The 288,358-nt window shown below is 39.4% G+C and overlaps 1 protein-coding gene and 1 long non-coding RNA gene across 2 annotated transcripts; one reads left to right on the top strand and one right to left on the bottom strand.

Moving 5' to 3' along the window:
• Positions 1–58,008: 58,008 nt before the first annotated feature.
• On the bottom strand, positions 58,009–72,308 carry LOC127059300 (uncharacterized). The gene is made up of 3 exons (XR_007776974.1): positions 72,180–72,308; positions 71,341–71,411; positions 58,009–58,463 (listed from the first exon to the last, which is right to left on the bottom strand). It is a non-coding gene; the product is annotated as an uncharacterized LOC127059300 (long non-coding RNA).
• A 20,383-nt stretch (positions 72,309–92,691) lies between these two features.
• On the top strand, positions 92,692–250,127 carry CALCR (calcitonin receptor). The gene is made up of 13 exons (XM_030230008.2): positions 92,692–92,956; positions 179,559–179,646; positions 189,471–189,624; positions 192,790–192,900; positions 200,615–200,727; positions 204,883–204,974; positions 209,531–209,657; positions 224,452–224,605; positions 229,565–229,625; positions 229,727–229,793; positions 232,258–232,476; positions 241,129–241,170; positions 247,019–250,127. Exons 2-13 carry the CDS (start codon positions 179,599–179,601, stop codon positions 247,238–247,240), a joined length of 1,410 nt encoding a protein of 469 aa, XP_030085868.1. The 5' UTR covers positions 92,692–92,956; positions 179,559–179,598; the 3' UTR covers positions 247,241–250,127.
• The last annotated feature ends 38,231 nt before the right edge of the window (positions 250,128–288,358 follow it).

Below are 288,358 nucleotides of genomic sequence, written 5' to 3'. Positions count from 1 at the left end.
TGGCTTAAGTTCTTGATTCGTGTCTACCAACTGGGCAGGCTTTAAGAGCCAATGAGAGTTAACCTGTGGATTCAAACCTTTTGTGAAATTTTCTCCTCCAAGGAAATTTGCACTCAGGCACTAATAGACTTGTGCATGTAGAAAACCTTTCTCATCTCTTGTTTTTTACAGGAAAAAGCCAGTTTGAGTACAATATCCTCATATACTTGTACACAATGAGGGCAGAAAAAATAAAAGGAAAAAAGGCTAAGAAAGATTCTGTTTCTACCAAAAACTTCCTCTAAATCAAGAGGAACTTCTCATTTGCTGGACAAGAAAGGTGTAAGCACCCACTTTTGGCTGTGGGTCTCAAGGAAATAAGCGGTAATCCACCCTGAACCAGACGAGCAGTTTAAATACTCAGCTCTGCACCTCACCTGGAACCCTAATACTGTTTGTCAAATATCAGTGGCATTCATTTCCTGTCTTTATTACTGCTGGACAGGTGGGAAACCACAGCCTCCAAGAGTCATAGCTGCGAGCTAGGGTGGGACATTTGTGCTGTAAGGAATCTGGTCTCATGACTAAGCACAGTTACCTTTTGATGTCACTCCTACATTTGTTTGCACAGCAGTGCTGCCCTTCTATCCCACTTAATTTTCTTTTAGATTTCTTTTATATGTCATCTTGATAGGCATTGCAAAAATGCAAATATAAATAGCTGGATTTCACAGTTCAGGCTGAACTATGAGGAGCCAGATATTTTGCCTAAATTTCATGGCCAGTACTTTTAAGACTCTGCTCTCCTTGAAGGAAGGCATTCTTCTGTACCAGCTGGAATTTTATTTTGACAAAATCAAACAGAACAATGAGGTTTTTTACTTCAGCAATTACATCTATGCAGATCCCAAGTGGTTTATGTGTGACTTACTTTTTCAGGTATCTTTTTTTCTCCTTTGTTTGCACAGTGCCTCCGACCAGCAGTGCCCTGCTCTGGTGAGAGCTCCCAGGCACTACAGAGTCTTGGCAAACAAAACCAGTCATGGAAATGTTGAATATCAAATTAATTCCTATTTGGTGGCACACAGAAATGCATTCTTGGACAGTTCTTTTTTATGCTTACTATGTCTGGGATCACTTTTGTACTTCATTTTTATAGGTTTCTTCAAAAACGTTGTTTCTAGCGAACGTGTGGAGGAGGTGTTGCTTTGTGTTATTTCTAACAGTTCAAGAAATTAATTAGAGGAAAAATAGTAATATGAAATTGGAGCCCTTTTCAAAGGAGAAAGAGCAGGTTAAAATACTTGTTTCTTCTATAAAACTAAATAAACTTTGTGGCCACTAGTGAAATAATAGAGAATAACATTTTACAGACCGATTTTTACAGCAACACAGGACACAGGAAAGATAATACAGGAAAGTGCTTTGGTACAAGCCTGGTTGCTTTGCACCCAGTTCTGCTCTGGAGAGCACTCAAAGGAGCCAGAAGAGCAACATGGCTTGCCAAGATCAGCAAGAATTATTACTTGGAGAGTACATGCACTACCAGGAGCTGGTGACTGGGGGAGTTAGGGGAGGAAATTGTGTGTTTAGATGTGGGAAAAGCTAGCAGAGATAAGAGAAATACCAGCTCTGTTGTAGAATCCAAGGAAGGAAGGGTAACAGTTGGCAGAGGAGAGGAGGGAGAGTGGGGGTCACTACTGCAAAGCTGACCCAGAGCTGACATTATTCACAGCAAGGTTAAAAGTGAAGATTGGATTTTAATGCATTTTATCAGAGGAAATTTCAGAAGTTCATTTTTCTTTTTTTTTTTTTTAATTTTTATTTTGCAAGTATAGAAATGTTTTCTATGATGCAAACTTTATTGTCTAGCTTCCTTTTAACTTTTGTTTTCTGCTTATTCCAGTATCACGTTTATACTGGATGGCATGTGAGTAATGAAGGATGTTTGAAAGTTGAAAAAAGGGTAGTTTATCTTTCAAAAATGACATTTTATCTTTCACAAGGGCATTTCAGTGGAAATTTCCTTCAGGTTCCTTAAAAATATTTGAACTAATAGAAGTTAAATAAAATCTAAACTGGGAATTCTATATGAAGATTAGCCAGGTGAATGTCTATTACCACTGTCAAGTTAAAGAGACTGTGAGTTATGTTAAATAGAGATGAATTATTTACAGCATTACATGAGGTTAAATGAGGCAGAAATAAGCTATCAGGCAGCCTCTGAAAACTAGCAGAACACCTGCAGAGCTCAGACAGAAGCTTTTGGTGTACTTGCACCTGTCAGCAAAGCCTTGGCAGCAAGCTCTCCTTTGGGCACCACTTACTTTTCAGATCCATAATCTATTTCCATAACCCACTAGCAGGGAAAGCTACTCCCCTGCTTCTTCCAGTTTTCCTGAAAACTGGAGAGTTTCACCAGTGACCCAAGACAGAGGTGATGGACATCCATGCTTAGCTTTATCTTTACAAGAAAAAAGAAAGAAACAAAAAACTCTAAACTCTTCAACTCACCGCTATTGTCACTGGCTCTGATCACAGTTTCATCCTTTTGGGACACTGACACAATGTCCATATTCTCTCAGTTTGTAGGGTAAGTGGTGACCTACTGGGTACTTTACCCCCAGGCTGCTGAGAAGGTTGGCCTGTGGGGTTGAGCACTGTGACTTTTGCCTTCTGGACTAGAGGGTGCTGCATTACAGACCTTGGAGGAGCCCAAGCTCCCATATGTGTGAGCAGAACCTACAGCATCACTTCTGAACTCATTTACAAGGGTTAGTTGGAGCACAGGATGAAAGTTGTTCCCTTGGATTTGCAAGGGGAAGATTGTGAGCAAGCGCCAGCGGTGCAGACAAACAGGACTTAAAGGACAAGAACCATGAAAAGAGGAATTTCAGATGTTAATCTTGTTTTAGTAAAGAGATTATATCCCAAAAGGCAGACTTTCAGGTGCACAGGAAGCATGAAAAAAACACTACAAATAAAATTATAAGCAATTTCTATAAGCTTATAAGATAAGGGAAATCTGTGAAAAAATGCATTTCCAGACTTTTGAGTAAGATAAACTAGGGCATCTTAAAAGCACTCAAATTTCTAGAAGGCTCTGAATTCCAACCCTTTTGTAAATTAAGGCTATTTATTGTGCAGCATATTTCAAAATGAGACACAATTATTCTTTAATCTTAACCTGTTTCGGATGTTGCAGCAAACTGAGAAAAAGAAGAATTTATTAAGCAAACAATTTTCCTGCATAGTTATGGGTGAAACACGAATCTTCCCATATTCCTAAATGTTTCATCAAGATAAGATGGGGCTTATCAGTAGTAATTTTAATTTGCTCTTGAAAGCACACACTAGAGATCGAGAGATTGCTTCCTGTTGCATAAATTCAACCCTTAAGAGCCTCCTGCTGGGAAATGGTAGGTCAATAATAGATTGAGGAGCCTCAGTAGTTTCAAAATTAATTTTTAAAAAACTTAATTAATAGAGCGATATGACGCATTTGGCTGTAATAGCTGGGATCCAGAACATGGGTTATATTCTTCACTTGAGATTTGACTGTCAGATGTAATGGTGTCATTGCTGCTCCCCTCATGGGAGGGAAATATTTTAGGTTTTCAGAAAAGGGATCAGAGTTGGAAGAGAATCATAATTTTAACCGGCAATAAGGGAGGTGCCCCTTTCCAGTATAAAAAGTTCAGTGCTGAAGGGAAATACTGCTGCTACAAAATGCAGCTCTCTTGGGGGCTGCAAGTGCTGAACTTGCTCCCTTTGTGTCAGAAAGCAGCAGGGAAAGAATTGGCAGTGTTCTTAAGATGACTCATTATTTCTCCAGCTCTGGTTCTCCTCTGGCATCTCCTGGTCATTCTTCTTCCTCATGTGATTCTTCCCACAAAAAATCCTTCTAAATACACGTCAGAGGATCTGTAGCCACAATGCCAGCATGGCTTTTGTTTGGCAGCTGCATGGAGTCTTCTCTGTTGACTTGGGCCTGTAAGGAACCACCAGTTCTTGCAGTCCAGTTCATGCTAGCTTAGGCGTGAGAGAACTGGACTGCATTTGACATCAGTATTTTATAACAGGAACTACATCCTCAGTCCCACCAGGTATTTGGAAAAGATCCTTCTGATCACTTAAGCTCTTCAGGTTTGTTTTGGCTGTTTATTTATATATATATTATAAATTCTCATAGGTACAGAACAAAAGGTTTGTGAGCAGAGAGCAACTGGTTCCCCGGCAAAAGCACTCTGGAAAGAAAAACAGCTTTTTTGACCTTAAAGAAAATGTAAAGCTGGAGTAATTCTGTCATCTAAAAATCCACAACAAGTAGAGGCCAGGAAGTTTCATTCAACTCCTCAGATGCAGTAATGCCAGCTAGTGGTATTATAGATCTGTTTAAGGACAAGTCTGGGTGGTACATAGAGAACACAGAATAACTGTGCATTTCTTTTACATCATGGTGCAAGTGCATTAAAAATTTAAAAAATCTTTCAAGAAATATAGAATATTTACTCAAACCCAGTGATGTATCCTGGCAGTTACTATCCGTGTCAGGAGCTGCCTTGGCAGATTTTCTACACCTCATGGTGAGTCAACAGCTGGAGGTGTTTGGAAGAAGGGAGTAACTTGTGCGTCAGGAGCTGATCGAGAGTTTGATGGTTGGGAGGAAACACAGAGCTGGCAATCTCAGAGGGATGTTTTAGACTCTCTTCCCTGTGCCTGAGATGTTTATGTGCTTAAGCTTAGCAGTGATCAGTCAGCACCTGAAAATGCATTGTTTAAAAAGGACTTATTCTTCCCTCCCACCTCAAAAGTTAATTTTGCATTCTTCACATAGTATTGTCCACAGACAGACCTGTGAGCCTTCTCTGCTTAGCAGATGACTGACAGTTCATACTGTGTTCTCTGCACATATATTTTTCATGCCATTTCAGCTGTAGAAAATACTCTATCTAGTTCAAAAATAGAGGTTTATACTATTAATTTGAAAGACTGTCATATATAGATTTTCACCTGTGCAACAGTGGCATAAAAAAATTTCAAGAATCCAATCAAACCATGACAGAAAATGAAGTTCAAGTGTTATCTAGAAGAAGACTACATGTTTTATTTTAATTATAGGGAGACCTGAAGAAAATGAGATGCTTGGGGCTCTTCCACTGGGTGCCTGTTATTCATGTGAGCAACTTTTTATTATATTAGTGATTTGGGCAAGAGACAGGAAAGATACATAAATGACTTTTCCATTTGTTATCAAAGGAAAGTAATTTTAATGGCCCAAGCCTATACTGTGCTTCTTTCTAGGCCTAGACATTATCACAGAATCATGTTAGAGTTTGGGTTGGAATGGACTTCTAAAGGTCATCTTGTCCAGCTCTCTTGCAATGACGTCAGGGACATCTTCAACTAGATCAAGTTTCTCTGGACAACCAGACCAACCTGACCTTGAACACTTCCAGGGGTGAGGCATCCACTACTTCTCTGGGCAACACATTTCAGGGTCCCATCACTCTCATTGTGAAAATCTTCTTCCTTAGAGCTAGCCTAAATTTACCATATTTTAGCTTAAACCCACTACCCATTGTGTTATTACAACAAGCCCTGCTAAAAGTCTTTCTCCATCTGTCCTATAAGCTCCCTTTTAAGTGCTGAAATGCTGCAGTAAGGTCTCCCCTGGATCTTCCCTTTTCCAGGTTGAACAACTACAACTCTGTCAGTCTTTCCCTCTGACCACTTTTGTGACATTCCTCCAGACCTGCTCCAACAAGTCCATGTCTCTCCTGTGGTGATGACCACAGAGCTGGATACAGTACTTCATATGGGGTCTCATCAGGAGAAAAAAGAGGGGTGGAATCCCCTCCCCTGGCCTGTTGGACTTCAGAAGCAAGACATTTGTGTGGGTCTCTCTGTTTACTGCTAACACTAATAGGATGTTATAAATGTGGTGTCATCACCTCCTCAGCAATGCTGAGCAGCTCTGGGACAAAGCCTGAAAATACTGCTGTTCTGGGAAGGACAGTCCTTGACCACTGTGCCAGATATGCAAATGGGGATCAAACACTTAGCCCATTGCTAACATTTCACTGCAGCTGGCTCAAGGGAGCAGAATCTGAAAATGTTAAAACCTCTTTAAGCTGTTACCTGTGCTGGCACCAGTGTACAAATCTTTAGAAATAGTCTATAGATATGAAGGTATTATAGGTTAAAGATGGACACTCACCTCTAGGGCAGCATTAAGCTACTGTTGGCTGTGAGCCTGAGAATGACGAAGCACCTTGTGCATATGGATGTGCACTTCAGCAGCCAATTGCCTACAAAACATACAGTTCCTGACAGGAGGGGATGCCAGACATGTTGAGGAAGAAGCTTGACTTAGTTACCTTCCAGAGCTTTTTCCTGAACATCTTTATTTGTTAAAGGATGGAATGATACCAAGTTTTGCTTCCCATCAGGAAGTACTTGGCCTATTTACAATCCCGTGTTCTAGGGTCCAGCCTGGACTGTATTTGCATCCAAACAAAGCAGGTTTCTGATGGAAATACAGATAGATCTTGCACTTATTCATCAAGTAGTTATCCAAATATCCAAGTGCTTCCTTGGAATATTGCAGCACTTATCTGTGGAAGCTTGTTCTTCAGCTGTCAGTCTACAAACTGAATTCCATAGGAAATTTTTTGCTGATATTTTATCTCAGAGATGTTTTCTTGGGGCATTATTAGATGCTGTGATTTGTGGTAGATCTGGCAGTGCTGGGTTAACAGTGGAATTACTGACCTTAAAGGTCTTTTCCAAATTAAATTAAACTAAGATTCTGGTAGGTCAGCCCAGATCTCTCCTCTGCCTTTTCAGCTTTTCAAAATGTTTATGTATATTCCCTAGTGGAATAAGTTCTGTAGTGATCAACACATATTATTTCATGAAAAAATGGTAATAAATAAAAAAACCCCATCTTTTGTAATTCCTCACAACAGATAAGAGTATGGTAATTTTACTTCAGTTTTATTCCCAAATTGCTGAAGAATTATTTTCCTCTCATTCACGAGGAGCTGGAAGCACACAGAAAGGATAAGTGCACAATTTGACTTCCTGACCTGCCATCCTGGATCTGGTGACTTGCAGCCCTGGTGCTCTGTCCCTGGAGGCGATCTGAATGCATGCTGCTGGTCACCAGAGTCATGCAGGTTCAGTGTGCAACACTTCTTGAATAATGGGTTGAGAAATGAGCCAGAGCTGCTTGCATAAACCTTGTCACATTTCATGCAGACAGCTGCCAGTCTCTGCACTGTTTGCTGCTGTTTGTCATTTGTGTTTTCTGTCACCCAGATAAGACATCACCAAAAATAAATACCTGAAGAAAAAAAAATGATGTCTCTGCAAAGATTTCTGTGTTTTTGCTCTCTGCAAAGATTGCTGTGCTTTTGCCCTCCATGTATGTACATTGTGTTGTTCTTTCTGAGGGCTGAAAGAAAAGAATAAAAGCCACATATTAACTCTCCCTTTAAAAAACCTACAAGAAAAATATCTCCTGGTACTCTTAGTCCAAATACACATAGTCAGTTTTTAAAGATAAAGGTTTAAGTTTTGGTTTGTGTCTTTTGAATAACATTTTCACTGCTTTAGCAATGGTTTTATATGTACTGGGAAAGGTGTTCAGAGAAACCAGGCTGCTCTATGTGGAGCTCAATGATGACAAAAATGGTCTGATTTTCTCAGACATCAACAGACTGCAGCTCTCTGAAGTCAGAGATCTGTGACTGAGCCTGTATTTATGTGGGTATCTATGTCTGGATTTTGGAATGCATTTTTAGCAGCCAAATGTTAAAGTTTCTGAAATATAAAAATTGCTGCTGGCAAGAGGTAGAGATGAAAACATCCAAATTTCATCAGAGTTACCAGTGAGATGTAATAGAAAGACTGACCTTCCATTTCATGAAAAATCATGTGGTAAGGGACTGCCTGGACCTTGTAGCAATGCAGATAGAGTGACAGAGAAAAGCCCTATTTGCAGGATAAGGCCAAGAGTCATGGAAATGCAACATTTCTTCTTTGCTGAGTTCTCCCTGGCTGTTACCTGTCCATGAAAGAATATGAACTAGAATTAGAAGCAGGGCAGAATTGAGATTTTTTTCTCTGTCCTGATTGGTCTTTTTTAATAGTGGTGGCCTGTCACAGACCCAAAGCCATGCTGCATCTTTCCTGAGAATTGCAGAGCTGCTGCTCTGGATGTGGATATTGGATCAAGTCCCTGCCAAGAACTCCTTGACTGGATTTCAGCTACAGCATGTGGACTGCTGATGGCTCCCCTCATCCCAGTGTCTCAGGGAAGACCCTGACCCTAATCCTAGCCACAGCCCAAATTCACTTTTACTGTGTTAATTACCTCATAGCATCCTCCAGAAAGAGCTGAATAACCCCAGAAGTACTATCATCACTCTATCCCTTTCAGTGACATTGCAGCATCAGTCCTGTTTGGTCAAATCAGCTCCTTCGAGCATTACCACGGGGATTATTATGCTGTGTATGGCTCTGAAAGTGAAGGATACTTGCCTTCCTCAGATAAGAGCAAAACAAAGCTTGAGACAGGATGTGGCTCCTCCCTGACCATGAAAATTGAATGACATTGCTAGAAAAGAACAAATTAAATAGAAAAATACTGTCAGTTTAGGATAGACATTCAAAAGTGGTATGAATCATGAGATCAGTGAGGTTTTGGAACAGCTACCTAGGGGAAAAAAAAAAAAAAGAAGAAGCAAAAAGTCCTTATTTTAAGAGGGATTTTAGCCTTTTTTTAATAAAAGAGATTTTAAGATGCAGTTTACTGAGCAACCAGAGGCTCAGTCACTTCCAGTCAGACGTGCTGTATTTGGAGATCTCTCTTCACTCCCAATCTCCACATTCTCCAGGTGAAAGTTTGCCTGGTGGTCCAATAAAGGTTTTGTTCATGTGCACAAATGGCACATTCTCCAGACAGCCAAGGCTGTCATGGACCTGATCACTGCATATGTGTCATGCTGCTGCTCTCTTCTTGCACAGCTTTAGACTCACTTGGAGGAGCTCAATTAAATATAAATCTGCTGACAAGGCTCAACTATTATTTTCTGCTTCCATCTCAGGTACCTCTCTTAACTGGGTCAAAGTAAACCCATTACCCTCTATATTTGATACATGGTAGAAATATTTACCTAGCAGAATTCATAACTCTTTAATGTTTTCTAAAGGATATATTGATTCACCTAGCCTTGAGGTCAGTCTCATTTCTGTGTAGATGAACTGTGCAACACTTGTCTGTTTTGATAGCATGTTTCAGGACCAAAAAGGAGATGCTCTGATGTGCAAAGACCATCCTTGAGACTTTCCCTAAGTTCAAGACATGCACAGCAGGGCTATAGAGGTGCCAGGCCATTTCTGATGTAGGACAGGCAAGGGCAATTGCCCTGAGCAGATTCAGAAGCCCTCACAGGCTCACCTCTGTCCTGACCATTCCCAGTGGGCACTGGTCTGTTTGAGTATTGCCAACTCAACTCTATGAAACATCTATCTCCATTTCAAAGTTAAGCAACCACATGTCACAGACATATATTAAGAAAAATCCTTTCACTAGGATCCTTTTCTTCTGAGAAGCTGAGAAGCTTCAGCTTGTCCATGTTTTGACACTCTGGAATGTGATTTGGAGAATTGTTTACCCAGCATGTGAAATTGTTTCTACTTGATGACCAATGACGGCCACATATGTTGAGGCTGTGAGCAGTCACAAGATTTTATTATCATTCCTTTCCTTCCTTTCTGGCCTTCTGAAGAAATCCTTTATCTTTCTTTAGTATAGTTTTAATATATCATTTTCTTTTAATATAATATATATCATAAAATAATAAATCAGTCTTTGGAAACATGGAGTCAAGATTCTCATCTCTTCCCTCATCCTGGGATCCCTGCAAACACCACCACAACCACAGGCAGAGGCAACCCATCAAAGCTGGCCTTGTATGGGCAGTCTGTGGGAACTTGCTCTTAACACAAAGTTCACTGCTGGGAGGGGTGAAAGCAAATTTTATGTAGGAAAAGGCAGATGGTTTTCTTCTTCAGGGACTTTGCAACTGTAAATTCTACAACCTATTTTGCAAATGATACTACCCAAATATATGTATCATTTTCAAGTTTGTTCTAAAATCTAACACGTGTTTTCTCTGCTTCTACATAAACTGAATTTTTGTCTTGCTCTACCTTGACAGACTGCCTAGATAATCATCATCTTTTTATACTGTTCAGTAATCTCCTGATTTAGATATCTCTTTTCTATACCAAATTATTCTCTTTTTCTCATTTTTTAGATTTATATTTTCTAAATTTCAAATAATTTCTGTGATGATTGAACTGCAATTTCTTTTAGTCTTTTTGGGTGCTAAAACTAATCTGGCTAAGGTGTAGTTCTCTGGATCACCATTTCTTCCACTTTTAAAAAAAGTTGTTTTCTTTATAGTATTTCTCCTTCTCAGTGTTCTCTGGGACTTACTATTTTTTAGTACATGCTTTTTTTTTTTTATTCAAGCACATACAATTTGCCCAGGTCTGTAAGAAATCAAGGATATGTTCATCTTGTGCTTTCAGTCTGAATATATCCCACTCACCTAAACAGTCTTTAATCTGCTCTTTCCCCTCTCCTGGTGTGGACTTTCTTCTTCAATGTCCCTCAGTTGCTTAAATAACTATTTAAAAAGTTTAAATCACTATTAAAGTTTTAGTGAAAGTGACACCTAATAGGTTCCAAGCATTTTAATCCTCTTCTTGATGATCATTTTCTCTCCCTTTTTCACAAAAAATATATAAATGAGAACGTAGCAAGTTGTTTAATTTTTTATGTGTTTAGTCAATGTTAATTTCACTTAACGCCCTTCTGCAGCTTTCACTTTGAAATAAACTTCACCCCCTTCATTTATTTTGTGTCCTTGATATTGCTTTGTAAAGGAATCAGCATTTCTCCTGAAATATTTTTACCCTTTGTTATTCTTATCCGTGGGCACCTTGCCTCTCTGTCGACAGCCTGCTACATTGGCCCTTTTGAAGCAGAGTGCTGATAATCATGATCTGCTCAAATTCTGTCCTTTCTCTTACAACCATGAACTCTATCAGGACAAGATCATTTTCACTCAGATTGTTTTTTGTTATTTAAAAATAAATCTGGGTCAAACACAATAAAAACCAAGACAATCAGGGACAATTAGAGTCACTGCATTCTAGGACAGTGAGTTGTGCCTCAAGGAGGAGGAAATGTGCCAAGAATAACAACAGATGTTCAGTTTACAGCTGTCAGCATTACAAAGTGAACACAAAATAAATATGCTGACTATACAGAGGAATAGCTATTACATGTATTCCACTCTCAGAACAGCTAAAAAATGCAGGACACTTGTGCTGATGAAGCAAAGGGGTGCCAGAGTGGATTCAGCAGCAGCAGCTTTATGGGCAACACCATTTCCCTGGCAGAATTGACTTCCTTGTCCTGGATGAAAACCCAGCTCCCATGGCATCCTCACAGTAAAGCATTTCTTCCATAAATCTAATCTAAACCTACTCTCAGTCTGAAGCTGTTTCCCCTTGCCCTGTAACTACCTACTCTTGTATGAGTAGCCTCTCTCCATCTTTCTTGTAGGGTCCTTTAAGGTACTGAAAGGCTGCAATTAAATAATCTTTGTCAGATACCTTTTTTCCTCTAGTAAGCACCCATCTGTTACTGCAAGAAATGCCTTTCACTTGAATAAATTGAGTCACCCCCCCATCAGCAATTGCAGAGATATAAGGAAAAAGCTACACTCAGGAAGTGTTGAAAGCAGCAAATATTTAAATTTGGAATAAACAGTAACAATACTTTTGCATCTTTCTTCTTCCTCAGATGTCTCCTTTTTAATCTTCTTCTTCCCTCCCCACCATCATACCTTACTTGTTGCTCATGGAATCATTTCATGGCTGCAAGTAGCAGGGCAGTTCTCTGGTAACACAGCATGAACTCTCTCCCATTCCAGCTTTCACATAGTTCAATCATGTGGCACCTAAATACAGTCAACAGCATTGAAAAACTATACTGATGCCCTGGAATTTATACAGAGATAAAATATAGGAGGCAAAAAGCTTTAGATCTCGGACAGGGTTTTTTTCTGGTTTCATTTATAAATTTAAAATGTTACTTCTCCAGCACTGGCAACAGTTCCAGGTGCAGATGATCAGAAAGTCAAAGAAAACTGCTGAAAACCGGTGAGCTTCCTATCTGGTGTGAGCTGGCAGAGCCATGAGGTCCATAGCACCAGGGCAGACCCTTTCCAGGCCCACAGTCTGAAGGGCCTGAAAGCCTTGCCTTTATCTCTATTTTTTTTTACTGGCAACTGATATTGGATAATTTTACATTCTTACTGCAGCTACCAAAGACTATAATTTAGCTTTCTTAGATCTTTTCTAGACAGAAAGGAGGTAGATGGAAACCAGGGAGGTATCCACACATAATGTCCCAGGTTTTTTTAATAGCTGTGTAAGATAAGCAGATTGTTCCAATGAAATCTCCATTGCCTCAATGTTTTTCATCATTAATGCAACCCAGGTGTTTTTATTTGGTTGAATAAATAATTTGTATATGCTTGCATGTGTGTATGCCTAAGATTTATTTACTGAAGTGGTTGCAGCTGCTATTTGTCCAGGTACATATATTTCATATTTTGGCATAAGAAATTGTTTTATGCACATTACAGTCTCCAGCTTCAAACCTCTTGGAATAAGCATCCTGACATTTAGAAGAAGAATAAGGATGTCTGTGAATACAATATTGTCATAGACCTCAGAGAAAGTTGAAAATATTTAAAAGGAAAAGGGACAGCTGCTTTAAACTGCAAAGGTGGAAATCAGTTCTTTTTCATGTGATTACCTTTAGGCAATAGTTTCTATGTGTCTGCATTGCCTCTGCACTAGTCTATAGATCTTAACACTCAGATACCAACTGAGTCTTGGGCATTGATTACAATTCTGATGTACAGCAAAATTTTCATACCTTAGAGATCTATATATATGAAGGAAAGTGACTTTCAACCATGCTAAAGGGAACAATTTCAAAAAAAAAAAAAAGAAAGAAAAAAGAGAACATTTTCAAAATGCTCATACTGAATATTTGCCTTTAAACAGTAACCACAAAGCATACCCTGACACAAAGCAGAAGGAAACATGCCACTAAAGTAAACTCTTTCCTGGCTATTGTAACTGCATAAACTCTAGTTTTATCCAGATGACAAGTTGAAGGCCTTACTGGCTTACAGGTGGATAAAAGCGTGACTCAAGACCAAATAATTAATAAACCTTGTCAAGTTTCAAGATCAAAATAGTGTATTTTAAAATGAGGTGTCTGTCTGCATCTCACTGAACCTTGAAGCTGTCTGGGCTCCTAAAGGTCATCTTCTCCAGGGTGCCTAGAGCAGGCTCCTGTCTCTGAAAGGACATTTGTATTGGTGGCTTTTTCAGAACAACTTTTGTGGGCAGAGGTCAACCAGTTTGTAGGCTGTAACGTGATGGGCAAGCCTGTTCTTTTCCACTGTCTGATATTCCCATCACAAAAGCACTGTAATTTCCAGGGTCAATATTTGCAGAGAGTCTCTTACATTTTACCAATCCCATGCTTTTTCCCCATCTTCAACAAGTTTCATGTCAATGTTTTGGGGTTTTTTCACATCCTCTTCTGATTATTTTTGTTCTAGTTTTACAAATGCAATTTTTTGGCCATGATAATTGACAGCTGAAGATATATTTTCATTTGACTATAAAATATCCATTAAACATTGAGGAAAAATAAGTGAATAATCATGTATTTTTGCTGACTACACCAATTGGTGCAAAGCACAGAAACAAGGTTATTTATATATGTGTTTGGCAGGACAAATAATTCCTATTTTTGAAGCATGAGAGAGATGGGAAAACATGTTACTCCCTTTATTTTATGAATTATGTACCAGTCACCTGCCGTCTGCCACTTCCTCCCCAACACTGTGCAAAGAGCAAAGAATTGAATTTAGGTCTTTCAAGGCCTAAAGATTTGGTCCAGGATGCCTCATTCCTGCAGGTTATGGCTGAGCTTTGGACCCAGGAGACTGACTCAGTCATGTCAAGGGAGGGAAGAGACAGCCCAGAAAGAAACTATTATTACTGTGTGACAAAACATGAAAAGCCTGGTATATTAGTGTATGTTAAGGAGAAGGTGAGATGACATAGCCTGTCATCAGCACAGGTCACTCACTCACTCACTCACTCACTCACTCACTCACTCACTCACTCACTCACTCACTCACTCACTCACTCACTCACATATGTGACAGCCTGTGATAGGAGAAGCGGCCTCAGAGAAGAATTCGCCCGAGCAGAAGGGCAGAACTTGAGGGCCATGTTTCATGTCCCACGTTCTTATTGCTAGCCGCCAAGTCTTAGACTCATCTTGGAGATGATTTGATCTTCTCATGTCTAGCTGATGATTTCATAACCTTGCATGTTCCCGACAGTTACTGGTCTGGATAGCTGGTTGTTAAAAAAGAATATTACTTCAAAACGATTGAATTATTTTAATGATTACCTTATTGTGTAAGCCCTTGAGCCTTGGGGCAGAGGAAGTGCCATTTTTTGTACACCTCCCCCCCCCATCACACACAAGGAAAGGAAGTTTTCCTCCTTTTTGAATAGCAGAAGTAAACACTGCGAAACATCACCACATTAAAAATTTTAAACAAGCTGCCATTTCCCCAATTAAAATGCAAGGTTCCCCAGGTTCTGCAGAATTCTTAAAAAGATACCACAGCAAAGTGAGAAGTTCCAACTAATGGACCGTATCCAAAAAACTTCACATTGGCGAAACAGCCATTGTGTAAGTCTTTTTCTCATGAGAAAGATAGTGCAGGGTAGTCATGGTTTAACCTGCTTTTTGACAGTGTAGTTGTTGTGATCAGGATATGGAGATCATTCTGGCACTCCAATAGTCTCTGGCAACATTTTCAGCTGTGAAATAGTTCCTCAAACTTGAGGGACAGCCCCTCTCCCTCCCTCCCTCCTCTCTCCCTCATTGTTTGATACCACAGCCTGACCCAACCTCTGTGTTTGCACAGGGCTTTTAACTACTAGCCTGAGGCAAGTTGAAAGCAGCAGAGGAAGGACGGGAGCAGATCAGGAAGCCACTAAGCCAATTTTCCATGAACCAAATGAGCAGAGTCCTGTAACTTTTCTTTGAGGTAAGGAAAACTGAGAAATGAAAGTCTCTCATAGCCTTCTGTAGGTCACTCATTATTTCACAGCTTATTTCTGCACTTTTCAGACTGTTCAATACTAATTTTTGCTAGCAGGGCTGCATTCAAGCTGTTGATATCTACTGCCTTGTTCCAGTAATATCTCAAGAGACAGGCTTAAATTTTATAAATTAATTGTCCTATGTAAAGTCAGATGTCAATCTGCAGCAGTATTGCTCTAAACAACGTGATAGTGGATTTTTTCAGGAAAAGGAAAATAAAAGCAACATTGTCTTGCTTAAAATAAAATGCATCCATTTCCATTTGGAATTCATGCAGAATTTAAGATTTGAACCTATGTCATATGTAAATTAACTTTTCCTTAATAAAGCATTTTTTTCTGGATTTTAGAACAGAGCTGCACTTTTATTTTTTTCAGGTAGCAAGAAAATAACAGAACAAAAACATCACTCCTCAAGTTAATTTATTTCATGTTGGGAATTTTGCACTTTACAGGTGAAACACCAAGATTTTAGTGGGAAATTGATGCTGAATGTCAAAATCTAAATAAGATTTATTTTTCAGGATGGACACAAAGGTGCTTTTTGGAACTCTGGGCAGGTGAAAAGTGGCACTTCCATGTCAGATAATATATATATACAAATACATATGAATCATCCCCCTTTCCTAGAAAGATTAAATGACTTAGCAAATCTGCAACGCTGGATGAAAGGTTAAACTCTTCATTATCATGCCTCATGTGCAATTATGTACAGACTCATGGACAATCATCATCATTAAAATAAAGCAATTTTAAGAAAATCTATATTAAATACTGGTTTTCTCTGACAAACAAAACCTATTCTTCCCTAGAGGCTCTGGAACACTTGCTTTGAAAAACAGCTTAGTTTATTCTCTCCTCCTAAATAATACTGGTCAAAAACTAATCTGAAATGTCTTTCCTACTGTCTCCTCCATGTCCAAAATATTTAACTGTGGTTCATATATCCTCTAGAGTAATGTCTTTTAAACAAAACCAGTTCATTCATTATAGAAACCACTCCAGGCTCTTGGATTTCTGAGAGCAAAACCTAATTTCTTTTTGTCAATACAGGCACAAACCCAGATTTGACTCTGTAGTTTTTGCACCTAGTGACAAAGTCAGAAGTTCTTGGCCCTTCTGTACCCTGGGTACTCTCATTTCTTCCCAGGTGCTTTGTTCCTACTGTCACACAACATACTCCCTTCACCTGCACAGCTGCTTTGTGCTGGAAACCAAGTTAGGAATTAGAACTAATAAAAAAAAAAAAAAAAACCAAACACGAACTTAACCCAGATCAATCCCCAATATGTTTCCCAGAAATTCCTTGGGAAAAAAAAAAAAAAAAAAAAAGAGCAGAATGATAAAGGACATCATATCCTAGAGCAGAAAGGCAGGAATAAGGCTCTAATGTGGATATAAGTCTTGAAAGTCACTGGGAAACTGAATGCCGGAGTGTTGGGTTGTCCCTGGCAGAAGGTGGAAGGACACATCAGAGAATTAAGGCAAAAGAAAATTATGGTTTAAAAAGTAGGTTCTCAGACTAATGAACTGGATTTGTTAAATGTTATAATTTCTTCATCTTTAGTGAATTCTGGAAACTATTATTGGCACCTGACTTGTTAAAAGAAAGGAGGCATTATACAGGGAGGTATACAGGTCAAAGTGCAGGATTCTGAAAGTAATAGCATGATGCCATTTTTATCCCAGGGGCTACAATTGGGATTGTTTTCATGCTGATCTTTGCAGTCATACTTATTCACGGTGTTAACAAAAGGGAAAATTCTTCCTCCCACCCCTTGGCTACAAGGATGATCATCTACTGTATAACTAGTTTTAGAGTTTCATATTTGTTTCAATATGTAAATTGACTTCACCTGGTTATCTGCTCAACTGTATATGTTCAGGAAATGTAGTAGGAGATGTCTTGAGTTTGATTCAGGATGCCTAGCAAAGAGTGATGTCTGAACATACTCACTGTTGGGAGGTGGAAAAACTTTGTAAGGAATAAGGGAAATCAGACCTCACATGTATTACAGAAATGCTCAGCACATGCAATGGACTAAGCAAGAGAAAGACCCAAGTACAGCCTTGTGTGAGTCATTATGTTTTACCAGGTGCCTGATCAGCACATCCCCGAGGCTTGTCTGTGCCTCTGATATGTGCTATTTGTCATCAGATACGGCGTCACTGAAATGGAGAGTAGCTGGGTTCTTATTCTCTTCCCTCTTACATCAAAGCACACCAGGAGCCAAGGGAGTCAGAGATGTGTGAGGGTATTAGCTTTAATTCCCAGGCTTTCATACCACTAGTCTGCTATTGAACCATGAGAGCAAAATAGATATTTTCCAAGTTTTGTCCCCAGGAAATTTCCTCAGCTGCCCTCCTACCTCTCAAAGAAGAAGCAGTACCCAGCATAGATTCAAGCAGGAAAAAATAGTTTTAAGAAGTCACCTAATACTGTCACCAGAGATCACTGTCTGGATGGATATAGAAAATCCATTGGTTTTTTTCTAGCTGCCGTCAGTAAGTTTTCACATTGAAGATGAGCCACTAGGAGCAACTGATAGGCAGAGTAAAACTGGAGATTGTTGGTCTGTTGATGAGCAGGAGACAAATGCTAAAAACTTTCTCCATGCAAGAAGCACTTTGTCTGGCAGGCCTAGCTTGAGTTCTGCCTGAACACATTGTTTTCTCTCAAATTCTGTGAGTGCTCCTGTTTCTTCTGTTCCATTCCACATTTCTTGCATGTCTCAAGTCACCCAGCTGCCATGAAGAATGTTTGAAAAAAACCTTCTCCTGGAGGCACTGAAAAAACACCCAGGTAACTCTTTCATAAAGAGGGAAAGAGTGAGCAAGAACAAGACCAAGAGCTCTGGAAGAAGAGAGAAGAACCCACCATGATCTGCAAGGCAGGGAACAACTGCAGGACACTGAGATGGACAGGAGGATGTGGGTGTCTGGAGCTTAGGCACAGTGGGGCTTGTCCTGGGGCGAAGGTGGAATGTCCATCCCCTTCCAAATGGGCTGTAGGAGCCTGCAAAAGACACCTGGGGAGCCCATGCTCTGCAGACAAAGGTATCTCATCCATGGGAGTGCCCACATTCCCCTGAGAGCCCAGTTTCTGGGTGGCATCATGGGACACCATGGGCAGCAGTCCTGGTGTGACATCCTGCTGTGCCCAAGAGGATGAATTCACCTCAGAGCATTTGGTTTTCATGGTGAGTGACTCCCAGGGCTCCAGCTGATCTGCTGCTTGCTTGGCTGACTGAGAAAAGCACACCCTTTTGCCAGGGTCAGACCTGGAACCCCTTGAGCAGGAGATGTTGGCTGAGTCATGTGAGAGCTTCTTAATAGAGAGGGAATCCACATCCATCCCTGTTTCTGCTCAAGCGGGACCTAAACTCCACTTTTATTAAGAAATAGGAGAAAATGTCTCAAAGTGTAGAAAAGAGTGACATACCAGATTTAACTCTTCTACTTGACCTTTTTTTTTTGGGCAACTTCAGCTCTCATCCTCAGGAACATCAACCTCACGGACCACCCCAGAGCTCTTTGTGGCACTCTGGGGACTGCTGGGTATACAGAACTTCCAACTCAGCAGCTCTTTTGCTGGTGCCAAAGCAAGAGGCAAAGTATTCTTGCTCTTAGATTTATTCAACATCTGTACATACAGAGATCTAGCTCAACTGTTTCAGTTATCCACACAGCGGCAAAGGGAATTAAAAAGTCTTTGATTTTGGCCTAGGATTACTAGGTGTGGAAATTGGCCTAGGATTTGGCCTAGGATTACTAGGGTTGATTCATCCATAACTGGGGTATGTCAGGACAAAAATACTTTGAGGAAAGAGAGATATTTGTGACTGATTCAATAGGAATTTTCCATCAGCAGAGTGAGCCCTGAGGACGTATTTCAGATGCATTCCTGGCACAGAGAATATCCTAAAGTTCTGGGGACAGCAGTTTTATCATCAAGGACACAGGGAAATTTCTGAGATGGACTCATTGTTGTGCTCCTGGTATCAGAGACAGGTAGCAGTGCCTTTTTTGTCTCAATTCGTGAAATGCAGACACAGATATGTGAAGTACAAGCCCATAAGAAACAGTAAACCAGTATTGCTTCGTAATCACAGATCTGATAAAAATATTCTTTTTTTTTTCTGAAGAAAGCTCCCTGAAGCACAGTTTAATCTCAGTTTTAATAACTTATAAGTATTGTGATATTAGCCTCGCTTTGTTATAAAAGCACTGAAACACTAAACAAGACTATAGTAGATTAGGGATTCTTTTTATAAGAAGAACACATATGCTAATTCTGTGAATAATATCTAGGAAGTTATTTTTTAAACGACCTCGTGGATCTTTCAGCTTTTTTTACATTGTGTTAAAGGGAGGAGACTCATTTCTAGAATTCAAAAAGGCAGGAAAAATCCCTCATTTTCTTATAAAAGCAGATATTTTCTCAACCATTACTAGTAACTAGGTATTAATAGAAACATGTGAATATATATACACACATAGAAAACATATATTTTAAAACAAAAAAATTTTTGAAATATGCAGCCAAGATTGTTGGTACTGTCCACAATGAACAGAAATTTAAAGAGATGATGTTGACACTCCTGTATCAGCAGCCTTAGAAAGGGCACAGTGGCATAACATTGTAAAGGAATGCCCTCACATGTGCATGATGCTGAAAGATGCAGAGCACAGAAAGGAAAGAGTTAAATGTACAGTGTCTATGTTTGAATCCTTCTGTTGTAATAATCATGAAAAAACAGAATAATCAGAGAAATATTGCGATAAAATCTTTGCAGATGTAAATGGCCACTTAGTAAAGTATTAGTGTAGGACTTACAGAAATCTTTGCAATATCAAGTGAACAGATTCAAAAGTTTCAATAAAAATTCTGAACTTGATGCTGGGTGCAACCCTCACAATGGGTTAAAAGCCTGGGCCTCTTACATGTTCTATCCCTGAGATCTGTCTAGACAAACCAACCACTTCCTTTTGTCCAGGATGTTCATACCACAACAGGGAAAGCCACAAGGCCTTGCTCATCTCCTTCTGTGTAAAATCCTACAGCAGAAGAGGGTCAGGGGTGGAGGAAAGAGTGCCTGAAACTTTCCCTGCCATGAGTTGAATACCAGTGCTGGAGCTTGCCTCTGGAAACCCAGCTATGGAGTCCTACACTGTGCATGGCAGCTGGGCCATCCCATCAGGACAGGTCTCCATCAGCCATGGTCCTTTCAAGACGCTGTGTCAAAAAAACCCCATGAGTGAACACTAAACATTTTCTATAGTGTAGGCCCCAGAAAAATCTCAATAAAGCTACAGGTTTTGTAATGTTTTTATCCATAAAAAGCAAAAATTTGGTTTATGGCTTCTTTCATCTTTGTCACTTTCCAGCTCATCTTTCCCTTATATTCAATTTACTATCTGTTCCTCTCGGTGAAGAGATGGGGCCTCACTGTCTCTTTTTCCACACCCTGTTAAGAAACAGGCTTATTTTAGTATATGAGATTGATATCCATTGTTTGGTGCGATGCTATTACCCTCTACTACCTATATCACTTTAGTCTAAGGGGGCCAGTGCAGGATTTGCAGAAGTAGATAAATCATAAAAGGTCCTAAGTATATAATGTAGCTAGGGCTGAGTGTGATAGTGAATAAGCTAGTGGTGTTTGCTGTGAAAAGTGGTGTCACAAAACAGCATTTCTGTTATGAAGGTAGTTAAGAGTGTTTCTGCACTCATTGACTCTCATAGAAAAATCTTTTTCCTCCTGGGACACAAGGAAATCCCATTTCACACTCAGTGCCTCTCAACACTGCAGGCATCAAGGTGCAGCCTCTTCATGGCACCTCCTGCAAGGCTACAGAGCCTGATACTGCTCCAGCTGCTCCTCTGCCTCTCCAGAGCTGCAGTGGTCCCCACACTCATAAAAATCACTGAAGGAAAGGTGTTGGGGTTTATGTATTAGCTAGAACCTGCTGGTTCTAGAACATCTACACAGATGTAACTGAGGTCATAACTGAGCTTGGTGATTCCTGTTGACTAGGAAACGTGTTGCTAAACGGGAAAAAGACAAACTTCAAAGCCTCAGGTAACTTGCTAAAATAACCCAAACAGGAAACAAAAGTCAGTGCCTTCATCAACATGGCCTAAACAGGACAGGTCAACCTCCAGACAGATTTCTAGTTAGGCATTCTTCTCTAAGTACATTGAAATGCAGCCTCTGCAGATCTAAGCTGTCAGTTCTTGATCTGCTTCGTGCTTCCTCTACACTTTCAGAGCTGGGTGTGCTTCTCTTCCCTTGCTCTGCCACACTGACAGATCACTTTACAGTTAGATTTATTTAAAATTAAATCAATAAGGAAAACCAAGGATTAAAATCCATGAATGATCAATTCAGCTTCCTGATGCCACTTTAGGCATATGACACTACAAAATTCTGCTATTACTTAGCTTACTCGATGAAGAATTTAACATGCCAGTAAAATCACTGGCATGGATAAAAATTCAAAGAAATGGGCTCCCCTACAGGGAGGAGCAGGTGAGGGGCTGAAGCTATCCAGCTCACCATACAGATGGTTTTGCTGTTCATTCTGATCAACATCTGTGCCTGTGCCAAGGCTGAATTGTTAATTATGCTTGACACTTGTTTTGTGTTAAAGGCCAAAGAGAGTTCAAAGGCAGTTGAGGTGCTTCATGAATAAGTACAGCTCTGAGCATGGCATAGACCTCAGGACAACTGAGTCTCTCCTTCCACAAATTAGCATAATAATTGTGGTATTAGCTTTCACAAATGTAGGGGTGATTGCAAAGCCAACTTCGTGAGCACAGCAGGTCCTGCACAGGTCTTTGGAGCTTGTCCCTACCCTGATTACTGCAATTAATAGACAGTTTTGGGACTGACCATAGCCTTTGATATCAGTGAAGAAAGGGACTTCTACCAATTTTTGGATAGCTTCTCCAGGGTCAGTGAGCTGAGTAAATACCAGCACTTGATAGCTACCTTGGAGTGACAGGCGAGAAGAATTAACACTTGTAGATGAACATGCTTTTCAGATTCACAGGGTTTAACAGGTCTGATTTGTTGCTTTTTCTTCTGTAGCTATTTATAATCAGAACTACGCATGGAGAGAATAAATATTCTATTTACTTCTATTAATTCAAAATGAGAAACAGCAGCATCATCTTAGTTGCAGAGAATAAAAAGTGAATTGTTATTAAAACTAGGATGACTGTCATGCTAACACACTAATTTGCATTTATTTCCCATCTTCTCCCCAAAGCACTTTGCAGGTCCCTTGTAGACTTCCTTGCAATCACTGAGAATTTCACCCTTCATTGAAAGGCAAGGAAGCAGCAAGAACTGATGAACAGAAAATTAGATGCTTTCATGAAAGAGGTCAGAGAAAAAAAGTAGCTTCCAAGTCAGGAGGTGTTAAGTATTGATATGCCAAGATTTGCAACTGAGCACGTGGGGTGCTGCCAAATCCACGCTGGATTTACTCTCCATGGGAGAGGAAAAGAGATCCCTGAATCCAACGGTGTGGCAGAAGAGGCAGCCCACCACTGTGGGCATCACGCCGTCACTGTTACCCCATCAGTGCTTCTGGTGACAGTGCATGGCCAGTGTCATTGGTCACTCACCAATGGGCAAATGAGGCTTCAGGGCAGCCAGAGCCTGGGCTGCACAGACAGGGCTACAAAGGTCCCAGCACTCAGCACCTCCAGGTCTGGCAGTGCCTCAGGGAGGGCAAAAGAAAGGTGGTCTCCTGCCTTACTCAACTTCAGACTGAGGAGTCATACAAGCGAGGCAGAATATATAAGATCCACATATATGGAAATGGGTTTAATGCTATTTCAACCACTAGCACTCACTGTTGCAAAGTATAAACAGAGGCAAGAACTAAATACAATTTAAACTAGACTTGAAATTCTGGAAAACATTGGATTTTTGATTGCATAAAACTTTAAAAACTGCGGACATGTGGTATGCTGTTTCTCTGAGCAGGTGAATGTAGGAGAGGGTAGAGGAGTTGGCAATAAATATGTGGGCAGATGATTTGGTAATTATTTACTTGATGTTCCTGTACTTCCCCTCAGAAAGTAGCTAGTCCTCACCATAAATGAAATATGAAAACATGCTGAACAATAAATTGCTCCAGTAGGTCAATTTTCTTGCTCTTAAAAATCCTCCAAAATGGAACCCAGCTACAAATTTTCCCTCAAATTTTCTGTTTTCAAATTTGGTTTTAACGCCTAAAATTGCACTGAAAATTAGACTGTAAAAATGGTTTTCTGGTGGCTGTATGACTATGAGTTTTTTATATCAGAACAAAATAGTTTAAAAGTAAAATTCTTGCTTCCCTGCTTTATAACCTGTCACTTGGTTTGGGTGGCCTTTTCCCATCCTCTTTTATATTTGGTTGTTCATTCATTTGCTGCTTTGTAGTTGTTTGTTTGTTTTTAAAACATCCTAGATCTTTATTTTTTGTGCCCCATCCACATCTATAGAAATTTGTATTGTGAGTTTTGACTTCAGAGGTATTTGTGTTAATTCATTGCCCTCATGAGCATTTGAACACCTCAAAAGTCTGCCCAGAAGGGTGTCAGAAGAAGTCTGAACTAAATATGAAGAGGCAGTCACTACCTCCAGCTATAATTGATTTTCACTGACCGCTTCTTGCATGACAGTGATTTAATTTTCTGTGTGAATCTAAAAACCCCATAATCTGATTCAATTTTAATTATAGGAACAAGAACATGCATATTATAGAAGTCGAATTCAGCCGGGCTGTTTCTATTTGAATGTACAAGACATATTGAATTTGATGCATTTAAAATATTTGTTTAAGAATGTCTCCTCATATTATTAGAATAAAACACTAGTTGTCAATACGCATAATTTTGAACACTGCGAAAAAGAGGGAAGAAATAGCAAGATATCAAAGCAGAGCGGGGCCAGAATGATACAAACTAAGAGAAATGGAAAAGGAATTATTGAAGAAAGGAAAAAAAAACCCAAAACACACTGGAAACGAGATAACATCAAATGAAGTTCAATTAAAAAAAAAACAAAATAACTAGAGAATCATGAGATTTAGCGACTTCAAGAAAAGCTTGACTCAACTTCAAGGGGAAGATATGAGGGACATGGCAGGGATAGATATGAAATTTTCTTTTGGGACGAGGAACAAAAATTTTCAACACTGTAAAGAAAGATTTAAAAACACTCTAGAAAGCACATATGATCAAAAGAAATGCAATGGAAAAAAAACCCCAAAAAATAGACATTTGGGAGATTTAGTGACTACAAGAAAGTGGTCTGGGCGGAAATGAGGCGCAGTGCAAAGGAGCAAAAGAGGCCAAAACTACCAGCGCACCCGTTACAAAAGAAGGGCAAAAGTCAAGGAGGCAGACGAAACTTGGAGGGGAAGATATGAGGGACATGGCATGGATACTTAAAAAACAAAACAAAACAAAAAAAACCATTCATGAAACTCAAAGCCTTATCAAAAGGCATGGCATGCCATCACCTGTAGGGACACACACCACATACAACAAGGCTTGCCAAAATTGATACCCACTGAAGGTCAAAACAGAAAGGAAGGACTTACAAACAATCTGGAATAGAGATACCATTAAAGGAAACGAAATTGAAGGGAAAAAAAAAATGGGAACTTTGTGACTACGAGAAACTGGTCTGGGCAGAAATGAAGGGCAGCGCAAAGGAACAAAAGAGGCCAAAACTAAACTCACAGCAGTTTCAAAGGCATGGGAAAAATCAAGGAGGGAGACACAACTTGGAGGGGAAGATAGGAGGGACATGGCAGGGATACTTAAAAAAAAAAAAAACCAAAAAAAAAATAACATTCACCAAACACAAAGCCATCAAAAGGCATAGCATAACATCAAGTGCAAGGACTTGCACCAAAACTTGCACAATTCATCACCATTGAAATCGCAAGATTTGGTTTCCCGTCCAGAAAGGAAATTTCATTTGATTTCAGGACGGGATACTCAAATTTTGCGACCCTGTAAAGAAAGACTTACAGACACTCTGGAAAGCAGATATAATAAAAAAAAATGCAACTGAAAAAAACCCCAAATAAACAGAAATTTGGGAAATTTGGAGACGACAAGAAACTAGTCTGGGCAGAAATGAGGTGCAATGGAAAGGACCAAAAGACGCCAAAACTAACTGCACAGATGTTGCAAAAGCAGGGGAAAAATCAAGCAGGCAGAAACAACTTGGAGGGGAAGATATGAGGGGCGTGGCGTGGATACACAAACCCCCCCCCCCCCAAAAAAAAAAAAAAGCCATTCGAACAATTCAAAGCCATCAAAAGGCATGGCATGCCATCCAGTGCAGGGACTTGCACCAAAGCTTGCCCCCTTAGCTCCCATTGCAATCGCAAGACTTCGTTTACTGTCCTAAAAGAAAATTTTCTTTCGCAAGATTTCATTAGCTGTCCCGAAATCTTGCGATTTCAATGGGAAACAATGGGACAAGCTTTGGTGCAAGTCCCTGCACTGGATGGCATGCCATGCCTTTTGACGGCTTTGACTTTGGCCAAATTTTTTTTGGTTTTTTAAATTTTTTTAAGTATCCACGCCACGTTCCTCATATCTTCCCCTTCAAGTAGTGTCTGCCTCCCTGATTTTTCCCCAGCTTTTGCAACAGCTGTGAGCTTAGTTCTGGCCTCTTTTGGTTCTTTCCACTGCACATAATTTCTACCCAGACCACTTTATTGTAGTCACGAAATTTCCAAAAATATTTTTTTTCCTTCAATTTCATTTCCTTTGATGGGATCTCTATTTCAGAGTGCTCCTTAGTCCTTCTTATTTGTTTTGGCCTTCAGCGTGGATCAATTTTTGCAAGCCTAGGGGTATGTCGTGCACGTCCCTGATTTGGATGGCGTGCCATGCCTTTTGATGGCTTTGACTTTGGCCAAGATTTTTTTTGGTTTTTTAAATTTTTTCCAGCATCCACGCCATGTCCCTCATATCTTCCCCTCCAAGTAGTGTGTGCCTCCTTGATTTTTCCCCTGCTTTTGCAACATCTGTGAGGTTAGTTCTGGCCTCTTTTGCACCTTTGCACTGCACATCTTTTCCACTCAGACCACTTTCTTGTAGTCATTAATTCTCCCCATTTTCTAGTTTTTTTGGGCGATTTTTTCACTTGCATTTCTTCTGATCATATCTTCTTTCCAGAGTGTTTCTGAGCCTTTCTTTTCAGGGTCGCAAGATTTGGTTTCCCCTCCCGAAAGGAAATTTCATTTCCTTTCGGGAGGGGAAACCAAATCATTTCCTTTCGGGACGGGAAACGAAATATTGCGATTTCAATGGGAACCAACGGGGCAAGCTTTGGTGCAAGTCCCTGCGCTGGATGGCATGCCATGCCTTTTGATGGCTTTGACTTTGGCTAGGATTTTTTTTTTTTTTTTTAAAGTTTTCACACCATGTCCTTCATATCTTCTCCTCCAAGTTTTGACTGCCTCCTTGATTTTCCCCCTGCTTTTGCAACAGCTGTGAGCTTAGTCCTGGCCTCTTTTGCTCCTTTGCACTGCCCTTCATTTCTGCCCAGAGCAGTTTCTTGGAGTCACGAAATTTCCCAAAATTTTTTTTTTTTTCCTTCAATATCATTTCCTTTGATGGGATCTCTATTTCAGAGTGCTCCTTAGACCTTCTTATTTGTTTTGCCCTTCAGCGGGGATCAATTTTTGCAAGCCTGGGGGTATGTCGTGCATGTCCATGCACTGGATGGCATGCCATGCCTTTTGATGGCTTTGACTTTGGCTGTTTTTTTTTTTTATTTTTATTTTTTAAAGTAACCACGCCATGTCCCTCATATCTTGCCCTCCAAGTTTCGTCTGCCTCCTTGATTTCTCCACTGCTTTTGCAACAGCTTTGAGCTTAGTTCTGGCCTCTTTTGCTCCTTTGCACTGCTCCTCATTTCCGCCCAGACCACTTTCTTGTAGTCATTACATCTCCCCATTTTCTGGGTTTTTTGGCTGTTTTTTCAATTGAATTTCTCTTGATCATTTCTTTTTCTGGAGTATTTGTGAGCCTTTCTTTTTAGGAAATTTCATTTCCTTTTGGGATGGGAAACAATATCTTGCGACTCTGAAAAGTCTTACAAACACTCTGGAAAGGAGATATGATGAAAAGAAATGCAACTGAAAAAAACCCAAAAAACCGGCAATTTGGTAAATTTGGAGACTACAAGAAAGTGGTCTGGGCAGAAATGAGATGCAGTGGAAAGGAGCAAAAGAGGCCAGAACTAACCTCACAGCATTTGGAAAAGCAAGGGAAAAATCAAGGAGGAAGACACAACTTCGAGGGGAAGATAGGAGGGACATGGCATTGATACTCAAAAAAAAAAAAAAAAAATTTCTTTCCAAAATCAAAGCCATCAAAAGGCATGGCATGCCATCTAGTGCAGGGACATTCACTACAAACCCCTAGGCTTGCAAAAATTGATCCCCGCTGAAAGCCAAAACAAAGAAGAAGGACTAAGGAGCACTCTGAAAGAGAGAGCCCACCAAAGGAAATGAAATTGAAGGAAAAAAAAAAATTTGGGAAATTTCGTGACTACAATAAAGTGGTCTGGGTAGAAATGATGTGCAGTGCAAAGAAGCAAAAAAGGCCAGAACTAAGCTCACAGCTGTTGCAAAAGCTGGGGAAAAATCAAGGAGGAAGACACAACTTGGAGGGGAAGATATGAGGGACGTGGCATGGATACTTAAAAAAAAAAAAAAAACCAAAAGGAAAAATTAACCAATCTCAAAGCTTTATCAAAGGCATGGTATGCCATCACCTGCAGGGACATGCAGCAATGCTTTTCAAAACTGATCCCTGCTGAAGGGCAAAACAGAAAAGAGAGACTTACGAACACTCTGGAATTGAGATACCATCAACAGAAATGCAATTGAAGGAGAAAAAGAAAGAAAATTGGGAAATTAATCACTCCACAAAAATGGACCAGGAATACTTCAGGGGCACTGGAAAGGAGTAAAACAGGCTGAAACTAAGCTTACAGAGTTTTTAAAAGCTAGGGAAAAAATCAAGGGGGAAGACAGACACAGCTTGGAGGGGAAGATATGAGGGGCATGGCATGCATAATAAAAAAAAAATCTTCCCCAGTGTCAATGCCATGTATCAAATGATATTGCATGCCATCAAGTGCACGGATACGGCCACAGCTTGCCCTATTCATCCCCAAAGAAATTCTGCTATTTCAATGGGACGATAATATTACTTTTGGACATGTGCTCATGGCGTGACAGAATATTGAAATGCTGGTGTTTTACTTTAGATAACAGTAGGAATAATAGTATCAATTACAGTTTCATTAATATGCAGGTGTATATGCTATTTCCTTCCATGCTTCTCAAAATTCTTCTAGAAGGCTGGGTTAGATGGTCTAACTACAGTAAAAGCAAGGAAGGAAGTGCATTACTGGCAACCAAATATCTTCCTTTCTCTTCCCAGTTAGCTTCGTACTGTGTCTTTCTCTCACTGCATTTGTCTGTTACCTTTTTTCCTACAGGTAGAAAATATGTGCAATATCAAATTTAAAAAAAATGTCATGGGGAAGCTAGAAAAATTTTCACGTGCAATAATCCCAAAATTATGGTAGGAAATGCTTTGCAGCAGAGCTGAGCTATACCAGCAATTTTACAATTGTAATGTGGACTACAATTGTAATGTGGACTGTTAACTAATTGATGCTGGATTTACATGTTCTAAGTAAAGCTAGAAGCAGTACTGGAGGCTTTTGGCCCACCTCCTTCTGTTGGCATTAGTGGTTGGTTTGTGTATCACACTCCAGTCTTGCAAGGTCACTGCTCAGCACCCCTGCTGACACAGCTAAGCACACAAATGTGTGGCAAGCTAATGGAAATAACTTTTCCTTTTTTTCTCCAAGTTCAAGGGGTTCTGACAGTTTCAAAAGAATGGAAACAGGTGCAAGGAAAGCCTTATTTTAGGCAAATTAGCCCCACTAATCTAAAAGAGACATATACATGCCATGGTTCTGTTTAGTCAAAGCATTAATGTCCTGAAATGTAGGCTGCAGGTTCTGGGGCAGGCAGAACCTCCCCTGCCCCAGTACAGGTGAGGGAAGCTGGTCACACTGGTGGGATATGGCATGGGTTGGACACCTGTTCTGCAGTGTGAGAACCACAGTCAACTGAAAATATGGTATTTCTGTCCATCTCTTTCTGAGGAGCCACAGACATCAGGCAGTCCTGGTACAGATTTAATATCTGGAAAAATATTTGCAGCAGCTTGCATTATTACTGGTGTTACAGCAGCACCTAGAGACCCATCCTGGGACTGGGATTCCTTCTCCCTGGCAACAGGCAAAGAGGGGCTTAAGGAGGGACCCTGCAAGGTTACAGTTCAAATGGAAAAGATGGACAACAGCTGGATGGGAAGTAACTGAGGAGCAGAATGAGGGGTTTGCCACTGCCAGCAAATAGCCTGGACCACACTTCAATTTGTTTTCACCTTAGCACAAGCAACCCACAACCTCCTGGTGAGCTGGTTGTGTTGACACAGTGTTCCAGCCTGAAGTTTAATATATAGGGTTATCTTTGGGCTTGACTTACCAGGAAAGACATTGATAGGAATTGAACAATATGAATTGTTTAATGTCTATGCACCAAAACAAGAAGTTTCCGGTTCATTGAGGTAATTCTGACATCGAAAGACCTGCAGATAATGCTATGCGGAAAATAAATATAAAGAGACCAGTGTTTATCCAAATAACTGGCCTTTTGGAGTGTTGTTCCAGTGAGATGGAAATCAGACATTCTGGATATTATCCAAACTGCTTTAAGAATAGATCACTTTTTCTGCCCATTGCCTGAAATAAACAAATGTTACCATAATACTTATTTTTTGCCTAATTCGGGAAATGGATAGAAAGCCACAAAAATGCTCATTTTCTAATACTGTGGTGTTTAAATTAATGATAAAGACCATATTTTGTTTAATATGTTTCCATTTTAGGATTCCAAAGTCTCAGGTCTTGAAAGCTAACCACAGAATTGGAAGCATAATTAGAGACATCCATGAAAACATTTACCTTCCTTCTGATCTTTCAATACATTCTTGAGAATTGCATTATTCACCACTAAAAATAAAGCTTTCTGTGTGCCTATAGAAAAGAGAACAAGAGGTCTTGGGATAGCATTTATTATTTTTCCTTAGAAAGAATATTTTCCCAAACATGACTTTATATGAGTAAAGAACCTAGTAGAACCTAAAGCAAAGTGAAAATTTCCTGTATCTTGCAGGCAACGCTTTCAGGAATCACCACCTCTAGAGAAAAGTATTTTTAAAATATTTTAAAACATTTTTTCTTCTTTTAGTTTTAGTTAATGCTGCCTTAAGGACAGTGTTTACCCTTTAAGGCCTGTGTCTGGGTAAGAATGATACACAGCAAAATATAAGCTTTACTAGAAATAGATAAAGCCAGGGATGCTTCTGTGTTTATTTTCCTGTGACTTCCTCACAGTAGTGTAAAATCAGATAATTACATAGAGCTTTCTCTGATGCTGAGGAGTGAAGGATATCCTCTGCTCTGGGAGAGGGGGTCTTCAGCACTCAGCCTCTTTGGTACAGTACCTTCAAATATCTGCATTAGCAGAAATTCTCAAAATCTGCTTCCCAGTTTTAGATTATCTCAAAAGGAGAGGGGGAAAAAAACCACTCTGTAACTTTTCATCTCCTAAACACAAAGTTTCTAGTCCTATGCGGGAACCCCTGGGCAGGAGCTGTCAGGGTGACTGCCTTCCCGAGAGTGACCCCCTCCCTGTCTGAGTGACCAGCTCCCCCAGCCCACCCTACGCTCACAGGTGGATAGAATAAATGCATGCTCGACCAGGGAATGAAGGAGGGCTCTTGACTCAAGGAATCCAACTGGGTTTTATTACAAGAACAGTAGAAGGTCCAGGGAGGGTAGGGTCCAGGTGAGGTGGAGAGTAAGACAGGCTGGAAGGTCCACAACCTGAGATGAAGGGTCTGTCAGGGTCAAGAAGCCAGAGAGAGGGTGCTGATCTCTCTCACGGGACCACAAAGCACTCAGGCACAAGGCACTGTAAGGACCAGGTAGGAAGGGATTAGGTATATAACTGGGGAAGAGTGGGAGGGGTTGGGACACAAATAAACCAACAGGTTTAGGGGAGAAGGGAGGAATTGGGATGGGGTGACAACCACAGCCAATGGGGAGCGGAGAGGCTCTACACAGAGGCCAATGGATGAACAGAAGTACAGAGTCTCCTAGATCAGGGGAGGGAGTACTATTTGGGTGACAAGGCTAGATTTACATAAAGGAATGGAGAATCCTGGGAAACTGTTTCAGTTGCTTACCCTGAACTAAGGGAGTTTCCTCCCAAGGCATTCCCACGTCAATGGCAGCTCTGTTGACTCCCTCCAAGTCCTAAACTTGGAGCATCACCCTGAACAGTTTTTCTAGCACACTAGAAAAAGATAACTGTGTAATTTTATCTCACAAACTGTTTCCCAGTCAAACAGAATCCCCAGGATATCCCATCCACTATACTTAATTCTTAAATCCCCAGAAAAGTTTTCTGCAAACAAATAGGCTCAAGTAGTCCAGAAATTGATTTTTAGAGGGTATATCCCTCTTCTAAGGGATCATCTTAGAATGATGATCTTCTAAGCAATCATCCTTCTAAGTCATATGAACTGGTTTCAGTTAGAAAAATGTTTAAAACAGTCCTTAGACTTTTGTTTACCAGTACCTCTTCCCTATATTTTGCATTGCTTCAGGTATGCCGAAAGATATACAGAAGAATAATGATTAGCCCAAGGAAATTGCTCCTGGAAATTGTTGGTCCATTCACCAGGAAAATATAAATGGAAAAAATACCAAAAGCTACATATACTTTCTTACTTTTTTTTTTTCTTTTTTTTTGGTGCTGAATAATCTGAGCTGTGGAAATAACACAGGAGAATACGAACATCCAGTATTTTGGCTTTACATAAACCAGAAACCTCTTAGTTCTGATTATCTTAGCTGTGAAATAATGAATAGGACTGAAAAACCAACTTCTTGAAGCTGGAGTTTGGCACTTTTTTGCAATGAAGAGGTAACTGCAGAGAATAAAATGGGACCTGGATGACTGGTTAATGCTATGCTCTCAGCAGCAACTGGGTTTGCTGTTCTCTCTGCATTCCTGCCTGCGATTTAAGAGAAGGCACCAGGAAACACTTGTGATGAAGCTCACTGATCACAAAATACAAGATTGGATCTCTGAAGAGCTAAAGGTAAGTTTATTTAAATTGCCAGTGTTTTCCTAGATGATTGATACCCTAAGGAAGGGAAGGAAGATTTGTGGGGTCCAGATGAGAATGTTAAAGACACAGCAGAAAGAGATGGGGAGCTGGCTGCAGGTGAGCTCTCTGTACTGCAGGAAAATGATTGCCTCCAACCAAGAACTGAGCAAAATTAAACAAAACAGATGAGACACAGAAGAAAATACAAACTCTTTGGAGAATCCAGAATAAGGAGAGGAATACAGGTCAGAAGTTAAAAGTGTTTGGAGTCTTCCAAAAATTTTGGGATGTTTATGAGAAAACTGATACCAGGTGAGACCCCTGTTAGGAGATGGTAAAGAAAACATTGGAACAGATAGGAGGAACAAATTAAAAAATACTGGAAAAAGAATGGTTTGATAAAGATTGTGGGAAAATAGCTGAGATTGACATACAGCAATGTTGGAGCCTTCAAAATCAGAACTGAACTCCAGATGAGAAACACTCTAAAGTCAGAAGGAAGCTCATGAGGTCAGCAGTGCAAGCAGAAAGGCAATACTTCCATGGCTTGGGAAAAAAAAATGAATTAAGTTAGGAATATTAGTAAAAAACCCACATTTTATAAGGGTATCGATACAATTGATACATGGAAGAGAGGATATTAGCCACATCTCTGTCTGATAAAGAACAAATAAGGAATCCTTTTCATTATAAAAAACTCAATTACAGAAGAGCATGGAAAAGTACTTTTAGGTGTCCACTACTGGGAGATAGTGAATAAAAAGATGTCTCCCAGACACATGAGCTATTTATGGAAGGATTAAATTTTGAAGTGATTCAAGAGGCAATCAGGAGCTCAGGAACAACAAAACACCAGGTGCTGATAATGTTGCCATCGAATTATCAGACATGGGAAAGAATATTACAATTATTTTCCATGATTTAGAGTTTTTTAAAAGCATTCTAAGACAATGAAAGTAGGTAAAGAGACTGATGTTCTAAAAGAATTAAAAGAAAAAAAAATAGAAACAACAATTCCTTCATCTTATTCTCTTTATGTCTCATAGTATCCTCTTGTTGGTACTCTTTATTATCACATCCTTTTTTTTGAGGCTATATATGAAATAAGTATTCTGGAAAAATTTATCTCCTACAAATTAGCTGTTTTCATTTTGCTGTTACTAGAGACGAAAAATATTAGGATTATTCTAATGCTGTTCTAATTTCACACTTCTAAAATGGAAGTGTGTAGAAAACTTTGTGCATTTATCAGAATGGTATAACTGAGTCTGGAGTGCAAAATAAGAGTACAAAATGTGGAATTGCATCTGTTCCATTTTGGAGACATAGGACAATATACTAACACTACTGCTGGAAAGAGTCGTACAGTTACAGCAAAACTCCCAAAACATCTAGTTTTTGCAAACATAGGTGCTGCTTTGGCATTCCTGTAAAGACTTGAAGAGCAATAGGAGAAAACCAAGACCAAAGTGCAATGAAGACTTTGCATTTTGCTCAAATAAACAGGACAGGGAGGGAGAAACATGCCTTTAACAGGAAAGAAAGTGCAAAAGTTGTGAGAGATGCAAAGAATCCCTAGTCTTTAATACTATGATTTTATGATAGATGTTTTAAAATTCAAACCATGATACAACTTTAGATCATCACATTCACTAGACAGAATCATATATCATAAGTATCTGCAAAAAGAATATTTCTTTTGGTGTAATTCATTTAACCGTATGTTGTAGTTTTAAGCCCAGGTGAAAAATAAGCACCTTGTAGCTACTCACTCCCTTTCTCCCTCACCCTGGTGGAATGGGAAGGAGATTTAAAGTAAAATTTGTATATTGAGATAAGAGCAATATAATAATAGAAAATAAAATAATATACAGTAATAATGGTGATTAATAATAATAATAATAATAATAATAATAATAATAATAATAATAATAATAATAATAATAATAATAATAATAGTAATAAACAATGCAATCTCTCACCACCTGCTGACTGATGCCAGACACCCCTTCCTTAGCCCAGATCAGCCACCCCTCCAGGCAACTCCCCCCAGTTTATATACTGGGCATGAATTTCCATGGAATGGAATATCCCTTTAATCAGTTCAGGTCACCTGTCCCAGCGATGTTCCCTCTCAGTTTCTTTTGCACACACTTCCTCGCTGGCAGAGCATGAGACACAAAAAAACAACAAAAAAAAAAAACCAACAAAATCCAACCAAACAAAAAATCCTTGACTCGGAGTAAACAGAGTAAACACAAGCTACCAGAAAACCAAAACCTCCATGAGCCATCAACATCATTCTCATTCCAAATCAAAACAGCACTGTAACAGCTGCTGAGAAGTTGACTCTATCCCAGCTAAAACCCAGATACCATAATAAAAGACTACATACCATCTATTTGTATGGAGTCATACACAGTATTTCCAGCTATGTGTTATGGCAAGAATAAAACAGAATTGAACCAGTATTCTTGGGTCTTCCATTATTTTTTAAGTCAATGCAGAGATGTTCTAGTCTAATGTTCAAGTAGTATTAGAGAGTGTCAGTTATTTAAAGCCAGCCTTATAGCTAACTTTAAGGATTCAAAGTTTCCCATTTCTTTTTGTATTCCTGGTGGTAATCCAGGGTTCAAGGGTACAGGTGCAGTACAAGGTTAGCAGCTCTGATTTAACAGAATAATCAAATCAGTACGATGAGGTGTGCAAATACATTTATTTTTCCAGGTTTTAGGACTGATCCCACAAACTGCTCTGAAGAGTATTATCCCACCTTTATTTTTACTGTGAATACAGTACACACAGCATTAAAATATTAGCAGACACTGTGTGCTGGTACACTGAGCTTCTCCACCTAAGAAAAGAATGATCATTTGGAGGTATTTATTATCCCCATCTTGTCTGAGAGTTCAGAGCAGCTTTCCATTAGAGGAAAAAAAGGAGACAACAACAGACAGAGGACACTCTTTGATGAGAAAATGCCTAGAAAAAAAAAAAAAAAACGAAGCCAAAAAGATGGAAAATGTAATGGGTGCCTAAATTTCAAACAAAAAATACAACTCAGTTTCTCAAAAAGGATGTAAAACTGGATGTGATATGTCTTCTTCCCTCCTGAGGAACCAGTTGCTTTTTTGCTCAATATCCAAATCTGTGGGGAGGCAGTTTGATTCCTGACTCCACCCCTGTACCTCTGCAGCACTGAGCTCTGCCTGCTGCTGACCCGGCAAAGGAGGGACACCCATCCATTGCCTGCAATGCCATCTCCTGCTCTTAGGCTACCTAAAGGCACTAAGGAGGTCTCCTAATTTTTTTTTTTCTCTAATCTCCCTGGTGCTGGTTGAAGCAGGAGCTGGGTGGAGAGAAAACAAAAAAGGGATGGGACAATAACAGTGAGTGAAAGTTATCCAGCAAAGGTTGCAAAGCCAAGTTTCAATTGCTGGAGTGAATTTACACTACTAATTTACAAAGAAAATGTTTCCATGGAGAGACCAGGCCAGGATTTATCCTAGGGCTGATGCTGGTATGAATTGCACTGAAAGGAAAGCCTGGGCAAAGCACATAATGTGCCCTTGCTCTGCCAGAGAGGGAAGTTTAATTCCCAGGATGCCACTTGGTGTTCACACTGGGAAATTCCTGCAGGAAATTCCTTTCTTTCCATCCAAAGAGCTGTTTTTCAGAGTATTTCCCGTGTGCCACATTTTTATGATGTTTCATTCGTACGCTGGATATTTGTCTCTTTGCCGTATCAGAGGCAGTGTGACTGCTGCCTTCATTGTTATATTTCTACTTTCTCAGTGATATAACTGCAAAATATAGAACAAAACTCATAGCAAAGAGTATCACACTGCTTTGCAACCACAAAATAGAAAGCCAGAGAAGATTAAGTCTCTTCAGTTAGAAGAGCTTGTTTCTGATGTCCTCTCTTTTCCCAAGCCAGTTGCATGTTGAGATCAGAGAAGAGCTGTTTGTAGACCAAGAATCACAGTACAGACAGTAGGATTCTAAACTTTTGCAACAGGGAATTGGGGAACACTGAGCTGAGGGGTGCTAGAGGGGAATCTTGGGATTGCATTTCAGACTGAAGGGGTGCATCTAGTTTGTTGTTTTCCCTGCATCTGTTTGAACATGTTTTGAGCAATATTTCTGGCCTGTTGTGGTTAGATATAACATTTCTGTTAGATTTCCTGCGTGAAAAAAATGAAGCTCTTTCTTCTGTTTTTTCCCTTGGCTTTGTAGTTTGGGGCTGGCTGCTGCCTGGAGCCCTCTGTGATGATGGAGAGAGAGAAAAGTTTATGGAGGCATTTGTAGGCATGGCTGGAAAAGCAGAGCTGTCAAAGAAAGCATCAGAATGGAGAAGTGACAAAGTGGGAGGCAGGAAAAGTTATGAAAAAATTGAGTAAATATGGAAAAGTGTGGAAAAGGGTGAAATATTTATTCAGTAGAGAAATACTTCTAAATTACAGGCTGATCTCCTCGTTGTTCTGAAAATAAAAACCGCTGTGGCACAGCCTGAGGGCTCTCAGCCTTTATAACTCACAGCAAGGGCCTGGCCAGCAGCATCTGTGCATCTTGTCCATGGGAATACACTCCTGTTATGTGGATAAAGGACTTCAAAACCCATGAGTGTCCTGATAGTAAAAAAATTTAAAAATCAAAAATTTAAAAATAATGTATAGCTAGAAAGTGAGGGAAAGCAGACCAGAATTTGATGGATTTGTTTTCTATAGATGGAAACATTTAGAAGAGAAAACTGCAGTCATTGCATCCAGCATCTAAGTAACTCCTGAAAAGTAAAGTCAGAAGGTAATCCAGTTGTCTAAAGGTTAAGAGAAAATGTGAAGTGTATTACTGAGAAAAGTGATCCAAACCTTTAGAGGTAAGAGAGTGGCTGGCAATTTCATTGCATTTAATAGGATCTAAGGAAGTCTTTTTTTTCTTGCAGAAGTACTGCCTTATTATTAAGCAAGGTAAACTATGTTTATCCTATTCTGCATTTATTTTATCTATGCTTATAGATATTTTGAAAAGCACACAGATACACTTTTTGTGTTGTAAAATAGATGATAAGTTGACAGCAGAAAAAAGTTAGACATATTTTTGCTGGTTTTTTTCCTAGTAGAAAATACATTTTTCAGTTAAAACACCCAGAAAATAAGATTCTAGGAATATTTTTAGCTACAAAAATGGAAACTTCTAAGTAGTTCTTTCAAGCAATAAAGAAATCAAAGCTGCCTGCAGAACACAGGCAGTACTTATAAAAATACTGTTTTGCTGAAAACTTAATTTCACATCAAAATCAGTTTTGAGAGAAAGCTTTTCATCAGTCAAAGAACCTACCATGCTGTTTGATACCCCAACCAGTCCTACAGTGTCCTCTTTGCTGCTCCTGCCATCCTCCTGAAAATCTTTCCCACATCCCCATGGACATGTGGATCAATGCCCAAGCTGTGGAGAACTGCTCTGCCTCCAGACCATTTCCTAATGGGGAATGGCATCTGGGGGAGGCTGCTCCTAGAAGTTAAGTCTTCTGATAACAGCTGTGGATCCTCAGGATAAATTATTCTCTCAGGCCTCCCCTGCACAAGGATTGCAGCTGGTTGAGCATCTCCCATTTTTCAATAGCTCTTCACCACATTTTCAGCTGTTTAGGCACCAGCTGAGACTGCAGTGAGTCTCAGCTGTTCAGCACTTCTCCCATCCCTGGTTATGAGGAGGATCCAGCCCTGGAGCTTGTCTTCTCCATCCTTCTGCTGTTTCACTCTCTTTTGGTTTTTAGTGTCTGTATGAAAGAGGTCAATATATATAATGGTTTTAGAGCTGCTTTAAAATGTGTGAAATGATTAAGCAAAGCATCTTTGACTAGAAAAATGACAGAGTTTGACATGGGGTAGTCATGCTGTATAACCCAAATGCTGGTGGGAAGGTGTGCTGGCAGGTAAGGTGCCTCACACTGCTCTGTGACACACAGAGACAGCAGAGAAGGTCGCTGGGTCTATTTGTCTGTCCAAGTCTGACTTAACCTTTATCATCTTGCTGTTGGCACAGAGATATTAACCCAGGATCACCAGCAGGCATTAATCACCCTACTGTGTGAAAAAACAGAAGAGAAACAAAAAAACCCACAAAAAAGTAAAATCATAAGTAAAGGCTAGCTACGTTTTTCCTCTCTGAAATAATGGATTTCTTGCATTTATTTAAAGAACACAAAAAATGTCCCCAAGATTTTTATCTGTATATTAGCTTAAAAAACCATTCAAGGTTTCTGGCAGTTTTCAGACATTATCTCTAAATGAGAGCTCTTTTAGCATCCCTCACCACTGAGTCAGGATGTTCAGGGTATCAGAGGAGGCTTGTTTATCTGAAACCCACTGCTTTCTTTCCAGTTCCCAGTGTTGGATAGCAATCACTTCTGGGTGGCCTTACATCTGAAAGAAAGGATTGCTTTGTCATGATGCAATGACTTCTGAATAATCAACCACCAAAACAAGCCAGGCCACTGCAGTTTCTTCCTCAGACTCATCTCCATGAAAGAGGAAGATTCTATTCTGCTCTTCACAGCTGGTCTGTGGCTAGACAAGCGTGTTGCAGAATTGCTTTGACTGGGAACAGCAAGTGGATTTCTATGCTGAGGGCCTTAGAAAGGGACATGAACTAGCAGAGCTAGGACTGACACAAGATGCTTGGCCACCCTTGTTAACCCATTTGCAGTAATGAAAGAAAAAAGCAGCCCTTAAAATATATTTTTTAAGAAAAGGATAAAACTGTGGCACACTAAAGGGTTGATTTAATTGCTTGGGTACCTGTTTCTGGATAAATGCTAAATCTAATAGAAATACTCTGGGTTTCATGCATTTATCCAGACTTGTGAAACTTTCCAGATATTGATCTTTCAGATGTTGTATATAGAAAAAAGTGGGTAGTTAGAATTTATAAGGTTTTCTTAAATGAGGAACAAATAAGATACATTACCAGTGATGTGACTTTGCAATTTTTCAGTCGTAAATCTATATATTCAGTTAAAGCAAGTTTCCGTGACTGGTCTTTATAACCTTCCCATCATGGGTCTTAAAAACTTCAAAATGAATATTAAAGCCAGACTCTGATGAATTGATTGCTCTGCCCTGAGAAAAGCCATATTTGAGCCCAGGATGGTTTGGTCATGTCAGGATATATCTGAGGCTAGACACACTCAGCTGTACCACTGCAAAAAACATTTAAAAACTCATTCTGTCTTCTGCATTGCTGCCCCACTGCTTTCACTCCCACTTTTTCACAGAAAGCATAACCTAGATCTATTTTCTTGACAAACAGGGAGGATTTTCTCAGTAGGAACCTGGCTGTAATATGACATGCAGGCAGAAGTGCAGTGATTATCATTCTGTATGTGTGCTTTGGGTGCAGTGAGGGACCACACAGCAATTATCACTGGCTTGAAATTGTGCTTAAAGATGTTAGAGGCTCCAAGGGAAGATTGTTTGCATGTTTCTAAAACAGATGGGAAAAGTTTGAAGGATCGTGTCTGAAAATTCCTCTTTTTGATAGTACTCTGCAAACACACAGCACTCTGAGCTAAGGAGCAAGGGTCACTAGATATAAGACATTGTTGTAATGGCATTTTTCAGCTAATTTTGTCATTATCTTTGCACAGAATTCATCCACATTTGTAGAGGGGAAGTACAGAGATAAAAGATTCTTCTTAGAGTGCTTGCCAAACAAAATTCAAGTATTTGTTCATTTTGGATGGGTATATGTCTTTTGGCATTTGATGTCAAAAGACGTATACCCATCCAAAGAAGATTATTGATCTTCACTGCATGAATATAGCTAAGTAAGAGCCATGGGCTTTATGTGTAACAAACAGAACAGGCAAACATGCATGAAAAAGAACAGGGTTCAAGTTTTACAATCAATTTATTAATAATCTATTTGTGCTGGGGAAGGAGTAGATGAGACCATATTTAAAAGTACTAAGATGTTGCAATGCTACTCATTTAAAAAAAATCTGACCTTATGAAGAAATATCATGCTATACCTAAAAACTCTGGCTGTAAGCTTATTCCTGACTTTGAGTCTCACCCTGTCTGCTTGTGAAGCAGTGCTGTGGGCTCATTCACTTATTTCTTGGGCAGGTCAGTAAGGACAAATGAGGAAAACAGTGGAATAAACCAGTACTCAGCCTGAATGAGGGTAATAAAATGTGGTCAATAGTCTTTTCCTCATGCAGGTAATTTTTGCTGGAGGATGGAATTAATTTCAATGACTAAATAAAAAATGCTTACATTCCACATAAGTTCATTTTTGGATTTCAAAAATACAAGACCACAGGAAATCTGTTGCATGTATCTGAACTGATTAAGCCTGTTTGGCATCTATTTGCACTTTTTTTGGCTATGGTAGAAGTAATTTTCTTCACAGTAGCTGTTTTGGGGCTGTGTTTTGGGTTTCTGCTGAACACAATGTTGGTAATTCAGGGATGCTTTTGTTATTGCTGACCAGTGCTCAACAGAGTCAAGGCCTTTTCTGCTTCTCACACCACCCCACCAGACAGGAGGCTGGGGGAACACAAGGAGCTGGGAGAGGACACAATCAGGACAGCTGACCCAAACTGACCACAGGGATATTCCAGGCTATAGGGCATCATGATCAGTATATAATGCTGGGGGAAGACTGTTCAGGAGTTCACTGCTCAGGCACTGACTGACAGTTGGTGGTGAGCAATTATTCTAATTTTCATCACTTGTCTTAAGTTTTATTTATCTCTGCTGTCTTCCTTTTAATTACTGTTATTGTTGGCTTTGTTGATATATTCATTATTGTTATTGTTGTTATTGTTATTAACTCCTCTTAACCCAAGAGTTTTCTCCCTTTTTCCCTTCTCAATTTCTTGCCCCCATACAGCCTGGAGGAAGGTTGAACAAGCAGATGTCTGGTGCTTAGCTGCCAATTGCAGTTAAACAATGACATTCTTTCATGCCAAGTACAGTGCTACATATATTTTCCTGCTGTCTGGAACTGTTTATGAAGCATGTGTAATTCTTGCCAGACTGGTGCCTCTACAGGATGTGCTTGTACTGTGTCTTGCTACAGCCATGACAACAATGCTAGGACAGAGGGTGGAGGTACAAACATCGAGCAATTACTGGTAGTTTTATTCTCCTCTCAGTACTATGTGCCAAAAACATGTTCCCAGTTAGATTTTGTGGAATCCTAAGGCACACGAGACACATGGAGATGCAACTGCAGTCTTCTGTTTTATCTTGGGTACACTTAAGCCTAATGGACAGCTATTGAGTTTACTAGCTTGGAACATATACAGCACATCTTTAAGTTTTTCTGGTTTATATTATTAAATGTTCTTGCAAGTGATTTTTTTTTTCTAAATAAACTGTCATATTGCATTTGAAGGTAGCCCATCCCTGTGTAGCAGGTATTTGGCAATCTGAAACTCTGCAAGAAGTAATTTGACACAAATCCAGCTCCCTGTTCAAAGAGATATCAACCTTCCATAACAAGCCGTAATTCCTGCTGAGAATTCAGTGCATACTTAAAAAGAGTTTCTTGTATAAAACTATCACTCTAGTTGACCTCATAGATGAAGATCTTTGTGCAGAACCAGCAGAGGTTATGACTGATCACCAGCGAAAGTACTCGCATTTATTAAAGGACGGTGGAAAAGGTCCAAGAACTGCTTCACCTGAAGTACCAAATTCCCTTAACAATAGTGTTCCACTAAAAATTGAGCTGTTAAAATGCCTTGTCTCTATGAGGCAGAAAAATAGGTTGTGGTTTTACTTTCAGGAATCTCAGACAGTATGCAAAAAGGAACAGTGACGTGTCCGAACAGGACACAGAGAACAGTGAGGTGACTTGGAGACTCCAACTCCACCTCCATCCCAAGTAATCATTGCTTGGGAGTCCTGGAGCATGTGGACATTTTCTTTCCCCTCGAAGTGAATGCCTGGGGGCTGCTGGGGGACCCCTTGGTGCTCACACAGATGCAGTGCTGGGACTGGATATCATTGCCATGGCTAGACAGAAAAACACTTGTAAGCATGACCCCTACATCTGAACCTGTCAAGAATTTGTAATTATGGACTAATCTGCAACCTTTATGCATTTCACCTTCTCTGTTTTGGAGGTCTGATGCTCAAGAAATTACAGCTCCAGCAGTATTGTCTAGAGGTGGTACATCAGAAAAGACTCAAAAAGGCAAGGCTGTTTTCTCAAAAAACAGCATCATATATAAGTTGAGCTGTCTCCACTGGAATCCTTCTTCAGAGTGTCCAGGGGAACTCAGGATATCCTTAATCTCCTGAAATGGAATAGAGAAATTAGAAGTGCTTGTAGGCTTCCAGGGTGACTGTCCATAGCTTTTTTCTGTAGCCTGGCCAACCATAATGACCAGGTAGCAGCCTTGAAACTAGGATGCAAGTGAAGACAATCTGAAAAATTAAAACATCAATGCCATTTCACTTTTTCATTAGTAAAAGTGATGCTGACAAGAAGAATATCATGATATGCCATTCATCTGCAGCTTCTTAGTAGTAATAAGATTTTCAGACCTAGATCATTGAATCTAGATTTTTCAGAGGAGACAAATGGATTCATTTGAGGGCAGAAAGTGTGAAACAAGCTGAGAATCATGCATTGTCTCTACTTATCATCATGCTATATGTCTGAGATAATGAGTGACAAGTTCTGTGCCCAATGACACGGAAAACAAGAAAAAATTATAGCATTAATCACACTGGTGTCAGTTCTCTGGAGAGCTGACACTTAGCTATGCATTAGATCTTGTAGTTTACAGTGTAATTAAATTAATTTCTCTAGCTAAATGTGTATTAAATTAATCCTTATTAATCTTATATGAAAAGGCATTAGAGTGGATCTGAGGGTAATGATAGCATTATTTCATTTCCACACACAAATAAAGAGATGGTATTAACAGATATCATGAGATAAATATAAGGATAGAATAACTCCCTTATCAATATCACACCAAAGGTCATTCTACTCAACTTTTAGGTCTCCACCAGTGAGTAGGAGTGGTAGCTTATGGACAATAAGAATGGAGGTATATCCAGCCAGTAGATTAGGGGTTCTTAAGATAAAAGTAGAATGTGAGCTATTGTGCTTACTAAGCATTAAAAGAACCCTTACATTAGTGATTTTGGCCACTGAAATATCCTGCAAAAACAAGTCCTATAATTTAATTGTAGCCCATCAAATAATTCTAAATTTTTTATCCTATCATTTCTATTTGCAAGCACAGCTTATGGATATTGGCAGGACTGGGAAAGCACTTTTAGCACCTAAACAAGCTTTCCAGGACTGTCTTTCCTTCAGACTTTGAGGAAGTTGGCAGAATTTGTTCACAATCACATTGCTGTAAAGATCATGAGATCTCAAATAACATTAGAGATTAGAGACAGAGGCCAAAAAGAAGCCCTGTCCACTCAGTATTCATGTGTCAACTGAGATCAGTCCAATGCTTCCTTATAAACATCAATAGATAATAAAATTGAAGTGATTGCCTGAACCAACAAACTAACCCATCCCTAATGGAAATAGTACTGACAGGACTTTGAAAGGCAGTGATGGATGAGAAAGGAAATTGAGAGAAAAAAAACCCCAGAAACTCTGAGATGTTTGACTCAATTTTGTGTGATGTCTCTCTTGGGGAAGAAGAGGATTTGGAGATTAGTGGCTGTAGCCCTCTCAAGCAAAAGAATCAAAGATAAAAGGTCTTTACAATGCAGTGAGTTGGCACAGGACGTGGGATAATGTTGCTTTGATAGATACTGCAGGGTATCATAGCATTGTACTCACATTTAGACTATGGATTGGATTAAGAGACAATTAAAGCTTAGTTTTCTTTAAATATTCTTTCATGTTTCAAGGAAAAAAACATTGCTTACTGTTCTTCAAAGCTTAAATTATTCATAGAATGCTGAATGGATTTTTTTTTATTCCTAATTGGAATCCTTTATTTTAGAAAGATGTATTTAATTTTCAGTTGAATTGAAAAGTCATTTCAAAGACGAGTATTTTCCTTTTGTGAAAAATTTCCTTTTCTTGTAATTTTTCTTCCTTTTGAAAATCCCATTCAAATATAAAGGCAAAAATGAAGCTACAGGCATTGCTCTTAAAAGTGCATCTCTGTCACTACTTTTTTGATGCTGAACATGATAAACTCTTTGATGTAGCCTTAAGAAGATCCAAATGTTCTTGGATTCATGCAAACAAAATGGATATATCTTCAAAGCAGAAAATCTTCCAGCTCTTTTTGTCTATAACAGATAAGAACCTCTTAAAAAAATGGCAGAATTTATACTTAAAAAAAAGGATAGAGTTTCATAGATAGCTGTATTTCATTCTTTTCACTAGCTGGTGATGCAGGCGCTACAATTATTTGTTTGCAAGATATAAAATGCTTTTATTCCAATGGCGTTTACTTGCCAGGATATTTTTGTATGACCCTTATGTACATTTTAAAAATCAAATATGTTTTTCTCACTGGTCCATAAAAGTCCCCAGCTGTCTTTGCAGGAAGAGAGACATCCATCAGTAAGAAAATGACAGAGCAACTCAGGATCTGCAGTTATATCATCTGCTAGTGATTTACTCTTGGACTATATTGTAAATGAGCTCAGACTCATAAATACAAACACCAAGAAAATGCATGGCTGGACTCAACCTTGATTAACATCTAACAATATTATTGGTATCTCCAGACAGTGTACAACCTCAGACAATATTATTAAAATGCATTACACAAAATGAAGAAGTTGTGATTTTTGTTGGTTTCAGCTGCTAGAACATGTCAATCAGCCATGAAGCCATGGAAGACCAAGTATTTTGGAATCACAACTTCTAGGAAAAAAGGGACCAAAAAAGATTCCATTTTACTTCATAAGTTGCTTGGACACATTTGACAGAAATTTTTTGGACAAAAATTTATACAAAAATGAAAAACTGAAAAGGATAAACTATTTTGAAATTGTATGTTTCACTCTGTTGATCAAAGTATTGTTTAATTTTCATTGATCCTTTCAATGTCATTTGAACAAAAAATAGGAGAATCCTGAGTATCTAAGACTTATCCATTATAGTTTGGTTCAATCATACTTGGAAAAAGCTTAATTCAAAGTTAAGATTAAGTCAAAGTCTCATTCTCCAAGACTTCCTGTTATGGAATAAAGTTTGAAATTAAACAGTTTCCTTTGAAATAAAGAATATGGAGTTAAACTGAGGTTTCATTAGAAAGAGAGTGTCCAGCACTGATCAGTTTTTATGACAGCTGGGAGGAGATAAAACATAAAGGTATCATTCAGATGGCTGAGGTAGCATCCTTGAGTGACCTCTGATATTAGGAATCTTCTACCTAGTGCCAAAACACTGTCTTTCAACTTCCATGAAGTAACCAGTGCTGGTACCCCTGTCTGTGTGTCAGGCTGGAGGCTCCCAGAGAAAGGGCTCACATGATTTCATGCTCCCTAGACATGATGTTCTTCTCTACTCATACTGTGTGGAACACACAGTGCAGGAAAGAAGGAGAAATTGAAACTGTCCTTAAAAAGCAGAATTCTCACAACAAAACAAGTCAATGCAGAGGCACCTGCCAGTGACCTTCTAAAATTATGTCAACTTTGTAGCTTTGTCTGAGTTTTGTAGAGAAGCTCTAATTTGGTTTGGTTAGAGATGTATGGACAGTTGGAGATGATGAAAATTAATGTGGCAAATGGAAAATAAGTTTGTGCAAGCCACCAGAAAGTGAGTTATGTTGTTTTCTACAACTGTTTCAAGCTGGAGACAAATGGTTGTTTTTCTTAAACACAACAGTAAAACCCAGATGCTGGAAGCTGATTGACAATTCACATACCATTGCCACAGCTGTGATTCAGAATTTTGGGCTCACTCTCAGAACAGTGTATGAGGCCCCAGAGCAGAGTCTTCTGCCTTCCTGTGGATGCTTGTAAAGCTACTCTCAACCTCCAGATACTGTGGAGCACAGGTCTGCTAAGAGCTGTGAAAAGGGGAGAAATGCTTTTATCCTGCAAGAGTAAATCCTAAGTGCTTGAAAAGGTACTGATGTGCTACAACCTGGAGAAAAATGGAGCCATTTTCTGTCCTGTTATTTAGACAAGAATGGTTGAGCCCCCCCTTAAAAAATGTGCAAAGTTTTTCTGACCTTTTTGGGTTTTTGGGCTCTGTTGTGTAGCTGACATTCTAAGCCTTGCTGGTGAAGTTCCTCTGCTGATTCAGAAATGAAAGCTGACAGGAAACAGAGGCAGTTTGTTCTGGCGCATCCAGAGAGAAGTGTCCCTGTACATATCATTAACTGTTTTTTCATACCTGGCAAGGAAAGCAGGTGACTGATAAATGATTATTCTCTTACCTTCTGGCTACATTTGAATGATCAGGATTGCAAGCAGCTGTTGCAATAGCCTTAACAGAAAGCACTCTTACTCTACACTAAAGACTTTTCCAAAAAAGCATAGTAGAAATGTGTAAATGCCTTTTCTCTCAGCGGCATACAGAAAAGTTCCCTGGATCTCACAACCAGTGATGGTACTTTTTGCAGTTAAGGGGAAAGCAGAAGCTGGCTGAAGTCTTTCAGCCACATCAGTTTCTGATTCCTGCTCCCCTCTTTTCTAAGCATTTTTCTGTGCCTTTTTGGTCTGGGCACACACGAGTTCAACAATCTGTCACTGCTTCCCTAGGAAAATGGGGTATTTCAGTATTTCCTGCATGCAGAGCCTTGCCTCCTGGGTTCAACATCTGCAGACAACAGCCAAAGGCTATTAGCATTACTTTCTGTATTGTTACAGAGCCCAAAAATTCCAGGCAAGAATCAGGCCTGATTGTGATGGGCGTTGAACAAGCACAGCTGGAAAGTCCTGCTCTGAAGGGTTCATGGACCTTTCAGCAGTAGTCCTGATTATAATAATTTACAGACTTACTCTACTAGAACCTGGGGAAATTTAGCCTGTGAAATATCTAAGTATGGTGTGGAGTAACTCATGAAAATGGCACAAAGGTGTATTCACATAAAAAACTTAATCCATGTGCCAAGATTTAGGAGACTAATTTCTTCCATAGCCACCGGATGATGGGGAGGATACAAGAAGCAATTCAGAGCCCTGCCCTGAATTGCAACCTGGAAAAGCTCTTGCTCCATATTCCCTGGAAAAAAGAACTCAAAACCTTCCAAGATGGACACAAATGGTGGGTTTCATGTTCAGGCAGTTTTAACACCTCTGAACCCAGAGTTTCACAAAAAATGATAATAAGTCTGATTTAAAGCATACTAACACTAAATAATTCTGAGAATATGTTCAGTTTTATAAAATTTTAAATGCATTGTACAATTAAGTTAGTTGGAATGAAAAGGCTTGATATAATAATTGGAAGTTTTAATTTTTAGTGTCATCTTGATCCATTTCTTCTTACCTTACTACTATATTAAATCTGATTTTAACTTCATACCTAATGTTATGAGCATACAGACTTTTGCATTTCAATGTCAATCTAAGTAAAATTAATGGAAACTTCTTAAACCTAACAAAGAAAAAAGCTTCTATGTTCATACAACAGTTTTAGAAGCTATTATCATTCACCAACATAGATGCTGTTTGCCTATAAAAAGATAACCTAGGCCATATATGCAATATATAGACATTTAGATGAAACATAGGATTTTTCTATGAAGAGAAAGACATCGTATATTTTAGCATAATGGAAGATTTGCAATAGCATTGTTTTTCCCCACAATCTAGGATTACTAGAAGGAAGAGAAGAATGAAAGGTCACAACAGATGATTCTGAAGGTCTGTACAGCTCAATATCCTCTCTCTATCTGGGTCCCTGAGCAGGTGACTGAAGGGGAGCATAGACACAGGAGAGCCCAGGACCAGGCTGGATGTGCCAGGCACAGCCATGGGTCCAAAGGCTTAGGAGACCAGAAGGGCTTCTGAGTATTCAGGAGCTCTTAATGAGCTGATTGTCCCAGACTTGTCCAGCCTCCCATGATCCCATGCAAACTTTTAGTTTCACAACACCCTGCAGCCAGACCATTCACACCAAGTGTTTGAAAGTGTGTTTTGAATAGGTCTCCTTTTGGTTTCCTTTGATGTTCCCTGTTTTTTACTGAGAAAGCCAGAAAATTAGTAGCACCTGATTCACTTTCTCCCTGTGTCCATGATTTTATGGAGTTTGAAAATTCTGGAATGCAGGAATTTTATTCTAAAGGAATTTCTGTGCAGCAGACTTACGGTTCTCAAAACTTTAAGGAGAAGATTGTAATTAGCAATGATGTCAGCCCCTTCAATAGCTCATTCTCTAGTGGCTTTGCATATGAAGCATATGTAGCATATGAAGACATTCTTTTCTAGGTATCAAATTGTCAGAATCTATTTTTGTTAGTGAACTGAAGGGAAGCACAGATACATGCACACATGCAAAACAACAAACCTTTCATTTGCTTTCTGAGAGAGGAGACAAAAAACCAGTGCTTGCCAACTTCATATTGTTTAGATGGTTCCTAAATATCATGGAGGACTGTGAAAATTCCCATTAGCTGCAGATACAAAAGTCTTATATTTGATTAGCTTATAAAAACTACTTTATACCATGTAAAGATTTGCAGATTTGCAACTTTTTTAGGATATTTTGAAGTCCAGATACTTAGTGTTAGAGCCTGAATTGATTAACTGTGGCTCTAGGTTGAGAAAGTGATGCACGTTCTAATGGTCATAGGCCATCTTTCAAAAAAAGCCACCTTTCTGTCATCTCAGATTGTTTGCTATGGTGACTCACAAAGTCTGAATATAGTTCTTAAACATTTTCAAGTATTATTCTCTACATGCTCCAAGATTATGGCAACTCCAAAGGCTTGCTGACATTTTCGAAGCTACTGAGTAGCACTGAGATATTTATGTAATTCATCTGCAGTAAAGCAGGTGAGGCAGCTGAAGAGAGAAATGCTTGATTTGATTGTTGATGTTGCTGGATTGTTGTTCCATACAATGTGGAAACTGAAGGCATTATGGACAAGAACAGGTCAGGACAATTGGGGATAATTTTGTCATTTATGATGCACGGTATCCCTATCATACTCAATAGAGATACCATCTGTTATCAATGAGGCTTCAAATAAGTTTTACATCATTATTTGCTGTTATAGCAGTTATATGTTTCAAGTACCATGATTTTGCATTGTTAAAATTAATTTGGAATATTATGAATAAGCAGTGAATTTCTGCTGAGGAGTGCTGGAAGATCTTCACCAGATAAAGATGCCCTGATTTTGGATAACCTGTCAGGTAACAACAGCTGGGTTGCAGCTGTCTGGAGCTGGAGACAGAGGGCAGGGGCCAGACCTGGAGGTGTTTTTAAAAGACATGCTTCTGGCTTTCCTTGGCTCCCAAGGAGCCACTTGTGGTTCTAGAACAGCCTCAAGAGAGTGAACAATTTATAAAGTTATAGGCAGAGAGTCTTTGCCTCATTTTTTCAGAAGTCTGTGGTGTATTATGTTAGTCATTATTACTATTGATAGCAATGTGTGCTATATTCCACATATTTATTATGCTTGGGATTAACAACAGATGCTGTAGGATGATAATACTAATGCAAAAGGAAAAATAAAGCAACAAGTTAAACAACTGTGCAATTGTTCATTGCTTCTTCAATACCCCATTAATCACACAGCTCACTGATGGATATTGGCCACCAACCCATGTGACAGATGGGGAATAAAAATCAATGTCTTTTAAAAACCACCCACAGCAATATATTTCAGTTTTACATTTTGGGCCTGCAACTCTTCTCCTAGCCATGAGCTAGTGCAGCATAAATACACATCTCTGTGAATAATTGCAAATCATCTTTAAGACAAAATGTAGGGACACTGCTTAGAAATAAGTGAACTTATTTTGGAAAATATTTTCCAATGCATTATGGAATTTATGCTACCTGTTCATACTAATATAAAATGTAATTTATTATGTAATTTATTATATTAAAAGTCAAATGGAAGTAAGGAATTGTCATTGAGACACTGATCTCCAGGTGATACCAAGAGTCATATTTGAAAGCTTTTTATAGAGATAGCATAAAGGAGGGCTAATTCTTTTACCCTGTACCCTTCACTACCATACTTGTTCTTCAATCCTTGTGGCTTCTTCTATTGTCAAGACCACAGCTAACTTAAAAGTCAACTTGATTAATCTTCTTCTCTTCAAGTAATTTTCAAAATTTACTAATTTAATAGCATTATAAAATATTTTATAGTTGATATGGGGGTATCTTCAGAATTTTCATGTACTTAGGTGTATAGATACTGTGTTTGTTTTGAAAATAATAAAATTTAAATAATTGCTTTATCCTCAACCAAAATTACTTGGGAAGCCAAGAAGAATAGCTTTAAATATTTTTTGGATAGAAAATAAATTTCTAAACTTTAAATGTTTTGTTTACATATTTGAAAAAAAAGGTTCTGATTTCCATTTCTAAGTGAGGTTTTTCAGACTTCTAGACTGCACAAAGACATTTCCCTATGTCATGTTGTCAGGCATAGGCAACAATGCCAATAAATAAACTCCCGCTCTGATGAAAGTCACCCACTGAGTCACACCCAGTTTGCTCCTTTCCATTTTGTTACTTCACTCTGTGACACCTGACACATTTGTTTTCGATTACTGAACTCCTTTAAGCATATCCCTTATCTAATTTTCAGAGCATCTGTCTCTTTTGAAAGATATACCCACCTAATATTCCACTCATGGTGCTTATTTAGATCAAATCCAAAATGTGAGTGCACTGATTCCTGTCAGTGCCCTAGTTCCAGCCAGGACAGGGTTAAAATAAAAATTAAAATTAACCCTGTTCTGGCCAGAATCAGGCTACAAAGAAAAACCTTTTGCTAGAAAAATAATAATTCTGAATTCCATCAGGATGAAAAATGATGGATGCAGGATTCTGCCACATCTCTCAGCTTGCAACCCCCTGGGCAGAAGGCAGATAACCAATAACAGCTCTTTGGATGGCTTACCTAAAGTAGATGTGCAGGCTGCAGCAGAAAGGGGCACAGAAAATGTGGCATTATTACCTGAACAACAAAGCAATGGAGTGGGACAAAAGCCAGGAAGAAGAAGCTGGCTCCAGCTAGCTGTCCCAGCAGCAGAGCCCCAGCTGCCCTCAGAGGTGCCAACAGGCTCAGAGCAGGGCTGGGCTGGTCTCACGTGTGCCGCATGTGCTGCGTGGATGAGAGACAGCCCAGCAACAGGATGGTGGTGCTGGCCCTGAGCAGTTTTAAAGTGCTGACATCATGCAGGCAGCTACAAAACTCAAAGCAAGATTTTTGGCCTTTTTCTTTAGTGGTTAGATATATTGACAAAACAAAATCCTGCGGCCAAGTTTGATTGGCTGAGTACATTTAAGGGCATATAACATTGTCTTGCCAATCTAAGTTTTAGATACAGCCTTTTTTGTTGCTTCTGGTGCTACTGCAGATGTGGGGGTTTTTATCAGATATTTCGCTGCTAATATTTTGTATTTTGTTGTTGTTGCAGTTTCTGGTTTTTTTCCTAGAAATTTTCTTAGCAGTACTACTAAAAGAATAAGCCAGTAGCTGCACAGCAACACTGTTGAAACTTCTAGTATCCAAGGCACCCACAATTAAAACCCGTTATTTCACGGTTTTTTACAAGATAATAAATTTCACAATATCCTATTAAAAGTTAGCTACCAAAATACTCATTAAAAACCAATTAAACATCTTTAAATGTTGAACAGCTGTAAGAATTTTATATTGTGACTGAACTGTCAACAATAACATTTTATTAGCAGCTCTCTACATGGTAAAACTGCAGGAAGCAGATGCAGTACATCTGAAGCTTATGAAAAACAATTTTACAAAGTGTAAAATCAGAAAATCTGAATATGTTTCCATTAAAGGCTTTGATGGTCATAAACTGATTACAGGCAGAACATCAAACATCAGGATAAAATCTATAGCATATTTGTTGTCTTATTTAGCATGAGTTCTAACATCATTATAGTGCAAGGATTTCATACTGCCAGAGCTTCATACCTGCTCAGTGTTTCTCACAGGCAGTTCCTCCAAGCACTGACTTCCTGGTCCTTGCAGCACCCATCTGACTCCAGATCCCACCAATCCACTCTTTTATTCCACTTGTTCTTATTGACTACAGGTGTGGTTAAGATCAGGCCTGCTTCTAATCTTTAATTGGTCCAGCTGCAACTTGAGGGATAAAATTACCTTCTATACCACCTTCATTTACCTGTACTCTATCCCCCTACACATATTAAACATCCCAAACACGGTGTGCTCCAAAGAGGTCTATGATACAGGGATCCATATCAAGTGTTGAAGACACTTCTAAAAAAAAAAAAATTAATGCAGCGTAAAACATGTGTTCACTAACAGAAACTACAGATGGTCCCAGCCCAGAACATGATCCAAGTACGATATGTGGTACAAAATTTAGCCTCAACATTATTTACAGTGGACAGCATAAACAAAGGGGAACAGAATTGCTGCATCTTGCAAATGAAAAGGAGAGTTATCAAATTTGCCATTTCTCTACTCCTATGACCTTTTAAATGTGCCCATATAACTACTTAGACCAAACTGGAGGATGAACGGCTCAATTATTAATTGGGAAAACAAGTTGCCATTGGAGAATGACCTGCTACAGCCAAAGTTTTCTACTTCTGTTCATCTGTTACTATCTTCCATCTGGAAGACACAAGACAGCTGCCCCCTCACCCTCTCTCCTCCTGCCTCAGATTTCCTGCAGGTTTTGCAGATCTGGACTTATTTATACTCAGGTATGGGTTCTCACTGCAGCACATGTAATCTGTGGAGGATGCACTCCAGCACTGCTGCCAGAATTCTCTGCAAGAAAGGAGAGAGAAGGGCACCAGAATCCCACCAGAGATCTGGAGAACAAGGAGATGGAAACTGAAATTATACTGCCCATACTGGATGCAATGACAACGTTTTAGTGTGTGGGTTTTTTCTGCACTCAAGGGCCTTTGGCAAAGGAAGCTTTCACTTCGTGTCAAAACAGACAGAAAAGGACACAATCGTATAAACAAGAGTATCTGGGGATTAAGACTAAAGTACAAAATAAGAGGCATGTGAATATGACACCCAAATACACCTGCATGCTTCTAATTTGCAATCCCTTATTAATTGTATCAGAGCATCACGACCCCCTTATCTCATATGGCAAACCCAAGGTAGGTTTGAATACTTTCTGGATTATGTAGTTCAGATAAAAATAAAACTCGGTTACTAAGTAAATCGGATCTTACAGAATCAACCTTTGTCTGTTACAGAGTCAAGACAAAGATGTTGTCTTCTGGCCAGAAAAAAATTATATAAGTTTTAATAGCACATCTAAAATGATCCTAGATCTGCACCATTTTTATTTGGGTTTTGCAAAAAGCCTTTGCAAAATCTTTAGGGAGATAGATACATCTAAGACACAGAGTCAACCATCATGCTTCAAAGGAAGAAAAGTGTATTTTTTTATATTTCTAATACCGGAGCTTGTAATGAAACAGAGCACATGTTTTTCTCCATTCTGCTGTCAGCTATTTTTTGCTTCTCTTCATTTGATGCTTGGCAACAACAGAATTCATTTTCCCTGTCTGCGTTGACTGAAGTGATGTGGTCTCTTCCTTCCTTGCTCTCAGCGCTACTTGAAAAGTACTGTATATTAGCAGAGGGTGAGACAAGCCATTCAATATTAACTTTACAGACTGAAACAGTAGCTATTTTACAAATTAGAAGTATAAGATGAGAGAAGACAAGTCATATATACCCTGACAGGTGAGTCTAAATCAGAGTATAAATCAGAGCAACATCACAACACAGATGAGGCAATTCTGTAAAACTTGAATCCTCTTTACTAGCTTCAGCTTTATGAAGAAAAAAGTTGCTTATCACATGGCTCTTGTGCAAACACCTGTTCTGCAAATTAACCAGTGATTTTCACCTCCAGTGAAGTCGATAAAGTATTTCAAACCCATCTTTACATTATGCTCATTAAACAAAATGGACATGCAATCATTCTGTTCTAAAACATGTAAAGAATTTCTCTAGAGCCTTGCTTAGTCCTCTTCTCCACACTGAAAATAATTATATCCTCAGAGTGAAGTGCCATACAACTTTGGTAAGGACAGCAGAATGACTCATTTTCTGTTCTTAGATGGTCTGTGCAACAATACACATGTTTGGAGCAGGAGGTGATGAAATAAGACATTACACCAAAGGTTTTCCAGAGGCAGCTTAAAAACTCTACTCCCTGAACCATTGCAGCCAGCTTCATTTAGACCATTCCCAATCAAAGATTAGATTGAAAGAGCGTATCCAATAGGAACTCATCAACCCGTGTCACAAAAGAATTAAAAGCCTCAGAAAGAAAACCCTTCTCTGAACCCAGGCCAAAGTCTAAATTTGCTCTAATTTCAACAGTCTGGAGCAATCACACCAAGCATCTGCCAGGACAGCCAGCCATCCCTACAGCCTGAAGACCTGAAATTTTCCAAATTTCTGTCCTGGTTAACAACTGTCATCTTTTAAGACAGGGAGGGCCAGGAACTCCTTTGGATGTAAAACATATGTTTTGCATTTTGCAGGTGTGATTTGAGCCCTGTTCTCACAACAGGATAATTCCTTTCCTTCTGTGTGTGAGCTGGCAGGAAGAACAGGGACAGAAGGTATTATTCCCAATATAAAAAGGGAGAATTTAGGCACAGAGGAGTAAGGATAAATATTTATTAATTTGAGTGTCCTGTTTGAAGAAGTAGGGTCTGAATTTCCAGAGAGCTTTGTGCTATTTAGAAATTTGCTTTCAAGATAAGACAAATTGCAGAGACTCCAGATGTGGTTGCTATTTATGCTTTTATAAACCGGAGCTCCCAAGTCCGACAGCTGGAAAATGGGTAAAAAGAAAACAATCCCAAGGACCACCTGTGAAAACTTTGATTTACCTGCACTGTCCAGGACTACACAAAGCATCAGTGGGTAAATTAGAACTAGGCCCCAGTTTCTGGGACAATGTTCTTTGCATACGGTGACTCCTTTACCTTTAGTACCTGCTTGATCCTCAGCTCAGGGTCTGTGTACTAAAGCAAAATTGAGCTCCTGATTCATTTCAAACCAGCTCTACACTGGGCAGCACAAAAGAAAGTCCTGCAGTTAAAGACCACAATATCCATGCACAGTGCAATTTCTAAACCAGTCATTTTCTCCACATCTTCTCTATGTTTTGGAAAAAAAAAAAAATTAGAAACAAAAAACCCAGGCAAACAAAACCACAGTAGCTCATTTAAGCAAGGAGTCTCAGACTCTGAAATTTGGGCATGTCATCTTTTGCTTGTTGGAGCAAACTGAAGAAAATCCCATAATTTCATCATATTGACAAATATCTTTCCCACCAGAAACATTCTGGTTCACTGTTGCTTGAGCTAATGAACCTTCAGTAATGCATTGTCATCCTCCTTGAGGACCAGCTCTAAAGAGGGAAAGAGATGTTCTGAGACCAAGAGATACAAGTCTTCTACCAGAAATAAATGAGCTTTGGAAACTCTGGTTTTTTTCCCAAGGAAAGGCAAAATATGGACACTATAAAGCCATTCTCCATCCAGCCCTTCCCACCTCTGGCTCTTCCTCCCTCTTTATTGGGCAGTTCTTCTGCACCAGCTGAGCTTCAATGCTGAGATAGATAGGTAAATGCATTTTGGGATGCAAATGGTAAATTCTGGATCTAAATGAAGTGTACCTGGCTGTGTGCTACCCCACAGAAAGTCTTGCTTCACTTTATTATGATTTTAATTTCCAGGAAGTATACCTGGCAAGCTTTAGTAAATAATTAGTCTGTAAAAAATACACGAGCTGTGATAAGAAAAGTTATATCCCCTATGTATTATTTTCCATGTTTTTATTTTTTGCTCTAAAAAAAGGAAAAAAACCCAAAAATCCCCAAACACAAAACAAAACACCTTTTTTTTTTTAGGTAATCAGAACAGTATATTTTTCATTGACCTTTATATTAAAAAATTGAAGTATGTCATCAGAAATTAAATTAAAATATGCAGTCTGTGGTACATGCTTAAAAAGAGAATTTAATTTAAAATGCTTAAATTCTGGAGAAGTTATATAACTGAAAAAAATTAGTAGCGAGAAATTTTAAGTAGGTTTAAAATAAAGCTGGATCTGAAAGTAAAAATTTTATTTCACTACTTTTTTTCCAAAGCAATGTACATACTGGCTTATGAAAATTATTCTTAAATTCATGCTATATTTTGATCTTTTGTCAACAAAAAAAATAACTTTACAATGCAATTGAGATGCATTTCTTAACACTTATTGAAGTTTTTTCTTTTATTCTCTTGATGTGACATTTGGATAAGTGATTTGCCTAAATTTGAAAGTCAAAAAAAAAAAGAAGGTAGGACACAGTTTACCTTTCCATTTACAGAGTTAAATTTTAATAGATTTTTTTTCAGGTCAGATCTTTAGGAATTATTCTTTTGACCAGTTACCAAATTGGAAAAAAATTCACCCATACACCTCCAAAGAAGTTTCTTGCCTCATCATTTCTTCATTTATCCATTTTCATTTAAAAATCTGAAAGGGAACACATACACACTTTGGCCCTGATCCTATCAGAACATAATTACATATGTAATACATACATAATTACATCTTTATTCAAAGTACCTTCATGGCTTTAGCCCATGATTAGGTCCTCTTGGAATTTAAATCTTAAAATAAATGAGAAAAAAAGTACCTCCAGTATATTTTTTAAAGGTGAATAGGATTTAGGATAAAAAACTGAATAGGTTTTAGGGTAACAATGCCCCCATTGTTTTCCTAAAAACCAAAATACTTCCCACAAACAGAAAACGGACACTTAGTAAGATAATTTCTTTTCAGGACAGCTGATGAACCTATGACAATTTGGCATGGCACTGATTTAATTCCTATTAAGCCAAAAAGAAAGAGCTTGAGCTCATGATGTTATTTGGCAGAGGTTTCTGCACTAAAGGAACAGCTGCTCTGTCCCTCTGGAGTCCCACTTAAAGAAGTGGCTTCATGTCATTTTAGTCTAGTGAAGAGGGAAAGAGGACTGAAAAAACCAAACAACCCAAACCAAGTCCTTTTATTAACAGGTGAACTTTGTAGCCCTGAAGATCTTTTGTCACAGTATTAAGATCAGCCATTTTATCTGGCTGGGCCCATTTTTAATGGGCCATCAGCCCCATTTGGTAAATGGGACCAAATCAAAATGATGCCACCAAAATGATAAAAATAAAATTTTTTCATCAAAATGCTGACATATTCAGAGGCAAAATACTGGAGTGGATGAGAACAGAAACATCAGGGGTTAACAATATATAGGGAGGCACCTGTGTCCTTCACAGAGTTTAGGCAGTGTTAGAGCAATGAAACAAATTCCACACAAGCAGAGGCAATTGACCTGCTGTGTCAATGTATTCTTTAGACCTGCAGTCCCTGGAAAAAAAGCTTCTTCCCCAAAGCACTGGATTCAGCTGCTGCTTGCTGCTTCAGGGAATTCTAGCTGCCTATTTAATTTTTATCAATCAACAATTAATTAGCAGTTTCTTACAGAAAACATCTGATAAACAAACATAAAATAAACTCATACAAAATTCCCTAATGATGGCCTCCTCTTCTAAACACACTTGAAAAGAAAAGCTAGTATAAGATCTTTTAAAAAAAGGAAACCAAAAAAACACTCTTTAATTTCAAGTGATTTATCCAGCGTGGAAGATGGATGGTCTTTGCATGTGTGCCAGTTGTTGGTTTATTCTTTGCAAATACAAGGACCTGCAAAAAGACAAAGAGAGCATTAGAACTGACCCTCCTTTGCACAGATTTGTAAAAACTCTTCCAAAACTCAGAGCTAGGAGTAGAGCAGAGAAAAACTGGGTAATTTAAGGGAAGACTAAAAGAAACTTTTGTGTGAACTGCTTTAATGGCTACTTGAAAGGTAAAAGTAAAATGTTTAATATTGTTTATTGTTTATTGTTTAATATTATTTATTATTTATTAATTGTGTCTCATTCAATTTCACCTCTGAGTCTTGCCAGAGTTGTAGCAGAAATTAAGTTCTTTAAGATATAAGGAAAGCAGTACTACTGTTTTCTTCTCTATCTTGTTCTCATACATGGCAAGTAACCCACAAAATGTTCTCACCTTGCCACAGAACACATCAGCAATAACAAACATAAAGATTGTGCAAGAAAATAGTGAAGAAAAGCTGTAAGTTTTATCTCTTCAAAGCAAGATAGGCTGTCCACAACCTCAACTGGATGATCCTTCATTTGTGATGCAGTGATAAAGCTGTAGGATGCCAAATTTGCTGGAAAGTTAAAAAAGAAATGTAGGGATCAAGTATGGTATTCTATAATAAAAAAATGGGACCAATAAGGCAAGGGGTAAGTAAGAACTGTGAGCAGTTCTCATCATTCTATTTTCTGAGCAAACATGGAGTTTTGGACAACTCATTCTCCCTGTTGAATTCTTCTTTTTCAAGGAGACAGGTGATCTAATTCAATCATACATTTGTTGTTGTTGCCCAGCTGGAGTGAGAGCTGGAGGACAGCTCCAGCTCTATATTCAGAAGAGGCAGGCTGGACTGCCACACTAGTGGCTTTGAGGTTAGATTTTGGAAAGCCTTTCAGAGGATGCTTTTTTCTATCATACATGAGCATCATCCTGCAGGCTTTGTTTGCACAGAGCAGCCATGGCCCTTGTGGGTGCAAACAAGTCTCTGTTGACACTAATGTGTGCTCGTGGCCTTGTGCAGACCCAGCAGTTTCTTGGTGATGTGAGCTTATTCATTTCTCCAGACAACAGACTCTGAAGCTTAGCACTCTGAGGAGATTTTCACCCCGTTCTCAGTATGCACTTTTCCCCTCTTTGGCCAGCTGTTTTTCATTGCCTCTTCCTTCATCTGGACTTACAGTCATGCACAGGAAAAGGGACTTCTAGAACATCCCTTTCTAGTACTGTGTGCTTGCTAGAGCTGGCTTTAGCCATCCCCAGGATTTGCTTCTCTATAAAGACAGAAGTACAACATCTGCAGGACTCAGGGGGGATGCCTGGGGACAGCCTGGTGTGCTGCAGGTGTGCTCTGGCCCAGGTGGGAGCAAAGCCCAGCAAAGAACCAGGCTGCTGCTGAAGGGAGAGAAAGCTCCTGGTAATCACAACCACTATCACACAAAGTGAGAGGAGAGCAGGATCCTGCCACCCCTAGAGGAACATGGCATCTCTTATGTACTTGTTGATGTTGCTGCAGTGCTCCTTTTACTGAAAGCTGGGTGTCCCAGCCTGACATAGTGCTGGCCCAAAGCTGGAAGACCTGACCAAATCCACAACAATCAGAAATCTCATGCAGCTAAGCCTCTGGGCTTTATATCATGAATTCTAACTCAGCTACTGCCTTTTGGACTGTCACGTATGCCTGCATGTTTTATCAGCTCAGCCCAGTGTTACTGAATTTGTCCCTTTTGGAAGGAAAGGTTGTTGAAAGGCAGCACAGCTGTTAGAGCTCTGGAGGATCTGGCCATGCCAATAGCAAGAGGGGGGTTTCAGAATAGGAGCTTTAAAATTCTCCTGCCACAGCAGAGTGAGGAATGATTTGATTTGCTCTGGTGGATGATCAGGCTGTACATACAAATTCATTATCTGCATTCCAGGTGTCTGGGGAGATTAGTAATTCACTCGAGTGTGTCTCTGGTGGCTGAAGAGTACATCTGAATTCCTTGCTATGTCTCCTGACTTCACAGTCAGGAACAGAATTAGAAATATTAAGTACAACCTTCCGAATGATAGTGGCAGGAATTTATCAGTCCTGGCTTTCATGGTGTGATGTTGAAACCTTAAAACACACAAGTATAATGTTCTGGTGTCTGGAACAAGGTAGAAGGGGAATTTAAGGCGTGTGAAAAATAGATTGTCTGTTACATGGTTTTCTGGGGTCCCAGGATGAGGGAAGAGACGAGACAGTTGACTCCATGCATCAGAAGGCTTGATTTATTATTATATGATATATAAGATATAAAAACTATACTAAAAGAATAAAGCTAGAGATTTCACTACCAAGGCTATCCTAAGAATAGAAAAGAATGTGTAAATGAAAAGTCTTCTCAGCCCGAAACACTGGACAAGTGCCCCGTGATAGGTTCTCAACTGGAAACAGTCCGACGGGGCCAATCAGAGATTTTCCCGTGGCATTCCACAGCAGCAGATAAGAATTGTTTACAGTTTGCTCCTGAGGCTTCTCAGCTCTCAGGAGAGGAAAATTCCTAAGTAAAGGATTTTTCATAAACTATGTCGGTGACAATTGTCATCCCAGACAGACGTCATGCAATTAGAAAATTAACTCCTTGGATAGCTCCCTGACTAAGGCTCTCCAGTTTCCTACACCTATTCTCCAAAATGTCCCCAGTCATACCACTTTGCAGCCTACCCCTAAGCACAGTTAATGCCTAAGTTTCCTGTGGGATCAGATCTAGATCAGATCCAGATTGCACCTCACATGCAGCCATCAGATCAGGCTGCCCTGAATCTGTAGTAATGTATTTGTTACAGGATTATGTGACTAAGTGGCTACATATCATTTATCTTAAGGGTGTTATGGAGATAAGTTCCTTATAGCAGTTTATAAAAGAACTGCTATATTTTATTTTTGATGTAGGTCTCTTTCTTCTTTCTTCCTAATTTTTAATTTCCCAAATCCAGTCCCCACTTGCATGTTCTCATGCTGGCCCAGTGCACCTTATGCTCTGCACTACTGGTGACCCCAGTGGAAAGGGAAGGACTACCTATAGAGGACAGCCTGCTGACCAACACACTGCCCTGCAGGGTAAAAATGCTGGGTCTGAACGCTCTCATGATGAAGTAAAATTGAACCTTTACCATCCATAGAGTGGTTGGATATTGTACAGCAGAGGAAGCAGTGGTGTAAATCTTGTAAGGTGCTTAATTTTTATGATCATCCTATTCAATGGGGGATGGATGCTCTGCTCATATCCTGAGGCATCTGTATTTTCTTGTATTTTGCACAGTGTTTTTTCCAGGACTTTTTATTTAATCTGCATCCTTCAATGAATCTTGCTTTTGGTTTTTTTGTGTTTCTCTGCAAAAAACAACCCCAGCCATTAAATGCACTACATGAAAAGGTGGATAAATATCACAATTTGAAAAGGTCGCCCTGTTGGTAAAGTTGCACTCTATGAACACAAAATGCCTGAACACAAAGTGATCTTCATTGACTTTCTAGTAATGAGAAGTACAATTTACTTGGGGCTTTTGATACCAGTAGCTCTCAAAACTGTATAGCAACAGTTCTGAGAACAGTGACCTCCTCTGTCAACTGAGGATGAGCATTTCTCCTCAGAGCTGATATTGGTGTCAAAATACATAAATCCTTTCCAGAATCAAGCTTTAATTCTACAACAATTACATCAGAAAGACAACACAGTCAAAAACTACCTCATAGAGGAATCCCTGGTGGCAGCTATATTGATAATTTCTCTTGGATTTGGAAAACCTTCATGCAATAAGATGAGATTGTAAACAAAAAAAAAAACTAGCTCACTTACAAGTTTCTCTCACTTTCTTGTCTAAGCAAATGCTTCTGGCATGCCTGGAACCTTTGATTATACCTGGTAATTACACAAAGTTCTTAAAAAATTGATAGTTCTAATTAGAATTTCAGCTTACCAATTAAGAAGCAGCTCGCCAGTTAAGAAGCCCTTGAATCAGATACTTTCCTTCCAAGCTTCAGGCTTAGCATCCAAAGCAGTGACCATGCTACTGTCACCACTTTGGTTATAGAGCTTAACTTGGATCACAGTTCTCTCCCCTCAGGACCCTGCCCTGCTAAAAGTTCTGTGTGAACTGATGCTTCAATCTCTACAGAGTCTTGATGAAGTCATGACAGTGGGTGAGAATGAGAGATGACCAAGCTTCCTCATTTTGATATTTTATTAATACAATTGTTGTTGGATGAATAGAAATGAATTTTAATAGCCAACAGTGATTATTAATGAATAGGGGAATAATTTTTTTTTCAACTAGGGCTAATAAACATTTTCAGACTCTTTTTTTTTAGCAAAAAGGAAAAAAAACAATGTATAAGGATGGTTTTTCCACTTCAAAATGTTCCCAAAGGTACATAGAAATATTAACATTTAAAAGAGTGACTTCCTTTTGTTTTGGTTCCCTTGTAAGCAAACCCTCAAATCCATACTAACAAAACTGGTTGTTTTAAAAAATCTCTTTGAAAAATAAGATATTATCAATAATCTATTCTCTACAATTGAATATCTTAATATCTGTACACATTTAACATGTTTTACTTCTCTTTTCCTAATTTAAATAGAAGCAATCAAAAAACTTCCAAAGGTTCTTAGCTTCACTGTATTTTAGGCTGAACAGTGCCCACTCATTTTTAACTTTTTCCCATTTATGTGTGTGAATCTCAGTTACAATTTCATTTCCTTATGGGAAAATCATTTTCTTATCCATATTTTTTCTATGACTTTATGAAAATGAGTATTCTTCTTCCCCAATTCCAATTGTGAAAGTAGCAGAAGAAATACATATTGTGCACTGCTCCCTTGGAAGTCTAGATTTGTCTTTCCTTTCACTGAGGACATGTTTTAGACTTCTTATGGTTTTTAGGAAAGCCAGTGCATCATCTTGTTTAATGGGCAGTTTTCATAGAGTTCTTTTTCATTCTCATGCCACTATTTCTGACTGATATGACTGTACACATCTTCTGCTGCTCAGACCCCCTGAGAAGATCTTTGTATTGATGTATTTTATAACCCTATTATATTATATTAGCCCCAGGCATTTGATGTAATTAAAGGCAAAGTCTGCTGTTGGAGCAGCTCTTTCAGGGGGCAGTGACTGTGAGTAGCTTGGCAAAGATGCTGCTGCACCTTTATCAGGTTCTAAACACTCACAGCCACAGAAATCACACCTCTCCTACTGCGGCAAAGCAAGGCAACATGTAAAGAAAAACTTATAAAGGGGGTTGTGAAGGTTAAACCAGCAAGAAATTAGTTTATGTTTTCAAAAAGAATGGAGCAGGATAAGGATAAAGGGAAATTTGAACATGAAAGTGACCAATGGAACAAACTCCCGTATAAAGAAGAAATGAGCACCTAAAGGGACCTATAAGTGAGCACTCATTCATTCCATACCATGAGATATTTGGACTCTGACATCCCTCAACCATCTGAAGTCTTCTTTCCAAAAGATTTCTTGTAATCAAACCCTGGTCTGGAGGATGAAAAGGCTTTGAAGGTGGATAATGATAATGAAAAACAAAAAGCTATTTACAGTAATGTAGAGCAATAACCTATTAACTGTCTTGTTATTTTTTGTTGTGTGGGTTTTTTTGTTTGGTCTGTAATATTTCCACCCTTACCCCCCACCCCAAGGACCTATAGTTTGTCCATGAAAGACATCCTCAAGATACAGATAAACAGATGCAAAAACTGTTGCTGGTATGATGTCAAGAAATTTATACAACCCTAAAAGCTCTGACACTTCTTAAGTTTTTTGGTTTTTTTTTAATTAAAACTAGTAATAAATTAGGCATTTTCCCCCTCGAAATTTTGTCCAAAATGTGAAATCCAGTTTTATGGCTTTGACTCCATTAACTCTGCATGAGCTGCTCAGTGTTCTCCTCATCTGAATGGAGATCAAGAAGGTGCAAATAGCTGCATGTGATGGAGAATTGTATTTAAAAAACAGATTAGCCCTCAAAAAGCCTTTTAATAGCCTGTATCAAGAAAAGTGAATAATTTCTTCTGAATGAGCCCTCTGTGCTAGTTAACGAAAATTTTCATTAATGGGTTTTTGCAGAAACAACAGCTTTGTATCTGTAACATGAATTTTTCACTTGGAGTTCTCTTTATGAGGTGCACAAAGCATACCTAGTTTGTACACTGGCTTAGCTGTGCAGAATTTAGGCATTAATATTTAAAAACTGATCCTGTATCCTGCTCAAGCCAGGAAATGGATTTTATATATTTATCTCTATGCTGCTGAAAAGGCTCTATTTGTTATAGCTGAGGAAAGACTCCTTCTGTCAGTAACTCTGTAAGGGCCAGCTACAATAAATTGCTGCCAGCAGGCTTCAGTGTAAGGCCCAAATTGAGCATCCAATGATTGTTGTGATTTGGATGAGTTTCTGACATGTAGGATACAATAAATTGACTGGAGGCTTTCAACCACAGTACTTGTCAAAGTATTCTGTTTACTTTTCTGCCAGTTTTACAGCTAACAACCCATTTAATTACCCGACTTAAAAAAAAAAAAAAAAAAGGGAAAAAGAAAAGCTATTTATTTCCTTTGCATACATTTGAATGGAGCAGGGACTTTTCTTGCTTTGGTCCATGACTTTCTCTGTGGAGGAAAAAAATAATTTCCCAGTAATTTCCTAGAACCTGATTATCATTTGGTGGTCAGAGACTCTCAGCACCCTAATCATGAAGTATCATTAAGAGATGATTGTCAGCTTCTTTGATAAATGGCAGCAATTTATACGGTAAATCTGTAAAATGCCTTTGGTTGCCAAATCTAATAAAAGCTCAAAAGGAAAATTTTTTTGCTTCTAGCTGTAGGCAGCCAGCCATAAACATGTAAGATGAAGAAGAAACAAAAATGTTTTATTCTTTTCCAGTGAGCTCAATCTCAACCTCATCCTTGATAAACAAATCTTTACTTAGAAATATAACTTTTTGCCTTTCAAGTGGATAGAACGGAAGGTCAACCAATCACTGAGTTTTACTTAAAGTCATAGAACATATAATTTTTTTTTTGTTATTTATCTTCCATATATTCAATCAAATTCTATGCACTGGATATGAATGTCATAACTGAAATAAAGCAAGCAATATGTACAATAAAAATTCAGTGTTTGAAGTTCAAGGATCTCAAAAAGACAATGGAACTAATATTAGGTAAATTCTGCTAATAAAAATATGTAGTGATTTGTTAAATAATTTGGAATGGAGACACACTTACATGCTCCTAGATGTTTACTAATCCCATTGTTTATTACATAACCCATAGATATGGTTATATAGTGTAATGTGTCAAAATGCATGGATGGGAAATCCCAAACTGAGCTCCCTGACAACAGATGCTACACTGACAAGAACATGAGTGACACTTGGAAAAGAGCTTTCAGCTCAGAGGAAGGCATACAGACTTTCAGATGCTGAAGCTGGCACCAAAAGTCTTTAGAGCTTGTCCTTGCTTGTAACTTTGTGCCCGGATTATGATCTTGCTCAGGATCTTCTTTAATTCACATAGAGATGAAATAGATTACAATGCAGATGGTGGCATCAGAGAAACTGCTAAAGCTGAATTAAGCCCTTGCAATAAAGTTTTCTACAGTATCTCTGGAAATATGTCACAGTTTAAGCCTAGCTGAAAATTAAGCACCACACAGCAGCTCCCTCAACCCTCCTCTCCCCAACCAACCTGATGGAACTAGGGGGGAGAATCAAAATAAAACATGTAGGTTGAGATAAAAACATTTTAATAGGGAAAGAAAAAGCTACACACATGAGCAAAGAAAAACAAGGAATTAATTCAGTTCTTCCCATGGGCAGGCAGGTGTTCTGCCATGCCCAGGGGAGTAGGGCCCCATCACATGTAATGGTGACTTGTGATGACAAACACTGTCACTCCAAAGGTCCCCCAAGTTCACCCTTCTTCCCCCCACTTTGTATACACTGCATGATGTCCCATGGTCTGGAATATCCCTTTGGTCATCTGGGGTCACCTGTCCTGGCTGTGCCTCCTCCCAGACTCCCATTCACCCTCGGTGCCCTTCCAACAGGGCAGAACAAAAACCAGGAAAAGCCTTGGCCCTGTATAAACTCTGCTCAGCAATGACAAAAATCATCTCTGTTTTATCATCATGTGTCCAGCAAAAATCTAAAACACAGCCCCATGCCAGCCACCATGAAGAAAGTAACTCTACCCCAGCCAAACCCAACATAAAATGGTAAGCAGAGGTTTGATGTCTTGTCAAAATGGAGCAATTCTCTCCATCCAGCTGGGGAGTAAGATTCATCCTACAAAAAATATTATCTGAACCAATTAACTGTAAGAAAAGCATCTGACTCACTAGATGAAATCAGTCTCTGATCAGCTATTTACAGCTTGCAAGCAGAAGCTGGCAGACATGCTTATCTGTAATTGCTTTTTTATTGAATTTCCATATTGACTGTAATCCATATATACATCCCCCTAACTCATTGAAGTGAAGGCTTAGACTTCATGACTTACTTTAGCAACAGTGTAATCAGGAAGTGACAGAGAAGAAAACACAAGAGCACAACAAACTGGAACAAAAAAAAAGACAATGAACATTCAAATACTTCTTCTCACAAGCAAAATTATATAGGATTGCCTTACGGACTGAGTGTAACTCACAGACACTCTCCAATTACAATGGGAAGCTTCAGTTAACTTGCATTTTTTCCCTCTGCCATAGAAGTATGAGACTGGAACACCTGCTGAGCTATCCAACCCGTCAACATGACATACTCCCTTATTATACAAAAGAGGAATGCTATTTGAAAACTCCTCCAGCCCAGTCTATCACTAAGCACTCAAACCAGAACCCAGGCTCCATCATGCTAAAATAAAACTACAGCACAGAAAACCAATATAAATCACAGCATTCTATTCTGCATTGCACAAATATCCTCTTTGATTCAAAGGCATATAAGTATTCCTGCCTCTCTTAATTAGTATAAAGACTTATTGCAGAATAGAAACTTGAGACAGAAAGGAAAATAGGCAGGAAATAAAAAGACCATTCATAAATATACAGTTCAGTAATTTCCAGAATGTATTAGTATTTTCATTATTTTTCTGCTCCAATCCTCCATGAATCTCTAGATTATTTCTTTCAACACAGATGGCTATAAAAAATTCAGTCAGCATGGTAGGGCATAACCTTTACTCCCTGTTTTTTTTTTGTTTTCCATGGCTTCCCTTGACACATAGGGACCAACCATGGAATACTGTTAAGGCAGCTATGGGTATAAAATGCACAGTCCTGCTTTAAAAATAAGAAGTTCAGGCATCCCACATTGTAACAGCTCATTTCCCTCTGCCAGTTTGAATTAGTTTATTGTGTCATGGGTCAGAACTAGACCCATGACATAATAAACTGTAGATGGCTACATTTCTGCCATACCTTTTTCCTCCTACAGGAGTTCTTCACAAGATCTTCTTGCCAAGAGAGACACCTGTGAGGCTGACAGCACCATTGCATTGCAGTTTGGAGGGGCTACTGCAACATACCTTACCCTAATAATTTCGGTGATCCTACATTTATTTTTCATGTCGCTCAATTTCTTTTAGCTTTGCAAATTATAGTAGTGATTACACACAGGTACTCTGTCATCAACATTTTTTAAGTTGATATTTTAAAAAAGTCATAGTTTTTCTGTGGAAGATGCCAGTTGTGCTAGAATAAAGGGAGGAATAGTGTAGCAGTGAATGCTATATCTTTTAATACAGCCTGCCCTTTCAGGATATATATGCACATAATAAATTTATAAACATATATAATTGCACATGTGCAACTGCATGCCTGTTCCTTTTAAAACTGGTCTGTAGTTTGAGAATAAAGTGCTCAAGAAGTGAATTATGTGGGTACTTAGTCCTTTGCTATGGAATTTGGGATTTAAAATGGTTTTGAAAATCCAGGGGGAAATGTGAACAAAATCCATCCCAACCTGACCTTGAGCAAAAAACTTCTCTTACAGATAGTAAAACAGGTACAAATGCATCCAGAGTCAAAGAATCTAATCTAATGCTAAATCTAATTCAATATAGAGAGTATTTGTGGTGGTGTCTTGCTTATCTAATTTTTGTTTCTTGCTCTATTTCCTAAATGGTAACAATCTCTTTTAAAACTTACAGGAGCAGGATGGAGCAGCATGGGCCAGCTGCTCTGTTATATCAGACCCTGTTTTAGAGCATTTTTAACAGCTCATATAATGTTTCTCACAGAAATTGCCACTGCTGCTCTAAGACCTACTTGATGTTTCACAGAATATCTTGATTATACAAGTTTAGTCTAAGCACACTTATGTTTGTGGGTCTGATCTCCATGTGTCTAATCACAGTCTATACTCCTTGCATTCTTGATTGGCAATCAACTTCGTTAAAGCAAAATTTGAGAAATTACAGGAAGTCTAGTTGTTGGATCAAGGAGAAGAGATACAAATCCACTGTGAATACCTGATGAATGGAAGAGGTTGTGGGACAAGACAGATGTGAATAAATAATTCACCCTCCACAGGGAGTAATGAAGAGGAAAGTAATTCTGAAGCCCAAAACAAGATCAAGAAACAGAAAGGAGAATATTTTTGAAGACATCAATGTGGAAGTTAAAATATCCGTGGTTCATTATATTTGGAGCATAATGTTCTTTGAAAGGTAGAACAAAAACTTTGGTTAAAATGTCTAATTACTGCAGAATATTTAAGTCAGAAGCCTTACATTAGTCTGTAGCAGACAGCCCTTAACAGAGCTCATCTCATGTCTGAGCAGCAATAATCCTGGTAGATAATAATAACAATGCTGTACATAATAGCAATCTAAGGGCAAGTAATGCTGCACTCAAGAGTGGCTAAGAGCCAATGAATGTCTCTTTTTGAAGACTGCAAACACTCTGGCAAATAAAATGTCAATGTTTTATTAAGATCAACATGCTCCTATTAGGATCAAGTTAAGCTATGATGAAAAATACCAATTTTGAAAGGGTCCCACAGCCTTGCCATAAAACATGCATTTCATTTTAACAGCTGGAGGAAAAGAAAATCAAATTACTCATCACCCCACTGAAAGACAGGCAGCAAATTCATCCAAATTGAAACCAACCCAAGTATGTCTGTGACTTTTAAAACGAGCACACATTGCTCCAAAAGCACTGTAGGTGGATTGATGATGCAGGCAGACAACATCAGTCCACCCTGCAGTCCCCCAAGTCCAGCTTCCCCTCAGCAGCAGGACATAAACCTGAAAGAGGGAATTCTGAGCTTCCAGAGTATTAAGAGGCTTTCAGTTCTTGTATATCAGTACCAGCTTGCAGCATCTGAAGACTACTTCCATAGAAATGCAATCTAAAGCTGAAAAAGAGACACTGTGGCATCCTGCTCCAGCTGGTTTGCATGGAATTTCCCTGTGACAATGTCAGTGCTCACCACGGATCTTAGATTTGTTGGGAGAGCAAATCTGAACCAAACCATACAGAATCTTTACATAGTTGTCTTTAAAAAATGCATTACAAAGTGCCATTTTTCTGTGTATATCAGCCAGTGAGTCACAGGCTTTATTTTCACCTCATTTTATTGATTTTTCCGAAGATAGACCAGAGAAAATTGATATAATGTGAAAATTGCTCCACTGTATCTTTTCTATTAAAACAAAGCAAATACCTCTGAGATACAAAATCCATTGAAAATAAATAAACAAACAGGTAAGGAACAAACTGGTAATAAAAAAGTTTTTCTTAGTTAATGTGTACATGAATTTGTGAATCAACAAAATAAAATAACAAAGTCCGCTGACCCTTGAAATAAAATACTTCCTCCTCTGCAATAAATGCTCAGGTATTTGCACATCATTAAATGAGTAGTTTAGAAAACTGCAAAAAGAACAGGCAGGAAGAAAAATGCAGTCCGGATACAGCTCTACCTCAGCAGCGGAATACCACACAGTCCACTTTCAGATAAAACTGCATAATATTTTACTTTAGATAATGTATCAGAAAATCATAAAATTGTAGAATGTTTGGGGTTTAAAGGGACCTTAAAGATCATCTAGTTCTAACCCCCCTGACATAAGCAGAGACACCTACAACTACACCGAGTTTCCCAAAGTCCTATCCAGCCTGGACTTGAACATTTGCAGAGATGGGGTATCCACTACTTTTCTGGGCAACCTCTCCCAGTGCCTCACCACTGGAAGAAGGAATATCCAACACAGTAATTGTTATCTGAAGACGTGGTAGCAAAAAAAGCTGCTAAGCAAAAAGAATCAAATCCCTGTTTGAACCAGTTTACTGTTAAAAATCTTTTTAATTTCTCTAATTTGAGATTATTTCCTTTATGAACAATGTCACTGTTTGCATTAGGGAGTAAGATGTGTCCCTTCATTGACAAATGTTTGTCAAAGGAATAAGCAGAGCACAGTAGCCCTGAAAAATTGTGTTCTTTGTAATTTAAACAGAAGCTTGAAAGATCAATCTTTTTTTTCCATTGTATTTGATGAGACTGTTCAGATTTACAGCTCTTTGATGGTCTGACCCTCAGAGCCAAAAGTAAATAGTTGAATATTAAATAATGGAAGAATGCAAGTAAATATTATGGTGTCTTGCAACACAGTCCCATCCCTTTCAATGATAAAATCTATGGATAAAATGTGACCAGATCTGCAGAAACAGAACCTGCATGGTCCTTAGATCAGTGCCATCAAACCTGCAGGTTAGTAGGGTCAGTTGGGAGCAGGATGCTTGCACAAGAAAGAAGGAGAGAATTGGCACACCATAACAGCCTGTTACAAATGGAAGCTGAAAATGTTTATTTAAAATTAATGTAGCATAAGAAGAAAGACATTTCGAATACTTGCCTTTTTGTTGGCTCACCTGCTTTTTCCTTCATCAAACTGGTCACACAATAACACGAGCAGCATGATGCCATCACATCACTTGGCTTTCTAACAAAATGAAATGAACAGAAGATAAATTGGACATAAACAAAAATATTTTGGTGGTTTCTTTCAAAATAAAGTGAGAAAGCCCTTATTTGAGGAGTGGCATCTGTAACTAGTATTTTAATGAGATTTTACCTGCCAGGGTAATGTTGTCGGAAAAGTCAAAGTTAATTGAAAACAAATACCCTACAAAGTTGTTCCAAAGGCAAAAAGTCATTATTCCAGTGCTCCTTCTAACAGTGGTGAGCTGCTTCCTGGCCTGTGCTGTGAGTGGAAATCCATACTAGAAGCTGCAGACTAGTTTGCTTACTTGGAAAATGACATTTGAATTAGTACACTGGATAAGTGGCAACATGCATGGATTGATGTGTATGATAAGGCAGATTCTCAGTGTTTATGATTAGAGATTCAAGTGGGAGTAAGGCAGCTTTTGTAAACTGTATTTTATATTAGACTAAATAATACTGTTGGAAAAAGGAGAATGCTTTTCCATGTTTAAAGAAAATCACATAATATATGATCCAAGAAACACTTTTTGAACAAAACACAAATTGGTCTGAGTTGATGGGATGATGTTAATCAAATTAAAGCAGCTTGAGAGAGAAGGATACCTCGTATTTGGGGACATGGAGTAGGTATACTTTGCATCTCATAAAAAAGGCCCTTATGCATAATTCTATTATGATACTTTTTATTAAAGTATATCATAACAATATTTACTCTATCCTAAGAGAATAAACCCATTGAAAAAAAAGATATGATCTCACTTACCTGAAATCTGTGAAGTCAGCTTTAATCCAACATATAAATAAAGTGAGATTCCCGTCCTCATCCAACATTTTAATTTTGGGGCAAAATGAACAAACTAGTGGTATAAATGTAATTAGAGGGTAGAGTTTCATTGAGTTGTATGAAAGCAGAACTCTCAACTACTAACAGTGTTACTTCCTCTTTTTTTTTTTTTTTAAACTTTAATGAATTCTGAAAACAATTGCAAAACAGAATTACTTCATGTATCATTTCTGCTGCAGGAAAATGAGGGTTGCATAAACTTGTGACAGATTAGATAAATCTATATTGCAAAAGCTGTTCTGCAAGTTATCAAACCCCTTTCTGATCTGCTCTGTGTATTTCATAAATTTGGCTGGACGGGAACTCTTTCCAATCCTTTTAAAATGTATCCTACTCCATACATTTCCGACTACCCAGAGGAGAACAACTTGTGATACATTTATTACAAACTATAAATACCTAATATCCTAAATGTTTACAGACTTGTTTGATTCATATAGCTGATTTGATTCTACATTAGGATCCAGACTGGCAGAATTAGTGCCACTAGCTGATTGACTCTCAGATGTCTCAGATTCTCAAAGGTATTTGTGTCAAAGGTATTAGAAAAACTACAGATAAGGATGCCTAGAGAAATCCCAATAAAAACAGTAGTAACCACAATGAAATTTAAGGCAACATTATGCTTACTGTATTTCTCCTTTAAAGGATTTCTCCTTCAAAGCATTTCTCCTTCAGTGTTCCAGGGTTGAAATATCAAAAATATACCACCCATTGTCAACAGGCAGTGGTAGCAACAGATCCCAGCTCCTACTGATTCCATGTCCTGCTCCTCCTGTGCATCTCCACCCACACACATCACTGAAGCTTTTCAGTGTCCTGCCTCACAGGGTGCATCAAATGCTCCACACCTACCGGGCTGAGTAAGTGGCAACACAGTTAGGACTAGTTCAAAGCTAGAGCTACTTAATGGTCTGTTGCTCCTCTTAATGATTTATATTTGACAGAACTAAATAATTTTCTTTAGTGGTATGATGCCTTTGTATCTTGCCTGTCTATCCAGTCACTGGTCCTCATCACAGTATTTAGAACTGAACATTCTGGAAAATCCTATCCACTGTCAACTTTGGCTGAAATTAACTAATTGCTTTAAATACTACAAAAGGTGGAGAAATGGGCTAATCAATTTAGAGACAGAATCTTCTTCTCTTTCTAAGCAGAGAAGTTATACAAAATATGCTTGGGTATCTTCACACTTTCCTATTACAATTCACTTCCCCTGACTATAACTGTACCTCACCATCATGAGCACAGAAAACATCAAAATGCTGGATGCATTTTGGCTCAGGCACCAGCAGTTTTCACATCTTCATCCCTTATAAAACACTTACCTTACAAAGTAATTTTTGATTGCTAGGCCAAGGACAGAGGCTGAGGGCCAGACAGCATTAGTTGTTGTTTATACGTTGCTGATCTTGCAAAGCACTTAAATACTGAGCAAGGATCTAAGACCCCATAAATCCCAGAGTTGACTGAGAGCCAAACACTTTCTAAGATCAAGGTTCAGATATACAAGATGTCTTACTGGCACAGCAAAGATAGGCCCTGGCCTCTCTGGGTACCCTGTAATGGAGATAATGAAGACAGCTGGAGGTAAAATTTCCAAAGAAAAAGAAAATATGGTGACATCTAGAGATTTGTATAGAGGATGTTTTTCTTAGTATTTTCTTGATTATGCTATTTTTTCTATTTACTTGAGATAGTAGCATGTCCTGAACATTAAAAAAAAAAGTTGATAAAAGGGGTTTGATGACAGTACTTTGAAGGACAGAATGGAAACTGTAATGGCAGAAGGCTCATTAGAGAACAGTAGCCTGGAGAAAGGCTCAGAAGTACTTGTGGGAAAAGGAAGGGTGACATGTGAAAGGAAATTATGATAAATAAACTGAAGGTGGCTGAAAGTACCTAGATAGGGCTAGGGCCATGAAAAGGTCTCTGATCACAAAAGTATGTGCTCTGAATATTTCCTTTAGTATCACAAGCATCAATGGGTCAGACCATGTGCCTTGTGCTACTGGTGACAATAGCACATCACCACTAGATGAGTATTTAACTGCTTAACATCAGGTACAAAGTCCTATAATGCACTGAAGAGAATTCTTTTTGATCAGAGAAGGGGGCTTTTGCTGCCAGAGCAGTTACATCTCTATAGATAGACCTAAGCATTTTAGTGAGAAGCCAGTGCCTGTAAAAGTGTGACTCTGGGCCCTGTTCTGCAATTCTTCAGCTGCCTTCAGCATCTTGCTACACCTCAAGCATTTCTTCTTCCTTATGGAATTGCCACAAAGCTGAAATAAAAATCTTTTAGTTAAGCCTTCCAGTCTGCAGTTCAAGCTGAAGATTCTGTGGTGAATCAGTGTACAAGGCTGAGAAGAGAGAGAATGTATGCATCAAAGTTAGAAACAGCTTGAGATCTTAAATCAGCTCTGAAAAAAAGACAATAAACCAAAATGAGCCTGTTGTGAAAGGGGCTCCACAGACCAGCAAACCCTATGCAAAGAACACTGACTACATGCACCCCACTCAGTCAGAGTTTAACATCCATCAGGATCTTGTCAGGAGGCTCTTGTGAGCAACTTATTTCATTGGAAATTAAATCTGAAATGGGTCAGGCCATAGCTTCAATGTTTATAAATTTATAGTGAAGAAGAAGAAGGAGGAGGAGGAAGTATTCTGGACACCAGGGCAGAGATTCTCCTGCAGTCAGTGGTGAAGATGATGGTGAAGCAGTGTTCCCCTCCAAGCCCAGCCCATGGAGGCCCATGCTGGAGCAGAGATCCACCTGCAGCCAGCAGAGGACCCCACCGTGGAGCAAGGGAATGCCCAAAGGAGGTTGTGATGCCCTGGGAAGCCCATGCTGGGCAGGCTCCTGGCTGGACCTCTGAAGCTGTGGGGACAGGACTCCATGCTGGAGGAGATGAGTTGGCAGGACTTGTGACCCTGTGGAAGGGACTGGAGGTGGAGCAGTCTGTTTCTGAAGAACTGGAGCCCCTGGGAAGGACCAGAGGAAGATTGAGAGGAAGCAGCACCAGAAACAATGTTGAGGGTTGACTCCAGCCTCCATTCCTCATCCCCCTGCACTGCTGAGAGGAGGAGGTAGAGAATCAAGAATGAAGTAAAGCCTGGGGAGAATAGAGGGGTGTGGAAAGGCATCTTTAATTTTTGGTTTTACTTCTTATTAAACTACTCTGATTTGGTTGGTAATAAATTAAATTTATTTCCCCAAGTCAAATCTGTTTTGTCTGTGACCTTAACTGCTGGGTGATCTCTCCCTGCCCTTATCTCAGCCCATGAGCTTTTTGTTGTATTGCCTCTCCTCTGTCCAGATGAAGAGGTGAGTGAAAGAGCAGCTTTGGTGTGCAGCTGCTGTCCACACAGGGGCAACCCACCACACTCCTTTCACAAGCTGTAAGAGAACACTAATCTTCTAGGATGCTTGTTAGAAACAAGCACTTAAAATCTCATGAATAAGTGTCCTATCTGTGATACTTTGACTTGGACAATCATTGTCAATTTTTTTGAAAAATTCCTTATATACTTAGTATATAAGTATACAGACCTGACCGGTCTGACTCAAGCAACTCTTATGAGAAATAAAATCCGTGTTGAATTGACTTCAGTAACACACAAAATAGTCAATGTAATTCCCAGTTGTACCCTCAGCCTGGCTGTGTTGAGGGCTAAAATACAAAACCTGCAAAAACATTACCTTCACAGTTCTCCTGCATACTGTTCTCTGCCTCTCCATGCAAATACACACATTTCCTACAGCAGCTCCAAAGCTCCATCCTGCCACAAAGGGAGATCAGCCCTCACCAAAGCCACATATGAGCCTCTGCAGCTCTTACAGACCCACACTCATAGAAATACCCTGAAGAGAATTGAGGAGACATGAGGGAAGACATGCACCACAGTCATGTTCTCATTAAACACCTTATCCACCTTTTGTGGAAGATAATAGGTTACAATCCAATGACCAGAAAGTCTCTGAGGCCAACACAGACTCGTTTTCCTGCCACACCATGTCCTGGGTATAAACTAAATGGAGAGGATTCTGTCTGTAAACCAAAACCTGTTTTTTAGTTTTTCCTCTAAAGTATAGAAGGAATTCTTGAGAAAGGATTTATTCAGTTTGCAGAATACATCTGCTTTGTTGCCACTTCAAGGACTGTAATATGTTATTTGCATTTAGTCTATGTACACTTTTGAAAGTTAGGTTGGACACATTCTTGTTTATGGAAACAATTCCAAGAAATATAAAATCTAGATATGTAGCAGGCTTAGAAAAAATATTTCAGCAACAGGTAAAGGTAAAATTCAGTTTTAGAGGTATCAATTCCTCACCTTGTTAGTGCTTAACCTCAAAATCTTGCATGGTGCAGAGGATACTTGAGTGGATCAAGCACTAGACTAGGATAATACTCTAAATCCTGGGAGTGCCAGAGATGGATTTATTAGGGAAAAAAAAAACCGATCAGCTATCTGCTTTCTGTTGGGAACTGCAACTTCATTCTGCCATTCTTAATATAAGTATTTTATTTGGTAAAACAATACTACTGAATTTAAGCACACAACTCTAGAACTTGAAAAGATGAGTCTTGATCCTCTGTAAAAACAATCTCCTTTCAGTGACTACAGACAAAAATCTTTCAACCACAGTCACTAACAGTAGAAATTAAATGAGCCTTGGAAATATAAAGAGATGACATACACACATCTGATGAACATGGACTTCAGTGCTTACCAAAGATACACACTTAATATACTCACTTTCTGTACAGCATTGTTTTCTGTTCAACAACATTTCTGTTCTGTTTAAAAAGGCATTTCAGCTTACATGCTGAATATGAGACTCTGGAGACCACTGACCCGATGGTATGTGCCTGTTACTGAGGGCAAAAGAACAAACTACATGTTCCAAATATAATGATATAAATAAAAGTCATTCTTATACAGAAAGAGGTTGATCTGCATTACTTTTAAAACAAACACAAAAATAAAGTGAGCAAGAGGATGGGCAATGAAGTCAAAATTAGCTGGAAGTTTTTGAAAGATTTTTTAGCACTCCTATGAGAATGACAAAATTAGGTGCTGGGATAGCATCTAATGCAGTGAAAAAACAAAGAAATGAGGAAAAAACCTGTGGTTCTTAAGATTAAGATTCTACAGGCTTTTTTTCAGAAACATGTGCTTTTGGGGTTCATCCTAAATGTCCAGATATAACAACCTTTGGGCAATACAACAATGGATTTTTGGCAATTAACTTCCTAGAATATCATAAATAGGGAATAATGTATTTCAAGTATATTTTTACCTGTCTTATACAAATAGAAATGGAGAACTACTTAAAGGAATGAAATAATTTCATATGTTATTCAGCCATATCTATTTTAATCATTAATTTTCTAAAGCTTTAACACTGGGACTGACAAAGGGGTTTGAAACAATTTTCCCATTTCTAGCAAGGAATAGGTTGCTAACTCCTGCTTCATGATTGTAATTCCATTATTTAAACGCCTAACTATTTCCATTTCCTTCAAGTGAGCTGGAAGAAATACAATGTATTCAGTTTCACCCTCTGGCTGATAGGCATTGTCACAGCACTGCAATTTAAAGGTTGCAAATATTTCAAGAAGCTGATTTAGTGCAGTCACAATGTACAGTTGCTTTAAGTATTTTTTTTCACTCCTGTAGGAAGCACTGCAATAGATTTTCTGGGCAGATAGTAGATTCTCCATCATAAGAAACCTTTAAAAACAGATGAATACAAAAGAATCATAGAATTGTTCACAGGAAGTGTAATTTCCACTTTAGATCAGTCTTTGCAGGATCCTGACTAACAGATATGCCAATTGGAGGAAAGTCAAGTTTCATCTTCTCTGTAATACACTTTTAGGCAGTTGGAGAAAAATACCAGGTCCCTCTGTAGTCTCCTTTTCTCCAGGCTGAGCAAACCAGCTCCCTCAGAGCTCCATCTCCAGCCCACTGTAGAGTTTTTCTGCTGGAGTTTCAAAATTGTCATTCCTTCTCTGATAAGTACCACCTTGCAAGAGACAGATCCGGACACAGCACTCCCAGTGTGGCCTTGGAAGTGCCTTCCAGGAATGGGCCTATTCCTTGAGCTGCTGGTTATGTTCATTGCTTGCAAGGACTCACTGCTGGCTGGTGTTCAGCTTGCTGTCCACTGAGGCACCCAGGCCTGGTCCTCATCTGCCCAGTTTGCACCCAGCTGCATTATTCTGTCTAGGATGGAAATATTCACATAAACTCATTTACTAAATATATTTAGTATGGAATAGTCTTTAAATAATATTTATATATTTATATTTGGAGCAAATAGTTTTTTCTGGAGCCTTTTTATGACTTTAGTCTCTTAACATTCTTGCTCTACTCTTTGGTGTAATACTGAACACAAAAGCAGATAAACTCTTCTTTGCTTAGAGAAGTAGGTGAACCTTTTATAGCCTTAACTGAAGAAAATATTTTCATCTGGTTTTACCCTGAGCTTGTCTGCTTTATAGTAGAATAAGAAAAAATATGGGCTGTTTATTATGGACCTGAGCATCTTTAATTATATTTTAAATTTTATCAACCAGTCCTTGACAATCACTTGTTCTGTTAATAGATCCACATGTTTTAACATGCACAGTTCCTAACAGTTCACAGACCTTTGGAAGAGCTCAGAGGGGTTTAAATGCAGTAATCAACAGTAAGTAGCAAAATGACCTGCTCTTACGCAAAGCAAAGCTGAGTCACAGCAAGTTTTTATCAGTGACAGCTTTGTGTTGAAAGTCTTTAAAGTCATCAGCTTTTCTAAATTGTGCTGGCAGATGATTTTTTTTCATATGTCTAACATGTAATTCATAATACTCAGAGCTGTTTTTGAAAGGATAGCTGGGAAATGAGATTATTCTGAGTGTTTCTTCAGTGCCTTATTTTTTACCTATGGCGTGGTTATGGAAAAGTCTCCAAGAGCAAATACTCACACCAGCTCTGAAGATAGAATTTTACGGTTTCGGCACATATTTTTCAATTTAGAAGAATTGAAAATTTAATTTACAAGAATTTGCTGTTTGGAGTCAACTATTAAAGAATGGAGGACAATGAAGGAGAAGCCCTTAGAGACATTTCCAAGGGCACAAGGGGACTCATGCCATTGCTGAAGTATCTAAATACTTCATATATTCATCCCTCTAGGGCTGGTGGGCAGGCACAAGTCTATCAAGGGAAAGAAAAAGGGTTTAGCAGCTCAAGGCCTATCTTCCCATCTCCATTGGAACTGTCAAAATGAATTAATTTCTCACTCAAGAGGCAAAGTTTTAACAGGAGAATCTGAAATGTTGTTTTATCAAGTGTCTCCTAACTCAGGCAAGCACTTCAGAAAGTTCGCAGTGTTGCCTTCTTTCTGTTCCTATCGCATCATCCCCAGGGCTGTGAAAGCTTCAAACAACATTTGGCATCCTGGACTGGTGGGTCAGAATGATCCCTGTGCTAGTAGGTGTCTAATTCTACAAATGACAATACCTTCTCAGCTCCACACAGCTACATTCTGGGGTACCAATATTGGGCTAGAATGTGTTTTCCACTCTTCTGCATGAAGGGGCATGATGAAGATCAACCAGTCTGGCTGTCAGTTCAAACTTGTCTCTGATTATTTTATACAGCAGATCACCAAAAAATAGGACTGAAAGAATCTTTGGAGCAGCCAGACAGTTTATCTCTCTACCTTATACTTGATGTTTACTGGCAAATAGCTGCAGTCCCTGATGGAAGTTCACCACTGCATCCCTCCATATCAGCTGAACCAGGGATCTGCTGCAAGAAATTTTTATTTCTAGGGTTTGTGGTCTACACCTTGTTCTACTTTGCCTGGAAAACAAGATAGGGAATGGGAAGGAGTTGATTAAGAATGGGAAGGAGATAGTTATTTGGTCTCAGATGACTGGGGCACAGCAAGGACTTACCCAGTCATAGGAGACCAGACTGTACAAGCTATTTTGGACTCCATGGGATTCTCTTCAGATCTTCCCATGAGAAAGATATGACACCTTACAGATAATATATTCCTAACCTTCACCCTTCTCACCTTCCTGATATGAATCCCTAAATCTGTGTTACTCATAGTTCATAACATGTTAATACTCATTGTTAATACCATGATATCTGACTTCCCACCAGCAGCAAATAAGTGACCAGCATCTGCCTTCCTTTTTAATGATCCCTTAGCTCTTCTCTTGGTGTTTTTCAGACTGAACAGATTATCTTACATCTTCTTAGACCATGCTTGTTTGGGAGCTGATCACTCTCACAGCTTTTTGTTGGTCTCTTTTTTATCCAGCTGCTGCTTGATGGTTGAATACAGTTCTTCAGAAAGAAGCATCAGTCTTATTTAAAGCCAGAGCCACAGTCCTCATTGCTCCCCATCTGGGTCAAAAATCTGAAAGCTAAATGAACATGGAAAAGTGAGAATTCCTTTCTACAGTACCCTTATAGTTATAGTTACTTGGCAGCCTCTTTTCATTGTTGCAGAAAGGTTTGAATCCACTACTTTCTGCATGAAATTTTCCCTAAGTTAAAACAAGTATTATAAATTTTAGGGGTTATTCAAAAGTTAAAAGTGCATACCCAAATCCATTCACCAAGAAAATCTCCACTTTAAAACATGGTTTACTAAGAACCAAAATTTGAAACCAGGAAATCTTTTCATTTATTTGCCCTAGACCAAAATGGCCATGGCCACATGCCTCTAAATATTTTAATGAAATTTTTTTAAAATCTCGGAAATTCCTAGCCACAAAATTAGTTCTGAAACAAATTTAAAATGTCATTCTTTAAGACATCCAATATATATATTTTAAAATAATATTATATAATTTAAAGATTTATCATATGAATTATGCAGATTTTCTAGTGATTTGGAAACGAATTTTCTTCATAGCATGTTGTACCCTATGAAAAACCCTAACGTCTCCAAATTTAATTATTTTCTTCTGAAACAGGATAGATATTTATAAGTAGCATTTTCCCACTCCCCACACAATAATTAGTTAACCAAATCTGTCTCCAGCCTAGGACTCTAGATATGAAACATCACTTGTTGTACAACAGCATTACAGAATATGTGTTTAATATACTGCATTTTCCATGTTCCTGTTTTTCTCCAATTTTTCACAAAAACCTGTGAAGGTTGCTCCTCAAGCTGACTGCCCTTTAAATTTAGTCTCCCTCTTTGGTTTTTGGTTTTTGGTTTTGGTTTGTTTTTTTTTTTTGATTGCCTGAATGCCTCAGAGTCTCCTTTGTTTAAATTAGGCTGGCCATTTTAATCTTTTACATTTGGTGTTTAAAATGTGAGAGTGTGACAGTGAGCAGAAACCCTTCATTCCCAGGAACAAGGGCCGTCAGAGATATTTGCTGCTGCCAGGCTGCTGGCTGTGAGCCAGCACCCACTTCCTTTCCTCAGGACAGGACCAAAAGCATCCTGCTGGTGTGAGAGGAAGCAATCCAAACCAAGCAGCTCCACAGCACCTGCAGGAAGCACCTGATTGCCTCTATCTTGTGCCTGAGAGCAGCAGCTCCTGCTGAGTTCCTGCTGGCATTCTGAATGCAGCCGTGTTCTTCTCCCACAGAGGGTGAAAATAGGTCTAAATTCACATTGAAATGGGTGGTATGATATGCCACCCTGTTCTGCTTCAGTCTGTTCCTGGATCAGCACTAACAGAAAGTGTTATACTGGACTGATTCAGGGAGTGAATCTTCTCACTGATGCAAATTAAACAAAAACACTTGGGAGTCACACTTAAGTGAAACAACAATGTGAAGCAGGATGAGTAACCCCTATCAAATAACTCCTGAATTCCATTTGCAAAAGCTGGGACAGTCAGGCAGCCCCAAAGAAGCATGACAGAGATGTTTTTTCCAGCTGACACATTCTGAGATGCTACAAGCAGTGGAGCAAGAGCATTATCAAATTTTTGCGGGGATTCCATTTTTTGCTGACAAGTACCACAAAGACATTTTAATGCCCCTCAGTTTTGCATACACTTTGCTTGGAAATGTTTTCATGGAGTACACCAATTAAATGCTCATTTAAAGTCACTAGATTTTATTATGACACAAACTGTCTGCATTACCCAGTATTTTTCCTCAAAATAGCAACAAATCTTTCTGCCTGAGCTGTGCTGAGGTCAGGTGACAGGGAACAGTAATGCTTAGTAGCAACAAGAAAGAATTGTGTTTGTGAACCACAAAACACAAATGTTACACAGCTGATTTTGAGGGCCAGGGCATGATGGGATGGCCAGAAAGAGAGAGACCTCACGCTGAAGGCAGCTGGCAGAGGTGCCAAATGCATTCCTTCGGGCTTTCAAAAGAAAGAAGAGTTGGGAGACCTCTAGAGGCAAACACAGGCTGGCTGAAGCAGCTCCCGGCTCTCCTTGGTTTGGCTGGGCTCTCCCTAGTGGTTTCCATACTAACTGCCCACAGCAGCACACCCTGAGCAGTTGTGGGTCGGGAGTCACAAATCATCTTCATGTAGGAAAAAAAAAATACTTAAGCTGTGAAGAAAATAATCTTCTCTTACTTAATTCTTAACTTTCCCAAGAGCTCCTCTTGCTCATTGCTAGCACACTGTTTCTATCTCAAATAGCTCCAAAGGAGAGTAGGGGAGGAAAAAGTGCATGAAGAAAAATAAAAAATTATTTGAATACAATGGCAAAAAAGATTCTAGAGACATATTTGGGAAAAGAAAAAAAAAAGAACAAAAAAAAAAAAAAAAGAAAGGTGGTGGGTTTTTAATCTATGAGTGCCAAATTGGAATAAAATAAACTATTATTTTAAAAGCACACCAAAATCTACCACAGAAATACTAGAAGTAGAATCAGAAAAGGATTTTTAGGGTTCTGGAGCAGGACTCATGCAAGTTCCCTTCTATCATGTCCAGATGAGGACATCAAAGCAGATGAGAAGATAGAGAGGGAGCCATCATATTCACTCTACTCAGTGTGAAAAAGCCATAACTACCTTTCGGGAAAATACAAATGTCTGGGACAATTTCTAAATCTTTTTTCCAGATAGCTTACTTTGCTTTTGTAATGAAGAGAATTGTCTTGCCTTTTGCATGGTCTAAATGTGTCTTGAGGAAATCAGTGTATCTAAACCTAGAAGTGAGTATTTAGCACGACAGGTACATCATATGAACTTTCCTGCATGATGGGGCCAAGGTAGCATCCTACATCATTCTGTCTCCTAGAAATTACCAGAAAAAGTGTTTTGATTTCATCTCAAAGTTATGAAGCAACAAAATGGTGACAAGTAGGAGATTTCTCTCCTCCCCAGTCTTTCTTTTCAAAGTAGTATTTTGTCTGGTTCCCCATCTAGTACTCATTTTCCTCACAAATTATGAAATCAGCAAATTCAATACAACTATTTGTTACAAATATTATTTCAGTTACCTAGATAACTGGATAGTACAGCATGTGTGCAGTTAGAACACTCAGAAACAAGTTGGTAAGATATATTCAGTCTCAAAAAAAAATCCTACCAATTTTATTTGTCATGGGTTTCCTAGAAACAGCATGATATACACAAAAGCATAGTAAAACTCTGCTCAGCACTTCTGCTTGCCTCTCTTCACTCTTCTCTACAGATAAAAAAGAGCACTGGGAGTTGAGTTCTTGATCAAATATTCAGTAGGGTACTCGGAGCTAGTTTTAGGCAACTAGGTAAGTACCATGTGTTTTCTTATCTAAGTGATGTCAATGAAAGCATCACTGTCAACTTTCACTGAGCTGTTCCAGTTAGACATTTTTCATTTTTCCTCATGAGGCTGGTGCTATATATATCTCTTGTAGTAGCTGCTGAAACAAAATACAGTCTCCCAACCTGAATGTTGTGAACTCAGAGGAAAGAGTCCTTTCCAAGAGACTGCAGACATGCAGACATGGTTCCACTAAACGAACCTTCACTATTTGGATTTCTTTATTTTCTAAACTGAAGACATTCTACAGTAAGAAAATCCATCTTGATATAATGGCTTTTCTCTGGGCACAAAGATCTCTAGCAGCTTAATAATAGCTGCAAAAAAGAAACAGACAAATAAATAAAATCTGTAGCTCCATCTTTCAAATGTTTTTGCATTCTCAACCTCATCCTGAAAAAAAAAAATAGCAAAAAACCATCAATGAAAACACATAGCAAAAAGAGCAGATTCCTTCATCTTACAGGAAAAACAGCTGAAAGAATATCTCATAAACATTATATACTGAAAAGTAAAATGAACTTGCAGAAACAAGTTCAGCCCACTGGACATTATGTGCTTGTTGTTATTAACTTATATATATGACATTGTGATGTGTGACTGAAGTCACTCTGGAAAGATGGAAATTATACCTTGTCTGACTTTCCTTGAAAGGGGTTGGAAACACCTTTGAATGTCCTAGATCTTCAACAAGAATTGTGTCATCCACAACTCATATCACACACCACCTCATGCACTTACAGTAAATACAATCACTGTTAGAAAGAACAAAACCCACAAAGTTTTGATTATGGTTTAATAAATATGGAAATAATATTAGCGTTAAACACTTTATTTATGTTTTAAAAGTTACTGAGCCTCAGTTTCCAAGTCATCTTCCAAGGACCCATGCTCGTAGAGACATGTGGTGAGCCAGGTTCCATACCCCAACAAAATCCATCAGTCACTAGGAAAACTCACCTTGCAAACTGAGTTCAGTGATGCTACATTGAGAAAAATGATGCCAGCAGCACAAGAGATCAGGATTTGCATAAGATTAACATGCAGTCAAACTGGTCCCACCCCACCTCTAATGATATCCTTAGAATTCACTCTCTTTAGAAAAGGTGTGTGGAAATTTTAATTATTGAATTCACACCATGTGCTCAAAACAGGACCAGAAATTTTAGGCACATGTCTCTTAAATTTTCTTCTTTGATTTGCAGCCCTCTTTGAGTATCCAGCTAACATTTAACTTGTGCTTATAGTTCAGGGGGGAACATTGCACTGGACAACAAATGGATCAATACTACTAAAGAATAAAGATACAATTGTGTACGTGTGTATGCCTGAGTAGTGTGGGGAGAGGTGATAGTCCTGGATATATTTGCTGCCTGAATTTGAATTATTTTCACATTCTGTAAAACTGTAAGTGACAAAAATCAGGCTATGAAGAATTTGAAATTAAGAACCTTGTTAAACCCCTGTGAGTGAAGTACAACTCAGAACATAACAGTATGGAAATATGGTATATCTGCCATGTGTTTATTTTTAGGACCTGGCAGCAAAAAGAAACAATTTAAGAAAGATTTCAGCATAAAAAAAAATGCTAAAACTACATCATACAGGAAGTTGCAAGATTACAATGTATTGTCTGAGACATTTTTTATTTATGTGCAAATTTCAGATTTTTCACTGTCATCTGAAAGAACCTCTAAATCTTTTTCCAAATCTGTTCGACAGACAAGGTCCAAAACACAAACAGCAAAGATGTGGGCCAAGACTGAAACATATTGGCGGTCTTCTGACTAAAAACTTCTAAATTCTTGCTTTTTGATATTCAGTAATAACTAAGATGACTGGTTTGGACTTATGAAGGTGACAACAACTTCATCTCCTCTCTTCCTAGGATTTATTTTTCTCTTTGAAATAGCAAAATGTTTAAAAACAAAACACAGGGGAGTATTTTAGACATGACTGTCTCCAAAGGCTTCATGATGATAAAGAAGAGCTAAGATGAGGGCTGTACCACAGACTATATCAAGAATAGAAATAGAGAAAAAAAATGGTAGAGAAAATGAGATTCCTCTGGGACAGCTCATTACATGTAAATGCCTGGACCATCTAGAGCCAGACACCTGTCATCTCTGTCCTTGTATCTGTTTCAAATGACTGAAGAAGCACCAGCTTTACAATGCTCTTTCAGAAATATGGACTGATCCAGGAGCTCTTCGTGTGATTTCACTTATGTGTCAGGAGGGAAGGAGGTGAGCTGAGGGAGACCTCAGATGCCCAGCCATCTGTGCCTCTCCTGTGCTAAGTGAATCACTAGGTTCAGACAAAGGTAGGCAACATTTTTACACTCAGACATGTCCCTCAAGACTTGTGTTCTGTGATTTGCAGCCCTCTCAGCATCTGATCCTCAATAACTACGTTTAGCTTCTATTAAAAGTTTGGTTGGTGAGATTTAAATGGGCAGCTGTTACAGGAAAAACAGCTTCAAAGATATTCAATTACTAACCATTCTGGAATAAAAATGTCAGTTGAGTGCATGTCTGAAGAGAAGTGAGAGGAGAATAACACTGGAAGTGAGAAGGTGAATTTGCTTTGTGAATCAACATTATAAACATAAATTTTGTCTCTGTAGTGTTTCCCTGCTAGCTTCCTATTCCAGGCTAGTGTTTGGCCCCAACTGCATGCAATCACTTACTTGTTTTGTCATCAGAACCTAAGGTTAAGTCCTTTGAGATGCAAACATTCTCATCCTACTTTCTTTAATATGTGCTGTATATTTAGAAATCTTCCCATAATTATGCTCCCCATTCCTTACAGTAAGTTTAACTACAGAAGTAGTAGCTGATGTTCTCATGCTAATCAAACCCTCTAGACTCACATGGTTTATAATTATGATGCTGGATGAAATGCTGAAAATAAGTCCCTACTTTGCAGATTCCTTACAGGCTGCAGAGTAAAGAAGAAAAGACTATAGGGGAAATCAGATGTATCTGGACAAAACTATCTGAAGTTTTGAATCTTCAGCTGCTCTGTCTCTAAATATTGCATAAAGGTGGTTACAAATTTTAGAGGAATTCTGCCAATTTCATCTTTACTTAAAAAGGTGAGAAAAATCAATTTGATTTCTTCTCTAATGTATCTTTGTGATACTGATAACCAGTCATAAAGGCAGTTGAAACATTTCCCAGCTTCCCAGTACTACATGCCCTTATGGCCAAGCATGTGTAAGGCCCCTCACTGCTCAAGTACATGCCTGCATCTGTGATCCCAAGGCTCTGGCAGGCATTCTGTTGGTGGGACACAGCAGGGCCTCTCTCTAAATTCTACAATTAACACCCCCACCCTGCAAACATCTCTGCACTCAAGGAACTCTTTGTCAGTCACTTGTTGTGGTGCTGTGGGAGAACTTTCACACCCAACGCAAGGAGATTTCTACACACCAACTTGTTTGGAGGGCCAAAACCTAATTTTACACATGTCAAACTGAGTGACAAACAAATGATGATAATGAGAATGATTAAGCCTACATTTACTGTCAAGAGCTGGGGTTTAATCAGTTCTGTGTCTATTACAGTTATATTTTTCAGACAATAGGAGTTTTTAAAATACCCTGCTAATCAGAAATAGGAATTTCTGCCTAGCAGAGTCAAGATTTGAACCAAAATTCACCTTTTTTTTACAAAACCAGTATCACCTCTTAGCACTGCTTTAGTTTCATTTAAAACATATGCTGAGGGGGTAAGCAAAGCCTTAATGATACATAGACCCTCCAGGCCACTCCTGCAAAGATAGAAAATTTAATCTGTATGAAAATACATAGCTGAGTCTTGGGTTTCAATGATTCTTGCAGTAACTGTAACTTCAAATAATGTGAAATTTCTTGTTTTAAACTACATTTTGGAATTAAGGTAAAACTTACATTGATGAGACTTCATAAGTATGTATGATTTATTAAATATGCCTGCTGGTAGTTTGTAGACATCTCATAAGGCTGTTGAAATAGTTTCCAGGGAAATTTTGTGTAATCTAGACTATTTTATGATTTATATACTGTACAAGCACCAGAGAGAACATTTCTTGTAGCTGCCAGTGCATTTAGTTCTCCTGAAGAGCTTTTCTTTTTGATGCTTGGCTGAGGTTCTCTCTAGAATCACGTATAGCTTCACACTGGCTTAATGAAGCCTGGGGTGTTTGATTCCAAGTGAAGATGGAAAATACTTGCTCATTCTGAGGGAATTAGATGCCCACACTTTGGAAACATTCCCCAGATTTGTATTATCTTGTTTGCTTTCCCTTTCCCTCCTCTACACAGTGCAAGCAAAGCCCACTGTGTTTCTGCTCCCAATATGGATAATTACGGAGCACTGTACTAATGAAAACATGTATTGCTAAATTAAAATAGCCTCTTCTAGAGAAAATTGAATGTGGAATAAATGCTAACAACTGGAATGTCTCTATTCATTTTTGTTTATTCTTTGAAAACTTGGATACAAGTAGTTTTTTGTATTTTTCATTTTCTATTTCCTTGCTTTTTGTGTCTCCAAATTACGGACTGAATGTATTGTTCTTTAAAAAATAAAAAAAAACCCCACTCAAATCCGACAAATTATCTTTTAGAGACATATGTCAGGAGTTTTTCCTTCACTTCAAAATGTTTTGGAGATCCTCTTAGAATGTCCTGAAATGTGAACTGAAGAATAAATACTTGAGGAGATTAAATAACATAACATAAAAATAGAAATTTAAGCAAAGAGGAAAATGTAATTACCCACGCCTACATTAAGAAGGTTCCTGAGATTATTGTGCATTAAGCAACTGATTTAAATAAATCTATTGTGACATTAAAACAATTTGTACATCATTCTAATGAGATATGTGATGTTGGATAAACACAAGTCCTGATTTTTCAGGTTTCTACAAAACAAAGCTAACAAAAAATTAAACACAATCATTAATTTTAGAAAGAGCTGTCTTAAAAAGACAGTTCTTGAATAATTTGATAGCTTCTGGGATTAGAAATAAAGCACTGTTCTATTCCTCTAATAATCTTAGTCTAAACTGTTCGTATGTGTTCCAGCCACTTGAATTTCCACACTTCTCCTGATGTTGCCTTTCATGTTTGGAATGGACTTCTGCAACTGCCAGTAGCTTCTTAAATATGTTTACCTGTCACTCTGCAAACCCCTAATTCTTAGTGATCTCTTTTTCTGAAAATTAAAAGAAAAATTATCTCATTAGGGATGCTTGGTCTGAGCAGCAGCTATAGTCACTCCATGAATTTCCCCCTCACAGAGCTGATGTGTTTTCCAGCAGGCAGGCTTTGGAAGCCTGCATTGCTGCTGATAGTGCTGACAGTGTTCTCAGAGTTTTCAGTCAGGTCACTTCCAGGTACCAAATTGTATGTAAATAATTAAATATTCCTATGGAAGTCTTATAAGGACTGATGTAACTTATGCTAAAGCTAGTGGCAAATTCCCATTCTTTTGATCCTGAACGGGATTGGAGTGAATTACCCTTTTTATTTAAATGCTGTGTTTTATGAAGTCCAGTATTTTATCCAAGTTGCGAATGTAGCCCTCACTTAAATGCATTATTTGCAATCCTTCTGTCAAAAGATATAGCATGCCTCCACAGTCTTCCAAAGACAGCTCAATGCTTACACTTCCCATACTTCAAACAAACTAAATCTGAACAACCTCTTCTTTGATAATACTGTGCTCTGGGCAATTCCTATGGGGTACACCATACCAAGAAAAAAGATATATAAATTATGACAGGAAATAGCTTGTCTCCAAACAGTTTGCAATTTTTGCAGTTTTTCAGGCATCTGCAAAAGATTTTGGAAATATCTCTCCACAATTCATAGGTCCAGCTGGGAATTTTTCTTTCAAATTCTTCACCTGACCAAGAAAATTAGGACAGTGCCTGTTGCGAGTGGCATCCTTACTTCTAGTACTGTTAAAGGCAAACAAAATATGTTTACAGAATAAAAGATGGTGTAAATGAGACAAACTACCCAACTGCAAAACTTTGCATATTGTGTGGAAAAATGTTTTCCCTCATAACAGAATAAAATCACTGAAATTTTAGAAGGTTTGGACTTTCTTCACTTTTCACATACAAAGCAAAACTATAATATCACAACATAAAACATAAGCTCAGCCTTTTCTCTGCAGAATTCAGTGCTGTAATGACTCCTGAGCACAAATGGAAATAAAACCATTGAGGTCCTGTTAATAATTTCCAGTAGTTATTTATGGATCAGATCAGTATTTCACACACATTGTAAGTAGTAAGTACTCATGCTTGCAGTCCCATGGAGCACAGGGAAATTGCTTGTAGCAGAACAAATGAGAAAGTGCTGCTTCTGTGTCAAGGTAATGGTTAACAAAATGGGAGTTTATAAAAAAACCACCCAAACCTTAGGAAAGCTATTTCCAGATTATGGGATGGCAGATTTATACTTAAGCAGATGAATACTATTCACTAAGAAAACAGAGCAACATGCAATCCGTTTTGAAATAAATATAAAACCCATCAGTGAAAATGTGATGTGTTCCAATCATAGAATGAACAGTATTAGCTGGATAACACACAAAAAATCCTAAATAGGTGGACCTTGGGAGAAACTAGTTCTCTATTTTACCTCTTTCAATTTAATGTTGCAGCATCAGGAAGGGGGAGCCTCCCGCTTTCCCTAGGCTTCAGCATAAGGTTTTGCTCCTTAGCAGCTCCTTTTCCACAAACATCTGAAGCATTTAGAACTGAGACTCACCCAAGGCCACCTCAGGGCAGCTGTAGCATGAGAGGGACACGACTGCTGTGAGTCCATAGGGGTGCTGCTCCGTGGTGCCAGACCTAGTGCAGCTAAGGAGAACCTCCCCTGATGCCACTGCTCCTACCAGAGAATGCTGTGAAAAGTGAAGCAATTGTGGCACTATGAGAGCTCATAAAAGCAGCTTCCACTGTTTCTTTTTGCTGTCTCCACAAGAGTAAAGGATAAAACCAACAGTGAAAGTTTAAATCCTAAAGGGATGACAATTTACATCAGTATTCTTTGAGTGTCTCAACTCTTTTTATGGTTGACCCCCTACCCCAATATCAAGGAGGACAAATTTTCTTTGATGGTATTATCTGGAGGAACTCTTTCATCAGCTGCTGGGAAAAGCAACAAAAAGTTCCTTTTTCTTGGACCTTGGTGCATGCTAAGCCCAGCACTTCTGAGCACTAAGCTCCCTCATTCCTGTCCCTCCCACCCTTCTCAGAATGGCTTGAGCTGCAAAAAGGCAGCCAAATGCTTTTGCATGCAGGTTTCTGTAAGGCAAGCTGTAAAATTTGGCTGTAGTCTATAAGACAAAGTGGCAGGTTGAAGAAAAACACCAGAGAACCACTTCAGTAGGAGCTAACTTTCCATTCAGAAGTAAGCCAGGTGACTTTAATGCCAGAGTTCACTTTATTTGATGGCAGCGACATCCTTCACACAGAAAAACGAGAGAAAAAAGCTGTCCTCAGCCGGGTAGAGGTACCTTTTGAGCAAGTTTGTTTGCCTCCTGACTCCACCTGCTGGGAAGACACCCCACTACCTGCTATCCACACTGATGTTGGCAGGAGCGCTGAGGTGAATCACCGTGCGTTCGCTCCGGCTCCCACCCTCACTGTGGTTCTCCGGATATTTAAATATTGGGCAGCTTGCAACAGTCACAGCACAAAAGTGCTCCCCTGCACTACTTCATGCACCACCACTCGACGGTCTTCCGCGGGGTGTTGGCTCAATTGCCCCTGCATGCCCGTGTAGCTGGGGTCTGCTTTTCTGAGGAGACCTGAGGTGCCCAGAGGTGCTTGGGAACAGGTCTTTCTCGGCCTCTTCTTAGAGTTAGTTACTTTAAAACGTTTACGTGACTTCTGGAGCAGAAACGGCAATTTAGATGACTCTGCCGTCAGATGAATGCTGCGGCCACCTCTTGTTCATCCTCCCCCGCTTGGTGGACGGTAGGTAGATGGTTCATGCAAGCTGGAAGAGCATCAGAGGAGACGGGGCAGACGGGAGGACGCGGTACAGCATCCCCGGGGGGGCAGGGGCCTCGATCCACTGCGGGGGCAGCGCCCCACCCGCCCAGGTGCCGGATCGCAGGGGTCCCACGCTCCACGCCCAACATTCCCCCGGCTTTCCTCTCCAAGAGATGCCCGCGATTGAAGCTCAACGCTGGCTTGGATCCTCCAAGAGCAGGAGGACGAGGCGAGGTTGCCGGCCGGGCCTCTGACATCTCAGGATGCGAACTCCGGAGGGGCGACCCACCCTCGCTGCGATTAGAGCCCGGCCGACGGCGGACCGGGAGCTCCCGGCCCCGCACGGAAGGGACCTGCGGTACAAAGAGCAGCCGGCCTTGCTGCCGCCCCCGCCTCCCCCGCGGGGACTAGAGGCATGGGGATGTGTCCCTGCCCCTGGGCCGGGCGCAGCAGGACTCCCCGTTCCTCAGGCGCTGTGTCGGGAGCGCCTCACGGCCCAGCTCCCGCCGCCCCCGCAGCGCCGGCTCCGGCACGGCCGCCCCGCCGGCAGCAGCGCCGGGAGCCGCGGGGAGGCGGGGGCGGGGGAGGCGCTGCCGCCGCCGCCGGGCGGGCTCCGGCCGCCCCGCACCGACGTCGGCGCGAAGCCCCGCCGCGCCCGGGGTGGAGCGGGGAGTGGGCGCGTCGCGGGAGAGAGGAGGCAGATGCTTCCCGAGGAGCAGCTCCGCCGGAGGGGCTCGACCCTGGCTAGTGCCTGTCCGCCCCCTCCGGAACGCGGGGACCCACCGGCAGGGTGTCGGGGAGTGGGCAGCGCCATGCGCCCCTCCGAGGAGTGAAGGGGGGACCGGGCTGCTCCGGTGCGGGCACGGAACTGCCGCGGAGGTGGCCCGAGGTGACGGGAGGCCGTGAGAGGTGCCGCGCCAGTGTCGGTAGCGCTGCCACCGTAAGTCCCGGCAACTTCGCCGCCTGCCCTTCAGCACCTGCCGGCCCCGGGAGAGCGGCCGCGGGCAGGCGGCGCGGGAGAGGCGCCGAGGTCCAGGGAACCCGCGGGGCAGGCGAGGAGCGGGGTACCGGGGAGAGCACAGCCTCTGGCTAGCAGTGCACCCAAAAACAGAGGGGGAAGAGGGAGTGGGTTGTAGCAGCTCCGACCCGCTGCGGTGGCGTGTGCCGTGCACCCCGTGGGAAGGGGAGAGGGACGGCCGGCCGCCGCTGCCCGGAGCTGGCGGTCGGGGCGCAGCGCGGGGACGGGGCACGGTGCATCCCGGAGTTTCCGCTGCGGCTTCTGCACCGGCGAACAGGTCACTGCCGGTAGGGTATCGGTTATACAGCAGCCGCTCTCCGTGCTGGAAGTGCAGCGCGTTTAAATGACACCTGAGTCACTAGTTCGTGCTTCTCAGGCACGTCAGATATTATCTCCGTGTTATTTTTCATCTGCTGGACCGATATCTGTACTTACTTTGGCGTTTCACACTGCAGATGTAATAAACAACATTAGTAGGTTTCAGAATATTGCCATTGATGACGGTAGATTGATTTATGAGGCTATTTACTGAATGTGTCCAAGTACAATATAGTGCCTGCCAATTTTGTCTTTAAATTGCTGTATTGATTTCATTCCTGTAGGTTTTTTTGACAAGGTTAGTGTAGTTGACAATTTGCGAAGGAAAGAAAAACTTCTTTCCTGAAGGTTTGTTTTAGTTACAGAATGGGAATTGTAGCTGAAATGATGAATGAAAAAAATCATTCATAAAAAAGAGTAAATAGAAAGATGTGCATCCTAAGACCTCTTGAAGTCAATATTGTCGATATCTAACAGATGTCTTACTGCCAAGCTTTTACATACACTGGCAACCCTTGAACTTCTTAAGGGTAATGCAGTGTGTGATATTCTTCTCAGGACTGTGCACTTTGGAGTTAAGTAGTCTGATTAGAGGGAGTTTAGAATGAATTAAACAAGACATTGCAATATAATGCCTTTGATTTTTTTATAGGCACTGAATGAAATGAAGGTCTTGCTTCTGGTTCTTTTCCCCTTCAGTGGTTGAAGGATGATATTGTGGGGGAAACCCTGGTGTTTGGTCAGTGAGAGGGTCCCTATGCTGCTTTAGGACTGAGTGTATCAGGGCTGACCGGGATGACATTTCTTTTGCTGCCAACAGCTCAAACTGCAGGTGGTGTGGAGCTGAAGAGAGAATTTAATTCACTCTCAGAATCCTAGGCATAATTGTCAAGTAGGTAAATTAAATACAGGAGAGCTAATACTTCATTGTAATTTCTTCAGACATATGATAACCTTTGCTGGTAGGCAACTTTGGCTAAGCTACCACTGTGATGCTTACTATAGTTGTCATATGCTAGCTGACATAAAATAGTTCTGAATGACTAAAATACTGTGCATCTGTATCTACTGGCATGTATTAGAGTATGCAAGCTTCATAAATCTTGGGTAGATGTTGGTCCTGTTAAGATAAATGGCAAAATCCTAATCAACCCCTCCAAAGAGTAAGTTTCACTGAAGGTCTTCATTATCATTTATAGTGAGTGCCAGCCAAATTCACTTAGAAATTCAAGTGGCAATGTTTAAACCTGGCTGATGATGACACTTCAAACAACTCTACATGGTACTGCTTTAGAATCATGGATAAGTGCCACACAGGTCTTAATAATTGTTTTTAAAAGCTATATGAAATAAACTGTATTGTGCATTCAAGAGGAGTAGGCAGTTCAGATTTGTCTTACACTCCAGTTTTTATGTTTCATCAGACTCACTCACTTTTTCATAAAAAAGTTGAATTGCAGTTTGCATGTGCACCCTATTTTAACCAAGCAACACAGGGGGAACTATTTTCTGATTATTTTATTTGTGGCAAAGAAGTTTAGAAGTAAACTGCTAAATATTTGAACTACTATAAAAGTGCCAGCAAACAACTGAGCCACGTTACAGTTTAGTTCTCTGCAGTTCATAAGCTTTGTTGAGAGATGAACTGGCACATCTTTGCTAAAAATCTTAATGAAATAGTAATGAATAATATGTTTACAAGGATTATCTTCATAAACTGACAGAATCTAGTTTAGCAAACTTTTTCTTTGTATGTCTACAGCTGAGTGATTTTGAAAAGCATCTGAAAAAGTTGAGAATTTTCATTAATAATGAAAACAATGTTCTACAGAGGTTTTGATGATTCTTGTTTTATTCCAGCTCTCTTCTAGATCAAGATAAAATAGAATAATGTTTAAAACCTAGTTAGTTAATTTTAAATCTGTATCTGTAGACCTATAAGAAGCTACATGCAAGTCCTGTTACATAATAATAGTGGTGTGACCCACATGGCTGTCAGTAATTCCTACTAGTTTTGTACAAGTGAAAATGGAAGAGAGAACATATTGTGACTCAGAGTTGAAAAATCATTAGATAGGAAAAAAGACTTTTCTATTTTTTTTTAGTTTTTTTTTTTAATGCATGCAAATAGAGGTTTTGGGAAAATAAGCAACTAAATAATTGAGCTATACTTGACTGAAAGTTATGCTAGCAAATACAATGAAATTCAGTTTTGAAAGTGATAGTTGGTTCTATGTATTAGAAAGCTGGTAAACTCAGTTTTGTTTTATTTCTGGTAATATATGTTTGGGTCTTAACTATTGTCATTTGTCAGTATTGAAACTCATATTAATGCAGGCACAGATCTTACCTGGGCCTTTCAAGAGCAATCTTGTTATGTGCTGAGGACTTCCAGCCATTGTTTGTGTTAGAGTGGCATCCAGTCAGCTCCCTACCGAGAACTACACACACAGAGTTAAATTCACTCCCTTGAAAAATTTGCTGTGTAAATAGTCAAGAAGGTCTAAGACATCTAGCCAAAGGCCAGATGATGATCTCGGTCTGAAACATGAATGCTCTGTACGTAACAACAGGAGACTGTGCACCTTTGAAGAAGATTAAATGTTAATTGATTCTTTGATAAAGGTACCCAGAAATGAATGACCGATACCTTAAGGTTGTATGCTATTTCCCACTGATCTTATTTTCTTCAGTATCAGTCTCTGTATTTAGTAGCATTGGCCTTCCATAAAACAGCATATAGTTGCACATTGTTTTATACTGGTTTTTGTTCTTTTGTTCTCCCACTTTCCATTTGACATTGCTTTATCCACTTCAATGGAGTGAATTTTGAAGTAACTTAAATGAAGAGACACACCAAATTGCTCACATGGAGAACTATCTAATATGAGATAACAATAGCAGATAGAATTGTCCATGTCTCAGTTAAGAAGGAGCACTGCTAACAATGTTGGGCTTGATAGTCACTGGAAGTTACAACTGGAAAATCCAAGTTTCCTGCTAAGTGGAGTTACAGCCATTTCAGATGGACACCTTTTTAATCAAGGTGGTATCCACAGATACCACAGGAATCTTTCTTCAGGGCATCTTCTGAACAAACCAAGGATATGATCTTGCCTTACCAGAGAGCTTGTGAGCTGTTCATTTGGCTCCATGATTTTGAGGTGACACTCAGTTAAGGAGTATGGGAAGGACCTGGGGGTGGGATTTGCCTTCTGGCAGTGAGCTCCTTTGGACTCTCTGTTCTGCTTTGTATGGATGTATGCAAAGATTTACCACTTAACCAAGGAAGTACAAGAAATTTGCATGTTCGGCCATAAGAAGGAAGTGTAGTCATCTGTCACAGTTGGTAGGGAGCAAGAGTACATATCCAGCACATCAGAGGTTTGCTGCCGTATGCTTTTCCATGGTTCCCAAAGTGCCTTTGGAATTAGGATCATGTGGGAGACAGGAGAACTAGAACTGGTTTTAGCAAGTTATATGCTGAAGTGTAGTGCTGAAAGGTGGCTTTCTACAAGGATCAGATCAACCTGTGTACCAGAGACTGAGGAAAAATGCGGGGAGGAAGACTCCAGGGTCCAGGGGATGGATGGATGGATGGATGGATGGATGGATGGATGGATGGATGGATGGATGGATGGATGGATGGATGGATGGATGGTGCAGTACTTATTTTCTTACCTGTCAATATTGTAAACAAAACCAACTGAAAATGCAGTTGATATAAGTGCACCTTATCTACTGCACCTCAACACGATGGCCATACTCCTTTTTCCAAGTTATCATGTGGGGTTCAGGAAAGGTGGCATGGTGTGGCATCTGGAACCTGGCTTTTTTATCATTTATAATACAGAAGACCGGACACCAATTTGGCAGAATGGCTGTTCTCAACACACTCTTAGGAGTGTCTTTTGAAATAGGCATCCATTTCAGTTTAATATGTCACATTTCAATGTTGCAGTTTCATGTGACACTGTTTAGCAAATAATTTCTTGCTTGGTGATATCCAGCAGTATATATAAGAACCAAATCACTTTGCCTGTGGTTTTGGATGAATAATGTTAACTATTACCAAGAGTAAGATGAATACTACAGTCTATGAATTCAAATAAATAAGCAGTATTTTTAAATCTACGGTTTCACTGCATTTTATTCAAGATAGCTCTAATGGTATGTACTTTCAAGGAGCATTAAGATATGATGTAAACATGTTGGGGGCTTTGACATATTTATTTTGTGATGTCCTCATTACCTTGGGATAAAGAAGGAGTTTTTAAATTGTTATTATTCAAAAGGAGGTATTTGAAATGCCTTTGTCTTCCTGGGTGTTCTGCAAAGTGCTAAACTGCCCCTCAGCAATTAAAAAAAAAATATTTTTATTCTGGTTATTTCTTATAGAAATTGAACATCCTGCAGGCAATGCCAAGTAAGTTTATAGACATACTTGGAGATTGTTTTAGTCAAAATTAATTTTGCCATGTCTTCAGAGTTATCTTCTCAGAATTAAGCTGACAATTAAAAATACCTCTTTTTAATATATTACATGCCTCTGAAAATACAGTATTGCCATTACAAATATGTCAAAGCTTCATGATTAAGAATGTGCTGAGATATACTTGTAAAAGAAAAACTAACTAAACTTCTATTTTACCTTTTATTAGTGACTGGAATAAGACTCCGCATTTGGCAGTGTCCCTTCAAAGGTCAACTACATTTTCTGCTTGTGGCTTTTTAATAATGAAATATTTACTTGCTTTTCAGTGCTCACATAATAAAAACTGCTGTAATTCGTGGCACTGTTTAGAGCTTGATGGAAGACAGAAAAAGGTAACCACAGACTGAATAAATTCATAGAGGGAATTAGCCACTTCTGTTTCTCTCAGGCAGCACTGAGGCATTATCTAACATCACAAAGCTCAAGTGACTGTAGCATCTAAGCTATGATGTATGCAGATGGATGACTCTTTTTTTAGTCTTGATTTCCCTCCAGCTGATATTAGCATGAGTGTTAACTGCTTAGAAAAATCACAGGTAGCTCTTCAGTTGTATTTTCTTTGTATCTTCTTGATGTTCCCTACAAGTTTTGTGTGCCAGAGCAGCTGTCTGCAGCAAATCTAGCTATCATGATTTAAGGGAATCATAGAATACCAGGTTGGAGAGAAGCTCAACGTGAGCTGGCCATGTGCTCGTGCAGCCCAGAAAGTCAGACGTGTCCTGGGCTGCACAGAAAGCAGCATGAGATCAAGGGAGGTGATTCTCCCACTCTGTTCTGCACTTGTGAGTCTCCACCTGCAGGGCTGCATCTCTGGGACCACAAACATAAGAAGGATATGAACCTCGTGGAGCAGTTCTGGAGGAGGAATGTGAACTTGATCAGAGGGCAGGAACACCTCTGCTGTGAGGACAGACTGAGGGTTGGGGCTGTTCAGCCTGGAGAAGAGAAAGCTCCAGGGAGAGAGACCTTATAGCAGCCCTCCAGTACTTAAAATGGGTCAACAAGAGGGCTGGAGAGTGATGTTCTACAAGGGCATGTAGTGATAGGACAAAGGGGAATGGCTTTAAACTGAAAGAAGTCAGATTTATATTGTATCACAGGAAAAAACTTTAGATAAGAGTGGTGAGACACTAGAATAGGTTGCCCAGAGAAGTTGCGGATGCTGCATACTTGGAAGTGTTCAAGGCCAAGCTGGATGTGGCTTGTGATCTGTGAAGAAGCAACATGAGTCCTCAAAATGATTCTTCTGTTTAAATTTACCCCCATTATGGTTCAGTGCCAAACTGGTCATGTTTTACTCTTCCTTCAGTACAAAACTCCTTTATGTCTCACCTCTGCACAAGATATGTTCTTTTGAGCAGACCTATCACCATGTGATTTTTTTCCAACTTTATTTGATGTGTGTCTCTGTTCACATAATCTTAGTGACCTGTAGCCTTAGTCTGTAGCTTGTTCTGTAGCCTTAGTTACCTGTACTGTCCAGGTGCTTCGTCACTAGTCCCCTCTCTTGCTTTTCACTTCCTTTTCACTGTTGAAACATGATGGTGTAATTTGCCATATGCCAGCTAAAAAGCAGATGGTAAGCATCTCTTAATGGATAAGTGTGATTCCTCATGGAAGAGGTATGGATGCTGTCCCACAAAGTCACAGCTCTTTTGATGTTATGGGCTAGCGCCATCCATTGTAGAAAAATGAACACAGACAATATCAGATGATCCTTACAGTGCCATGTATCTACTATGTGCACTTATTTGCTATACTAGCTCACTAAACAGGGTGAGTATTTCGTACTCTTAAATATGCAGTCTCATCCAGCCTTAAATATTGAAGGAGAGGAGAGAGAGGATGCTCATACTTTCACTACTTGGATTGCTTAGAGAAACTTGCTGAAGTTTTTTGGATTTGGTAAAAAAAAGGTGTCGATGACTGATGAGTGTCCTCATATGACTAGAAGTTGGATCCCTCTGGATTGGAACTGCTTTTGTTCTCACCAGCCAATCCAGCTCCTAATGGGATCTTCATTTTTTTGTGTTTTGAAAACCATACAGAAAGGGAAGGTAGGTTTACTGCTGTTATCCTCAGTTTTGCTGTTGCTGCAGAGGGAGAAACACTGGACTGAAGGGTATGGGATGTAGAAATTGCATCAAATAACACAAAATTTAAAGAGTGAAATGTTTTGGAGGAAAGGGAAAACTCAGAAGAAATTGGTGTTTTGAATGCTATATGCACCTGAGCATTTGGTGGTAGAGACGAACTGGGAAGTTATGCTGCAAAATGCCTGATTAACTAATAGATAGCACTTCCATTTACCTATATTTTAGCAGGTGAAATTCATTTACATTTCAAAGCGCAGTTTAGTCAAACTAGCTCAGAGAATCTCTGCTAAATCTTTGGCTTTGCTTCAGGGTGTTTAAGAACATTGAGAAACTGAAAGAGTAAGCCATAGACAGCTGATCACAGGCTCCTTACTGTGCAGAGTTGTAGTGCTTGGAATTAAGCAAGTTGCTTGGAATTTAGCAAGTCCTCTAAACTCTGGTCTTGATTAAAACTCTGTGATGGGGAACAAATGGTGTGAGTGGAGATTTCCTTTAATGTTCTGGGGCCATTTCCACAACTACAGACTGCTGAAGGGTCTGACACTTTTAAGCCTTTGAGATATTTTGTGTTAGAATACAATGTTTTCTTCTGTGTTCAAATGTTGCCAAGTACGTTTTGGGTTGAGGCAGGATCATGTAATAAATAATAATCATTGTTACCATATGTTTTCACAGATAAAGCAGACCCAGTATATTCTTGTCAGCTGTTTTTTCTTGCATTTTTTGGTTTTATCGTCTCAGGGTATTTGATAGTGTATACTTCCTAAAGACTGGAGTAATTTCAGCACTGAAATGAAAACAAATATGTGTGGATTTATAAGTGTTTAAATGCCTGCTGACTTTATTGGCAATCAGGTCTGAAATGTTTTGGGAGAAAAGTGCCTATCCCATGAAATGCCTGATGTAGTCAGTGGTCATCACTGGAGAAACCAGTAGGTAGCCACCAAATAAATGTATCTCTTCTTTTTCATCTGCTGTTCAGATGTTCATGCAGAATAAGAAGCCAAGCCCACTCCAGCACTTTGTCATTGTTGTAGCTGTTTGAGTTGTCTGCACAGCGACAGAAATTACACAAATCTTTGCATTTAAACTTCTTTTCCTCCCCTTAAATAAGAGGAAAAGAAGTGGGGCTTAAATGGCCTATAGTGCATGAGAAATGAGTGTGATTAAGCCAGAAGGAGGTATGTACACACTGTATGCAGAAAGGGTCCTGAGGAACTGCAAATATTAACTGAAAGTATCTCCATCTCCTTGCAAAATATTGGGACATTTGGTGCTTTGACGCTTAATTAGCATCAAAGCCTATAATTTATCTACTTATTTACATAGCTTGCAACACATGGTCAGTATATTACTTGCTGTAATGTGAATCATCAAATGCTACAGACATATCACATACCACATCAAAGAACATGTTTGGTGAGAGGTTTCTTGAAGCGATGAATTATATTTTTTTTTCAGCTGATATGTAATTCCACATTTTTAATATGGTTTAATATTAAAAGAAAGTTAGTTATGCAAATTACTTCAGTGTAGAATTTAAGAAATTTCACAACTAGTTTTACTGTTGAAAATGTTCAGTTTTTTCAGAAGTGAAAATTAAACATATTAATTAATTCTGAATGAATTTTAAAAATAAAATCTTGGGTTTACTGTCGTTATAAAAATACTTTTGCAAGTAAACAAAATTTCAATTTTGTATAAAAATTTTTATATTAAAATACTATTTTAATTTTTAAATATCACTGTAATATAAGTGTCGTGAACTCAACAGCAGACATAATTTGAATGGACAAGGATGCAACTGACTGGAGGAGATATTGGTAGAGAAAACAGCCCTATTCATAGTGCATAATTATTATTTTTAAAAATATCTATCTTCAGTCTGTTGGATTTATTTGGAAAGTTTTAGCCAGACAATTTTCACGATCTCTGAAGATCTCCTCCGGTGCATGATATATTCCTTTGCTTACGTTCACAAGTTCTGGTCGCCCTTTTTGCCTGAGAAGTTCTTGTGCTACCATGCAGTGGAAAATGGACTTGGCAGTAGATGGCTTCTGAGTCAAGACTGAACCTTCCACATTTGTGTAAGAACACACCCACACATGTACAGCCCAGATCTTCTAGAGCTTCCCTCTGCAGTCACAGTTTTGAGGTGGTGCAAGCCAGTTTGTGCTGCCTAAGAGAGAGCTAAGAGAACATGCCTAAAGTACAAAAAATAAAAAATAAAAAAAAAAAAAAAAAAAAAGAAGGAAGAGGTGTAAACAGTATGGTAAATGGAAATGGTTTCACACATGGAAGAAGGATACCAGAATTAGGAGTTAATACTGAGGACCAGTAGAGCATGGACTTTGGGGCAGGAGTCATTTGAGAAAGACAAGCTTGTAAAACACATTAGATGCTGAGGGAGAAACTGACATTTCCAGAAACAGACATCTAGAGACAAGTTGGGGGTAGGAACTTGCAGGACATCAGAACATTGGGAGGAAGATGCATTGGAAGAGGCAGAATTACCTCCCCCTTTCCCCACTGAAAATAGTGGAGTCATGAAGCCTGGAAAACGAGACCTTTAAGAAGGGGAGAAAGTGAATGTCTGCAAAGAAATTCAGACTGCAGTGCTAGAAAGCTTGGAAGGAACTAGGTCTGACTAGGAATTGTAATTGGTACTGAAAGAATGGAGAGCAGAAAGAGGTGAGAAGAAACAGCTAGTGTCTATGGGGAGACAGGAGTACAACAGAACAAAGTTCATGATGGAGAAGCTCAGAGTAGAAGGGCACTATCCTAGACAATGCACCAGTCATACATGACCCGCCAGTCTCACCCATATTCTGCTGTCAGCGCACATCTGTGAAGATTTTTGGTGAAGAACTTCTGCAGCAGAGTTTAAAGGCTCTAGTCCCTCACATGAGCCATTTTCACCAAGTGTAGTTAAAACACTGGTGAAATGGGTTTATTGTGACAGGCTTCAGTGGTATGGTACAGAAGCTATCTGGGAAGATAATTAATTTAGCAGGTCTTTTTAGTTCAGCACTTTCAGTGTGTGAGCAGGGCTTGCAGACTGTAAGCTATGTACCAGTCTTTATGGTAGCAATTTAAACCAAGCTGACAGACAGAAACTGGAGAAAATTTTATGTTCTTCACACTTGGAAAGGCTAAAAGTGTAGACCTTTTGGAAGAAGAAAGCTTCATTTAATGCACAGGTTTGTGCAGGAATCTTCATTTTTGCTGGATGTCAGGCAAAGAATGAGGAAGATCCTGCTTCTCATATGATTTTGTACAGAGAGATGAGAAGATCTGTAGACATCTATAAGGCAAAAGTTTTGAAGCTGACAGAGGATTGTGGATAGACAGTTGGAGCAATTTGAGGTATATGGTTTCAGAGAGAGAAATTCTCTGTGAGCAAAGAAATCTTAGGAAAGCTGAAGACCTACTGAGTTGTTTGATGTGAGTGAATCAACCAGCTGAAACTGATTAAATATAGACTGGTTTTGCTGAGGAGAGGTAAAAATGAAATAAAAGTATGAATGTTAGTGGAGGAGACTTAAACATCCTAGAATTCCAGTAGAATAGCTAGAAAATAAAAAATACAGATCAGGTAAGGGGACATTAGGTAATGACATGCAGATGAAAAAATGTGGGTCAGCTGTCATTTGTGTGCACAGTCCCAGAGAGAAGCACCAACCAAAGTTCACATTAGAAGCTTGGTCCAGAGCCATAAACTCAGCAAGTTGCCAGTGAGCATGGGAGTATCATAAAATGAAAAGCAGGTGTTTAAGAATATGCATGCTAAATGCTGCAAAGCAAACTGAGATCAAAGGTGAAAAGTGTGCAGCTGAAGAATGTTGCTGGGGAAAGCAGCCAGCAGAAATGTTGATGTTAAAAAAAGGAAATTTATAGTGATGAGATATACATCTTTTCAAATAAATTAAGAAAAAAGTAGCCATAAAAATGAGCATCAGTACTGGGGGCAAGTTTTGGGACTAACTTTAGGAAAAATTGAGTCTGTGGCATACAACATGGCTAGTGATATACAAGAACATTTATCCTATGCAGATAAAAGTCAAGGGATACAAGTAAACACCCAGATATTTCTATGATAGACACTCCTGCAGAAGTAATTTTGCAACGAAAGGTTAGCTATGCATTAAATTTGATAAATACATTACAAGCAGTAAAATCTGGACAAGAATATTTGGCCTGGCAGTCCTGTGTAATGGTTTATGAGTGTGTTTGAAAGCAGAGGATGTCAACTGCTTACTGCAGAATCTACCTAGAAGGCAGTACCAGAAGTGTACAGCTCTGTGATAGCTATTTCCACTGTGAGCCCCTTGGCAATAAAGATGTTAATTAGAAAAGTAAAAAAGCCATGGGAAAGGGTGCACTTGATGATGGCAGTAGAGAAGAAAAATGATAGGGTATTCCACATATGCATAGATATTAAAGATTTTTAAGGCAATGAATCAAGAACAAATCAACTCAAGAACAATCATGCAATCATGCAGGAACAAAACAACCCACTCATGCTAAATGTCATCACTTCCAGGCCCTCTATAAAAACCAAATTCATTATGTTAGATGCACAGTTTGATACTGGAAAGTCTGATAGGACAAGGAGAGCAGCTAATTAGTGCTTTCCAACATTTTATCCAGAAGGCAGTGTTTCAGAAAATCTGCTGGTAAATTGTTTGCACATGATATATCAAAGAAGAAAGGTCTTGGAATAGCAGACTGTCTCACACTCTTACCAGAGTGAATGCCACTAAAATCTGATAGTGTTAATCACATGATACTGGGGACATTTAGAAATCACAGTCAGATCCAAATCATTAGCAAGCAATTGAGTGGGAACAGTAGAGTGTGCTCTACTGGAATGGATTGCCCAGAGAAGCTGTGGAGTTCCCCTCCTTGAGGAGATCCAAACTAGCCTGCATATGACTCTGAATAAGCAGATCTGGTTTTGAAGTTAGCCCTGCTTTGAGCAGGGAGCTTAGATTATCTCCAGAGGTCCTTTACAGCCAATTTTATTCTATGACTCAAGGAATTACTGTGGTCTCAAAAGGAGGCATCCAGGCATATCCAAAAATGGAAAAAAGGAAAAGAGCTGAAAGCCCTGATCTCTCCAAATGAAAATTAAATTCAGAGTAGGGTAAGCAACTCACCTGTTAAATAGCAGAAATTATGTCATCTCTGTAAGAACTTGAAGGAGAAACAGGCTTTTATGAGCAATTAAAAAATGGCCTAGGAAAATAGAGAAAGTTTGCATTGAAATTAAAGACAACATTCCATGGGAAAAAACCTCTGCAGGATGTGCTGCATGAGCTGTGGATATTGCAATAGTGATGTGCACTTATCCAACATTACAAAAGCCCAATTCACTGTCAGCTATCTTCTAAATACTTTTCCTTTCATGTGTTAGATATTGCTTCTTCATCCTCCTTGTGTATGATATGCTGAGCTACTGAAAGCAGGTAGTAAGTTTAAGGGGTCTTTGATTAAGGAAAAAAATGCCAACCCACCAATGCAACATTGTGGAATCATAATAATGCTATCTCTCACCAAACAGCAGTAGCTTGGAGGTTAATAATTTGTCAGTGAAGCATTTATACTGCAGGAATGAACACCAAGGAAAAAGCCATGCAGAGAAATTAATAAATGTGTTTACCATGAAAGGTTTTATGTATGTACAATAAATGAGATCCACTGACTACCAGCGATAAAGTCTTGAATCATTTTTCTTTAAGTGGGCACTGTTCATCCTTAAAAACCCAGGGAAGAAGGATTCCAAGGGCAAGAGAAGTGTGAGAACCAGCACTTAAAACTGTAGTAACTATTACCAGAAAAGGCTAAGTAAGGGTTATGCAAGTGGTTTCTAACTTTGGATTACCTTTATAACCTGGGGAGGCTTTAATTATGACTTTATAAAATGAATTTTGTTTTATGAATTTAATTCCAAGAGAAGAGTCTTTATATGACACACGGACACCAGTGATTTACAAAAATATTAAGTGTTACAGGCAATACCATGTTTTCCTTTAGAAGATCTTTTAACATCACTGAACTCAGAGTCTTTGGTAAAAATTTATTCCATTAGTAAAAACAAAGGTGGAAAGGGAAAACAATGCAGCAATTTAAGTACCTTAGACTTAAAAAACACTCAGAAAGCTAAATAGAATACTCTTGAGAGCTAATGTTAAAGTGATCTTAATGCTGCAGAGTAAAGCTCCTCAATCTTCAAGAAGGTGGCAGTCTGACAGCCAGTCTGTTAGTGTTCAGTTTTAATGTTAGTCCATGAAGAACTTGTGTTTTGTCTGTGGGTCATTACCAATAGCCTGATAAAAGAAGTACAACTCTGTTCTTCATACTTTGATTCCTTTTAAGGTATTTTTTAAGAGCAGATTTCACACACTGCAAGAGAAATGAAGTGGTGCCAGGGCATGAGGTAGCTCCCTCAGCTGAAAGAAATGCCATCCTGTCAGAGAGACTGAAATGTGTCAGGGCCAGGTTTTTCTGTGACAGGACTAATACAAGATGCCACCTGTTATTCAAAGTAGTTAAAATAGGGGATCCTGTAAAATATCTTAAGATACTTTTTTACCTTTAAGACAACTCTAGAATTTTCATAGCCTTTCATACCCGTGCCAATGTCTGTTTATAAAGAGAGGAATATCATACTGGTGAAATCCTGTTCGGTATGCTGACTTCCTCAAAATCTGCTGAATCCCAAAGCAATAGGATTATGTGTGAAGAATTCCCAGTTAAAAGTTAAAAACAGAGAGAGAGACTTTTAGAGACCCCCTTCAGATATCCACACATCAATTTGAGAGAGATATCTAGTCATAAACTATCTTTGCTCTTTCTCCATTTTGCTTTATTTGTACATGATTATTCCTGAGCAGTTTCTTCCTTCTTAATTGTTTTTGATATTTCAGGATAATCCTTGGCTGTGGGCAAAGCATGAGGGTGGAAAGTTTGAGAAGGTATATTTGGTGTTCTTAAAAATCAGTAATTTAGATTTATTTCTCTCATCATTTTATTAAAGCAGCATTTTGCAAACAGCTGCACACTTTTCTGAAGGTTTATGTTTAATAATGGGAGACTATAAACTCATTCCAATTCTGAGGATTTTTCTGGTATCTTGCTCTCCACAATTGGAAGGGATGTAAGACATAAGTATACTTAGCAGTTTCCTACTAGAAAACAATATCTTAAATAACAAGGAAACCCAATAGTTGAGGCAGAATGTAGTGGCTGAAAAATTAAATAACAGGGCTGAAATAATCTCACAAACCCAGGAAATACAAACTCAAAGCTGAAACTTATTTTTTAACTCTTCTTTTTGACCATACCTAAAGCAGAGCCTAAAGCAAAGCCTGATTTTCCTCCAAAACTTGATATTAATTCCATCCTGTTTGCTTGTGTGCTAATCTCTGCATGTGTGTGCCTATATTGCATTTTTTAACTGTTTAATTGTTCAGTTTTCAATGGAAAGCCTGGACAGTACCTGTTAGTCTAATGCAGGAGAACAGACAGAATGGTAAACAGATTTTAAGATGCAGCCTTCTCATCAGGAATAGAAGCACCAGGGGGAAAGAGTTAATAGGAAAATAGAAGAATAAATGCTCATGAAATATGGCTATTGCTGCTGCTACTACTACAAGAGAAAAAGAGAGGCAAGAGAAAGCTGACAGAAAAGAAAGAAAACCCTGAGTTGGAGGGAAACCCCAAGCTTAAGGAGCACTGAGAAGTTTTAATTTTAAATTTTCTTAGTCCAGTTTTAGGGAGCTACCCTAAAAAGCAGTCTTTTCAGTTCTGTCATATCTCCTTCATCTCCTCTCCAGATCACTTGCTGGAGGTTGATGAGGTGCCCGGTAGGTGGCATCCTTTTAACACAGTGCTGGCATCAGCTGGTTTGGGGGGAGGTGCTTTGGTGGTGTTTTTTAGTTAAATGCATTTTTTTCTGCAGAATTTGAATGGATTATCACAGAATTGGCACATGCAGAAGTTATGCTGTTGTGAGGACTTTTATTCAAGGCGCTGAAATTCGGCATTTCCAAGCTTCAAAAAAAAATCTCTATTTAGGAATCTAAATGGAAGAAAGAGAGGGAGAAAGTGTTTTCCTCATTGGTTCAGAGCAAGTTTCTGAGGGAGTTTACAATGAGCTACATGTTCACAGCACCCACTGAAATCCCTCTGTGTTTTCTGACTTGAAGGTTCTGGTTTAAATTAAAGACTTGTTTGCAGAACGTGGTGATTAGGATATTGTATTTACATTTGAGCAATTGATGCCCCAAACTGTGACATCTTATCATCAGCATTTAATTTGCCTCTGTTACATCTTGCTCATTTTGGGAATGCATTCCTTTTTTTCTTCCTAAGAAACAATGCTCATGATAGCTGGGGAAGTCTGTTTGGTCACAAACCCTTCAGTGTTTGCACACAGTTCTACATGAGAATGATGTCACCCAAGGTAGTTTGGACAAGCACATGCTTTGGGCTGTTAATGTTTGGCACAGGACATCAGTATCAGGTGCCAGCTATCCATTCAGTTAAAGCACACAGATCCATTCTCTGAAAGCACACAGATAATTCACAGGCTGGTTGAAGGTGGAAAACAAATCTCCTTAACTTGTTCAGAAACATGTAGTGGATCAGGATGTTGAGTAGCCAGGGATATCTGGGGAGTGTTTCCAAAGAGCTGTTCTTCAACTCAAGCTTCACCTCCTGGTCTGCTTGAAGGTTCGCCTTGCTTGGAGGAGAAGAGCAGCAGAAGTTCACTGTGGCTGGAAACAACAGCAACAAAAAAAGTTCTCAGCCAGAATCTGAAATAAACACACTTGGTAGCTGAACAAGCCTCATTAGTTCCAAACCTGTCTTTGCACAGAATAGGATTGACAGATCTGTATCAAATGGAACATAGTGGGGGGTTTTAAACATTTTCCTGCAGTTTACTACTCTGAGGTTTGTGAGTTGACATGGGGATAAAGATGGCATAGTGTCCTCTGTCGATCTGCAACTGGTCTAGCTGTATCTACAAGTCCTGGTGCTGTAATAAATCAAATATAGTGTCAATTTGCATCAGATTGAGAGGTCACTGAGAAGTGAAGTTTTAAAAAAGTGAGTTTAAGATACTGTTATTTATTTCTGTTATTTGTTCTGAATATACATTTAATCCGAAATTATTTTGAAGATGCTGTTTTAAGGGGAATACAGCTGGTTTTATATTCTCTATACATGTGCTCTCAGTGTTGTGCTTTTTATGTACACACCAATTAAAGAGTCCACCTCTATAGCTTCTTCCATCCCTGACTACTTTCCCTGGGACAATCTCTCTCAGGGAAAACTCCCCAAAAGACAAAAGTAAAAAAAGGATGTGGATTATTGCTGGCAAACATAAATAGAAACAATATTTCCAGAGCTAGAGAACTCCATTTAAAACAAAAGTATTGGAAAACTTTTTTTTGTGCAATTGTCAAAAAGTAGTACCACATTAGATAAAAATGTCTGAGGACTACAAGGGTACTTTTCTAACCAAATGTGAAGTGCAAAGTCATCTACCTGAGTCTGCAGACAGACCTTCTCTGTTCATCTGCTTCCAACCATGACTTTCCCAGGTTGTACCAGGCTGAAATTCATAGGATAGGATCATACCCACCCTTCAGAGTGTGAGTGGCAGTGTATGAATCAAGCCAATTTACAAATCTGCTGCTGATGCCTGGAAAAAGCTCAGAGGAGCTGAATTAGTAGCACCAGGGGAAGGACCCCAGTAAATAATGTTTCAGGCCTGGATAGACTGATAGTCTTCTGAAATAAGCAGGCTGCTGGAGGAAAGTGAAGGGGCAAAATTCCTTCTTCCTTTGAACTTACAGGAGGAATGGAGTTTCAATATTTGAGATAGACATGGGGGAGAGAGATAATAAAGCAGAGAACACCCCGGGGCAGTGCTCTCTTAGATGTCACAGCACAGACCATTGCAGCAGACAGATACTTGTCTCAGCCCTTGCTCAATGATGCTCCCAAGTTGCTTTAGTGACTCATCTTCATTGCTGATGTTAAAGCAGTAGGTGTCTGGTAGCAAGGACTGTCTGTAACCATGACTAGAGCTCTGTGGCAATTGCTTAACAAATCAGCAGCCTGTTCAGTGCATCTCTCACAGCTCACTGTGCAGGCAGAGGAGAGCTGTGCTCACACAGCCCCCAGGGATGTTTCAGGTCTTCAAATGTTACAACTTGGTCCTAGATCTGGCTGAAGGGTGCAGAGCCCAACATTGCTGAGCAGGCTCCCAAGGAGGGTCATGTAGGGAACTTTATTGCTTGCTAGTAAGTGGTCTGTAGGACAGACTCCCCCCATATTTAAGCAAACTGAGGTCCAGTTTGAAGAAAGGAAGAATTATTGACTGCCTCGATGCAGAATTAATTATGTCAGATTCTATAGGGAACATTTATCCCTATGAATTATCAAAGTTTCTTTAAATTAAACTATCATCTGTCTCAGAGTAGTTGAAACCCACTCTTCAGGACTCCTCAAACACCAAACCAAAACACTGTTCCCATCCCAGAAGATTTACCACCTAAGCCAAGAGAAAGATATACTCCATGTGGATAGAAACAGAGATAGTTTTAGGAGAGACTGTAGTTAATAGCAACGTATTCAGTAATACTACAAGTTTATTTGGAGCACTTCTTTTGTGGCAGATGTTTCAGAAAAAATGATGCAGCTAATTTTAATTATATAGTTAGTTAATTAAGAAATTGTAGCAGGCACTGAATGAAATTAGGAGCTATAATCAGGAAGGGAAAGATTTTTATAGATCAACTTTGAAAACAGAAGTGTGAGTAAAGCTGAGAGACTCAGAGGGCAGGAAAAGAGACAGTAAGGATGAGTTAAGTAGGCTCATGACACAGCATTGTCCAGTATGAATAAAGAAGTTATGGCAAGTTTATAGTTATTAGATAGTAGAAGAAAACATATATTCAAAAGAAATCTTGATATTGAAATAAAAAGAATGGAAGAGATTCAGAAGATGGACTGGATCAATACATGGAAAGTTTGAAATTAATTTTTGAAAGATTTTTTTTTAAATTGTATGTTGATGAAGTTAAAAGAGAATGTATAAATAGGTATGGTATTCAAGTTGGCATAAGTCTCTCTAGACAGCTCAGTCCTGGAGTTTGAGTAATGGGTCACAATAAATAGCTGCACTGGATAAGCTGACCAAAAACACAACCGAGAAGGCCCTTTTATGGCCTTTTTTACTATTTGCCTGATGGCAATATTTCTTTAGATTACATCTGTATTTGGTGATACCCCAGATAGATTTGTTCCTGGATTGCTGTATAGGTGTTTGGCTACCCAATAGATTACTGCATTTTTTTCTTTCTGTTTGTTTGTAAATGCCCCCCAAATTTGTGTCCTCTTCTATGTCCTTTAAAATATAAAACTAGCAAAAAGAAAGCAAACTTCAAGTGTGTAGTAGCTTCTGCTTTACAATTAGTATTTGATCCTGGTTTAGCTTTTGAACTTACTAACTTGAAGCATCTTTCAGTTGTTTTGTCTTTTTACAAAAAATGGTGTGGTTTTGACTCAGGGAAGAGAGTTGTTGATGGAGAAGTTGCAAAGCAATGTGTGGTTTGAAGAGGCGAATATTTGCTTGAGCAAGTACATATTTTTTTTTTCATATTGTAACACAGTCTGGGTGTTTAATAATTATTGCTTACTATACCAACTTGGGTATGTCATGCTCCTTTTTTGGGCATGATTTATATGATTTCTGCTTGCATATCTGACTTGATATTTGGACAAGCCTCAGGATTTTATTGTGCTTCAGGTGAAATCACCACTAAAACCAACACAGATCAAAAAAGTTCTTAATAATCCTGTGAAATACCCAGAGTGGGCAATTCTGAGAAAAAATTATTGATGTTATTCTTGATTTATTGATCAAGAATTAGACAAGGAATAAGTTAACAAAATAACTGAGCAGTTCACAGCGTAACTGTTTTGTGCCCATACTTGGTTTCACGTTTATCGATTAATTACATTTCCTGCAACTGTCTCTGCCTACCAGATTGGCAACATATATGCAAAACACATTTGAAACTATTTTGCCACAAACAGACAGAGGTAATGAGCTCATTTCTATGGAAATAATTCAATACTGTCATTGTTGCCTGCCTACCAACTGATCTGTAAAAATGTTTGTCCAAATTTAATACCTTCTCATTTATTGAGAAAAATAAGAGCATAAAACACATATAGGAGGTAATTGATTCATAAATAAGCTTGGCTTTCTGTAAGATAATTAATCTGGCCTTAATTCAGAAGAAAAAAAATACTAAATCAATGCTAGCAGGTAGCACTTGTAAGGGAGAGAAGTGTCAACTGTGAGACTAATAATTACATGTCTTGTGCATTGCAATGTTTCATCAATGCAAATCCACTAATCCTTCTGAAGGTGATCCTGCTCACATTTGCAAATGTAATTCAAAAACCTTTGCCTTGAATATAGTGATTTGCCTGGAAAAAAACCCAGACAAGTAAACTAACTCTAAATCTATTCTTATTTGATGTTTTCATGAGCTTTCATAATTTCTGACAACAACAAAGGAATGCATCAGAAAATTTGTTTGGAAAATTAGAATGGAAGTCAAGATTTAGATTCTCAGAAGATCTAGCTTCAAACACACAAATTAAGGGATTTATCCAAATGCATTAAGTGATGGGTACACTCAGGTTTCCTTTGGGCATTTTAGTGCTCCTGTTTCTTCAGCCCTTTTCAGCAGGATTGCCTCTGCCATTAATGAAAATTTGTCAAGAAAGGTCAAACCCCAGAAGGTAAAGGACTGGCCTGATTTGACCTCTGATGTATCAGATGGTGATTTCATCAGATTTCAAGATTTATAAGCTTCAAGATCATTGAAATCATGCTGGAAAGTCAGCAAGGAATACAAGAGTGCAATGGGTGTTTTCTTAGATGATGGTCTTTGTGCAGAATCAAAACTGAACCAATACTGCAGGTGTGTTTGATGACTAAACACAGAGAACAGTCAAAACCAAGATTCTGCTCATTAGTTAATGGTAACTAAGGACATTACTCAGTGTTTCTGTTTGTTTATTTCTTTGTGAGGTTATTTAGACAGATAACTATGCTGTGTAAAACGATTTTCAGCACCACAACAAAACACACAACAAAAACTTAGAAAACACTTCATTCCTCCCCTGGCTTCCTCTGTTCCAGGCAATAGAAGTCAGGAAGTATTTGAGACTTCCTCAGAAAAGAGTTTCTGAACAAGTATCAAATCCAGATATTTCAATTCTATTGCACCTCTCTATAGTCTTTCTCCATGCAGCATCAATAAAATTAGAATGGCAGTCTTTCCCTGCTGACCAAGATCCTGTCAGAAGATCCCAGAAACATTTAGTGCACAAAAAGTATTTACTTGTCCTTAAATTATGATATGGTACTGCTGTGAATCCCTGGTGTATGTCAGAAACAAAAATTAGGGTTATTTGGTATTTAAAGATGTAATTTGTAAAGTACCTTCTAACACTTTGAAATTAAAAGTGCAGTAAAGGCTGCTGTTATATCTCATACAAATAACTGAAGGAAAACTGTCCTTAAGTAGCTGCCATAGTGCTTGCTATATTTTGTCATGTGTGTTCATAATACAGTGCTAGTTTCAATACAACAGAATTAGAATATCAATTGCCTGTTTTTATTAGAGCACATTAAACTGTTTAACCAAAGTGAAATTGATTGCATTGAATTGCAAATTTGAAGTGAGAAAAAGCAGTTGAAAATGAAATTAGGCTCACTAGAGGGAAGTTAATATGCTCTTTAGCTCTCCTGTACAATAACACAAGCTTGAAATATGACTCCATATTCTGTTAAAATTGGGTTATACATTTAACTCTGTGTACTTGGCTTTACATCCCCTTTAGGTGGTTTGCTGAAGATTCTCTGGGTCTTAATGCCACCAGAATTAACCCATGCATGGCTACCAGGCAGATATGGCACAGGGCTGATCTTCCCATTATCTCTGGTTTTACTGTGCTTGCAGGGGAGCTAAATCACTCATAGTGAAGTGAACTCAAAAGCTCACCAATATATTTAACTATATTTATAGTATAAAAATAAACAAATGTAAGGAGACAGGGCATTTTGTTTTCATCTGATGTACTGCTCAAAGGTCTGCAAACCACAGCACTCCCTGCCTTTGTGAGTTGGTGGTGGAGCTGAGCTGTACAGAGAGCTCTGCATTCCCACGGGGCTGCAGGTACCCCAGCTAACAAGGAAACAGACTCTGCTCATGTGTTGGAAAGACAAATCCCACTGAAGTTACTGCTGGGTTTGATGGATGTTTTCTCCCTGGTGTGGAAAGGGGAGTGTTGGCTAGCACTGACCTGTGTCAGGAGGAAAACAGATAATTTCAAAACACTAATCAACCTGAATGACTTTTCTGTTGTGCTCATTTCTAGCAGCTGGCAAGTAGTTTTAAACTTACACTGGTGAATTTACTGAATGTGAGAAAAATGGGGATAGTAAATGTCAACATTTTTAGGGCATGGAACTGAAAATCCTGCCCCTTCAGACTATGACTAATGTGAGAAATTTTCCAAATTATAGAAATGAAAAAAATCCAATAGAAATACCAAAAAAAAACCTGAAAAGGTCCTTCCTACTTGATTGTTTTATTATGCTTTGGCTTTTTGTACTTCTCAGCTTGGAGTCAGGAGTCATCTGCAATGGCCTCACTTCAATGGTGTAGACAGCTTGTTAGTAGTTTGCATGTTGTATATTGCTATGGGACATTGCAAAAAGTATTTTTGCAGGCTTATAACTGTTTCTTTGTTTGTTAAGTTAATTGAAGCCTATGGCTTGCAGTTCCTCAAAAAAACCACTTAACCCTATACCAGAGTCTCACACATGTAGAAGAAACCAACTGGGAAAAATGCATGAACATGCAAATTTCCAGTTGTTTTTCACAGGAGAAGAAAGAGTATCACGATGATCTACAGGTGTTTTTCCAAAGAGTAAAGTGGTCCTTTATGTAGCATAGGTTAAGAAATGCTGCTATGAACTCCACAGCACCATTTCATGGGTTAAGTGAAAAGGATCTTACAGTGTGGAGACTTAAAGTTATAGGATCACAGAATCACAGAAAGATTTGGGTTGGGAAGGACCTTAAAGATTTTCTAGTTCCAAACCCCCTGCCATGGGCAGGGACACCTTTCACCAGACCAGGTTGCTCAGAGCTCCATCCAACCTGGCCTTGAACACTTCCAGGGATGGCACATCCACAACTTCTCTGGAAAACTTGCTCCAGTTCATCACTCCCTTATCATTAATACAACTGCACAATGAAAATATTATATGCAATTTTGGTTGTGAACAATTGTAAACAGATTCTTTTTATTCTCTTTAGAGAATGACTCCTATTACTTTCTTGTTTTCTGCATCTCCTTGCATCACTCCAATGGAGAGCCTGCAGAATGTCCCACTGTTTCTGCTGGCTGGGGTTGTCTCCCCCTTTTTATGTAGGAGCTTTTTCTTGCTGACAACTCTGTTCTGAGTGTGAGGGAGCAGTTACAATCAAAATTACATGACATGTGAAGGCTGACTGGAGCTCTGAATGTGGCAAAGGTTTCTGGAAGACATGTCTAGCTGGACAAGGTTATTTAAAGTTCTACCAATACTTTCCAAACTAGTGCCCATGGAGTACTGTGTGGCATTCTCAGGGACCAAGCTGTCCTTGTTTCCAGCTGCTATGTCACGTTAAAACCAGCTGAAAATATATTAATTTCCTGGTATTAGTCCTTTTTATGTAAGAAAATGATGTGGGGTAAAATGGGATTCTGAGGAGGAACAAAACTGGGGTTTGATATTGAAAACAGAGCTGTAACAGATCTCAGATCTCAGAAATGAAGAAAAATGAATTCTGTGAAGTCTTGCAGGGGAAGATAGTTTTTATTTCAGATCACACAGGGAAAGGGGAGATGTGTGCAGATTCTCTTTTAGTTAAAATTTGTTCATGGAAAAGGATATAATTATTGTGGCATAAAAACCTGAAATCAAAAGTGCCTGTTTAATTTGTGTGCACAAGGAAGGCCTTGTGCAATGTACAAGCAGTAGCTGTTGTGGCTGCACTGGGGGCAGGGATGGTCTTCCCCTGCTCTGCTTCAGTTTTGAGTTGCATCAAGAGACCTGCTTGTATGCCACCATATTAATGCATGCAGTTCTTGATGAATCAGTCACTGCAGCAATAAAAGTCAGACTGATTCCTGATCAGAAGGGAAGTTCTGCTGTATTTCTGGCATCTGTTTTGGGTGTTGGTTTGTAATTGAGTCTTAATTATTAACAAGCTGTTCACATCAAAATCTTCATTGGAAACAACCTGGGCATTACTCCATCGCTTTGCAGTAGTGTTCAAGAAGTACAAAAAAGTCTTGTTCACAGCAGTACAAAAAGTACTCCCTTAGTAAAACTTGTAGAAATTATAACTATCCTCTTGAAGTCAGTCTTTCTGAAAACTTCTAAGTTTGTCAGCTTCTAAGTTTGGAAGTTCCTGCTTATGTAAAAGGGACTGAATTTTCTTATCTGTCTGAGAGAATGCTCTGTGTCTTGTCATAAAGCTGTTTCTCAATTGGCCAGTGAGTCTTGAACCTTAGTGCTCCTTTGCTGACCAAGAGTGCAAACCAGTTCAAGTCTTGCACCGGATCATCCCAACTAGAGACTCTGGCACAACTCAAACACAACTGGCTTTCTTTTCCTTTCAAAAAGACAAGGTTATTCAGAAATGAAGGGATGTGTGTAAACAGGTTGCCTTCCATATGACCATTTGGTCCCTAATTTGAGGGTCAGTTTGTGCAACACACATCCCTTTCTAGCCTGTCATTCATGCCTATATGTTGTATTCATGTAGATGACTGCATGAATAGGTCTTCTTCATTCTGTGTACTCCTAATCTCCATGTGTAGCTTATATTTTATGGACTCCAGTCTCTCCCTTCTAGCCTGTTTTTCCTTTATTCTTTCCCTTGTTAGCTCCATTGTAGAGCATTGTATTGCATCTATACTGCATGCTGTTCTTGTGATATAAAGCATTACAACTCCACAATATTTGTTGGTCTAATTACAGATTAAATTGACATTAACTTCTTAGGATAAATTATAATAAAATAACAAAAATATGCTTTTCAGTGGTGCTTTTTTGTAAGCTGTGCCCTCACACTTACAAGGGCATGACTCTGATTTTTACCAAAAAATACAAACCAAAACAACAAACTTGGAGAACACTTTTGTTGTGGTGACCATTTTCACACATGGATTTTTGAGTGTATTCTTTTCTAAAATGTTACTACAGAGTTATTCATTAATCATATTTCTCCACAGGACATCCTCAGCCTTGAAAAGTAGGATACTGTTATTAATGCAAAGTGGGGAGTGGGAGCCTGACTATATCCTAGTTTATAATCAGTACAGTTAGAATTAGAACATTTCATATTACTCAAAACTTCCTCTTGCTGGTGCATCAAAACTTAGTCTTAAATACAATTTATTGACAATTTATTGAATTAATATTATGCAGTAAAATATTTAGGGGATAAGTATTTCAGATTTTCAAATCCAGACTATGTAAGCATGTTTAATGTTGAGATATAATGTTGGTTGTTAATTTAATGGCTACATAGAAAAAATTCTCAAAATTCACATTTTTTTCTCAATATTTATGACACAGAAGAGCAATGGTGTAGTTCAAGCAGTTCTGTGTACAACTGTCTGAAGAAGTAATCATCACATTTAGGATTATAGCTATACTTTTTTTTTCCCCCATGTGTTGCTACAAAAAAAATCCTAATGGAATCATGACACTTTCCAATGGAAAACCAAAACATTTCAGTGAAATAATTATTTTCCTTTGGCCAAAAGTTTGAAAACAGATTAAAGACTTGTCATCCTAGCATACATCTAGTCTTTTTGTGGGTAACCACTTTTACATGCCAGAAAAATCCTGAAAGATTGGAATTAAGGCTCCTAGCCAACATGCTGTACTTAAACAAGCCTCTCATTTGGCTTTACCCTCATTAGTGACAGACCCAGATTATATATACCACACTCCAGTGGCTCTCTGACACCATGGAAAAAAGCGTGTTTGAGTGGTATTTATGCAGTTCTCTCCTGTAAGTAACTCAGAGTTTTAAGGCTTCGTAAGTGTGTGTGTATCTCACACACTCATTAGTGTGTGTGTATCTCAGGCTGCATTCCCAATCACAGCAATACCAACGTGCTTCAAAACTGTTGGAGAAACCTCTGGCACACTCTTCACCTCAGCTGATTTAGAGCTCTCCCAAGAATTGCTGGATGAAGTTTGGGAGCTGGCATGAGCCTGGGATGTGCACAATAGGCGGCTGGGATGTGGATACTCTGTTTTCAAAGAGAAGACAGTTGAATAGTGTAGGTTATTGCATGCCTTAGTGCCAGGGAACTCTTTTGGGCATGTTTGGATCAGTAGTATAAATGTAATCTCAGTGTCTTTCTTGAACGTGCTACTTTTGTATTGTGCTCATTCCCAAGTTTCATTAGCAATTTTCGATTTCTATAAGCTGCACTTTAGAAAAGAACTGTAGTGTTGTTTTACAACATGTATGTGTAAATTCATAATTTTAAATGCATCTTGCTAATAATAATTTGAAGTCAGTCTAAGCATGCCATGAAATACAGCAGTTGATTCTAAATCAAGGTCTACACTGATAGTATCTTTCTCATAAGCTTAGGAAGGGCAGATTTTTCCATGCTGGAATTATTCATACTCTGGAATCTTACGAAAAACATTGCCTTTAAAGGAAGTCTGTTTCACTCAGAGGCAACAATAATGAGGATCCATTTCTCTTCTCTGTGTCCATATAGATAGCTGCTTTCAGGGACAATAAAGGCATTGTGAGACAGAGAGGTCGGTCTGCCACCTATGGTTTCTCATGCTTTGTATTCTAAAGAGGAATGACTTGTGCATATCAGAGACTGGGAACTAATAATTTTTCCCTAAATCAAAATGGTTTTTTGCAAATATTTATGTTAAATAAACGTTCAGTCAGGTGTATTGGTGGACCAGGGTGGGCCAGCACTCCCAGTAGCCAAGGCCCTAAGAAACCCACATGCTCCAGGGCTTCCCAACTTTCTGCTGTTGAGCTGAGAGTCTTGGCAGGTTCTGTCTCCATAAGCTGGAGCCTGAAAGCTGTGGAAATGAGCTGTGGAGGAATGGCTGGGTGTAGCTGCAGAGCTGTGAGCAGGGACCCAGGGCTCTGTGTGGGGCTGGGGAGCCCTGGCAGCTGCTGGGGAAAGCAAGGTGGGTGATTAGCCAGCGTGACAATACCAGGAATGCTGATTTTACTGAGCAGCTGCTGTACGCCGTGAGGTTATTTCCTGGAGGAAGTTTCATGTGCTGGGATTGTCAGAATGAAATATTCTCTCAGTTTCCAGTTCGTGGGAAATTAAAAAGGGGATTTGTTGTTTGGTTCAGAGTAAACCAAATAACCCTCTCTGCTTCCCACCAAAATTTTTTCAGAAATCAGAAATGCTACTCCTCAGCCAGCTTCACTCAACAAACAGGTCACTGGGAGAATGTGCTTTATTTATGCTTTTACTGAGATCTGATTTTGCAGACCAGTAAAAGACTGAAAAAGTAAATTTGTTCATAGATAACTTACCCATTGTAATACTAGCCTTCTAAATCAGCAGTTTCTGCATTTGATCAGTTTTTTCATCTTTAATCATGGTTATAAAAATCAACTCTGAAGCTAATGCACAAGTGCAGATCAGAATTCATCCCAATGCTTTTCAGAAAGCCAAATGAACATTTGGATTAGAGAGCCCAATACTTTTCCTTGAATACTGAAATACAACTCAAGCTGTAGATTTTAAATGTCAGTACTCAGAATAATATTGAAATCACACAAAACCCAAGCAAAGGAGACATCTAGATAATGGAGGCTTGCTTTCAACTTGTGACAGAAAGTATAATAATGGGTTTTTTAGGGAGAAACTGTAGGTGTGGAACAAGCTTCCTCAATCTATATAGCATCTAATAAGATCATCTTCAGAGTTCCTGAAATGCTTTTCTGGCAACAATATTTGCAGAGCTGACCCTGTGCTAGGTATTCATTTTTACAGTTTACTGCTCAGAAATCATTTTTAAACTTGTGTACATTTTCTTGGACTTCAGCATCCCTGATCCAATGCCTGATGTGTTGGCCAGGAAAACCAGAAGCCATTCCCAGTAGTTGGGACTTATTTGGTATTTATCAGTTTGCTGTAGATATTTGGGACAGGGGATTCTTTTAAACGGGAAGGTGTGTCACCACCTGCTGAATTTGGGGTCTGGTTTACAGAGAGTATGAGCCATTATAGTCCCTGCTAGGGGATTTTTCATCAGTTTCCTGAGGTTCTGTGGCATGGCTAGGACAGTACTGTTACAGCTGCAAGACAAACAGCTCTTGGCTAGTGGCATGCACTGGGTACAGCGGAGTGCAGAGCTGCACACTAGTGTGGAGAACCCAGCCAGCACAGCCCTGTCTCTGGCAGAAACTGGGTGGTAGATCAAGCTCACCTGAGTGAATCTTCAGCTGCAGTGAGATGGGTAGTTCATCAGCAGATGAATAATTTAATTCATTGTGAATAAGTGTTGGGAGATCCCAGCACACTCAGGAAAGGCAAATCCATGTCCTCAGGGCTGCAGTTCACTCTGCCTGTACTCCCTGGGGCCGTGGCTGCAGGCAGGGGAGCTCTGGTTGATGCTGGCACCCCTGAGAGAACTCAGTTGTGGTTTTCCTAGATCCCAGAGAACTTACTTGTGCATACCAGAGACTTGGGAACCAATAATTTTTCCCTAAATCAAAATGGTTTTTTGCAAATATTTATGTTAAATAAATGTTCAATCAGGTGTATTGGTGGACCAGGGTGGGCCAGCACTCCCAGTAGCCAAGGCCCTAAGAAACCCACATGCTCCAGGGCTTCCCAACTTTCTGGCACTCTTTGTGCAAGTGCCACTGGTTTCAGACAGAATATGGTGCTACTAATTTAATAGGGGAAACTGGTAAAATCTGGCTGGTTACTGTAGCCAGCCTTTGGTTCTTTGTCTGTTTTACTGGGGCATAGTCTCTGGTCTGTGAGGAAAAGAGCATTAAACTTAATCCCTTTCTTCCACAGAAGCAGAAGATTTTTCTGTGTGTGCATCCCTTGGTAGCAGGAGGTAGTCAATCAGCACCAGAGGGATAAAATAAAGGATTCTTACACATCTTCAGAGAGCTATGCCTCCAAAAACGACAGCAACAACACAAAACTGAGACATTTGTGGACTCATCTTTGCAGTTCCCTAGTATATTTCAGAAGATATTCTGGATTATATTTTTCATGTGATATAAGATTGTTTTTATCACAGAGTGTAAGTATGTATCTTTAAATATCCTACTGGGTTTGAGACTGTAGCATTGTCTCAGAAAATTTCTTACTGTCATAAAAAATTTCTACCTTAGCAGTGCTTGCACAGCTATCCACTACTATGTGATATATGAGTGTTTCTAGAGAAATGAACAACAACAACTTTTTTTCTGAAAACAATGAAAAGTACCTGGTTACATAATGAACAACAGGAAAAATGTTAATTTTTCATAGAAGATCCATATTTTACACTAAATATTGACCCTGACAGTTCAGGAAATTATTCTCTCCCAGTTTCAGGTGCTTTCATCATTCATTCTCTCTCAACAGAGAGATAGCTCTCTTTCCTAATTTGGTTTTCAAGGTCACTATTGAAATAGTTGTTTTTTGCAGGAAACTAGTAGATATTCCATCATTTCCTAAAACTCCTTGACATACCTTTGAGAAATATTAGTGAAAACCCAGTCTGTCTCCTGGCAAAAATCCTATAAAAGTTGAAATCTCTTAAGGCTTTGAAAGTCAAATTGAAGTTGTGTTCAGACATGAGGGATCATTCTTAGTCTATTGAACCTCAGGCCTGACAGGACAAAGGTTTCATGGCAGATTCAGCTCTCACTGATGCCAGCAGAGAAAAGCCCATTCAAATTCTAACATAGCAACTTCATGACATCAGGAGATGACAGGTGCTATAACTCATGTGCAGATTTAAAACAACAGCTGCTTCAAAAATTAATATGTACAAATATCTAATAAATTGCCTTTTAAAATTGTTCTCAAGTTGTAATGTTAGAAGTGCAGGCACTTTTGTTTAGGAGTTTTTTCATAAAAAATGTTTGTCAAATTGCTTTAAAAAGCAATGTGGAATTAGCTCAGCAAAATGTATTAAAATGTATTCATTTTTGAGAGACTTGATTCTTGACACAAGTCTATAAAGAAGATGATCTTGAAAGGCCAACAGCTTGATTTTAAAAAAATATTAAAAAAGAAAAAAACATAAAATATTTAATTGCAATGTGAAACAGAAACTTTTAAAAAATTATTTGTTGGGAAAAAATAGCATTTGTGCATTTGGTCTAGAAAAAACAAAGGGTTTTATTTAATAATATGAAGTATCCATTAAGAAAATACCAAAACACCACATTTTTGTGACTTTTAATCCCTTCCTAGACCTCCAAATACAGTCAGCTTCTTCATTTTGTTTGTGAGAGCTCATTGAGAAATTACAAGAAGACAATAAAGAGGAATGATTATTACAGAAAAAACTGAATTGCATCTGCACAGCGTGCCCAGACTTGTTTTGGTGGAGAAAATTCTAGGAGTATATTGCCCAAGTACCTCCAACTCAGGTTTCTGTGTTTACTACACTAGCAAAATACTGTAGTCATGGACAGAAATAAAATCCTTGGGATAAGTCCATGTACACATTACTAAGAGATTCTGGAGTAATTCTTAGAAAAATTTGTTTTGGGGATTATGGCTCTGGAGTGTTTGTAATTGCAGTCCTAAGAGTGGCTCAAAAGCTAGAGCCAGCTAAAACTTCTACATCAGAAGGGCAGATCCTTCAACACTTATTGAGGAAAATTGCTCATTGGTCTCAATGGGAATTTAGCCTCATCAATAAGCACTACAAAGTCAGGCACTAGAGGGTCCCACTTCATAAATCAATTATAGTTCATTCATCAAAAAAAAAAAAAAAGCTAATTCTGATTCAGTTTAGAACACTCAATCTCATTTAAAATCATTAGTTACCTAATAATGAAGGAAATTAAAATATTGTTAGAACTAATCATGTGTGACTCAGCAGTCCAAAAGGCCTTCAGCTAACAGATTGAGTTAAAACTTTCCACGGATGCAATATGCTAAACAAATATAACTGGGGATTTTGCTAGATCAGAGCACTGTTCATGCATAAGCTGCTGTGAGGTAAGTCTAGTGTAGGGTTATTGATAATGCATGATGAAGAGAAAGCATTTCTGATAAAGGATATGTTTATCTGAGGAAAGCAAATGCAACTTGAGGTGAAAAATCCTGCTTTTCCACTCAGAAGCTGTGTTGACAGCAGAAGTAATGACAGCAGTATCTGTCATACCATTGTCATTGTAAAAGTGATGGAGTGCCTTTGCTTTGTTAATTAACTTCTTTTTTTTTTTTTTTTTTTTTTAATTCATTAGATGATGTTTAGCAGGAGCTTTATTAATTCCAAAGGAGGAACCAGTCTTACTGCTTTGGGACTGGTCACAGTACTTTGGGACTTTAAAGCAGTGGTTGATGCAGCTGTGCTCAGATAGGAACTTGTTGGGCTGCTTGTCCTTAAATAGCTTTGGCCCCTTTCCAGAAAAAACAGACGGAAGCACTATTTTGTGATCCTATCTGTAAACATGGCAAGAATTCAAACACGTGGGAGCTTGTGTCAGCTTTTCTTTTTTTCCTTTGCAATAATTCTCCATGAACTTTCAGAAGTCATGATCAACCTGTTTACAAAACACATCACAGCTGTGTAAATAAAATACCTTCCTCTGGCAATTATATAGGCATCAGGACAAAATGTAGTGCTGCATTCCAGTTTTACTACTGCTGAAATCTGATTGCAGTATAACTGTAAACAAGAAAATAAAATACCTAATGGGCAAAGGGGATGAAGAAGTTTTGGAATGGTTCTTTTTGCTTTTCCTGTCTATTCCTGTTTGAAGTATGCAGACCTTCTAGTGCACTGGGAATGAATCTCTTGTCTAATCTATTGCATTCCATTAAAATAAATTCAGGAGGTAATGCTTTAATCATATTTTGATGTTCATATCTCACTAAAGAGAGTAGTATTTGTTCTTCCTTTTATACTGATGCTGAATTGTAAATGCTGAATGTAAAAGAGAAGCAAGACTGTGACATCATGCTTAAACTCCAAATTTACTGCACAGTAGTTTGGATATTCACACATAATGAGAAAGAAATGTGCTTCAAATTTGCAATTAGTAAAACTGCTGCACTCATGGGTTGCTCTGTTTTCTTTTGCTGCTCATGACAGCACTATGGTTACAGTTGTATTGATTAAAAATAATTAATTTTCTAAGACAAATAAGATAATAAACCTTCCTGTGAGTGTATGCTTTCTTAATTAATTAAGTTGATTTGACAAGTTGGCCTTAGTTTCTTTGGTATCAATAAAAATGAGAAACCTCAAAAAGTGTCCATGCAATAAAGGTTCTGTGCATTTCTGCATGTCCATTATTAAATAGGTTTCATGGGAAATATCAGAAGCCTCTGATATTTTTCTTTTCCCACACCTGGGAAATGCCAGTCATCTAAAGTCTCTTTCTGACAGCTGTGGTAGCTTTCTTAACATAATTTGATATCAGTCCAGAACTATGATCTTCATCCTTCAGCTGGTGAGGTCTCCTTGCTTCTTGGGGTTGAGTAGTCCCATTATTCCTGCAAAAGTACTGGCTGTAATCTTAAAGTCACCGAAAAGATTCCTGCTGATATCAGTAGATTTTGAATTAGGTTTGAGCAGCTCCAGCAGGGAGCCAAATAACAACTTTCATATATGTTAGAGAATTGCTTACAGGGCATAAAAACTCATTTGACAATCATTACAACACCCATGGTTTTGGTGAACTTTTGTTGTCCTTGACTTCAGATTGCAAGCTATCTGATTAGTTTAAAAGTACACTGAAGGTTTTCCTGAATTAATTACTGGCTCTTAAAGTCGCTGAAACAAGTAATTTGTCCATGATTACTTTAATGCAAAGTGGTGATTTTACCCACAAAAACTGTTCTTGGGGAAAAAAAAAAAGAAAATAAGAAGACTGATTCTCTGTCTCAACTTGTTTTTTAGAAAGATTTATCATGAAACGTGAATTCCTCTGATAAGTTGTGTTACACTCCAGTGAATGCTGTGGGCCACCTTGTGTGAGCAAATATTATTTTCTGTGAGTAATGGCTGCAAAGACCCAGCCATCCGTCAACAACTGACTTCTTTGTACTTCCTGCTTCAGTTGCCTTACTCTAGTAGCTAAATGAGATGTTATAATTAGGAACCCACCAACACTGTATTCATTTTAGAGGTCAAGTTCTGAACACACTTTTCTGACAAATCTCCCAGTACTGTCTGTGGGAATGTTATTTGTGTCAGGATTAAGTTCCTTATTTGACTGCTAATTTCATGGCTGGGCTGCACAGCTTGATAATAGGGAAGCTCATAAAATAAAGATGCTCTAGTTCTGTGACTAAACTCTGTAATGCATGTGAAAATTGTTTTTATCTTGTTATAATTACAGCTGGTATTTCAGCCTTCACTGCCAGCTCCCACTTTCCTCTATCCACATTCCCTTTATTTCTTCTTGATACTGGCACAAACATTAATTTGATCACTTTCCAACATATTTGTAGAAAAGTTCTCTATAATTTGTAGCTGACCCTGACAGGATTGCTGAAAATAGACAGATGATGAATATCTATATAGCTGTGTGGACATTCATTCTGGTTTATGTTTGCAGAGGATACAGGTGTAGATCTGTGTTTTCTTTCTGTCTAAACAAACAGATAAGTAAAGTATGTTTTAAATACATTAAGAAGAACAGCAATTACAGCTGTTTTTCATACCAGTTATGTTTTGCAGCTTTAGGAATTATTAACTAAAAAGCCCCCATTTTTTATCTTTGCTTCTGATACACAACAAACCTATACTTCATTTCCTGCATCCACTGCAGCAACAGACCTGTCAGTTCTTGTACTGCTGTCTATGTCTATCTTAGTACATAATTTGGTACAACAGAAGCAAAGCAGAAGATCAAAGCAGTTGGTGCTTATGTTTGTCACATATTCCTTTTGCACCTGTGGATATTTTGCTCCAGCCTAGGGTTACTCTGGTTCCTCAACCTAAACTGATGTCTCTGTTCCCATGCATGATCACCAAGACTGGCAGCAGCCAGAGAACAGTAAGGTGGAGAGGTGGCATTAAGCAGTGAGGTTGGGAGGAGAAGGCTCCTAGAGGAAAATTACTCCCTCATGTTGATTTTTCATTTGGCTTTTTTGTTTCTTTTTGGTCAGTTGTTGTTTTGGTTTTTTGGGGTTTTTTTTTGGGTGGGTGGGGTTGTTTGTTGGTTTGGTTTTGTTTAGGTTTGTTTGTTTGTTTGTTCTGTTGGTTTTTTCCCCCCCACTGAATGGAAAGTGGACCAGAACTTCCTGCTATTGCAAGAGCACCTGGGGTAGCAGATGAGGCCTGAGTACAGTAGAAATGTCCCAACAGGTGTTTTCTGTTACTCCACTCCTATCCCTGACTGACTGTCCACACTGAGGAACAACAGAGGTCATGCTCTATAGAGAGTCTGCATCAGCCTGGGCTGGCTCTCCCTGGTCCCCAGGAAATCAGCTATCTGGTATTCCTCCCAGTGCACATGTTTCCCCCATTTCCATACCTTGGGGTGCTGAATGGCACAAGTCTCTGTCTGGGACTCGAGCAGGGCTGTGCCATGGCAGGCTGCATGCACAGCTGGACAATCACTGGCACACAGCTCAACACTTGCGCAGGCTGGGACCTGGAGGGGAGCTTCTGATATAGTTAGCTGTCCCATTGAGGAGTTCACATGCAAGTCATGATCACAGACATTTATTAAAGTACAAAATGCTTTGTAACATTCATCATTTCCTCTCAGTCATGATCTAAGTGTCAGAAACATCATGTAACTCCCATTACACCATAATGACCAGCACAGGAACCATATTCTGGTCTGAACTGAACTCTGGAACACTGACACAAATTTGCTTTGCAAAAGCACTAGAAGCAAGCCAGAGAGTCACTGCTGTTTCTGCTTTTGGAGTGTTCTTCAAAACACTTGTGCAATGCAGGGACAGGATCCCAGAGTGGCTGAAGAGTGTGCTTGGAGATATGTTGTCCTGTATCCCAGAGCACAGACAGCCAAATGGGCAACATAATCAATGATAGCTCTCACCAGGAGACCAATTCAAGCTCTCCAGAATATGGATACTCCTGCTGGACTGCCCCCAAAGTGTGGTTGTTGCCCTTGCTCATCAAGAATGATTTCCAACCTTTCAAATTTAAGATTGTTTGGCTCATCAGTCCTCTTCGCTCATCAGTCATGATGCAGCCCTCTGAGACTGCCAGTGCTAGGCTGCTCCTGAGGAAACCTTCAGCCCTTTCATGGCACAGTATAATTTGCACCTTCTGGAGTTTTGCACCTCACCATTGCAAAAGAGATAAAAGTTAATGGTAAAAGATCAGAAAGGGTGGACGGACAGCAGCTGACACAGGGAAGTTAAATAAGGGTTCCAAGCTAGGATTAGAGAAGATGAAGGGGGAAGGAGTGACAGAGATTCAAAGAGTCAAGGGCTGACTGTTGATGATAAATATGGCAGCAGATACACAGCATTTGGTTCATTTTATAGGTCCCAAAATACTTCAGATTGTGACAGAAATACTTTGGGGTTTAAGAACTTTTTGACATCCATGCATGCGGGGCAGAACTTTTTGACAATATAGCCCACTTTGGACTGGCCCTCTAGTTCTTCTTCAGGGCAAGCATGCTTTTAATTTGCACTTAAGAGAACAACTTCTGGAATAGTTTTCGCCCAAAGGTGGAAGCCAACCAACTCCACCAACAAAACTGTCATGCACTTAGTTGAAACACTGAAGTAATCTGTTTGAGAACTCTTTAGCTCTAAACCAAAATGCTTATACAGATAGGGCCAGTGAGTCCCTTTGAAAATTGCCTTTTTATGCTGTTGCAGTGGATCTCTGTTCCTTTTTTCCTTTTTTTTTAAATATTTTTTCAATTCTCCTACAGAGTCTTCAAAGTATTATTCTATTCCCATATCTTTTTCTAGTTTCCCAGTATCCCCATCTGCTCTTCCTAACACACTATCTCTCCCTCTCCTTATCCCTTCTGTTTTTTCTTCTTATCTTTGTCTTCTGGAGCAACAAGCCCATTCTGGAAGTTTTTATTATTTTTCGTTCCTTCCTCCATGCCTGTCTCTTCTTCCTCATGATGGTGTTCAGCCATTCTCATCAGATATTCTTTGCTGAACCTTCTTCTTCCCTTCATCCATCCTGTCCTCGGGTCTCGCCTGAATTCCATCCTAATTTCCAGCTGCATCTCTAGTGCTCTGGCTCTTTTTTCCCTGTGGGTCCTCTCATGCAACACTTGATACATAAATAGCTTCTAACAAGTACCTACTTGATAGTAAAGTACATCCTGCAGCTTCTGCATTCAACCGTTTGCAATTATTTGGACTCATCTGCTGTTACCTTAACTGACATTATCTTTTCTTCCCTGTCTCTCTCTTTGAAAGAAAAGAACATAAGTCAGAGACAGGTCTTTACTGCCCTCAGTTTAAGGGGTTCCTATGTTCAATATCTGCTTGCTGTTGTAAGAAATTAGTGCAGAATAGCCTGGCTCTTTCATTTAGACTCATTAACTGCTTGCTTGCTGTGTTCAGACAGTGCAATGTTTTTATCTTTTTTTCTCAATATTTTACCTGGGTCTTGTTTGTGCTTGCAACACACAACTCACAGAGTGCTCGGCAAACTGGATCCGCAGCATGTACCTTGCATTCTGCAGCTGAACAAGCCATGAGGACAGTTCTTCCACCACAGACAAGTCCACTCTCCTGATGACACTGTTGTATGTGAAATCTTTATTAGACTCTTGTGTGGTTTGTAATACTGGTTGAATGAGCTGTTTCGGTGCAAAATTGTGGAGAAGCTGTCTTGTGGTGCTGGTCTTATTTCTCTTCTCATAGATAAATAATAGAAGTAAAGTCACACTAAAGAAAGTAACAATCTTGCACACAATTCTGTTCATGTGGTCAACGGTGGGTGTTTTCCTTTTCAATTCAGCAACAAAAAAATTTGAAAAATGTGTTTATTTCCTAGATGTCATATCTGTCAGATCTGCATTGAGAAAAACTTTGCTTTTTCTTTTTCCCATATACTGATTGTTAGGTGACACGAATGTTACACATAAATACATGTGCTAATATTAGCAAGTCTTGTTGCTTTAAAAAATATGACAGATTTACTAAGAAAACACTCTTCAGCTCTTTCAAACCACCCTTGACGTATTTAAGTTTGGTAAATTGTGTGAGTGGTTTCAAATTCATGTTTTGTGGTATGGGAATACAACTAATTTTCTTCAGGAAAATGAGAAAATTAAGTCTTCTCTTCTGAGACTTCCTTACTTATAACATGGGTGTTATGATATTCACCCTTTAATAATGCATATAATTTATTTCAGCATAACTGAGATGGCTGAGAGATCCAAATTGACAATTCACAACTCATCAACTTAATTAGCACTCCTAGTCGTCTTTGTGACAATGAATAGTTCAGATGAGTCTTGGAACAATAAGGTAATTCTAATTCAAAGTGCATGACCCAAAAGAAACCAGAAGAATGCTGATTTTTTTCAGTAAGACTCAAAACATTATGTTGTAAGACTTTAGCTTTAAAGGAACCAGGAGTCATAGAACCACAGAATCACTGCTAAGTGGAGGTTGGAGACATAAGAAAGTGTCAAGTCCAACATATATAAACTTGAAGTCATATCAGCTAGGAGTTCAAGGTTTCTTGTGGCTTTCTTCAACTGAGTCTTGAAAATCAGCAAGGATGGAAACTGTAGGACCTCACTAGAAAACCTGCTCCAATTAGTGACTGTCCTTAGAGAGAAAAAGTTTTTTCTTATATCCTGTCAGAAATTTTTAGTTTCAGTTTATGTTTATTGTCTCTTGTCCTCCTACAGCTTTGGTGGCTCTCTGCTGAACTACTTCATTTTATTAACACTACATTTTATTGTGAAGAACCTGAAACTTATGCAATGTTTCAAATGTGGTCTAACAAGTACTAAGTAGAGAGTGATAATCACATCCCTGAATCATCTGTCTGTGCTTAGTATAGCCCAGGATACTGCTGCCCATCTTGGCTGCCAGAGCACGTTGTTGGCTCATGCTGGCTCATCTTGCTGTCTGTCGAGGTGCAGAACTTAGCACAGATTACTACAAAATTTCATAATGTTCCTGTGTCAGCCTGTTCCTCCAGCCTGTGTTCCTCTGCATGACAGACCTGCCCTTAAGGCTGTTCTTCCCAATTTGGTGTCATTAGCAAGTTTGATGGAACTGTACTCAATCACCTCCTGATTGAGTCACTGGCAAGGTGTTAGACAGGACAGGTCCTGGAACAGAGCCATGCAACAGGGCACTTGTTGCATCCTTCTAGTAGTGTGTGAGTCATTGACCAACCTCCAAGCCTGACCAACCTCCAAACCTCCAAGCAGGTTTTTGCCTTCCCAACTGTCCTCTCATCCAGGCTATAAAGTTCTAGTTTGTTTACTAGAGACAGCATGGAAAGGCTTGATTATGGAAAGTTGCACTTGAAAATAATGTTGTAGGATGAGGAGTCAGCCTTCTTAGGGCTAGGTTCAGTCAGAACACTGAATGTGAGAATGTGCAAGCAAGAATTGCTCCCCAGTGGACATATAGAGTTGGGATGCTTTCTTTGGGTGTGGATTCCAGCTCAGTCTTTTTTTCTCTTCTGTCATTCAAGAATTGATTGTGGCTAATGCCCTTTAAAATGTTAGAATTCCTCGAAATTTCTGTATCATTACTGCATTGCAAAGGGTCCAGGCTTTTTGCTGGCCTCTTCTTGTAAATGTTTGTGGCTGTGGTATTGCAATACATGTGTCATATCACCCATGTGGGGTTGGTGGTAACAGTAAAGGCGCACTCCAAGTCTGATGCTGAGGCTGGATTCCCATGCAGAGAAGAACACAGGAAACAAAGGTGAACCTCCATGCCTACAGCTTGTGGGGGCAATAAAAACAAGTCACTGCTTTTAGTCTGTGCATATTTTGTTTTACTCTTTTGGGCAGTCCATATAAATCAGGATTGTATAGAAGGTAAAAATGTAGAAACTACATTGATTCTAAAATAACCAGGTTGGTGACCTCAATACTAAGCACCATGCAGAGTGGCATATTCCTGTAGGAGGAACACTAAGTATGCCAGTCCAAAACACTCTAGAGGGTAAGAAAATAGGCGTTCATATTTTCCTATGAAAAGGGGGGATTGGAGGAGTTTTTTCTTGATTCTCTTTGCCATCAAACTACATATTTATTCATGCACTGCCTACTGTAAATTGCTTTGGGCCTGAACTGCAATGTCATCTGCAGCAAAACAGTCTCAAAGACAGCATTAGTTGACGTGGGTTGAAATCATGCCAGAACACATTCAAACAGATAAGAGGAAGGATGATTGCAAATTTGTTGCTTGCACCACATCCTGATATTATTTTAATTGAAGGTATAGATATAGTTGCTGTGGATTCTGACAGAGGAATTGACAATTTTTTGAGGCTTAGCCCTGAGATAGTTTTAGGTATGTGGGAACTTGTAAAACACATATAAATATGAAGTTTAGGTACTTCTTGAAAAGGCACTTTTTTATATGCCCCCCCCCCCCCAAAAGTATTTAAATTCCAACTGCATCCTTATTTGGCTATCTAAGTCCTTTTCTAACATTTCCCTTATTTTCTAGCTCTTTTTCCCCAATATGAGTAGCAGTACAGACAGGGAAAAGGTGCTTGTTAACAAAATCAGATTTAAAATCAGAGGAAGTTTTCCAGCTCACCTGGATGAGCTTTTGATAAGGACCTTGTTCATAGTTTATTTTTCCCACTGCTTCAGTCTTTTGTGGCAATGGATCTTTATGAACCTAAGCATGGAAAAGCATTTACAGGTCTCAGCAAGTAACAGATATATTTCTAAATTGCCAGTTTTATTGATGAAACAGAAGAAGACAAGACATTTTATGCAACAACTCTTACTGGGCAAAGGAAAACTAGATAAAGAAAGCATTTAATACCAACTGCCACAGAATAAAAGCCGCAGCCAAATAGGACTCTTGAAACCACAAAATTCGATAACTGTTCACTGGATTAGGCTGCCCAGAGTAGAATCTCCCTCCCTGGAAGCATTCATTTGGCTTGGGGATATGCTTTAATAGTGAACACAGCAGTGGTGGGTTAATGGTTGGACACAATCTTGTCAGATGTCTTTTCCAGCCTTAATGATTTCATTATTATTTGTAAATGTGTTGGTTTTGCTTATTATATGGCTTTTTTATATATATATATGTCTTTGCATCAGAGTTATCTGTTTAAGATATACATATCTCAAAGAATGTGCATAGTGGCTAAAATGCAATTATGTGAAGATTGATGAAAGATGTGGAGTGCTAAATCATAGATGAAACAAAAATTGGTTTGTGTTTTCTGTGCTTCCAAAGCCAAACATTTAATCATTACAAAATTCCATAAAACATTGCCAGTAAAAATAATGCTTACAGAAGATTAGGGCAGCAGTACAACAGATTGTCTTTCTGTATTTCATCCTTCCTAAATTTTGTTAGATTCAATAGTTGCTAATAATCGTTACAGTTTATTTTTTTGGACACCACTGGCAATTTAATATTTCTGAAATTACTGATTTTTAAGAGTTTTAATACTGTTCAAAATGTTTAAGCTACTCTGCAAGATCATTTGGCTTCTTTCTACCTGCCTTCCTCTCAGCTTTTTAAGAAATGACAAGCACATTATGCCTAGGAGCACAATATTTTTCTTTCTTTTAAAAAAATTTAATTTTTCATTGACCCTTTCTACAACCTTTTTGTGCTAGACATTCTTTAATGCCTGATCACTAAGAATTTTTTAACATTGCAAAAAATCTCCCTGTATATGCTAGCCAGTGGCAAACATTCTATTCACCTGGTTTATTCTTAGACATTGTGCATAACCTCTGGGCTTCTAAAACATCCACACAACTGAAGAATTTGGTAAGTGTCTGCCACCTCTGGAGAAAGAAAATTATTTCCCATGTATTTTAGAACTAAGTAGGGCATCATGCTTTAATCCTCATCAGTCCATGTCAGACCTTTGCTTGATCACTCACCTTCACGGCTGTGGGTATTTCACCATGAGAACAGGATTCAAATGCTTTCAACCCTTAGGAACTGGCACAAAATCACTGAGTATCATGTCATACTTGTGTCGTTGGCAATTTTTGAAAAAATGTCAGTACTTTCAAAAAGCAGTCCTGTAGATTAGGAGTAAAACTTTCATGAGTCTATGTACTAGTTTATCCTAAGTGTAACAGAGTTAATTAATCATTCTGCTTAGTGATTTTGGGAGGTAGAAATTTGTTATTCTGGTAGACACAATGTTGTTTCTAAGCTGCTACTGCTGCTAAGGGAAACTCTCACAATCTGTTGTATTTATCCATCATTTATCAAAGGACAATGAAGATAAACAAAAGATGATGTCATCACTGTGCATTCAGCCACCACAAAGATGCTCTGCTACAGTTGTCCTCACAATAGGGAACAGAAAGAAAATGTACACCACCACTGGTAGTGTAACTGCCTGCTCCTGAAAGGGACTTGCATAACAGTGCCATCCCCTCCTTCCAGCATGTGAGATGGAGCTGACAGTGATGTCAGTCAGGAAAACCAGAACCTTGTCAGTTGTCTGAGCTGCCTCTCCCAGTAGACCAGGGCTTTTATGGGAGTCTCCATAACCGCAGTGATACATCCTCTTCCTTTTACTATTTACATTTCTCTTAGAAGACTTTTAGAGATGATACTTTAAACTTGTAGTTTTGTCTCTCCATGGAGTTGTCAATATTGTCCCTTTCTCTTAGAAGACTTTTAGAGATGACTCTTTAAAGTTCTAGTTTTGTTTCTCTATGGAGTTGCCAATATTATCCCAATACATTATTGTAACATATCTCCTTTCACTGTCAGACTCTTTGTATAATGGAGAGAATATTTCAGTAATTTTGTAAGATATTTTTTAATGAATTTGCTTGTTATTCTAGTGCTTTTGTGTTATATCAGTTTTGGGATTTGTGTTTCATTAAGCATAAAGTCTCCTAAATTTTAAGATAATTGGCATCTCATCCTCTTGTGTACTGAGAAGTCACCACCTAAAGGCACCTTTCATGTAATATCTGAAGTGCTTACCAAAGAACTGAAAATATGTAGTGTAGAAGGCTGAATGTAACTCTACAATCAAAATGAAAGTTACAAACAGAACCACATTAAATGTCTAGGGAATGCAGGAAAAGAGTTAGCCTTTTCCTTGTCTGAATCAGAAATGTTGATGGGGGAGGGCTGTTGTGGAGCCCATTAGCTTCACTCCCATTGGCCAGGTGTAATTCTGCATCTGGCTATAATACTGCAGTGGCCTCTCCCACCATGTCTTAGTGAAGAGACACAAATTTAGGAAGATGGCTCAACAGGTATTGCAAACAAAAGCAAATGACTTTCAGCTGTCAGCCACAGAGGTGACCATAGAAATGGATTATATGAGGTGTTCCTCTGACATGCAGCTACAAGGCAAGAGCGTGGTTAAACAGAAGACAGATTAAAAGAACAGCATTTTTAAAATAAAACAAGTAGATATTAGACAAGCCAGCAGATAGATTTGCACTTACTGGCATTATAAGTGAGGCTGTGGTGCCACTTTCTCTTGTCAGGTTTTGCTTGAAGTGTAAAATCACGTGGTAAATGTGAAACCTGAAAGGGTGAGATGTGTTCCCTTCCTGCCCATCATTAAAATCCATTATCCTAAAAGTTAGTGCAAGACCTAAATGGCTGAAGTAGACACCTTTTATGAAGAAGTAGGAGTGATAACAATTCTGCAGTTTGGAGGGGAGAAAGCCATAGAGATGTGCTCCAGGTTTACAAAATCATGAAGATGGTTAAAGAGATAAATGCATGTCAAAGTCTTATTTGCCAAGTCCCACAAGACTGGAAATAGGGAGCTGTGGTTTAAAACAGATAAAATCAACTGGTGAACCAGTAGAAGTTCACTGTTGCCACAGGAGTCTGTGAAAAGCAGACTACTGGCAGGTTTTCCAAAAGGGATTGGACAAACTAACAGACAGCGAGCTCTTAGGCACTCTTGGGAATTAGACAGGGATGAGGAGACCTGTTTGAAACTGCCTTACTCCAGTAACTATGGACTTATTTCTCAGATACTGTCATTATCTCTGTCATGAGCAAATACCTCTCTCTTCCTATTGCTGCAGAATAATAAAAGATTATCTATAAAGACACCAAGGTACCTATCTGAGTGCTTTCTAAATGTCCATGTGCACTGCTTTTTCTGGCGTGCAAGCAGATCTTCCCTCTGGAATGCTATGCACATTGTCTCTTTTCCTGTCCTTCGTGGACAGGAAATTTAACCTCTTTTCCATATTTCAAAATGCTGCTGAATCTTTCCTATATTTAGACATCTTTTCCCACATCTTTTGAGACAGTTTTCTCACACAGATTTTATGTTACTCTCCTCTAGGCATCAATTTGTCCCCAACTTTATTTAAAAGCTAATTTCAAAAGTGTTTTAAAGGAGACATTATACTCTATAGACAACCTCACATACAGGTGAGGAGAAATTTTGGATTTCAAAGTTGAGATAATATCAGGCTCTGGAGAGAGCCCCACAGCATTGATAAGCCTCACTTTGCTGACAGGAAATATTTTTTACTAAGCCCTTAAATCTTACTTTTCAACTGGGTCTGCATCCATCTTATAGTGCTGTCATCTAGACCATGTTTCCCATCTTTTTTTGCAAGTAAGTTTTTTTTTCTGTTAGAAAAATCATGTTCAAGTCACACCAACAGCAGTCTCAACAGTTAGATAACCTGGTGTGAAATTAGTCTGGCTCTATACAATTTCTTCTTGACATACTCACAAAGATTGTTTCTTATCAGTGTATTATTTACTAGGTAGTCATAAATTGTTTGTCTTCTATCACAATTCAGCATCATTTTGTATATTCAGGTTAGGCTGAGTTGTTTAACATCTCCAATATTATCTCATTTTCCTTTTTTATGACTGGGTCATCCATCATCTTCAGGGCATCAGCCATGCCCCTGTATCCCTCTGGAAGCTCAGCCTCCTTAGTCTCTTTGCCTTCACTCATGATGCTTAGAGTCACTTGATAATCACATATCTGGGGCATTTTCAGTTAGTCAGCCTCTCTTTCTACTTCTAAATAACCCTGGTGTATCTCACTAATGCACCAATCACTTGTTCTTAGGGAACACCCTTAATTCTCTTTCCTGGACCACCTCACATCATTGGGAATAGCCCCTGGTGAATAACCATTTCACTGTTCCCCTAAAAATCCTCTTGTTTCATGATTTTTATTGACCTCACAATTGGTCAGTCTGTTGAGACAGTTGGCTGGAGATCTTCTTCTTTTTACTCCGTTCTCCCTCTGCATGGACCCATTTCTCTTGTTATATAGCTACATTTCCTTGCATGAATATATTTTCCTTTGCATGGTTTCTTACTTTGCTGAACACAAGGGGTTACTGGTCTGTGACAAGGTCTCCTGGATATTGCCATAGTGCACATAATGGTTAATGACAGAGTAGGATTTAAGGAATCTATCTACAAGGTAAAAACAAAATATGGTTGTGGTAACTTTCTGAATATTTTAGTTCTCAAAGTTTCATAGTAAAAGAAAAAACAAAACACAAATAAAATTCAAATTCAAAACAGAGGTATTGATTAATTTCTCTAGGATGTGTTAAAAATGCACTGCTAATGATAATACACCTCTCTTTCCTGAAAAAAAATATTTTTAATTCTTTCAGAATTCTTATAGACCCATTTGCTCTGAATAAAGCAGACTATCCTCCTAACACAGGATTTTAGGTCTATAAATCAGCTAAGTGAGCTATGACATGACATTTCAAAGCTTCTAAATAATTTAAGAAAATCAACTCCTAACAGTACTAAAATATCTCATTGAAATACACATATTTAGTAATATTCTTCAGAAGAAAAATGTTTGTCCTTCTTATGGCATTTATGTTTAATCTCGTTTTCTATCTATGCTTTTGCTTCCAAGAATTATTGTAACAGTCATTAAAGTAAACATTCCTTTTAAAATCTATCCATCACCATTGACATTTCTTTCTGTTTTATGGCACTCAGCAGTTCTAGAAATACAATTTTCCATCCTTTGCTAAATGTCAAAAATGGCACAAAATGCTATGTTTCACTTGTCTAAGTAAAATAGTTTTTTACTTTTTTAAAAAGAGCACAAGTTTATCTCCCTGAAAGAGAAAAAAAAGGCGATGGTTCTGTATCTTTTCAAGTGTTGCAAAAATTAATACAATATTGTTAAGGCTTGTTTCCAACACAGCTGTATCTCCTCTAACAGTCATTTAGACATTGAACGAATTTCCAATTATTTACTATTGCGGGCTATATTCTAAACTCATTTATTTTGAGTTAAAAGCACAGCAAACAGAACTGAAATGGTGATGGTAGCTTGAACAATTTATTTTCTCCAATGGAACAGTGTTTTCATTCTTCAGTATCTCTTCTCTGCTTTTCAGTGCTAATATTAAAATGTAAATCTGCTCATTTATTCCTCAAGATTTTTTTATTTCCTAAAAAGTTCTTTTAAAAATTTTAAAACCTATAATAGCATTGTTCTGGTTTGGTTTAAAAAATGTTATTATTCATGTGATCTAAGAAACAGTTGAATGACATGTCTTTGTAGGCATGTCTTAAACATTTTTTATGAAGTTTTCGTTCAGTCATTTTTCATTTTCCCTGTTAAGAAAATATTACATTGGAATCAAAATATTAATGGAAATGTATTCCCTTGATAGACTTAACTGAGAGTTTTAAAGCATGCCCAAGTTTCAATCCCTCTCATTCTTTAAATTTGTGGATGTGTGTGGACATGGCAGGTTTGGATTGGCCAATCCAAATTTCTTGATTATCCTATGTGAAAAATGACCTCTCTTTATGGAAATTGAGGAGAACATTAGTTGTGTAATTAAAAGAAAATACTGAGTTGCAAAGATCCTTGAACACTTGAATTTATTACCCATCTCAGAGACTTGCATTTCAGAAGCAAATATATTCCAAAAGTTTTTGCTTTGTTTATTTTGGTTTTATCTGAAAAAGACATTCATTTTTCCTAGTAATAGAGAAGCATGGACTAGTGTTTAAATTCCTATGTATAGAGAAATTGCAAATAACCCACGAATTTTCTACAGAATAAAAGTGGTATTGTTGACAAATTATTTTAATGCACTGTCATGGCAGTACTAAGAAGGCTTCTTTCAGTCTCTACAACAAATTAATGAGGAAAAATGTGGAGTGCCTCTGTCCCAGCAATATGGGGAATTTTTCAAAATTAGTTAAGGCAGTTCCTTGCTGGTTTTAGGACAGTGCTTTAGTCAGGATTTCCATTTTCAATCAGATATGAGTTTCTGAGTTCTACATACACGACCAATGTTAGTCAGCTGCCTATGTTTGTAGTCATTATAAATAAATAAACCCCGATCTAATTTTAATTCTTGCATGGGAAGACTCTGGGATTCTCACTTTTGCTTCCCTGGGGCTGCCTGCCAAAAGAGAGCAGTTCTCATTCCCAGTCAATGCTCCATAGAAGGCACCAGGAATGGCTGCAGTGGGTCATTCACCAGTGTCACTAGCAGGAGCAGCAGTGAAAATGAACAATGCAGGTTGGGTCTGTGCTCCTCTTGTGCCATAGCCAGTGTTGTAGCTCCCCTGCATGTCTGCAGGTGAGATGCTAGTCTAGTCTGATTCTTCATTCATGGGGTCTTCCCAGGAAAGGTGTTGAAACACAGGATTTCAGAACATTGCATGGCATGTGCTGAAGCAGCAGCCACATTTCTGAAGGATGGCACTTTTAGTCAAAGTAGAGACTGGAAGTGTAAAAAAATTGCTGCTGCTGCAAGGCAGGCAGAGGCAATGTAAACTGATTTGTGCCTGTGTCTCCTTGATGAACCATTCTTTTCAATCTTTCTTCTGAGGCAGACTATCAGCAGTGATGGAACTGTTAGGAATTGAGAGCTGCATCCCCAGGCCAGCTGAAAAGGGCACCAGACACAAAATTCAAAAGTGGATCTTCCAGGCTCTTTGTAGTTCCTGTCACAGAGGGGTTATACCTGTTATACCTGGGGTCTAGTCTGTAGAACATTTCAGCTAGGCAGTGATAGCATCTTTCCCACATCCCCTGAAACTCAGGCCAGTCATTTTAAATCTCTTTCCTTTTGTCACTGTACTACCTGAAGTTATTACACTGTGTTACCTGAAGACATATGTGATTTTATCCTAAATGTTGGCACACAAAGAAAATCAGGGTATGTAAGTCACAGCCCTTAGAAAATAAGACTTAAAAGATGTTTGAAGTTGACCTGAGAATAAAAAAAGGAATGTCAACAGAGCTAACCCATTGTAGTGGAATGATAGAAACTTATTTTCCTGGGTTTTCTGGTTTTTTTGGAAGGACAGTGGCTTATTATCATGATCTCTAAGAAAATGGTGGAGAAAAAACATGATTTTTTATAAAAAAGAACAAAATCTCACATTTCCTATTTTTTTCAACTAAACTAAATAACAGGTTTGCATGAAGCTTCAGAGAACCAAAACTCATATTTCTGGTGAATTTTTGATTTGTGATTGATGTTGTGCAATTTTAGCAAAATTTATTTTCAGCTAAAATTCACTTTCTATTCTCCACCTAAATCCTTTGGTCATGAACTCAGTATTCATCACAAGAGAAGTAAATTACAGTGCTTTCCCCCCACAATGAAGAATAAATTCTAAATCATTGTTCTATTTCAGAAAGGTAAAGGGTTGATAATATTTTGTTTTTAGCAGTGTCTTTAACCAGTCCACTCATCAGCCTTCCTCTCTTTACCTAAATGTCATGCTGTTGAACAGCATTCTGGTCTCAGTTTCCCATGCTAAAATGAGAAGTTTAATATTGTCTTTAATTTTTCTCATTTCTTTCTATGGAAACAGGAAACATGTTTTGGGTTGCTTAGGGAGCAGTGTCAAGGACTTAGCATAATCTGCCAATTTCAACATGGTCATGTTCATCCTGAGAAGCAGGAAGATTGACAAGAACTGCAAAATGTCAATAGGAAATGAAATTAATAACTAAAATATGAAAATTAACTAAATAAAAAATTTGAAATTAATAAGGAAATAAACTGAATAACTAGATATCCTGAACAGCTAAAGAGCAAATCTTTGGGGCAGGTTTGTTGCTCTCCTTGGCTGTGGGAGCGATGGTGCAGTCCCTTGCTGCTGCTGGAGGGAGGATGGGTGCCACAGCTGAGCCCTTCCCTGGGGACACTCCTCCCTTCCCAGCTGCACTCCAGGACAACTGGCACCTGTGGAGGTGCAATTCTTGAAAGTGAGGTATACCAACGAAGAGGGGAGGAGGATGTCATTTGGCTAGTTGAGCTCTCTAGTGGGATAATCAAGGACTCCTCCTAGTCCTCCCTGTGATAGAAATTACAGCTTTTTCCTTGAGAATTCATTCACTCTTGGGATTTGCAAGTAGAAGATGCGAAATCCATCTCTTTTGCCTTTATCCTCTCCTCCATGTGTTATCTCACTAATGTCATTTAGTACCAACATTTGCTTCAGTTTAAGTTTGCAGTTTTAATGGACTTCATGGCTCTCCTTTCTCTTTAAGTGCTCTCACATCAACACTGAATCATGCAAATCTGTGCAAATACTTTGTCAACAACCATTCAGCCTCCTGAAGTGTGCTAGCCATTTCTAAATTTACATTTATTACAGTGCTATGGGCACTAAGGATATCAAACTATTAATAAAATTGGTGTGAGGAATCTAGTTTAAAAGAGCCTTTTTTCTTCAGTTAGTACAAAAAAGGAAATACTTCTTTCCAGGCATATCCAAGCTAAAGTGACCTGAAATCTGCCAATTTCCTTTTTAATACATATTTATTTGCATATAAATATGTAATTGTAATTACAAGTCCTTCAGTTAGGCATCTGTGCACAATTTTACCATTTGTAGTAGAAATAAAAAGAAAGCAGTATCAAAACAGAAATAAAAAATATCTTACAGCATTTAGCATGCACTGAACACTGTTCCTAATTCATTGTCTCAGTAATCAGCTCACCATTAAATCCTGAGGAAACATCTAAGGTGAAGAAGTGTATAGAAGTCTATTGGTGTCAGTAGTTTGACAAAAAGGAGATACCTGACAATGGGTGGGTTATTCTCTTCGTAGGAGAAGGACTAGATGTTACTGTATAATAACATTGCCCTACAAACTGGAACCCAGGTCTTACCTCTCCTTCATAAGAGGACATGAAAAACCTGAATCAAGATTTGTACTTAAATGCTGGGCATAGAGCTTTTTCTGTTTTGTTTTGTTTCATCACATATTGAAAATGCAAATATTTAGTTTGAGCCTTTCAATGTGGAAGACAAAGGTCAAATGCTCATCTAATGCCATGGTTCATATTTGAAAGCCAGTTAGAGTTTAAGTGACTTGGTTAGAACTTCAGCAGAAACTTGCAACACTTTGAGCATCAAATTCTAACCTTTTATTAATGCTTCTATGATAATTTTTGAAAATAACTGATTTTATCTGGCATCATTTAGCTATTGTCCACAAATGTGATATTTTAAACTGCTGATGAGGACTAAAGAGGCATTTTTGAGAAGACTCATTCTCTGCCTGTGCACACCTGCACCCCAAAGCTGCAGCTGGCATCTCCACAGGCTCATCATTGCTTTGTGCACCAGGTGCACATGTGTTCTATCTAGCAAATACGAGTTTGTGGTGACATGAAACTGTGAAAGCAAAATGTTTGCCAGGATTCTTCTGAGAAAGTGATAAAGGATCTGAGAGAGCAACTAAGAATCAATATGAAAGTATTCTCCTGAAGCTGCACTTGTTGCCATTTTTAATACTAGTTAGTACTACTACTGTCAGGTCACTGAGTTACCACCTAACACACCTAACACAGAGAAATGCTGCCTTGAATTTCAAAGCTCTGACAGGAATCTAGGGGTCTATGAGAGGTAGTGGAGAAACCCTGAGTTGCCACTAGTTTAAAAGCTGGCTTAGGTTCAATTAATATCAACAATGTGCATGTCTGCTAGTTAAGCAGGTATATGTAACTGTAATACTTAAGATGCATGCAGAGAGGAGTGATAAAGAATGACAGCTGAGCAGAATGCTGCTTTACGTGGATGTTAAATATTTCCTATTTCTAAATTAAGCCATTTATTATCTCCTTTCCTACTATCTATTAATTAGCGCTTAAAAGTCCACATGTTGCATGTGCAAGAAAAGATATGTAGAGTAAATGTGAGAAGAACCCAAAGTACCCAGCAGATAATGAAGAGTTCCGAAATATGTAATAATGGCCCAATTCATGGTCAATGGTCCTGTTAAAATTTGTATCCCATTGATTTCAATTTAGGAAAACATGAAAATGCAGACCTAAATCTGACTCCCTTAAATTATCTCTGGCTTTGGTGATTGTGATGAGACTTCAATGCACACTCACATTTACATATGTATTTATATCTTCTTCTGAATAAAATTTTCCTGAAAAGGACTATTAGTCACAGTACGTAGAAACTGGCTTTGTGAACCCAGAATCTATAATTCTGACCAATCTTTTCCTATAAATTATGCCAATTCATAAAAGACTTAATCTCAGAATGAGAAATGTTTGCCTATGGACTTGTTTGTAGCCAGTAGTTGATGAGTTAACAAGGTAAGAACAAGACTTGAGCTCACTTTTTGACTGCAAGAATGGTTTGGCTGCTGGAACATGCAAATGGCTTTTTATATATGCTTTTACATTAATCAGTATTTAGTCATCAAGGGGCTCTATCTGTATTCATGGCTGTTGTCACACTGTGATGACATTCACTTCCCCAAACTGCATTTCAATCTGTGGCATAACTGCTTTTAATCACAAGGATGGATGTTGGTCTCAGAATGAGTGAGCATGAAACCTGGTGCCTATTATAATTTGCAGGCTTTCAGTGACTTCATTGGATATAGGAAAATGACCATAGTGCAAAAAGGCCAAAGTCTAGGTTCAGGACAGTCTGTCTTTTCACACTCTTCATATGTGATGCCTGATAGATAAAGAAAGTTGCATTCTTGAAGATGAAACGTTGCACCGTGCTTTTGGGCTGAAATAACAGACGTGCCAGCTAGGGAGAGTTTGAAGATGCCTTTGGCCGGGGGCACAGCACAAAGGGCTGACGATATGACACAGCACAGTTATACTGCACACCCTGTCTTGCCACACAAGCATCCAGAGAAACAAACAGTTTAAAAGGGTTTCTTTGTTTCAGAGTGCTGAGCACACAGACTGGTACAAACAGCACTTTGTTGGAAGCCAAGTGCCAGGGTTGCCTGTCTTTAGCCTGTGGCTAATGTGGGCAGAAAAGTTGCAGTCTTGTTCCAGAGGCTTCCTCACCTATTCCCATAATGCCCGGTATCTTGCTTGGCAACGAATAGTCATAGCAGTGGAGCTGGGGTTTCATGGCAGGACACTTATCATCTTCCCTCTGCAGAACAGTGGATGAATGCAAACTGTTGTCTGGGTTGGTGTACCCACCAAACCGTGGGTCATCCCAATGTTGTGCAGAGCCTGTGTGTGTAGAAGAATTCTTGGCAGAACAAGGGCATGCTACACTCCTACAGGAATAGGACAACCCTGGCCTGCAGTTTACAGAGTTACTTTGAAGACCAAGTCTCGTCCTCGAATAGGTACAACAAGGAAGAATGAGCATTGTGCAGGGATGAAGCCAGATGCCAAACACGGTATGAGAACTGCTTATTTAGCACACCTTTGCTAAAACCGCTCATAGGGTGACAACCAACCAGCAAATAACATGTTTGTGTGAATACAGCCACTTAACCAATGAGCATTAGGCAGTAGTGGTGTGAAACAGTGTATAGAGAAGCATAAATATGACAAAATTACTTGATAAAGTAGAACGACATGTAGCCATATTGGTGTGATTGTCGTTACTCGGCCAACTCTCGGTTGGGTCATTACTCGACCCTCTTCACCTGTGTAGCTCAGGAACTCAGTTTTGGCTCAGTTTGGACAGCCAAGGGTGAGAGCCCTGTCAGGAACCTACAGAGAAATGTCTGCTGTGCTCAGGCCTCATAGCTGCCCCAGGGCCCTTGGAGCAGCAGGAAGCTCTGACCCACTCTCCATTCAGTTCACACAAAAAATCAACATGAAGGAGCAATTTCCCTCTAGGACCCTGCTCCTTCCACTTTCACTGCTTAGCATGAAATTTTTACCCTGCTGTTTTTCACCATTTTGATGCCTTAGAATGCTCCTTCTCTCCTGGCTGCCACAAAGGACAGCAGCTCACAGGATACAGAGTCCCTGGGGCACAGCAGCCTGCTGGTAGCTGCCCATTGCCCCCTCCTGCTGTGGGGGATGTGGAGGAGAAAGTTGCTCTTTTGAAACCCAACTCTTTCTGCCCTTCAGCAGCTGGCTCTGGCAAGAGCAGTGAACCCCACCCTGCTTGAACTGAGTCCTGGATAACCTGGGATCTGCTCAAGTAACCAGTGGAGAAATGCTGTGTAGTCCATCACACACTCAAGGATACACCAGCTTTCTTCTCTCTCTCTGTTGGACTAATGGATCAAAGGAGCTGCACTTTCTCTTTTCCTTGCTTCAGCATGTTGTCTCCATACTGCTGCAGGTATCAGAAGGGTACAGACCAGGAAGCTATACTGGAACCTCACAGCTGAGGATGGGATACAAAGGGAGAGAAGAGGGAGAAAGAACGTGAAAGTTGTGGTTGCAGGGCACCCAAACACAGCTGGCAGCAGCCCTCAGTCTGCCTCGATCCTCAGGAGATCTTCAAAGGTGGTGGAAATGACAACTTTCTGTCAATGTCCTCTGGCCCTGGTGTTGGGACAGTAGTAAGTGGTTTCCAGGAGACAGAAGCTTGACAGGGTGCCAAGGGGAACTGCAGTGAGCCTTGGTGGTGGCTCTGGGCCCACAACTAGCTGTTGTTCATCCTCACTGGTCAGTGTGGGAGGCCAACAGAGGACAGGCAGTGGCTTTGAGTCCTCCACTGCTTGCTGCAGGCCTCCAGGTGCTGTGACTTCTCCTTCAGTTAGCCCATGGTGGTCAGGTTGTTTTGATGGCAGCCTTTAGCATGTCCTGTTTTTACTGCTCGGCTCTGCTACTTCATACAATACTTATACTTGGATTTCTTCCCTAATTCTCTTCGCCCTATGATTTTAATATCTCTAACACTCCTGTCTTGCAGTTCATAAGTTACAGGCATGTTCCTTTCCTCTTCCATCCAACTTCTTTAATAAAGTTTTCCCATTGGCTTCAACAGTTTTGCAATAAACATCTGTAGCTGTAGAGGGAGCATCCTTGCTTCCAGAAGTCACAGATTTTTATTTCCAGTTGTGGTAGAAGATCCCATTCTTGGCCTCTGGCCATACCTCCTCCTGTACATTGTGGTTCCTAGAACTTATCCATCTCTGGTGCAAACTCACTGGTGCCACACATTCTGCTCACTTGCCTCAGCAGGGCTTGAGCTTCCTACTGCTGAGGCCATTCCTCCAGTGTCAGGCTCAGGGACCCTGGGCTTTCTGTGTACATGGAGAAGTAGATGGCTGCATCTGCTTTGAGGAGCTGAATTCTGTTCCTAGGACTCCAACTTGACAGAAGTTTCACTTCTGCTGCTTCCAGCTCTGCAGATGGTACACATTCCATAACTTCTGATTATACTGTCAGTAATATATGCATAACTGATAGAAAAACGGATTCTGGAGGATGGTAGGTCTTATTATTCTTTGGATTTGTTTATAGTAAATACCTCTCTCATTCCTAGAATTATTGCTGTCGTATTTAGTACTAAAATTACAGACTAAGCAGTGCAGCAAATTGTTTCTATGACATTCAAAAATAACAGACTCAAAAGACATCAGTCTAAATATACTGAGCTGCAATATGTTCCAGCAATTCAGTCCTTTAAATGTGCCTATTGAAGTAGAACTGCACTGGGCTGTGATGGGAGTAGGAAAGGATGAGTGTTTTATCAGTGTGTGGTGAAAGACAGCCTTGTAGCAGAGGGGTTGATTGGACCTGTGAAGGCGAAGACCTATATCCCTGCTCTGCTACAGATTACAAGTGCAAACTCAGGCAAAACAATGTAAAATACCATTGACTTCAGTGGCCTAAGTTAGAAGGGCTAGCTCTGGAAAAAGGATGTAGAGTTTTAAGCATGAACAGACGCATGCATTGCATCTACTTCACCTATTTGTACCTATTCTGAGGGCTCTCATTCACCCTTTTTCCCTTGAAACCTCATCTTAATCTGCTGCTGAGACACTTCTCTTCCTTTTTTCAGGCATGTTTAAGTGCTGGGAAAGAGGTCTTAAGAGGCAGGATGTTTCCAAAATAGAGGCCTTAGTGCTGAACTCGAAGGCAAAGATCAATAGGTGTTGAAAACACAGCTTGCTGCTATATTTTGCTGCTATTATCCCTTTCCACAGAGTCCCACTAAATCCCCAGGAGTGTCAAAAGAAGGATAATGTACTAAGCAAATCTGATTTTAGTTCTTTTACATCATTCCCCTATCTGCTCCAATACTCTTCTAGGGAGTAGCCTAAGTCATATTAACCTGGACGTTCTTTGGAAACCAACCTCAAAGAAAATGTTTGCAGGTCTGGCACAAGGAAATTTTTGCAATGCTGTTAGCAATTACTTTTTATGAGATTATTTTCTGAAATAGGTGACTCAGACCTTTGTGCTGGCTGTAGGTTTGAGACAAGACATGAATTCTAATTTCTTATGAATTAGCCTGAATTCACGAATGGAAGAAAACTCTTGTCTGGCAGAGTCACAAACACACACACATACACACACACTGAGCTCTCAGGAGCTGGCCTTCCACAGGTCAAAAAGTCCCTTTAATTTTGTTCACAGGCATTTCCAGGGAGGGCTCGCTCTCTCTCTCTCTCTGTAAACCATTCTGTCTTTGAGGATTTGGAGCGAGGTATTTTTTCTGTCAAATATATGTCAGCTAACTAGATTTATTCTAGATACTGTGTCTTGGTATGAAATCCTCTGTAAAGGCTATGATTTCTTTTTCAAAATGAGATCTGCCACACTTCCATTTTCTGTATACCTTTTGTTTACAAATTAAAGGAATTTCAGGAAAATAATCTAAGCAAATTTGTCAGTTTTGTAGCCTGAAAGAGTTCTATGCACACCCAGACAGATAAAACTTGTAACTAAACATTTAATTTCTTTCTATCTAGCCTATCTATCCTTCAAGGCTCCCAAGGCAGCAGAGCAAATACAAAGGCAGCATAGATAACACTGCTCCAAGCAGCTGTGAAATGAGTCCTCTGTGTATAGTACTAAACAATTCAAATGACCAGAAGTCAATATTCCTGTTAAGTTTTGTTGCAAGCATCTGATGGGCTGTGAGCTGTGGTTGTCTTATCATGCTCTTTTCTTCCTTCATTTTTTTCTACTTGTGTAACCTGAGTCCTGTGCAGGCCTTGGCACTCTCTGGAACAAGATGCTGTGCCAGTTTGCATGGCAGTTATCATGGTGAGGCTGTGGCCCTAATTTTGAGACCCTATGCCATTAAAATAGTGGAGATTAATAATGCAGTAATACTCCTGTCCTGCTCCTGTTTCTTTCCTTCCTGAAGCAAAAGCAGTCATGAGCTAAATGTCTTTATCATTCAGGCAGATAACAAATTGGACATTTAATATAATGATAAGCTATTTCCAGAAGTAAAGCAATAAATTTATGTTCATTGATTATTTTTCTGTTCTGTGGGGATATTCGGCTGGTAAAATCAGAAAGGTGGAGTCAGTCTTTGAGGATAAGGCAGGTTTGATTTCATCTTGCTTTATTTTCAAATATTTCAAGGTTCTCAAGGGATTACTAGTTCACATTCTTATTGGGCATCTCTCTGAGGGTACAATTAGAGGATTGGGGAAGCAAAGGGAGCTTTAGAGGCAGCTAAAAATGTGAACACCTCCTTCCCCTGGCTGATTACCTTACCTTGATGGGCAAGTCCAACTATCCAGGTCTTTGCCTGGGAGGAACTGTCCCATAGACCCTGGAAAAGCCTAGGGGCAAGGATGAGTGAAGGAGACAATCCTGGTCATAGGCTAGGGTGAAAAAGAGTGAAGCAAAGAGCCATTTGACTGAAGAAGAGTTCGTGTAAAATGACCTTCCCACATAATGAGATATAAATATTTCACTGGCTGCTTTTATCCCTCTGAGCTGTACTTCTAGGAATTAAACAATTCCTCCATTTTTTAAAGAAGGCTATACAGGTAGACACATCAGGCACAAGTCCAGTATTTCCCTGATTAGATGATTAGTAGCCAAGACTGCACAAAATTGGTGAGCCTGTGATCGTGCAGTTTATGTACAAAAATATACTATCAGTTTATCTGGAAATGCTTAGTTTTTTGTTTTTTTTTTTTTAACATTTCATGGGATTGTTAGTAGTGATCCATCTCATGTGATTAGTCCAACAATAGACTAATTATTCCCTGCCAAAACAAGACAAAAATACCACATTGACATTCTTAGGAACACTCTGGATATCCATGTGCAAAATCTTGTATTTCTTCAGGCCCTCTTATTTCTCATGCTTTCCTTTTTTAGATTTTACTTATGGATATAATTATTAAAATTGGTTTTGAAAAACTAGCAGGAGATTAGCTGCATATTTGAATGGTTTTATTCAATGAAGATCAATTTACTAATTTTTAAATTAATTTTCTTTAGTGCTTCCAACCATTTGGAGAGGATCCATTACTATAAATGATTTAATCAAAGTACTGTATTATGAATGCCATATTTAATTAGAAAATATGTCAGGTAAACTGTTACTGTTTTTCATTATAATTATAAATCTACATATAGTTATATTAGAACGAGGAAGTCAGTAATCAGTACAGTGCTGCAGAAATCTGCTATGTGTATCTGTTCTTATAAAAGATGTAATTTGAATTAATTTATGGTTTCAAGTTATCAGATGACATAGATTAATGATGAACTGCGGGAGTTTGGACCAACCAAAATTTTTGCTGATGATACGTGTAGGATTAAAATATAAGGAAAAAAAGAAATGAAAACCTGGTTCTTTCAAATTAAATTTAAATTTAATTTAATTAAGTTCACCAATAATAATTAATAATGACCATGTCATGATGACAAAATTTTAAACTAAGAAGTAGTACTAACCACAGGTCAGAAACAGTTGATACTTTAAAAAAGATGAAACCCACAACTAAAAAGAAACCACTCCAACTAACTTTTGCAGTTGCCACAACTGTTCCCGTTCATAATATTAAGTAAATAGAAAAGTGCTTTCTGATTTGAGGCCTAAAAATGCTCTTCAATAATTCTATTCATCCTTTACAGATTTTGTGGAACTACTGTTGGTTTCTACTGCATTAAGTGCAGATTAGACCTTGCCACACAACCTTCTTCATCAGAGCACAAAGTGACATTATGAACAACTACTTGCAAATAATCAGAATGCGAAAGCCAGACTAGGACTTCATTATAGAATTTGTTCTGTTGAAAGGAAAAGCCCAGTGTATTCCTGAAGAACTTATATGACTGGAGATTTTACCTTCCAGGCTCCCAGCTGGGGCACAGGTTAGTCTATGATTTCAAGAGCTCAGAAATAGAGATGGTGTTACACACCACTCAGCTCAGTCCCATGTGCAAATGCATGAGTAAAAGAGTTTTTGGTTAGTCTGTTCAGCTGGGAAGTGCTGTTGTTTAGTAATGTAACATATGCTCTCTTGTTTACATCAAAACAAACGTACCCAAGGCTCAACTGAACCAGGGGCTCCTGGGAGAGTTCTTGACTAATTCTTGAAATGTAGTGGCTGGTTCCAGAATGGATATTGCAGTTCTCTGGAGAACAGCTGTCACTTAGATGTGTTTGCCTTTCCCTCTTTGCAACTTCTTGACATAAATTAAATTTCTGAAAGGCAGAGATTGGACTTCAAGAGAAAACTAAAGAATAAGAAAGATGAAAGAAGGTGAGAATTGACTTACTAATACTACTGATAAGTAGTTCAGCTTTACACCCCTATTAGCAAACGTGAAACAAATTTATATGTATCTTACTAGGTTCCTGTAATTCTCCTGAGATAGGGCCAGTTACAGATGAAAATATATTGCTGAGTTTATGCGCTGGAGAATTTTAGTCTGGTGTTTTGCCTAATCAAATCGTAACAGGATAAAAGAAAAGCACTGCTCCCTAGAGATGCAGGTGGGGGCATATTGCTAATATCTATGTATACTGCACACCACTGACTGCAAGACAAGTCTCAAAGTAACTGGGTAGAAGCTCTGGTACAGCTCTCTTCTCTCTGGATATTTGAGAAGACTTTCATTTATCTATGATCAAATGATTGTCTCACATTTTTTGTCATGACCTCCACGGTCCCAAACTCAGTAAAGAAGGACTGATTAAAGGAATTAAATAATTCTTTGAAATTAAGTAAATAACCTATGTAGGCATGACACAACTATTCTCCAGATGGCAACCATTCAAGATTTACACCTGAACCCCTGTAAGGACATCATGTTGTCCTGTGTCATGCATGACTCCCCATGCATCTATGGGGAAAACTGGGAATGCAGGACCAGATTCCACTGAAGAATACTAAGGGGATTTAGGTGTCTTGAGGGCAAACACCAAGTATTGGAGCCTGATTCTGTGGTAAGAGAGGAACTAACACAGCTGATGGCTCGAGTCACAGTCTTGTCTGCTCCCTGCTAGCAGGGGCTCACACCAGGTCTTGTCTTGCAAAATCTTGCTCTTCGAAGCCTTGCACATTCATCCACAGGTTTCTTCAGATAATAGACAAGTTTTTCACTTGGATTATGAGTAATACCTGAGTAAAAATGGCATCCTTACAACTGTAATGAAATTAGACCAACATAGACCTCTGATCCTACTCATTTGGCAGCGAGGGCAAGCATCAGTTATCAACACATAAACCCAGAATATGAGGTTTGCCATGCATTTCCTGGTAGTTTGTAACACACTGCTTATCTGTATATCATAATGTGGGAAATGGATTTGTAGAGAGCTCTTAAGGTATGACAGAAGGTTTACATAGTATGTATTTGTATGTAAACTTTGAGATAAGAAATGTTAATTTAGAAAAGTTATGGAATTGGATAGATATTTTTGAGAGAGAAATGGAGTTAGAAAAAAGTTTTAAAGGGTGGTTTTGTAAATAAGATTAGATACTCTGGAGAAATGAGAACTATGAAAGATGTATTGTAGTAGGACTTACGAGGGATAGTTTTAGATTATTAGTCTTAAGGTATTTATAGTATGGTGTGGTAAAAAGTTGATAGGTTAGGAATAATTTGCAGTGTATTGTAATTGGGAAATAGGTGGTTTTTGATTGTAGTGGTGTGAATTATACTATTTGTATTGTTTCACTCCTTTAATGAGATTGAAAATGGAATATAGGTTTTTATACATTGATTTTTGTCTTAACAATGTCAGTGATAGTGCCTTGTGTACTTCATTGTGCACGGCAAATGGTGAAGAAGGCCATCAAAGAAGTTTTTCCTATCCAAGAGAGAGGGATAGAAATATGTGGGAAATGGATTTGTAGAGTTCTCAAAGCATGATAGAAGGCTCACACATTATGCATCCATATGCAAACTTTGAGATAAGATATGCTGACTTAGAAATGCCATGGAATAGGACAGATATTGTTGAGAGAGAAATGGAGCTAGAAAAAAGTTTCAAAGGATGGCCTTGCAAATAAGACTAGATACTTTGGAGAAATAGAACTGTGAAAGATGCATTGTAGTAGCACCCACAAAGGGTAGTTTTAGATGATTGGCATTTAAAGCATTTACAGCATGGTGTGGCAAAAGGCTGATAGGCCAAGAAGCGCTTAAAGTGTATTGTAATTAGGAAATAGGTGGCTTCTGATTGTGGTGTTATAACATCTGTATTGTTTCATCCTTCTCATGAGACTGAAAATTGAATAAGAGTTTTTAAAAACACCTCTCAGTTGCCTCATCTCTCGGTCAGGAAAGGGTATTGTCTGACATCATAGAATCCTATCTGTGACTCAGATTGTAGAGGTATGTAATTATAGGGATGAGCAGCTTGCTACAAATCAATTCAGATACGTGTGAAGCAGTACATAGATTTTACCATATAGTACATAGATTTTTACCACAAGTTAGCAGTACATTCTTTACCTCTGCTGTTGATCTGATCTGACAGAGTGAAAAGAGCTGTTCGCAAGCCATTCACATATTCACAGATAGATCTCACAAGTGTACTTGAAAGAATGTGCTACAATCAATGCCATGCACTTGCACCTGTCAACCAAGAGGTGAAAGCAAATCTGAAGGCTGCCAATATCTTCATGTACAACTATTTGCCCAGACAACATGACATGTTGTTCTGCTGTCTTATATCCTCCTCATCTGCAACAAAGAGAGCTAGAACTCACTATTTTCATACAAACAGAGCATTCAGGAAAGGCTGCCTACACATGCAGGCTGACTAAAGCATGAGTTCTTCGGTCACAATTTATTGTGAAACACAGAGAGGGACCACTCGAGTCTCAAGTAAAAATAGAAGTATTGAAAGGCAATTCATGTCTTAGATTTTTTTCTTTGATGTTTTGCTTTGCCAATTTAATGAAATATAATCAGAAATAGCTTACTTACTTTTTTATGTTACATCAGGAGCGATCTCCATTGACTGACTGAGATGGAATTGGCAATCAATAGAAGGCAATGCCAATTTATTTTTTCAGGCATTTTCAGCATCTGTTGAAGTTCAGCATTATTGTTATGCTTTTCAAAGTTTCCATTCTTACAAGGCAGTTCAAGAAGGGAACAACAGCAACAAAGGTTCATAAGAAAGGATGATTTTTAATACATATTTTTAATTAATCTGTCAATCTTTGCTTTTCAGTCCTTGAAAATCCAGCCAGCACCTTTCTAGTATTCAAGTGTCATTCTAGAAACTGAATCATATCCAAAGCCCATACTTCCACAGTGGAGCTCTCTGTAATAAACTGTTCCCTCAAAAATTGCTAACCAACCTTTCCAAACTGTAACCTCTTTCCAATAAAGACTGTCACAAGAAGGAAGTAAGAGTATGAGAATGAAACACTAGTCCCCAGAATGAAACACTGGAGTCAGTCTTGCCAGCTGATGCTGGTTGTCCTGGTTTACATCAACCCAGGACACTGGTTTAGTACATCAAGGTGCTCTTTTGTTGGACCTCACACTCCACACCTGAAAAATGGATGTAGAATGTTTTGCTGTTTTTTCCAAGACTGAAATTGGAACCATGCCCAGAAAATAAGTGCTAAATTTTGTGGCTTATGTTATAAGCCTTAGTCTAATGTCACTGTAGAAGCTTCTGTGTTCCATGAGAAAGCTAGGGCCATGGAGCCCTTCCTGAAACTCCTACAGCTGCCATTTCCACCCTAGGAATGACTGGAGAGACCTCAGCCAAACGGCCCAAAAATTTACTTGTAAATGGAGAGCTGCAAATTGTTCCTGTATTTATCCCAGAGGAAGGCAGAGATTCCTTTGAGCTTGTCTTTTATCAGCCATTTTCACCCCTTTGCATTTTGGCCTTCCTGAGAAACTTAATGCCATCAATGCCACAGTATCCCTTTTCTGTGTTTCAAACCCCAGTGTGTCCCTAATGCATTGTTGCTGAAAACAGACATATCTGTGTGAAGAAGGGTGAATTGTCACAAAACCTACAATATATAACTGCAATGCAATGACTCCATCATCACCAAATAATAAAGAAGTACATCGACATGTCATGCATTTTTTGTATTTAAGTGAATTATCTGTAAAATACTGGAATAACTTGCAAACAAATACTGAAAAATTTGGGCTGCTGTTTGTTTATTAGAGCTTGCTTCCTGCAACCCTCCTAAAAATGTACTTGTAAGGGAAATTGTTTGCACTAGGAAGATTGTAGGCCAGGTAAAAGGAGTTAATAATATCTCAGCTGAAAATTCTTCACAAGGATTTTGGAAATATTTGCTATAAAAGCAGCTTCCTTGGGGTAGAGTCTTTTAAAAGTCTTTAAAAAAATAAACTGTCATTTTTAATGTGAACAAGAAATTGTTGCTAAACCCTTTGAAAATAGTCTGGTGATACAGTGCAATTTTTTTTCCCCAGATAGTTCATTTCAGGGATTTAATATCATTAAACTGCATTATAGCCAATAACTACAATTTATTTTTTGTTTTCTGAAAACTGTATATAGATAAGAGTGTAAACATATTTCTAGTCTGAATCAGGCATAACTGGCAATGACACATTCTGTTATTTCTAATGTTGCTTGGGGGTTTTGTATCAAAATATTTTTTTCTGAATCATAGTTTTGAGGGACAACATATACATTTCAATAATGTTCTTAAATGGATAATATAATTAGGTTTAGAACAGGCTATTTGCAAACAAAAAGGAAATGACTGAAAGACTGTTTTTCTTCGCTAAGCATAGGATCAAAGAGATTTTAAGTTTCTAATCTGAAGTGCAGAATGAGCAAAAGTGCCTTACTGAGCATATACTAAACATAGGTCTTAGCCAGTCCTCGTTGCTGCAGCTCTCACTGTTCCTATGAGTTAAAACATATTATTGAACCAATTTAGAGAGTCTGATTCTCATGACTGTAGACCTGTAGCATAGCAAGGCCAAATACGACCCATCAAGTGAGGGCAATGTGATTTTATTTTCAAACAAATTCTGTTTTACTCATTCACACTCTTGCAGCACATATTCACAAAGACACAAGATACGCCTGCCCGAGTCATGCCTTCAGCACACAGAAACCACATTGTACCCAGGTTGTCTGCCCAGGCTTTCTTGATGTTGCTTAGAGGATAAGGGATGGAAGCCACTGAACCCTTGTCCCTTCTCCTTGCTTCTATGTAGCTTGCAAACCATCAGCACCATGTGAACACTGCTTTTTGTATGATTATTTGGATCTCTTGTCACTCTCTTCTCACCACCATCTCTAATTGCACCAAGTCTGCTTCAGACTGCTTGTAGGCAGCCTTTATTTTAGTACATCTCTTCTTTCAGACTGTCCTTTGTGCCCTTGGTGCTGGGTGCCCTGAGAAGATGCACATGAAATTACTTGGAATCCTGATGACTGCTACACCTCTCCTGAAAGCTGTCCATTCCAGTGCTTCTAAACCTGGGTATTCCAAATCATTCTCCATTCAAGTGGCCTTAACATTTCTATGACAGATGATTCTTCAGTCCATCCTGAAAGGTTCTCAGGCTGCACTGCTGTTCAGTGGAGAACAAGGGGCTGTAGGCCAGTCACTGCCTCTGGAGATCAAACTAAATGTAGCAACAACATTTAAATTCACAAGAACAATAATGATTCAGATTAAGATAAAGAAAAATTAAGTAGTCAGATGCCTTGCCTTCCCCTGTTGCCCATCCTAAGGATTTTCTCTTTTAGTAGGCTCACAGTCAAGAGCTGTGAAACAGCAATTAAGGACAGCAGGTATCAGGAAGTAAACACCACTGGAGCCACCTGCTGAGTTCGTCTTTGCTGCCCTAATAGGGAAATTGTATACAACCTCACATGACTGTATTTCTAACCATGCAGGTGACACAGATTTTTGGGTTATTCTTTTGGACTGAGTCTTTGACTAGGACCAGCTCCAGTTTGATGTCATCATGATTTTTGATTTGCAAATATTGGTTTGGAATGTACTAAAGCACCTGAAGTATCAGGGAAGGACAAGCCTTGCAGTGCTTATTGCTGTTGTTCCCCAGTAGATCTTATGCAGTTTCATCAAAACCATGATGACTTTCATGGAATCAATGGAGAAATGCATGGATTATGTAAAAACAGACATTTAAATGTACTAATTTTTATCACCCTAAAATAAAGATTTAAAAGAGAATGTGAATGAATCATGTCCTACAAGTACCTGTTTGTCTTGCTCAGTATGAAATGAAAGATGAGTGTATAGCCCAGATACCACCTGAAAGCTACGGTGTTTTAATATTCCCATTTTTAAAAAGAATATTAACATGAAAAGACCAGATTTTTCAAGTGTCATTCAGAAAGGGACATTTAATATTCCTTGGCCCATCTCTTACCTTCAGGCATCCTTTGAGAGTGTCTTTGCAGAGAGAAGAGATGTTGAGGAGGAAAGTGTATGTTCTCATAATATTCTAAAAAACTCAGGCAAAAATGTATTAGCATAATTATCTCAGCATAGTGGCTTTGTGTTCTAAATCTAAATTGCTAGTAAGTGTTCACATACGAGAACATAACAGCTATCAAAATAAAAGAATAATTTCCTTTTTTTACAATACTTTACTTTTCCTCAGAGATAAACATATGTTTTACCACCTGCACTTCAGATATTTGCTTACTACTGCAATTTGTATCACTAGTAATATCAGACCAGATCTAAGAAGGGCTTTTAATGAAGGGAATTGTGCTCCCTCTAATATCTGATTAGCCTGAATTTCTGAAGCATCAAAAGAAAAGGAATGCTGCCTAGATGCTACTTGTGTTCATGCTGATCTGACCTTCATCTCCTAAATGATGGCATTAAAGTCAGTGTGTCTTCTTGGCAAGTAAAGGCCTCTTTGATATGAGTCACAGTGTCACAATTCAGTCTCAGGGTCAGGTTTATTATGTTGATTAACCATCTTCATTAAGAATCAGGTTACACCTGCACACTTATTTCTGGGCAAGGACAACATCACTTGTCTCACAGAGGGATGCAGTAGTGACTCAGACTAACCATACCTACCAGTCTAATTTGCTTGCTCTTGAGAAGGAATTTTTTGCAACCCTGCACATGAGTGGGTTTTTTCTTTCATCTTCGACAGGACATTGCTGCTGGTCCACTGAAATGCTCTAGCTAAGTCTCCAAGTTCAACACTCAGCTCTTTTAAAAGGAAAAGTTTTGAATGTGTCTTTTCTTGCTGTGCCTGAGCAATGATGTACCAACAACACCAGCATGACAAAATGTAGAGCTCAAGCTTTTCAGAGGTAGCATTAAAAATGAAAGCAAATGAAAAAGCATTTAAAAGAACAAGGGATGTAAAACTCTCAGTCATATTAGACCCTCATACATCTGCCAAAATCAAATGTTGCCACATAGGTTTTTCTGCCACTGAGATAATGGAGCCTGTTGTGAGAGCCAACTTTTTACACTAATTTGCATTGCATTGCTATTACAAATTTCTAGGCTATTCCATTTGCCAAGGTTTTGCTTGCTATGAAACCAGTGTACTGACCTCCTGCTAGGAATTCCAACACCAATTATATCCCTGTCTCCTGTGTAATATTGCAATAAGGGATGGGTAAAATAAAATTACCATTATTTTATGAGTAGGTAAATTCCTGGGTATTTGGAATGAAAATTATTTGGGATAGGATACATATCATAGCTATGATAGAGGAACCAAGATGTTGAACTAGCATGACTTACATTTTTATTCTGAAAAAAAAATTGGTTTAGACATTTCCTTTCTTGGCCAGGAAAATCTTCCAGTGTATAATGAATGGGTTACAATATGCTTAACCCAGGGGAATACAGAAACTGGTCTGGGAAATAGCAGCCTCAATGTACAGTTTAGTTTCAGAGTTTGTATTTAAACCCCAAGGCAGATTTTTGATGACTGCTCATAATACTTTAATTAATCATAAAATTGTAGCATGGCTTTTGTTTGGAAGGGACCTTAGAGATCACCCAGTTCCACCCTCCTTTAGTCAGGGACTCTGACTAAACCAGGCTGCTCAGAGCCCCATCTAACCCAGCCTTGAGCACTTCTAGGGATGGGTCAACCTGAGCATGCAAATTCTTAGTGAAATTAAAGTTTAATTAAGAGACCAGGCCCTCTATGGGTTGTGTACCTTGCCTGGCTGTTTTTCTCTTGAGTTTAAAAGGTGGATGTCTGCAGTGGTAATGCTGCTGTGTATGGGAATAACTCCCACTTACTTATGGTAAAGGATGAGGATCTGTCCTGATGTATTTTAAATTGTTCTGTGTCTTCAAGGCAAGGATTCTGTGGAGCTGAAGGACTGGTTCTTTGTTAAAGGTTGCAGCATTGATTTGTTTAAAAAGGCTTTGACATTGAACTGTGGAGCTTCTGAAGAGTACAATTTGACTGGACAGATGTACTGACACGAAAATGAATAAAGCACATTAGTGTATTTCATAAATCCACTGAAGCAAAATTTCTGTGATGGTGATTCACTTTAGCCTGGACAAACAGAGAATACAGTTATTTGATTGATAACTGGGTAACTGCATTTATAAACAAATTGATCTTGGGGCTCTGACAGATGAATAAGAAAAAAATGTTAGTGAAAAAGAGTCTAATAAAAAATAAATGTTTTTAGTAACTCTGTTCAGCTCTCTTTGATCTGCTGCCAGAAGGAAGTCTTCTCTGTCTTGGTCTGAGTCCCCTGTGAGAGGCTCCACATCCCAGCTGCAGGGGTAGCAATCCACATGGTGATTATCCCTGGGTGGCCACAGTGTTTGCATTCTCTTCCATGGCAAGGGCAGCCCACTTTTACTCTGCTTATACAGCTATTTCCTGGGACTGCTTGTAATGGGAAGAAGCACTGATAAGCTGCTTCCATATAGGCCTGAATTTATACCATAGACAGATGCTCAGCCCTAGTGCTGGCTCCCGACTTCTCCATCACACGGTGCAGGAAAAAAAACAGATCAGGAGGCAAATTTTCTAGATGAGGAAAAGGAGAAGGTAATTGGTTGGTCCCCAAAAGTACTAGATTGTCCCCCTGTCTTTGAGGCCTCTTATGATATGTATCCTGTTTTCCTCCATGTATAAAGTGATGTAGGTGATCTGTGCCATTATTTCTCTTGCCAGCAGTAGGAAGGACTGCACATTCTAAATTAAGTCAGTCTCATATAGTCCACACAAATGAGACAAAACAATTTGTACCAGGATTAGTAATTCATACCTTGCTGCAGTAGCTCAGATCTGTTTCCACTTCTCTGGTGGCTTGTTGGCACCTTTTACCAACAGCACTCGTTTCAGGGGAAGCAATGGTTACAATCCTCCAGGAAAACAGTTTAATGGACCAGAGGCATACAGAAAGACATGCTGATTTTGTTCATATTGTGTTCAAAAGGGCAAGAGGCTTGCTGGTGCCTGTGTCTTGCTCTGCATCTTGTACCGGAACCGCTGTATGCACATGGTTAACTGGATCCTTTCCTCTAGGATTAATCCCAAATCTCTTTTCACAGTCATTCCCTGTGCCTCTCCCGATCTTATCAAACAAAAGTTACGTTTTCTATAGTGTGAGACTGTTAAATCAAATAAGACCAGAATATTCACTACTTCTAAAGAGTATGCTGGAATGCTTTTTCAGGAAGGGATAGGAAACAGATTTTGCAACTCCTTACATTGCATAAAATACAGAAAAGCTATTTGTAACAGCTGTCCAGTTAATGAAAAGATTATTATTATTTAATAATAATTTTAATATTTGCTGGTCTTAGTTTTAGGTTTGTCAACAAAACTTATGACTAATGTATTCTGTCCCTTATTTTTTACAAATGTCCTTGTAAATGTACAAAAATTACCACCTTTCCCAACATCATTTCTTCCTCAGTCAAAACCTGTAGCTAGCACAGTGCCCCAATATCCTACCCTGAAGTAGCCTATTGTTTTTATTCTGTAAAGAGAATTGTGAAAACTTTAAGGCTTTTGCATTATGAAGGCTACAGATGGTTTCCATGCTCGTTCCCAAGACTGAAAATTCCTTTAATTCTTCATTGTGGCTCAGATAATGAAGGAGATACTGGGTTTTTTTTGATATGAAAAACCTATTAAGACTTCTCCACAGAGTTAAGAAAGCTGCAGTTCAGGTCTTAGGCTGACAAGTATTTCCTTGCTTCTGTTCTGTGCACACTTACAGAGGGGGTTAGGCTTTTCTGGACAATAATTTCTAAATCTGTAGATGCCAAAGACACTGGAGACCATAACTGTTTCCTCTCATTCTGACAAAATAAATGGGAATTAAATGTTTGAGTGGTAATTTGCAGCAGTGCTAGTCAAGACATTTGCTGTGCTTGAGGAAGTATGAAGTTCCCCACATAGCTCTTTCCAGAATACAGAAAATTTTACATCTAGGTCTAATCCCCTCTTCATACCTTTTGTTCTCTAACTGTATAAAGGATGGTAGGAGATACAGATCTCACATTACACATACAGACAGAAAGGTGAGAACACACTGTAGAAATCCTGAATTGACAAGGAGTTTGCAGATACCACTATGACTTTTGTTTTTAAAAGTTTACTTTCCTTGGGTGTATCTGTTTGTACCATTAGGGCACACTGCTGGAGTAGCTTATTTTTAGCATTTGGAAAAAAAAGTATGCATGACTTGATCTGTGGGGAAAGAGAGAACAGCCTGTGTTTTGGTGTGAAATATCTGTCACCATAGTGGGCAAGGCATTCTCCTGTCAGCATCCATAACTTCAAAGAACTATTTGTGTACTTGAATCCTGTGTAGTGTCTACAAGAGAGCAATTTTTATAATAATTGCACGTGACCTTCCTGATGTATTTTTATGCATCACAAAGCAATTGCTTATCTCTGGAAGTTCCTAAATAGTGTTATGATGATGCAAATTTCAATGATTTAATTCCTCAAATGTGTTTAGTGACCAGAATCTGCAGGCAGACTGCTGTACATAATGAAGATGTATATCTCTGTCTGACTGTCTTTGCCAGACTGTTTTTTGAAACTGCAGCTGCTCTTAGGCTTACTTCAAGTATGAAAATAATCCTTTGCTCCTATTTTCAATGGAATATAAAATTTTTGCATAGTTTCAATAAAAAATAAGCCTGAAGGCAGAAATGATGGTCCATACATATGAATTTAGATAGCTCAGGTGAAATTGCTTTAACTGCCAGTACCAATAGAGTGTGTTTGATGCTATTATCTGATGAAACTTTATCAGTACAAAATTGCATTAATTTTTACACTACTTCATTCCCATTTTGGCACTTTTTTTCAATCTTAAAACTGGTTAGGGAAGTTTTTCCATTATATTTTTCTAACTTAACTCCAAGGAAGGAGCAATGTCCTGTTCAAGTCATAGATAATAAAGTGAAAAAAATGTACTTAATTATATCCAGAAAAACAAAACGAAACAGCTTATCTTCTGTGCTGGCATTAGAAATCACGGCTGTTCTTTTTGATATTAGTGTCACAAGCCACAGGCTTTTTCATTCCGTCTCTTCAGAACAAAAATTTATTTCTCTGTCTAACTTTGGTGAGCTGCCAATACATGAGCTTGGCTTCTGAAACAAAATTTCACTAAATAGCCCAATATTCATATAGGCTCAGAACCTGCATCCCTGGAGACAGCTTTACCTCGTTATTGCAGCAAATTGTGGAGTTTAAAATCTCATTTGGCATTAGAACATGTGTTGGGCTTTATTGGAGCTTCAGGTTGTGCAGCCTATGGAAGGAGACTGGAGCAGGAAAGCACACTTATGTCAGAGTGTGGTAGTAACAAGTCTGTGTGAAGGTTTTGTAGAATTTTATAAGACTTGTGATTAAGTAGGACAGTGAACTTATTCCTAAGCTCTCATAATTAAATTTGATTCGAGTGAGGCACGGTTGTTTGTGTGGACAGTGCTGTGTACTGCAGCTCAGAATTGCAATTACCAAGGAGGATGTTTGAGCTAGAAACCCATGATGAGTAAAGAGATTTGTCTTTTTGTAGGCTTTGCTCTCTGTGGGAGACTGCCCTTCCCTTTGCAGGAGCTCTCTTTTTCTCTGTCTGCTTCAAACTTCTTTTCATTGAAATCGATACCAAATGTTGACTTTGTTTGAACAGTACTATTGGCCCAAAGTAACGCCAAAGTTAAATCAGAAAAAATATTGCTTTCAACTTCTAAATTGATAGTAATTTAACAGTTATTACATGCAATTTGCAGTTATTTATTCCTGTTCAATCAGCAGTGTAAAATATATATACTATATAGATTATGTATAATTTTATATATATAATATTATTAATGACTTAGTCTTGGAGTTAAGTCTTGAAGTCACATTTAAAAATTAAACTACTATAAAATATTTTTTATTTAGAAATGAGTTTGAGTTAATCGGTTCATATGAAAATAAATAGAACAATGATTTCTACCAGAAAATTTTGCTTATTTCAGATATTTTAGGTCTCAGAGTCTGTATTTCACTGTCTCATATAGTCATTTGCTATAAATGCTGCAAACCAATGCTTAAATTCCCATACTGAAGAACCTGATGTCAAAAATGAAGTTACCAATCTTTTCCCAACTGTCACATCTAGAATTAAAATCTCATATGAAATTACCAAAGAATCTTTCCCAAAACTGTTACTTCTAGAATTAAAATTTCATATGAGATATTTGTTTAGCTATAGACATCTGCTTGAACCACTGTCCTTTATCCTGGCACAAGAATTCCCAGTGAGACCCTGTTGTACCCAGTGCTGACAGTATCACTTTTTTTACACAGGTTAAGTCCTATGCAAACAGAAAGGAATAGATTTGCTGCCTGAAAAGTCACAGTCATGGTCTTCCAAAAAATTGAGTACTACAAAATAAGTGTTTTTTTCCAAGGAACTGTCACTGCAACTGTTGGAAAAGCGATGTTAAATAAAGATGGAACACTGGTGAGTTTTACTAAGAAGGATCTATGCACTGCTGAGTATCCAGCACACAGACCAGCTCTAAAACAATATCATCACTTCATTGTCTTTCCTCTGAAAATGAAAGCTGAAATGCAAATGCAGTGTAATGGGAGTTAAAATTACAGCACTAAAGATAGGTCAAACAGAAGATTTATAAAATAATTCCAGTGTCCCTTAATAGGTAAAGGGGGGTTTAGGCTATTTTGTATATCTGCTGGTAACTCCTTAACTATCTCACCAGTGCAGAGCAATTTGTCAGTTTTCTGACCAACAGCTATAGTGACAAATTAAAATAAGGTGCACCTGGTAGAAACAAGAATCAGACCCTTTAAATAACTTTAAGGCATTTGTTTTAATGAAAAGACTGTCGCTGCTTTATTCCAGAAGAGATGTAAAAAAGTCCTAATCTTCCAAGTAGAATCTTTATTTTCATCTAAGCTTTGCTTCAACTTTTAATCAGCAACATTTGATCACATAGAAACAAACATTTCCTGGTCTTTCAGGTAGGAGATATTAGTCAACATTTGCTTGATATATACAGTACTTGTAGCTTAAATGAGATCCTAAATTATAAAAAATGGAAAATGCAATATAAAATCAGTTAATTTTTTAAATGAACTCAAACAGCTAATTTTGTTATGGTGCATGACTAATACTTTCCTTGCAAGTGAGGCACTGAAATATGATTGCCTAGGGTCAGAGTTCAGAGCTTTGGCACTGCCCTAATGTACTTGGGTCTTTCCCCAGGAGCTCTTCTGTACAAGTGGGACCCCTGACTGCAGCACCTTTCCATACCAAGACAAAGCACAAAGAATTTATTTCATGTGCATTTTTCAGAGTGTCTTTAGTTAAATGTCCTGCAGAGTAGAACTGAAGTTTTTCCACCCTGGTACACAGAAAACTGACCACTGTCAAGCCACTGTTGATTCCTTTCTGGGCAAAGAATTTAAGAAGGGAGGTGTCCCATCCAGTAATAGGAGAGTGCAGCCCACAACATGCACATCCATTGACATCAGGTAAGAGACACCAGATGTCATCAGAAGCCACAGAAACCTTCTGCCAAACTGTTCAGGGCATAGATGGCCTTCTGTTGCTGATCTGCTGTTTTGCCTCCAGAAGGTCTGTGGATGCACAGATCAAAAGGCATAGCACTCATAATGTGGACTAGGGCCCTCTCACTTCAGAAAGTTAACATAGCACCCGTGTGTGCTATGTCTGCATCTCATGAAATAAGAACACTGTAAACCAGGTAAATGCTGTGCAGCCCTCTTGAACACAGGAATACTGGCAGTGCCAGGATGCAAGTCTGTGCTGCATCCTTTTGGCTGAATCATCAGATTGAGGAGCTGGTTCAGTGTCTGTCATCCAGCTAAGGAGTGGGTTCAGTATCTGTTAGCAGAAGTCCAGGTAGTAGCTGAGACCCAGTTTCAAGAGCTCCAAGCATCTGTCTTCCTCTCGTCATCTTGTATGATTTATGCATCTGAATTTCCCAGTGGAAGTCAGTGTGTTGGATTTAGCCCAACCCTTTCTGATTAAGTAAAACAGCTCTTGGCAAGGGTTCTACTTTATGATTGAAGTCCTTTTCTGACTTCTGTAGTTTGTTGGCCAGAATGGAATAAGTGTTTTGTCTTTTATGCTGCCTTTCACATCAAATGTAGTGTTCATAGTTCAGTTCATGCACAGATTATTTTTTCCACATATGTTCTACTTTTCCTGGCAGAAGTCATGAAAGTAAAGCCAAGTTTGTGCTGCTAATGATCAAAGACCAAGTTAATGATATCAAGTTATGGATATCAAAACTTTTGAGTCAAAATCTAGATGCCACTGAGAAAAGTGATATCAAGAGCAGGATTCAAGATCTGCCCATTAGCTTAAGCACCATTGAAGAGCTGTACCAAAAGCTGGTTTTACTGGACACAGATCAGATCACACAAGCAGGAAGTGGCATAAAACCATCTTATGCAAGTCAGGAAATTAGTTCATTATTTGATTTTGTCCCATTATCCTAATTTGAATGTCAAGTAACCAAGCCAATTTAGTAGAATTATTCAACAGAGATGAATGACTGGGCAAGAGTTAGTGTAGAAATTCAAGGACCAACTGTTGTTGCATCATAAGAGCAGGTGCTGTTGCATCCTCTCCCATTACCATCAGTATGATTACAGGAGATCAATGAAGAAATTATTGTCATGATTAAAACACTTCAAACCAGCAAAATCCATACATTTGGTTATTCTCATTGACCACTCCCCATATTTTGATGACACTGGAGTAAAAGTAGAGTTTCATGCATTTAATACTCCCCGGGAACCACAAAAAGTCAATGTTTGTTATTTTATACCAGCTGCAGTAAATTAAAAGATTAAACATAAAGGTATTCAGCAGTATGTACCCACTCCCCTGCCCAGCAGCTCCTCTGTGTGGCAATGTGTTATTGCATGTTGGTGATGGGATGCAGTGGGTGTCCAGATGCAGCTTGCTGGGGGGAGCATTTCTGAAGCTGTGCCTAGGCAAGACTGACTCAGATGGACGCATGGGCTGAGTCATTCTCTGCTTAGCAGCTGTTTGAACTCTACAATGTGAATGCATTTAATCCTTCTTACAGTGTTTCTTTCAGAACTCACTTCCCAAAGTAGCTTTTGTGGAGTTGTTAATTTGCTTGTTCATTATAGAGTGGTTTGTTTGTTTTGGTTTTGGGGTTTTTGTTTGCTTGGTTTTTTTTGCTGTTTGTATTTTTGCTGTTTCTTTTGAAGTCTTTTCAAAGGGATTGTGGGATTCATGATTTGAACCTGGATTACCAACTCTTTTCATTAAGAAGGAAATTAAAGTTGAATGAGTTTGTCATGATGTGATCCCTGGAGCAGAAATACATAACCAGAACTCCAGAAGCCTATCCTAATTCTATAACAAAGGGCTGGGGATTTTGAGACACAATACAGCCAGCTAGACATGATGTAAAGCTTTGAGATAAATTCCATATGAGTGTTTTACTAAAACAGTTTGGGAAGCAGTAAGCACAATATTCACTGAAAGTAAACTAAATTTATATTGCACCAGATTTTCCATTCTATGCTGTGGAACTCTGTGCTATCATTATATATGACTATATTCAAAGAACATGGAAAGAGTATCTTCTGGAAAAAAATGCAAGGGTGAAAGGAAGTAAAGAATAGTAGGAAAATGCTAAATGTAGGGAAGGGAACCATAAGGTCTGGAAGAAGAAGTCTTAGGACATATAGGCACAGTAAAGTACATTCTGTTATTTGTGTCTTTGCTGTGAACTGTACTATTAAACTGTATTAATAATTTCACAGTGATGGCTTCCTCAATCAAAGAATTGTTTTATCTTTTCCTTGTAGATATGTGAAACACCTGCTCAAATGGAATCATTGAACGAGGCAACAAAAGGGATATTTTCTTGCACATACTAATAAAAAATAATTAATAAACCCCCCCAATATTTAAAATATTAAGGATCTTTTTATCTTAATAAAGAAAAAATATACAGATGCTGTTTGGATAACACATATAAAATACATGGCTTTTGCATTGCATTTTTTCTTGTGTATGTGCAATGTGTGAGATATGTGATATGTAAAACCAGATTTTACTCTAAGAAAACAGAGCTGGGTCTCTCACTTCCTTGGTGAAGCACAAAGTACAGTGCAAAAGATCCAAAATACAGACATAACTTAAAATATTTTGATTGTTAAAGAAAAAAATATTCTTTAGGTGCTTTTTAAATTGGTAGTGTCTGAAAAACATACTTCTTAGAAAGGTCAAGTGCTTCATCGGGATGAGTACTTGGCAAGCTTTAGGCAAAAGCTCCAAGTTACTAATAAGCAAATAAAAGCCTGAGATCTTTCCATCACCAGAAGGCCAAATAAACACTAGAGGGTCAAAAGGTCTCAAGACATGATCTCTACAGATCTCATAATAGCCAGGCTGTGTTAAATTCCCTACATCTTGAGATTTTATACCTCTCTGCAGCAGCTTACACACACACCCATAGACACACATACATTTGGATTTAATGAGAGTCAGGATGAGAAGCAAGGTCAACTGTAGTTGCTCCTGAAAAGACTGTTCTGACTTCTTTCCAGGGCCATCAGAAATAGTACTCATCCAAATATGCTTCCCTTTTGTCCTTATACGAAGTACTTTCCATGTGAAGGCACTTGTCTGGCAATATAATTTATGGAAGAGACCGTCTATTATTTTTCCACATGATGCTTTAGATCATGGCTGGATATTTGAAGTTTTTAACATCACAGAGAGTCTAAAGTTTCAGGTCTTTTAATTTATTGCCAGTGAAATAAATACTAAAGTTGGCAACCTATGGTGTAACAGGAAAAATCTTGTTGAGAATTACAGACTACTTCCAGGGGTTTATTTTTAAAATTCTTACAAATAGGCTGCTACATTGGAGGCATTTATTTTCTTGTTTAACTTTATCATTTGTGATCCAGATTCTCCTTTGTCTCTACAGCTGGATTTGGTAGGAAGATTTGGAGAAAGCCTAAGCCTAGCTGTTACATAAGCATCCAACTTCCAGCTCTATATGCTAAACTAAGAATGGTCCCCTGGCACCTGCATGGGTCTAGAATGTGCTCAGAAAGGAAAATTGACTCTGTTTTCAGCTGACTCAAAACTTGGAGGCTTGTCCTTAGCGACTTCAGATGTCATTCTGGGGTTGGTTCTGAATCTTTTGGGAACTGGAGCCAGAAATTAATTTCATCTGCCCCAGCGAAATAAAACCCTGCTAAAGACATTCTTCAGCCAGTGTATATCAAGACTTCACCAAAAGCAAACCTTGGCGTAAGGAAGCATTTGGAGTTAGTTTTGGCATACTCAAAAAATATGTTATAAGTGATTGTGATTGGACCTCCACTGACTTGCTTGAGAATTGCAGTGGCCCCAGAGGCTTCCAGTGCTAACAGTGGAGCACGTGGGAGCCAGACCACACGATGCTTTACCCCCAGCCTGACTTACTGGCCCTGGCTAACAAGATGTTTTAAGAGGCCCTGCTCCCACTGGTGCCCACAAAATTAGGCAACACGTTATTTGTCGGGCTACAATGTCACAAACAACATAACGCATGAAAAGGCAACAAAATCAAATGAATGAACTTTAAAATAATAACAGTAATATCAAATGAGACAGTGACATTGCCACCAGGCCAATAAAAAAAATCAGTATAGCATTTAATGGGCTCTGAGGAGCCAACGTAAATGACAAGAAATCATTCCCGTGTTAGGCCATTTTCCTTTTCAAGGTGAGTAGGTTTGCTTCCCAGTGCTGTCTCAGTGCTCCACTCAACATGTGTAATGGAAGAAGAAAAAGCCAGGGCTCACAGAAAGGCAGCTCTGCTGAAGGCAGTGAGAACCTTGAGACTTTGAGAATCTGGATCTGATCTTACTCCCCGAAAAATGGACGGCAAAAGCAAAACGAAAATCTGTGAGAGTCAGCCTGAATTCTCATTGTTGACCTCAGAATGCAGGGTAGGAAGAGATCTTCAATAAATGCAGCTTAATACACTAAGCTTAATTCACTAACTTCTCAAGAACATATTTATGATAGTTCATCTTGGCACAAAGATGCAGACTCATAGATCCAAAAACTCTGCTCTGTTCCTCCTGGCTGGGAAGGTTGTGGTGAAAGACCTTGTTTCTCCTTTGTACTGGCTTTCTCATGCTTCACTGTTTTTCTTGGTTTTTTTGGTTTGGTTTGGGGTTTTTTTGAAATATTACATCCACTACTGATCTGCCAGAAAATGAATCTTTTTTCCATGGACTTGATCACTTGGGTTCCAGTGAAACCTCTGTGATACATGGCTGGTCATTCTTAACAACATGTATTTTGGATCTGTGGAAAGTATTGCTGAAACTCTGAACTCCACAAGTAGATATGAAAATTCTCCTGCTTCTTAATATTTATAAGCAGAGGAAGAGGTCACCAGAGCTTCTGTTTGCATGGCTGGCAGCTGGTGTCCCTGAAAGGCCATCATTAATATTAGTAGCGAGTAATGACCGACCTTTCAGCTCACAAGGTGCCTTCACATGTTTTAGCCACAATCTATTTTAGCTGTCTCCTTGTTTTCCTGCAAACAGTGTCTCATCTTGATTCAGCTGCTCCTCTGGGACACTTGGATGAACCCTGGACTCCAGACTGCAAGCCCAGAGCAATGTTTAGGATAAAGAACCAAGGCTTTTTACAAAATTTTCTTGGAGCGTATGCGTGAGTTGCACCAGTAATGACTTGTCTCACTGTTCAGGTGATTCCCATTCCTTCATCTGTATTCCTTGCTAATCCGCTCTAATTTACAGATAAAAAGAGGAACCACAAAGAAAGAGTAACCTGTTCTCTGCAGGTCTTGGCAAAGACCTATTTTACCCTTTATTTTAACCCAAGCACTGTGAACTTCACCTGCCTAGTTATCATTGAAAGTGCATCTCTTCATGGATGTTAGTCTGGAAGCCTTCCACTGAATTTTTAGTTGCTAATAGCTACCTCTTGGGAAAATGTCAGTTCATTGTACTTTACTGTATGTAAATTGCCCTGTTGAACTTCTGAAATTAATGTAAAATGTCTTGGGGAGAAATGTGTAGATTTTGCCCTCATTGAAACTGGAAAGTTAGAAACTGGAAATTTACATTCAATTTAACCTTTTATAGTAATGGTGCCATAATTCCTGACAGAGACAACACAATATCCAAGCACTACAGCTGTGATAATCAAAAATAATCTGTAATAACTGATGCAGATATTCTTATTTTTACTGATTTACCAATTTTTTCTTAAATCCCCATCAATCACTACATTATCGTATCTTTATTCATTTTTAGATTGGATGTAAAAATAGTTTAAAATGCAGTGACAGCTTTGGGTCACTTTTCTACTCATTGTATGGTAGGTGTAATACGGAAGTATCAGCGTTGCAGTAGATATTACAATTTAAGAGCATAGGTAAAGCAAGATGCATCAGCAGAGGTAAAAAATCTTTAGGTAAACCAACTGGTGTATCTTTAGAAGATAATTGAGAACTCAGACACGCAAAACCTTTTCCAGAAACTGTCACAGGAGGGTTTGAATGTCCCAAAACTTGTCTCCTTCTATTAAGGAATTTAAAATACCCTCATAATGCCTTAGATACAGCCCTTAGGGATCCATATTTATATACCCTGACCTCAAATCAAAATCAAGATTTTTATTCATTATTAGCAAAACTGCTATAAAATCAGAACCAGACTCAAAAAAAACCATGCATTATTTCCACACAAGCTCGTATTTTTGAGGTAGAATTGAAACCTACATCCATCTGTAGGATGGGCTATTCTGCCAAGTGAGAGCAAAATGCTTTAAATGTATGTCATGTGGATTTGATTTAAAACAATCTCTTCACAGGATTTTTCACACTTTATATGATTTATATAAAAACATTGTCATAATAAGAACTTAGAATATTTTTCTTGATTCTTTGCCCACCCCATAAAATATTCACTTGCTTCTAATAATTTATAGGAATGTATGCTTAGGATAGAAAAAAAAAGACCTGTGGGAGTTTGCCTGGGGAAGAATTGAATGAAAAACTGAGAGGGAACTGGCTGAAAATAAATATTAAATAACTATTTTTCTTTGCAGTATGTGCTGCAACAAAAAGAAAAATTTTTAACAAAAAAAACTTAATATGTGAAATTAAGAAAGTATTGACCAAAACAAGTATTGATCCAAGAGGCAAGAATGTAATGTATGAGGTTACATTTATCCAATTGTTTGAAGATTCCTCCGGTGGGATACAGAAGGAATTTGGTAATTGGAAAAATTACCTCTTAGTCTGCCGTTTTTCTTACTTCTCCCTAACTCTTTATGTGTGCTTCCAAAGTCCATCCAGGTCTGCCTTGTCATTGTATTCTTGCTTCACTCAAGTCCAGGATTTGTTAGAGTATTTTTAAATACATTGGCAGGCATGTTTGGTGTGTAAGGTTTAGGCTCTAGGTACAGTACAGTTGGGATGGTGTTGCAGCTAAAGTTATAAGGCAACCATGGATATGGCTTTTTCCTTAACTCAAAAGTTTTGACTGAAACTGTGAAGCATGTTTCAGTTTCTTTAGCAGTGTATATTTATCTGTACCCTTACAATTCTCCTTTTAAATTATACTAATATTAATCTTACCAACAAAGGTGATAAGGACTGTGAAAGCTATATTCCCTGTTAAAATATTATGTATAGAGAGAATAATTCTAAATTTCTGCTTTAATTTTGCAGGCTGTGCAAAAGATTTTAGTCTGAGATAAATGTATGTAATTCTTTTGAAACCTTTGTTTTACGTCAGTGTAGTATTCATTCCAAGCTTTTGGCAGTGTCCAAGCTGCACTGTCTCCAAGAGTAGATAATTGCATATTTTCTTATTGTACAAGCACTGCTGTAAAGTTCTCCAGAAATTGCAAGTGCTTTTTAAAAGACATTTCACAGCTGGGCTTAAAAGGCTAAAATTATACTGTGCTGCTGTGTGACATGCTAAGCCAGAGATTCATAAGGATGCAGCAAAATGGCAAGGAAGTGTTCTGCTTTGAGGAATGTTCAGTGATGAATCAGGCATTCCTGCAGTGTGCTTGCCTTTTTCTGGTGAATGTGGACCAGTGGCCAAAGCTGCTTCCTTTAGTCCCACTCTTCCAGCACTCAGAATAGCAGGAATGCTCTGCTATAGTTTTATTCCACTGCTTTGTTTCACAGCTTTACTTTTTTTTCTCCTTCTCTGTTCCACAGATTGGATATGTTTGACTTTAACATGGTAACGTTTCCCAGCACTTAGCAAGTTTTTTAAAATATTGCTGCTTTTATCTTGTTATCCATTACTGAAAGCAGAGCTAGTAAAATCCTGAGTGTTGCTTCAGAATTATAAGGTTTGCATTTAACTTCAGTATTTCAAATTTGATTGTAAGAACTAGAAAAAATTAAAGCCTTCATCATCAGGAATGAACATTGTGACATGACAGCTGTATCCTGGGCTGTGTCCAAAGCAGCGTGGCGAGTCGATGGAAGGAGGGGATTCTGCACCCCTGATTGCTCTGATGAGGCTCCACCTGGAGTGCTGCACCCAGCTCTGGGGTCTCCAACATAAGAAGGATGTGGATCTGTTGTAATGAGTCCAGAGAAGGCTATAAAGGTGATCAGAGAGCTGGAGATGTCTCCTATGAAAATAACCTGAAAGACCTGGAGGTCTTGAGCCTGGAGGAAAGAAGGCTCTGGGGAGACCTTGTTGTAGCCTTTCAGTAGCTAACAGGGTCTTGCAAGAAAAATAGGGAAAAGTTTTCACCAGGGTCTGTAGTCACAGGAAAAGATCAATGGTTTTAAACTGAAAGAAGGAGGATTTTGACTGTATATTAGGAAGAATTTTTTACTGTCAGGGAGATGAAACCCTGGAACAAGTTGCCCAGAAGTTTTGGATGCCCCATCCCCCAAAGTGTTCAAGACAAGGCTGGATGGGGCCCTGAGCAACTTGGGCTGGTGGAAGGTGCCCCTGCCCATGGCAGAGGTGTTTTGACCTAGATGATATCTAAAGGTCTCTTCCAGCCCAAACCACTCTATGATTCTTCAGTGGGTGCTGAGAGCCTGACATAATTCTTAAATGAGCAATCATTGTTTTGTAACAGTGAGATTATTTCAAGAGTGTATCCTCTGAATAGTGATAGAAGGCAATGAACTCATTTTCCAGGGTCACTGTGGCATGATCCACTCTCTGTCTTGCATTATGGCTGAAGTAAAAGCATAATTGCATGTGTTGTTTCTTCTTTCACCTGAAAAGAATAAAAGTCACCTTTCTTTTAATTTCAACTCCACAAAAGCTTAAATTGATCTATGCAGGAGCAGATATGCTGTTATTATTCACCATCCCCTCCATCTCTAAGCCTCTTCCTTTAACCACTCTCTGTATGACCAGAGCCTGTGGTGCAAAGGCATAAAACCTTGTCCCTCAGGCACTATTTCTGGGTAAAGCAGTATGATACTGCCAAATTCAGAGAAATGCAGCAAGGTACAGAGGGTCCTGTAGATGCCAAACTCCAGAATTGCTTGGTATGCAACTCTTCATGTAATGCTGTTAATATTTTGGGATAAAATACTTGCAAAAGACTTGGGATAAAAGACATTTGCAAAAGACTAAACCCAAGTTTTTTGAAACTAATTACACAGTCTGGTTTGTGTAAGTATTCCAAGCTTTTTCTGCCAACAAATCTGCTGACATACTTTGCTAGTCTCTTCCTGATATTTTCTTTGCTTTTACTTGCAACCTCATAAAACCCCTTGTCCAACAGCCAAGAGGGTCATTAGCCATTGCTTCTTAAGAGGGTCATTAGCCAGGGCTTCCTAAGCTCTGAAAAAGTAGCGGGGGGTTGGCTACTGGGGTTTTTTTGGCTACTAACAAGCAGTAGGCATCCCCTCAATTTACAGTCATTAAAGGATGCAGAAGCACTGCACCCACCCATGTCTACATGTAATACAAATGGGATTTGCATCAGTGCTCAGCCTGATGCCTCAGCACTCCCCTCCTAAGTTGTGCCCTGGCAGGTGGAAGGAATCAGCTCCTCTATCTCCTTTGATGTTTACTATCTTTTGTTTCATAAAATGTTCAGCCTTTCCTGAAAGTCTTCTGGATAATTTGGCTCGTATATTTTTAAAGTCCTAGATAAATAATTCTTACTCAAAGTGTATTTATTGGCTTTTTTTTGTTGTTGTTTTTTCAAAGTATATTTGTCTCTGTTGTATTACTCAGTCTAAGAACTTTTTAGACTGGGTAATACAACAATACAATAAACTTCTTCCCTTCCATCTTCAGTTTCCTCACTGGTGTGTATGATCACACTGGCTGCTCAGATATGTAATGTGGGGGTTTAGAAAACTTTGTGATCACCTTAAAAATGGACACAGACAAGTCTGTAGCTACTTTCTTCCACTTTTCATCTGGTTTATTGGAAAGGATTTGGTTAAAGGGAAACCCAAGGTAAAACAACCCCTTTTTGTTGACTGGTTTTAAATAAAAAAAATGGAGTACCAAGTGTTCCAGCTCCCGTGTAATCAAAAGGAATCAATAAAGCAGAATTATTTGGTCATTTCCTCTGTGTAAATCTAAAATTGCCTATTTGCCATAGCTGATAGTTTCAGTTTGTTAACATAGCACACACTTGAGATGCAGTTCACAATCTCCACCAGGCAAGCTAATGGAAACTGTGATCTGATACAATAACTACTGAGCAGTCATCACACAGCTTAGCATTTGGGTCTCCAAGACTCCCAAAATGAATGACATAAGCTTCAAATACCCTAGATAATTGCAGTTTCAAAGTTGCAATGTCTTTATGTGCCTGACACCAGAAAATGAGAATGTGGAATTTTTATTTCTCAGGGGATTCCTGTATGAAAAGGAAGGTTAGACAAAACCTTGAGGTGCTGTACAAAGGTAAGCCACAGGGAGTGCGGGAGTAGAAGACAGTAGATACATCTCCTGCCTTGCCTCATCTCTCTGGACACCTGACCAGAGGCTGTAAGGAGACCCATCTCTCCACCTGGGACTGATGGTGACCAGTTTTTGGCATATGAGAAATAACTGAGCAGCAATCACAATTTCTATTGGAAGTACCAAGAGACGCTGGTGCTACTTAAACCATTTCAAGACTACTGTGGGCTAATGGCTAGAGAATGTGCTGGGGGAATAGGAGGGACTGGCTCTACTCCCATCTCAGGCATGGGGATTAAACTCCTGGCATTTCCTCTCCTAGTGGAGTTATCACTACAATTCTAGTCTGCACAAGACCTGGGATTATAGAAGGGTATGGCTCACTCCTGGCCTAAATCAGTAGCCTAAATTAGGAACCCAGGGGTAAAACGTCCCACTGGGAGTGAGGGGATCATTTGAATACTTTCCTCAAAACTATCTGCATGTTTGGCCACACACACCGACCTGCAACCTCCTCCCTGGATCCAAAATCCTTAAACACTCAGCAGCAGGATCTGCTGGCTTGCCTGTGCCTTGCTCAGTGGTGTCTGCCCTGTGTTTCCCAGTCCAGTGTTAATGCAGGCAGAGCAGGTTGGTGCCTTCTGTGCTGAGTGGCAAGGCACTCCCCAGGAGGGTCTGCAAGCCTCTTCTAAATAAAAAAAACATAAGAGACCTTGTGGTTTGAGGTGTGTACCTAGCTAGTCACCCTGAGAAAGCTGCATGGGGTGGAAAAGAAGCTCCCAAAGAAACCTGCAGTCTAGTAGGGAGGTTGCAAGCGATGTTTCAAAAATTCTGAGCATAATGAACACATTGAGAAAGAGATTTTTGCATTACACTTCTGTACTTAGCCACAAATCCTCAAATGCCTATTCTGAAAACCATTTTTAAAACCATTTCTTTATCTAAAGGTATGTTAGCAGTATTGTGAAAGATGGCACTGCAGATTTATCTGAGCAGAATAATTAAAGTTTTTTCCAGTCTGTCTTTCTTTCTTTCTTTCTTTCTTTCTTTCTTTCTTTCTTTCTTTCGTTCTCTTCTTTCTTTCTTTCTGTTTCTTTCGTTCTTTCTTTCTTTCTTTTCTTTCTGTCTTTCTTCTTTTCTTTCTGTTCTTTCTTTCTTCTTTCTTTCTTTCTTTCTTTCTTCTTTCTTTCGTTCTTTCTTTCTCTTTCTTTTCTTTCATTTCTTTCTTTCATTTCTTCAGAATATGGCAGAGAATCTTTGCTCTACTGCCTTATTTTAAATCTTCCTCTTACACCCTTATTTCTGACTAAATCTGGCTTCCCTTGTTGGCCTTGTGCAAATGGTTGTGAAGGGAGGGTTATCCCATTTTCTGGACAACCCAATGGTAATTGTAATTGAAGACCTGTTCAGCACAGGATTACACCTGTAGACATCTGGACAGAGACAAAAGAGATGTCATTACAGAGTAGGATGCTGTGTTTATCCTCAGATAAGTTTCAGGTATAATCACAAGGTGTCAGTGATATTTCTATTCTAGCTGAAGCAGGAGGAATACAATACCTTAGCACACGATGAGCTACATAAATGCTACTTTTGCAAAGAAAGAACAATATTCTAGTTCAAATAACAGTCAGGGATGTCGTTTGTAACTATTATAAGCAACAAGGGCTGAAGAAATAATACAATCATAGAAAAGTACAGGGCTTTAGCAATGTGCCTATGATGAATCCCTAAATATGGATATTCTAAAACTGAAATGCATCCAGCATCTTATACTAACTTAACATTGAGTAAGTACATTGTTGGACTTAGGGGAAAAGGCTGAATATTTTAGGAATCAGCATAGGACCTGAAACCTGCTTGGGAGCTTCAGCAAAAGAAACAAAGTTTGGTGTAATTTTATTACACTGTATTACATTGTCATAATAAATAAGCTCTGGTGATCCCAAGAACTATCAGTACATTATCTATAATTCCTGCTTATGGTAATAAGCATCATTTCAGTGAAAACTCATGCATACCCTAAATCATCTGCAATGCCTGTTCTTAAAACAGCTTGTAATATTGTTTCTCCATCCGTAATTTTAAAAAAGAAAATAAATAAAAACCCCATTTAAATAGATTTTCAAACTGTGCTGCTGAAAACTAATTTCCTGACCTCTTCATAGCATGGCCTTATAGTGTAGCTGTGGAGTTAGCACAAGTCAGGTGGTCCTGAGCAGCCAGGAGAAGTGGGTACTGCCGTGGAAGACTCCTGTGGGTACTGCCATGGAAGCCTATGGTGTGAGCACACACTGGGGAGCAGACTCATTGCTGGTTCTACCCTCTGATCCTGGCAGCACAGCTCCAGAACTGTCCAGCCTTCCTTCAGTTGCAGGCATGCTGCCTGTGGGCTGTGGTGTCCGTGTGAAAAGGTGATCCTTCTAACACAAAAGACCCAAAACAGGAGGCACTTGAGCATTCTGCTTTGCACATCCCAGCTTGTCTGGCATGTCACACCTGAACCTGGATCACTGGAGATGGGGTCAGAGCCATGGAGGTGTTGATTTGTTCCTCTGTCTGGAGGCTGACTGGGTCCATCTCCTGTGTGAATCTTTCTGCCTCCCTGTTGTTTCTGCTCTGCCCATTGACCAGCACTTTGTATTTGCATGTATCTTTTCATTTCAATGAGATCATCCTCCTTGACCCAGTACTGATGCCAGCCTAAGTGTTAAAGTTATTATAGTTAAAGTAGAAAAAATTATTCTTAGTCAGGAGATTTCTAGTTTGATAGTTAAAATATTGTTGTTCAACTATTCTTGAAATTTTTGCCAGATGAAAAGATTTCTGTGAAAAAGACAAAAAAGGTGCTGGATTTTATATGGCATGTCAGCCCTTCCTGTGGTTACAGCTGGCTAAAATAAAAAGGACTAGAAATAAATAGACTAGCTAAGGTTCAGCATGAGAAATAGTTCTTACCCATTTACTCCTAGGTAGTATCATATGGTGCAGTCATTTTAGTTAACACAGGGGAAAAGATTTACCTGCATCTATAGCTGTAACCCAGCCTGGTGCTGCAGGCACTCTTGGCACAAAGTGCAGGAAAAGCAGACATATAGCAGGTAAATTCAGCAGATTTTGATCTTGCTTATGCTTGATAGTTCACAGTATTGTGTTAATCTCTGTGCCATGTGTGGGAACTGTTGGGTATTTTAAAGCTGTTGACAGTTTAAGACAAAGCTCTCCCTTCACCTTCCCTACTTGATACTAAACTCTACAGATGCAGCAGAAGTGATGATGCTAACAAGAACAGAGGCACCAACTAGGCTGGCTTTACACCATGCTGCAGATCACTTTGCAGTACAATGAGTAACTGGATGAACACCATACTCGTGCTTGTACTCACTGTACAGCTGTCCAAGAGCCATTGTTTATATGTTATTCATTAATCTTAATTGTCAGTTTGAACCAATACAGACTGCAGGGAAGAGCCTGGAAAATATGCAGATAATTCCAGGCATTTTTCTCTGATCTAGATGTCCAGTTTTTGTTTCAATTGAGTTGTCTACCATGAATAATCAAATGTCATCTTGTGGTCCACAGTGTAACTACATATTATTTCTGTATCATTTGCATCTTGAATTACTTCTGACACAGCAGAATGGTTCTGGGAAGATTCAGTCAGTAATAAGATGACTTCCTGTAAGAGACAAATCCTCTGAGCCCTCTTTGCCATTACTTTATGTTTTATGTAATCTCAGTGACAGATGACTGCAACATGTGCTACATTTGACTGGATCACATGCTACATTGAAATGGAAGTGCTACGCCTTTATTCCATTTGACATTACTTATTTCTGCTTAAGATGAGGACAATATATCATTTACCCCTTTGAAAATGGGTGCCCTTCCAGACCATTTAAAGATGAGAAAAGCTGTTACAATGCTGTTGCTGAGACAAATGTTGCACAAGTCATTGTATTATTTCCTACATGTTAACCCGACTAAGCATCCAAGTCCCTGTGCCTTTTTCACATCAAATTCATGGGTTTCAAATGTGTAGGGTGCTCACAGGATTGTTTGTCCAGATAGAAAACACCTAACTCCTAGTTTTTAAGCTGTCTAAAAAATGAAGGTGTGTGAATGCTCACTGTGTTACTGTGACTGAGGATGATCACAGCCACATGTCCTATGTTGCTTGGCACAAACACCACGAGTGGTCTGTGAGACATCAGAAGGCACAATGTGCTTTGCCAAAAGCTGCATTTCTCTTTTAATACAAAACTTACATTTTTGTAAAACTTAAAATGATGTGTCAATGCAGAGAGCTTTGCTTGCTTGAACTCCCACAACTGTGAATCAATGAGATTATACCTGGTGGCCCCTGGATATTTTTCCAGATAGGCCAGAGAAGTGTTGATGTAGGAAAAACCCAGAAAACCAAAAAGTTGCCAATCCAATTCCCTTCAAACCTTTGGAGTCGTGTCCATGCTCTGCCTCCCCAGCTGAAGTAGTCATGCCTGATGGCCTGAGGCTTACACTGCTGTGTGTCTGTCCACAGCCCAGCCACCCACCTGCATTATGGAGCATGCAATCCCACGGTGTTGTTCCCAGTTTCTCTTTTCCTGCCCACAGGCTTGTTCACCTGGCTAGAGATTACTCAAACTCTGGCTTTCCCTAGCCCCACAAACATGTATTTTGAACTGCTATTACACTTATTTGCAAACTGGATCTTTCTGGGTTTTGTAAGACAGATTTAAAATATCCAGACTGTTCACTGGTCTTCAGGTCTATATGAGGTTAGAAGCAGCTGAAAAAGGTTAACCAAGGTAGCCTCAGCTGGCAAAGACACAGGATTTAACCTGGATCTGCTGCTGGTGACCCAGTATCATGGAGCTGTACCCCACACCATCTGCACTCACCACCAGAGATCCACAAAGAGACTAAATTTAAAGGGTACCAACCTCCAATTTGACCAAACTTGAGCACATGTCAGGCTGGGGGTGCTCAAATAACCACACACAGAGAGTCTAGATTAAGTCTAAAAATGTACTCATACACAAAGACAAGGAATTTATGGTAAAAGGAAAAGTCCAATAATGCTTTTATTTTTGTTGTTTAATTCCCAGAAGGGTCATCTACAACCTGTCTCTCCAAGAAGACTCCACAATGAAAAAAACAACCCAGAGTTGCTTCTTACTCATCATCCTACTAACTGTAAGTACAAGAAAACTGAACTGCCCATGACAGCTGCTGTGTTTAAACTTGTGGTGATGTTGAGAAAAATGAGTACCAAGTCATGCTTGTTATACTCCACAGGTGAAGGAAGAGTTGCCTAACTAATAAATTTCAAAAGGTTAATAACATTATCTAATAAAAGTTTGAACTTGATAACATTATTTCTTGGTGAGACAGAACTGCAAGTCTGAAGAGGGTGATGCATATGTCTTTCCATTTCTGTGTTTTACAGGCTACAGCATATCATGGGAACTTGTGTGTTTGAAAACTTCCCTTGATGTTGTTTTGTGAGACAAACTGACTTAAATAGTGACGGATTTTCACTGTTTATAGCTGATCTGCTATTAGAAAAGCAACAAAAATGAAAAATAATCTTATAAGTCTATTTATTAGTTCAAATATTATTTTCAACTGTTTCATATCAACATTACATTTATTTTAATGTAGGCAACATGGTTTAGTAATTGTGGTTCTAAACATGTAGTAAATTCATTTCTGCCTGACTAAATACCTCTCACATAAATTGAATCCTTTTGCTGATCCTTGTGAAACCTCAAATTATTTATTGATCATCATAAAATCATAGACATTATAGGCAGTCAGAATTGAAAATACTGCCCAGAGCCTAAGTTACAGAATGGTCAGCATATGTCTGAATGATGCTACTGGGAACAAGCACCTCACTACCCTGGTGTGGTAGGAGTAATTTACATGATGACTTACTGCCTTACTACCTAAGGAGCCTGAAGAAACGTTTCTCCTCATCCTTCCGCCTTCGTCCTAGTCCCTTTCTCCCCCTGTCTACGCCCTTTCGTTCGCCTGACTGTATTCGTCTGCTACCTTCATCCAGGCTCCTTCTGTTCTCCCTTCTCCTTCTTCTCACTTCTCCCTCCTCTTCTCCTTCTCCTTCTCCTTCTCCTTCTCCTTCTCCTTCTTCTGTTTTGTTGGTTAGCTCCTCCAGCCCCTCTGCTTCTTATCTTCTTCTTTAACATCTGAATGTGAAATATCTCTGTGCTGCTCCTCATCAAATTCTGTGTTGTAGAAGCAAAAGAATGCTGTAGAAAATATGTGGGAGACCATAAGCCACTGCCCTAACTGGTATACTTATTGGGTTGCACCTCTCCTCTCAGCCTAGCAGAGCTTGTCCACAATGCTGTTTGCCACTTAAATTCATATAATTAAAAAAGGAAAGGAAAGAAAAGAAAAGAAAAGTAAGAGAATGATGGATAGAAGAAGGTTAAAAGAAAACAACTAAATAAGGTCATGGAGAATCCAGGAGAACAGCAAAGAACACATTACTTCAATAAAATATTGAATTCATCATTCAGGATTAGAATCTTAAAGAAGAGCTGAAGAGATGGAAAAATAATTGAAGAGAGTTAATACATTTCTGCTAACTTGGGCCCAAAAGAATTTTTCCAGAAATAGTTAATGATCTGAGGAATCTCATGTGTGAGAGCAATCTTCTACCCTGAGGTACACTGGAGTATTCTGGCGTTTGTGACCATTTGGGTTGGCTGTTCAACCTATCCTACAAGGGTGTATGTGACAATGCACTGGCTATGAAATCACCCGTGGTCAGAAATGTCTGTAACAAAGAGCCTGAGAGAGACCAGCTTTCTTCTGGTTTGAAACCCATCTGATCTGCATAGCTTGCTCAGGGTCTTGACAAAGAACAGGAATTCTTCCTATAAAAGCCAATGCCAAATGAAGAAATAAATCCAGCTTATTTTGCTCCCAGTCAAGTCCCAGGACTGTAAATATTCTGATAATTAAAATTGTCAACAACACTTCTGAGCACTTGAGGTGCTTTGACCTACAGCATGGGTTTGTAGGTCAGCCCTGGAGGACTGATCCTCGCCCTGTTGTCCCCAGATCTTTTTAATCTCTCACCCATGAGAGCATGAGTGCAATGTTACATTTGTGCATTCCTGCAGCACTCCAGGGGAGGATTTATTTTAAAAACTCTTCAGTGAGATCTGCATCTGCATTCATTTTAAATATCTTTGCACCAAAGAACGCTTTATATTCTGACCTCATGGATAACTTAACTTACATTTTCAAGCTTCCAATCTCTATATGCCTTCCTTCCCCACTGCAGTGGGCATACTGTGCTCTACTTTTGACATCTCTCTGGTTAATTTCCCTTTCGGAAGAGAAGAAGCCACAGTCACAGAAGTAGACCATGAGCAAGCTTTTCTTTCCTTCATGAAACTTATCCAGAATACTTCTGTGAGATCAAATATAAAAATATTTTACTCAGTCATTTTTCCAAAAATTTCCCCATCTGCAGATGGTAGATGCCATTCATTTTTTGCATTTTATTCATAGTTTTTAGTGAGTAAGGGTGTCTCAAAAAGGCTGTTCCCACTCTGCTGGTTCTTTAGATCCCTTGGTTCCAAGAACTGTGAGTCATGTCAGCCACTATCTGTAATTAATAATACAGTAAATACAGTAATTAAGGTGACATAGGCAGGAGTCATTTCCCATCTGTCTCCTCTACCCACCCCACAAGACACCCTCTAGGTCTCTCTTCTTTGATGACTTTCATGGTTTTCTGCCATCCTGTCGTTTGTGACCTGCACTCCCTGTTGGTCACTGTGAGCTGTTGCAGAGCAACACAACCCTTGAGATCCTTGTTTTCTCCTCTGGGCTCCAGGCTCCCGGTTTGTGCTGTTTGGCCCACAGTAGGTGCTGGTGGTTCCCCTGTGGGAATTGAACTGAATTGAACTCTCCCCTGTTGAGTAGGGGAGACTTTTACCTGAAATCTCTTCTTAGTGTAGCTGTGATTCCCTAACACAATCTCAGAGCTGGAGCACACCCTGCCCTCTATACAGTTAGTGCTTTGTAGAAGACTTCCCACATTCTTCTTGTATCTCTCCTTCAATTTTCTGCTACAGACAAAAAATTACTTACTTGGTTTGTACAGACACTTCCTTCCCACCATTAGACTTGTCACCAAGGGCTTTTGGTACCCTCTGATAGAAACCAACTCTTTTATGCAAGTAATTTTTTACAGAGAATTGATAGCACTTTCTTGTACAGATAGCACTTCCATGTACAGATCCATAATAACCCATCTTTGAAAAAAAACCAAAACCTGAAGCATGAGTTGTTCCAAAACCTAATTTAGAGACACAAGCAATTCCTTACTGTCTTCCTCTTTGATGGATTCCCTTGCTTTTGGATGCAGGATAATGCATCACCCCATAGTCCTCTATTATAAAAATAGAATTCCACTAGAAAATTTTATTGTTCATTATGTCATAGTTCACTTTATACTGATGCTCTCTAGTTTTTTTGCAATTATTGAGAGCCACAGAATGTGTCTGAGATTCATTTCCTCCAGTACTTAAGCCCTGGTATGCTGGAGCAATTAATTCATGTCCCCAGTGCAAGTTTCTCTCCACAAGAAAAATGGAGCATCAGCACAGTGTGCCCAGCAGCATCAAACTTCTGAGAATGAGGAAAAAGAAGAAGGTTTGGGTCTCTTTCCTCTGTGACCGATCAATTTTTCAGGACATTGACGGAAGAGATTTCTATTTTCTGCTTTATTTTCTCAAGTAAGAACTGTGCCTACAAACGGCTCTGGAAATGAGGATTGATGAAGTAGTTTTTCCCACATACTCCAATTTTGTGTCCTGAGCCAACCACAACATGCATAGTAAGGACTAAATGGATGCTGCAGCTGAAGGCCACACTATTTTCAATTAGGCTCACTTGACCAATATTCTATTCTAAAATAAATTCATTTTGAGCAAAAAACAAATTGTGCACATTCGCTGAGTCCAAATCTCTTCAATTGTTACCAAGCCTCAGTCACAAAGATATGCAGTCTGGTACTTCTTTCCAACACCTGAAAGACTCGTGAATAATTCCTGTTCACAAAACATTGAAAATTAATTATATGAAAACCTAAATGTAATTTTTGGTAACTGCAGAAACTGGTGTATTTTGGAGTACAGTGGTAGGTGGGTGGGTTCAAGTCTCCAGAACCATTAGTCAATCACTTGCCACCATGATGGGGGAGCTGTCCATGGTGCACCTGTTTGATCCTCACGGCTGGGAGTGCAACACGCACTGAGTTGTGTGGCCAAAAACTCCACTGGGCTCCTGCTCCTGCTCAGTGGCTCTCAGTGTGCATCTCTAAAACCCCTGTCTGTGCAGGCAGTGTGAGAACAAGCCTTTTCCTGCTTAGACAGCATCTCTTCCAGCATCTGGTCCAGAGCAGATCTCCCATGGGCCAGAAGAGCTGTTGAAGATCTGTCACAGCCTCCTTTGTCTCTCTTCTTCTGAGCCTTCTTGCTGTCTGGCACCTCTGGCAGCCCAGAGTCTTCCCCAGACTTGGATGGTGGGATCGCCCTGGGTCTCATCACCTTAGACCATGCCTTTGGAAGCTGCAGTTCTGCATGCACACCTCCTGTAACTATTTATGGGTTGCTTCATGCTGTAAGTATGTGCACTCAGAAGCTCAAAACCTGTTCTCACACAAGGGAAGCTCTGGAAAGCAAACTGCTGATATTTTAAAGTAGTAAAAATTAGTATGAGAATTTGGGAGTCAAGCTGCTCATCATTTTCCAAGAAACAGGAATGCTGTATTCTGTTCTATTCACCCATTTTCAGGGATGATCAGGACGTTTTGCATGTTTGCTTTTTAAAAAAAAAACCAAGGCTGTTGCTATGCAGCTGATTGCAGTAAAGAGGCCTCTCACAAATGAATAATCAGGTCTGCAAGAAAATACCCATGAAGTATTCTGGATTAGCCCACAGTTTTTATCAGCCTAAAATGAAAGTAAAGCTTCTTCTGTAAGCAAATCTTGTAGAAATGGCAAAAAACTGTAAGATCTGTGACTTGCTTTTCATTACAACAGCCTTGTCTTCATCTACAGCACCTGATAATCTCATGCTTGTTTAAACAGCTGCCAAAATCTGCCATGTTAGTAATATGGGATCTCACTGAGATAATTACCATCCTGCTCCAGCAGTAGTAGAGTATGGGAAAATTCTAACATTCAGTGATTAAGTAAAACATGTCATGTTGGAGTATTTCCCCAAAGAAATTGCCTGCTGCTTCCTAGCACACTTCTGATGGATAGGAATGATTATGTTTACTGAATATCATATGCTAATGACCTTCCTAAGGTATCACAGTTGTTTTCTTATCTGTCCCAACACTAGCAGTTGTGAAAAGCAGTTCAAACATAATCAAAATATGAGAGGGGCTCTGCAACTCATCCAAATCATGCTGAGTTCTTGCTCTAAAAGGTGATGTATTGAAGAACAGGGGTTTAGTGATACACAAAGAGATGACTGCACACAGCAGTTTTAAAAGAATTATACCAAGTGAATGTTTGAGCTGTTGAAATCAATAAAAAACAGAGCAGCCAGAATTTTTACTAGTCTGAGCTCATCAATAATTCTTGCTAAATTACTATATTTAGTAGAAGAGGGGGGGAAAAAAAGACAGCTACAAATGTCTTCTTTTCCTAAATGTCATGTACAGTTAGTGTTAGTGTCCTGCAAGCTTCTTGATGGCAGATGAAAAATATTTGGGGATGCTTGTTCATGGTATCCAATATTTTGTGGGGAAGAAAAAGGGAAAGACTTTTATGCTTACTTTATCTGGATTCTCCCTTGTAGAAACAGGCACAGCCTGGTTAACAGCAGTTACTCTTACAGAAACCAGGGCATTGTTTGTTCATTCCTGTGTAGTTTAATAATGAAGCCAAATTGCTTTCTCAGAATCCTTTATTCATTCCAGGTATAAAGTGAACTTCAGCATTCCCAGCAGCCTGTTGTTTGTCTTTGTAATGATAATTCACTTTCTTATGTCAGTCATTTGTCACGTGGTGGCTTGGTGGTCGTATGTATGACGTCATTTACTTGGACTTTTAGGAGTGACATCATATGTACGGCTGCTAAACTGCTGCATGGGACATCACTTAAACTGTTTTCTTCTGAAGAATTCAGTGCATTTTTAAGTAATGTTCACATTGATTATTGTGAATTATTTATTTCTCCTTAATAAAGAATGTTTATAAATGAATGAAGCATTCCTTTATTGTATAAACATCATCTATATTTCCATCTGAAGTATCTGATGAATGGATGGGAAGGCTTTTTAATGTGCATTAATGAACAATAAGCATTTAAAATTGGTTCAATATTTGTAGGTAGTATCCAGGCAAAGATTAATTGACCTTGGCTTTTTTGTGGTACAAATGTGTCTTTCAAGTCTTAATTTCTAAAATACATTGACAAACAATGAAACCATAGTAGAAGAGGTGAGTTGAAATCATGAATTCCATGAGAGCTTATACAAACACTGATATACAGATATTAATGGGACACTCCCAAACTCTCCCATTAACATGATACAGACTAGACTTTCTCTCCCATGTAGCCATATCCAAGCTCCTGCTACTTCTGAAAAGAGAATAATGACCCAGAGATGTCTTCCTGCCCCATTTGCCTTTTTCTGACCACTACAGTAAGGAGTAAGGGAAACCAAAACAAGTAGTAACATCTGGCATCACAAACTGCATCAAAGTTCTTGTCTGACTGAACTGCAGGTATATAAAGGCTGGATCATCAGCCCTCTGGACTGACTTTGGGAGGTCGGGCTTTAAATACTGGGTGGTGGACATGGGATTCTCTTTTGAATGGTAAAAAACCCAATATTTGAAACAGGGATATGACTTCTCCACCTCCAGCAAGAGATAAAATTTATCTGCTGAAGTGGTAATCTGATTTAAATGGAGAAGAAAATTGTGTTCAAGCTTCTAAGGCTAGCTTTTCAAATCTAGGCAAACAAAAATGAGGAATGGCAATCAAAGGAAAGAGTAGATTTAAAGGTCATATCACAGATGAATAACCCCAGTGACATACCTATGTATAACCCCCTAATTTGATTTCACACACAAACTATTCAATTACATATAAAGTGCCCGGAAAGATTTTTGGGCAATTACCTTTGAAAATCTGAGTCATTGTGCTTAGTAGAAAGAAAAAAAAAAAAACAGGAAAAAAAAAGAACAAAAGTAATTTAAGAGAGAATTATAAATCTAGTGTTATTATTCCAATTTGGAATAATATTATTCCAAGTCATATGTTATTATTCCAACTTGGATAAAAACTTGCTTTCATTTTACTGGAGGCCATTAAGTGATTTCCACTTTTGAGTTTTAGTGACACAGCTCATCCATATTTCTATCTGTCTGAGTGAATTGCTGGCCTAAATGTGGGCAGTAGAAATTTCACTGGCAATTTCAGCTGCTCCACGATTGCCTTTTGCAGGGGCAATAGAATGGGCCTCCTGGTTACATGGCTGAGCACTTTTACATAATTTTGTACACAATGCAAGATGTTTAATCTATCCACCACCATGGGTACTGTCTACCTCCAAGTATCAGAATATTCTCATTAAACTGTACCCAATAAGAGCCGACTTCTTCAGGAATTACACACTGCAAGTAATGGAACTATCTATAAGAGTACTGTGACTTTAACGTCCAAATTGTGTTTCACCCCTCAAAACCATCATCCCACATATGGATGTGTTCCCAAACTGGCCAAGAATTGCAGAGAAATTATCAAGAAGAAAAGCATTGCCACAGAAGTCCTCCTAGCATCCTGTGATGAAACTGTTATTTCTGTCTCGAGTTTCTTCCAAACAGTTTGGAACTGAAGTGTTAATCAAAATAAGAATGGGAAAATTAGCATGCAGTATCTACTAATCACTTCAGAGAGGCAGCAGCACCTGTGACATGGACATGGACATGAAGGGCTAAGACAAAGCTGACGTTGTCTGAAGAACCTCATCTCCACTTTCCTGTGCTGGATTTAGGATTTTTCTTGGCTGCTTTTTAAACTGTTCTTGGTGACTCCAGGTGCTCTCCTTAATCTTTTTAAAGCTAAGGGACCTGTGATGTTTGACTTTGCTTCTGTATTTCCTGTTCTGACTTTCTAGATACCTGATTTTTCACTTGGATGGCCAGATAAAATGTTCCAAATGACTTCATTGTCCAAATATATCTTGAGAGGAAGGGAAGAGGGTGAAGTATACATGCATCTAAAATTTATAAAAAATTATCTCTATCAGAAAATATTTTCATTCTTATTCCTCCTACTTTATTTCAAGCACCTACTTAAGTACAACAAGATTGACTGCCTCCAGCTAGCAGGTGTATACGGTTGAAAATGTCTGTGTCAAAAGGGATGAGATGAGATTGAGATGAGATGAGATGAGATGAGATGAGATGAGATGAGATGAGATGAGATGAGATGAGATTAGGAAAACATAATTGATTTGATATAAGAGTATAAAAATATTCAACTATCATGGTTTGGTACAGAAGTATCAGGATAAAAGTAATGGCTTTTTTTTTTCCATGAAGTCAAACACACTATCGTTTTGCTGTGTATTCACAAAGGTGGTTAAGCATGCAAATGGAGGGGACAAGTAAAGTATTGTTGGAATGCAATTGCCTGTGATGTGACATAAAAAAGGGGCAGCAAAATGTAAGAAGTAAGCCGATGTTTGAACTTTCAAACCTGTCATGTTTGAAATTTAGACAGCTACAAATGCGTGCCTAAAGATCTCTGTATTAGCATTTGCTGTTAAAAAGGTCAAGTTTATAAGAGTCCTATATTTTGAAGCAGCCTGCAAATGAATCTGAATATGTTTGTGATGGCTTTAGTACCATTTAGTATAGGGGAAAACCGAGGGTCATGCTGGGAAAGTGCTACATCAATGTTGCTTTTGAGTGGGGAAGCAAAGGAGCTCATCTTTTACTATCACCCTCCAGCAAAGAAGAGTCATGACACAGGACTGAGGCAGAACAGAACAAACTAAAGCTCCACACTTTCATTTCTGCTCACAGACCTTGGCTGTACAAGGGAGGGAGGGAAGGAGGGGTAGAGTGATGGAGAGATGGATGGATGGATGGATGGATGGATGGATGGATGGATGGATGGATGGATGGATGGATGGATGGATGGATGGATGGATGGATGGATGGATGGATGGATGGAGGGATGGATGGATGGATGGATGGATGGATGGATGGATGGATGGATGGATGGATGGATGGATGGATGGATGGATGGATGGATGGATGGATGGATGGATGGAGGGGTGGATGGATGGATGGATGGAGGGGTGGATAGGTGGATGGGTGGAAGGAAGGCAAAAGAACTCTTTAGCTGAGATCTTTGCCTTCCAAAGGCAGTGATTCTTTCCTTTAACAGGCAGGCAGTTTAGAATGGGATCATTCAGAAGATGCCATTATATCAAAGAGGATTTTGCTATTTAGACTATCAAATTTAGGGGATCTGCTTAGGTACTTAACTAGGAGCTAAGATCAGGTATTGAGGTTTAAACTCTACCTTCTTTGACCTTAACTGTTGCAGAAGCTCAAAGCAAAGGTTGTGGCACTGAGGTATTTTGTCTGCACTGTCTACAGTTATATCTGCACAAGTGAACAGAAATACATGGGCTTAACAGAAAACTCTCTTGCAGACACTAAATTAAATGAAAATATTTTGATGACTTTATCAAGTATTTAATGACCCTCTCTTTGCCAAGAAAAATGTCTTGGTTAAAATATTATGTTTTCATGAGGTAAACTACTAAAATTCAGCATTTACTTTGTAAGTAGTACAAGGCCCATCATAATGATAAACATATGTGAAAATAAAAGGCCTTTCAAGAATGAGTAATAGAAATTTCTGGTCCTCACTTTTTGTAAATTTAATCCTCTTTGTTTATCCAGTTGTACTAACAGCTTTTCCTTTCCATACAGAGAATTGTCCCAAGTCTTTCTTCTGCTGTAAATTATACTGATACTACATTAGAGCCTGTAGTAACTGAAAATTCAGTCATACGGCAGAAGATAATAGATTCGCAGTTCAAATGTTATGAGAGGATGAACAGAGCTCCTCCATACAAGAAAAAAGGTAAAAAGGTTTTTATAAGAATCTATATTTTGCCATGTGTGGTTATATAAATTAATATTTTCTTCTCTATACTAACCCATAGTCTTCCTCAGGGCGTAGTTTCCTTCCCACAAACAGTAATCAAACTCACATTTACTTAGCATCCTCCTAAGTGCAAAGAAAGGAAAACAGCTGGAAGAAGCCCAGGGAATGAACAGCCATTCCTTCCTCTGTCACCTACATTTCTGGCTCAGTGCTTTGCTGCTTGAATCTTTCTTGTTCTTGCTTGGGGAATAACATTTTCCTGAACCTCTCAGCAAAGTCACATCTGAAGGTGATTCCTAAATATAAATGTTGTTCTGTTTGCTCCACTCAGTGTTTCAATTTTAGCCATTTCTGTATTGACTGCTGGGTGTCATGCTCTGTACCAGCACAAGTTCCATGCATTCTATACTCAGCAGCAACAATAGGAAAAAGAGGTTTATAAAACACTGAGACTTATAAAAGAGGTTTGTAAAGCATCTTTATTGAATAGAAGGCATACATGAAGATTCATAAAAAGGGAAATGACAAATAATAATGGTGCTGCAATTGTGTTTAAAACAGCATTTCTGTTTGGGACTGAGAGTTCTGGTCACTTTTTCTCACAGAAGCTATGAATGAAGATATAAAGGAGATAGAGAAAAAAAATCACAGGAGATGTGAGACTTGTGCAAGCAAACAACAGATACTGAGGACATAGTTTAAAGGGAAAATATATTTTAAACAGTTAACAAAAACAGATAATGCGGGATTTTTTTGCAATACAAGAATAAATATATTTCTACAGCTCTTATCTTAAAAATTTTACTGGGATCTGTAAGACTCAAAGAAGAGTTAGATGCTAAGATAGATAATCAGGTTTTGATGCAGAAATATTTGGGAATGAATATAGAGATTCCTACTGCTTAAAATAGGTTTTAATTCAGGTGAATAGTACCCACAAGCAGTTAAACAGGATTATTGGGTAGAAGGAATGGTGTTTCAGTTAAAAATAAGCCTTTTAGTTGCTTGACTTGCAGGGGAAGTAACTTACTTTCTTGTTAGATTACTGTTTCAGTCTCCACCTCTATAAACACCTGATTTTTGCATCCATTGACAGTAACCACTGGATTCACCTTTCTTTTGCACTTTCCTTGTATGATAAGTTGTAAAGGGCTGATTTTCCAGCATGAGCTGGGAATTCATAAGTATTAAGACATGAATTCCTAGTAATGTTCTCAAGGGCAGTGCTGTTTCAGGAGGACAGCCTGCATACATTCAGCTGGCAGCTAAATTTAAGTGATGCCATTGGGGGCTGTTGGTTCATGGCAACATGCACTGAATTCATTTTTAACTCAGAATGAGGATAGTGGGTGACTACAAAATGGTGCCAGCACCACTAAAGCTGTGTTCTGAACTGAAAACATAATAAAATGAGGAGCTCAGGCACATGGAAACACATGACCACCCTTCCAGAACAGCAGCATGTGCATCATGTGCATATATATGCGTGTGTGTATATGTATACACAGATAGACAGATAAAGATAAATAAATGTGAGCATATATATACATATATATATATATCCTGATAATTACCTTGGAAGACAAGACCATGATGCATAGATTGACCTATGTGATTATCTTTCTTTATCAGGCCAGGCAAATGTTTTAAAGTTTTAAAACATATTAGATATTCCTTCCAACGCCATTTGGCACTACTTTTCAAAAACAAGCTGAAATTGCAATCACTTTCTACTTTTCTTCTTCTTCTGTATTACAAAAATGTTCCTAAAAGTTTTTCAGATGAATTTCAAAGATCTAGAAGAACATGAAAATGCCTGAAGGAAAGATAAAAAACTGCTGATATGGTGATTGGTTAATTAAGTGAACAAGTAACATTAGCACATTTAACTTGATAACTGAAAAATATATGTGCATAAAATCTTAGCTAATGAAGAAAAAGTGTACATTTCTTTTCTGAACAAGAACTAATCTGGAAAAAAATTCGATTTTAAAATTTATGCTTTTTATTTTTATCAACAATTTGACTTACAAAAGTTATTGGTGCAAGTTGGAACAATTCAGATGTCTTTTTACAGCTTTCTTGCTTCAGTTAGAAAGTTTATCTGTGGATAGTTTCAAAAGCTCTAGAAGCAGCTATTATATGTTAATAACTTGTAGCGGTTATTAGGTGCCTTCTATTATGGTTCTTTCAGAAACAACCTTCATTTTAATACTTCCTCAGGCCCAGAGTGAAAAAAAACTAAAATGTATCTTCTCATTCTATTTCACTTTAACCTGATGATCTTGGTGACAAATACTTTTTTCCCAACACAAACTGGTTTTAAATGGAAAATAACCAGGAAGTGTAGGGGGGATTAATGTGTTTCTATAAATCCACAATGAGTCATGTTACACGTTATAGCAAGCAGCTTTAGAGAACGATTTCTGAGGATCATGGCATGTACAGGGATCAGCAATGAGCTGTGTTCTGCTGTTTGGGGGCTGGGAACATCCCACAGCCTCAACAGCAGCACCTTCCCAGAAGGGGCATGATGAGGACAGGATCACAGCATGCCTACCTAGACAGCATCAGCAGGCAGAATCTGCCTGCTGCAGGTCAGCCTTGCACCTGCTGCACTGGGTGTGTAGTTGCATCACCAACCTCTGGTGTGGGACAAGACAGCAGCCTGACAGGGGCTGTCTCTGCTAATGTTGCTTTTAGCTGGGATGTCTCCACAAATGCTTCCTATCTTTACATTTCAAAGGCCTGATTGTCAGACCTACTGAGCAGCAAAACGTGAAATGAAAAGTGGATGTCTCACAGGTCCTTGGGCACCACTAGTGTATGTGCTTAGAGCTGACAGAAAGAGAATCAAGAAGAGAAATTTTGTAGGATTGGACCCTGCACTCAAAGTTCAGTTCAACATGCTTTAAAATGTAACTTTCTGGTAAAATGAACACCACTAACATCAGGTCACTAAAAACAAGTACCTTCTAGTACCTGGATGCCACTCTGAGTGTTACAATAATAAAATGTTATATTGCAAAAAGAAAGCTTGATTATCTGCAGGCAGCAATAATACTCAGGGGGCTAGAGTGGTTCAGGAGGGAGTTTACTCTTTTTGTGGAACTAACTCTTACAATCTTTTAAAATGTCCAGGTCTGTTCTGCAACCGGACATGGGATGGCTGGTTGTGCTGGGATGACACACCTGCTGGAAGGCTCACTGCTCAGAATTGTCCGGATTATTTTCCAGACTTCGATCCAACTGGTACAGTATTTCTTTTTTACCATTTTATCTTCCAAAGGATGTCTTCAGAACTTTTCTGCCATTGAGTGGCTGTGCTCAATCCAGTGGCATTTTTGCAGCTCTGTGAAATTTCAGAAAGTTTGGTTGAAATTGAAACACATCAAGCTTTTGGGTTCTGTAATTAACATATTTTAATTTTTAAAATATTTTATATGTATTTATATTTATGTAAATATAACCCATGGATTTATGAAACCTAGTTTATGAAAATGTCAGCTTCTGAATCACAACATCATTCTTAGCACCTCATTCTAAGTTTTTTATAATGAAGAGAAGATGCTTATGTGCTTGAAATATGTATCAGTGTGTTCTTTGTTTAGTTTTTATTAGAAAATATAATTTTATGAGAGAAGATGAGCAGAAATAATGTTCTTTCAGTCTCTGAGTTTCAGTTCTTAGCTGAATTATTCATACAAATACTGGAAGTAGACTGAGAGAAGTGATTGAAGAATGTTTAAAAGGAAAAATGAAAAATCAATGCAAGTATTTCTAAATAGATATGAGGAAATATTAGACACAAGTTTGACTCTGCAAAGAGTACTGTTTGAAGAGAGACACAATTGTGTATTCCTTCCTCAGGGCTCGTTGCTTCTAGGTGGTGCTTGATGGCACACTGTACTAAATTCAACATAGTCACAATGCACCAATTGCAGTTAAAATCTATGAAATTAAACATTTTGGAGGGAGGGTGCAAAAATCTGAAAATTTTCAACAAGCTTAGCCCAAAATGCATGTGCCCAACTGGAAATGAAGGAAATAAACTATTGCACAGCTGTGAGTTAATTATCCAGCGCCATTAGCTAAAATTGTTGATTTTCTTGAGCTTATTGCTTATTTAGAAGCTGAGGAATTTCCAGGTTGAATCAAACACCGTACACATTTTGCTGAAATAGCAGCCAGATTGATCGTTATTCCTGTTCTTCATAAATCAAGCTGTCCATAATTACAGAATTCACACAGCAAGCAGCAAATTTCCAACATCACACCCAGTCTGACCTCCATTCAATCTTTAGTGAAGGAACATTCTCCTTTCTAGTGGAAGTAGGCATTAGACAGGATGGATTGAAGGAAATCTGTTTGCTCAGGAATCCTGTGCTTGGAAAGTGAGCTCATGTGGCAATAACTGTCCTCTTCCCGTGGAAACACCCTGAGACCAATCCAACACATCTTTACAGCAAGTTACACCCCTGAGACAGACAATGGGCACCAAATCATAAGGCCTTGTATTTTGTGTCCTTTTTTCACAAGACGTGATCTCTTTTCTGTACAGTGTCATAGTTTTCAAGGAGTCTTGCAGCAGGGTCATGCTCATGGCTCTTCATTGGAGTCCCTGGGGACAGCAGACTGAGAAGCTGAGACCCTCAACTGCAAGACTGCCTTTCACTCAGGTCTCCCTCTCTGTGGACCAGTACTTCAACCATCAGACTATTTGCACAAAAGATTCCAAAAGAACATTTGAGAGGAACTGGCCAAACTTGGTTCAGTTCCCACAGAGAAGTGCCCACATTCAGGAGAGAGCCTGAGACTCTGGATCCTGAGGTTGCACAAGATTTTTCTTGCATGTGTATTAGAAGTGCCTCTAAGATGTGGTCTGTACCTGCTGCTTGAAACTCCATTTTACTCATGATATCCTTCCCACACAGCAACAGCCCTCTTTATGACTAGGAAGATTTACTACAAGTCTTTTCTTTTCCCTGCTTCCATGGTTTTCAAGGAAGAAAAGAATACGTGGCACTAACAGTCTTAGTTTATAATGTATTCCACTCCATGCCATGCTCAGCTTGTACCTGCAAAGGTGGGTGTTGGCCAGCCTTGGGACACAGAAATCACAAGGTCCTCATCCTTCATAGATGGGGGTGATTTCAGAGCCACTCTCCTACTTGCTCCCCAACCAACTATTCTCAGCTTTTCCTCTTGTTGGTCTCCAGTGACTTGTTCTGAGCTAATTGCTCTGCCACAACAGCACTTTTCAAAGAAACACTTGAAGCCATCCACGGAGAGGCATCTCATTCCGCTCACTAATGCTCATTAACACCAAGGCCTGTGGCTTGTGAACTGATTGCAAATCACTCCTTAATGTACAAATTCTTGACATGAAGTCTGGCCCACAGTGTGTCCATACTGCAGTTACTCTTTCTGGGAAGATTTAAAAGTTGAAATTTGGGAATTTTTTCAGTATTCCTGTTCTGTGTACAGTGCCATAGGAAGAAAGCCTCCTCCAGTAATTAATTTTCTACTCTTCTCTCTGCTATCCTCTTTAGGAACAATACCTGTGGTCTTCTGGACCTGGTATTTTCCTCTGGCACATTTCTCTTCTCCTGGCCAGCACCTCTGTCAGCCTCTTTGCCTGCACCCTGGTCAGTCAGTCCTGTTTCCCAGTTTTGGCAGCAGCTCAGCACCTCCTGGTTGAGCCAGAGCTGCCTTCCTAGAATAGCTGTTGAGTAACCCAGCATGTGTTACAGATGTGGCATCAACCAGTGGGTAGTCAGCCTTGCTTTACAGGAGGCTGGTTGTCACATGGAGACTTAATAAAGTAGGAGGGAGACAAGAAATAAGTGGGGGGTGTCTACAAGTCTGTCAGCTGCTAATGAAAGTGGCTGCACTTTCATTTGGCACTAACAGGTGGCCAAAAGCACTGACTGAACTGTCCTGAGAAGTCTATCAGGTTTTGTACCACAAGTCATTATTTCCTTTGGTACCTTATTCATGTTAAACAAAATACAGCCAGCTTTTCTGCTGAGAAACAGAAACTTCAGCCTAAAAAATAGCAATTTTCTGTGATGAAAACTGTAGTGACTGTCAGATTTCCTCCCCATCGAGTCTCTGACATCCAAATACCTCAGTATGTATTTTAGGCAAGCAAGTAACCCCATGGATTTCTGAAACAAGGATTTCATGCTGCCTTGTTTTGGGCTGCACCATGATCTGCAAAACCACAGTGTATCAGCTAATTAATGGCTATGTCACTTCACTAAGAGGCCATGTATAGCTTTGAGACCTGAAATAAAATAATGTCTTTCCTCTCTATTTTTTTGCTTTGATACTTACATCATTCATAATTGGGAAAGTGAAACATTATTGTAAGCATAGTATCTAATCCTCCTCCCATCCATATCTGTGGGTGCCAAATAGCAGCCCCCTGTATCTGATCCCCAGAAACATTCAGCACTGATGCCAAGAAGAAATTGATGGAGTATGTCAGAAATTAAAAAAGGTGAAATTGTATTCTGAAGAAAACAACACAGAAACAAAAAGTGAAGGAGATCATGCTCAGTGCTCTGTTCATTTTCTGTCTGACAACTTCACAGTTAGCTACCAAGTGTAGTCCCACCTATTTCACTGAACTTAGATCAGTTTTTACTAGACAGGAATCTGTTCTGAAAGAAGCAATCTCTTTCTTGCAGTGCACATCATGCACAATGTGATAATGCATAAAAACAAATCAATTTGTCTGGAAAACATAACAAGACCTACAGCTTTAATGCCAGTGGCAGCAGGAAATTCATTGTCTCATCCACTTCTGGCTGTGAAACTCTGAGCAGGGCTATTTTATATGCTCCTATTCAGGCAACATGCAATTCTCTCAATTTGTATTTTATATTCATATTTTAGACAGGTTAATCCCTCTGAAATGGTTCCAGGTCACACTGGAATTGGTAGGAGGTTAGTTTTTAAGGAATGCAGTATGTAATTCATGCTGGCAATATTCTCACTAATGGAAGAAAAGAAAGTACACAGTGGATATAGTGGGCTTCTAGCAGGGCAGGTTTGCTGAGGGCAGCAGGAGGAGCTGAGCCTTGCCCTGTTCCACCTGTGGGCTGTTGGGTTGGTGGCAGGGGAGTCTTACATTGCCCACCTCACTGCCCCTGTGCAGTGCATTTAGTCAGGATTATATTGGTACTCTCATACAGCAAGGGAGCCAAATGTGGAAGATTTTTGTGGCTGACACCCTTTTTCATGTCAGCCTCACTGTCTATATGTTTTGGCAGAAAGCAGTGTTTAAGAGCAGTATCCACCCCACTTTGTGAACCAAAGGTACATTTAACAAAACTCCCCTCAGTTCTCTGCTTTGTTGGGTTTCTATCTTTAGTTCCCTTTTGAAAGCTATTACTCATAACTCTTCATGCAGCTTCAGAAGAAGAGTTTCTAGAGGTGCAATTTGGAAGCAAATCCATATGCATCCATAAGCAATTAGATGACTATTAATCAGATGATGATTAATGTGTTGTTGCCTCTTACAATTGAAGAAAATGCCTTGCCTTCCTGCTGTGACACTAGGAAACGACTTCTCTTGCTGCCACAAAATCTAAATTTTGGCTGCATTTAACAAAAATAGTTCTGGATTTCTGCTGGTCCTATTTTCTTGTCTTGAAGGATATAATTTAGACAATTATAAAAAAGACAAATATGAACTCTTTGTCCAGCTGTTTCTTTTCTTCTTACCCTTTCTGTGTATTTATGTCCTGCTCCTCAGCAAGTTAAACAGCTGTGTTTTAAAAATCAATTCCTATCCCCATACTGCCCAATATCAACCTTATAGAGATTCTAGTTCTGCTGACTAAGACATTCTGAAGACAGTGATAATCCTGCATTTACTAGGACAGTGGAATTGAAGTTTTCTAAGGTCTCCATTGCATTATATGAGGGTTTTTTTCATTTTTGAAAAAGTTTTTTCCAAAATATTTTACCAAAGGTGTGACTAAATCAGATGTGCAACATTCACTGTTCCTTCATCTGCAAAATGAAGCACTGCACAGGTCCATCCAAACAATGGCAAAGAATTCAGTGTCTGATATGTGCTGTCCATGACTGCAACAGAGGAGAACTTCTTTCTTCTTCCATCTTATAACTCACCAATAAACAAAAAACTGGTGTTCATTCCCTTAACATGTGCTAGCTATAGCTCTGGTCTAATTGTGAAAAGCCTGATTGATAGAGCTATCATGCTGTTCCAGAAATATTAAGATACTTGTTACATGTAGATGACTGAGGGTTTTTTAATGAGCATATGATTCATAAAAGCGCTATTAGCTGCACAAACAATACCCATGCAAATTATTGCGACTGGTTAATCTTTCAAGACACTTCACTGCTCCCACAAAACTTCCTTTGTGGATGAGATTGCTCACATCCATTTGCCCAGACAGTTCTTGAAGTGTCTGTCTCTCTCAGTTAACTGCAAAGATTCTGCACAGCTGCCTATGAATTATGTAGCTTTAAGATTCCTACAATCAGGTGAGATCACTACAATGTGATGTCACTGTTCTTCCACTTTGAATAATGCAATGCCCAAGTGGTGTCCCATCCAAGCTGAGAGGGTACAGACAGAAACTAAAAAATTAGTATTCCCACAGTATTTTAGTAATGCCAAAGCCCAACTTTCATTTTGTCTAGCTGGTGTTGTCTTAACCATCCTTGCACATGTGTGTTTTTTCAGACTTTACCATATCTTCTGGTTAGCACAAAGAACCAACACATGCCCAGGTTCAGTATCCCCCACCTGCTACTGGGTCACTCTAGAATAACATGCAGTAGAACAGTGGTTGGATTGCAGCTTTTTTTTTCTGTATAAAAGAAGAGATTTAGAAGAGATGTTTGACCTGTGTGAGTCACTAGGATGGACAGTAAAGAGCGCTTATTCCCCCGTTGTGTATTCTCACATCACAGCGAGAAATCCATGGGATATCGGCACTTTCAGAGTAGGATCAGCTTTTAGTAGGATCAGGGTTTGTCTGGCTTTAAGGAAAAGCATGAGGTGAAAGGTTTGTCTCTAACTTACAGAGGCCACATAATACTCTGGCAGAGTGCCTACCCAGGCACTGGAGTACAGAGATGATGGATGACCTTGCCATACGTTCTCTGTAGCAGACTAACAAAAGCCGTGCACTTCGCAGAGATAATCAGTGCAATGCTTGCACACTGTGTTCCATGGTAGCATAACCATTAATCTTTCATCTGTGACTGAAAACTTTTTCCAGCTTTTGATAGCATCTGGCAATGAGTAAAAGGGAACATTGCTACATGGGCAGTCTGAGATTATCTCCAAGCTTCATGTAAAATAACATGTACTGTTCCTCTCGGTATTGTTGATGCACGTATAGATATTTAACAAGTCCCCCAAAACAATTATTTTAAATCACAACAATTTCAAAAAAATATACTGTGTTCTGGAGGATTTTTTTTTATGCAGGGACACCATATAAAGTGTATTTGTAGTCAGAGTAAAATAACGCAGTCTATACTATCTTTGCCTTACTCATATGATCAGTTCCTTTCTTTAGGCTTTAGGAGTATGAATCTTACAAATTAATAGAACCATTAATCATCAGATGAAGAAAAGTAAGAGGGAACGTTTACCACAAAAAATGAAAATGTGTATGTTCAAATGCCCATGGGCTCTGTAAAAGGGTATTGACTGGAAATGCTGATAATCTAAGTATAAAACCAACCAAATTATAGAGCTAGAAAAAAGCAAAGGAAATTCAAGATAGACTTTTCAGACTATTTTTAAAGTCAGAATTAAAAAACATATTTTTTGTAAGTCTCTGTATCACTAAGTAAGCATCAAATAATTGTTTATTATTTTATAAGTTTATGATCTTATTCTGTCTTGGTTACTTGGGCAAACATTCCAATGACTCCCACGTGGCTAATGCTTGAGGAAAGGCCAAAGGAACTGGCCCAAAACTTGACAGGTGATTAGGAGCGACCATCTGCACCCCAGCACCCAGGGTGTCCCCAGCACAAGTGTGAGCCTGACGGAGGGATGCAGACACAGCACACACCTGCAGCTCCAGGCATCCCACAGAGCTGTGCCCTGCTGAAGCCCCACTGTCCCCCACCACAGCAAAAGGACATGCAGAGGAGCACAAGCCTGGAGCACCATCCATATGGCAGGGCTGTCAGGAAGGACGCCAGAGCCACCTGTGGCGAAAGAGCCAGCCCCAGAGACACCTGTGTAGAGGCCAAAGACACATCAGATTATTGAAACAGAGAGCTCTGCAGCCACCTTAAATTAAACTGGACGTGTGGTATCTGTGCCAAAATGTTTGTGAGGCTGCTGGCCTCTGTGCCTGCATGCTGTGCAGACCCTGAGGAGAGCAAGAAATGCTCCCGCTCTGCATGTCAGGATTCCACCGGTGGGGAGGATGGGAGAGACTTTTCCATTCCTCTGCACCGAGGGAGCCCAGGGCTGGAGCTGTTGGCATCTCCAGCACCCAGGCTCTGGTTTATACATTACTGACCTCCCAAGCAATATTTTTAACTTATTTAACCCTGATACCTGAAACCCTGTGCACTTCCTTCAGGTCTGGCATCAGCACCTGTGGTTATTTTCTCTTCCATAAGCTGCTGTAAACAACCTCTTTAAATGGATTATTATCAGCTAAATATTGTGTCTGAATGAAGGTTGAGATATATGCCCTAGTGGGTGCAGTCAAAAAGGAGACAGCTAAACAAGTTTACTCCCCACCAGATGAGACCCAGAAAAAAACCAAAATGGCAAAACAGCAAGATGCATTAATGATATGTGTTTATGATATTAATTACACAGGTTGGAAATCATTTGGATTTTATTATATACACATTTTACTCCCAAAAAAAGAAATTATTTTAGATGGGTTTTTGAAGTCAATATGCATATATTAAAATAACTATTATTGCAATTTATCATCAGAGAGGGCCTCAAAATACTGTGATGAAACTGGAAATTGGTTCCGCCATCCTGAGAGCAACCGAACTTGGTCCAACTACACCCTGTGCAACTCTTTCACCTCTGAAAAACTGAAGGTATGCTGAACTTAAAGAGGCAGTAGTTGTTTGGCAATGTTTTGGGCTGGGCTAGCAATGATACATGTGAGAGAGACCAGAATAGCCCTATCGCAGCTTTATTTGTTGCACAAGACTTAAATAACATTGTTCTTGTGATTTCAGTTTATCCACATTCTTTAATGAGTGCTCAAACCTCAATATTGGTTTGCTATGGGGTGGATAATTCAGTGGTAATTCATATGACAATTTTGCAGTATTTTTCAGATGCATTTTTAATTCCTGTGATTTTCCCTGATTGACCAACAGCTATGAAATAATATTTTAGAATCTCATTTTTGCTTTCTGTAACAATAATATTTCAAGATGTTGATGTCTTCTCTGCAGGGCTAGTAATATTAATGTAAGTCAAAATTTTTTCTCTTAAGTAAAGAGTATTACCCTGTACTCACACTCTTTGAAAACAGTATTTATGAAGGTGCCATTAATCCAGAAAATCTTACAAGAATGAGCACATTTAACTTTGACTTTTACTGAAGTAATTGAGAGTATTTACAATAAGGAATTAAGTATTGAAGTATTAATGAATCAATATTTCCAAAATCAAGGTGCTAAACTGAAAGAGAAGAACTAAATATAAAAGAACCAAAAGAAATAAGGAGAGAGAAATCTGAGAAAAGCTTTTAAAAAAATTAAGTTAGGGAAGCTCATAAAAATAAATGTATTTCTCAAATGCAAGTGGAGGTCCAGGAAAATCTGATTACAGATTTGTGACAGAATAATTTGTGACTATTTGGAACAGTGGAAGGAAAATATTCAAAAAGTGATTTGATTTGGGGTTTGTGTTGGAGGACCTCTTCTTATACAGCCAAAAAGCAGTATGCTGGTAGCTCAGCCCAAAGGGCCTTGGAAAAGTCTGTTGGACTAGGCAGGAGGTGAATTTTAAGAGTTTTTGCAGCATGACAAGCCATCATGGTAAAATGAGGCTCTTCTATGTGACAAGGCAAGAACAATAGTAACAATATGAGCTTACAGAGGCATTATGTGGAAGCATCATAAATATATAGTTTTTCCAGATGTTGGCACATGTAAGGAGGCAAAAAATGTGGTTCTGTTACCTATTATCCATGCCTTCCAGAAGAAGAATTTTGAACATCATTCATGCAGAAAACAGATAGAATAGAAAGGAAAATTGCATCTACATCACGATTTTTCTGAGATGAAAATTTGTGGAAAATGAAGAAAGAATCTATTCTTACAGAAATGCCAAGTTAGATTATGACCTTTACACCAAATCTCCAGTAAACAGAAATGTGCTTCATTTGTAGACTATTTCCACTTACCTACAGATAATACACTTACTTTACAGAGTCAAAGGTATTACTCTTAGAAAATTCTCTTTCCTCAAGTGAAAAAATCTAGAGGAACAAGGAAGAATATTTAAGTTTTCTAAATCCAGGTTAAAAAATCTGAATAAACAAAAATTGTAATGAATCAGCATGTTATGTAAGTCTTATGTGTCAAGGAATGCAAAAATTAGTAAAAGTGCTCATTATTTGTTTGAAGTTAACTGAAAATATCAACATGCTATACTTTTGAGACAGATCATTTGAAAAAAAATTCTTGTCATTTTTTAAAAATGTAATGATATATGTATGCTTTGTTAGCTGACATTTCAATCCATTTTGATCTGCCATCGTTTTTATATTTTAAGGCTTTTTAAAGCATTTGGCATAGTAAATTTGCAGGATGCAATAAAAAAGCAGTTGCTGACTCCCAAATATACAGTTACTTTAGCACTTGAAAACAGAAAGTTAGATAGATTGAATAACCAAGAATCCTCCAGGCTGTGCATGAACTTGCATGTAACTATCTGGAGATCTTTCCTGCTTCTAGATACTTCAGGCTATAGGTATACATAAAAGGCTTTTATACATAAAAGATAGGTAAAAAATTAATATTTTTGAACAGGTCATCTGTAAATTAAGTTCAGGCTTTAGGAATATATCCATTTAATCAAAAACACAGCAATCATGTAGTATGAAGTGGAACAAATGTCACATGTACACAGATAAACCCCCCCACCACTCTGCATTGGAGAAAGTTGTCTCCTCTTCTCCACACTCAGGCCTGTCCTCTCTGGGATTGTTGGTGCTCTCAGAACAGGTTATCAAGCATTTGTGCTCACTAACAATGCAGTGGTTAGTCTTTGTGAAGGTATTTTCAGTAAATATGAACAGTTTTCCATAACTTGGTGAATTGTTTTTACACTCAGATCACGTCTCTTCTGCGTGGTCAGATCAGTGTAAATGTGGTTCTGGTTTAAACCTGAACCTAGGCCACCACCACCTAGATAAATGAATGCAGAAGCTTATTTGAAAGTTGTAAAATGTCTCAAGACCAAATTCCATAAGATGTGCACCTTTACTAAGAGGAATGGCTTTGCTTTCTGAATTGTTTTCATACTTGTTCTCAAGGGAAAGTTTAAAATTACTTGGAAATACCAAATATATGTGAGTGTGAAAACTTCAGGCTACAAAAAGCAATTCATGTACTCACAGAGAAGAGGAAAATTGCTCATGCATATCAAAAGAAAAATGAATGAAAGACCTGAAAAGAGAATAAACCCAGCAAAGGAACTAAGACTTCCAGTCTTTTTTCCCAGACAGGCTGCTGCCATGTCCTTGCTTTCAGAAAGGAGGCAGTGGTGAAGCCTGGCATGGGTTTAGCCTTCTTCACTCACTCCTCTGACAGATGGCTGATGTTCAAGAGCTTAACTGAGAACAAAATGTGACATTTAAATACCTCAGCATTCTAATGCCCAGGTGATGTGCTGCAATTTTATTTTACAACTGGTATAAAAAATATGGATCAGCCTGTCTTAGAATTCCCTTAGATTTAGCGAAAGGCCCAATTCTCTGTCCATGGGTACTGGATTCCCTGCACTGTCAGAGCACTGAGTTGCCCAGCACCAAGGTTCACACTAATGTGAATTTTCCTCAGAATGTGCTGTTCTTGTGTGGTGTGCATTGAGGATAATGGTCACTTCAGCTGCTGCTTTCATGACTCTGAAGGCCTTGGTCATAAGCCCCCTCTGACTTCTCTCCAAAAAGGAGAATCCCAGCCTTTGTACCCACAGAAACTCAACTCCAGCTATTTTAGTTGCCTTTTTTCACCTTTCCTTGCTCTTCTGTGTTCGTGGGGTATGAAGACTTTAAGCACACATGAATTTGAGGTTAGTGCTGTAAATTTAAAACATGTTTTGTTCTACCCTCAGTGCCTTTTTGTGTCATAATCATTATTTTGCTGACTTTTTGGCTATCATGACACAGTAAGCCAAAGATTCAGAGAACTGGCCTGGATGACTCCAAGATCTCCTTCCTGAGTTTGGTTTCCAGTCCTAAATTAAGCATTGTGCAGACAGGATTTAGACCACTTGTCCTAGGTCTTTCAGCCCACTGTTTTAAAGCTCATATGACATCTTCTTGTCCCCTCAGTTAAATGAGGCCCTTTGTGAGTGCCTCACTATTATCTGGAAGTATCACCTGGAAATTTAGAAGTTTTTCTGGATCAGCTCATTGATGAATACATTGAACAAAACCTCAGCCGTAATACTGAGTGCAGTTAAATACTGACTCATCTCCAAAAGTGACCATTAAGCTTCTGATTGCTCTTGCTTAAGCTGTTTTGAACCCATAAAAGTTTTCTACCAATCCCGCAGCAACCTCTTTTATTTGACTTTTTTATTTGTTTTGGCATATGCCTGAAAATTTGTCATGGGCACATTAAGAATCTAAATGTATTATGTCTGCTGCAGTATCCAGGAGCTTGGGAAAGTCAGTGAGACAGTGTGAGCAGGGATCTCACCAGTCACTTCAATATATCAGGAACAGATCAGCATATGTAAGAAACACTTATTTTTAGATCATGAGACATGCTATTTAATAGATTGCTGATATTATATATATATATATATATATACACACACACACATATATATATATATATATACACACACACATATATATATATATATATATACACACATATAAATGGAATGTTTGAAAGAAAAAAAACATGCAAAATGGGAGGTTAATTTTGTAGATTCTTCCTTAATGAGAAAACAAAGTGCCTGCAAATTGTTCATGCTTGCCTTTTGTCTTTGTTAAATTGCAGATGGCGTTCATACTTTATTATATGGCGATCGTTGGCCACGCTTTGTCTATAACATCCCTGTTGATTTCCTTGGCAATTTTCTTCTATTTCAAGTAAGTGTTTCTTACAGACACTCTCTCTTCTTTCCCTGAGGCATCTCAGCCAAAGGAAATCTCGGAAGCTGTCATGGCAGTGAGAAGCAGCACTTATGAGTGTCTTTTTATATAAACCTGATAAAGAAGTCTGAGCACAGGCTCCTCTCACCAATGGGACCTTTCCCAGTGGAGTGTAGCCAAGACCATGTTGTTGTGTTTGTCAGGACTGGTGTGAAAAGTGCAGCTCATGGGGAAATGGTGCAACTGGAGATGCAGTAAGGCCTTTCCTTTACCTATTGCCTTATGCTCCTTAAGAGCATGTCCAGAGCTTGCCAGGTGCCGTGACTGGGGCATGGAGCAGTGAGTGGGAGCTCCAAGCTCCTGAATCTGAGGCTGAAGGACTGAGTTACTGACCTGAGGGCTTACAGGACTCAGCCCTAAGAGTGAATCTGGCACTAGTGTGCAGCCTGCTATCCTCATTAAAAGAAAAACAGAATGCTGCTGTATCAGAATTTTAAAGGAGACCGATATTCACCTAAAGCACCACAGCTACTGTATGGCAGCTCAACTAGAGCATTTCAATCTTGTTCTTTTGAACCTATCTACTGTGAACTAGATGCCTCTGCCTCAACTGCCAAACAGGAAGAGTAGTAAAAGATCAAGTTCACAACATCACCGTCACCAACAATAAGACTAGGAAACGCAGGAAAATTAAATGATTGGACTTTTCATAGATTATAAGATTCTCTAAGACTGTAAGATCCAATTGGTTGGATCCAAATACAGGCTCTGAGTTCTGGTAATTTCCAAAGAGGCAATTTGATGAGTGCCTGTGATAAAGCATCTTAATCAGCTACAGAGATATCTAGAAACTCTGCTAAATGAACTGATGAATTCCCTTTCCATCTAAGCTGATAAATAGCACAAAACCATAGCCACAGTAATTCTTTGAGAAAACTGGAAAGAGCACAGTTTTATCTAATTTGGTATCCCATACCCTGGTTTGAGTTCTTTGGGACCGTAAAAACAGGATCTGGTGAAATTAGCTATGCTAAGTGCACCAGCAAGGTGACTCCTTGCAGCAAGCAAGGCAGGGTCAGCCTGTCTGAGTCACTCTGAGCTCTGAGTCATGAACAATGCATGATCTTGGATGGTACTAGGCTGCACTGAAAGACTGGTCTTTGCAGCAGCCTTCCAGACAGCAAAACACCTCCTCCTCTCTTCCCTCCTCCGCTTCTGCTTCCCCTGCCATGACTAAGCCATGACACAAAGGTTACAGAGAGGAGAGAGAAAGGAATCAAACCAAAGTACTTCATAATGGGAAGTCAAAGAGAAAGCCAAACTACAGTCTTAGGAAAGTGAGAATGAAGCTATGTGGGAGCAGGGCTCATGTAACCTTCAGCTGTTTTCTATCATCTGGCTATGACAGCAATAGATTATTTGACCTTCAGCTGAAGGGAAGCTGTCAATCAGACAGTCCATTAGATAGCTAGAGATGATTTCAGGACTGCATAATAGCCTCTGACTTTAGAGGCAACTTGCAGGGATTGCAGTTTCCCACATATAAGTTTTCACTGGCAGAGATTTATTTTCCATTCACCTTTGGGTATCAAGATTCATAATAATCTGGCATCACAGATTTTGAAGTACTTTCAGAAGGGAATAATGAATCAGTAGTGATGAGCATCACTAAGCAATGCTAACTCATAACAGGAGAAAGTATTAATAAAGCAGAGTGTCTAACAGCTTCACACGTCATCACCTTATTGCAAGATTTCTATAACTGCAGAGTGAGACCCCATTATCTTATTTAATAAAACACAAAATAAAGAGGTACTCCTACCTCCAAATCACTTCCAATTGAATTATTAAAACAAAGACATTTGTACAAAGACAGATGGGGAGTAAAACAAATCTATATTTGCCAGAATAATAGATGGTGTGTTATGAATGCACCTGCAGTCTAATTGCTGCCAAGGCTTTTAAAAGGAGTTGAAGGGTAATGGATGGAAGAACATTTTGTGAAAATTTTGGGGAGTTTTCCCCAGGGGCAAGGGAGGACATGGTACAAAGCATGAAAAAAAATTGATACCTAAACAATGGGGGAGGAGACAAAAATAAGTGTCCAGGCATGAAAGTCAGTATTCACAGTATTTATGCATGAGAAAAATGACAGATTCACAGAGCAGTTCCATGAGGAAAACATTCTAACTGTAATAGGGAAGTAGAGATAGGAACAGTAAATTAAGGGTGGCTGTGAGTAGGTAAGAGAACCTGTCTGAAAAAGGAAATGTAGGAGACTGAATCAATGTGAAACACAGGGGAGACACAGAAAACATAGGAGACTGACACTCTAAAGAGACAATGGATAGAGGCTTGGAGGCACAAAAAGCTTGGTTTGGTTCCACTTTCTCCTCTTGGTGTGGACCAAGTCAGGGAGGTATTGATGCCATTGTAATGGCAAACACTGAAGGTCAAATTAGAAAGTGAGGGTATGGAAATAAACAATAAAGCTACAAGTAGATCTTTAACTTGAGAGCTGTAATCAAGGAAAAAGAGGAATACTCAGGGGAAAGGAGGAGAAAGTAAAACTAAGAGAGGAAGGCAGGCAGGGAAAGGAGGCTGGGCAGCACACAAAGGCAACATGTACTGAAGGACAGTCCAATTTAATAGATGAATAAAACTGCCAAAAGTCAAGCAGAGCAATTAGGAAGGGCAGGAATTGGAGTTAAGACACACCTACCTGGCTGAGATTATCACAAAAGACTCCCTATACCAGAAACCACACAGAAAGGCCCTTTTAGAGACAGGGGTTTGCATTTCTGTGGCCAGGAGCTGAAGAGATTGTTCCCAGTAATAAGGAAATTTTTTTATTTCTTGGGAACAGAAATGATATCACACCATTCCTGTTCCCAGGGCTGCCAAAGAAAAACAGTTATAGCATGTCATAGTGTCCCAAAAAAAGTGGGGTTAAGTGTCATAGTCAAAGTATTGTGATGGAGTATGGGGAGGAGGGAAAACTCAGGACTGAATAAATATCTCCAGAGTTTAGGAGCAGAAAAGGAGCACCAAGACTAGATTTGTGAGGTTTGTGGAGTAAGCACAAGAACATAGTATTGCAAAATTAGCTCCTAAGAAAGGTCTGTTTTTTCCAATACCATGTCCTACAGTGAATTAAACTGAAAGTTCATGAACCCAGCCCTGTATCTGGAGCTCAGTGTTTGCCAATAGCTGATGCTAAAGGAGCACTATAAAATCAGGGCCAAGGGTACAGACATAATCTCATTCCTAGCCACCAGGATCTGCATCTCATAGACATCTGAACGCAAGATGGTGACTTGATAAATAAGGAGGTCAAAAGAAGTGATGAGCATTGCTGGATGCTGATAACCATAACCAGAAAGATGAGCTCAAGCTAAAGGAAGAACTCCATGCAATGACTTGGAAAGTAGGTGTAAGGAAAACAAAGAATAAGTGGCAGGTGACCAAGGGGCTAAAGAAGGGAAACAAATCAAGCAAGCAAGCAAAATAAGTAGAAGAGAGTTCAGCTGGCTAGATTAGCTCTCTCTTTTTGAAGAGAGTGCACTCTGCATTGGCCTCCACATGCAGAGGAGAAGAAAGTCACAGCCCATGCTCCATTCCAGACTGCAAAAGACTCCTAGTCCTGAGCTTACCCCAGCAAGACAGCAGTATTTCTTAGCTGTTCTTTACCCAGCAGTTTTGCCTCCTTGCTCTCAGCGATCACTGGACAGCACAGCATTATCTGACAGCTCCATGACTGCCTTTCTTCCATCACCCTCTGTCAGCCTGGTGCTATGCTCTGGGAGAGATGCAGAGGCCTTTTCCTCTGCCTTGGGGATGTACGAGGAGGTGACATGAGGATATGGGTATGAATTAGAAATGGGAGATTGTTCAGTCTGAAACTGAAGTCGTGATTTGGTTTCATGAGAATTCTTAAAACTTATCTTGCGAAACTCTGTTACCTACAGTAGCATCAATCCTACCTTCCCTAAAACCAGTGATTTCAAGAGATTTCTTCTCCTTCTGAGCAGGAAAACAACCTCCTCTGGTTTGGGATCTCAGCTGGAGTTAGAAATATGCAGGATACCAACCCAAATCCCCCTGTAATTAAAGGGGATTCCTGCCCAAATTCCCGTCCTGCCTCACTACTAATTCCTGAAGTAGAAAATAATTTTCATCTGAGTATTTGAGAAATTGAGTCTCCAGTTACTTATAAAGCAGTATTCCTGATATTCATTCCTTGCATCATGCGCATCCGAAAATTCTCAGGGTTCTGCTTTACCACTAAATATCTCAATTACCATGAATTAAAGAAAGAGCTAAGAATGTAGCTGGATAGGTCTTTAGAACACGGTCTGAAAAGCATGTGGTGCTAAACAGGTGTAAAAACAAACCCAAAAATTTTTCAGAGGTTATGGCTGCAATGCAAGGCATGTATTTTCCAATTACGCTTTGCCAAAAGACATTCTTGAGAGAACATTGCCAGAAAGAGCTTGTTAAAGTGACATCAGAGGAAAAATACTAATTTACGACATGTGTTACATATTTTTCAGGAGCCTCAGCTGTCAAAGGATAACACTGCATAAGAATTTGTTCTTTTCCTATGTGCTGAACTCCATGTTTACAATTGCCCACCTCATTGCTGTCGTCCCTAACCCAGGCCTTGTAAAAAGGGACCCTGTAAGTACTGCATGACTCCTCTCCATCCTAACACCAAGTAAAATCACTAAGGCCATGCCAAAACATAGAATTCCCATTCCTCAGCTAATGGTAGCCATTTGGGAAAACACACACAGCGGGTTCAGATTCTGAGAATTTCACTCAGACTTGCTCAGATCCTTCACCAAGCAATAAAAATCTTTGAATCCTTTTCAAGCCCCAGACCTGCTCTAGCCAGCCCACCCATACAGGTTTGTGCCAGACCTCCACAGCTCCCAGCAATAACTACCTGATGATTCCCAGAAAAGCCCCTGAGGTGATAGATGCCTTTGGTGACTGATTGTCCTTCTTCACAAACCCCACGCCGGGAAGGGACAGGATGGAAAGAGAGATGGTTCATTCCAATACAACACACAAAAAGGTCTATTTGCTGCATTTTTTTAACTTGAGATGTAGTAATTCAAAGCATTAGTTACCTACCTTCACTGCTTTTAGGTAGTGATACAAATTGTGCCAGCCCCCCAGCTGACAAATGTATATGGCAGATTCAGCCATCCAGCTCTGATCTTCTCCCTAACCCAGCAATTACATTGTGCTCAGTCCTTACAGCAGCCCCAGCCAACGCGAAATTAATGCAAATGTGGTAAGTTTCATTTTAACACTAATCAGCTTCTAGTCTAATTAAGATCATTCCATTATAATTCAACCATTTATCTGCCTTCTAATTTCATGAAAGGAATTACATATTAGCAACTGATGTTATCCGATCACATGTGTGTCTCTCAAATGTGTGCTGATTAAGTTAATTAAAGCAGAAAATATATAGCCTAAAGAAAACGTCTCCAGTCTCAGAAATCATCTGGAGATTAAAAAATAGAAGAGGAGAAGAATAATTTTAAAGTTACACATTTTGTTTCTCATCATGTGCATAGATAGCCTGTGCAAGAGGTGCAATGAAAGTACACTTGATATTTGAAAATAAAAAGCTGGCAGATGATATCAGGCACCCAAACTGAAGTAAAATCATTACCTCAGGGTTAAGAATGATACTTTCTGACAGCACAAATAAATTATCTGAAATGGTTCAAACTAAAAGTTGAGGGCATGGGAAGGAGTCTTGTGTTTTTAAGATTTCATTAAAAAAACGATTACCTAACAAAACTATTTGTCTAACAAAAGACACTCTCTGGTGTCTTTAGGCCTGATCTTTACAGGAAGTGAAATCTCAACACCAGTGAAGTCAATGACAAAACCCTCAGAGGCTCCCATAGAGCCACGTAGCCCCAGAAGGGGTCCCAGCCCACTGAGCACCACATGATGATATTCCCAGTCTCCATTACTCTGGCACAGACAGTATAAATGCGACACCACTGATTGGCTTTGGGGGCCACGGAGCCCCAAAGCGGTACAGAGGTTCATGTACCACACTCAAATCTTTGCTCAGAATATGAAGAGGAGCCTAAATGCTCAACATAGTCATGGAAATGACCCAAGCAGTGTCCTGTTAACGAAACTGGCTGATGTTATTGACGAAGTAGGTGTTTTGATGAGCAAAGCCATTGCTTTGCAGTTTCTTCTTCCAAACCAAATTTACATGTCTTTGACCCAGGAGTAAAAGGCTGTCTACAGACAAGGTACAAAATTTGGGGCCAGAAGGTCTGGGGTCTCTCATTTTTGTCCCACCATCAAGTACAGGATGAGGGTACAGTCACTGCTTGATCGTGCCTCACATTCTAGATTTCTCTCCCAAAAAAACAAAAAAAAAAGAATAAAAAGGAGGTGAGGTGACCTGCTAATATGTTCAAAGTCTCCCAACCTTCCTAGAAAATGTATTCTGTTACCTTAGTAACATAATAAAATTTTAGGTTTGTGATTGGGTAAAGAAAACTAACAGACAGGAGCACATTTTTAACATATGATGAAATTACAGAAAGCCTCTATATAGAATATATGAAGACTTAGACGATTTATATTTAAAATGCTAAAAAATTTACAACAAATTTCCTTAATAATATTTTTATGCTGATGCCTATTATCAAAGCAAATTAAAGCTCTAGAGCTTGTTTTTTTTCCACTTGAAGATTACTGCTTCTGATTACTGCTTCTGACTTCCTCTAGTTTGCTGCACTTACCCACATTCTACATGCACATCTTTGGAGCTTCACAGGTTCATGTAGGTATGGCTCTCATCCTTTGTATGTATAGAAATACTGAAATGCGTAGATTGAATTTCAAGCAATCCTGGACACCACTCAGATAACAGCCATATACTGAGATGAAGTTTCTGGTATTTATTCTGCAAAATAATAAATGTGTTTCCACCCCAATAGTTCCTGCTTTGTTTTTCCTACCTAAAGTTTCACAACAGTTTTTAAATGTGAAATGCCATGGGAAAATATTTTCAGTGATTCATAATCTTTGAGGATATCAACAAATCCATATAATTTTGAAAGAAGAAAGGACAATCTCCTAAATAACAAGGAGAAAAGTCAGGAGAAGCAAGAGAGGAAATTCCTTCCTAACTCCAAGACAGTCCCATTCTCCCTGTGACCCAGGGAGAAATTATGTGAGACAATCCAACGCATCATTTTCTTGAGGACAGTCTGTACCACATCCTCACTCACATTGCTGCTAAGAGTTAAATCCTTTGGTGATCATTCTGCTCATGTAAAATGGTAAGTCAAAACACTTTTATAATAACCTTAACATGCTTATTTACTTCATGTTTTCTGGTCGTACAATTTTCAATCTCTCTGTTTCTCTTTCTGTCGGATTGATCTGGATCTGAAAAAATGGAAAAAAAGGATCTGAGTCCAGTTGGCCATGCAAGAAATGAAGAAGCAATGGATGAGGTTCAAAGACATTTAAACAAAAATAAACAGGACACGTGTACGAACACTTATTTACATATACTGATAATTTTGACTGTTGTATCTGAACTAGGCACTGCATTAATTATGCTATTACTGGAACCACACTTATAGGAAGAGATACCATCTATCACCTTCCTAAATGAGACTGACCCACACTAGAAGGGTGATCTGTGGACAGCACATTATGTTCTCCAATAAAACCCCTTAAATAGAAATAAAATTCTTGCTGCCAAATTTCTCAGTACAGTCTTACACATTAGATCTGTAATTTTTATTTTCTGTATTCCACAAGAGTAGTCATTTTAATACTCATACTGATGGGAGTCAAAGGAATCGACAGCTAATGCCTGAAGGGGCGGCTCTGCCAACGAGAAACTGAGCAAGTCATCAGCTCCATGGGCATCATATAAATATGCTTTTAGGTGGGGCTAAGTTTGGTCACAAATTAGTAATTTGTCTCAGTAATTAGAACCTCTTCCACAAAGGCTTTTAGAGATCTTATTATACTTTTTTTTCTATTTTGCGTTCTAGTAGAAATATCTGTTCTCTTCTTTCTGCAGGTTCCTCTGTAGCCTCTTCACCTTTTATGTGGTAGTTTCACCCTTGCTTCTGCCATTGTATAGTGGGAAAGTTTGTATTTCTATTGCAGTTTTATAGAGGCCATAGCAAGGGCCAGTGCTCCACTAATAGTTCCTAGGACCCCTGTGTGGGGTGTCATGCTTGGCCATGCTATTTCAGAGAGTCAGGACACAGCAACCATTCAGGCACACTCCAATCCCACTGTCAAGTCCCATCTTGTTGTCACACAACTTCTTTAGGCCTTAGTGTGTAAACTATCTGTACACCCTCTTCTATGGGCTCAGTAGCAGAGCTGGTATGCAAGAACCCAAAGCATTAAATTCTGTTTATTTACACACAGCATGATTTCATTTCCTCCTGGTAGCATCTGTAACTAACTCAGCCCTTGAACATGAGGGGTGAGAGGATGCAGGTTGTTTTTCCCTCCGTGTGTAGATGTGGATACATTTTGAAGATCTTGAGCTAGTTTACCACCCTAACTGATGGTGCGACATGCACTCTATGTTTCTGGCAGGAGAACATAGACCCTTTCCCTTTGCAAGCATTTCACTAAGCTTGCTGACACTGTGGGCATGAGGTGGGATGACAAGAGGCTCTTGGTTATCTGTACTGCCCCAAACCCATCTCCTGGAACAAGCAAGCCTTCTAAGCACTAAGATCTTCCAGGCATCTTACTGCTTCCAGCACTATTAGTTAAACCAAGAGAGCGCCACGCTGGTGCCCACTAACATTAAAGTTTTAAAGCAAGGCCATGGTAGTAGCAATACTAAAATCTCTAGTGGACACTAGAACACTATAAATAATCTCTCCATGAACAAATTAAAGTGAAAACCACAACTTTCCAATCATGCTAGGTTTTCCTCCCTACCACAATTACAGCAAAACTGTAGAAATAAAATACTGAGCTGTGTGGACAGATGACAAGTGTAAAAGAATAGTTACTGTGATTTATGGGGTTCCAATATTGATATTTCCCTGTTCCCAAAGGAACAGAGAGGCAATGTAAGACAAGAAAGCAAAGGAGATTTCAGCATTTCAGGAAAAATGTCAATCTGGGTATTTTTTACCATACAAATGTTATCTTCTCATTTCTTCTTGCTTTCATTTCCTGCTGATCTAGCCTGGCAGAGCATGGGGGGTTAAAAACAACTTTTTATCAAGTGTGGTGTTCATAAATTATACCAGTGAGGACAAATGGCAAACCTGCTGCTCCATGTGACTTATTTTCCTTAGTTGTTCCAGCAGTCCCCCTCATGGAGCAGACCTCCCTGGAAACAGTAAAGGTGGGGATCCACAAAGGAAAGGGGTGCTTCAATCTTCTGAGTTGTTTCATGTATTGTATTTGGGGTAGGGCTTCAGGAGGTGCCATTCTTGTTAAATAATTTGATTCTTTTTTTCATGTGACTATTTCCACAACTTTTCTGTCACTGTCAAAGCATCTCTGAGGTCTTTTATCTTAGTACATCTCTTCCTCCATCCTGCTTCCATTAGATTACTTATCCTCAGCAGCCATTTTAGCCACCAAGAGGTGACAGAGAGCCTGGGCAATTGTGAAATCAATAGAGTGAGAGTAAGAACAGGAAGATTTGGCACTAATGTTGAAAGTTAGAGAGAAGTTGTCCTCACTAAGGAGAATTTCTGAATTGAACAATGCACCACATCACATTGCTGAGGTTCACGTTGTGGCTGAGCCCACGAGGTGCAAGCAAGCACAGTTCCAATGTTCAATGTGTCTGTGGAGGGGTGATCACAGAGGTGACAGGGAAAGGAAATTCCTACTCTATCTATCTGTGAATATAGGGAATTCCTACTCTATCACCCACAAAGACAGGGAGAGATGATAACTTTCATGCAGCCCAATCCAAAGATTTTCATGTCAAAATAACTCAGACTATCAGATCTGGTGTATGGCCTCTTATTTAGGAGCCTGAGTGCCATTTCCTCCAGAAATGTGTTTCCAGAAAAAACCTTGTCACACAAAACACATTTTTGCCCAGAAGCTGAAAGCATCAAATCCCAGAGCTCATTCCCAGGTTTCCTTTCCTCATCTTTTCTGCTCAGGTGAGGTAGACCTGCACTCAAATACCCAGTACAAGTCCAAACTTCAGATGTAAATAACTGAGAAAAGTCAGATTTAACCTGTCACTCTGCCTGGTCATTATGCATCTGCAGCACCTCTGGACCCTGAGGCTCTGCCATTGTGACAGTGAGAAGTGAGCACTCCCAGCACAGTTGTTCCCAAAATCAGTAGAATCTAAGCATCCCAGTTCTTGCTGTCTTTTTTTTCCTTTGGCCACAATGGCCATTTGCAGCCATGAGGCTGTTGAAGTAAAGCACACCCTGCAAAGCACACACTTTTGCTTTGTGCAAAATGAGTGAATCCATTCCAGATTTGCTGAAATTCATGACTTGTCTTCAGAACTGCTGGATTTGATGAAATTCATTACTTGTCTCCAGAATTGCTGCTCAAGAGAGGTGTGCTTACTTTACCCTCAGATCTGAACTGTAGCAGTCTCCAAATTTGTATTCGTCTTCCACAACACGGAATTATGTTTGACTTAGATGCCTTTCTGAGGCTTTTTTCATTTTTCCTTTTGGTCTTCCTAAGAGATAGGAGAGATGACAAAGTGAAGATGATGTAAAAATTTGGTATAGTACCTGGGCAACCATAAATTTCTATCAATTGCACTGTCTCCAATGTGACTGAGAGACTGAAAGTTAAATAGATAATAATATGCCATTAGTCCCTAGGCATAGAAAATGTCAAGTAGCCACTCCTTAAATGTCAGATCAACAAGTGCAGATGCTAACAGTTGCCTTTTGATGGATTCTGTGTTACACGGCATGGATGTGACATACCCTAATGACCTTCTGTTTTACACATGGCCTCCCACATTCACAGAACATTTAAGCAGCTCAGGTGTTGATATTTCTCTGTGAATATAAATCAGTTATATTTAGAAACATTCAAGGTGTCTCTCCAAGTTTTCCTTGCGTATGCCTTTAAAAGGGTCTAACTGAAATGCGAGAAATTTGAATATGAACTGCCCAAAAATATTTTTCAAAAATCCCTCAAAACATTGGATTCTTCAAAAAGGAATTCCCTTCAGAAGGACAGTACCATAATGTTTCCAAAGCACAATACTCTCCCTGATGCCATGCTGCCACAGCTATTTTTCTTGCTGGTATTTGTCCAATTAAATGGCAGTGCTTCCTGCAGAGGCAGCTGTGTCTCAGCCTGAGACAATTTACCTTACTCTAAAGCAGGTGGTTAAAACAGCTCAGGTGAATTAAATGCAGAGTGCTCATTCCTCTCCAGGGACTGCATCATCCTGCACATCTATACCATGAAGTCAGACTGCTGTGCAGACCAGCAGTATTGCTCATTTTCAGCTGTGCCCCTGCAACCCTGTGTTTCTTGAAGGTATCTAAGACCAAAAAGAAGTAGCCTGAATCAGAAGATTAAAAAAAAAAAAAAAAAAAAAAAAAAGGAAAGAACATCAAAGTGCCTTTACAGATGGCAGCCAAATGTGTGGAAAAAGGATGTGGGAGAAGAAACAGTAATGACTTCCAGCAGGAGTTAAACATCAAGAGGCTTGGGTTAGTTATGCACATGACCTTTAAATTTAGTTGGCAGAATGAACTATTGGCCAATAATAGGTCAATTGTTTGGATAGGTGAACTCCTTTCTCACTATCTCACCTCTGAGTGGCTTATGCTTTCATACACCCACTTGATGGACTTTGCAATTTTCTGGCATCCCCTTGGCCCAACATCCTTTGAAAGGTTGGCAGCTCTACCTAGCAGCAGGTCACCCCAGGAAAGACAATGGAGCAGCATCTGAGTACATCTAGAGAATGAAAGCACTCATAAACATTTAAGGTCAGACACCTCTTACATTTGGACACCTGTTTTGCAGACATGTACAGCTGACCTAGAAACCCCATGCTTAAGATAGACAGAGTTACATTCAGGGTACCATCCATCTGGCTTATTTTAGATCTATCCTTTAGGATAAGGTAATTTTTACTGTAATTTCCATCATCTCTAACATTATCTTTTGATTACAGGAGAGAGAAATTTGGTGTCTATATTTACTATCACAAATCCCAGTTGTATCATTAGAAAACTCCTGGAGAATTTAACTGAATCTTGAGTGGATATATCCATGTCATCAAAGTGTATCTATTCCCCAGGAAATTCTTTTGTAGGTCTAAATCTTACACCTCAAACATAAGGTAGGTGTGCTTGACTATTGGATATACTCCATACAAACTTAAACTACCCTGGCTCAGGGCTCAATGCCCAGAACTCAGCTATACCTGGATGCAGCTATGCCTTTGCCCACTCTGCCTTGTCCTGTCCTCCTGTGCCTGATGGCTCTTGCTCGGTGCCATGGTAGAGGACAGGTGCCTGGAATAGCAGGAGCTCTTAACCCTTTTTGGCAGGGATTGCCTCCCTCCACTGGGAGAAGGTGGCAGCAGATCCTGTCCAAATGTACAGCAGGTTGCACTGTCTTGTGCCATTTTTTTACCCAGCCCTGCCTTTTTTTCTCTTCCTCTTTGCTGTCCTATCTGCTCTCCTCCATCAGCCATATCTACAATGGCTCCCTGAAAAACTGCCTCTCTGGCAACACCACGCAGAAACCAAGCTGATAAAACCCCTTGGGAATGGTGAGGCTGTTTTGCTTTGCCTCACACCCTGCATCACACTTGCCATCGTGCAGATGTGGAGCCAGTGGCCACTGCACACTGAGACAGGGCCAGATGTGCTGTGAGAACCCCTCTGGCCCTGCAGAGCTCAAAGCTGCAGTCCAGGGAGAACTACTGCTACAGCAGCCAGGATTCAGGTGTGTGGAGATGTAGCCTTATTAATTCCTGTCCAGAATGTGTAAATCTGGGCTGGCTGCTTTGCTATAGCATAGACATGGACACACATGCTGTTAAGAATATCCCCTGTTGTTTAATTTCATGTTTTGCTGTCTTGTAACACGAAACCGGTGAGCCCTCAGAGAACTGTTTACATTTCATTTTGTAAGTGGTTAAAAAGTATATTAAAATGTTAATCTTCTTCCAAACCCCAGCATGCCAGGTTTCTGACTGGAACACAGTTTAATGGATGACTCATTGCAGATACATTGTATAATGGTGTGATGTTCTGATGGCCAGTGATTTACAGCTACAATACTTAGCACAATCTTGCTTTGGAAAAAACTTTTATTGCTTATTTGTGTAACATATGGATACTTGGAATTTAAGAATATTTTCATAGAATGGTGTTCTAAGAGTCAGAAAAAAACCAAATTTTTTTAAGGCAGAGCTGTAATCAAACCTGAAGCAACTCCTTTAAAATGCTACATTTAGAATCTTTGAGAATATATTGTATTGCCTTCAAACTGAATTTGAATAAATACTATCTGTCCTCCAAGGCAAGCAGTAATCTTTTCGAGGAGGGTCCTTTGCTGCCATGAACTGGGGAGATTTCCCAGAGGTGAAGAGGAACTAGGATAGTAAGGTCAAATACGTCTATTTCCCTCTAAACAAAGAAGTGTGCAGCTGTAGTGATGGCTCATATAGCTGGCTTGGCTTAAAATTGATAACCCTGGCTGGCCTGTTCTCAGCAATTTCTTTGAAATGTTGGTGGGAGGCATTTCAATGGATAGTGAGCTCTGGAGAAGAAACATTTCACTATGCATGCGGAGGGGCTTTCCCATACTTGCCTTCTATAGGGCAGGCTCTCTGGAGCTGATAAGGACTGATGTAAAACACAGACCTCCCAGCCTGCCACCCTGAGCTCCTTCACCCAGGAGGGCAATGCAGGGTTGGGCACACAGGGGAATCTGTCTGACTTTTGTGCCAAAACAGAGTCAAGCCTTTTGCTCTGACTGAATTACTAGAACAACCTTCCTCAAAAAATTAGCATGTTTATTTCATACGAAATTTTGTTATTATCATGGAAAGTGAAGTTATGGGGTTTATGAAGCTCAAGAGTTTTTACTTGACTTGCCCTGATGAGGGTAAGTGGTGCAGTTAATGGTGCAGTTTTCTGTCCATAAGCTTTTAACCAATAACCAAGGAGAGCCTTAAGAGAGAAAAGACAAGCACATGTGATGAGAGGCTGCTGGATTAGCTGAGGAGAGCACTATGCCAATTACATTATTGTGCAACTGCAGGGTCCTTCATAGGCAGTTGGACCTTTGGGATTCCTTTGGAAGGACTGGAACATTAAAAGTGTTTATAACATGCCAGTATGCCCTGCAAAACGTCGCAGACACCGTTTCTATCTCTTTCTCGTAAAAGAAGAGTAAATTGTTTATTTCTCCTATGGGAAATATTCCAGAATCCTTTTGAAGTGCTTTTGTTGCATACTGCAGCTGTGGTGTTTACAAGATTTCCATAACTCTCTGCAAGATTTGCAAGTGAGAGGAATATGACTGACTGTTGACCCCTTTTGCCCCTGAGTAATTAGGCCACAATCACTGCAGTCATTGGAGGTTGCTTTTATGAGGAAGGAAAATCAGCAATACTGGACTCTTTATTTCTTGGATGCTGTCCTGCAGATCTGTAGAGAACCTTTCTCAGTTTCTGTGCCCATCAATGCAATACAAACATGTGGCCAGAGGCAGCCTTCTTGCTTGCAGACTGAGTTTCTTTCCACACTGCATTCTGCCAAAAGAGGTTCATTCTTGGCCATCCTTCCAGAAGCACAAAGGGAGCTGCTTTTCAAGGCTGACTTTGAGGGCTGGTAATTTTTTCCTGGTAATTTTTTCACACTTACCCCTGCTATAGCCATCAACAGGACAGTGCAGGATGGTGCTGGCTGTTTCCAGGCTGTCAGAAAGTGGAGTATTTTTTATTCCTTTGTTCAGGAGACCAACATGAGCAACAGTTATTGGGCTGCACTAGGAAGGACCTGCTATTTCTTCTCAGCCTGTGCAGCTCATGAATTAAAACCCACTAGCTTCAGTCACCTGCGCACCAGGCTGAAAACCTCATGACTTTTAACTCCCCTTCAGAGTGTGAAGGTGGTGCAATCATCCTTTCCTGGATTTCACTCTGCTGCATATTATACAAGACACAGCAAGGACAGAGCCTCTGCCTCAAAGAACTTGCAACAAAACTTTTGTCTTCAGCAGAAAATAAACTTCCTGCATATGTTTTTTTTTCCTAGAACTTAACAGTCATAAAATCCTAGATCTTGGAATGGTTTGGTTGGAAGGGACCTTAAAGAGCATGTAACTCCAACAGCCCTGCCATGGGCAGAGACACCTTCCCTTAGACCAGGTTCCTTAGAGCCCCACTCAACATGGTCTTGAACACTTGCACAAATAGGGAGTCTACAACCCCTCTGGGCAACCTGTTCAAGTGTCTCACGAGCCTTATAGTAAAAATATCAGTCTTTGTAAATTATGGATGTCAGTCTTTATAGGTTATAGTAAAGCTTTATAAATTATAGTAAAGAAAACAATCAGTTACCAAGCATTGCACAGGTGGAAAACTTGTTTCTGTATCATCTTGCAGTTTTATTTTATTGATTTCTGTAAAAATAAATACTATATAAAAGTTACTTTGCTATTTTCTCAATCAAGATTAATATACTCTAAGGTGTTGGTTGCATTTGTCATGTTTTATTTTTACCAATCCAGTTCTTATCAGTAAAAGGTTCTCTTTTACTGAAAAATCTCTTTTACTTGCTCTGACCAAAGAAAAACAGTTTCATTATTGTAGGAAAATATTTCCATTGCATCACTTAACCATAGCTAAAACACACTGCATTTGTTATCTCATACAAAGCAGACTGATTTTTGTTTCCCTTTGAATAATATGAATATAACCTCTTATCTCAATGCACTGTTGTGATTAATTCCTTATAATAACTTTTTCACATGGATTCTCAAATTAATATGGTGTGTATGGAAGTACTGGTCATAATAATCCTTTATTTGCCAAGGGTTTTCTTACTTCTCCATCTTCTTACATCAGAAGTTATGAAGTTCCTAGAGACATGTGTTGTCTGCATGTCCATTGCTCTAAAGGATAAGTAAAATATTTCAATTTCAAAGCCACAAATCACAGTTCAGATGGAGGGTGCACAAAAGGAAGAAATGTTGGGAAATGAAGCAAATGGTGCTTAGCTCTACAGCTGTCAGGGGATGTTTTTTCTATGTGTGCATTTTTTTGATCTACAGATACAAGTTCCAGCAAAGACAGACTTGGTTCTTGTGAAAGGTGTGTTCAGTCGGTCTCTGCTCAGAGGGCTGGTGAGCAGTGCATACAGAGAAGAGGCAAAGAGGAGCAAGGATCCTCCATAGCCACCTTTTTTTCAGTTGGGCACTATGAAACAGGGAAAGAATTAAGTCAAAATGACACACTTGAGAAGTACCATGGATTTTATTGCAGAACTCACCATCTGTGCTCAGCTCCTCCTCTAGTTGTTCCTAGAGCCCAGGTGCCTGGATGGAACAATTTGGCCCTGGCAAGAGCAGGACCAGCCCATGTGCATCATGCAGGCAGCCTGAGTCACTCCTGCTGGAGCCATGAGGAAAATGATGCCTTGAGCTCTCAGGTGTTCCTCTGACCTGCAGTTCCTCCTTGGAGACCTCCACAAGGTGATACAGTGCTGGTCCAGCCCAAACCTCAGACACAGAAAACTGCTGTGACGGCTCAGGAAGTTTGCTTATGTTTTAGAGGCCAGGGTGGCTGGCTGATGCCAGGGAGGGCACCTGAATCTGTGTGCAGACTGAGGGAAGTGCTTGTCAGGCAAGGCAGCCCTTCTAGGGATGGGTGGTCAATAAGGGGAGAAGGGAGAAAGGCAAGCCATCAGCTAGAAGGCTGCATTGAGTGTGGGCTAGGAAACAAGGCAATAAACATATTGACCCAGACCTCTGCAAAACAGCCCAGGAATGATATAAGAGCCTTAATGAATATTTTTGCCTACAGAAAAAATACATCTTCACTGATCATTTGTTTTGGTGATAGTGGTAATGGTGGTTGGCTGGGTTGGATTGGGTTCAGTATATAACCCTTTTTGGACACACTTTTAAGAACTGTTCAGCCACAGTGTGGAAAACAGATGTAACAGTCTGTTCTGTCCTTCATGGTGAGAAGAAAACATAAGTTCCTAGAAAATAAAAAACAGTTCACTGCACTAATCTTGTCAGAATCCTATATCCTAACCTATCAATAAGCCTATATTTTCATGAACACCAACCTGCCCTGCAAATATTGAAACAGAACCGAATACATGTTTGTGCAATTGGGAATTGGGAGCAGAAGGTGGTGGACTGGATGAATGAAGATTTTCTGATTCAGAGGGGCAGTCCAGACAAATGCAAAATGTGCAGTCCCCTGTCTGCTGAACTGCACAAGTGTCTCTTGAAAGAGACAAGTGAATCCTAATGACATCTTGTACAGCCCAGGCAGTCAGCTTGGAAAACATCTGCAGAAGTTAAGGGAAGTAGTTATCCTCCTGTGGCCACAGATGGTGACTGCTACTTTGCTATCACTCTATGAGCTCAGATTTCCAGGTAGCATGTGGTGCTCCCCAGAAGCAGTGGGTCTCTGTCAGCACAGCAATGCCTGCCACTCCTCCTGGCCCTCCTGGGCTGTGGTGACAAGGAGCCCAGGTGTAGGACCTCACTGCCCTCCCTAAGAGAGCAGATGGACATGAGACCCATTCAGAAGAGGAGCAGCATTGTCCCTCACCAGCTGGCACTCCAGTAGTGGACAGAGCATGGTTCCTTCCACCATCTGCCCACTGCTTCCCAGAAATGTGTAGCCACAACCCCTTGTCAAGGTGTCTGTCTGCAGCCTTGTCTGAACCATGCATGGGAACCACTTCACCAGCTCCATTTAGCTCCACATGTCAATTTGTTATTTCATCAAAACAGAGCAAAGCTCTCACCTCGCAAAGTGGAACAGACAGCATCCCTGGTATGTTGTGGTGTAAAGCTAAATCCTGTCCCTCAGCTGTGACTACTTCCTCCTTGCCTGCCCCCTGCCCTATTCCTAATTGCTGTCTGTCAGGTTCCACATTCCAGCAAGGGCATCGTGTGATTGGCAGAAGTTCAAAAGATGCTTTTCAACCTGGAGTCATTGGCCTGTCCAGGTGTGGTTGTCCCCTGAGACCCTCCCCCTCCCACCTGGTTGGTGGCTCACCTATCCTCTCTCTCCCACCTCCCTGTGAGCTTAAAAGGCATTGAAGCCATGTGGTCGGGGTCTGTTGGAGCAGTTACTGAGATTCAGAACTGTAATACCCTGGAATAAACTCTGGATTTAACCTTCCGGGAGAACCCGCTCTCTTTCTCTTCACCATCGCCTGAACTTTTTCCATTAGAAGTAAATCCAGTTTCTGCTTTGCATGGGCCCATTCCGAGTGCTTAACAGCAACTGCCTGCGAGCCAAAAGTGTCTCTGAGGAGAAATATCCCCAGTAGTCACCCCTAGCTCTGTGCAATCAATACTGGTACCCTACAAAAAGAATCTCTCCTGCCACTTTCCAAAGGAATTCAGAGCTGGAGGCTGTTTAAAGCGTAAATGACTTTGGCTTAGAAGAGAGCCCTGAAAAAACTTGGAAAAGTTTGATCAAAAGGAAGCCATCCAAATTGGAGCTCGATGTTACTGACTTTTTCACAGCCCTCCTTTGACCTCTAGAACAAGTTGTTTGTTTCAGTTCTAAAAACGCCCCTTCCGATTATTGAGTTTTTAATGAAATTTTTATTTTTGGAGTGCTGTTACCATAATTCTCTTCTACTTTGTGAGGCCTGTAATTTATTTTAACATAATTTACAGAATCACAGAATCACTACGTTGGAAGACCGTCGAGTCAAACCCATGCCCTAACATCTCAATTAGATTATGGCACTGAGTGCCACATCCAGTCTTCTTTTAAACACACCCAGGGATGGTGACTCCACCACCTCCCTGGGCAGACAATTCCAGCACTTTATGGCTCTTTCTGTAAAAAACTTTTTCCTAATATCCAGCCTATATTTCCCTTGATGCAGCTTGAGACTGTCCTCTCGTTCTGTCAGTTGCTGCCTGGAGAAAGAGATCAACCCCACCTGACCGCAACCACCTTTCAGGGAGTTGTGGAGAGTGATAAGGTCACTCCAAGCCGCCTTTTCTCCAAACTAATTTAGTTTAATTTCATTCATTTATTTTAATTTCATTCCTTTAGTTCATATCATTTATTAAAGTTTGATATCCTCACTTTTAGGTGCTGGAAAAAAACGCCAAAAAACAGGAAGAGCTGGGAATTTTTGTTCCCCTTTTCTTTCTTATAGCCTAGCAGTAACATCTGTCTTTGCCTGCTTAAATGCAAAAGGCTGGTCAAGCGTGTGACTTTCTCTCATTTATCTAACAGGTAAGCTGCAAAGTGCTGCAATTCTTTCATCAGTACATGCTGGGCTGCAACTACTTCTGGATGCTCTGTGAAGGCATTTATCTCCACACGCTGATCGTGGTGGCAGTGTTTGCCGAAGAACAGCGTCTGCACTGGTATTACCTCTTGGGCTGGGGTATGTATGCTGCCACTTGGAGCAAGATTGGTCAGTACACTCAGATTTTTGAATTCTTCTAACATTTATGTACTACTTATGATCTAGTTACTATCACTAGATCACAGATTAAATCTGAGTTCTTAGACCATTAATTTGAGTGCATATAGTTATATGGGCTAGAAACGTACAAAAATCAACACATAAAAGTATTTTCTATTTGCTGCATCTTGGGATTTGCAGAAAGAAATGCTTCAGCTCTGTTAAGAAAAGCTATGGGAGAAAATATATTTCTATTCAAGTATATCTTTTTTCTGAAAAAAAAGATGCTTATTTTTGTCACATACATGCAAAAAATATAAACGTGTGACAGTACCTATAAAGTATAAATTTCCTGGAATCAAGAGGAAAGATCAGTGTCTGTGTCTCACAAAGAGAAGCAAACACAACATACAAAGTGGAACCAGAATTTCTCTGGAAGTAAATCCAGTATCAGAGATATTTTGGCGTGTGTTGTTTTAAAGGAAAAAATTTGATTTTATCTACTAAGTAGGTAATGGCTTTGCTCTTGGGACTGGTTTTGTACAACAGGATGTGGTCACATGCATACTGCCCAAGGAACCATGACTAGATCTGGTTCTTCATCTCCAAATATACATTCTCTTCTGTTTTCAGTTTCTGTTTTCCTATGGGACCCCTTGCCTTTTTAATGAGTAGCAGCAGATATTTTTCCTTTGGACTATCTGGTCCAATAGAAGACCATATAGATATAATCAGTATATTACAACAAACCTTTTACATTTAAATCACTATTTAAAATCCAGCCCACATCAGTATTGACAGAAAATCAATATCAAGAGATCTTTTCCAGTTTGGCAACCATGAATTTCTGGCCTCATTTCAATTTCTGGTAAGGCAGTTCCCCTATCTTGAAACCACTGGTGCAACAAAGCAGCAAATAATGGACCTTTACCCAGTGTCCCACTGCACACTCACTGCACTGTCTGAAGCAGACACAATTTATTCTATATTTGCCATCCTCTTTGGTGAAGTTGTACTTTTTCAAGATTATTTCATTTATAGCAGGAAAATTTAAAAAATACCCCTATTGCTTAAACCAATAAAAATTAGGAATTTTTAGATTGCATAAATGGATAATTAGATAACTCAGTAATTAGACCGGAGGAAAATTACCCAGTTCTATATGTTCTGAAGAAATTTAAAACAGTGTCTTCAGATGCAAGTTAGGCATCTAATATTTGATCCTAAATGGGCAGTAACAGCAAAGTTATCCCCAATCTGGATTTTCATTTTAAAATCTGGTAATTTACTGTCCCCTTACTATACAAGGCTTAGTGCTCTCTGCGTACCTACATTAGATAACAAGAAAATTAACAAGATTTTCTACTTTATATACTTTGCAGTGCCAGATAGCAGTCTCCAGACATGCAATAATTTGTCTTTGATGGGTTTTGTTTGTTTGTTGGGTTTTTCTTAATGAGAACACCAGCATGCACTCTTTTTTCTTATGAGAATGGCATCTTTTCTAAGAGAGGCATTTGTAATGCTTTTGGAATTATAAGTATGTGAAACATTACCAGCTCTTAAATGAAGACAACCTTCCTGAAGAGCCCTAAATCAAGTTAGAGTTTCTGGACCTTGCCAATCCAAATAACAGAGTCCTCTTGGAGCAAGCAGCTGTGCTATCACAAAAATCTCATAGCTCAGAATATTTCAATATAAAAAGTCTCACAGGGATGTGAAACAGCAACCCAATGTGACAAGTCATTATAAACATTTGCTTCCAGACAAAGCTTTTTCATGTCTTCAGAACAAGGCTTCCCAAAATAGTGTCACTCCATACCCAATTGTGGAAGAGCAATATGGTCATAGACATTTTTTTTTTTCTGGTGCCATTCAGTTTAGGCCGTGCAATTTAATTCACCTGTGACATCCAGCCTACAACAAAAGCTGATGAGCCAGCTGTAGGAGTGCTGAGAATGGCACCTGCAGGACAGTCGGGAATTCAGTGAAGTTACCTGATAAGACACACATCAGTACCTGCAGAGCTGCCCCAAAAATAAAGAGGGTAGTGGCAGTGGTAATAGGGCGCTGATATCTTGAGAAAGATTAAGTTCTTAAAAATGGACATAACTCTTGACAATGGTGTCTGCAGCTGTTTTTATGAAACTAGAATTATACTTCCACACACGCACAAAAAATTTAAAAAAAGGGTAATGATTAGCACCTCCTAACCAAAGTAGAAATATTATTATTAGCAAAATGGTCTGATTACGACAATCTGGTAGCCCCTTACGTTTGTATGAATCATTGTAATTTCACTGATTCCAGAAGGAGTAGTACCACAGTCTGTCTTTAAACATCCATCCATGTTAATCAATAGACAGAGACACGTTTCTCCAAAGGGCAATACAGAGGAACCAGAGCAGGCTGTGCTCTGAATTACAATTCAAGAGATCAAGGCAAATGTCCAAAATGAAGTTACTCTTTATTCATTGCTCTTGCTAATCTCTATTCAAGGAGATCTGGCCTACTTTATTTGGAAAAACCACTAATGACATTTGTAAAATAGCTTTATAAGAAAAATAAAAATCTGATCAAATATAAAAACATCTACAAAAGGTTTGAGGTGCTTGAATGGAATCTGGCATGGGCAGATGTATTTCAAGGCTGATGCCATCAGCTGACCCCTTCTCTGGGAACCACTGCTGAGGATGTCATTTCTTATTTGTTATTGTTTCACTGGGTCAGGAAATCACCATTAGGCAGGACAAGGAAACAGTATCAACTGTGTGCAGCAGAGCAGTTCACTCTGGCTGCTTCAGGCAGCGTCACCCACATGAAAGTGAAAAGGGAATAATTTATTTGGACAGTGGTGAAACTGAGCGCCTTCCAAATGGTAGTACTGGGAATATTGACCTAATTTCCAGTTTGTGCTGTAAAGGACCTGGCATGACCTAAAGGGATGTGTGCTACCTGTCCCTGGGATGGCTGGGGACCTCCTCTGCATTATTCACTGCTCACCATGTGAAGGTGGGACTCTGATACCTGTAATCACTACCCCACAATCTTTGATGCTCCACTTCACTGCTACTCTGCTTTTTGGCCCTTTGCAAGAGCAACACCCAGCCCTAGAATAGCCCATCCAGCCTGCAGCTGGAAATCTGACCTTCAGAGAGTCATGGGCTCCTTAGCCTGTAACTAGCTAATGAAGACTTTCCACAGCATTCTTGAGACTTGCTTTTGAGTTTGGTGAGCCAAATATCCTAGGCTAATGCATTTAGCAGAAGAAAAAAGCTCTTTTTACATCATATGGCATGTTCTACTTGCCATACTCCAGGCCACAGTTTTCAGCTGAAGAAGTTTTGCTATTAGAAATGCCCCTTAAAAATTGCATTTCAATCTTCCAAGAAAACTGGTCCAGACTTGCTCTATTTCCCAATCAAAACTATTTTCTCAGGCTGTCAATCCCATGATCTCACCCTGAGGTCAAAAGCTCCTTTCTTTTTATTCTGAGCTTTTAGTTGTTTTGCTGTGCATCACCACCCAAAAAGGTAATTGTGCAGCCAGAGGCCTAGGAATCACTTTCTAAAAACATCTAAAGAAGAAGGCAATCCAGTTTGTTTTCTCACAGCTGCATTGTCCTCCCAAGGTAAATTGCAATAAGAACTCTTTTTTTTTTTTTTTTTTTTTTTTTTTTTTTGGCAGTAGAGTAAATAGTTATTGCTTAAAGATGCCTGGAAACATAAGAGTATCCTATTAATGTATCTTTGGACCTTGTTCTCACTCCTCACAACATGGCTAAGGATCCTCCATCTGTTCTAAATATTTTTTATGAAACCACTAATGTGAAAAAAACAGGAGCTAGGTTCTTTTAATCCCTCCATGATTAATCATGGTGTCAATAGGATATTTTCACACATTTTAATTCATAATTGTAGGCTATCCAAAGCTCAGTAGAAAGGTCAGTGGTTCTTAGAGAACAGGCAGCAGTAGCACCTAAGGTGTGTGCCAAGCTCTCTGCACAGGACAGACAAGGCAGCAGTTCATGTCCAGCTGTCTGTAGGTGCAAGGCTGCACAGGCTGGGCTCAGCACTGTGGGGCAGGCTCCCCAGTTCCAGGTTTCTGGCCTATAGGAAAGGGATATGACATTTAAGCAAGCTGGAGGGAAATGAAAAGGAGTGGACAGACTGCCACTCTCAGTGTCAAGCTGGAAATAAGAACCTGAGCTTTCCATTTTGTTAAGCATGGCATGTTGCCAAGCCCAGTGCAAATTTGCTCCCATCAAAGCCTCCTTTGAGGTGTCACAAATAAATCAGGATATGTGGATTTATGGTAGTCACAGCTCTTCTCCCTGTTGAGATAAAGCTGCATGGATTGGGCTTGGCTGCACAGATGTTGAGAACCTACAGAAAATATCACAAATTCCCAACCCCCAAAAACCTCCTGGCTCCAAACACTTTCTCATGCCATTGGCTCCAAAAGAGAAACTCTTCACTCTGTTTCTTATTGCTCCATAATCTGGCATGCAAGTCAATGTGCCTCTCTCTTGCTCAACAGTTATTTACATGACTTTAACAAGTGTCCCTGGTTTCCTGAGGGAAGACTCCTCTGAGAACAGAATGATCCCTACATCCTTCCCACACTCCCTGCTCACACCCTTCCCTGCAAAAGCCACAGCAGTGCAGGGGATCGTGGCAGCAGCTTTGAGACACCCTTTGAGGAGAGCACGGTCTGTGGGTCTTGCTTCTCCTTTTTGGCCTGCCTTGAATGTTAATCCCTTTTGCATATCATCATTGAGGTGTTGCCAGCATCTGGGTGGGATGGAATAAGTTCTTTCCTGAAGGATGTGATTTTGCATCCATATGTTTTGTGAACAACAGACTTACTAGTGTGTGACACACATGAAATTCAAGCTAAACAAATACCAAGACTGATCTATAACTTTGATCATTTCAGGCTTCCCTTTAGTGCCAGCATCCATTCATGCAGTTGCAAGAGCCAGATACTTCAATGACAAGTGAGTAGCATGTCAGTTTTTGAAGGAATTAACATTATTTAACTATGCAGCAAATTTTATTCAAGTTAATAACAAATGTTAATGCTGTATTTCTCCTCCAGCTGCTGGATGAGTGTTGACACACACTTGCTTTATATTGTTCATGGACCTGTAATGGCAGCTTTATTGGTAAGAATATTGTTTGCTATCAACAGTATAATAAGTATTTTAGAAATGCTGGCAACCCAAATAAAATAGAAGGTTCTGTGCTGTAAGTGTGTTGGTCAAAACCCAGAAGTAACCAGAGGTTTTCTCTACTCAGTGTTACCAAGGACAGGCTCATAACACTTTTTTCCTGTGGGACTTGAGATAAATACACTGCATTTATGTGACATCAATCATTTAACTGTGTCTTAGCTGGGGTGAGCTGGTTGCTTAGCATGGGTTCTTCTGGCCACTGAGATGGTATGTTCCAAAGCTAGGGAGCTAAAAGAATCCAGGAAAAGTGCTCAGACTGGGCTGTTTGAGTGGGAGGACAAGATTCCAAGAGCAGCTTGGCAATGTGCATGCATATAGCATCTGGTGTGCCAGTTGTGCAGTTGGGCATGGTAACCCTGACCTTCCTGACAGGTGCAGAACAGGTTTTACTCAAACCAAGCCCCAGGCTCATGTCATTGTGTCACCCAAGATGCACTTTCATCTTTTTATCTGCCTCTCACTTGCAAACACCTGTGAGGACATACCTGCAATAATTGCCTCAGAGAACAATAGCACAGTGTGTGCTTGGAAAACTGAAAAAACAAATCTCCATACAATAGCTGAAAAAACAAAAAATCTTTCTAGCCTTTCTGGAGAAGCAGTCTTTAACATCAGCTATATCAAACAGCCCATCCTTCCCTGCCTTATAGGTAGACTGTTGGTCCCATAGAATCACATTTATTGTGGGTTTATTGCTTCAATCTTGACTGCATCTGCTATTGCAATGCCAGTTACCCTCTGAGATAATCCATTTAACCTTTATTATATTGTGGTCCCAGTGTGTCATTGTGATCCCAGTTTGTCATTGCCATCCCATCTTTGTGTCTTGGCCGCAAAGAAAGAAGAAGCAAATATTATGGAAAAAAGAGCAATCTTTAGCTGCTTTCAAAATAAGATGTTATCATTTCTATATTGTGCTTATGTCATTTCCAGTCTTATTTTTCTTAAGATGTCAATGTCTACACTACGTCCTGCTTGATTTGCTACAAAAAATCCCATAGTGGCAGACTGATTCAGAAGAGCTGAGAGTTTTTAACATTGTAAAGTCTTTCTTTGACTTTTTACAGTTACTTTCAGAAAATCTTAAACTGAAGATTAAGCAGAGTGAGTGAAGTCAGAATAGGATGGAGAATAAGGTTTAGATTTAATGTTGACTGGGACCTCAGAAGTAATTTATTATTCCTCTTTTCCAGTAGAGCACAAATGTAAAACAGTTGAAAGGTCTCCCAGTGTAGTTTAGAAGCGATGAAATATTTTACCAGAGCTTGCTGATTCACTGTTCTGAAAAAAATCAACTGAAATTTCTGGTGTGTGTGTGTATATATATATATATATATATATATATATGTGTGTGTGTGTGTGTGTGTGTGTGTGTGTGTGATTTGAGCTCTTGAAGTATCTATAGAAGTTATACACTTACATACTTATTTCAAAAAATTATCAGGAAAAAGAAAGTCTATTGAAGTTCCAAAGTGTCAGTGCCTGATTTTACTGTAGCAGAGTGGAAAAGAATGATCTGGGTACACTGGAGACCAAGGGGTCTGTGATCCAGGGATGTCCAGAGGGTAATCACTGATCTCATTACCAGCCTGGGTCTGCCCTCCCTCTTCCTGCAGGCTCTCAGCACATCCCACAAGGAGCTCTCTGTGAAGCCAGGGTCAAGGGCAGGTTACTCTATGCTGAGATCAGATTTCCAGAAATAACTGAAGAGAGGAGATGCTGAACTACTTGGTATCCCTGATCATAACGATCAGGGGCTAAATTTTCTGCCCTGAGACAGTAACAGTTATCTGTTCCCTGTGGGTAGAGTCCCACGGGGTCCCTGCAGTCTGGTGGAGACAAGAGATGCCCTAGGTTTTCCTCAAAAACAGCTTTACAGCCCTGCTCACAGACAAGCCTGAAGCATTAGTCCATGGAGCATATTCCTTAGGGAAATTGTGCACTCCCACAGGTCCCATGTGTCCAGGGACATGCTGGGGTTTATCCCAACTGGCAAGATAGCTTGGCAACTGTCAGACTGAGGACAGAGATGTGGTTATTTCTATGGGACAATTTGTCCACCCCATTTAAACTTCCAATATAAAAATAATATTTCGTGTTCCCTGGAAACCCTGAATTTGCCCACATCAGTGTCAAAACATCCAGTGCATCCTAGAACTGACCCCTGCCAGCCTGAAGCATCCATGCAGGCTCAAAAGCATGTGGAGCTGCTTTATAGATCTTTCCTGAAAATATTCAAGATATTTTCCAAGACCTGACTGCCAGGGAACTGCCCATTATAAGATACAATAAAGCTAGAAAGCTACATTTAACTGCCATTTATGTGCTTGGTATTTTCATTTTGAATGTCTGTTTAATTTGAATGCTTTTACCAACAATAGTTTTGGTTCTGCAGGTCAATTTTTTCTTTTTGCTGAACATTGTCCGAGTTTTGGTGACAAAGCTGAGAGATACCCACCGTGCTGAGTCCAACATGTATATGAAAGCTGTCAGAGCTACTTTAATCCTGGTGCCCTTACTGGGAATTCAGTTTGTTATTATTCCCTGGAGACCAGAAAACCGACTTGCTGGAGAAATATATGATTACATCATGCACATACTTATGCATTACCAGGTATGTAGCAGCTTCAGTGTAGTTGAATTGTTTGAAGTTAAGCTAATTTACTTGAAGATACTGTTGCCAAGGGTTTTGCCCTGAAGCTGAAATAACTGAGTTTTCAGTTCTTTTCCAGCCATTTCACAGTATTGGATTATCTGCATTTACACAAGCAACACCACTGTGCAAAGAACAGAGACAAGATAGAGGAAACAATGTAATAAGTCACCAAAATTATCAGTTCACACTATTTCTAAACTATGGAGAGAAAATTGAGTTCACAGACAGGTTTTGTGTTCTAGCACAACCTCTGTTGAAGTGCTCAAATTGACTAAAACTAGTGCTGTGACCTCAATATTAAAATAAGCAGTCTTAGCAAACTGTTGTTCAGAGGGAATGCCAACACACAAAAGAAAAACCAGAGATAACTAAGTTTAATTTAGGAGCTATAATTCCATTATTAGTCTCTTTAAACTATCAGATTGACATTTTGATTTCAAAAACACTCTGAAAATACAGTATCATTCAGTAACTCTAGTTTGTTGTGGGTTTTTTTTTAAAACAAAACAAGCCAAACCAAAATGCATTTAAATGCTGGGTTATCTGGTTGACTGACTGAAATATATTCACACTTATATTGACTAGGAAAGGCAGTTTTTCAATGTGTTTGTGAGTAGTGGTCAACATGAGTGAATATGGTGACTAACTTCTTGCTTCCATTCATATGGAAGGAGTAAGTGGAGAAATTATTTTAATGCTTTAATAAGAAATAAATTATTTTAATGCTTTAATAAAAAATCAGTAGTGTTTTTCTGTAAATGAAATTATAAGTAAGTTAACCAAAATCTATGAACCCTGTCAGATTATATATCCTACTTATAATCCTTATCCCCTCAAAACTGTGGGTGCTCCTGCTGCTGCATGGATAGAATAACTGAAGTTATAGGTCTGTTTTTGAAGTGTATGACATCTTATATTACAGTTCTGCTTAAAAGGAATGACAGCTTTGTTTCTTCTATTGTTGCCTGTATTGCTACTTTTTCATTTACAAGAGCTATAAAGGAATATCTCCAAATTGGTTTTTTGGTGACAAGTTATTTGATTGCAGTTCTAACAAGTAAAGATAAGACTGAGCGTTACAATAATCACTTTACTTTTAAAATATCTTTTAAATTCCATGCGGTTGTTGAAGGATTGCAAAAGCAATTATAATTGTCTTAATTAAAAATTCTAATTTTGACCATTATGCAACAGAAAATCACCAAACTGAGGTTAAAATGGAGGCTGCACTGATGAAGGGGGTTGGGTGAGGGAGGGATCCAAGGCAGGAAAGTTTCATCCCTGATGGGTTCCTTCTGCTGACATGGAAGAACCCTTGACACCTCTGCAGTATAATCTCAATGTGCTTCCTGCTCAAATTTGGCCTTCTGGAAGGGCTGTGCAGTTGTCCTGCTGGCTGCAGCCAACTGCAATCCTCCCTTTTACATTTAGACTGGATTTTTAACCAGTAAACTAAAATAAACATTCTTAATCCTTTCCCCAAAGTTTCTCATATGCATATTTAAGATCGATCGCCAGCTGTATAATCACTCCTCTGGTGCTCATTTTCTTCAAGGGCTGGTTCTGTAATTAGCAGGTACTCTATGAGTTTGTGTAATGGCTGTGTTTCCCCTCTAGCTGTTGTGCTCCTGTGAACCACAGCACAGCCAGCCTCTGCAGACACCAGCAAGTGTCTGTGGGGTTTTGCAGCTCATGGCATGTCAGTCATCCTAGGAAAAATTACCCATCTTTTTTTGGTGAAAAATGTTATACATGCTTCATTTCTGCACTGCTTAAATGAGAAAATTTTATGCCTTTTCTAGAACAAAAAGAGAGGCAGGTTTTCACAGTACATGACTTCTTTAAGCAAACATGAAGGATTGATGCGTTATTTATATCATTCAAGTACACAGAAATGGTGAAAACAAGAACTACGGTCTGTTGTAAAACTCAGAGGACTGAAGATGAGAAAGAACTTGCTCACAAAAAAACCCCATGTAATGCTATTTCTTTCAGAGAATGGTTTTCCCAGCTGAAAAACACACCAGTATTTTATTATTTTATTTTATTTTATTTTATTTTATTTTATTTTATTTATTTTATTTTATTTTATTTTATTTTATTTTATTTTATTATTTTATTTTATTTTATTTTATTTTATTTTATTTCATTTCATTTCATTTTATTTCTCAGCAAACTAGGTTTCCTCTGCTGCAGTCACTTCTGAATAATAGCAGATGTCTGGTTTTGATCTGTCCCACCCTTTTTTGTGATGCTGTCATCAATACTCACCATTTTAAGCAGAAGTGGGTTTTCAAATATGGTTGTATGAACAACTCAGAAACACTGAATGTCTACTGCACGTGTCTTTCACACAATAGACCAGTTCTTCTTAACAGATCTGAAGAACAGATAACTAAATGACAAAAAGAATGGAAGGCTGGCTTTTGTGCTGCAAATGGGAATGCATACTTTTCCTGACCTTCTCACCATCACCAATATCAGCTCTTTAGTCTCAAGAAAGTTGAAATGAAAAGTACACCAGGCAAGAGAAAGACATTTCAACCATTCCATTGTGGTTTAACCCCAGATGACAACTCAGCCCCACAGAGCCACTCACTCACTCCCTGCACTGGCACAGAGGAGAGAACTGGAAGGGTAAAAGTGAAAACAGGGAAAACTCATGAGTTGAGATAAAGACAGTTTAGTAGACAAAGCAAAAGCCACACATGCAAGCAAAGCAAAATACAAAATTCATTCTCACCTTCTCATGGCCCAGCACTTGATCAGGCATCCTCAGGGAAGTAGGGCTCCACCACATGTAAAAATTACCTGGGAGAAAAAAAACCCCAGCACTCCTAACATCCCCCTTTTCCTTCTTCTCCCTCTTTTTATGCTGATCATGATGCCATATGATCTGGGATATCCCTTGGGTCAGCCGTACAGCCTCCCCCAATTCCTTGTGGACTCCCAGCCCACTCAGGGTGGTGTGAGATGAAAAGCAGCAAAGGCCTTGATTTTGGAGGCCCTGCTGAGCCATAGCTAAAACATCCCTGCATTATCAACACTGTATCCAGCACACATCCACAGCAGAGCCCCAGACCAGCTACTCTGGAGAAAACTAACTCTACCCTACATAAAACCAGCACATCTTAACTGGAATGACGAGGGTGGATTGGGATGCTGGAGATGCATTGATGAACACACACAGCTAACTTATTTCATAGAACTCCTTAATTAGGCACCACAAAGCAAACATTTGCACTTCACAAGAGCCAGTGAGTTCCAGATCTACCTTAAAGGACCTGATTTTCAAAACTCAGCGGATGATGCTGAAATCACATGAAAGAAACAAACTCCCTCAGGCTGTAAAGCATTAGGGTACCAGATATACCAGCTCCTTGCACACCTCTGGCATGAAAACACATCTGTCAGTGCCTGAAAACCCTATCATGCTGCCCAGTGAAGACACCTGGGCAAAGGGAATTCTCTCCTTGTGAGAGAATGGCACAGCCACAGCCCTCGGTCCTGCATGTAGCTGCATTCAGGTCTCCATTCTCTCCATTCTGAGATAAAGCAAGAGAGATGGGGCTTGTGCCTGATGACCCTGCAGGGCCTCCTGCACCTCTGCTGGTGCTGGGGCTGGAGATGATGCTCCCTTCACCCTTGGAACCACTGGAAACCTTTTGAGAAGTCCCAGCTGTAAAGAGACTGGGGGGCTGTGCTTCCATGAGAGGTTCTGCTGGCTGAGGACCACTACTCCAGCTTCTGCCTTCTGACATTGGTCCACAGCAAAAGCCTCTCAGGAAAAAAGGAAGAGTAGAAAATTAACTGCATGATGCATCAGTTAGTCCCACATATAGACAGTCCCACCAGAGCTCTCAAACCAGCCCAGGGATGAATAAGCCTCAGCTTTCAAGCTCCCTATGCCAACTGTCCCATTCTATCTCCAGCACCTGCAAGCCAGGTTTTTAGAGGCTGTCAGGTGACATAAAAGGGCACTGTCACTGTGGAGGTCTGAGAGGGAGGGGTGGAGGAACAGCCCCTGAATCAACAGCAGTACACAAACAGCTAAAGCTACTCTTCTCAATCCCTTGGTGAGGGAGGTTCTAAAAGTGAAAGTTTACCTCTAATGACAAAATTCTATTCAGCATAAGAGCCTAGGTTTTTATTGGCAAATGAGAAGGGTTTTTTTCCTGCAGAACAGAAAATAATCACTGTCTTTTTCTCTACAAGTGAGATCCTTTGTGCACCACTCAGCAGCTTCCAAGGAGCACTCTCATGACTGCAGCACCCACCCTGCCAGGCAGGAGGATGCAGCTCAGAGGTGCCTGGTCTAGTAAAAGAATACTTTGAATCTTTAAGGCCTGGGTTTGGACTGCATATATATCCACACTGCCTCCAAGTTTTAAATTCAGCTCTCTATACAACCTTTTACAGAATAAAATTAACCCATTTAAAAGTAGCAAGTTAAAATTAGTAGGAAATTTCAATGTATTTTAGAAGGTATTCATTCCATCTGTTTCTCAGTTCAAAAGGAAATAAATATCCTCTATAATGCCAAACCAGGCAGAAATATTTTCTCCTTCTGTTCAAACTTAAAGTCATAGCACTGCTTTTGACAACATAAGCATTTTTTCTTTATCTTCTGTTCTTTTTTTTCCTCTTTGAATTATTAGAAGTCTAAAGCCTTTTTAATATTTTAAGCTAATTAAGGTTAGGGAAAATATATTTTCTAATCTGAATATAATAAAGTGGGAATTTTATAATAAAATTTCATGCAAAAAATGACAGTAATGAATTCTCCATAGGGAGCAGGAGAAGCAAAGCATGAGCTTTGGCTGATGGCATGTCTCTATAATTTTGCTGCTGTCTTCAGCCCTCTCATGACAATCTCCCCACCTCAGTGGCAGCAGAAACTGCACAGACACATTCTTTGCTTTGCTTATTTTTTTCATGTAACATAAATTAACAATTCATAACGCAGTCATTTACTTCAGAGAAACTGTATGGGTGTGCTGTGAATGAAGGTGGTGAGAAAAGCACTGCTGTTTTTATCCAAGCTTTTTATGTCTGCCAAAATGAGAGAGGTGGGAATGGGATGCACTTCTACGAGCAACCTCAGCCATGCTTTTCTTTTCTTTTTTTTTTTTTTGCTGTCCATTCAGCTCCAGAAGTGAGAAGTGAATGGACATGGAGCAAAGTCCACATAGATAATCAAAAACTGATTTTTATGCTATGACCACCTGCACATTATCTTCTAATATCAGTAATGAATACATGACCCCACTAAAATCTCAACACCTACACAGTGTATGGCTGATTAGAGCAGGAACTAGGGCCCTGGACATGGTCAGGAACAGCAGGAATAGGAGCACCTATATATGCTTTCTTGGTTTAATGGACACATAAGCTCGAATAAAAAAAGTAAAAAGAGGTATGAGAAACCTATGTAAATTTGTATTATCTGCATTGGTATTTTTTATTTGTTAATTTCTAACCTGAGTTAATTACTCAAACCTCTTTTCAAGATACTCATGTCTTCTAGGAGAATGAGATACAAATTAAATACCTGTCAAGCAAAGAATTTACTTAGACCAGCATAGTCACTTAAACACTGGAAAAAACTCAATACAGTGTTAATAAAGTAAGGTAGTGAAAGTCTGAGGGCAACTGTCTCTGGACAATCCCTATGGCATGATTCAGCTGAAAGCCACATTCATTTGTTCTTCACATAATTTCAGAAATAAAGAATTTCAGAAGAAGTCATTAAAGGCCCTCATCCTAAAATAAATATATTCTTCATTTCCATTTTCAACACCACAGCCAACATTATCTTGCTGGGAGCACACAATATATCACAGGTTAGTTTAACAACTCCACACAGTGGCAGAGAGATATAATTGACTTAGACATTTCATCCTCAGCAAGAGTTGTACCCTGAGCAAAAACCAGTAGCAGTTAGAATTTGGAAGATATGTATCAAAGAGATATGAAAAAAAACCCCATGGGCCTTAAATTAAATAATTAACCTATATGTAGTCTGTCACATGTTTTAATACATCCACTGTAGAATTATGGTCATCCCAAGCCCTCCTGGCTCCAGAGAGACCAAGCTGGTGTCTGCTACTGATATCTCTGTAGATTTACAGCTGAATATAACAATAGCCCTCTGAACTATGGGCTAAACTTTATGTATAAAGAAGAACTTGAACTTGAACTTGAACTAGAACTAGAACTAGAACTAGAACTAGAACTAGAACTAGAACTAGAACTAGAACTAGAACTAGAACTAGAAGTAAAAATAGAAATAGAAATAGAAATAGAAATAGAAATAGAAATAGTAGAAACAGAAAGAGAAATAGAAATGAGAGATAGATAGATAGATAGATAGATAGATAGATAGATAGATAGATAGATAGATAGATAGATAGATAGACAGACAGATAGATGGATGGCAGAGTTCAGAGGGTCATGGTAGGTGGAAGAAGAGCAATAGGATATACAAGGAGCAGACTACAGAAAATAATTTCTTCAGCCAGAACATGTACAACATGCATGGTCTCAAAATAAAAGAAGCCAGGTGTGCTTTCAGCTCACTCAAAACTAGAAGAGAAAACGAAAGGAATGTGAGGCATCACTCCACCTTCCTCTTTAGCTTTTTTTGAAGTTTACAAGAGAAAACATTAGTTAAGGGAACTACACTGCTGAATAGCAGAAAAGTGTAGCAATTGTGGGATGTAACAGAAGAATTCCAATACCATGCAGGAATTGAAATGGAAAATGGATTTCTTCAAGAGTTCAGGTTCGATTTCTGTCTTCAGGTGAACTGAGGTTCCCACATTCCCCCTAAACACTCTCACTGAAGACAAAACTTTTAAAAAAATTTCCCTGCTTCTTTCTCTCCCCCTGCTTCTTTCTTTCCTCATGCTGTCTTCTGATTTCCCATGCCTTGTGTAGACTGTCCCTGAGCATCCCTGCTCCCAGAGGAGATCCAGATCCATCTGGTTTGCCATTGTGGCTGACTGCTGCTAGTGAAACCACATTTAGCAGAAGAGCAGACCCCTGCTGCAAGGGTGCCCAGTGCAGTTCAAGAGCAGAGGTTGTGCCCAGCTGTGCACAAGCAGCATCGGTACAGGCTGCAAGGAACCCGTGCATTTTCCACCCTTGCAAAAATTTGGATTTAGGAGTATCTGGTCTGGCAAAGTTCTGCTTTAGAACTGTAAGGTTTCATTTGAATTTGTGGAGCTTCTTAGTCCAAAACTTATGGACAAGCTGTTGTGTATTTCTTACTGCATGGTGAGATTTGAGTTTTTTGAAAATACTCACTGCTTTGCCAAAATATAAAAAAACTTTTACTCCTCACTATGTCTACCCTTCATCCTCCTCCTACGTGCTGTTTCATGTTGATATTTGAATTTATGTCAAATTAAAAATTCTGCATCAGAGAAAATCTATTCAAGAAAAATAATTGTCAATATTGAAGTGGTCAACACTTGTCCAAACCAGCCTGTGTATCTCTGTATAAGCATTTTGTTAAAAAGCAATTCCTATTCTATTTGTGGTGCAAAATATGCATCTGAGAGTCCAAGACATTTTGCAAAACATTATCTACAATTCAACTGGTAATCATTTAAATGAAGGTTTTATAGAAAAGGTACAGCTGTAAAGCTCTTCAAAGCAGCCCTTGGGAACATAAGCTGCATTGCAGTTTTCCCCTCAGTTTCACAAACTGCCATATGTTTAGTTTATAATAACTGCTTTAAGTAATTTAAAATTAAGGCTTTTGGCTCCCAGTGATGATATGTAATGCTATTTTAATAAGAGTGGGGGCAGTTAGGACATGGACCAGTGTAAATACATAATCCTGAATGACAGACTCTCTGTGCAAGAATTTTCTCTCTTATTAATTTCACACTTTGCCATCTCATATTCCTGCCTTGGCCCTGTTTAATCTTATAGCAGTAGTGAAATGCTATCTGAGCAACTCTGGTGATGACAAAATTGACTTAAAGCCACGCTATGATGTGCAGTGTCTCTTTTTTTCTGCCTCCCTACCCTCTAACTCATGTGCTGTGGTAGGTTTTTTCCTTTTTCTGGCCACTTACACCTCTTCTCATATCCTCTCCATCCATTGTGATGCCCAACATACCAGTTCACTTATCTTGACATACAGTTCAATTTAAAGCCTTCCTGGGACAGCTGGATTCTCTGTGTCTGGCACTTTTGACTGGATAGCTACACTCTGATGAGTGAGTGGCAACATATAGAAAAAAATTCCTCTACCACCTCTTCAGCAAAATCAGTGGCACTGTGGTTCTCCTCTGTAAGCAAAATACATACCTACCTTTTATCTTCCTTCTCTGCATCTCTTACATATAAATAACTTCATAGCCATAACAGATATTCTATAAAATATAGTAGTACAGGGAGGAAGGTGGGGGGGGAGTAAAACATTATGAAAAGACAAAAAAATCCATTTAATAGCACACCTGTGAAAGATGGGGAGCATCTGTGATGCAGAGGAAGTGGATTAATGTATTTATCTTCTATCCATCAAGTCCAAATTTCCAAAACATGACAAATTCTATATATTCTGATCTCTAAACTCTTCTCTTTTCCTTCTCTTAGGGCTTACTTGTGGCTACCATATTCTGCTTCTTCAATGGTGAGGTAAGTACATGAAATGCAGAAAATGAGCAGAACGTGTCAAATAATCATCCTTCTGTTCATTAATGCAGATGTGAAGGATGTCACACTACAAACTTTGAAACCACACCAAGTTGCTTTTACTCTCTACACACAAGCAGTGGTGTGCATTTCTGACAGCTCTGTGCAGCGTGTGACTGGAATATCCCTGAGCAGATTAATCAGGTCTGTGACCATTACAAAGCAGATGGCACCTAGTGAGGTGTAGGCATGACACTCTTACCCTGCCATCTGCAAGTTTGAGATGGATGTCTCAAAGGGAAGGAGAAAATTGCTTTACACCCCTTCCTGCCCCAGAACAGCAGGAAGGACCACAACACTCAATAAGAAGCAGAGAAGGCATTCAGAGATCTGTCTGAAGAATGCAGTGGGGAGCTCAGGCCAGAACCATGGCAAATCCATCCCTGGTAGCACTGTCAGAGGTGGAGGAGTTCAATTGCTTGAGCTCCTTTGAGGATCAGCACTGCCCTTTTTACAGTCAATGTTTCTTGTGTAGCAATTTAGAAATAAAAACCCTTGAGGCAAAGATCTCTCCCAATCTCTTACAGCTGGATCATATATATGAATATACACCTACAGTGGGTTTTAGAACCACTTTACTACTTCATTTTTTTTACAAAAAATAGCAGGTTAAAATATGTCAAGAACCATTTAAATTTCTGCGGTAAGAAATTTTCCAAAGATGGTTGGCAAAAAAAAAAAGCTTTTCAAGATCATTCATACACACATCAAGAGCATTCAACTGTAGCAAAATAAAATACAATATATCTTAGCAAAGCTAGGAAGTCCATTAAAAAGTTCTCTTTCATTCCAGAGAAGATGAATTAGATACAGAACAAACTTTGTGATGCTAACACTCAGTAAGTAAACCTAGAGAGACTTTTGTGCTCCTGTTTATCCCTGTATATCATTAGAAACCAGCAAATTTCATGTAATGACATGACCACACTGATGTTTTGATAAAGACTGAAAGCAGGCTATCTTATTGATAAGGTGTTACTGGCTGATTTGAAAACATTCAGGATAACAGAGAGTATTAAATTCTGCCACCATTTGTCAACATCTCTGTACATTTGCCTCTGGCTGGCTCCCAGTGTAAATTTACAGAGAAATGAAGAATAAAAAAGATGAGAGGCCTCCTCAGCTGCAGTTCCGTAGCATGGCTCCTCAGGAGGCATGACAGAGAGTGGCAAAATGTGAGCAGCTAATCACATCAGAACCCAACACCAAGTGAGAGCTGTAAAGGTCACACTACAGAGGTTCACGGTTTCATGCATCCAACTGAACAAAGCTGAAGACATGTACAACTCTTTTCCTAACACATCTCTGTCCCCAGTATCTGCAGGCTACTATCACCTTTCTCCTTCTGCTCTACTGTCATCACTCTGACACAGCTGAATATCCATGCCCTGGAAACAAAGACAAACTTCTGATACTCCCCAGTATGGAGGACCTACTGTAAAGAAAGTAGAGACCAGTCAGGCAGTTTTTGAAGCATCCTCTGCCTGTAAGAGCGACTGCATCACTATGTCCAAGCAGTACTGCAGTGTCTCCTCACTGGCCTTCAAACAACGTGGTACCCCAAAATCCTGGTCTCCAACATTGCCTTCTTCACTCCCCCTAGTGTCCCCTGCATTTTTTTCAGATTAGATTTTGCAAAACAAATTCCCTTTATGTTTTATAGCTTTAGTGCAAGGGGTTGATTCTCCATCTCTAATGAGAACGCCCAGATTTGTCTAGATTAAAGTTTGTAGCAATGTTAAAAATGACCAAAGGTCACAGTAAAATGCACTGAAAACATAAAGTATCTTAAAGTGTATTAGTTTCATCAACTAGCTCTAATTGCAAAGTACTTTTGGCAAAGCTACAATGTCAGGAGAACATGTTTACATGTTCACCTTTACAACCCCAGGAATACAATTCTCAAAGTATGCTCTAAGGAATACATCTGAGGCATCTGCTTGCCAATATGCATGATTGATGACTCCTTGGTGGAGCAGCTGATCAGAAACATGGGTCAAAGTCAGGCAGTAAAAACAAATGACTGTGAGGATGCAGGTTTCTCAGACTTGCTGAGAGTGATTTTATTGGCACTTGGGTACTTTTCACCACAGCCATTTTCAAAATCATTACATCTGCTTCAGATTTGCAGACTGTCAATGGCAGGAGTGCTGAAAAACCTTCTCAATATTTTCTTCTAGGAAATTTTATTTAGGGAAGTTTTTTTTTTAGAATTTCCCATTAAGGTGAGCAGTGTCAAAGACGACACCTCTCTAATACAGACTCAAGACAGTTTGGTGCTACTTGCAGCAGCACATTACACCCACAAAGTGCATGCACTAGAGAAGCTGGGCTGAGCTGGGCCAGGAGAGGATGAAAGGATTGTGACCTTTTCTTCCCATTTATTTCTGCAGTTACAAAATCTGTACATATATGTGGCACAAAACCTATAGAAAAACAGCAACAGACAGAAAAACAGCCAAGCTGCTATTAGGGCCTTCCAAAGGGAACACTAATCTGAATTTGACCAAGAAAACTGAGCTAATTTCCCTCAGTTCTGGTGTATGCAGAAGTACACAGACCAAGATCTAGTCTGGTTTTCAGTTATGATATAAGATAGTTTCCAAGTTACTGCATACCTCTGCAGCCATAGAGGCTAAAATTATTTTTCATGAGAAAATTTAGTATGGGGCAAGGAGATTAATTTTAGTACTCCAGAAGCTTGGCTAATCTGGGATTTACTTTTTCCTACTGGAACATTTAACTTCAAGACTGAAATACACGAAGCTTAGCCAGGACAAACAGTGCCAAACTCAGAACCACTTTAGTGTGTTTTATAGTGCATTAATCATTACTGCCTCACTAACCTCACCTTAGTGCCATGAGCCCATCTATAGAAAGAAATCTAAAAATAATAATAAAAAAGCTGTACTGATGTCTGCATTCATCTGGAAGAACACATAAACAATGTTTGGTTTTTTTACTTTTGAAATGAAAACTCTTCTTGGACGTTTTCATATAAGACTTAGTGTCCAGTAGAACTGCATTTTCTCTGTCCAACAGCAACAGTTTTGTACAGATGATACAAGGTCTTTGCAATAGCCTGCTCACCAAACCACATTTTCAAGCCTGGGATTGCTTCTAGACTGCTGGACAATGGAATGGAAAGTCTGTTTGGGGAAAAACAGCCATGTATCTAATGTGCCAATGAGGTGTGAATGGCTAACAGAGAACAGAAAAACCTTTAAAGTCTTGAAGACTAGAGTAAATAAACTTGGGCTCTTCACTGCTTCAGTGGTTGCTTTTGTTTATCTGCCATCACAGTGGGAAGCATGGCAGGCATCACCGTGTGCCTCATGGTCCCCAGGTGCCTCCTCAGTCATTAATACATCGTGGCTGTGCATGTGATTTTCAGTAATGCTGCTTACATATATAAAATCCATGCCTGAATGGTTTTAGTTGGCACTGAGTTATGATCATCTGAAATTCTTGGAATCGTGGCAGAAAACTAGATTAGCAGGTTCTTCTCAAATGCAGCAACTTGTACAATCCATTATCCATTTGTGGCCAGATCCTTGTACAAACAAGCAGTTCAGCAGAGAACAAAAAAGATGCTTTGACCTTGTGCTCTCACTGCTCTGTGGAGCCTTTTAGATCTTTATAATGACACTTCTGATCATGGGCTGACCTGGAAGGAATGTGGCTGTTGTCTACCCACCATACACACAATGTAAGCATCAGTCCCTCTGAAGAAGAAAATTATAAACTCCTCATGACAGGCTCTGTAAGACTCAGGGACATTGTTCTTCCCTCTCCAGCTAACCACACTATCATCTCCAGACCTATGGCAGACTCTAGTTCAGCTGAGAGCAGCTGGGGAGCTTATCAGGAGCTTCTCACCTGCACAGCAGCTCTTCTCCCCATGAAGAGTGATCAAAGCCTTGGGGTCTGTGCAGGGGGCAGGGGTAGAAGAGGGCTGGGAAAGGAACTGAAAGTCTCTAAGAGCTGGCTCTTGCTGCCTTCAGTGAAGATGCTGACATGAATCTGAACGGATGAAGTGCTGTGAAATGCAAACACAGCCTGGGGCAGAGGTGAAGGCCAGAAGTGCACAATGGCTGGTGACCGTGGTGTGCACAGGGGGTGGCTGCAGGCAGGCAGAGCCCCTGTGCACACACAAGGTTTCTGCATTATCCTCCTTGTGTCTGCCCTAGATGCACCAGTGAGACATGGGGAAAGTCACTGTCCTAGTACTTCTGAAGATTTCTTCTTCCAGTCCCTCCCCATAGCTTTTGGGGTAGCATATTCATACTGTAACATCAAAAAGGAATTTTAAATTGCCTGACATCTTTACAAAGTTTAACTCATGTAATATTTCCGTATCAAGTGCTGCCACTGCATTACTCTTTGACCCAGTAATTCTTTCTCATTAATAAACTTGGGTGATAGTGTGATAAAACATCCCCACATGCAGCTATTTCACTTTTATTCTCAACACTGGCATGGTAAATCCTGCTCAGAGCCCAAGTAATTAAAGTTTCAATGTGACCATATTCCTTTCCTGAGCTCAATATCTAATTAACCTTCACAGAGCCTTTTGGTTTTTTCCTTTATGTGTTAGGAGAAGGTGAATAGCAATACATTCTCCAAATGACAAACAGTGCCCACCGCAGCAGGACCACAAAAACTCCTGTCATCACAGTGCCTTACTTGCACCTGCCTTCCTCTGGAGGAGAGGGTCATTTACATCAGATTATTGTGCCAAACTGCTGCTATTCTCACTTTATGTTGTTCAGAATCACTGATCTAAACAAAAAGAGCCAGGATTTGCCCACTTTCTTCTCATGTCACAAAACTATCAAGAGCTGCCATGCATGGACATGCAGCTGGAGAAGTCCTTATTCCCTGGCAAGACTCAATAGTTTAAATCATTTCCTAATACCATGTATAACATCATTCTTAATGTAAACCCTGAATAAAATTTCTTATTCTTAGCAGATGACTGTTCAAAGGTTGAAATCCTCAGCTATGCAGAGGGCTATGACCATTCTATATTTTGTGAGCACAGAACCTGTTCTTAAATTACCAGAATAAAATCTTTGTTTGGCTGTCCTGATCCTCTAACTCTTTCTATAAAATTATTCCTGGCAAGCTCATGAAGTGTAGGTACACTTTGCCATTCATGGCAATTCTCACTACTCAAGGCTGAGCTTCTTCAGGCATCAAAATGCTTTCGGCATTTTAGGGGCAATAATCTGGCTGCAGCATCAGCCTTCCTTCTGTTTCCTGTGATGCCAGGGCGGCGGGTGGGAAGGGAGGCGGAGGGAGGGGCGGAGGGCGGGTACGGGAAGGGAGGGCGGTGACGGGAAGGGCCGGGAAGGGAAGGGACGGGGGTAGGGTGGGCCGGGCAGGACGGGACGGGCAGGGGCCGGGCCGGGCAGGGAAGGGGTGGCGGAGGGACGGAGGGACAGGGCAGGGAGGATGGGCAGGAAGGAGGACGGGCCGGGAGGGCCGGGGCCGGACGGGAGGGACGGGCAGGGCAAGGGCACGGGAAGGAGGAAGGGGTTGACGGCGGGAAGGGACCGGGCAAGGGCCGTGGACGGTACAGGCCGTGCCGGGAAAGGAAGGCAGGGCACGGGCAGGGCAAGTGCTTCCTTTCACGTTTCTCTTTTCCTTGAACTTCTTTGTCCCTTTTCCTTTCCCTTTCCCTTTCCCTTTCCCTTTTCCTTTTCCTTTTCCTTTTTCCTTTTTCCTTTTTCCTTCCTGTCACAGGTGTTTGTGTTATGCCTCACCCCACAGTGTGTTTCCCTGGCAGGTGCAAGGAGCTCTGAAGAGGCAATGGGCACAGTACAAAACCCAGTGGGGCCAAAGGCGCCGAGAGCACTGCTCCACGCGATCTACCTCCTACACGGCCACGTCCATCACCGAGGTCCCTGTGTACCTGTACCACCACGATGCCAACAATGAACACTTAAATGGGAGATACGTGGAGGACTCTGAACTCGTTGCATTAAAGTCTGGAGACACGTCTGCCTAGCTCAGCACCAGCCGCTGCAAACACGTTGTTTCATGTTCTGCTCATGAGAAAACTGGGGAGAAGGGTGGGAGTGTGGAAATCCGAGATGCTGTGTCAGAGTGCAGGCCGAGGCAGAAGAAAACATCCTATTCAAACCACATCAACCTCTGACAGCAATGATGTAGAGGGAGTGTGATGCAGACCTGGAATTCTTCCTGGGCACTGCAGAGGGGAGTGAACATGGACCTGCCCACTAGGCTGCTTAATCTCCACATCTCCTGATACCTGTATGAAGTGACCATCTGACATTTGCAACAGTCCCAGGCAGCCAATAGCAAATGGGAAAGAAAGAACCAGTACGTGGCAATTGGAAACTTTCAGCACTTTTTACTTTTGGTACTTTTCTTTAACACTAGATTTTAAACCATCAACTTTCACAAAGTTGACTTGGAGTCATTTATTTTCCCATTTAAATGAGCTTGATGACTGCTTAAAAGATTATGCACATTGCAAGAAAAATCAACCATATGAACAGCAGAAAGTAATTCCAAAGTATTGAAATCTCGATGCTTTCTAAAGAAGGCCACAAAATAATACCATCCCCAAAGGATACCCCAAAATATTATCATCCCTTTAGCAGGGGCATAAAGCAACTTAAGGTGAAATAGTTTTTACATACCAAGATCTCAAACACCCTCAGAGAAACAAATTAATTCTTCAGGCTTAATAACACAAGTCCTGAAAGCATCTCAGAATAGATTTCATTTAACAATACTGGTAGCTCAAGAATATTTATTTATAGGAAAAAATGTCACCCTATTACTCTACCCATAAATTCATCATTAAGGCACAATTCTCTCACTCTGAATAAGCTGTGAAATTAGTTTGGGAACTATGTTTTATTTAATAGGCATTCTGAATTGAGTGCTAGATGAATGCTTGTCTCTGTTATACATTTGTGATCATGGCAGAAAATGTTCCCATGAAAGAAATCAGGAACCAATATCTTAGCACAGGAAGCATCTACTTTTGGAATCTTGTTGCTCTCCTGAGTTCCTAATCGTTACATAGTCTTGCCAAAAACCTTTATGACCTATTTCTGCTTCTATTGAAATTAGCACACAAGTCTCTGTTAACTTGGATGAGCAATGAACAACTCTTCAGTGTTCAGGAATGAGTTACACAATACAGTTCAGTGTAGACTTCAAAAACATGTGGCCATTTCCTCCATAGTGATTTGAAACCATTTTTAAATATTGCATCAAGCCAGGCTGATTTCCTTCCCCGACACAACCAGACTCTGAGCTTTATCCTCAATTTGTAGATTTTAAATGGAGAAAAAATGTAAATGTCTAGCTCCATGAGTCACCACCTCACTGGAAAAGTCCCTTCCAGGAGTGAGTTCACGAGGCAGAGCTGTAAAGCCAGCACTATGAAAAGGGACCAGATTCCCCCTGTCCATACACGAGGCAATGCCTTGCAGGGAAAGGAGCTGCTCTGTTTTTCACCACCAGCACACCCACCAGCTGTGCACCATGGCATGTTGTCCCCAGAATGAGGAGGAAGCTGCCAGCTCTGCCATTGTGGAACAAAAGAGGAGCTGGGGAACAAGAAGGAGTTGTCTGCTGGCGGTGCAGATCATCACGTGGTCAATCCAGCGGAACACCCACAAGAAAATACCATCGTGTGTGTTTGTTCAAGGAACACACCTATTCTTCAGAATTCAAGGAATACAAAGACAGTTATTTTTTCAAACAACAGTATTTCTCATATTGCTATTTCTACTTTCACCAGTGAACAATAGGAAATGGAGGAGCCAGTTGTTAAAGACAATAAAGTAGCTCTGCTATGAATCTGTATTATTCTGAATAGCTTTGGGGCACACTGCACTTCCCAGGAGGGCTGCCGAAGGCATTCCTGCTTTCTAAAGAGACAAATGAGCTGATTGTAAAAGAAATGTGCATAACATAGAGAGTTTAATAATGAACACGTCGGTTTTAATAATGTAAAGTTTACAACATGTAAGTGCAAGTTGTTTCACAGTCAGTTACGTTCATGTGGATGTACAAAATGGAAATGTTTTACCATTATACTGATAGTTTTCTTTCTTCTATAACCATATTTTCTTGCTCTGTTTAGTAGAGTGCTCTGAAAAGTCAGATTCAGGATCTGAGGTTTAGGATATTGTTTGCAGCTTTGGTGTGCTCGTGTCAGTCTTTATGGAGGCTTTGGTTTCAGTCAAGGGATGATGATTTCCAGCCACAAAAAAATTGGTATAACATACACACTGAGTCTAGGGCTGTCATCACACTTGGGTTTTGTAGGAAAGGCTGAGTTTTAAAGGTACTTACTGAGTAATTTCTAATCAAAATATTTTCCAATGGGAAATGCTATTTTTCTTCATCTCAACAATGGTTTGAAATGCCATAATTGCATACATAAGGTACATTTTATTCTCTGCTTTATAAATAGCACCATACACTAGTGACAGTAATGTTGAGGATGCTGATACAACTTCAATAATTCCAATTATGACAGTAGGGTGGTTTGACTCAAATAGATTTCACAAGAACAGCAGAAACACATAATTAATGCATCAGTGTATCAAAAAGTATGGAAGGAGCAGACACTTGAATCAGTGGATTCAAGGTGATTTTAAGAGGAAAGCAACCTCACATTTATCACCTCTGCAGTATCTACTTCCTCTCAAACACCACACCCAACACATGAAAACCCAGTTTAGTGAGCATTTGCTCTTGCAGTAGGTTTTGTGTGGTTGCTCTGAGCAACCAAATCTATCAGGAAGATAGATTTAGATGGATGCTGTTTGTTATGCTTTATGAGATACAGAAACACAGCACAAACTAAAATATTTGTTGTGGCATGGGATGTTGAAAGTAAGACTTGATTTTTATTTTATTTACTTAATAAATATATTTTATCTGAAATAAAACAGCAACAAAAATACAACAGACAATTTTCTCTGTATTTAAATTGTTAGCAATAATTCTACCTTAATTAAAACACTACAGAGTGCTCACCTAGCAAAATAACTCTGCTTTAGGATAAGAACAACCCTGCAAAAGTGGTGAATTCCTGTTCTCTTCTCCCATTCTTTGCCAGCCTCAATAAACAAAACATGAGCAGACTTACAAAGATGGATATCTGAAACACTGAAAATGTGAAGGTACCTACTTTTCCACTGCTAGCAATTTTAAAAATTTGGTGTGTCTTTGTGAAGCTAAATACTGCTCAAAAATTTGAGGATTTGTAACCCTAAAGCCATTTGCATTGAAACAGCAATTGATCCCAAACCAATGAGAACCTGCAGTGTGAACATGCCCTCTCTGCCCTCTACAACACTTTTTAGGTACTTCCAGATGGATCCCAAATCTGCATTTAGGAACCCCTTTACTGAGCATTCAGAGCATAATTGAAAAAATAAACAAATCACAAATACAGATAAAATACAAATAAAACCATCACAAATACAAATAAACCATCACAAATACAGATTGGTATGTTGCCCTCATCCTAATAAAGACCAGCTGTTTTTACCTGTGAAATCAAGTGCTGAGAAGGCTCCCATTGCTGAGCATGTCCTGTTGCTGCAGGAAAAGGATGAATTGGGGTGAAATGACTATCCAGGTTGTGATATTGTGTCTCACAAAAAACGAATCAGCACAGTCAGCATGGGGGATGATTGAGGCCCAGCTCACCTGCCTTGGCATAGGAACTATTTAGATATCCTTCTGAATCCCTGTCAAAACTTATTTTCCATTATTTCATGGCAGCAAAGATGGGCACTGGGCTCTGCTGGAGCAGGAAAGTATTTAATTCTCCTTATACTCCCTTTAAGATTTTCTTCATAATCCAATTTCAGGACCTCAAAAGCCTATCAACAATTATCTTCAGCCAATTTTAAAGGACATTAGCAGTGATTTTAAGACTCTGGTACTTTTTCTCTCACTGCAAGCAAAAGTAGCTTTGAGAAGTGGCCCCACTACAGGAGGTTACTTTGTGTAATGCACCAAGTGTGCCCATGTGTGACTACATGCAGCTCTCCCACACCCAAGGGCTGTGATATTGGTTTGCATAATATGGTCAAAGAGATACAGCTCCTTCCCTCAAATGCTTTGCATTTCTCTCCCCCTCAGTATTACTGCCATAAGATGTGTTTATTTCCCAATCTGTGCTTTCCGTGCATTTTCAGTGGAAACATTTTTCTTTTACAGTTTGCAACTTATTCTGACTTGCCAAGATTTACTCACCAAAATCAGACTGGAAAATGTGTATTTTGATCCAAACCAGGTTAGAGAATTCAGGTGCTTGGCCCATACTGTTTTTTTAAAAACTAGCCACTGGAATTATGGAAATGGTAGGTGCTAAGGTAAGGTAAAAGTCTGAGCACACAAACCAAGTATCTTCAAAAGCAGAGTAACATTATTTTTTTTACTTTTGACAGAATACAATCCTGTTATTTATTTTTTTTTTAATAGAAAAAAATCTAAACAGATCTTGTGAAGTTTTACAAAAGGCACCAAAACCCCCAACCATCTGGAAAGCCTAGATAGCATGCATACATATGATTACATGTACAGTAAATTATTATAAGAGCTGTGTTCAGGTAGAAAGTGACCCATCATCCCAAAATGAACAAAGTCATGAGTGGGAGAGGATGCAGGTGAGAGAAGACTTGTAGCCTCCAGAAAGTGCCTTGATGCTCTCTGGGGACTCCACATGGAGCACAGACCTAGGTCACCCATATCCCACTCCCATCCCAGATGTGTTCATGATGGGAATGACTAGGACCAGAGACACTGGATGCACTGAATTTCTCAGCTTCATAAGCCAGCACTGAGCTGATGAAAGGGGCTGGCTGGAAGATGAGCAGGAGCAATTTCTTTTCCAGCTGCATGGTAAGGCTGGGTTATCTCCTTAGCACAAGATCCACTGTTGTGGAGGGAACTGACCTTAGACCAGGCAACTCCTTGGTATGGAAAACCTTTTAATTTCACTTTACCCTGGGTAACACAGCAGTAATTCTCACTGACTTCAGCAGAGTGGATAAAGGCAGAACTTCTCCCTCTCTGATTATAGAGGTTATCTAAATATCAAGCAAATACTGAAAATGCTTGGTTTAATCCAGTATCACCTGCATATTTTACATCAAAAATCCTGGTTCATCTGTTTTATGTTATATATAGGCTCCTTAAGGTTACAAGACACTATTTTTTATATTTGCCTTGTTTTTTCTAGTAAAATATTCATTCTCTATTAGCACCATATTTATATGTGTTACATGTGTTTGACAAACTTCACTGATTACTTGGCCACTAACATATATTTTACTTGTTACATTTATAGGTATAGATGCTTATATGAAAGGCTTGGCATGTAAGAGCTTCCAAAAAATCAAAATAAAAAGAATGCAAAAGGACCTCCCAGTCCATGCTGACCACAGAAAAACCTGAGAGGTGGAAATCCCTTGTATCCTACTCTCCTCTCTTATTTCCTAGTAATTTCTTTAGTTTTGAGCAAAGAGGGCAAATGTACTTCAGTCCAGATGGCAACAGTCCAGAAGGCTGATCAGCACTAGATTGTATGGATAGGTGTTTCTGGCAGGTACACAAGGAGAAGTACAGCTTTTCCCACAGATCATTGCAAGGACATGAACTTCTCCCAGTGTGCATGCAGATGTATGCAAGATACCTTTAGGTATATGCACCATCACAATTAACACCCCTGCTAAGAAGGAGTGGGAGAGAGCTCTGCAGAATTTGAGCAGTCTGTGAAATAAGATTCATGAGGAAAGAGGCTGTATCTTAAGTGCAGAGACAGCACTGCCAGTATAGGCTTCCACATGGAAGGAATTTACATAAAATAGCTGCCTTTAATGAGTGTCACTCTACCAATGGCCAGAGTCCATATTCTGCCTGCTGCAGTCTGTGCAGACAAGCTTAACAAGTTCAGGCTCACAAAATATGAAGAGGAGATAGCTTAAGAAAAGTTTTTTCTTATTTTATTATTCTACAGGCCTTTTTTCTTGTATTATCTTTTGGCATATAGCAAATATTTAAATCCCAGGGACCCAGCCACCACTCTCAATTTTGTCTCTCCAGCAACAGAAGGGAGGTATCCCTCTGGAGAGGCTGCAGCTTTGAACTGGCAGCCCTGTGGAGTCTTCATAAGAATTATGGTGATAGAGTATCCAACACAAAGTAGCCTTCAATTTTGAAAAAAGAGACTTCAGAGATTTTTCATTTTAATCCTCTGTTGTAAAATTTCTTCCTTATGGGAGATTCCTTGGCAAGTCAGAGTTAGAAAGGATGTGGAAGGACAAAAGGTCGCTTCAGATGGACCATCACCTACATGATGAATAGTTTGTCATGACTTCTCAAGTAAAGTTTTGGTAAATGCAAAAAAAAATGCCCCAAAACATAAATCATGTGTCTCCTTTCTAGCTGTAGCCCATGCAGAAGTAACTTGGTTTCAACTTTTTCTATACATCAGGATGTCATGAGCAAAGAGCTCTTTTCAGACATTAGTTTTACATTACACAAGTACTAACACTCTTCAGTGCAGAATGGTGTGCCAATTACCAACAATGCACTTTGGCAAAAGCTGGTGAATGCAATCAGGACAAAGAAATAAAATAAATATATTTGATGCTCAGCATATACAGTCATCACAAATAAGCAATATTCCTTCAGTAATCAAAACACACACAATAACATCTGGATAGAATTTAAACAATTCCATGAGCACATAAGAAATTTTCCTTTTTTTTTTTTTTTTTTAATCAATCTGTGTATGTGAACTGTATGTTCATGGCAGGAAAGTTTTATGCAATTAATTTTTATTGGGTGATGCTTGAAATGCATGGTTCACAAAACTGAAAAGTTTTGAAAATGTAGCAAGACTTCCCATGTTGGCAAATCTGAGGCACATTCATAAGTCACAAATTCATTGTGTATGACTGATATTAATGAAAAGACAATTATAATTATATATATATTTTTAATATCCTTCTCTTTATATACAAGCCAAGGAATTCACTATCTGCTTTAGCATTTGCTATGTAATCTACAGCCTTGTGTGCTGTTCATAAGCTGCACTTAGGTCAGCATCTCTTCGTAAGAAGGTTTTCTACACGTGGTGAATTACAGCAAAGACTTGAGTGAAATCTCAGCCTTACTGACATCAAAAGCATCAGCTGATTGAGTTCTGCCATAACAAGGATTTCTTCCTTCACAGATCCTGTTTTCCCAGAATTAAAGGCTATTGATGGTTCAGGGAAAGGGATGCTTGTAACATCTGTAACAGCCATGTCACCCACAGGGGACGTAAATATGTGGAGGCTGCTGTCTGCTTTTCAGGTCATTTCCCCAAAGAGCTGTGGAGGTTGGTCAGAGAGCAAAGTTGGAGGGAACAATGCAGAAGTTAAGCCTTGCTCTGACATTCCCTTTCACAGTAAATACAGGAAGATGTGGCTCTGGAAAGGGTTTCCAGAGACTCTGGAAATCTTGGTCTGCTCCAGCCCTTGGGTCAGGCAGTGCCTGGTGGGATCCATGTCAAGCTGAGTGCCAATTGCCCTTTATTTCACATGTTGCACAGAAGTGGTTTGGATGCAATTTCTTTGGTGTAGAACTGAACCTTTGGGAAATTTTGGCTTCATGAGAGGCTTCTTTTTGCAATTAAAGTCAGACTCTTTTTAAAATTGTTGGAATGCCTTCTTCTCTTAAGATATTCTGATACAAATGAATACCAAACCACTAGTTCTTAAACAGTTCGATAACCCTCACTCCCTCAAAAGCTTTCTGAAAATCTCTGACAGCTCTGAGCCAGTAGAATAATAGCATTAAAGAAATACCTACTAAAATCAATCAAAAACCTCTGGTTAAAGCACTGGACCACATGGACTCAGCAGACTTATGTTTGGGTCATGTCCCTGCCACAGACTTACTGTGTGGTCCTAAGAAAATGATTGCAAGGTGCCAGACTCACTGAATCTACTGAAACTTTCACTGACAGACTTAGGGGCCTATACTCAAAATTGAAACTTTTCCTTCAATCATGTTTTCATTGGTGAAAATTCCCAACCTGTCAGACAATTTTATTACAGATTCATCTAAACTGTCTCTAAGTCCTAACCAATCTTCCAATAAAGGTCAGTAGGGAAAAGCTGTACCTCCATCCCTGCAAGCAACATATTCCTGACTAACCTGGGTTTCTGCTTTCTGACAGGAATTTTGTACCAAAATCTCCTCCTCTGCAATAGTGCTCAGTCATGAGCACTAATTTCTAGTTTCTTCCCACTGGTTAGTGAACTTTTTGAAATATTTAAAACATTTTAAAGCCTCAGAAGGAAATATGTTCAACAATATCTTCTGAAAGAGGCCAGTCTTAAAAGAATCCTCTAGCATGTCCTGATGTAGAGATCACACACCATACATATATTTATATATTCACATATAATGCAAAATACCTTCATAGATTCTATACCTGTAGTTCCAGCCATCTGACTGGGTTTTAAGTGATGCAATTTCAGGTGTTGCTGGGCAGGGAGGTGATTCAGCTCCTATACCTGATGCAGTGCTCCAGCAACTCATTTGCTGAGAGGCAGCTACTGGGCTGAGGCACAGCTGACATGTTGTACATATGTAGCCTGGATATATTGCACATTAACTTTAAATGTCCATGCAGCTGAGAGAGCTGAACCCTTCTCCATGAGTAAGGTCAATCTCCACATAAATGTTTAAAAAAGGAAAAATAAAAGAGCATATCAAAGGCATGTAACTACAGAGTATTTTCTGCAGGCTTTGCTATCAACTTTCTGATGTTGATTTTCTCCATTTCTGCTGAAAAATTGCCTCTTTCTGTTCAACAAAGCAATTTCTCCTGTGCCTACCACCAGTGACAAATTTACTGAGAAATTTAAAATCTCCTTTGCGTCATGATGACCTGATGAACCCACCTGTGTTTGTACAAGGGCAAAATGGACATAGGCAAGGCATTCCTGATGTGTGTGTGAATGCTAGCAGCCCTCAGAAAGACAAAACCCAAAAGGTTTTCCCAGACTGGTTCACTAATATCAAAAATATTAGTTCTTCAGCAGAATTTAACTTTCCTCGTGTTTTTGTCAGTCTTCCAGGAGAGAGCTCCTTCTGAAGCAATGTTTCACTTTAGAGGAAGCACCACCAATTAGCAGCATTGTTAGATAACATTAGGCAATTCTACCTGCATGGGACACTGTGGTGTTCAAATGTGTCCTAAGGATATTTTCATTCAGCCAAGGCACAAAACCTTTCAGTGACACTTCCCAAATATAGCTGCATTTGTTATTTTGCATTAAAAAGCTGCTCAGGAGAGTCTGGACCATTGCTACTCATGAGATGCCTTGGGCTAGCAAATGTATTTTATAGATACACTCTTTCTTGGCATCATGTAAATATCAATGTAATGGAACCTTCTGTACCTAAACAACATCTGCAAGGAAATAGGGGGAAATCTTTTTATTTTCATATTCCCTAGACAAATTATAAGATTAAAGGATTTCATTAGCAGTTACATATTATCTTAGAAATAGAAAGTCTTCCTCATCTGGGGGACAATGGCCCAAGGGAGACCAGGGTGTCTATTTTGAGAGGTGTTTTAATGTCATTAGACAAAAAAAGTCTGGTCTGATAGACAAGTGCCAAAATGTTGTCTTTGGTAATATTGTGAAAAAAGTATTTGCTTGTTAACAATATTCCATTTTCAGCAAGGGAACTCTCCTCCAAATCTTCAGACACTGACTTTACTTCTAGAGGGGTGCTTACTTCTGGTACCAAAGCACTCATTGCCCATCAAAACAGATTTTATCCTTCCACGGGTACTTTCCCATGATGTTGCTTGTGGTTCTGAGCTGAAATGCAGAATAATGGTGTGTGTCAATGCAATCTAAAAGCAACAGCAAAAGATGATTTTTCCATTTGCAAATTGAAAACCACTCTGCTTCACACAGAACTTTGTACATTTCTCTGCTGTTTCCAGATATTGCTCTGAGATTCCTCTCTGTGTGGCTCTTGAGTGTGAATGGATTTTGTAATGACAAAAAAATCCCTAACAAACTTTTTTACTCATATGAATTTCAAGGACAGAGGTAAGGAATGGTTTGTATTCAGACTGTATGACACTGACATTTAGAATGGACATGAAGTTTTAACATGTTTCAGCAAGAGGGGAAGCCTAGCTATTCCAAGGTTTTTTAGTACCATGGATTTCTAAAATTCATTTAAGGATGATGTCAATCTTGGAAAATTTTCCCTCTGCCTCTGGTAGGTCAAATGTCTGGACTCTTGGTTGTTCTGCTAAGTATCACACAGTTTCATAATGCCACGTGGCACAGCTTGAAAAGGTTATCAATGTTCTGTCAGAGTAATAATCTCCAAACCAAGACTCTGGTCCTAATGGTGTGGGAGCAAGGCAGTGAATACTTCAGCAAGTCTAAATTTAAGCCCCCAAATAATCTGCCACAGCAAGATGCATTTATAATAGATCCATACCTCCATTGTGATTGCAGCCATTGCCCACTGCTCCCAAATAGCCACCTTTTTTCCCCTAAAAGCCTAAACTATTTCTTTTCATTAAAGGCTTGAAAACTTCCCACTGTTTCTTGCTGGAAAGCCTCCATCCTTTTGCCATTCTCCAGTTAATTTAGCATGAAATGAGTGGGACATTCAATCTCTGATGGAAAGTGTGGTTTGATCCTTCACTGGCAAGAACTCCAGCAGTAAAAGTTTTGGTTAATGTCCATCAGCTGTCTTTAGGTTTGGAGTCCATCTCCACCACTTTTGTGTTGTGAGAGTCCAGAATAGACATGGACTAAGAACAATTTTCCTGAAGTTTTCTATTTTCTCAAAACCAAGTTTTGCTGGATGTAGCACCTTGGAAAATATATCTGAAATCAACAGAGTTTTGCTATTTTTGTTACACTTCAAAAAACATAGCTCATTGGATTCCTCAGGAAACATACCTGATTAAAGCCAAGTTTTGGTGTGGTTAAATTAAAAGCAGCTGAAATATTAAACCCAAATTTCCAAGATGGAAACTACAATAAGCAAAATACAATGTTGCAGTTGATACTAAGAAGAAACTGGGACTAAAGAAGCACTATGATGGACTATGGTGGTAGAATATAAATATTCTGGTTGCATTTTTGCACAGAATTCAAAATGCAAAATTCACACCAGAATCACACTTTGGATATTTTTCTTACAGAATAATTTTTCATTTCTTATTCTCTATCTTTCAGAAAACTTTCATTCTTGCTCTAATCCTGTGCCACAACTGACGCTGTCAAAATGGAGCTTGAAAGTGCCAGGATTTCTGGAGAGAAATCTGGAGAGTGAGGGTCACCTCACTCCTTGGATTTCTTGCTGAGAGCATGCCCTATTAGATTCATTTTTCTTCTGACATTGAAAGAGGATGTTGGAAGTAGAGAAAATGTTGGCTTGGTTCTGGGATCAAGTTCTCACCGCCCTAAGGGAAGGATAGGGTTTGAGTTGTTGTTATTTCTTTTCTGGTCTTACACAGCTGTAGGGCAAAATGTGAAAGGCAAAAAGTTTCATTCTCAGCCCCAAAAAACAGAGATTAGAGGGAACAGGCCAAAAAAAAAAAAAAAAAAATCTAGGGAGGATATATATTAAATCCCTGCAAGCTACAGGTTTCTCTGGAGATGGTATTTGCCCCTTTAATTACAGCACCACAAAACAAGAAGAAAACTCTATTACAAACAACTTTTCTAGCTTTTCTTGCACTAAAATGTGTGCTGTGGGGCAGCATGCTATGGGTTATGAAGTTACCTCCTTTCTTAGGCTTGGTAGGGTTTCATAAAAAGAGCATCAGAGACAAAGCAGAAGTCATCAGTAACCTCCCTACAGCTGAGAAAACCCCCCTGAGCCACATACAGAGGGATTTGGAAGGTTATAATTTTTCTGAAAATCCAACTGAACATATAGGAGTTTGAATTTACCTACCTATGAAAACACATGGGCTCCAAATGGAGTCTGTTTCATATATATTAAAAAAAAATATATATTATTGCTGTTTACAGAAAATTTGGCTGCATGAAAACAATGTGGACAAAGCTTGTGTTGTTCTGTTTTTCTTTGGTTTGAGTTAGAAGTGTCTCTAAAGAGTCCAGAAAACACTTCTGTACATCCAAATTTTTTAGCAGTTATTTGGGTTTACTCTCAACTTAACTGCTTTGGTTTTGGTCTTTCTACTGATGGCCAGTAGGAATAGAAAATAGAAACATAAATAGAAATTTGCTCTATTCCTCCCAAACATAAGGCTCACAGAGTCTTTCATTGCTCAAAACCATCTTTCAGATTCTGTCTAAGCTGTGATTGAGACAAACATCATCTTTATTAAGATTATTACTTATTTAAGGGTTTTCATTGCCAAAAGATCCTAGGCAATAGCTACAAGTGCCATTATCTGGATACAGCAAGGCAAAGTCAAGAGGAGATCTGTGAAGAGCTCAGGAGTGTGCCCACAGACCCAGCTTTCACAGCACATGCTGAGATCACACAGGGCAGGTGAGAAAAGGGCTGATGCCCTGGCATGGGGTACTTCCACCTTTGAGGAATTCAGCCTGAAAAGCACAGGAGTAAATCAAGGCCAAAAAATGATGTGTTTTGTTACAAATATACACATATTTATTGTTAAAGTGTGTGCCTCTCATCCCAATGATAATGGATGCCAGGAAACTGCTGTGTTTGGAGCAGGCAAAGAAACCAGGAGGCAATTAGGTAGGCTGCTATGCAGCCAGCTATCCTCAGAAGGAACAAACAGGTTTCTATTAACTAAAATGGCATTTCAATGTAATGAAGCTTTTTTGGACAATAACTGGTTTATGAGAGGTGTGGTTTTTTGTTTGTTTGTTCATTTTTGTTGGTTTTTGTTGGTTTTGGGTGGGGGCTGTTCTTACTTGTTCTGCACCCTGGGATCAAAGAGCTCATAGCCCCTGCAGTGGAAGGAGGAGAGCCTTACACACAGCCTCCCACCCAGCATGCAGCCTGGTGTTTTTCCATCTAACAGGATTTGTCTTACAAAAGTGCCAGCAGAGGTTAGCACTTCATTAACATATTCCACATCTTCTTTAAGAAGCATTTTTGTCACTTTCTAAGATCTCTCACTTCCTAATTAATTTCTTGTCATCTTTTTTTCACTGTGCCTCAGTCAGGGGAATATAGTCTTTAATGAATTAAACAACATCTTATTTTTGTCTTAGAGCTCCAAGTTTATTGGATATTTAATTCAGGTTTGTGCTAAACTGGTCCACCCTCCTCTTAGGCAAGATTTCTTATCTAGAAGTAACATGATTTGTTAATACACAGTTTAAAAGCAATTATAAAAGTACCTGATGTGCTTCCTTTCCTCTCACTACATGTTAGATAGCCATTTCTACATATCCAGTTTGAATCATAGCAATTTGACTATTTTCTCTAACTATAAATAGATAAATTTCACATCCCAATTTTTTTTTCCTTTATCTATCTCAGCCATTTGATAGATGTGGTAGAGGACAGTGCAGTGAGGAGATGGTAAAATGCAATGTGGGGAAGGAGAGGGAAGAGGAAGACCCTGCCATCAGCTTTGCCTCCAGAGAAAATGCAAAATAGATCCACTTCCTGTGTTTAATTCCCTTTGTACTGAGCAATGAACTGGTGAACATCTTTCCTCAGTTATGGCTAGGTAGAGGAAAGCACACCTCACACCAACAGACCCAGGGGGAATGGCAGCAAGAGAAGAGCTGATTCCACCTGTGAAAGAAAAGGCGAGGCCACAAATCATGAGCATGGAGGAAAAAATGCACAGTAGATTGAAACCTCTGCTTCTGTTAAAGCATTTTGTTTGGTGTTTAATACTCTAATCCTCAAGCTCAACTTTTGAAGATATTTCATACCCTAACCATACAGGCCACAAAGAGAAAGGGAGTTCCACTGGCTCTCAGCCCTGAAAACCCATGTAGCAAAGAGGAACACCTGTTACATGGTCATCTGGAAGATGGGGTTACAAATTTTAGCACTAAGAACTTGGAAACAAGTTTTTCTCCCTGAAAATAAAATGTGTTGCTTTTTCTAAGCTTCTCTTTTAATTTCTTATCCAGTTGAAAACCCCAGCAAGCCACTCATTTTCTATTTCCCACCAGCATGAAGTCTGGATGCTCTCTAGGTTGATTTCTAACATAAGTGGTCTGCACTTTATGGCAAGAGGCTTTACTCTCCAGAATTACACTGACATGAAAACTTTAGCAATTGTTCTAATTACAAATTTCTTAGTCATGCCTTCAAATCTATGGTGCCAAACAATTACAGCTGCCAATCTCTGCAAAATAAGCCTTGGAGACAAAAAAATATTGGATTCTGTAACAGTGAGGCAGAGGCATTTTACATCTCTGCAACTGATAACTGAAACAGTGAGGATCTATCAGGACTGAAAGGCTGAGTCTCAGTCTGAATGACCCTCTCAATTATCCAATTGATTAATTGGCTGTCTGCAGTTTGCTGCTGAGTCCATTTTCATGAGTCTGAGTTAACTGAAACATTTCTCCCTGTATGTGCCGTGTTATAAATTCCCTGAAGATTCAGAACAGACTGACTGATAGGACCAAAATTAGTTCAGCTTCCAAGCACTGAAACCAAGGAGATTGTTGGAAGAGCTGTAGAAGTCATTATTCCTATGTTGCCTACCCATCCATCTGCCAGATGTGGCTGCCCCCACAGCTGATACACCAATACATCCTTTTCCTGGTCACCATTAAATCAAACTATTATCAATTTCAGGGCTCAAGCTAAGTTGCAAGAACTGTCTCTGATTTAGGGACTGCACCCTTTAGGCCTGAAAATTATTGTCAACACTCTAAGGGACACATAGGAAAAAAGTGTATTCTATGAATTTTATGTCAAATGAGTCTCAAGAAAACTGAAGCTATGTATAGCTGTGTTTTTCTTTCAGTCATTTTGCTGCAGGTACAAATAACATAAACAGAATATGTAATTTTAGAAATAAAACTATATGTCATTTAGTATATGCTATAAGAGAAACATATCCTATGAACATATTTTTAATCATTTAACCAAACTGGAAAACTCTTAATTCTATATCTTTATTTTGATTATATGCTCCAAATCTCTATAATTTAGAAAATCAATAGAAGCAACTACTCTTATGCAGAAATCTTTCTAAGGAAGCCAATAAACACTATTTTATCCTTGGTAACAAAGCACACAGTATTCACCACAAAAATGTGCTTGCTGTGAAACTGAACAACAAATGAAAATTCTTGTACGATTGCCTTGTGTAAGGAAAAATGCTTGTACAGGTCTTAGAAAGGAAGGAACAGGATGGGTTTTTTTCAGGAGTTTATAGTGACTTTGAATTACTGCAATTAGAATTCCCAGACTTGGATTTTACTTTAAAAGAGCTATGGTTTTCATAGGTCAAATTCCCAACAGAGTCTGGGCTGGGTACAACTGCTTTAAAGGGTGTCACAAGGAAGACTAAAGATAAAGATAAAGATAAAGATATAAATAATGCTGTTTAAATTGTCAATATACTATATATGAATATAGCATTATTATGTGTTATAATAAGATAATTTGCAATACAGTGCAATATGCTATAATTTGGAACAAACATTTGCCAATCCAGTGGAAAAAAATGTCATCGAATTCCAGCAAGAATTTCACTATGGAGAAGGATTCACAGAGAGAGAGCTAGGGTAAGGCAAAGAAGAAAATTGCAGAGTAATTCACCAGCCATGCTACCAAGGGAAAGGAACAGCAGTTGCAATTAAAGTGAGAATCAGGATTTCCTCCAGAGTCACAGAATCATAGAATGGTATGGGTGGGAAGCAGCTTCATAGATCATCTAGTTCCCACCCCGCTCTCACTAGACCAGGTTGCTCAGCGCCCCATCCAGCCCTGCCACAGTTCCCCAAGCCTCACTGCCCCAGCAGCCCTCTCAGCAAGCTGGCAACATCCCCAGCAACTCCCTGCTGAAATGCTGTGGGACAAGTGTATCCATGAGCAATTTCTGTGCTGCTTCTGAGCAGGTGGGAATAAGCACCAACGCTTTACTTGGTTGCTGAACCCTGGAGGGTTTTACTGCCTTATGTAAGGCTTCTGGCTACCATCAGGGTAAAGTATCACAAATGAGATTGGGGAGGAAAAAGTCTGTAAATCTGTATTGCAGTTTTTATGGGGAAATAAAAACACACATAAAAATTAGAGTATTTTATTTCACGGGCATGGCCTCAAAGTGTTGAGTCGGTAGAACAGGAAGCAGAAGTGTTGTAAAATAATCTGGGATAAATTGCTCATAGGAAAGAAATCCACTTCAAACACATTGAGAGGAGTGTTTTGTCCAAGACACTTTCCCTTTATATGTACCCACTTAGGCCTTTGAAGATGAACTTCCTCACTTGGACTCCTGTTTTCCAACAGCCTGAGAAAAGATAGAGTGTGAATATTCCACATGCTTGAGAGGAGATTCTTAGATTAGGATCCAATATCTACAGCTGCACTGCAATGCATGGAGTTCAGTAAGAGAGGAAAAAAGAGACTTGGATAGCAGCACTGCACCTGAGATGAAAGTCATGTATCACAGGAACTCAAACTTCATTGCAACAAAGCAGAGCAAGCAGATTCCTGACTCATTCCGATGTATGTATGTAAGACTAGGATGCTCAGCTAGCTGGAGGAAGGCTGGACTGACTCCAGGCTAGGTATGGAGCTGGAAACACATCCCATCAGGGGCCATGGCAAAGCAGCTTGCCTGCAATGCTGCACAACCCCCAAAACTGTTTTATGGCCACAGGGCACTCCAGCCAGCTTGCTGTGATTTACGAACAAGACAATTCATCTTTGACTGACACTTGTTCCCAACCCTGCTGACCCACACACATTGTGCCAGCAAGTCCATGGCAAAGGTAAGGGCCTCTAAAATCTGATGGGAAAGAGAGAAAGAGGCAGGAAAAAGACAGGAAGTTATCTTTGCTGAGACTCAGAGCCCTTACTCCTACAGGAGAGACACACAGTGTCACACAGTCAGATAGGAGCCATAGTGGTCTCTCCTGCTTTGGGAATGGGGCTGACAGAAGAGGAAGAAAACATGTGATCTTTTGCCTAGTGGGCTGCAAATCTGTCCAGAGCAAAGAGATCCCTGCCTGGGAATTAGTGAAGTTCAGGAGCCCATTGTGCCACCTCAGCAAAGGTGCTTTCATCTAAGGTTTCCAGGAGTAAGTAATAAAAGTGATGGGCTCTCTGTATTCACAGTTCATACTATTTAGAATCTCACCCTGCTGTTTCAGGTCTTTGCAGCTTTATTTAAGTTGAAAAACGCATTCCTTCTGTTGTCTGAAAGCAGGTGAGAGAGATCCTTTCAGCATAATGTCCCCACAGGATCCCAGTGGCTTTTCTCAAAATTTCCAGAAAGCTCTTGGATGCACCTTGAGCAAATATCTCTTCATAAACCTGACAAGGTCTCAGAAGCCAGAGACACAGAGGGAATTTGGTGCAGCAGTGTGAGCAGAAAACCAGATGGATGAGATGATCAGACTGCCAGTACAGGTTTCTTTTGCAGACATGGCAAGTACACCTACATCACACTTATTTTCAGCAGAACAGATTTAAATCTGCTCTTACAGTTGTCTGATTTTCTTTTCATTGGAGAGAAGTAGAACATTTGTGTCTGCAAAAAAATCTTCAGAGGCCCTTTAACATTACTTCAATTATTCTTAAGAAAATCCTTCAGTCTTTCCCTACCTTTAAGAAGAACAAACATGTTATCCCTCAAGAAAGACAGAATAAAAGCAGATATCTAGGCAGAGAGAAACATACACTTCTGGAGGTTTTATTTGGCCAAACACTAGGGGGGCTGAAGAGTGATGCAAACACAGGAGTCTCACCACACAGAATTAGCTCTGCTCCTTGCAACACACTTGTCTTCAAAAATCCACCAGATTCAGCACCAAATAATAGTGCTCATTAGTGTTAGGGGAAAGCAATGATAATGAGAGTTCTCTAAATAGTTCAGTGAAGCTCTTGCTGTGCCAATTCATTCCCAAAACAGTGACTGTAACTAAAACACCAGACACATGAGCAGTCCCTGCTACAGCTCCTTCTGTGGTAGCATCCCCTGTGGTTTCTTTCTGACCAGATGTCCATGTTCACCCTCACCTGTAGTCAGGAGCACAGGTTTCCCTAAAGCAAAGGGGTGCAGGAACCTAGGCACCAAAGTGTAGGGGAATAAAGCACCAAGTGGGAATGATACCAGTGAAAAGGGAAAAAATTCCCATTTTACACCAGCTTTATATCCAGTTGTCTATTTTATTGCTTTTAGTTTATTGCTTACATGAGGGGATAATATATCTTCTGGTGCCTATGTAAAAAGCACATCACACCAGGATAAACAGCCTTAATAACTATTCCATAACCAGCAGGATAAATGAAAACAGAAGGGCATTTTAAGGACAAGTTATGGCTTTCCCTGAAACTTTGCAAATTTGATATCCTTCACGAAAGTTACCAGCAATAGGGGAAGTTGACTGTCTTTGGATCATTTATAGATAAACTCAGTGACAAGGTGTAGGAAAAGTATTTCCATTTCCTGACTATAATCAGCCAAATGGACAGACCCTTAGAACTGAAACACTCTGCAAGTGCAGAAATACATTACTTTTGGATCTAATACATCCTTAGGCAAAAATCAGCTTTCCATTTGTCCATTGCCTTTAAAGAACATCTTAGCAGGCAGAATGTAACAATATTAATTAATGGGGCAAGGAGAAAATGCTGTTGATTTTGTCCCCAAGAAATTTTCCCTAATGGCTCTGTTACTGAATCAGTTCAGAATATTATTTCAGGCAGTGGCACAAAGGCCTGGTATGTTTGCCAGCTCTGATAAAGATAGATGGCTCTAGCAACCAGCAGCACAAGGGGACAGCTTCCAGCTTCCAGGGCTGTTAAACCCTGGCAAGGCTGTTCCCTTGCTGCAGCAAGACTGTAAGAAAAAATTATAGACCTACAATCCTTAAGCTAAATAACACTTATTTACCTAAAAAAAAATAGTCTCTGAAAAAGTCTTCAATAATCTAAATTGTTCCTTTTAACCCCCACCCTGTTTGGCTCTACATCCAATAGATCTGAAGCCACAGGTTTGAAAACTGACCCTGCCACTCAAAGAAGGTGTTAATTTAATAGTTGGTTCAGATTTAAAATGTAGTGAACTTTGAACACTCTTTTTTTTTTTTCTGTTTAAAACTTAGCTAAGCATTTTTCCAAGTGCTTCAATGAAGTAAGGCCTTAATTATTATAGTTCAATTTCAAAATATGGTCTCTAAAATGTGTGAACTTTTCCTACCTAGAGGAAAGTGAAAGAAATTGCTGGTATTCATGTCCTAAAATTTTTACCTGGTTCCAAGAGGGAGTAAATCCTCCTTGTCTTCAGCAGTGGCCTTTTGTGGCCTTTGAGTGCAGGGTACAGCCCATTTGGCTCACTAAAAATGTTACCAAAATTACCAGAAAAAAAAGATTTAATAAACAGGCAAAGTAAACACCTCAGAAATTGTCCAAAGACTCATCCAGGAAATCTACAGGGACTCCACCAAAACTTTGGAGCTTTTTGCAGTAATATTACTCCTGTGGGTTTTTTTTTTTCTTCATCATCCTCTTGTCACAAGATATTTGCTGAAATGAGAGAAAATCTCATTTCATCTATCAAATATCTGCAGAGGAGAGATGCTAGATAAAAATAAGGAAATATAAATCATGCCCCTGTCTTCCAGAACTGCTTACCCTAGCAAATATTTTTCCTATAAAAGTAGATTGAAAGGAAGAAATTTGATGTGAAAAGCAATATGTAGTAATTTCATTTTTTCACCATATGTTGAAAGGTTTCAAAAGAATAATTGTTTTTATATATGGGGGGAAAGAAATCTCAGGTGCCTCTAGCTTGTGAAGAGAAATCTTTTACCATTCCTTCTATCTCAGGGACAAATTATGTATTTTCTGATTTTCCATTAAATCTACCTTCCTCCCATTGGTTCCATCACTTAAGCTAGGAATATCCTAAAATTTATGATTATTTGCTTATAACTCCTTCCTTCAGAGGGCTGCCATTCAACAGGAGAGCCACTCCAGCTTGGATTTACCTAATGCAGGGAGTCCATTTCTGTCCACAAGTGCCCAGAAGAAAGTAAGAAGCTGCCTAAATTCTTCCCTGCCTCTCAGAGGGGAGGCTGATAGAGGACACCCTTGCTACTTGACTGCCTCAAATATGAAATTAAATTTTTTGCCCTTGTTCACAGCAGCCATGCCTGACCCAGCAGCAGTCCCCTTTGCAGAGGCAGCAACAGTTTGGGACCAAGGTGTGATTCCACCTGGTCATGCAGGGGCTGCATCCTCCTTGCCAACTGGTCTGACATTTATTTGGTCTCCTTCCTCTTGCAATTAAGCAGCACATCACAGGGCACAGGCTGCTGAGCATGTAACTGTAAAACCTGGGAAAGCAATGCACCTTCCTTTCAGGAATGAATTGTACCAGCTGGGAGTGACACCTGTTCACAGAAGTGGTTGTTAGTGTCACACAGAATTGTGGCTTGCACACAGCCACATGACTGCACATTTATCAGTGTTTGAATGTATATTCCAATAAAAATGTTCACTTGAAAACTCCCCAGTGCCCCACCCTGCTTTCACCAATATGCAACCCAGGGATGTCTTTCATGGCAGAAAAAGTGGCAGTCAGGGTTTGTCTCTGGCCCACCTTGGGCTGTCCCCCATGGCTCCTAGCGAGCACATGGCTCCCTTTTCTGCAGATAAGCTTATCACAGCTGGCAGAGCACCACATGCAGCATACAGACAGTGGCAAGCTGTTGCCTGACTTTGTCATGTTGCAGTGTATGCAGCCTGATGATCACCAGCTCTTTAAAATTCATTTTCACAAAGGTTGAAAACAGCCTTAGGATGTACTATCATGACTCAGTTTTCCCTGCCCTCAGGAGCAAACTAAGTGTGGCAATGCAGAGCAAACAGTGCCTGATTGACTTCATCATATATATATTTACCTTTCAAACACAACAGTGAAACTTGAAAAGGAAAAAATATTCAAAGTTGTGCTTCTTTACACAGAAAAATAACCCATCAGTCCTCACAGGAGATAATAAAACTCCTCCACTCAGAGGATCTTACTGATTCACATCATCCTTTCAGACATGCAAGAGGCATATGTGAGATCTATCTTCACCTCACATCAGCTCCCTGTTCACTTTATTTTGTACCTAATCTAAATTAACCACCTAGCTTTCATTCACAGTGAGTTTGTTCAGTGAGTGAAGAGAGATTTCTAGAGGTTACTAGAGATTACTCACAGCCCCTAACTTCACATGGCTGAAGTTAGAGGACATTGACTCTGCTCTTTTTTTTTCTTTTATTACCAGGAGATCAGAACTCATTCCCTCACTCCCTTTAGAAAGGACCAGCCTCAGTTTTTGTGGTTTAGGAAGAATTTCTATTCATTCTCATAAAGCAAGATGACTGACTATGCACCTACCCCTTTTTTTATGGACATGGCAAGGTAGATCCTTTCTGCCTTATTCTAGGTCTTCTTCAGCAACATCTTATCACAAGAAGTTAGTCACTTACTCTTTCTGAGTCTTTTATCTGCTTCCAGGTTGCCATCAATGCCTCTGCTCTTTATGTCTTCTTGCCCTTTCTCTGCTTCTTCTGCCACTTCTGTGCACACTGATACACACAGAGTAAAATAAAAAGCTGAAATATAAATTGCCTTAATATTCTGTGTCAGGGTCCTAGAGGAATCTATTCAATCAGCTGCCTAAGCCCTGGCCTAAACCTGCATGAAGCTCAGCTTCCCATTATTACAGCTATTGCTTAACCAGGCATTTAATAGTACTATGGTTTGTCCTGAAAATCATTTATCACATTCAGCAGCTTCAGTGAAGTGGTTTAAATAATTTTACAATAGTAAAAAAGTATTTAAAAGAAAGTTTAAAAAAGCCTAGGAGAATATAGAAGGATTCAAAAAGCCACAGAATGCATTTTTTAACTGGGCACAGGAAGCTGTTTTAGTATCATACATATTTTGTTCAGCAAAAAAATCCTTAAACTGCCTCTTAATGATTGGCATATGAGAACAGCATTCATCAAAGGTGACAATACCATACAGATATTGGTGGATTGAAAACCTTACTACTAAGGCAATTTGGGCTTTTTCTCTAAAACTTTCTGCTTGCTTAAAACCCAAAACTGAGGTCTAGCAAAAAGAAAGTAAGTGTACTGTACATTGCACAAGATACTCAGTTAGATACTAAGTTGGTAGCCTGGTGTCAGGGGCTGCCCCTCCAGAAAGGCATGGATTTTCTGTAGATTCCCTGTTGCCCCTGCCACACCCTGTCAGATGTCTCAGTTTTGCAGGGGTACCACAAATCTCTCTGATGATGCATTTCATTCATGCCTTTGCAGCCATAGGGGTTTTTTCTTTTCTATCTGTAATTTCCTTTTTACAGATTGAACTCAGCCTTCAACTGCGCTGCTTGACATGAAGCACCTCCAATTTATCTCTGTACCCCGTCCCCATGGTGAAGGGACCACAGGGCACAGTTACACCCCCTGGCACACAGGTGGGCTCAGAGCAGTGTCTGCCTAGAAAATGGTTTCCACAAGGTGCTAAAGTGTGAGATTTATAGTCAGAAATGGCGGCCAAGATGTAGCAAAAGGATGGTATTCAAAGAGGGAGCTTACTCAACAAGGCTCCCAACATTCTTAAGAACCTGCCTTCCTCCAGAAGAGTGTGGGTGGTGACAGCTGTCCCAGCAAAGTAGAGACCTTTAATCTGCATCACACAATCATCCTTTCCTAAGTATTTCCAAGTTATGTTTGCCCTCTGCTCTGCACTATCCACTTGCTATTTAATCAAGCCAAACAGCTAAGCTCTTCCAATTTTTTCCCTTAACTTCCTAAATAGATGTTTTTATCTTAACTGTTCTTCCATTATTTTATAATGGTGTTGTGAATTACTAGATTTCACAATTGTTATTGTTTCTGTGCTGCTGCATTTTGCAGGTGTCACAAGAATTCACTCTTCTCAACACTGCAGAAAGGCAAATAGAGACAGACAAGGGGTTCAGGAAACCAGGGAGACAGTGCTGGACACCATGACAGGAACTATTCCCAGCATATAAAGAACTTTGTACGTTTCTTATGTTTTGAAAATGTCAAAGCAAAGGAAAGAATTTTAAGGAGCAATTTGCAGAATGGTCAGCAGGAGGGTGTTATTGGTAAGTCATTTTTCCCCAGACATGAGGCACAGAGCAGGAGAAAGCACAAGGACTGTCATTTGAAATCCAGTCAATATGAGTAGGACAGCTGGCATTGTGGTCAGGGTGAGATTATTGGGCTCAAAGTGAAGACAGACAATTCAGATTTGATGTTTTAGGGAGATGGCAAAGGATGGAGCCAGAGAAGTTGCCCATTGCAGACCGTCCTTGCAGACCTTTGTATATGTAAATGTAAAATGACCAGAGGCAAGGTCTAGGACAGAGCTATGGGGGTCTCATTTTGCATATGCTTGTCCTGAGCCACACAGCTATTCTGAACTCTGAAATGAGGATACTGCTGGCAGGATAAATGGATTTCATTTTAAAAAAGCCACAGCTGATGTGTTTTGATACAGGTCAGCACGGCTACAACAGCATTGGCAGGGCAGTGGTGGGCTGCCTGTAGTGATAAGTACTCTCTTGGACATTTCTGCATGCACCAGCTCTCACAGGAGCCTCTGCTCACTGCTGAGATGTCTTACTGCCAGAGAAACAGAGCAATGAGCTATGGAAACACCACGTGAGACCAGGGTGAGCTCAGCACTGTGGTGGGTAAGCTGGAGAGCCATGGAATAACCCAGTGCCAGAGCCAGCAGTCCTTGCCCGCTCTCATATCTCAGTGATTCATGGAGAAGTTTTCTTAAAGTATTTTTCCCCAATATTTATTCATAAAGCTACCTGGAGATTTCAAAAGCATTCAAAACTCCTGGAAACTGCACTTATTCTTTTTGGTTATTTTCACTTACAGTAGCTAAATTTTTACCTATCAGACTTCCAAATCTAGTACCTCAAGGGCAGTTTCATAGTTGTGGGTAATTGGTAGTTCTTAAGGTGTTAATAAGCTTAATATACAAGAGTCAAGATATGCTTTAGCTCATGGAACAACAACTTAGATAACTTTGTATACTTAATGTCTAGTCACTTCTGTTCTCACCAGTTTATAACAATAAAACACACAAAAGTATTTGATCTAGAAAATACTCTGGGTTTGAGTTGGGAGAGATTCACTTTCAACCCAGACTGTCCCTTACCACCTTACTTTCCAGCACAAGTCCTGTAAATAGAGAGAACATCATAAAATATCAAAATCACAAATATTAGATTTTCCACTGAGGCTACAAATCTGGCATGAAATTTACATTTGACTAGCAAGGTAGCAAAGATAAGTTCTCCACACTTTCTTTGAGCTGTACTTCTAATCCACCAGTGGACTCTCTGTGCATCCTCAAAATGCTGGTCATTGTTAAATATCAGAGATTTGGTAGTTAGTATTAAGTCCTCTTCAATTTGAAAATAAATCTTTGAATGTTACTTCACATTTACACAGAGAAAATTCTCATCCTCCACGAGAGGATGTGGCACTCACACCTCTCAGAAACGGGTTATATGTGAATTTTACTGTGTGAATCTGGTTGAATACCTTTTAATCCACATCACAAAAACATTGCCTGTATTTCCACTTCACTTCATGCACTGTGACATTTTTTCTTGATTTGGAGATGTTTTTCCTTCGAAAACTTCTGGACAGGTAAAGCAACTCTGAAGTTTCCCTGGAAATGCTCCAGAAAACAGCAGACACACCTTCGGTAGGTTTACACAGAAGCCTCCTTAGTTCTCTCCTTCATTCTCAGCTCCATGACAAGGAAAATCTGAGCCTGTTGGTGCTCTCAAAGAGCTTTTACGAGTCATTTGGTTCAAGATTTGGCTAAATTGTCAAGATGTTTCTTCCAGCTTTCACTAGTTCATGTTTCAGATCCATAGCACAAGACAGTCTTTAAAAACACATCTCTGGGCAGCTTTTATCCCCAGGGAATTCTCAGTTCCAGCAGCATAAGCCCTTAGATTCCTAATTTTGTTAATCAGTTGCTAACTGCTTCAGGTCTAAGCCAAACTAATTTATGTCCACAGAGAATGGCCCCACAATGGCAGTAGCAGTGTTTGGATCAGCAGTACTGCAATATTGCCAACATTCGAAGAAGTTTTTCGGAACAGAGCAGACAGAACTGGTGGATCTATAAAAGGATGAGTTTATAGTCAATGCAGGAATTAAATCCATTAAAAGTCATGAATTTTATCACTTATGCAGTTTCTTCATTCCATTTTTTTCATTAGCATTTGTAGCAACTATGAATGTTATGACTCATAAATATTGTTGATTATATTTACTGCAGTAGGTTTAAAATTTAATGGGTTTGATACAATGACAAAAGCATTTATACTTACAATATGAATCTCAGGATGTGCAAAACTATGCAGTTTAGTGTTCTACATAAACACATCCTGTAATTCTTTGAATGACAATACATTAGCATTTTTTCAGGCATAATAAAATATGAAATAACTAAGGAATATATTATTATCGCTGTCAGTAAGAAAGAAAAACATCAATTATAAAACTTGCCACAGTTCTTTAAGCTCCACTTTAAGCATCTAAGTTCAAAGTGCAGAACCTGAAGACTCATCTGGTCCTGAAGATTTGTCATGACTACACACTGAATTGTTGGCAGTAAATGACTTTAAAAGCTTGCATTTCTTCAAGTATTTATGTGCACAGTAACCCAGGAGCCAGAACAGCAAACCTTTCCAACACTTCAGGGCTGTGGATTAAACAGAGCAGAAGAACTGCTAAAAGCTAAAGGCTATGGTCATGATCTCACATCCTCATTGTCCATCTACTTCTGGATGTTTTATTCCAAATTAAATGGCAAGAGTTTGTGTTTAATTTTTGAACAGGACCTCTGCCACCAGTTTCTGAGTCACTGACCAAGAAGCATTTCTGGCGCAGATTTTAGGGGGGCCAGAAGAAAATCAAGAATTCTGGCCTCAAAGCACATCAAGGAAAAACTGCTGTTGACTTATTCAAGGAATTTGGGCTTAGTCCTTATTCTTTCACTTTCACTAATTTCTGACCATGGATTGTGGGCTCTGCTTGACTCTTTTGGACAAGTTTACTTTAGTCTGTGTTACCTGATGGATTTTACTATTATTTAGATTGCTCAGAGTAATTTATTTCAGATATCATTTACTGTCAGTTAGATGTAGCTAACAGCTGCTATTGAGCAAAATTAAATTAATGAAAAATTCTCAACTTGGTCTTAGAGACACCAACAAACCATCATTTTAAAATCTTGAAAATAAAGAGATTTAATGCACCATGCAGCAAACCAAACTCTGGTTAGATGACAGGAGGTTCATTTTTGCAATTATGATCCAAGTTGCCACAGAAAAGCAGTGCATGTTTAAAGAAGGCACGTGCAGGTTTTTGGTTTGCTGGGCTAATCTCACCCATAATTACACTTCAAGAACCCAGGGCCTCATTTCTCCAGTTGACTGATAAAATAGATAAGGATAGTTTTAAGACACCCACAACTTCCAGACAGGAAATGAAAACATTTTAACGGCATCTGTGAATGACAACAAACATTAGGGGAAGGATGCACTGGATACGCAGGATGAGTTGAAAAAATGACCATGTTTTGCAGAAATTATCTCTCTGACTCCTAACAAAATTGAAGTGTCACATTTCTATATCTGAGAAATGACCTTAGAAAATTGTTATCAAAATGCAGCATGTAAGTCCATCCCCCATGGCAAACATTCCAATAGGAGCTACTACTAGAGGACTCTTGTGCTACTTCATGGTGCTCTCATCGTGTTTCACAGGATCTATCTACACCCAATTTTTGCCCACAATTGCTTCAGCCAGGCCTTTCCCTGTATGTTACCTGCTACAACTGCATCTGAAATCCTGCCTGTCAGCAGGGGCTGGCAGCAGCACCTCTAAATCCTTGGGTTGAAGCAGGTTGAAGGGCCTGCTCTCACCTGAACAGGGAGCTGCTCTCTGCTCTGCAGGGCACTCTCTGATAAATCACTGTAGGCTTTTATATACAATGCATGGTGATATTTGAGTCCTTTAATGCAGTACACTCTCCATTTGTCTTTCATAAATGGAAAAAAACTTGGATTAGGTGCATAACAACCAGGAGAGGAGCACAGCAATAAGAAAAAGGACAGCAAAGACTGGCCCCAGAACTTACCATCTGAGTTTAGCCAGCCCTTTTCCTGGACATGTTGCTCCTGCCTGGCTTAGACCTTTGGGGCTCTAAGGCATCCTGTATGCATTACAGAGATAAAACTCATAGTAGAGGACTAGGGAAGCTGCTCTGCCCAGCAGTGCCTGAGACCTGGGCTGCTGCCACTGTCCTCACTCAGTTTTGCCCCCTGATTCAGCCAAGGTCACTGGTTACCTGTGTTTAATATAGCAGTGTTTTATATTGACTGGTTATTTTGCAACAAAGTGTTCTGAAGCTCAACCATTATATAACATTTCCTCATTCAAACCATACTCTGATTCAGCAAAGTATCTAAAGAAACATTTACTTGCTTGATTGATCCCATCTCTTTCAGCACAAAGTCAGATTTGGAAACACACACTGCAGTACTTCATGGCTAAGTGCAAATGAATAGCAAAAACCGCTTTTCTGCCAGTGGCCATCAGAGCTACTCCTTCTTTACATAAATTGGAAACAGAGACAAAGCATACTCATATAATGAGGAAAATAGCATGATATGAAACATTTGAGTTTTATACAAATGTAGGTACTTGGAGCACTTTTGCACAAATAATCAAAAAGCAATTAGGAACTAATTTACACTTTTGAATTTTTGTCTTAAAAGGAACTATTTTTCTATTTGAGAAATAAGCAATATGTTGACTTTTACATAAGGAAGGTTTCTGGGAAGGCTCTTTCCCACAAATCTGCTGCTTTGTGGTTTGGTTTTTTGCTTGATGCCTTTGCCATGCCTGAGCTCCCAGGGATAGTTTCTCTCTCTGGGGCTCCACAGGAGGTTCCAGTTTGAAACCCAACAAGGGTTGCACTGCTAGCAGAAACATAAAACATCTTATGGTCTGTCTGCTCCCAACTTGCTTACTCTCAGTAAACACACAAAGCACCCAAACAACTTGCCAGGGAAATGGACACAGAAGAGTAAGCATCCCTTTACTGAAGGAAATTAATCAATCTATCTGCTTCACCAGCAGCAACTGGGATTGCAGAGAGGAAAACAGGAATCAGCTGCAGACAGCAGTGCTCATCAGAGCTTTTTCTGGGTGCATTGCTCTTCCTTCATATGAACTCTCTGTTTTACCAAAACTGTGCACAGCACCTGACTGCTACAGGCAAAGGCAAAGACTTTGAGGAGTCAAGATTTGATGTCCATTCACTCCATTTTGGATCACCCCCAGCTGTGATTATCTAAAACGTGACCAACACAAAGAATTAATGGTATTATGTTCTCAAGGGACTGGCCTGTTTCAATAGCTACCATCCAACTTGCACGCATAAATAACCATCTTTGGAAGAAATGCAACAGTAGCCCAGAGAATGATGCAATCCACTATGCACATACTAATTCACCCTCAAATTTCATTTTCTATCAAAACTTGCTGATGTTATGAGAAGAAAGGCTGAATTACAAAAAGGTAATTGTTTTTCTCTGGTAAAAGAGAATGCTTGCTGTGTCTGTTGTGTGAGTATGAGGACATTGCTCAAGATTCCAGAGCAAGCCATTCTTATCCATGTGACAATTAATCATGCTGCACAATATATCATGCACAACTAAAAAGTTCCTCAAACATCAATAAAAACTAGTCAGCCTATTTATTAGGGCTTGCCTGAAAGCCACAGTTGGCTCTGTCTAAGCCTTCCAACATAGCTTCTGACAAAGTCAAGGTATTATGCTAAGACTGAACAAGAATCCAAATAATGTAGGGCAGTAAATTAAATTTTTGCCATTATGACTTTCAGGCTCTCTATTGGCCTGAGATTGCATAACCTGATGCCCTGACTTGGACAGACCTGAATTTAGCTGTTTAACTGTGACACTAGTCCAATTGTCTGGTAGATGTTACCTAAGCTTATTTTGTTTGACTTACAGTTTATAATTTAATGAATACCTATGTCGTGTGGACCAAAGTGCCTCTGAACTGCCTGGAATGAAATTGGTATGGAAGATGGTAGGTTCAGGATCCTACTGGAGGTCACAGATTATAAAACAAATCATGCTGATAAAGTCAGCAGTCCCTACAGGAGTGCAATTTAAATAGTTCTAGTAGTAAGAAAAATAGTTCTAGCAGTAAGAAAAATAGGAAAAACCTAAGTAAATGGATAGCAGTGAATAGCATTGAAACAAACTGCTACAAAAAGCAAACAAAATAAACCCAAGTGGAACACAAGAGAGAGGTGCACAAAAAATTACCACTGTGTTTGTCCTGGCAAAGAGGAGGGACACAGGACACCTTTTTCTTCCCTGGTGAATGCTGCAAGGCACTGACAGCTCTTCATAACCCACCCACAGGTACACACACTGAAACTCACAGCCTGTCAGCTGAAGAAGCATTGCAAGGGTCAACATAAGAAGTATACTAAGAGGGAAAATTTATTCTATCACATTTTAACTATCTTATAAAGGATCTCCAGTATTAATTTGAATTAGATATATGGAATACAAATAAATAATATTGCAGCTAGACTAATCATGCTATTATGATTAGACTCTAAAAACTTTTCATTTATTTTCTCATATACGTATATTCTCCTTTTTGGCTTATAAAAGGAATTTGGGCATAAGAGTAAAATTATCCTAAATATTTCCATCCTGGCCACTGAGTTGCTTCCCCTGCTGATCTCCCATCCAGACAAATTATACAGCATGTCTTATGAATAGTAATCTGTTATTAGATTGTTATTGGATCTATTTTGTGTTGTCTCAAACTCTCAAATGCCACTGTGTTGCAGAGAATGACTCATTTGCACTGCATGGCAAACGTGTCTGAAAAAGCCAGAGGTGATTGCTGGCAGCCACTGGGCAAGTGAAGCTTTTGTCACGCTGCAATCAAAGTCAGAGCTAAGAGTTACTCATGCCACACACAGGACCTGAGGGCAATTGGCCATTTCAGGAGTTTTACTCCTGATAATCAAAGTGGAGAGAAAAGGAGAAAGATAAGAGGAGCAGGAGCATGCAACTAGAATCCAGAAAAGGGAGTAGGATCAAGACAGCAGAGAAATAATCTGCAGAGCAGTTTGAAGAATTGCCCTGGATAGCATATTTTGAGTAGAGAGCAGTCCAATTGACTCATGCTTGTATTATATATTCTCCTACATCCTTCTTTAATATGACAAGCATAAACCTGTCACCAGTTACCAAGCAACTGGGAACTGTAATACAAATTAATATTAATAAAAATTCAAAAATCCTACCATAAAACTTCAGGGTTTAAACTGTAAATAGGGCGCAAAAAAGTATGCATAAATGGAGTGATTTGGGATTTTTTTAAGTGCTGCTTATTTCTAAGTATTGATGGACAATTTTTATTCAGAACTGTTTTAACAGTTTTTGACTGAGACAACATGCTACAGCTCCTAATGTAAGTCTGGAATTATACAAGCTGCAATTCCATATTGCAAGTAGAATTCCTTCCTATGCCAGCTATAAAGACACTAGCAGTTCTAAGATACATTTCTGAGAAACAACCTTGCAAGCTCCTAAATCAAAAGGTAGATCCATTTCATAGGTTGTTTCCACCAACAGAAATTCATTTAGAAATAGCAACACATTTTTGATCATCCAGAAGTTTTGCTGATAGTTTCAGGAAATGTGTATGTGAGGTGAGAGCCAGCTCTCTTTCACAGCCATGGAAGAGTCAGTGGAGGTTAACATGTAGTTTAGATAACAGGGAGTAATTTTGATTTGCACAGAGTGGCCAAAACTCCCATGCAGACATGTATATATTAGAAATGTTGTGCATGCTAAGTCCAGCACCTTCCAGAAGCTTGGGATCCCTCTCTCCTGCTTGATGTAGACAATTTAATCATTTTAGCCCCACCTTTCTAGACATAATATGCTTTAATTCCTATGATATTGTTCCATGAATGAGATTTATTTTACTACATTGAATGCAGGTAAAATTTCATGATGAATATATGGATTTTATCTATTTTGGAAGAGTCTTGGGGTTGTAGTATTTTTCCAGATTTTGGTGTTGTCAATTTTTAAGATTAAACATCTGGGTTTTTGAAATAGGTGATAAGAAAATAAGTAAAATGAGGTGGGCATCATTCTTCTTTCACAAGCAGAAGAAACCATTCCAGGGCAACTCTTTGGTCATAGGGTGTGTGTTTGGCTGCACTCAGGACCTGCACAGAGAAGTTCCTCACAGTGTTAGACATGCATGCATCTGAGCTGAGTGGTTAGAAACCCACTGGATGGGTCCCCTAAAGGTAATAAATAGAGCTCCTGCCTAATGGAAGGATTGTGTCATTTCCCATACTACTCAGCAATTCCTCCATCAGCACTACTAAAAGTACTGCTAAAGTAGGGCTTAACAAAGGCAGAACAGTCAAGGGCAAACTTGGCCATGGCCAAATTTTCCAAATCTGCTTAAGAAGCTCACAGGAGAGGATCTCTTGGCAAATCATAAAAGACAACACACATTCTAATATTCTGAGCCTTCAATTAAAATTTTTAAAGATCTGAGAGTAAAAGTGAAACATAAAACCTACAACATGGAATTTTAGAATAATAAAATAAATAAAATAATAAAACTAAAGGAACAAAAGCAGGAATTTGTTTTTATAGATGCTGAACTCTTGCTCCTTCTGTGTCACCCAAAAACTCCAAAATAGACTGACATTCTCAACCAAGAAAAGGGCTGGAACTAATTCCTGCCCTTCACACAACACCCTACCCAGGGAAGTAGAGGATGAAGACCAACACTAAAGGAATATAAATGTCTTCAGCAGCCCTAAGGCCCAGGATAATGGTAACCTGAGCCCTGATATTGGTGCATTTAAAAAAGATCTGTTTAAGGCTAAGGACCCAAGATTCCCCACAGATCTTCACATAAGTTTAAAAAAGAAAAAGTAAGGGGGAAAAAAAGAAAGGAAATGGATAGTGTATTTGAAATGAATGACCTAAGGGTAATTGGTACTTCACTGACTCAATTTGCAAATGGATTATGATGGAGAAAAATGTCTTTCTGACAGAGTTCACATACAGCAATGGCCCTGAGCAAAGACGTGTCTCTATGGAATAAAAAGTACATTTGTCTTGGAAGAAACCAAAATGGAAGAAACCATTTCCTTCTCACTTTACAGGTAGATTTCATCTCAAAAGCTTATTTCAGAGTTTTTTGTATCTAATTAGAATTCAGTGTTTGATTTACTATTTCAAAGCATATTTTTACTGAAGGTATTTCAACATTTTGTTTCAGGGTGTTTCTTGCCAATCCTTCCTTGCACTGTCAGTTTTTTCCTCACTGCCTTTTTGGTGACTGAAGCCAGGCTCTGCCACCTTCCTGTTCCTTCTGTGACCCATTGGTATTATGGAGAAACAATTCTGGGCTTCCATTGCTTCAGTCTCTTCCCTTTGTCTCGGTCATGACAGCGCCCTCCGTATTTTGCAATTTATTCCTTCCTACCTTTGAGAAACTGTGAAAGCTTCAGTCATTCCTTTCTAGCCTAAAACAGCACAGCAACACTGAGGCTATATGATATCACAGCAGATGGTTAACTTCACAGGAAAGCTGTGTGAAGAAAACCTAATGACCCTGTTTGCAAGATTGCAGGAAACAGGAACCCTCAGCATTTCTTCTGGTCCCCTCCACATTTGTGGGTCATCCTATCCCTTGGGAGCAGGAAATGATCTTCCAAGCTAGCTGACAGAATTATTAACTTCTAGCTGGCATTGTGCATTTCTATATTGGACTCAATGCCCCAATGTTCTAAAAATGTCCAGTTTTCAGACACTTTATTCCTTGCTCAGGTTTCCTCCTCAGCTCCTCCTGGTGAGCACACGTGATTGAACCACAAGGGGACACTGGGAATGGCCTGATGGCTGCTGGCTGCAAGGGCAACACCAAGGACTTGATCCCACCTCTCCTCCTGTACACGTGGAACTTCTGGGACCTTTAAATTTCACTGGGAAAATACAGGCCGTGGTGTTTCAGGTAAACCTGGAGGCCACCTTTAGGAAGATGGTGGGATGCATACATGTACAACCAAACTGACATTTGGGTAAGATGAAGGCTGGGGGAGGGTGGCTGAGTCAAAAGAGAGAATGATCTGACACAATGCATCAAAAAAACAGTCTGTCTTTTGTCCATGAGCTATTGTGAGAAGCAAAAATAAAAGCAATTTATCAGAGTAGTCCCCATCCTTTTCAGATTATCTTAATCTTAGAGACTGCAATGGGAGGAATGAAATTCCAAATCTTCTTCCAAAGTGCATTCAGCCTTTTCATAGCACAAATATTGTGCTCACAAATATTCTTCTTCATTACACCCAATTATTTGGACTGGCCTAATTTTCACAAAATAGGTATTGTAAACAGACAATACACATGCACCAAGTCTGCAAATGACTTTTCACTGATACCCAAGCAGATATTCAATGCACAATGAAGAATGGCTGCTTATCTAAGCACAATGTTTTCTGTACCTTCTAGAAGAAACTGTTCAACATACCCTTAATTTTCATTCATTCGGTTTGAATACAAGATAATGATTAGAGATGAAGATGAAAAACTAGATATTAGGCTGACTTAACAGACCAGAGGGGAGGAACTAGAAGGGTTATTGTTCCCTCTCCATGGCAGGTGACAGAGAGGCCACTTGGCTCAGTTGTCCTCCTATTCCTCTCGGCATATTGGGGTAGATAATGGGAGAGTCTGTCAAATGAGGAGAGCATTTTGCATTTCTCCAGTCCCTCGTTGCTTTAGTCCTGAATCTGATCACCACAAAACCTATATAAAAAGTCTGTAGCAGGATTTTCAAAACCTATACAAAAAGTCATCCATTTTGTTGTGGGATTTTTTCCATTTGTTCCTCTCTTCAGCCCAGAACATATGGGAAATATGGTCTCTGCAAGGTGGTGAGTCTGTTCAGCCTGCAGCCTGGTTACTCTTCTCACTCTGCATCATAGACCCTGCAGATACCCTCCATCAGCCTAGCTCCAGGGCTGGCATGGAAATGCTTCTGTAGCCTGGGCCCATGATCCAGCTCAGGCTGAAAGGCAAGTCCCTATTGCCTCCTTGGAGCATTCCATTAAAACCAAGATTAGATTAACCAGATCAGATTAAATTCCTCCCTTGAATGTACTTGCATCTCCTCATTTGTCCCCACCAAAAAAAGATTGGTGTTTCAGAGCAATGCCCTAATTCCAACTCCACTAACACAAAGGGCAGGCAGTAGGGACTGGCTGGTGATTTCATTAGGAGGAATGTCCTCCCTGTGCACTGTGACAGAGAGCTTGTGACCCCATGAGAGAGAGGCAGCCCTCTGTGTGGTTCCCCAGGCTGCTCCCCTGCTTCAACAGCATGTGGAAGGCAGTAAAACAAACCAGAAGACTACCTCCTCTTGGCAGTCAGGTGTCCTCTGGTCACCAGCCCCTGGATCCTTGTCATGAAGCCTGGGGGTTTTGCCCAGTTTCTCCCAACCTTTCTTTGGCTGGCTGGCCCCACCACTTCCAGCCCTCTTCTTGGAGGATCCACATGGCCAGGCTGGGCACAGTGCAGGTCACAGAGGTCTCATGAAGGCATGGCTCAACACCTCAACAATTTCAGGGCTGGATTCTGCTCTCCACTCCAAGGGCTGATGTCTCCAGCCTCACTGACACCAGTGCTAACTGGGCTGTCTCAACAGAAGGTGCTCCAGAGGTTAATCTCTGGGGAGACGGGAGGGAGGCATCTCAGCTGGGTGACAAGGGGTGGCAGCCCTTTGGGAGGAAGGATGAGGGGGATTCTGTGCTGTGGGTATACACAAGCCAACAGAGATTACCAGACTCGGCTGCAACCTATGTTATTGTTAGATTTCAGCCTCACTGAGGCAACAGAAATCATTAATTCCATATTTTAACTGCAACCCCAGCAGGGTGATGATGGTGTCCATGACCGGGAGCTCCTGAGTGCTGTTGGCAGGGCTCATGCAAGTTGGAAGTAATGCCCATGGAAAGAGCTCTCCCCCAGACTGCCACTGACCACTACTGTGCTCTTTTTGGTCTTGCAGTGTGCAGTAGGATGTAAAAGAAAAAAATGCCAAAAATTCACCCGTCAGCTATGCAAAAAGAAGCTAATGCTTTAATCTCTATTCTCCTCCATACTGTATAAGTAAAGCAAGGTAAACATATTAGTAAAATATTTAAAGAAGCTCAGTGTTCTGCATTTTTTCTTTTCCTAAGAAATCAATGTTTATAAAACAGCAAATATGAACACTATCCCATTTTCAGGAAAATATGTGAGAGTACAGAGTAGAAGAGCCCAGTCTGAAAATCCTTCACTGACCTCATGAAACAGTGAGAGCAGAAAGGTTCATCATGAAGTACCAGATAAACCCAGAGAGTATCATACTTCTATTTTTCAGGTTGTGATACAGGCACATACTGGCCCCCAGAAAAATTTTTATCTACTTCAAGATTTTTTTTTCTCATTCCTACAGAGAGCACAGTTCAAAACGTCCCACATGCATGTCACTCAGTCCAATTTCCAGCTTTACTCACCATTCATTAGAGGTTAATGAATGTGTTTTAATTATTCATACAATTCCCTTCTTGCATATGCAGAAAACTGAAATTTAATACAGAAATTACTGTCGACCTAAAGACATGAGATAAGAGCACCCAAGTTCATGGGAACTAATCATACAGAATCTTCAACAGGGCCTACCAGCTTAGAGTCTTCATACTCACCCAGGCAACTGAAGCTAACAAATTTACTGCCTCAAAAAAAAAAAAAAGTCTCTAGAGATATTATCCCATCATTTCCCATTGTTGATAGATCTTAAAAAGCATGAATAGGCATAGAAAAAAAATCCCCACTCTCTTTACTTGATTCTTTCATTTGGAAGAGTTTCAGATATGGGCTTTACCAAAAAATAATATTTGTAAAAAAAATAAATGGCCAAGAATTTTATGTCTTAATTTTCTTGTGAGCAAGCAAGATTTTAAATCTCATCTACACTCTCCTTGAACCTCCTGGTATAGCTATTTTTTGCACATTAATTCTGGTATTTAGGTCTTAACTCAGTACCATAAGAAATATAACTTGAGCTTCAAGGAAAATAAAAATGTGATCCACATTGGCTGTTTGCCTATTGTTACCCTGTAAAAAGCAACAGTTCATGTTTCAGCTTCCCCAGGGTGAAGTCACCAAAAGCTGGTTAAAAGCACAGCTTGTGCCTACGGAACCATGGCCTAACAGCACCTCACAAAATGTTATAGATAATGCCATTTCTCTTATACCTAGGGGAGTAAAGAACAGGAAAATATAACAAACTACATCAGGCACTGAGACTGAGCAGAACCTGAATCAAAGCTCAGGACAACTCTGTGACCTGCCTGCTGTGGTATGCAGTAGTTCTAAGGTGTTCCCACTGGGGCATCCTTTTTCCCAGCCAGGGTAGCCACAAACACCAAGAGCTCTCCTGGCACACAAGGCAAAAGCGCTCGTGCATCACCCAGAGCCCTGCATCTCACTGCAGACATTTTGAGCAATTGAAGGCAGAAGTAAACACCTCACTAAAAATAAACAGAACTCAGCACAAAGGTCTAAGAAGAAAATGCTTTTTCAAACAGCAGAGACATCAGCACAACACTAGGATGCATCTGCAAGGGGGGAAGGAAGAGCTAATGGCATTACAGCCGTGACACACCACTACTATTCATAGCAAATATTTTCTCTAGTGAAATGCAGCACATTATAAACCACCCATGACCACTCAGCTGGTTGGAACATTTGGCTGCTTAAATATTCTAAATGTGCTGAAGGAGACAGCTGAACTAGCAGCTCAGGGCCAGGAATTACCCCCAGGTCAAACTCATTTACATAAATGACATTTTCCTACACTTCTGGAAATAAATGGTCCTGAAAACTCACAGATGTTTAGTACTGTGCTAAACACTGCATCAGGCACCTGAATTCCTGCATTTATTGGGGTCTGAGGTTTCAAGATAACTGCAAGCTCTCTCAGAGCAAGCTACATTTTCACCAGGCTGCCCTTCCACTGCATTTCAGCTCGATCCACCCATGCCCTGACCCAGGAGTGCTGTACATCCGAAATAGGTGTGCTCCCCAAGCAGCCAGAACAGCAAGCATGACTATCCACGAGCTCTCCCTTAAGGGAAAGAGCAACATGCTCCACCAAGTGTCCAACCTGCTGCTTTCAATGTTTTGGGCTGTGTTGGAGCTCCTCTCCAGCAGGCTCACGTGTGGTTCTTCCTGCAGACCACACATCAGCAGCACACACAGGCAGTGGCAGAGGGAGCAGAACAGTAACTCAGGTGTACTCCAAGCTCAGAGTATGACATTGTCCTCAATGGACACCTCTTACTCCCACAAGCAAACACTTCCACGCTACTTACCAGGCTTCAGTGTCAGTGACAATGACAGCAGAGAAACCAGTAGCATGTGGCTTTTTGTTCAATTTCACCATTCTTTTCTTGTAGTCCCTTGCATTGCACACAAAGCTCTGTAAGGATGAATTTCAAGTAACACAAATTCATAGTGCATATTCCACATGCCATCCCTGCAGCTCTCAGATAGTAGCCCCAAGATAATTTTCCTATACAAGGATCCTTTTTATTTTAAGGCTCAACTGACATTTCTTTTTTATTGTTTACTGAAATACAATGAATGGGATGATTTTCTATGTATGAATAAAAATTACTAGTGATATAGGGCAGGAAATAACAGAGGTACAAACCCTGGATTTATTTGTAAAAAGGATCTCCAGAAATGCCTGTAGTCATTTTGCACATCTGATCATTCATTTTGTGCTTAGTGACAAGAGGTAATGAATCTCTTCCCCTAGATCTTCAGCTTGCCTGTATACTTTTTTTTTCAAAGATCAACACATTTAGACAGATACTTGACAACTTTAAATCTGACAATATTGAAATCAGTGCAAGATAATCCACAAATGTAACACAAATCTGTACATTTCTGCTCTGAAAGTAGGTTTTTTTACACATGTATCCAGAGCTCCAGACCAAACCAGCACAGCTGAGGTATACTGTAGAGATTTTGTTTAGCAGAATAGGCAAGCAGACTCAAGCTTAGTCCACATACAAACACTTTTCATTTAGCTTATACAAATAAAGTCTCTGGGATGGGACAGAATACTCCACAAAATTAAGCACTAGATCTACAACACAAAAACCAAGGTTACTCATGTTATCATTTGTTGCTCAGACATGTATTTTATCATATGGCAGGCTATTGATTTATGTCTATTTTAAAAAAACCAAAACACATGTTTGTGAAGCCCTGAGTATTAGTTAAAGATGCTGTTCTACACAACACTTCATGATCTCATGGATGGACAGGAGATCCTTAAAAACCAAGTCTCTGCTGTGATGAAAACCAGCTCTGGCAGTGCAAAAGCAACACACTCACAAATATCCTTAAATAGCCATCAAGCACAGAAACCTTGCTGCTTGCAAATTGCATTAGTTCCATATTTGCATAATCCCACTGACAGTACAATGTTTAGCCTTTTTGCTACACAGTTTCAAACAGTGGGTAAAAATAACAAAGATACCATCAAAAATACAATAAATCTGAATTTTTAGACCATCTCCATTTGTGTCATTTACAATATAGTAGGTCATAAACAGGAAAAAGAAAGCCATCACTTTCACAGTAAGAAGAGGGGATCTTGATAGTTTTGTGCATTCTGTGACACAACAGCAAGCACAACTCACATCCACAGCTTTGCATTTGGTATTTATCACAAAACATAGTTTTATCATTCACATCTGATAAAAATTCAGAGGGAGTGCAAACCTTTCACAGAAGCTTTGAGGCAGCCATTGATCACTCATCCTTTTTTGTCCCCTAAGGGGATAAGGGCAAAGAAAGGAGGCTGTTCTTTCAGTGAACACAAACTGTAATCCAGACTCCACACCCAGGGCTTTCTAAGCTGATCTGGACAGGGCCTGGTTTTTCCCACTGAAGATCAGAAGCAAGCCAATTTTTTATTGTACACATGGGAAGACTCTTAGCCATGTGGGAAAAATGGAACCTGGAAAGTCAATTACCTGAAAATGTAGCTAGTTACCTCAAATCATGGAACACCCACGTGCCTACCCTGATGAGCACTAGAATTCACACCTCCAGGGGCTGCCCTGTGCACTGTCACACCAGCTGAAGCACAGCTGATCCAAGATGGTCTTTCCCACCTGCTTTGAATAATTAAACCCATACCAAAGCAAGGACCTCAATCGTACATCAGGGCCACACAAGCAATCAGCTGGCTTCCTGCTATTTTTGTCCCAGTTCCTTGCTTTTTGAAAGGACAGTGTCACCATGAGATATAACTGAGAGAAGCTGACAGGAAAAAAGCCAGTTGTGTGCTGTCAGTGTAGTGCAGGTACAGGCTTTGCCTAACCACAGACTTGAAAACTGCTCATCTATGTTCCAGGTGAGTGTGGCAAATATCAGAGGACTTATTTTCTGGGCACAAGGATTTACTCTTCACAGGCTAAAGAAGAATTGACAGATGCCCACTTCTGCACTGCTGGTCAGTCTTCTTGGAGACTGCAAGGAATTTTCTTCTGTTAATAAAGTTTTGCAAAATCCTCTTCTAAAACATAAAGGATATTTAAGCTATATTCTTTACTGCAGAAAAAGCAGTATAAGAGGCTTATTGCACAAGAGGATGAAGATGCACAGAGATGCTCAAAAATCAATTTTATAAAAAAAATCTCATATCAGAGGATGGCAACTAGCAAACATATCATTAGTGAGAAAACAATTCAGCACTCAGTGAAAACTTAGCTTCATTAGTCAGTCAGAACAAAGCAATATATAGAATATTCTGAGTTAGAACAGACCCACAAGGATCAATGAGTCCAACACTTGATTTCACACAGGGCAACCTAAAAATATGTATCTAAGAGTATATGTAGGCCATTTAGCTATGTGGCTTCCTGCTTGGCATCAATCCTGGGCAGCAAGGATTTGTTTGGGGGCTTATTTAAAAATAACAAGCCAAACTATAGACTGTAGTACAAAAAAAAAAAAAAACAAAAAAAACACTCCTGATTTTGGTTCATGCAATTGCTCACCTTGACCCTGCAGTGCAATGATTATACCTCTACCTTTTGGTAAGCAATAAAACTACAGTGACCTAAGCAGCTCAGGAGAAATTAAATGTGTTCAGCTCATCAAATCTCTGGTAAAGATATTTGAATTTCTTATTTCATCCAAGAGAAGAAAATGGAAAGATATTTTACACTAATAGTCCCCAATATGTTTCTGTTTCTTCCAAGAGCTCTCGCTCAGGATTTGACTCCAGGGCAGACAGGCTGACGCAGAAGTGCACACTTTCATTTGTCCCACCTTTTTAATGAGGATAAAAGTGATTCAGCCTCAACATATATGGTGACAAACCTCTAAGCAAGTTTTAAACAGAACTAGGCAAGACAGCATAGTCAATAAAGAACAGTGTAAATTTTGTTTTAAATCTTATTTCCTTTAAAATACAGATAAACAAGGAAGCTGAATACCACACAGTCAATGTTTAAAATGTAAATTCTATCATTCTTCTGAAACTGTATACAGGCTTTCTCTAAATTCACACAATGATGCTCAGTACACTTCTGAAGAGGAAATCAGGACACAGAAAAGAACAATCAGGATGACTCCATGAGGAAACTTTCTGTCACTGCATTACTGGGGCAACTTTCTGTCACTGCAGCACT

Source organism: Serinus canaria, chromosome 2 (assembly GCF_022539315.1).
Source record: "Serinus canaria isolate serCan28SL12 chromosome 2, serCan2020, whole genome shotgun sequence".
Classification (NCBI taxonomy): Eukaryota; Metazoa; Chordata; class Aves; order Passeriformes; family Fringillidae; genus Serinus; species Serinus canaria.
This window is presented reverse-complemented; position numbering and strand designations above follow the sequence as displayed.

Bases quoted from the DNA above. Each gene is read 5' to 3' on its own strand.
- CALCR (XM_030230008.2), top strand. From the start codon at position 179,599: ATGAAAAAAACAACCCAGAGTTGCTTCTTACTCATCATCCTACTAACT. The intron at 204,975-209,530 runs GTAAGTGTTTCT...CATATTTTTCAG, and splicing joins GCAATTTTCTTCTATTTCAA to GAGCCTCAGCTGTCAAAGGA. The intron at 232,477-241,128 runs GTATGTAGCAGC...TCCTTCTCTTAG, and splicing joins ACATACTTATGCATTACCAG to GGCTTACTTGTGGCTACCAT.